This window comes from Polypterus senegalus, chromosome 3, assembly GCF_016835505.1.
Source record: "Polypterus senegalus isolate Bchr_013 chromosome 3, ASM1683550v1, whole genome shotgun sequence".
NCBI lineage: Eukaryota > Metazoa > Chordata > Cladistia > Polypteriformes > Polypteridae > Polypterus > Polypterus senegalus.
This window is the reverse complement of record NC_053156.1, coordinates 18,000,731-18,289,088: the sequence shown is the minus strand read 5'-3', so window position 1 is coordinate 18,289,088 and position 288,358 is coordinate 18,000,731. Positions and strand designations below refer to the sequence as shown.

The 288,358-nt window shown below is 44.0% G+C and overlaps 1 protein-coding gene across 2 annotated transcripts; it reads left to right on the top strand.

Annotated features, from left to right (window-relative positions):
- Nucleotides 1–50,880: 50,880 nt before the first annotated feature.
- Nucleotides 50,881–227,294, top strand: rarga (retinoic acid receptor gamma a). Of its 2 annotated transcripts, XM_039746718.1 has the most exons (9): nucleotides 50,881–51,050; nucleotides 118,417–118,848; nucleotides 195,221–195,369; nucleotides 195,483–195,624; nucleotides 199,925–200,088; nucleotides 205,215–205,391; nucleotides 210,907–211,111; nucleotides 222,162–222,320; nucleotides 224,513–227,294. In XM_039746718.1, exons 2-9 carry the CDS (start codon nucleotides 118,836–118,838, stop codon nucleotides 224,806–224,808), a joined length of 1,305 nt encoding a protein of 434 aa, XP_039602652.1. In that variant the 5' UTR covers nucleotides 50,881–51,050; nucleotides 118,417–118,835; the 3' UTR covers nucleotides 224,809–227,294. The 2 variants fall into 2 exon arrangements, with proteins under 2 accessions (XP_039602652.1, XP_039602653.1); XM_039746719.1 differs by lacking the exons at nucleotides 50,881–51,050; nucleotides 118,417–118,848 and adding an exon at nucleotides 148,981–150,306.
- Nucleotides 227,295–288,358: the final 61,064 nt, after the last annotated feature.

The following is a 288,358-nucleotide window of genomic DNA, read 5'->3' as shown; positions in this document are numbered from 1 at the left end:
AACATGCAGCCTGCATTGTGCTGGCGCCCTGCCCAGGGTTTGTTTCCTGCCTTGCACCCTGTGTTGGCTGGGATTGGATCCGGCAGACCCCCCGTGACCCAGTAGTTAGGATATAGTGGGATGGATAATGGATGGATGGATAAATATGCAGCCGTTCTGGTAAAGCACCGGTACGTTTGCAGCCGTTGCTACTATTAGGGCAGAGCGGAGACACTGGCATACAGTCCACGACACACGGAAGTGAAAATGGATGCTTCCGGACTGTGTGCACCATTTTATTTCCTCAAGTAGTTGGCAGCTATTGTTTAATAATAGTGATAATTGTTTTTCATTTTTGAGCATCCTAGGCACCCCAAAAGTAGAATATCTCACAAAATAATGTTTCCCATAAAAGCGGAAAATCCAGGGCCGAAAGGGTTAACACATGTAAGGAAGAACTTCACAGAACTCTGTGAACAAGACAACAATGATCCTGCTAACCCATAATATTAATTAAAAGCAGCAATAACATAACATTACTTACATTGCGTCTTTCCTGGGCTCAGAGTACTTTGTTTCTATGCATACATGGATGTGCTCCGCTCTCGGTCCTTGGAGATTAATCGTTGGAGATTAACAGAGAAAGTGAGTGTGAGATAACCAGAAGGAGAGGTTAGCGGTGAGTTTCAAAGGATGATATTAATGGAGAGTACATGAGGTTTTTAATGTGGATGGCACTAAAAGACCGAGGGAGTGTGGAGAAATAGAGTGAGATTACAAGAGAGGTGGTGTCAGAGGTGGGATTCACGAGAATGAGACTGAGAGATTGTGTGAGTGTGTGGAAAATGTAATGATGTCTCGGGCACGGCCACCATCAGTATGTGTCTGCCTGTGGAGAGAGTGTCAACCTCATTACCGCGCCAGTGACAGTCATGTGACTCTAGTGACTCTTCCCATGAAGTCAGCATGGGGAGTTATGAGGTCACTGGAAAGGGGTGTGATGTTTCTGCAAAAGGATGAAGGTCCAAGTGTTTACAGTCCTGGTGCTCCCTGTCTGTGAGGCATGGACGCTATCCAGTGACCTGAGATGACGACTGGACTCCTTCATGTGTGTCTCTTCAGAGAATCCTTGGGTGCTGCTGGTTTGACTTTGTGCTGCTCACAGGGTCCCAAATGTGGCACGTGACCTGCATTGTGAGGGAGCGTCAGTTATGGCACTACGGCCATGTGGCGCGATTACCCGAGGGTGATCCTGCTCGTTGTTGAGAACCCGTGTGGCTGGATCTGGACAAGGGGATGCCCACATAACACCTGGCTGTGGCAGATGAATGGTCATTTCCGGAGGGTGGGACTGGACCATATGTCTGTCTGTGCCAACCAGGATCCCGAGCTGTTTCGTCATGTGGTGCTGTACCAGAGTCTGCTCCCCAACCTGACCTGACTGTGAAAACAGGGTGTAAATGCTGGAGGACTGGAACAGTGCTGAGGATGAACGAGGTGAGATTTGTGGAGAAAATGAATGTGAGCAGAGAACATGCGGGTTATTAGGATTAGCGGTGGGATTAAAGAGGGTGCAGCTTGTGCTTATCAACTTGAATCAATGGACGAAATGATTAAAAGAATTGTGGAAATATTCGAGTGGGCAGAACTACCATGAAAATCGGGTGAGAGATTGTGAAGTGAGATTTCTTGGGGTAGGATTCCTGGAGAGAATGAACTGGGACGAGATCAATTTAGAATGACAGTAAGTGACGGGTTAAATGATGCAGGTGAAACCACCAAGGACTAGAAGGGGCACAGGCTGCAAAAGGTTGTCATGCCCCCCACCTTCTCTCTTTAAAACTGAAATGAAAAGAGAGAATGAAAAATGACTGGAGAGTAATGGATAGAACTGGAGTTCTCTGCACTGGTGCATTCTGGGATTTCTAGAGTGACATGCCAATGACAGTTGGCACCTTCCCTGGCCATTGGGATTGCCATAGTGGCAAGCTGACTGATGGTTTGGTTTTTTTTAGGACCTTTGGTTTGCCCAGGGATGAGGCGATGATGATTGGTACCAGAGGTACAAATTGTACCAAGTCATACTGGAAATGCTAAAGCAACAGTTGAAGGTTGGCAGATGAGAGGGGTTCACACTAGGAGTGGAAGACATACACCACTATTTTGCCACCCTATGTTTTCCACAGATTCTCTGCTTGGCAAACTCAGCACTGAAGGAAAGTTTGCCTGACCCCCTACTCTGAGTAATGCTGAGTGGCAATGTAAGCGTGACGTAAGTATGGCACCGTAATGTGGGTACACCTACAATATGTTTATGATGAAAAAGTTATTTTTCAGCCACGAGATGCCAGCTGGCATGAAGGTGGGCCAAAGAAGGCGGTCTAGACAGAGCCAATGGCATGTCTTGGATTCGACTCCTAGTAACTACCAGTTAAGTGGTGTGGGTGCGGGTGCCTGCCTATGGGTGGGGTGGCGTGGGGTGGGGGGTTGGGGGTTATGTTGTCTTCCTCTCTGTAGCCGTGCCAGCACCACAAATTCACATGACAGGAATCTGGTGAAAGGGGGGGAAAATGTGATCTCATTACAGCTGAGAGAGCCGTTGATTAAAACCTGACGCGCGGGCTTCAGCGTGAGGAGGTCCTCGAGTTCTGCTCTCAGTGCTTGGCACCCAGTGCTGCCAGGCTTCTGCCCCTACCTCTCTGTCTGTCTGCCTGCCCCCTTCCTCCTATTGGCCCCTTCAGCTACTCAGCGTCTATCCTTTAGCCCACCTCACTGGACTTCTCACCATCTTTCTTCATTTCCTCTTACCCCGTTTTCTTTTCTTTTTTATTGTCCCTCCACTTCACGCTGACCCCTCTGTCCCTCAATTCTTTAATTTTGTATTTGCCCTCCTCGGCCTCTCCTTGAGCTCCTTTAACATTTCTCCCCAGTTTCTCCAGTCCTGCCAGTTCACCATTCCCTCTTTCTCCTTTATCCTTCAATATGCCCACAGTGTGCCCCCGTGCCATCTCTGTCTCTGGTTTACCCCATGTTCCTTTCACTGCCATGTCCACTTTTTCTTCACCAGTTTGCCAACCTCTTTTCATCTCTTACTTCTTGCTCGCTTCTCTTTCCTGTCCTCCTTCTGATCGACCCCCCACACCCCATCTTCCCTCATGTCCCTGGTCTGGTGCTTCTCCTCCTTACCGCTGGCCTCTTCGCTTCTTTGCTTCTCACCTTCTCACCCATTACTTCCATTGCTCGCCAGCCATCTTTCCACATCCTCAGTTGTCCCAAGCAGTTCATCTTCACTGGTCTCTCCCTCTCATCTTTTGTGACCCGTTTTCCCTTCTTGTCCCTGATCTTCCTTCTCCCTCGGACCCCTTAAACATTTTGACTTGTCTTCCCCCTATTCCTCTCTGGCAGCTCACTCCTTTTTCTGCTTCTGTCCTTTTCTATGAGGAAGTAACAAAAGGATATGGGGCAGATGATATTATTTACTGTATCTTGACATTTCAGAATGCATTTGATGAGGTGCCACATGAGAGGTGGGCATCAAAGTAAAAGAAGTGGCAGTTCAGGGTGTGGCGTGTAGATGGGTGAAGAATTGGCTCAGACACAGGAAGCAGAGGGTGATGGTGTGAGGAGCCTCATCAAGAATTGACTGATGTTAAGAGTGGTGATCCATAGGGGTCAGTGCTGGGGGCTGCTGCTATTTTTACATGCATTTTTATTATTTATTTATTATTATTATTCTTTAATTTAATATCGTTTTTTTGTATCAGTATACTGCTGCTGGATTATGTGAATTTCCCCTTGGGATTAATAAAGTATCTATCTATCTATCTATCTATCTATCTATCTATCTATCTATCTATCTATCTATCTATCTATTATATAGTGCCTTTCATATCTATCTATCTATCTATCTATCTATCTATCTATTATATAGTGCCTTTCACATCTATCTATCTATCTATCTATCTATCTATCTATCTATCTATCTATCTATCTATCTATCTATCTATCTATAGGATAGGAATATAAGTGACAAGCTGGTTGAGTTTGCAGATGATACCAAGATAGGTGGATTAGCAGATAATTCAGAATCCATCATATCTTCACAGAGGGACTTGGACAGCAGACAGGCTTGGGCAGATTTGTGGCAGATGAAATTCAATGTCAGTAAATGTAAAGAATTACACACAGGAAGTAAAAATGTTAGGTTTGAATACACAATGGCGGCTCAGAAAATCGAGAGTCCACCTTACGAGAAGGATTTAGGAGTTGTAGTGGACTCATCGCTATCAACTGCCAGACAGTGTTCAGAAGCCATTAAGAAGCCTAACAAAATATCAGGTTATATAGCGCCTTGATGTGTGGAGTACAAGTCACAGGAGATTCCCCAGAGGTCTTTCCTATATTAGGACTTCAGAGTAGGAGAGATTCCACCCCCCGAGGAAGACGTATGGTTGCAGAACCCATACTCTGTGTGAATGTGATGCCAACTACGTCTCACTGATACTTTTCCACCTATCACACCCAGAGCTAGTCAATCCGTAAGGTGACTTAGGCAGATGCCAAGGAGGAGCGTTTATGAAAGTTAGAAGAGACCTGCACTCTGGAATCCCTCCTTCACCTTATGTCCACCTTATGAGAAGGATTTAGGAGTTGTAGTGGACTCTAAGCTATCGACTTCCCAACAGACGCCATTAAGTAGGCTAACAGAATGTCAGGTTATATAGCGCCTTGATGTGTGGAGTACAAGTCACAGGTGGTTCTGCTCAAGCTTTATATCACACTGGTGAGGCCTCATCTGGAGTCCTGGGTGCAGTTTATGACTCCGTAAAGACACAGCAGCACAAGAAAAGGTCCAGAAAAGAGCAACGAGGCTGATTGAGGGCTGAGAGGTGTAAACAAAGAGGAATGACAGAAGGAGCTGAGCCTTTAAAGTTTGAGCAAAAGAAGATGAAGAGGAGACCTGACTGAAGTGTTTAAAATAATGAAGGAAATGAGTCCAGTGGATCGAGACGGTGACTTTAAAATGAGTTCATCAAGAACACGGGGACACATCTGGAAACTTGTGAAGGGGAAATTTTACAAAAACATTAGGAAGTTTTGCTTTACATAGAGAGTGATAGACAGTTGGAATAAGCAACCAAGTAACGTGACGGTTGACCGTGAGACTTTTAGGGACCTTCAAAACTCGACTTTTTTTTAGAAGAATTCAGTGGGCAGGACTGGCGAGCTCTGGTGGGCTGAGTGGCCTGTTTACGTCTAGATTGTTTTCATGTTCTAATGTACTCCTCGCTCTTCTACCCTTTTTACTTTCCTTGACTCACCCACAATTGCCTTGACTCTTATTACCTACTCTCTTAGTCCTCTTGTTCACTCATCCCTTTTCACATTTTTCTGACTGCCTTGTCTCTACTTTCCCGTTGTTCTAATTGTGTCCCCAACTTTGTCCATCCCTTCCCTGCCTCCTCCTTCTTCTTCCTCTTCTTAACTTCTCTTCTTCCCGTTGTTGCCCCCATGTCATCCTTCCACTTTTTAGTCAGTTACTCTGTACTTTCTCCACCCGTTCTCCCCGATTCCCTCGTCCTCCTTTTATTGTATCTTCTTTTGTACCTTAGCCCTTGGTTCTCTTACCCCGTCACCTCTGGCCTCTCTCTTGCTTAGTCATCTTCCTCTGATTATTTTCACTTTCCAATTCTTTCTTACCTTTCCGCAGGTTCCTCCCACCTCTTTCTCCTCAACTCCTCTTTCCCCTTCTCACCTCTTGCACTTCTAGTTGTGTCCCCATCTGCTCTCTCCAATCTTCTGTCAGTTTTTCCTGTTGCCCTCCTTCTTCTGGCCCTGTTGCCCCTTTTGCTTCTTGTCCCTTTCTTTCTATTGGTTATCCTCCCCCTCCATTGCCCCCTTACTCCTTAGGCTCCCCTCATTGTTTCTGCATCTAAACATCTCCTCTTTGTTCCAATTCTTTCTCTTAACTCCTTTTTTCTCTTCTCACCTCTTGTTCTTCTTGTTGTCTCTCCCATGTCATCTTTTCACTTTTCTGCCCACTTACTGTATCTGTTTATTCCCCACCATCTCTAGTGTTTCCCTATTTCTTTCTTCCCTGTTGCTCCAGATGCTCTTTAGGTTTCCTAATCTCTATCCCCACTGTCTAGCCCCCTTATTATTTTCCCTTCCCCATTTCTCCTCTTTTCACACTTTTCAGTTATCCCCTTCCACTTCTTTCTCCTCACTCCTCTAATCTTCTTACACCTTTTGCTCTTCTTGTTGTCTCTCCCAAGTCCTCCTTCCACTTTTTTGCCAGCTTCTCTCATTTTTTTCCCCACCATTTTCTCCTCTTACTCTCATCCCTGCTGTTGCTCTTACCTCTTAATCCCTCCTCACCTCTTCCCTCTTCCTCCCTTGTCATCCTTGTTTCTATTGGACCTCTCATTGCTGCCAGGGTCTCCTCTTTCTCTTCACTCCTCTTGTCTCAGCTCACCGTTAGCTCTTCTTGTTGTCTCTCTTTGCACATTGCTGTGCACTGATCTGATTTTTTGACACCATCTTTGTTTCCCGTTGCTCCTTTTGCTTCTTAGCCTTTACTCCTCTTACTCCATCTCCCTCCCACCTAACCCGCTTATCATTTTTTTTTCAAATTTCCCCTCTTTCATCCACACGTTTTTAGTTGGATCCTTGCACCTCTTTCTCTTCACTCCTCTTGTTCTTCTTGTTGTCTCTCTCATGCCCTTTAACTGATTTTCTGCCAGCTGATCTGATTTTCCTTCACTGTGTCCTTCTCTTACTCCTATCCCTTTTGTCTATTTTACCCTGTACCCCCATACTCCCTCTGATTCATCAGAGCCCCCCTTTCTTCTGTTGCTGCCCTCATTGATCCCGGGTCTCCTCTTTCTCTTCACTCCTCTTGTCTTTGCTCACCTCTTTTTCTTCTTGCTATCTCTCTCATGCCCTCTTTCTGCTTTTCTGCCAGCTGTTCAGACTTATCTCCACCATCCCTCCCTCTGTCTGTTATCCCTGTTGCTCCTTTTACCCCTCATCTCCCTGCTCTACCCTACTCCTCCTTAGTACCCTTATGTCACTTACTCCCCTCATTGCTCCCAGGATCTCCTCTTGTTTCTGCTCTTGTTCTTCTTGTTGTCTCTGCCATGTTCTCTCTCCACATTTCTGCCAGCTTCTCTGATTTTTTTCCCCACCAACGTCCCCACTTACTCTCATCCCTGCTGTTGCTCTTACCTCTTAATCCCTCCTCACCTCTTCCCTCTGCCTCCCTAGTCATCCTTGTTTCTGTTGCTGCCCTCATTGCTCCCAGGGTCTCCTCTTTCCCATCATTCCTCTCTTGTCTCCACTCACCTCTTGCTCTTCTTGTCGTCTCTCCCATCTCCTGTTTCCACTTTTCTTCCAGCTGATCAGACTTATCTCCACCATCTGTCTGTTATCCCTGTTGCTCCTTTCACCCCTCATCTCCCTGCTCTACTCTACTCCTCCCTACAGGGTGGTCCAGATCTAATTATGCAGCTCCAGATCGTCTGGATGACTTTGATTTATGCGGGGACGATTCCAGTTCGGCGTGAAGACGATTCTTCATGTCGTCACTTCTCGATGGTCCAGGATTTTTCGGGTGATTTTCTATGTAATAAACTTAATAAGTTATAGCGGAATGAAAATTGCATAATTAGATCTGGACCACCCTGTAGTACCCTTATGTCACTTACTCCCCTTATTGCTCCCAGGGTCTTCTCTTTCTCCTCACTTCTTGCTGTCTCTGCCATGCCCTCTCTCCACCAGCTTATCTGATTTTCCTCCACCGTGCCCTTCTCTTACTCCACTTACTTTTGTCCATTTAACCCCGTACCCCCTTACCCCCCTAGTTTCACCAGAGTCCCCCTTACTTCTGTTGCTGCCCTCTTTTGTCCGAGGGTCTCCTCTTTCTCCTCACTCCTCTCGCTCTTCTTGCTGTCTGTCTCATGCCCACTTTCCACTCCTCTGCCAGCTCATCTCATTCTTCTCCACCCTCTCTCTCATTTCACTGGTGCCCACTTTACTTCTCACCCCTTACTCCTTCACCTTTATCCTTACCCCCCTCTGTCGCTCCCTTATTCATCTTGCCCCCCCCTTATAGTTTTCTCTTCCCTGGGTCTCTTCTTTCTGCCGACTCCTCATGTTTTTGCCCCTCCTTAGCTTCTCTTGCCCCCTCGCCCCCTCCGTGCGCCCTCAGCCCAAGTCCCCATCTCATCCTTGGAAGAGGAGGAGCGTTTGCCCAGCCAGTCCTGGAAATGATGCCGCGCGGCAGAATGAGAGAGCAGGCGGGTGCAGGAAGGCCCACTAACTGGTTACAGATGTGCGGGTGCTTGAGGTTGGGGTAGGGGGGGAGTCGGTGGGAAGGGGGGGTTGCGCGGGCCCATTAAATACACAGGAAATTGCAGCGCTCCGACACCACAGACTCGCGCAATTAAAATCATAGAAATACCTCGGGCAGCGCCACAAAGCGCCCCTCTGTGCGGAGCTGGGAGAGGGTCCATTAGAGCCGGCGTGGGACCACCCCCCTCCATCCTGCCACCAAGCACTTCATTCTTTCCTGATTAAAAAAGAAAGGAAAGTAAGAAAACCGCAGTGAAACTGAATCTGAAAATTATACGAGGGGAGAGAAAAATATAAATTACACTCTGACGGAGCCAAGTGTGAGCGGCAGTGTCGCCTGACTGGGAAGAAGACCCTCGGATTTCTTTAGCAGCCCACCGGTCCATCAGCCAGCCATTCATGTAACCCGCACCATCTGCTGACCATGTACCAGGCCTTTCAAACCCACTTCGTCCAGTTTGGGGTGGTGGGAGTTGAAGCCTCAGTCATACAGGGAGGTAAGACCCACTCCTGGGTGGGATGCCAGGTCAATGCTGGGCAAAGTCCACACAGACACCCTCTGGGCTGGGAGATGAACTCAGGTCACCTAACTATAAGGGCGTGCCACCACTGTGCCACCATGAAGCCCACAGGAGTATCAGACAGCAAGAAACTTGAAAGGTCGGGAGGGGGATCAAATAGCTCAATGGGGGCATTGAACTCTTAAAGTATAGCAAACTGTGTGGGGGGGGGGCATCAGGGGGCTTCCTTCACACAATATGAGAGGGAATAACAGCAAACAATCCCAGCACTTTGGGGGCTCGGCGTTGGGTTGCAGTCACATTAGAAGGTTCGAAGACGCAATTAAAGGAGTCTTCAGTCAATTCATCTTCACCACAACCTGGACGGGACAACAATTCACTGCGGACCACCTTAGAATCACCAAATAAACCGATGTGCCCGTCTCTGTGGAATAAGTACAGAGGAGCTGGAGAAAGCCCAAAGCAGACACAGGGAGAACGTATAAACTCCAGACACGCCTGTTTGATGGCACAACACAGGCACAGGGTGAACATGACCACCCAACAGAGACTTGGACCAACACAACTAGCATGTAGAGCGTGTAAAATCTATGCAGGTCTATCTGTCGCACTGAGAAAGACACAAACAGAATGTGCAAAACTCACACAGCCTGTCCCTCCATCCAGCACCAGCACATGAAGGACATGTGGACTCGACACAACACGGCCGTTGGACCAGCAGAACATTCAGACTCCACACAGCACCGTACGGCAGATCAACAAAGGCAAAGGTAGAAGACCGGCAGAAATCCACACAGGGTTGTCTGGTGGACTAACATGGACATAAGGAGAACATTTACACTCAACACAGACTGGTAGACCAACACGGACATAAGGAGAACATTTACACTCAGCATAGACTGGGGGGACAAATACGGACATAAGGAGAACATTCACACTCAACACAGACTGTCTGGTGGACAAATGCAGACATAAGGAGAACATTTACACTCAGCATAGACTGGGGGGACAAATACGGACATAAGGAGAACATTCACACTCAACACAGACTGGTGGACCAACATGGACATAAGAAGAACATTCACACTCAGCACAGACTGGTGGACCAACATGAACATAAGGAGAACATTCACACTCGACAGACTGTCTGGTGGACCAACATTGACATAAGGAGAACATTAACACTCAACATAGACTGTTGGACAAATTCGAACATAAGGAGAATATTCATACTCAAAACAGACTTGTGGACCAACATGGACATAAGGAGAACATTAACACTCAACACAGACTGTCTGGTGGACCAACATGACCACAGGTATAACATGTACAATTTGCACAGGCCTATTTATTGCACTAACAAAGTCACAAGGAAAACCTGCAAACCTGACACAGCCTGCCTGTTGGACCAACCCAGACACTAGGAGAACATGCATTTTTCTCACTGACCTTTCTGTAGGAATAAATGTACACAAGGAGAACATATAAACTCCACACTGTCCTGTCTGTTGCAACATCCTGGACATCGAGAGAACATACATACTCCATAGAAGAAGGTCTATCAAACCAACACAGACAAAGAGAGGACAAGCAAACTCCAAAGTCTGTCTGATGGAGCAAAATAGACATATGGAGAATGTGCATATGATACAGTGACCTGTCTGTTGAACAAACATGGACACAGGGAGAACATGCAACTTGTAAAGAGGCCTGACCTTTCGCAGACACTGGGAGATACGTGAAAAATCCAGTTACGCCTATCTGATGGACCAAAAAAGACACAAAGAGACTGCAAACTGAGACCAACACAGTCACTAAAGAACATGCAGAGCTCACACAGGCTTGTCTGGAGGACCAAGTGTACAGAGGCAGAGGCTACTGGTTCCACCAACTTCACTGGCACAGAAAAAACATACAAACTCAAAATATCCTGTCTGTCTGACCAGCAAAGATACAAAGAGAACATGCAAACCCCCACACAGTCGGTCTGCTCGACCAGCAAAGACAGAGGAAAACATGTTGATAGTAAATTGTTTCCATACATTTCTTTTTTTTTTTTTTACAAGCAGAGCTCTGCCAGGTTGAGTCAAGGTTTGGCACTGAAACAGCAACACAGTGGAGTAGAGCCCAGGGCCTTAACTACTGGGTCCACACTGCATATCCCACCTCTGGTGCCATGTGTCTACCACGCCATCTACCCTTCTTAGGAATCAGCCCAGCAGGCTTTGGACATCTAGGAGTTCAGGAGCAGGACTCACTCAGACGTGCCCCTTCCACACATGTGCAAACATTGCATCCTCCTCACTACAGTATGAGGGTATGAAGGCAGTCAGAAGATAAGCGCCTGTCAGCCCACTGCCAGCGGGGACTAAAGGGTTAAACCTGCTGATGTCATGTGGGCGGAGACAGCTTCCTTTGTGCCAATTATGAGGATGACTGATGAGTCAGGGGTCATAAGGTCACATACTTGACTGCTGTGCATTAGAGTGCATTTTGGCTTTGTAGAGAGGAGGGTGAGGACAGCAGCCTTCATCACTCTAAATTTGGCACTGGCATAACCGATGGCTCTGACACCGAGAGCAAAGAGTGACACTGTGACGCCAAGACAAACAAAACCCAAGACAGCCTGACTTTGAAGGGATTCCCTACTTGTGTTTCTCATAATAGAAATCTGATGTTAAATGTTTCTATCTATCTATCTATCTATCTATCTATCTATCTATCTATCTATCTATCTATATATCTATCTGTCTATTATATAGTGCCTTTCACATATCTATCTATCTATCTATCTATCTATCTATCTATCTATCTATCTATCTATCTATCTATCTATCTATCTATCTATCATATAGTCCCTTTCATTTGTATCCATATATCACAGTTTTGTGTGTAGTTATTTACATAGCACCTTCCATAACTATAAATTATATAGCGCCTTGCATTTTATTTTATTTCATTTCAGTTCATTTTTTCAGTTTATTCTTATTAAGTGTATTTTCATGCTGCTCTTATTACTCTCCCCTTCTTCACTCAAATGTACGGAGTTCTTGTCCCCAAATTTAAATAATGCCCATCCTGCCCACTTCACTCTCTGTTCTTTGCCACTCTGGTGTGTATTAGATACATTTCATGCCCTCATTTTTATTTCCAGTGTTTAAGGTACCTGAACCCACACATCTATACTAATAAAAGGCAAAGCCCTCACTCACTCACTCACTCACTCACTCATCACTCATTCTCCAACTTCCCGTGTAGGTAGAAGGCTGAAATTTTGCAGGCTCATTCCTTACAGCTTACTTACAAAAGTTAGGCAGGTTTCATTTCGAAATTCTACACGTAACGGTCATAACGGTCAACAACATCCGCCATGTTGAACTTTCTTATTTATGGCCCCATCTTCACGAAATTTGGTAGGCTTCCTGCGCTAACCGAAACCAATGTACGTACTTATTTTGGTGGTATGATGCCACTGTCTGGCACCATATTGAACTTTCCAATGGTCTTTGTTACTTATGGGCCCATCTTCAAGAAATTTGGTACGCGGGTTCCCAACACTAACTGAATCCTACTTACGTACATATATACGTCCATAGCCTGCAGCTCGGTCGCCGGTCCCCCATCCCAACGCCTCCAACGTTGTTGGCTGCCTGCCTATATAAGGCCGTCCGTCGCTCCGTCTCTACGCTCCTTCCTTGCTTCGCCACGGGATTCACGTCTCCCTGCTGATAACTACAGCCTTTTTATTTAATCCACGGCTTCTCCGCTGTTTTATTGTTCGTTTATTGATTATAGTTATTGTGTAGGTATTTTAGACTTAGTTTACATTGTTCAGGTACCCATTTCCTTTATCATTCCAACCGTACCCCCATTAACATGTCTATCGAGGTGATCACCATCGATCAAAGAACTGTCACTTACCGAGTGGTTTCCATGCCCGGAGATGGCGCCTGCCTTTTCCATTCTCTGTGTTACATATTGCACGGCCATATCAGGCTCACTCTTGATATCCATTGTGTCTTATGTATTGAATGACTGGACAGGTTCAAGGTGTGGACTGATGACGGTACAGGAGATAATTAGACTACACAGGAGCACTAGAAGAGTGAAATGCTTAAGCCCTTCACCTATGGATCTGCATGTGAGTTGATGGCTGCCGCTGAATTGTTCGGTTGTCACTTCAAGTGTACCGAAATGGCCAAATATTTTACACCTTTGGACAACCGCCAATGCTTCTTAAACATCTTAGACTCACAGGTGACGATTTCAGTAGTGGACACTTTGATGTTTATGAATGTTTAAACTCTCAAAAGCTGGATGTGAAGTTATCGATGAAACCGGTTGTGTGCTTACAATGCTTGACAGATGCCGAATGTCACTTCAACACAACAAGTCCTACAAATACTGTCGTCATTGAAACAAACCATGAAACTCAAACCGATTATGACAGCAGCAATCCAAGCTGTGAGATTTGAGACAAGATTACTGTTCACATGGCCAACTGTACGTTACATGATCAAGAGTAAGCTCAGCGCACAGCTTGGTCATATTACAACCGGAGGGTCGAACTGACAACGTGGTTGTGACAGATAGGAGGCGCTATCGCTCCCTTGAATTCCTGTCCAAGACTCCAGACACCAGATAAAAGTCCACATGTTGACTTTATTAATTCGCCACAGTGCACAAAGCACCCTCTCCTCCACTATACTCATGTAAATACAAATCAATAATACAATACCTCTCCTCCGACTCCCAGACACGTTGCTCTCCTACCACCCAGCTCAGATCGCCGTCTGGGAGCTCCCACAATCCTTTTATACTCCCTGACCCGGAAGTGTTCCAATCCCCAGTCCATGTGATCTCCTATCACATCCGAGTCAGATCAAAAGTCCCTTTCTTCACGTCATTCCCCTTGTCCATGTGACTTGGTCGTACTTCCGGGGTGTAGGGTAAATAAACACTGTTCCTCCCTGCAGCGTCTCCTAGAGGCCCCCATTGGTATCCAGCAGGGCTGTGTATAAAAACTCCAATGTCCATGATGCCCTGCTGGTCTTCGGGGAACCTCCACACTGCAGGGAGGGTTCCACTTGGCGGCTTGGGGGTATTGGCCGGGATGAACGGCCGGCCATACACCACAGTTGTATACAAAGAGATCCTTAACAAATAATTATTGGTATATTTTCCCTATTATTTTCTTAAGAAAAATTTTAAGGCAGTACTTCGCCGCTGCGATGCGCGGGTATTTTGCTAATCCTCAGATATTTTTATGTTGCGGTTGTATCTTAAAGTGACTCTACTTTATACTTTATACCCAACCCCACCATACCATGATACAATGATATTATACTTTCTACCACCACCATAGAAGTACTGCAAGGTCAAGACCAGGTATGGAGTGATCACCTTAGTCAAGATGGCATTAAAAAAGACTGAATGCCAGGAAACATGCCCCAAATTTGGTACCAGGCAAGTTGGTGGTCTGGGCCTAATAAAGAACAACACTTTTTAATATTGAAGTTGCCACAAGCAACGAGGTAAAAGAAGAGCAATGAAGTACGAGAAAGAGTCAGTGTGGCTTGGTGGCCAAGAGACGCATGCCAGCTCAGCTTAGCCACATTAAGTCACATTATACACAAGAGGATGCTGGTCAACAACTTCAAGAGCCAAGCATCGGTGACAAGTCATGGAAGATGTGTGTGCTCCATTGGACAATGAGAATATCTCACCTCATCTCGACCAACTGATTGGCGCTGCAGCAATTTCAGATTAAAAGCAGGAAAGGCAGCCATGTTCTCTGAGCAGCGCCTGGCACTATTACTAAGATGGCCTACCACTTTAAAATTGATGGCCTTGTGAAGGACCAAAACAAAGATGGCAAAACATAGTAAGAACCCCAGGTGACGTGCTCAGTTGTTCAGAGTGGCCTCCTCAGATCTGTAAAGTAGACCACACATTTGTGGGGAAACGTTAAGTTGAGGTTGATTTTAACCCCCCCTCCACTTGTACCCCTTATAGTTGGGCCTAATCTCTTATATATTTCTAATATTGAAGGACATCCTCCATTTATTTGAACCTGTCTGTTCCTATTATTTAAACTCCCCCCTGACCCCTTTGGTCATTTATATTTTAACCTCTGTCTCATTTCTGTTCATTTATGTCTCACCTATTTTAATCCCCTTTGTCACCATTTAATTGTCCTAATATTTTAAGCCCCCTGATAGGTCAACGTCTCCGGCTTTTAAGCCCCTTCACCCCAAATTATGTACCCATGGAGGAGGGACCTTCATGTTGATGATCTCCGTGTCTCTCTCAAGTCAAGCACTGTGTAAGCTCCACCCAGTTTCTTGGATTAACAGTCAAGCTCCGCCCCATCCTTTTCTATTACAACTCATGCCCCACCCAGTTTGCTTGATGAATATTCAAGCTCTGCCTTATTTTTGCTTTTACTATGTAAGCCCCACCCATTTGTATTTGTCATATTTAACCCTCTGAGTTTGCATTTCTAGTTTTTACGCTCCCCCCGCAGCCCCCACTCCCCCCCGAGAAGGTGTTTTACTATTTCAAGCCCCCGCAATTTTAATTTGAGTCCATTAAGTTACAGTTTCAACTTAAGTACATTTAAATCTGTAAATTCAGTCCTGACTATTTAAGCCCCATCTTGAGTTCTCATGAAACTTTACCTGCCCACTTAATGGTATGAAATCCATAAGGCTTCTGTGCATTATTAATTTTCAAACGTCACAACACATTTTGTAATCACCCCATTGGTTTCTTTACCTTTTATTGAACCCCCTGTTGGTATTTTTATAACTGGACTCTCCACCTCCAGTTTATGCTCCAAGTTCAGCAATCCAGTTTGTGCTTTTGATAGTTAAGTTCAGGTCAGATTTGTATTACACACATTTAAGCTCCGCCCAGTATGTGCATTCTTAATACTTAGGCCCCGCCCATATCATATTCTTACTGCAATATTAAATCCCCACCCAATTTGCGTTTCTAGTACTTAAGCCCCCCACATCTCATATTTAACCCCACCAAGGTAATGATTTTAGTGGTCCTCCTTCAGCAAGTGTTTCTACAACTCAAGCATACCTCTCAGCCTGTGTTCTTAATATACTGCTCAAAAAAATTAAAAGACCACTTTGTTAATCCGAGTATCGCATCAAGTCAATGACACTTGTGGGCTATTGATCTGCTTAGTGAAGTAGCAGAGGGGCTTGTTCATCAGTTTCAGCTGCTTTGGTGACTAGAAGGGGGACAACAATGAGACGACCCCCAAAACTGGAATAAATGGTTTAACAGGTGGAGGGAGGCCACTGACATCTTTCCCTCCTCATCTGGTTTGTCACTCATTTTGCATTTGGCTACGGTCAGTGTCACTACTGGTAGCGTGAGGCCATACCTGGACCCTACAGAGCTGGCACAGGATGGCACATCAATACGTGCCTCCCATTGCCAGAAGGTTTGCTGTGTCTCCTGGCACAGTCATAAGAGCATGGAGGAGATTCCAGCAGACAGGCAGTTACTCCAGGAGAGCTGGACAGGGCCCCTCGTAGAAGGTCCTTAACCCATCAGCAGGACCCACCGGTATCTGCTCCTTTGGGCAAAGAGGAACAGGATGAGCACTGGCAGAGCCTACAAAATGACCTCCAGCAGGCAGGCCACAAGTGTGAATGTCTCTGAGCAAACAATCAGAGTCAGACTTCATGAGGGTGGTCCTCTAGTGGGCACTGTGGAGCTCGATTGACATTTGCCATAGAATATCAGAATTGGCAGGTCCACCACTGGTGCCCTGTGCTTTTCACAGATGAGAGCAGGTTCACCCTAAGCACATGTGACAGACGTGAAAGGGTCTGGAGAAGCCGTGGAGAACGTTATGCTGCCTGTGATGTGATGGTACTTCTGGGGGGGCATATCCACGGAGGGACGCACAGACCTCTACAGGCTAGACAACGGCACCTTGACTGCCATTAGGTATCAGGATGAAATCCTTGGACCTACTGTCAGACCCTATGCTGGTGCAGGGGGTCCTGGGTTCCTCCTGGTGCTCGACAATGCCCGGCGTCATGTGGCAAGTGGATGAAAGAATTGATCCCATTGGCTGCCCCTCCCACGCTAACTCGCCTGACCTCAATCCAATAGAACACCTCTGGGTGGGACATTATGTTTCAGTCCATCTGACGCCTCAGCCTGTCCAGGAGCTCAGTGATGCCCTGGTCCAGATCTGGGAGGAGATCCCCAGGACACCACCCGTCGTCTCATTAGGACGTTGTCGGGCATGCATACAAGCAGGTTTTGTGGGCATACAAACTACTGAGTACGTTGTGGGGTTGCTGCAATTTTGGCAAAATGGATTCGCCTGTCTGCTGCATCATTTTGTTCCCTTTAATTTTCGGGGTGTCTTTTGATTTCAGCCCCCTGTACACTGATCATTTTCATTTCCGTCTTTTCGTTCCTAACACATCACCCTATCAGTCCATAGCAGTAGAGACAGCCTGCCCAGCAGAATTTTTTTTCCCATTGATATCTGATATGTTTTCAAAGTGGTCCATTAATTTTTTTGAGCAGTTTATTTACCCTCCCATTATTATTTTTTTTAATTATACCTTACCTCAAAAATGATACCCCTAACACTCAAGTCCTCCTTGTGCTCCTAGTATTCAAAACCCCTCATCCAGGTCAGGCTATTATTTAAGCCTTACCCCACCATGTGCTATTGATTTTTAAACCCCGCCTCCTCATTGTTAATATTCCTAATATTTGACACCTCCCACTTTCTGCCACCTCAGCATGTCTTTGTAATATTTAAGTGCATACATTTAAGGTCTGCGATTTTAAGTTTGAACACTTAAGCCCCACCCACTTTGTGCTTCTAACATTTAGGCTCCACCCACCCAGTTATTAGTATTTAAGACCCTCTATCATTATGTCTTCTTAATATTCAATCCTGTCACATCACTTTGCATCTTAAGTATTTAAGCCCCCCTATCGTTGAATACACCTAATATTTACACCCCCAGTTATTTGTATTTATGGCTTGCAATTTTTATTGTGAAGATTTTAACTCCATTCTGATTTTATTTTCAATATTTAGCACCCCCCCCCAAGTGAGTGGTCCCGCATCTTTATGTGTTCACCCTATTTAGTATCTTTACTATATTTTAACTGTGCCCTTATCCAACCAGTATCTGCATTTTTGTCTCTAATATTAATATCTGACTTTAGCATTTTAAGCCCCAATCATTATGTTTTCTTAATCTTCAAAACCTCCCCCCTAATTTGATGCTGACCCCCCCAGTTAATAGTATTTTTGCCCCATCACTACATGTTCTTAACATTCAGACTTTTCCCCCCACTTTGTATTCTTTGTATTTAAGCCCCCTTACTTTTTAATATACTAACATTTACCTCCCAGTGGCCCCCATTCCGAACATTTAAGCTCCACCTACTTTGTGCTTTGAATATTTAATCCTCCCCATAATTAAAAGCACTGATACCACCCAGCATTTTATTTTCTAATATTTAGACCCCTAGTTTTTAGTATTTAAGGTCCCTTTTGTATGTGTTCTTAATATTCAGCCCTTGCACCCAACTTAGTTCCTAAATATTTAGCACCCCACCTCTGTTCTAGATACCTAATATTTTGACCCCCACTTATGAGCATTTAAGACCCCCTATTATTTTGTTATTTTCATATTCAACCCCTCCACCTTTCTTTGTATCTTTATTATTTAAGCATCCCCTACTGTGTAATATATCTAACATTTAGAACCCCCAACCAATAGGTATTAGAAATGAATGCTTGCAATTACTTAAGCTCCACACCCTTTGCACTTCTAATATTTAAGCCCCACCCCACAGTTAATGGCCCTGATGTTTAAGACTCCCATCATTATGCATTCTTAATGTCCAATGGCTCCACCCCACTTTGTGTCTTTAATATTCAAGGCCTCACCCAACCATTTAATTTACCTCAAACTTAGCCCCCAATCAGTAGCATTTAAGCCCCCATCATTAGTTGTTTTCATTATTTAATTCTTTCACTCCACTTTGTGCTTTAATATTTATGTCCCACATTGTTCTAGACACCTAATATTTAGACCCCGTAGTAATTAGTATTTCAGACCCCCCCCAGCATGAAATGTTTTTAATATTCAAACCCTTCATCACACTTAATATCTTTAATATTTAACCCCGAACACCATTTATTTTACCTCACAGTTAGACCACCACTTATTATTACTTAAGCCCCTCATTGTCATGCATTCTTAATATTCAATCCCTTCATTCCACTTTGTCTCTTTAATATTCATATTCAATATTAATATTTAAGCCCCCTCACATGCCTAACATTAAGACCCCCCAGTTATTAGCATTTAAGACCCCCATCTTTATGAATTCGTAATTTTTAAGGTACCCCCACACCATTTAATTTACCTTATAGTTAGTTTTAATTATGTAACCCCCCCATTGTTATGCATTTTTAATATTCAGTCCATTCACTCCCCTTTGTGTCTTTAATATTAATATGCAACAGTAATATTAATATTTAAGCCCCTCCAATGTTCCACTTGCCTAATATTTGATCCCCCCCCCCACCACCCCAGTATTTAAAGTCCCACCACTCTGTGTTCTTAATGTTCAACCTCTTCATCCCACTTTGGGCCTTTAATGTTCATTTTTAATATTAGTACTTAAGGCCCCCATCATTATATATTGTTAATATTTAAGCCCCCCCACTTGTTTTCCTTATGTTTAAGACCCCCCTAACAATTTAGTGATCTTTACGATACCCACCCCCTTCCCATTCCCCAATCAGTGATCCCAATGATACAAATAAGAGTGGACACTCTGTGTCGCTTCTCTCAGCGGGGTCCGTCTTAAGTAGGGTGGGGGGTGGGGGGGGCTCAGCCCAGGCAGAGAGCAGGCGTGAGTCGGCCAGCAGCAGCAGCAGAGATAAATGTCGGACGCAGCCCCCTCCCAGTGGATAATCCGTCTTCATTAGGCACTGCAAACAGCAGCCGCTTTGACTGCAGACTCATAAATACTGCAGCTGCCATCTCCACACGCCGAGCTGACACAGAAACACAAACAGGGTGGCCACCTTTAACCCTGCAGCCGGGGGTCTTAGAGCAGCTACTGTTTGAAAAGTGCGGTTCACACTCACGACTTAGGCATAAGTCGGCCAACCAGTGGAGAAGGTGGGGCTGATCATAGTCTGGGTGGGATACTGACCAGCCCCCCCACCCCTTTCACACAGTCAGTTAGTCAGGGCAGCGTGAAACATCATCACCTGAAATATTCTTCACAAGTTGCCATAGTAGGGACCAGCCAACAATAAATGCAAACTGGCCATCTTGCCACATGATGCCTTGGCCTGGCACCATTGGAATGTTTATTCAGGCTCCTCCTCCCATCTCTCAATCCCTCATAACTCCTGTGGACTTGAGAAGATGGCAGGTGTTCACGTTACGCCAACTGTAAGACAGGTTGGCATATCTCCATTAAAGAGTGGAGTACAGTAACATCCATTCATGTCATCTCTTCTCTATTTACTGATTTTAAATTCCATGCGAGAAGAACCAGTCCCAGTGCCAGCCCACCATCTAAAGTGTCAGTAAAGTGTCAGTGCATTCATGTTGGGGTCAGGGTGACCACAATCTCTAAGTCCACAGAACAGCCCAAAACAGAAAGGGGGACAACAGAAATCTCTACACATGCAGGGTGTCTCAGCCGGAAGTTGAATTGGAGAAGAAGAGCTGTGGGGTGGCAGCAACGCCAGCCTCTAGAGACCACCTACAAGAACATTAAAGGGACAAAGGGAAAAATACATGAAGAGATGACACCTGCAGGGTTAAGAGGGAATCATAATGTGCCATTTGAGATTTACAATCAGATGATAATCCTAGTTGATTATTCAAATAATAATAATAACCCAATACTTTTATATAGCGCCTTTCAAGGTACTCAAAGTGCATTACATAGTGAGTGTGTGTGTGTGTGTGTGTGTCACTTCAACCACCACTAATGTGCAGCACCCACTTGGATGATTTTGCACCACTGTGCACACCACCCATCAACTGTTAGATGGTGAGGGGGTGACAAACAAAGCTAATTAGAGACAGGGGAGGATTAGGGGGCCAGAATTAGACTGTGATAGGCAATTCAGCCAGGACTTCGGGATACACCCTGCTCTTTATGAAGGTTGGCATGAGATCTTGTCAGGACCTTAGTTTTACGTTTCAGCTGAAGGACGATGCCATTTTTATAGCACAGTGTCCCTGCCACTGCAGTGGGGCATTGGGATCCACATTCAGACCACAGGGTAGGCGCCCCCTGCTGGCCTCACCAATACCTCCTCCAGCAGCAACCCAAACTAATTAATCTACCAGTTATATAGTGCCTTTCACATCTATCTATCTATCTATCTATCTATCTATCTATCTATCTATCTATCTATCTATCTATCTATCTATCATATAGTGCCTTTCATTTCTATCTATCTATCTATCTATCTATCTATCTATCTATCTATCTATCTATCTATCTATCTATCTATCATGTGTCTGTAACTAAAGCTGTTGACGTCTGAACTCTTTGACTCTTCACGTTGTTTCTTTGCTCTGGGGTGATCCTAATTTTCTGCCCCGCCCCTCGCTCGCCGCCTATCCTCGCAGCGGTGCCCTTGACTTTTCCCCCTTCTGACACCCCTGTAGCGCGCTCGTGGCAGGTCACTTTGAGCGATGTCCTTTCTCTCCATTAACTCAGTGAGTGGACAGTCGGAGACACTAATGGAGATTGATGCTCGCAGTTCTGAGGCACGCGGTCTTTTCTTCGCTCTCCTGCGAGAGATGGGGGCGGGGTTTATCGAAAGGGTGTGTGTGTGAGAGCGAAAGAGAGAGAGAGGGAGAGAGAGAGTGAGAGAGGCAGGCCGGACGAGCCCCGCCGGGTGTTTGAGTTCCGTGGCTGTGGGCGCACCGGAGCAGAAGCTGCGATATCCAGCACGGCCGTGAGTGTCATTATTTCATCAAACGGGCTCGTTCCCCCCTTGGCGCTCCTCTTCCCTATCCAGAAGTCATCGACTCGCGTAGCCTAGGAGAAAAACATTAAAAAAATGAAGCCACAGTCCGAGAATTTCAAATATCTGGAGAAAAACACGAAAACAAATAAATACTTTTGTTGCCTGCCGTGTCCTTTCTGTCTGTCCGCGTTCACCGCTGGTTCGATGAGCAGATCCTTTATTTGTAGGCCACTCTCCCTGATTTTATTATGCAGATGAAATGAAAAATGAATGCAAATGAAAGTGAATTATGTGAGACTCTATGCAGCACATTGTTTCAGTTAATTAAACGGCTCTGCCACTCCAGGACACTTTCTTGTGTTTTTCTCAAATTGTTTCCGAATGACTAACTGCAGGGTGCTATTAAAGTGTGACTCACTGTGATGTGACGCTGAAGCTCCGTCCACTCTGGCACGGCCGTCCAGTTCTGGTCCTGGAGGACCGCCGTGCTTGTGGGTTTTCCTTCCTGCCCGTTTCTTAATTAGATACCAGCTGACGTGCTTAATGGAGTGTGACACTGAATGGGACGCTCTCGTTTCTATTATTTTGCTTGTGACAGAAGTGACCCCCATTGTGTTTTATTTCCCTTCTCTGCAGAAATCAACAAAGTGGTTAGTGCATGCTAGAAAATCTGTTAAGCTGTGGTGGTCTCGGTGTGAGTGAGTACGCTGTGCTGTCGGGATTGGCACCATCCATCCATCCATCCGCTCATTTTCCAAGCCTGCTTATCCGGGACAGGAGGTGGATTGCTTAAGTGGCCCCAGTGTGTGTGTGTGTGTGTGTGTGTGTGTGTGTGCTCTCACCCTGTGAAAGGTGAAGTTCCTGCCTTGCGCTCTACGATTAGAGGGATAGACTCCATCTGCCCCGCAACCCCCTGACTGTTTATTGATAGAAGCCCATTCAGAAAATGAAAGCATGAATGGGTCAGTTGGTGCAATTATTGTCAAAACTATTTACTTAAAGATGGCGAGGATTCTCGGGTAGCTGCTGGCAGTTTGTTTTTTGGTGATTTATGTGTTTTTACTGCCTGCTGCTCCCATTTTTCCCTCACTTCACAAAGACAGATGTGTCAAGTTCATTGGCAAAGATGCCCTGTGATAGGCTGGCACCTCATCCTGACTTACAATACAATACAATACAGTTTATTTTTGTATAGCCCAAAATCACACAGGAAGTGCCGCAATGGGCTTTAACAGGCCCTGCCTTTTGACAGCCCCCCAGCCTTGACTCTCTGAGAAGACAAGGAAAAACTCCCAAAAAACCTTGTAGGAAAATGGAAGAAACCTCGGAAAGGCAGTTCAAAGAGAGACCCCTTTCCAGGTAGGTTGGGCGTGCAGTAGGTGTCAAAAGTAGGGGGTCAATACAATACAATATACAGAACAGAACAATTCCTTAAGACAGCATAATAAAAATTTTAGAATTACGGTTTAACAGTAGATGATATGACATAATTAGGTTTGGATATTTTTAGAGTCCTGGAGACCTCATCCATCTAGCTGCATCTCCATTTGGCCATGCCATGGCTGAAACGTTGCTCCGATGAAAGGACCCCTCTTTCCCATGATTCCTGTGATCCTCCATCAGGGATGACTTTACCATAGGCAGGCAAACAACTTGGCAGGTGGGCCGTGGCACCAATGGCCACATTTGGGTACCGAGAAAAGAAACAGAATAGGTGAGGGTTAGTATTCAAATATAATTATCATGTTACTTATGTTTTAGTGCTAATGACTAACAACAGAGATGCAGTCTGTACAGTTAATCAGCAGCTCTAGTCAGGATATGCTAAACTGAAGTAGTGAGTCTTCAGCCGGGATTTAAAGGCTGAGACTGAAGGGGCATCTCTTATGGAAGCAGGAAGACCATTCCACAGTTTAGGGGCCCTGTAACTAAAAGCTCGACCTCCCACTGTTATTTTATTAATCCTTGGAATCCTAAGCAGACCGCCATCTTGAGATCTTAATGTGTGCTCAGGTTTGTAAGTCATGATAAGTTCAGACAAGTAAGCGGACCTTGGCCATTTAATGCTTTATATGTTAAAAGGAGGATTTTGAAATCTGCCCTAAACTTAACTGGGAGCCAGTGTAAAGATTTAAGAACTGGGGTTATGTGTTCATATTTTCTTGTTCTTGTAATAATTCTTGCAGCGGCATTTTGGATTAACTGGAGGCTGTATAGAGAACAGTTTGAACAGCCAGTGAACACCGCATTGCAGTAGTCAATCCTACTAGAGATAAATGCATGAATTAATTTCTCACAATCCTGTTTATTTAGAAAGCGCCTTAATTTCCTAACATTTTTAAGATGGAAAAAACAGGTTTTGGACGACTTTGTAATATGCGCTTTAAATGACATGCTAGAGTCAAAGATAACTCCTAGATTGTGGGCTGATTCAGTAAAATTAATTGGGATTCCAACTGAGTTAAATGACGACAAAATATTGCTGTGATCAGCGTCATTCCCTCCAACAATTAACATCTCTGTTTTATCTGTATTTAAAGACAAGTAGTTCTCATTCATCCATTCCTTTAATTCACTAACACAACTAATTAAAGACAACATCGGAGAAACTTCATTTGATTTAAATGAAAGGTATAACTGGGTGTCATCTGCATACGAGTGAAAATTAACATTATGTTTCCTAATGAGAGTGGAAGCATGTAAAGTGAAAACAGTAAAGGTCCCAGTACTGAGCCCTGCGGGACACCATATTGAACTTCTGTGTATAATGATGGAGTCCTGTCAGCACATTTCTGTACATACTGGAATCGATTTGATAAATAAGAACTGAACCAAGCGAGCACGGGCCTGTAAGTCCAACATCGTTTTCTAGCCTGTGCAGTAAAATAGAATGGTCAATGGTGTCAAACGCTGCACTTAAGTCCAACAACATAATTACAGTGGAATTTCCTTCATCAGAGGATATCAGAATGTCATTTACAACCCGTGTTAGTGCCGTTTCTGTACTATGACCAGTGCGAAAGCCAGACTGGAATTTCTCAAATAAATTGTAATGCGTAAGGTGTGACTGAAGCTGACTGGCGACTACTTTCTCTAGTATTTTAGAGAGAAATGGTAAATTTGAAATAGGCCTATAATTATTTAGTATGTGTGGGTCTAGGTCTGACTTTTTAAGTAATGGTTTAAGACTTGAGCCTGATGCTGCTAAGATAGGCTGTGCCCCCTGATGCCATGAATGGGGTTAAGAGGATCAGTAGTGGATTGAACCCTGAGCCGTGAAAAGGCACAACAGTAGAGGAAAGAGCCTGAACTATAAAGAAGTTAACGTCACTTTATAATATAGGGAGAATAAAGGAGAGGATCAATTGGAAATAAGGATCAACATCAAATTAAAAAAATAAAAGAAAACAGCATTCACTTGGCCAAACCTGGATACAGATTAGATCTGGATTAAGGGATTCAGATTGGACTGGATTTATGGCTGCTTTAAGATGAAATGGAACTGTGCAAGAATTGCAATATAAAAAATAAAGAGTGAATTGAGGGTTTGGATCCAGAATAGATTGGGATTAGATTTGAATTAAAGTTATATTAGGATTAAGGATGAAATGGGATTCATAAAGGATTGTTATAATTTAATCAACATCTGGGATTGGGGAATAATTGCAATAAAAATTAAAATAAAATGAACACTGGATTGAGATTTGTACTGGGTTTTGATCCAGATTGGATTTGGATTAGACTTGGATTAAAGATATATTGGGATTAAGGATGAAATGGGATTAGAAAAGTCAGATCAGGTCAGGTTGGGGAGCCTACACTGGTACAGCACATTGTTACACCCATCACATGATAAAACAGCTTGAGACCCTGGTTGGCAATGCCCCAGGCACACAAGCGGTCCAGTCCCACCCTCTGGAAATGACACTCTATCTTGTGTTGCATTGGGTGTCCCCTTGCCCTGGTTCAGCCACTTGGGTCCTCAACAATGAGGATGCCCCTCGGGTAATGGCGCCACATGGCCATAGTGCCATTACTGATGTTCCCTCACAATGCAGGTCATGTGCCTCATTCAGGACTCCATGAGCAACACAAAGTCACACCAGAGGTACCCAAGGATTCTCTGAAGTGACACACGTGAAGGACTCCAGTCTTCATCTCAGGTCACTGGAGAGCGTCCATGTCTCACAAAAAGGGAGCACCAGGACTCTAAAGACTTAGACCTTAGCCCTTTTGTAGGTATCAGGAGTGCCACACACCCCTTTAAAGTGGCATTGTGACACCCCCGATGCTCTCCCAATCCATCTACTGACTTCATAGGTAAAGTCACCAGAGACATGAATGTCACTTCCGAAGTAATGAGGTCGACTCTCTCCGCAGACAGACACACTGCTGATGGCCGTGACCAAGAGGTCATTATAGGCCTGGCTCTTGGTTTGTATCCAGGACAGGAGTGTGACATTTTAATCAGCATTAGGGTTACAATGATATTAAAACTAGGATTGGAAATTGATTGGTATTAGTGATGGATTGCACTTGAAGAGCTGTGGTGATCCAGCTCTCTAAAATGGGATGGTCAATTAAAAATAGGGACTGACATTAAATTGAGAAACTGGATTAGGGGAAACTTTTGGCCAGGTATGGATTCAGATGATATGTGGTGTAAGTGCTGTGCTGGACCCTTGCCCAGCTGGGAAGCCATAATGGAAGGACATCATGGAAGGAGGCATAACCTGACCAGGATGGGGCTGATTCGATGCCCTGTTCAAAGGGAAAGGTGAGTGGACAGTATGGAGCGATTGGTGTATCACGAGCAGTTTCTTTTCCCAGTATGATTGATGATAGTGCTCCAGTATGGCCACCCGCAGGGATTCATGGGATTCGTAGTCCTGAGGGACAACCCTGTTGGGGTCCTTGGGTACCTCCAGAGGGCGCTGAAGGGAGAAGGACTCCCTGTTTCAGGAGGCTTCCTTCTGACCCAGAAGTGCTTCCAGGTCCAACATAAAAGCCTCCTCCGGTGAGTCAGAGTTGGGAGGCAGAAGGCAAAACTCACCTGGAGGAGGTAAAGGAGGAATTTTTGAAAGGACTGTAAAAAAGGTACTTATGTAACATAAAGCCATTTCATTTGTACCAGGGTCCTTTGGGTGTGGTGTCTTTGGGGTTTTGGGGCTCAGTGGCACTCCCTGTCTTTTACACTGGATTAGGAATTCAAACTGAATTGAATTGATAGCTGCATTAGGAGTGGAGTGGGATTGGGAATTGATTATTATCAGAAAACAATTGGAATGAAGATTGGATTGAGATTAGTACTGGATTTGGATCCAAATTCAATTGGGATTAGGTCTGGATCGAAAATATATTGGAATTAGTAATTGATTGGATTGTGATTAGAATTTAGTCAATTTAATTCCTGAATTTATATTAGGACTTGACTGGGTTAAGGATTCAATTAGTATTAGGAATAGAGAGTTGCGGTGAACCCTCTCTCTAAAGGAGATGTTTAGTTTAAAATAAAGTCTGATGTTAAATTGAGAAACTTGATGCAGGGAAATCCTGGGCCATTTATGGATTTGGATTAAATCTGCTTTAGGGATTAGAACTGGAGTGGATTTAGTAATAAATCATGATAGAAATGAATAGGAAGGAAAACGGGATTGAGATTAAGACTGGATTTGGATCTGGAATGGATTGGTATTCGACATGAGTTAAAAATATATTGGGTTTAGTAATGGAATGAGATTAGAGATGGATTGTGATTAGAATTTGAAATTAGGAGAGGATTGCAATTTGGAATGGTTTGGTATTGGAAACTGATTAGAAGTAAATAATCCCATGCATTAGAATTAGTGATGGATTGAGATTAAGGTTAGGTTGGGATTAAGAATAAATTGCAGCTAGTGATTGAATGGAATTGGGAATGATTTGGAATTAGAATTTTCTCAAGATTATGCATTAACTGAGATAATGATTGGATTTGGATTGGCATTGGGTTGGCATTAGACCTGGATTAAATATATGATTGAGATTAGTAATGAAATTGGGTTAGAGATTGAGATTAGAATTGAATCAGCATTAGGGCTAGGTTGAGTTAAGGACTGGAGTGGGATTAGGAGTAGAGTTAATTGGTTATAGGGAAGGACTAGGTTTAGGAATTAATTGGCATGAAGGACAGATTGCGATAGGGGAGCTGTGGTGAACCATCTCTCTAAACGAGAGGTTAAATTAAAAGTAAGCATTGAGATCATCTTTAGGAACTGGAGTGAGGTATGGGTTCAGAATACACCTGGATTAGGGATTAGGACTAGTCTGGATTTAGGGCTGGGTAGGGATTGGTTAATGATATTGGATTGGTGGATCAATCATGAATAGAAATTAATTGGAATGGAAATTCAATTGAGATCAGCACAGAGTTGGGATCTGGTTTGGACTGGTATTAGACCTGTATTAAAGATGAATTGGGTTTAGTAATGGAATGGGATTGGAGATGGACTGTGATTAGAATTAGGGCTGCACTGTGATTACGTAGGACTGGTTTGGAATTAGGAATGCATTGTAATTAGAGATGGATATGTTGATGTTAAGATAGATTTGGCATAAATTCTGATTAGTGATGCAATGGAATTAGGATTGATTTAGGATTAGAATTTACTGTAATTAAAATGACAGTTGCCTTGTAATAAAGACTGGATTTGGATCCATATAGGATTGGGATTAGACCAGGATTGAAGGTATTAATGTAAAATTGGGATTAGTATTAGAATGGAATTAGAGATGGCTTGATTTTAGAATTGTATCTTCATTAGGGATGCATTAAGATTAGGATTGCAGGAATAGACTGGGTTTATGGATGGATTGGGATTAGGACTTGGATTAGGATTAGGTCTGGAGGGACTTTAGAACTGGATTTGAGATTTAAGAATTGAGTGGTATTAGGAATATATCAGGATTCAAAAAACAGGATTGAGGAGGCATTGAGATAAAAATTTAACAGGAATGTGGTCTGTGTTAAGGTTAGGATTGGATGGAGATTAGGAATGGATTGAGATTGGAAACCTGTGGTGAATCATTAATCTAAATGAGTTGGCCAGTCAATCATGGGGACTGAGAAACAGGATACAGTGAAAAGCAGTGTTAGACTGGGAATAGGCCTTGATTACAATTAGGACTAGACTGGATTTAGGGATGGATTATGAGTAGATATGTGATGGGACTAGGGACAGATTATGATTAAGGACTGGAGCGTGGTTAGGTTTGGACTGGCATTCGAAACAGTTTGGGATGAGGAAGTGCTGCTTATGATTCCAAAGATTACTAAAATAGCAGTGGGAGGCCGTGCTTTTAGTTGCAGGACCCCTAAACTGTGGAGTGGTCTGCCTGCTACTATAAAATATGCACCTTCATTTTCAGCTTTCAGATCCCGGCTGAAGACTCATGACTTCAGTTTAGCACACCCTGACTAGAGCTGCTGATTAACTGTACAGACTGCATCTCTGTTGTCAGCCATTAGCACTAAAGGAATATGACAGTTAGAATTTGTTACTAACCCTCCTCACCTGCTCTGTTTCTCTTCTCAGTACTCACATGTGGCACTTGGTGCCCACTGCCCACCTACCAAGTTGTTCATGCCTGCCATCTCTGATGGAGGATCACATGAATGGTCGGGTAGAGGTGTCATCGGATTGGCTGGCCCAACGCTGACTCTAATGCAGAATGGCCAATATGAGGAGGCAGCTTGATGGCCGAGGTCTCCAGGACTCTGAACAAATCCAAATGCTATTATGGGATATCATCTACTGTTGAATTTTGGTCTGTACTTGTAATATTTCTATTACACTATTATATTGTACTGAGGATGACTTGTGTGCTGTTCTGTGTGTTGTGTTGTATTGACCCCCTCTTTTTTTTGACACCCACTGCACGCCCAACCTACCTGTAAAGGGGGTCTCTCTTTGAGCTGCCTTTCCCAAGGTTTCTTCCAATTTTTTTCCCTACAAGGATTTTTTTGGGAGTTTTTCCTTGTCTTCTTAGAGAATCAAGTTTTTTGTCAAAATGCAGGGCCTGTTAAAGCCCATTGCGGCCCTCCTTTTGTGATTTTGGACTACACAAAAATAAATGGTATTGTATTGTATGGTATTGTATTGTATTGTATTGTATTGTACTGTATTGTTGCCATTCAGATTGGATGAAGGTTTGGATCAGAACTGGACCCTCTCGTGCCAATACAGTAGCAGAGTGGTAAAGTGACCGCCATGTTCCAGATGCTCCAGTGGACAGCGTGTCTGTTGAGGGCAGTCATCTAACGCTGCCCAGGCCATAACTCTCCTCAGCAGAGCCCCAGTAAAGAGCCAGCTCTCCATGACCTGGACAGGAGTTTCGCGTTTCAGTGGCCATGAAAAGACACCAGCTTGTGATGCATCATCTCCCAGTTGGTGTCAAAACGGAATTGAGAAGGAAAGGCGACATCAGCAAAGTGGACAAGTGGGCGTGGGAAGAACGAGCAAACTCCACACAGGGAGTGAACGCCAGTCTCCGTAGTGCGATGCCACCTTACCACCACTGCCACACCGTGCAAGCCTCCCTCCGTTTCACTCCGTCATATCTCATTCTTTCAGTGCAAGTCACTTTCCATTTCACCCCATGACACCCTCTGACTCCGTTACACTTCACGCTTCTGCTCCGCACTCCTTCTCCGTCATACATTTTTTTCTTTGTCCCACTTCCTCACACTAACATTTTCACACCATCAAATCTTTCATTCACAAAATGACACTTTTGTATTTCAATCCATGATGCCCTGCTCTACTGTATCTCTCCTTTCTTTCTCACTCCCATTTTGGTTCTCTCTTTCATGTTCCTTTCTTTCACTCCATTCTGTCTGTCTGTCTGTCTCACTCTGCCTTACTGCCAAAGCTCTCATTTCGCCCATGGTGCCATCCACTATGCCTGAGTTTCTTGGTCATTCCTCTTCTTATTTCATCCCCATGAAGTGTGTTGTACCAGGTGGAGTGATCACTCATTAGCCAAGGGGACACAGACATGGCCACACAACAAGACATCTCTCTCACTCTCTCTCTCTCACATGCACTCACACTCACACACACACGTCTGCATGTCAATTTGATTTTTTTGGGATGAATTCCATCTCACCCCACTCTCTGGGACTCACTCTACTCCCTCACTCTGTTACAATGAACTCACTCCAGGACATTCTCACTGCATTCACACACTTTTCCTTTTTCATGATTCCCAGCTCACTTCACACTGTTGCCCTCACTCTTACCCTCTCACCCCAATCCACTATGTTACTGTATTTTATATTCTATCCTAGCTCACCCTGTGCTTTAACACTCACTCCATTCTCCCACCCTGTCATATTGTGTTCTTTCTCTCTTATTCAGTTACTCTCTCATCCAGTCTCTCACTCCACTATACTGAACCCTCTCTGTTGCACTCTAACCTTATTCTCTCACTCCACTGTGTTATTCCACCTGGCACTCTTGAACTCGTTCTCTCCTCTTACTCTGCCATACTGAACTCTCTCTGTATCACTCTAAGACACTCTATTCTCTCACTCCACTGGGTCAGCTTGTTTTATTATGTATCATAGCTTCCCCCATGTTCTTGCACTCACCTAAGCTCTCACTCTGTCATACTGAACTCAATTCATTGCACTCTAACCCTACTCTCTCACTCCACTTTTTTTATGAATCCCAGCTCACCCTGCTCTCTTGACTTTTTCTTACTCTGTCACACTGAACTCCCTCACTCCCACTCACTCCATTACAGAATTACTCCACTATTTTATTTTGTTTTTTTATAAGTGAAGCCCAGGTCACTCCATCCTCACTTACTGTGTCACACTGAACTCACTCCCTCTCACTCCACTATTTTTCAGATGAATTGCAGTTCACCCCACTCTGTTGCACTCATTTTGTTCTTTTATTTTATCACACTGAACTCACTCTCTCTCAGTCGATTATATTGTTTTTTTTATTAATCCAGACTCTCACTCCACGCTGTTGTACTCACTCTTTCTATACCCTCACTGTCATAGTCAGCTCACTCATTCTTACACCATTCTCTCATTTATGTAAGAAGTCCCAGATCACTCTGTTTTGTTGCATTCCCTTTATTGTATACCGCGCTCACTCCCTGTCACTCCATTGTACTCTAACCTGATTCTCTTATCCTACTGTGTTATCTTGCTTTTGTATTTTATGACTCCCAGCTCACTCCATACTCTGCTGTTGTGCTCTCTTCTTCTCATTCAAGTACAGACTCTCTCTCTCTTTGCACCCTTACTATTCTGTGTTATTTATTTATTTATTTATTTATTCATTTATTTGATGAATCCCAGCTCACCCCACTCTCTTGACTCTGTCATGCTGAAATCACTCACTCCATTGCACTCCATCATTTTATGTTTTTGTTTTTTTTTCAAGACTAATTCCTGGTCCCCGCACTCTCTTGACTAATTTCTCTTACTCTGTCACACTAAAATCACTCCCTCTCACTCCACTGAAATATCACTCCACTATGTTTTTAGATGAATTCCAGCTTACCCCACTCTCTTGCATTCACTCTGCTCTCTTATTTTATCATCCTAAACTCACTCTCTCTCAGTCCATGATTTCTTTCTTCATTGACCACTCTCAGCTCCCTCTGCACTCTTGAACTCACTCTATTCCATTACAGTCATATTTAGCTCACCCACTCTCACCCCATTCTCTCATCCCACCATGTTGTCTTGTTGTTTTATTTCATGATTCCCAGCTCACTCTGTGTTCTTGCACTCACTCTATCCTATATCATATTGTATCCACTCCCTCTCACTCCATTCTCTCACTCTGCAATGTCATTTTTTTCTGTCTGTGTATGCCAGCTCACTCCATGCTCTTGAACTCACTCTGTTCTCTGCTCCCTTTCACATTCTCGCCGCACTCTCTCACTCCAGTACACTCCTCAGTGGCACTCCCTGCGCTCGTGTTCTTCTGCCCCGAATGCCCAGCACGGCACCTCAGTTCCCTCCGGTGACACTAATCCTGTAAATGGTGCCCCCCAGGGCTTCTCTCTCCCCGGCAGGTTGGATCACATCGCTCTTGGATTCTCAGAGGAGCTCATCAATCTTCAGGACGTCTTGGACACGCCTTACCTCGGGGTGTAGGAGAGTGAGACACAAGAGAAGAGAGGAGCGGACGCGCCGCGGCTTGATGGACTGACATGTTTTCAGCTTGCATGGACCCGCCTGTGTGGAGCACCGGTGATGCTCTGCATTCAGGTGTCGGTGATGGGGGGAGACGGGCAGGACGGGTGCGCTCCGCTTCATGGGGGTTTACCGACTGTGTTAAAGGTGAGCCCATCACTCCAGAGAAGAGCGATGAAGGAGAAGGGAGTGTTCCAAGTGAAGAGGCGCATTCCAGGCTCTGGACTGGATTCCAGTTCAATGTGTGCCCGGTCATTGACCGATTTCACCAGATGTTAAACAAAGTCATGCCCCCCCGATGAATGGCACTATATACAATGAACTCTTACTGCTGCAAATGCTTTATGGGGCTTCCTTGCCCCTCCCTCCATGATGGTGTTATATGCCCACTCTCCACATTTTATTTTCTTTTTTGTGACTTATTATTTGCCCACTCGCCACCATCTCTGGCACCCCAAGGTGGGCTCCGTTTACAGGTCTCTTCCTTTTTGCTCATTTCGTGTCCTATTGCTTTTCTTTTCGGGTGTGAAAATCCCCTCTAGCCAGCCCACCTCACACTTTCCTGTGATTTCTTGCCCCCCCCTCCTAACCCTTCATGACATGATAGACCCCCCCCACCCTCAATTAAATCAAACAATTAAACCAATTCTGATTTTATATAGCGCCTTTCACAGTGAGCACAGTTACGTTAAAAGCAGCGCTCAGTTTTGGGGTGGCCCAGCGGGTAGTACACGTGTGTCACTCTTGCACTTTCAACTTCCTGACTGTCACTGCTGATCTTGGTGTCTGTGGATGTCATATTGCATGATTGCTAATAGCAGGGGATGTCAAATTACATGACTTTCCAGCTCAGTCCCAATGAAAGTTCCTGTATTTACGGACTCTGCACATTCCCCACAGTATTATTATTATTTTTTTGTGTTATCGTGCCACATTCCAGAGACACTCATGTCTCACTTGGATCAATGAACTGGCATATGTGCCCAAGTGTACTGCCATCCAAGTGTGCAAGATTTAGTTATTGGGTTTGGCTTATCTTTGTGAAGCCACGCCCATCTTAGTGTTGCCCCACCCATCTACACTTTTCCACTCCCAGGCCACGTCCCCTCTAATTTTGATGTGATTTTCCTTCCATGGTGGAGGGGATGTCAGACTTGTTGGATTGGCAGGTCTCGTCACGCAAGGATGTCACATTACACAGCTACCTTTAGCAGAACATAAATGACACCACTCCATGGCGTCTTCCCAGCGCGGCTTCAAACTTCCCAAAGTATCACAAGATCGCCCCATTCTGACAGCCCATGACATGATGGCACCTATGCAAATGTTTTCTAAGTTTGGCTTATCCTGATGTGAGCACATATTGGGGTACCTCAAGACCCCAGCATGTCCTGATTCCCCAGATTTACCGTTTTGAACCATGCGTCGCCACATCTGATCTCATTACCCGAGGATGTCAGACTACACAACTTATTATTGCAGCAAATAACAAATGATTTCCAGCACACTTCAATGCCACCCATATGTGACTGCTTTCCAGGTATGACACGTTCTGTCACAATCACAGCACTTTATCATTTAGTCCCAGTGTGACAAACACAAGACATCAGGCAGACAAGCCTCCATAACCCCAGTCCATGCATTGTACTCCTGGGTGGGCACTCAGCTCTCACACACACACAGAACCAACTCTGCCACGCGAGACAAAGTCAAACCTGGTGCAGAGCTGAGGGGGTCTTCACAGGGGCAAACGGCAGCTGCCACTGACTCGCATATCAGTACTTAAGAATCTGGACTTCAGACCCCGAGGCTGTGGGTTCAAATCCTGCTAGTGACACTGTGTGACCCTGAGTGAGTCACTTCACCTTCCTGAGTGCCAATTGGAAAAAACAAAAGAAATGGAGCCAATTATGTGTCTGAAAGTTACCTTTGATTAAAGGGGTCGACCTAATCACAATGTGGTGCCTTTCATGTCCATTTAACTATGTAGTCTCTTTAATACCATGCCTTCCACATCTACCTACTATATAGTGCCTTTCACATCTATCCATCCAATATATAGTGCCTTTCACATCCATCAATCTAATATATAGCGCCTTTCACATCTGTCCATCTGTCTATCAACTATGGCAGGCACTGTGATGAAGTTGTTAAGGCTTTGGACTTCAAAAGGCTGTGGGGTCAAAATGCTACTGAAACTGTGTGCCCCCCGAAGAAGTCACTTCACCCACTTGTGCTCCAATTGGAAAAACAAAATCAGAATGTAATGAATTGTACGTCTTGGCTTGGATAAAGGGGTCAGCCTAAAAATAATATAGTGCCTTTCACATCTATCTATCTATCTATCTATCTATCTATCTATCTATTAGTTATATAGTGCCTTTCGTCCCATCTATCTATCTATCTATCTATCTATTAATTATATAGTGCCTTTCACCCCATCTATCTATCTATCTATCTATCTATCTATCTATCTATCTATCTATCTATTAATTATATAGTGCCTTTCACCCCATCTATCTATCTATCTATCTATTAATTATATAGTGCCTTTCTCCCCATCTATCTATCTATCTATCTATCTATCTATCTATCATCATATAGTGCCTTACATATCTAGTCATCTGTCTGTCCCCGGTGCTGTCTGTGTAGTGCAGTGGTTAAGACTTTGGACTTCAAACCCTGAGGTCGTGGGTTCAAGTCCCCTACTGACTCCCAATAAGTAAATCACTTCATCTGCCTTTGACCCGCTTGTATCTCCTTGTCAGCCTCGTAATTGGCCCACGAAGTCTTCAGTTAATGAAGTCTGCGACTGGGCAGTCGTGCACGTGATGCGCGCCCTCGTTTGACACCTGCACTCCGTCGAGTCCTCCGCGCGCCCCGACAGGTCTGATTTGGTGTGAGATCATAAGATGGGACTCTGCGTGCGAGCAATGCGCGGAAGTGCAATGGCGCAGCGATGAGAAATAAGGAAGGCGGAAGTGTTGGACCTCCACAAACAGAAGCCAGTCTGATGTCGCGTGCTTTTCTTATCACGATACAGCGACTAATAAGAGGACCGAGAGTGCGGCTAAACCCGGCGCTGCCTTTCACTCTTCGTACAGCACGGGCTCCACCTGACAGCACGCCATTGGCAACTTAAGTTGATCGGCGATCGCCGGCCTTACCGGATGACAGAGGGGGGGCTCTGGCTCTGGCTCTTGAGGACCCCTCCCTGCTCTGATTCCCCAGCGTTGCTGTTCTGAGCGGCCCACCTTCTTATCAGCTCCGATTTTTTTTTTTTTATTCACAGGGATTTCCCCACAGCAGCTGCTGTTGCTGCTCATCAGTGGGGGGAATCCCCCTGCTCCTGCTCTCCGGCTCTTCGGTGGTCTATGTTCCACTTTGTCGCTCGACCAAGGTGCTTTCGGCGTGTTTTTAAACCCTGCTTTGGTACTAATTGCAGGACTCTGCCCACCTGAGTAATCTCAGGAGCTTCGTGATCGACGCGCTGCTAACGGCCTTTTCACCGAATGACAGAAACAGAAAAGCCGCTCGAGACGCCGTTGCTGTGGTTCGCAGCCACAAAGCCCACATTTCATCGCACACGGACTAGCAAACAGGTTGGCGTTGTAAACATGGCACGTGCAGACCACCACACTCCACTCCGGAACCCCTGCCCATTAGGGTGTGCCTGTCGAGAGCCATGCCAGGAGGTCAACAAGTCTGGGTGGCACCTCTGTAGGGTACGTGACACTGAGCGGCCGGCGCAATGAAGGATAGTGAAGTGGGGAGTACGCGTGCTCATAGTGAAAGGCGCTATATAACAGGAAAAAGGCCCAGCGCGCCTTATACTTGTCCTGAAAGGTGACAAGTATATGAAAGGCACTGTATAAAACAAACTCATTCAGGGATGTAACGAGGAGAGATGGAGGAAAATACTTTTGGGACTGATTGTGTGATGAAGTCAAAGGGGGAAACAGCTTTGCGTTTGCCGTGAAAGGCGCTATATAAAGTAATAAATGAAAGGCGCTATAGCAGCACGGAATGGCGTGGCGATCAAAAGAGGAGAAATTCATGAAAGCATTTCACAGAGCAATTGTATGATAACGAAGACGTAGCGGAGTGTGGCAGCCAAGATCTTGCTATGAAAGGCGCTATATAACGGAAACGACCACCCGTAAAATGTAACGCCTACACTCATTGACAGATACAAGGAGAAACACTTCACAGAGTGATCACGTGTTCACGAATGACAAGAACATAGAGAGTGGAGGATAGTGGCCTTGTGTTTGCCATGAAAGGCGCTATAAAAACAGCATAGACCTGATCACAGATATAACGGGGAAGAAAAGAAGGGAAAGATTTTTGAAAGAGATTGTACCATAATGGGATGATGTTGGGAGGCGTTGTCCAAGAATTTACAACTGGACGGTCCCTGATGGGGCGGCATGGTGGCGCAGTGGGTAGCGCTGCTGCCTCGCAGTTAGGAGACCCGAGTTCGCTTGCATGTGCTCCCCGTGTCTACGTGGGTTTCCTCCCACAGCCCAAAGACATGCAGGTTAGGTGCATTGGCATTTCTAAATTGTCCTTGGTGTGTGTGCATGCCCTGCGGTGGGCTTGCGCCCTGCCCGGGGTTTGTTTCCTGCCTTGCGCCCTTTGTTGGCTGGGATTGGCTCCAGCAGACCCTGTAGTTAGGATATAGCGGGTTGGATAATGGATGGATGGACGGTCCCTGGTGTTTGTAGTGAAAGGCGCAATATAAAGTAAATCACGAAAGGCTCTATACATTGAAAAAAGGGAAATGGCAGGTTGTTACATTTACAAGAATGTATTTACTTTATAGTACATGTCTTTATGTTCCACTGTTCCACTTTTGAACATAACTCGATCAAGTTTAATTTATTGAATCTTGTTGGATGTGCAATATGATAATTTCAGTCATTTAGGTAGAAGTCAAATAGTTATATTTAGTCCTCACCGGAAATGAATACGCACCAAGCGGATTTATCATCAGCAGAGGTTGGATAACTTGGCGGCAAAGTCACGTGACTTTCAAAGAAGCAACAGGTTGTTCGTTTGAGTTATTGTCGCTGGTTAAGAGCAAAAGGTTAGTGAAATAAAAGCTAAAAAAATAAAAACACACACGCACAACGAGAAATATTCAGATATTCATTTAAAATCCATAATCACACAGACTAACGTTACTCCGTTTTGCGTTTTTTCTTGTATTCTCTTGTAATGTTTATCAAGGCCGGCACGGTGGTAGCGTTGTTGTCTTGCAGTAAGGACCCGGGTTCGCTTCAATGACATGAGCAATGTTTAACATAATTAATTTAACAGAGAATAAAAAAGTTTAATTAATTTTATATAAAAATATCATGTTGTTTCAGAATATAATTATTTAGTGCATTAAGCATAATTAAATTATTTTTGATTAAAGCAATTTTATTATGTGCAACCGATGTACATTTTTTTTATTTTAATCTGACATACCATTTTTTTCAGTGTATAGAACAGAGCGGCTTAGCGATGAAAGGGGAAGAAGAAAGAAAAAGAGAACAGATGTGTGATAAAGAAAGAAGAGAAGAGACGTGAGAAGAACCGTTGCCAGCTTTGTGTTTGCCATGAAAGGCGCTATATTACAGTAAACAATGAAAGGCGCTATAAAAGAGCATAGACGCCATCACAGATATAAAGGAGAAGAATGGAAAGGAGAGATTTGTACCATAAAGAAAGGGGCGGGGTGTGTGTGTGTTTGGGGGGCGTTCTCCAAGATTTTAGAATTTGATGACTCCCTTGTGTGTGCAAGTGAAAGGCGCTATATAAACAATCAAAGGTGCTCTGTAAAGTAAAGACTAAAAGGCGCTATATGAAACAGGCCGGTTTGATCGAGGAAAGGGGTGAAATAAAGAAAAGGAGGTTGGAGTACAGATGTGTGTGATGAAGAAAGAAGGGAAGAATTTTAATAGGACATGAGATGCGTGGCAGCTTTGCGTTGGCAGTGAAAGGCGCTATATGTAAAATAAACAATGAAAGGCGCTATGAAAAAAAGCCAAAAAAAGGGGAAAGAAAAGAAGGGAACTCGTTTTTGAGAGAAATTGTACCATAAAGAAAAAGTGGGAGGGGGGGTTCTCCAAGATTTTAGAATTTGATGACTCCCATGTGTGTGTAAGTGAAAGGCGCTATATAAAGTAAAGCATAAAAGGCGCTATACAAAACAGAGCGCCTTAGCGAGGAAAGGGGAAGAAATGGAATGTTTGAGATGGCAATTGTGTGATAAGGTAATGGGGATGGCGTGGTGGCTTTGTGTTTCTAAAGAAAGGCGCTATATAAGCAATCAAAGGTGCTCTGTAAAGTAAAGACTAAAAGGCGCTATATGAAACAGGCCGGTTTGATCGAAGAAAGGGGTCGAATGAATGAAAGGAGTTTGGAGAACAGATGTGTGTGGTGAAGAAAGAAGGGAAGAATTTTAATAGGACATGAGATGCATGGCAGCTTTGCGTTGGCCGTGAAAGGCGCTATATGTAAGATATACAATTAAAGGCGATATGAAAAAAGCCAAAAAGGGGAAAGAGAAGATGGGAAAGCGTTTCTGAGAGAAATTTTACCATAAAGAAAAAGGGGGTCGTTCTCCAAGATTATAGAATTTGACCATTTCCTTGTGTTTGTACTGAAAGGCGCTATATATATTGTAAACCACGAAAGGCATGACATTAAGCGCTGAGTCTTTTCATGATGGAAGGAGAAGACACGATATATGTGAACAGAAGTGTTCACCCCTGTCGTTGTTAAGAAAGGTGCTCTATAAAGCAAACAATAAAAGGCGCTATATATGACAGAGTGGTTTAGCAATGAAAGGGGAGAAATAAAGAAGAAGAGTTGTGTATGAAGAAAGAAGGAAAGAAATGCACGGGAAGGCACGGGAAAGTGCTGCCGCTTTGCGTTGGCCGTGAAAGGCGCTATATGAAGTAAATGCTGAAAGGTACTATAAAATCATAGGCTCATCTGTATAGTAAAGGGAAATAAATGGAGGGAAGAACAAATTAGAAACCAGTTGTGTGACAAACAAAATGAACGCAAACTGACAAGGTATGGGTGACTGCCCTGAAAGGCACTATATGAACAGTGCAAGGCGCTATATAAAAAAAGAACCAGGGCTAGAAATGAAAGATGCAATAAAGAAATGTGCCTGAATATAAGACAATGTGGCGAGGTGTGCCCAACTTCCTGGTTGTCAAGAAAGGCGCTATATTCACTAAACAATGAAAGGCACTATATAGTGACAACACAGGGAGAAACAAAAGGGAGTGACGTGATCAAGAGGAGAATGAAGGAAGGTCAGATGGTATGTGGCAGCCTTGAAAGGTGCGATATAAAGCAATGGATGCTGAAGCATTCGACAATGAAAGGAGAAGAAGAAAAGGAGGAAAAAGCTGAGAAAGTGAAATGTCAGGAAGGAAAACGTTATTGGCGTGCAGCGGTTCTGTGTTGGATGTGAATCAAATGAAGGCTGAAAGGCGCTATATTAAAGAAATGCGCACACTTGTTTCAAAGGGGATGGAAAGGCAGCCAGTGCAGGGGGGGTATGTGAATCTCATGAAAGGCGCTATATAGCCATTCTCTGCCCACTTCCGCTTATACAAGCCACTTTTCTGTCTCTCGTTCATGAATATGCTAATGATCTATTTGCATATTCACTATTTTCTTCAGTCTTTGTCTTTTTGCCTTCTTTTAAATTGGTGCCCACCTTCCTCATGTCACCCCCACACACACACACATGCCACAGAGTCCAGATGGTACATAACTCATTGGAGGGCATAAATCACACTGAAGATAGGAATTATGAAAGTTTAAGAGGGTTATGGGATGGATGAGACAGCCAGCATTATGTGCTGAAGGTGTCACCCATACACTTATTTTTTATTTCATCTTAAGGTGCCCATCCAGGTAGGATTTGGGCACAATGTGGTAAACAAGCTCAGATGGGCTGCCAGTTCACAGCAGAGCATATCCATGCAGTTAAGTCTTTGCGGTGGTATCACCCAACTACTCGATAAAGAACCGAAGACATGGGCAGAGCATTTCAGTGTGCCCACAGCCTGGGTGGGGACAGAGTAGGGCGGTGACGTGCCCAGTTCGCTAGGAAATGCAGACGGCGACGTTTCTGAGAAAAGGCCGCGACCACAAGCCGACATCACGTGACGCGCTGAGCTGTGGACCGTAACGTACATTGGCGCAGAGGCGAAGCACTCGCCACCCTGGCATCTTGGCATCCCTTCTCTTTTAATCCGTGACTCTCTCTCTTCCTCTGTCATTTTCCTTCCTTCCATTTCTCCTGTCCTGTATGTCATCCTGTCCCCCCTCTCCGTCGCGATCATTTCTCTCACTCTGTCCATCAACGTAACATCACAAGCTGTCACTTAACCCTGGGCACACTGCCAGCTGTTAGAGAAAAGAAGATGGTGGTCACATTGGATACCATCATGAAAAATCCCTTCCATCCCCTCCAGGAGGCGCTCTATTGGAGCACATTTAACCAAGGGCTCGTCCCACCACGGTGGGCTAAGAAACGTCTCTGGGGATTTTTTCTGCCCACCGTTATCAGGTAGTTCAATGCTTCCTCCCCAGAGGATTCATTAAGTTTATTTTGAAATACCATTTTGACATATCTGAACAATGCACATTTATTTATTTGTATGTAATTAATTGATTTTTTTTATTTACATATCATTTGAATAATTGACTGATTGATTGGCTCCTATTGGTCCTTATTTTTATGTTTCTGTTGCTATATGCGCCTTAATTTCCCTCCATGAGGATTAATAAAGTTTCTCTCCTCTAACCTAATATAGCGCCTTTCCATCATTTACACCCGCCCCTGACCCCCAATCAGTTTCTGCCTTTATATGAAGAGCTCTTTCACAAACTGGGTTCACATTTCTCACTTTTCCCATTCTCCCCCAATCCCACTTTTTTATATAGTGACTTTCATGGCAAGCTTGAAGCTGCCACACCACCAGGGCTATCTTAACAGCATTATAAGCCCCCACCCCGGCAAAGCAGTGCGTTGGGGCTCCCTAACTACACAACCACTCAGCAAGTCACAACATACATAGATTAGCATGAGCCCCCCCGAGTAACTGCCCAGCAGCGTGCCCACGCGTTAAGGTGGCTTTGGCGAGGGGTGAGTCGTGGTCTAGCTGGACTGAGTCACCCGGGGTGTCAGACTACATGACTGTCCTTCAAAGGTGCCCAGCGTGCCCACGCGTTAAGACAGCCCTAGTGAGGGGTGAGTCGTGGTCTAGCTGGACTGAGTCGCCCGGGGTGTCAGACTACATGACTGTCCTTCAAAGGTGCCGAGTGTGCCCATGCATTAAGACAGCCCTGGCAAGGTGGGTGTCGTGGTCTACCTGGACTGAGTCGCCTGGGGTGTCAGACTACATGACTGTCCTTTAAGGGTGCCCAGTGTGCCCAAATGTTACGACAGTCCAGCGCACCCTCCCCTTATCTTCTTTTTTTTTCTACCCCCCCTTTCTTTGAATCACACACTCACTTTCTAAAAAACGATAATGATTGATGGGATATGCAAATAGCTCATTAGCATATTAAATCATGGAAAGCTGAAATGATTTCAATAGGCAGGTGGGCACTGCTGTGCTCTGCTGTGCCATGTATAGCGCCTTTAATTGTCAGCTTTATAAGAAAGGCGGAATCCCCTCTATGCTTGTCTCTGATAACCCCCCCCCACCAAATGAGTCTTCATGTTAATATAATATATTAATACTCATTAATATAGTGCCCACTATCTCCCTAAACTCCTTGCTCATTTCCTTATGGCACGATCTTTGCTTACTTTGCATTCCTATCTTTGCTTTTGTATAGCGCCTTTCATTCTCGACATTATATAGTGCCTTTCATAACATAAGACAGAACTGGCTCCCTGGGGTCCCGTCCAGTCTCCAGTGTTGAGAAAGTGCTTAAGTGAAGCTTCCAGGCTGAAGAAAGCAAAGTGGCAGCCCACCCCCCCATCCCTGTCCCTGCATCGCCCAGTCAGACCAACTGACGTGGTGCCACGCTTGCCAGGTCCTATTTATTTAGGAAAAGGAAGATACTCTGGGTCTCTTTACCCACTGCCGGCGAGTGGCTGCCAAGAACGCTGAAATTAAGAACAGGGGCGCTCTGGGAAATTTGAGTCGCGCAGGCTGTTTTCACTTAGCGGTCCAACTTGAAAAACAGATTCTGACCAGAGAGAGAAAGAGAGAGAAAGAGAGAGAAAGAGAGAGAAAGAGACGAGAGAAAAAAGAAAAAGAAAAATGAAATAAATAAATAAATTAATACATGAAAAAGGCCACACTTGTGCTGCACAAACCCAAGAGAAAGAAAAAGAAAAAAGAACATGGAGGTGACAATCAGGTGGGCAGACGGGCTGTGCCAAGGCTACCCCCCACCCAATTTAGAGAGCCAAGGCCGGCACACAGGAAGCCATGGAAAGCAAGCTCAAGACAAGGCTGGGTAAACTAGCCCACCGCACAAACCCCCACCTGACTCTCACCCGGAATTCTCTGTCCCAGGCTGGCAGATGTGACCTGGCATTGCCCTCTGAAGATGCCAGTCCAGAGACCAACTTCTTGACATCATCTTGCTACAGAAGGTGGATCTGCTATCACTTTAAGATTCTGTCTGAGAGTTTGGCCCTCTTGACCGTGGGCACCTGGGCACAGACTTGGTGGGGGGAGGGGGCATAAGATGTGAGTTTAAGACTTGCAAAAAAATAAAATAAAAAAAAAAAACAAAACTTGCAGTGAGAAACGAACTTGTGAAACGGGTGGAGGCTCACATTTGGTAGCAGCGAGCAGACGATGCCTGCAGGGCACAGGAGCCGAGTGCCAGGCCCAGACATTTTGGTGGTGTTGTGTTCCTCTCTCTCTCTCTCTCTCTCTCACTCACTCACTCACTCGCCTAGAAATGGAAATCTGGCAGCAGACGCTTGATTGAGGAGCCTCACACAGAAAATGTGTTTTTAATGTTCAGCCGGCAAATTTAGGGCTGCCAGAGCAGTGACAGAATGGGTGTGGGGGGTGGGGCTGAGCAGAGGGGGGGCAGAGGAAGAGTCGGTGCAGAAGGGGGAGGAGTAAAGGGAGAGAGGGAGGGAGGAGGAGGAGGAAGATGGTGAAGGACATGGAAAGAAAGAAAGAAAGAAAGAAAGAAGCAAAGAAAGAAAGAAAGAAAGAAAGAAAGAAAGAAAGAAAGAAAGAAAAAGAATGTTGAGGGAGGAGTAAAGGGAGAGGGGAAGGAAGAAGAGGATAAGGAATATGCAAATTTACACTGAAAGAAAGAAAGAAAGAAAGAAAGAAAGAAAGAAGGGCGAGGGAAGAGTAAAAGGAGAGGGGAAGGAAAAGGAGGATCAGCAAGATGGGAAATTGCAAAGAAAGAAAGAAAGAAAGAAAGAGATCTTTTTTAGCTTCAAAATTAATTTCATTAATCAGAAATCAGTTAATCATATTCCAGTACAAACAATACCAGACAAAGCACAAATCAACCATAAAAAAGCCATGGCTTTTGTCAGGCAAGCAAACATCATATTTAAATTACAGATTTACAAATTTCTTATTTGATTTGAAAGGGAGGAGTAAAGGGATAGACAATAGAAAGAAGAGGATGATTAAAAATGAGAATGTATTGTAAGAAAGAAAGAAAGAAAGAAAGAAAGAAAATTCTGTACAGAAGGGCGAGGGAGGTGTAAAGGGAGAGAGGGAGGAAAAGAAAGATGACAGAATGGGAAATTGCAGAGAAAGAAAGATGTTTCTGTACAGAAAGGAGGCATATAGAAAGAAATAGGAGGAAGAAAAGGGCAAGGAAGATGGAGAATATCATAGAAAGAACAAGGAGGGGGGAATAAAGAGAGAGTGAGGAAGAAGAGGAAAAGGTACATGAGGAAGATGGATAATAGCATAGGAAGAAAGCAGCCTCTGCAGGAAAAAAACTACATGGAGAGACGAGTACAGGGAAGAGGAGGACAAAATGAGGAAACTGGGGAAAGAGCAATCATTTCAGTATAGAAAGGAGGAGGAGGTAGCAAGGAGTAAAGGAAGAATTAAGGTAGAAGAGGGTGAGGAAGGTGGAGGACAGAATAGAAAGAACATGTTTGAGCTTTGACATCAGCTTTATTGATCACAACTTTATTAACAGCTCTGTGGTGTAATGGATACAAAGGGCATTTGATTTTTAGTGTAAACACTGAGAGAAGTCATTCAAAGATTGTGGATTGGAGTCCCACCAGAATCTATAAAGAAAGAAAGAGTCTGTACAGAAAAGAAAGGGGGGAGTATTGGGAGATTGGGGAAGAGGAGAAAAAAAGTGAATAAGGAAGATGGAGAATAGTATGGAAAGAAAGCAGGTCCAGCACAAAAACAACCAGGAGGGATGAGTAAAGGGATGGGAAAGGTAAGAATGAAGAAAGCAAGCAAGCAAGCAAGCAAGAAAGAAAGAAAGAAAAAGAAGAAAGAAATAACACTGATAGAAGAGTAAAGGGAAGGAGAGGAAGACAGGAAATAGAATGAAAACAAATAACGTTCTCCGTAGAAAAGTAGGGAAGAAGAAGCAGATGAAGAGTACTTATCTATTCAAGGCTAAAATGAAAAGAAGAGCAGCGCCCCCGTTGCTCACTGCAGTGGGTACATTATGAGCCGGGTGGCACAGTGATTGGGGCATCTTTGTCAAGTGTGCCCAGTCTCCCCATATTGGATGCCAGTTCAGTTAGTGGCTGATTCTAAACTAGACTGGTTCTTGACTTGTGCCCGATGTTCTCCAGTAGACTGCCGCTTTATTTTGGATGATCACAATGTTGAGTTGCTCTTCTTGCACTGCCACTTCTTTACAGTTTGATATTTTCACGTCCTTGATGTGGTATTTGAATGTTGAGGGAGGGACACTAAACACCATTTTTTCAGACCTGATTTTTCATTGGCTGCACAAGCCCCTACCCTACCTTCCAGTCATCCATAGCCACACCCCCTTTTTATTTTCTCTATGTGTTAATCATCCCTTCATTTCTTACAGCACCTTTTGCACACAACAACACATACAAATTGGGCATGATATTCAGTCAGTACAGTGGACTGGCACACCTTCAGGTCACAAAGTCATGCTCAGCACATATTCAGTTTTAGATCAAGCTGTTCCGGCACGATGAGCATCCTACTCGAACCCAGTCACTTGGTCATGAGTACTGCTTGTGGAGACCTGGCGATTTTCAAACTCACTCCATAGCTTTTATGCTAAGTTGGGCGTAAGCAGCTTCAAAATCTGTGTCTATGCCACACGAAAAGAGACCAGAATTAGGGACTTGAGCCTGGCATCCTAAAGTCTGCTGTATGTTTGAATACGACCAAGAGCCCTGGTGACACCGTTCAGTGGATGGGTGTATGTAAAGTTGCCCTGAAGCAAATCTAGCTAGGTCTATCTCTCCATCAGGCACAGAAGAAGCAATCTGGGCAACCCAGGTGCCATTTAAATGAGCTTTGGGTGTGTTACAGTCAGCGCCAAAGCTGCCACATCCTGTGATGAGTGAATCGCATCGAATCTGCTTTGCTTTGAGATCAGCAAAACTGCAGAAATGTTCAGAAACTTCACCGAACTCAGCAAAATGCTTTAAAGTCAAAGGGGAAGGAGACACTGGAGAGGTTCTGAATGGATTATAATGATGCGGTGGTCTTTAAAGTCTCCACGAGAGTGGTGTGCCAACCATGCCGGACCCAAAATGTGACCTGAGCTGTGAGGCAGCAGTGCTAACCACTGAGCCACCACACCTCATGCACAGACAGACACCCCGCGTCCTTAACCCCTCTCTGCATCTCCCGAGCTCCTATCAGAGGGGCTACCTAACACCCACAGAGCCTGTGACACCAGGGACCAGCGTTACGTTCTTGGTGGCACTGATTGACTCCATATCGCCACTTCCGTGGGTGAGTCGCAGAGTTAATGTGTGCATTTGAATACACAGTGGGAGGTCTGAAAATCAAAAGACCACCTTATGAGAAGGATTTAGGAGTTGTAGTGGACTCGACCCCATCAACTGCCAGACAGCGTTTAGGGTACATTAAGAAGACTAACAGAATGTCAGGTTATATAGCGCCTTGGCGTGTGGAGTACAAGTCACCCTAAGGGGTCGCCTCTGACCCACGCGTAATCGACACGACGGGGTAAAACGACGGCTATGGGGGCAAATCCTTTATCTGATCTATGGGTACCAACTCTCTGAAGTATTCAGAGTTTATCAGTGTGCTCCATGCTCGTGTGTTCGTTTGGTTTTGACCCTCTTGTTGTCTCGATCTCTCAATTTCTGCTTAAAACGTTTTACCAGCCAGTTCACTGAGAGAATAAATTTATGAAAGTTAAGGGGTGTGCATTTCAGATACCGAGAGGGGACACCCCCCCCAGCCCTCTCCCCTACCCCCCACAACCAGGGTCATAATAATATCTGCAGTATTTATAGAAAGGGTTGCCATTTGGCAGGAGGGGGCACAATGAGGGAGATCCTGGTTATCAAACCATGTGGGTAACGTTACCCACTGGGTGTTGCATATGAAAGTAAAACCAAAGGGCACACGCTGTACACAAGTAACCCCCCCCCCATCACCTCCACTACCACCCCCAACCCACTCCTACTTATTGAACTTAATGATACTAAGTGGGTGCCATTACCCACTGGGCACTGTTTATGTGCACGCCTCGTACCTCAATGGGTGACCACATCTTAAAATCCTTACATAGAGGGGCACCATTTGAGCGACTGAAGGGGCGCATTGAGGAACCCTCAAGCAATCGAAGTCTACCCGCTATGGACAATGAGGGGCGCCTAGGGATCCAAAGGGGCTTCAACCAGAACTGCATAGCCGTGAGTATGGCACAGTGCATTCGAACATCCAGGGGGCACCCCTCAAAACCCCATCATAAGCATTGTGTAACAAAGAATCCAACACTACAGAGAGTAAAGGGCAAATATTTAGGAGTTCATTTTCCAACAGTGGCCGCTACAGCTCTATGACGTCACGCTGGCTTTACCAATCAGTATAGAGTACTGAAAAAAAATAAAAAAAAAAAAAGTTCGCAGTGGAAAAATTCGGCAAACAACGTCACCACCGAAATTCGCCAAAGTGAAAAACGTTATCAGTACCTAATAATTCATTCAATTAGCGCTGCTCTTCACAAAAACGTCGCCGACGACGACTGGATATGCAGAACGATGCAGGTAATTTTACGGATTTTTTAATTACCTGTAGTCCCGTTCATTGTATTCATTTCGTTGCTAACATTCTGCGCTAATGTAGCTTTACACAGAATTGCGTTTATTTCTGCGCGCCGCTATCTTCCTCACCATCAATACAGGCTTTGCCCTTCATGTCGCTCTTCTTCATCGTTAATGGCTAATTGGGTGGGCTTTGCGTGAAACGTTATAAACGTACGTGTTCAGTTGTGCCTATCCAGGCCGGACTGACGCTCCAAAGACCCCCCTGCACCACACTCCACCACCCCACCAGGCACACATTATGGACATCCCTTATGTTAAATAGAAATCAGGTATAGCGATTGAAGTAGAAAAAAACACACACACATCCAAACTTTACATCTTCGCTTTGCTCCTCTGCGCAATGAACGGGGCAATGGAACTGATGAGCGCAACATCTCATATGAGGCGAAACTGACTTTCATCTGATGGCGCAGTTAACGAAGATCAGCCGAAATGTTTTTTAAAAGGCCAGTTGACAGTCTGCGACAAGTGTGAAAAGATACCGAGCGTTTTGGGATCGCGAGGATCACACAAATCAAAGGGAAAAAAGTCCGTTCTGGTCTGGCGTTGTTTTGCCTCCACATTGTTGATCACGTCGGTGTTGGTGTTAGTGGACGGCGCTGCTGCTGCTAAAAGTGGTCCTGTCAACCTCTCCTGATTATCTCGAAGGTCACTCGCATCAGTCTCGGCTGTTAGCATTTACGGCTCGCTCAAAAACCACTTCTTCAAATCATCTTTTTTTTTTGTAAACGTCAAGTATTGTTCACCAAAACGGCGACAGTTTCTGTCTTTATTTTAGCTGCACTACTGTGCTGTCGTCTAAAGTGACCATCAATTTTTTACTGTTTCTGAACGTTGACACATCAAATAAAAGTGACCTATCAGACACCTGCTCTAACCTGGCCCCGCCCTTATCAACCAACTTGGACTTGTATGTTTCTTTTAAAAGTGTTTTGTTTTTATTCAGGTCTGATTGGACAATCGTGGGGCTTGAATTGGGTTAAGGGGTGGGGGGCTCGTAAGGAGGTGACGTGGGTGTCGTCGGACTGTCGTTGAAAACGGTGACTTTTATTGTAATGCATTTAGTATTTATTATAATGCAGCACAGGCAAAAATACTCGAATATCCTTTGTTAACGTGATACGCTTAAGATACCAACGCCAGTAAAATGCATTTTAAACTATTAATAAATATAATAATTATTAAGAAAAACAGCAAGTGCTAAATCAACAATTAAAAGTACAACTGTTGTGACTAAAAGTGTGACAACTTGCTTGTAACTGTCTGAGTTAGGCCTCTGCCAGCAACCTATCTATCATATAGTGCCTTTCAAATCTATCTATCTATCTATCTATCTATCTATCTATCTATCTATCTATCTATCTATCTATCTATCTATCTATCTATCTATCATATAGTGCCTTTCAAATCTATCTATCTATCTATCTATCTATCTATCTATCTATCTATCTATCTATCTATCTATCTATCTATCATATAGTGCCTTTCACATCTATCTATCTATCTATCTATCTATCTATCTATCTATCTATCTATCTATCTATCTATCTATCTATCTATCATATAGTGCCTTTCACTTCTATCTATCTATCTATCTATCTATCTATCTATCTATCTATCTATCTATCTATCTATCTATCTATTATATAGCGCCTTCACATCTGTCTCTCTGTCGGTGATTGTGTAGATGTCGCTATTTGTTTAATATTAACCCTTTCTCACTCCCAGTTTTAAACACGAATTATTCCTGAGTGTCGCGCCATAATCAGGACCGGATAGCGGTGATGAAGGCGCCGCCGGACGCGTGTGTTTTGCAGGGTTGTGTCGTTCTCGTTTTTTGAAGAGAAGCTGAGCAGTGCGCGCTTATCGACTTATCTAAATAGCACATTTAATAAGCACTTGCGGTTTCGACGCCTGCATGGCTGCCGTCTGTCCCGGGGAAGCTTTGAGCTCACATCATAAAAGGGGTTTCGTTTATCGAAACAGTTAAACGCGAGTGAAAACGAAGGGGTTCGGTTCTTGAAAGGAACAATGCCAATGTGAGTTACCGGGCATCGCTGTCTGTCGCTGTGCACAGTTTGCTAGAAGCCGAGGTAGTTTGGGGTCGTAGTCGGATTGGGGGGAGTTAGTCAGGTGACTTTGGCTAGGATAGAAAGGTGGACGAGGCGCCAATCAGTGTAGATAGTATCTACAACAGAGCGGCGAGATGGAGTGAGAGAGTAAGGAGAGTAGAAGAAGAGAGGGAGGAGAGAGAGAGAGAGAGAGAGAGAGAGAGAGAGAGAGAGTAAGGAGAGAGAAACAGAAACAGAGAAAGAGACAATTAAAGGGAGGGAACTGATAGGAACGCAAAATCCCAAGTTCACTTTCTGAATCTTTTTTCCCCTGCAGGCATTCTGTGGTTTGTGAAAAAATGTGCTGTATATTTTCAGTGCGGGGTCACGTGACGCGCTGGTTTATGAATAGTAGACTATAATGATTTCTTAGTGAGTGAGTGAGAGACTGAGAGAGAGAGAGAGAGAGAGAGAGAGAGAGAGAGAGAGAGAGAGAGAGAGAGAGAGAGACACGGAGCCAGACTGGCACACTCGGGGCTTCGACAAGCCTCGCAACTTGCGTTTCTGCCTCAGCACCGAGGACAAATGCTGAAGCGACTTTAGTCCGCTGCGGGCCCGCTTCCGAGCAGGGGTGAGTAGATAAAGTGACTTTTCGTTTTAATCTTTGAAGCCGGGTGGCTCGAGGGGGTTTGTTGTAGGGACTTTCTGAAAAGCAATGCTGCGCTTTCTGCATGTCTGAGCAAGAATGAGACGACAGACACTGGCGTCTTTCTAATGTTTTTTTCTTTCTCTCTCTCCCTCTCTCTCTCTCTCTCACTCTCTCCCTCTCTCTCTGTCTCTTCCTTTCTGTGTTACTCTCAAACAATCCGAGGAAGCGGCAGCGCGGTGTCCAGTTCGCGGCGTGTGCGAATGTGTTGAGTGTGTGAGTGCGTGTCAATGGTCGCTGATCTGCGTGTGCCGGGCTGACGAAACAACCCGGCAGCGCTAGGCGTGTGTACAAAGACCCCCGTGATCCGCCACGGGGTATGAAAGCCTTCAGTTTGCAAGAATCAGAATCCTCTGCGGTGTCCTGTCCTCTGCCCACCCACACGCCCTCCCCTTGCTCGCTCGCTCTTCGGCAGAGGACAGGACACAACTTTTGTTGCCATATGGTCGTATCCTGGCATCGGTGGCACTTCATGATGAAGTAGTCGGCAAGAGCAGATCGCCCGACACCCGCGGCTTGTATTCGGGGAAGGTACGACGATCGAGGTGTTTGCTTGTTGTGGGCACAGGTGGTGATGGGCTTGGCAGTGCTAGCTTCCTTGCCAGTCCGGCTGTAACTAGCTTTTGGGCGCAGAGAGTGTGTCTCCAATTAAAGTAGACAGAAAAAAAAAAGTGTGGGAGTGTTTATTGGGAGAAGCCTAAAAACTCTGGTGGGCTGAGCAAGGCAGCGTGGCATGGAGACACCCGCCATGCCAGTACATGCCCAGTATGGGGGGTGGTGGAGTTGATTTTATTATTATTATAATTATTTGGGGGATAGTCTTTAAAAAAAAGAAAGAAAGAAAGAAAGAAAGAAAGAAAGAAAGAAAGAAAGAAAGAAAATCGCACCCACTTGAGACTTCATTCCCACCCTCCTTTGCACAAGTTTTTTTTTTTTTTGGTGCATTTCTATAACCAATGGCACAAAGACTTTCTTTTTCAGCAAAGGTTCAAAAGAACCACTGAAACAATCAAAATGCCATGTTTATAGCGCCTTTCCCAGTGAGTCCCCAGCTCATATTGACTGCTTGTTTTTATACTTGAGCAGCTTGAGGTCTCACACTTTGTGGTGTTCGGGATCGAGCACCAGAAGCACCTCCGGAGGCACAGAAAGAAGTAGGACATGGCAGATCAAAGGGCCGAGCGCGACGCCTCGCTTCCTTTTCAGCAGCCAGCATCCCGGTGGAGGCCGATGACAGGGTGCTGCTCAGCTGAGTGTGCCTCTGGCAGCCTGGTGACTGGAGGGCGGTGGCAGACGAGCCGGCCTCGGCGGCACCCCGGCATGCTTGTTCACATTCTAGGTGTGCCTCGTACCTGAGGCTGTGCCGTCTCGTGAAGTTGACTCTGATGGGCAGGATGTGGTTTCTAATGAGCTCGGTGCCCAGGTGCTGCATCGTGTCAATGGGTGCAGCTCTTCTGAGAAAAGTAATCTGGAACATGTGGCGAGAAAAGGCTTGGGCATCCTAACCCGTGGAGATGCTGAAGCTGGATAGTTTTTCCATGTGTGCCAGGACATGTGCAACCAAGCCCACACCGTAGCGAATGATCTCAATCAGGGTAGTGCCAGCTGCAGATGTGGTAACTCCTGGATGTCGTTGTGAACAAAGCTAATAAGGCAATGATTAGGAGCACTAGGCACAGAGGAGTGACTGGGGCCTTCAAGCCAGACAGCACAAGTGCCCAGATGGCACAGCATGGAAAAAATTGAAAGATGCCCATTATAGTAAGAAGACCTGTAAACAATGGCAGACGTGTACATGTGATATGAGCGCATAGTCTGAAGTTGAGGAGATCCCCGTTGAATGAAGATAATTCCCACAGAACGGTTGGCGTGGTTTTCCACTTGGCCAGCTGCGATGTGACACTGGCCCATTAATACGTTAACTACCATAACGTAACACAACATAACAGATATGGCAGGAAATGCCGCAACACAACTGAAAGTGGCATGACATGACATAGCATAATGTACCACAACAAAACAGAGCACTGCATTACGTGACATTAGGTGACATAACAATATAGCGTCACACAACACAACAAAGCATGACGTGACATCTTGTTTGTTAATATATCATGGAATGGCATAAAACAGAACACAGCATGACGTGACAAGACATTATGTGACATGATGTGACATAACTTAGTATATAGTATTATAGTATAGCCTGACATAATATAACAGTGTAGTGTCACACAAAGCATAACACCACATATCTTATATTAACATATCATGGAATGACATAAAACAGAACACAGCATGATGTGACAAGACATTATGTGACATGATGTGACATAACTTAGTATACTGTATAGTATTATAGTATAGCCTGACCTAATATAACAATGTAGTGTCACACAACACAACAAAACATAACACCACATATCTTATATTAACCTCTCATGGGATGACATAAAACAGAACACTGCATTGGGTGACAAGACATTACGTGACATGCTGTGACATAACTTAATACAGTATGACATAATATAACACCACATATCTTATATTAACCTATCATCCATCCATCCATCCATTATCCAACCCACTATATCCTAACTACAGGGTCACGGGGGTCTGCTGGAGCCAATCCCAACAAACACAGGGCGCAAGGCAGGAAACAAACCCCGGGCTGGGCGCCAGCCCACCGCATTAACCTATCATGGCATGACATAAAACAGAACATTGCATTGGGTGACAAGATGTGACATAACTTAATGCAGTATGACATAATATAACACAACAAAGCATAACACCACATATCTTATATTAACCTCTCATGGGATGACATAAAACAGAACGCAGCATGATGTGACAAGACATTATGTGACATGATGTGACATAACTTATTATATAGTATGATAGTATAGCCTGACATAATAAACCAATGTAGCATCACACAAGACAACAAATCATAACACTGCATGTTAACATATTATGGTACAACATAAAAAGGATGTGACAATACATGATATTACGTGACATGATGTGACATAACCTGGCTCAGCATGACATAATATAAAAGTGTAGCATTACACAACACTACACAATAAAATACTCCAGCACATATTGTATGTTAACATATCAAGGCTTGACACGACACAGATCACAGCACTAGGTGACATGATGTGACATAACTTAGTACAGCCTGACATAATAATGTAACATCACACAGCACTACACAACACAACACCGCATGTTACCACGTTATACCATGACATAAAATGAACAACACAAAGCATGATGTGACAAGAGATGTGATGTTACGTAACATGATGCAAGATAACCTAACATAGCATGACACAATGAAACAATGTAGCATCACACAACACAATGCCACATGTTAACATATCATGTCATGACATAAAACAGAACACAGCATGCTGTGACGTGACATTACGTGACATGATGTGACATAACTTCATTTAGCTTGACATAATATAAGAATGTAGCATCACACAGCACACCGCAACAAAACATAACATCGCATGCTGTCATATCATTGTGTGACAGAATGCTGGATTGTGACAAGACATTATGTGACATGATGTGACATAACATAGCACAACAGGACATAATGTACCAATGTAGCATCACACAACACCACCCAAAATAACAAAACACCACGTATCTCAACATCACATGACCTGTACATGACCTAAGAAAACAGAGCCGAACACAGCATGACGTGACATGAAGTGACATAATCTAACACAGCATGACATAATATCAGAATATACCATCATACAACACAACACAACAAAACCTGTCACCAACTATCGCATGTTAACATATCATGGCAAGACATAACAAAACAGAACACAGCTTGACATTACGTGACGTGACGTTACATAACCTATCATGGAAATTCCATCACTTAAAAAATGAGCATCACACAATGCAAAACAACAAAAGATCACACGCGTCTCACATGCTAACATGTCCGGAACACAGAATGACGTGACGTGACGTGACAAGACAGAACATTCATGTAACATTAATCAGAACGTGTCACTAATATGATAGTGTAGCATGACACAACACAACACCAAATAACAAAACACCTCATATCACGACATAACGTACCGAGACAGAACAGAACACAGCATTCCGTGACACGGCATTACGTGACCTAATCTAGCACAGCGTGACATAAAACATAAGAACACTTCATCATACGAGCGAACACAAAATAACACAACACCTCAATATGGCAACACATAACATGACAAGACGTAATAAAAAGGCAGGACACGACACAGCATTATGTGACACGACGTAACATGCACTAACCTGGCACAACTTAACATAACAATATGCCATCACACAACACAAAACTTGTATAACATGACACTGCGCATCGTATCAACACCTGACGTCACGTAACAAAACAGAGCACAGTATGACGTGATAGGTGACAACATGACGTGACGTGATGTGAGATAAGCTAACACAGCAGAACGACACCACATACTACAAGATCACATGTCATGGCGTGGCATCGCGTCACGTAACCAAACCGACACAAAATAACATGAAAATAACCTGGCATGACAAAACATGTGCCATCATGTGAGATAATGTATCCCAGTAAAGCAGCATGGCATAGCGTTACTTTACTTCATTCATGGAGCAGAACTTCACGTCACATGTCACACAGAAAACACAACAACGAATCATAAGGCATCACAGCACCACATGACGTGGATGTCACATGATGTTACATGACACAATGACAAACATAGCACAACATAACTTAATATGATGTGACACGACATGACATAACTCAGCATTAAATCACTTAACGTGTGACATGACCCGATGTCAGGTGACATACCATAATTTAACTTGCTGTATTATCAAACAGATGCCACAACATGAAATGACATCCAGCATTTCATGCCACTGACACCATTCAGAGGGGTCTTAACCCACCCCAACAGCATCAGGCACAAGGCAGGAACCGTTCTTGGACCGGCTATCACGCAACTGCTCCCATGTTCATTCACAAGGGACATTTGCCAGTTAACGTACACCATACGACTCAGGGGGGTTCGGCTTTCAGGGGTCTCAATGTCATTTTCTTTCTGTCACTTAGACGACAGTTTGGAGAAGGGAGCCCATTCTAGCTGAAGGTGCACTGCAGTCAGGGAGAGGAGAGGAGAGGACAGGACAAGAAGCCCCCAGAAGTGACGAGGCATCTTGTTGAATTAGAAACGACACCTGTTCAGGTGCAAAACAGCTGGTTGGGTCCGAGGGAATGTTCTAGAACACAGTAACGATAGACCTCGCCGGAGTCTGAAACTGTCCAAGAGAACATTAAGTAAACAATCCGGGAGGATGGATTGATGACGAGGACAGACTGGCCAATGGGGGCTTGGACTGATGGGTGAAGTAAAGGGATCCACTGGGGCACAGGATGCCATTGGAGGTGCCAGGATTTAGATGACAACACCTGAAACACTTCCAAAGGGTCCACAGAGCTTCTCAGGGAAGGGGCACAGTAGACGTAGGAGTGAAGTGCTCGGGTGGGCTCCTGAAACCTTCTAGAGCAGGAGTGACATTTTGAGATGCTCTTGAGATGATGTGCCACCTACAGGCTCTAGCCGTAGTGACGAGGACTCTGAGGCAGGCAGCAATTGCAGAAGGAAAATAAAAAAAGGACCAAAGGGTCTTCCACGAAATTCCAAAGGCGGCTGTTTTAGTTTAGAGACCTGTAATTATGAAGGAAGTGCCGAAGGAAGGCAACTTCCTGCCAGCATCTCCACAACAGGTGTGTCTGCGACCTGCAGGGTCATGGAGGCGGCGATGCCCTCAGCCACCAGAAGCAATCCAGGCACATGTTGTACAGCCGGAATAAACTGAGGCAGGAGAAGGTGCAAGGATGACAAAGGCCCTGGTGCCACGTTGGTAGAACCCACACTAATGTTATTTCATGCTGTTCGCTTTTGTCCAGCGTATCATCTTCTTCCACGTCCTGCTAACCTACAAACCACACTTAAAAAGAGCCTCTGGTGCTGACTCGGCTAGCCTAGGCAGAAAATGGGCAGGCGGGCACAGGGCCTCATTCCAGGCCTGTCACTTCAACGTGGCGGGCAAGAGGCCTAACGAGAAAGACCGGTTTGCCATGAGTGAGCGTCTGCTCGGGACAATTCTGCAAACAGGCTGCGTCGTTTACCAAGTGCGCAACAGGAGTGGCGGTGGGAGAGGACTGTGCATGTGAGCGTGACAGAAAGAGGAAGAGCTCGTCAAGCGTTCTCGTGGCGTGTGAACTCAGCGAGTTAGCGTTCTTTATCTCCCACTGCGCCGTGCACCAGACCTCGGCTTGTGTGGGCGCAGGCCTCCAGAGTCACAAGTGCTTCTCGTTATGGCAGACTGCAGTGAATGCCCAGACGTCCTCAAGGTCTAAGGGTACAGAGGGCAACCCTAGGGAGGTGCCATCCTGGCAAAACTAATCCAATGATTCCCCAAAATCACTTTAAGAATCAGGAAAGGGATGATCATAGGGAGAGGCAGTTAGCAACGCAGTGCCTAATTTACATAGGATCCTCCTGTGCCCTACTGGAAGTTTTTCCCCCACCATGTTGCCTTTCATTCGCTCCCTGCCAGTGGGTGGGGCTGAAGGGAGCAGTAGAGTGTTTTGCCCTCTAGTGCTCTTCTGCCAGTAGTACAGTTTAAGCAACACAAGGAGATGGCAACACATTGTGTTGGTGCAAATGTCAATACACTCCTCACCTCATCATCATCATCATCAGCAGCAGCATCTTCATCAGCAACTTTAATATTATTACTATTAATAGTAGTAGTAGTATATTTTTGGCTGATGCTTTTATCCAAGGTGACTTACTGTACAAGACCGGGAAAAGTTACGGCTGCTTTAGGACATTTTTACCTATTTAATGCATGTGATGATGCTTACTGTGAAAGGCACTATATAAAACGAGGTTTTCTACAGTTCATTTCTGTAGTCAAGTCATTTGTGGTGATGGTAATCACAGTGAAAGGCACTAACTTGTGTCTTATGACAGTCTGGTCTTTGTCCTCCTCTTCCTCCTCATCTTCTTCATCTTCATCATCATTATCATCATCATAACCATCATCATCATCAGTATACAGTGTGACAGTGATCACTGTGAAAGGCACCTTCTCCCCTTCTCCTGTCTTATGACATTCTTGTTATTGTCCTTCTCCTTCTCATCTTCTTCATCTCCATCATCATCATCATCATCATCATCATCATCATCATCATAACCATCATCATCATCAGTATAATTATAGTGTGATGGTGATAACTGTCAAAGGCACCTTCTTCTGTCTTATGACATTCTTGTCATTGTCCTCCTCCTCATCTTATTCATGTTCATCATTATGATTATCGTCATTTATAGTGCCTTGTGATGGTGATCACTGTGAAAGGCACTCTATTGTGTCTTATGCCATTCTTTTCATTGTCCTCCTTCTCCTCATCCTCATCATCATAACCAATATCATCATCATCATCATAACCATTATCATCATCAGTCTAATTATAGTGTGATGGTGAACACTGTTAAAGGCACCTTCTTCTGTCTTATGACATTCTTGTCATTGTCCTCCTCCTCATCTTATTCATCTTCATCATTATGATTATCATCATTTATAGTGCCTTGTGATGGTGATCACTGTGAAAGGCACCTTCTTCTTCCTTATGACATTCTTGTCATTGTCCTCCTCCTCCTTGTCATCTTCTTCATCTTCATTATCGTCACCATCATTAATATAATTGCTGTTAATAGTAGTATTATATTTTTGACTGATTTTTTTATCCAGATTGCCTACCATATCAGTATAAGCTACAGATGCTAATAATTTTCCTGAATGTTTCATGAGATGTTGCTTATGGTGGAAGGCGCTATATAAAATGAAGTTTGATTGGCGGTGTTATTGTGTGCTTTTGGTGCTGTGAAAGGTCTGATTGAAGACATTCTTGCACTGTTTAAGGGGTTGGTGGTGCAGTAGGAGTGCTGCTGACTTACAGTAAGGAGACCAGGGTTCACATCCCGAGTCCTCACTGTGTGGACTTTGCATGTTCTCCCTGCATCTGTGTGGGTTTCCTCCCACTGTCCAAACAGGTGAACTGGTGACACTGAACTGTGTCTAGTTGGCGTGTGCGTATTTGCCCTGTGATGGACTGGCACCCTGTTCAGGGTTTGTTCCTGCCTTGCACCCTACGCTAGCTGGGATTGGCTTCAGCACAACCACCCCCTCCGGGGCGACCCTATTCTGGTGGGTTACACAAGGTCTGTCTGTACTATTAATATGACGTGACTGATGACTTACAAGACCAGAATACTTTACAACTGTTTACTACATTCTTTCTGGTTTAACGTGATCATGCTTACCGTGAAAGGCGCTATATAAAATTGAGATCAATCAATTGATTGATTTTGTTGTTGCTTGCTTTTAAAAGTGCCATGTGATAAAAGGGCTCTCGGACAAGTCTGATGGCATTCTTCTTGGTGCCCTCCTCCTCCTCCTCATCATCATTAAGGACACCTTTGTCCAAGGAGAGTTCCAACATTTGGGATACAATCGGCCCCACAGGCAGGTGAAGTGACGTGCTCAGGGTCTTACTAGTGTCAGTAGTGAGGTTAGAACCCAAAACCTGAGGACGTGAGGTCCAAAGCCTTTAATCACTGCATTGTTTTGACCGACACCGCCATCCGGGGTAACCAAGCAGACCCGGGTAAGCTAGAGCTGCTTGTGACATTCTTGCACAGTTTAGGTGGTGTTGCTTATTGTGAAAGGCGCTATATAATTAAAGAAATGATTGACCGCCTTCTTGTGGGAAGGTGCTCACTAATGACATTCTTGCACAGTTTCAGAGCAAATGTCAATGCAAGTGTCACCATCATTACTGTCCTCTTCATCTTCATCACCTTCATCATCCTTTATTATTATATGTTTGACCAATAAGATCAGGAAACGTCATCGCTACCTGCTGATATTGTTACATTTGGAGTACAGGCAGGCGAAGTGTCTTGTTTAGGGTCCTTCAGTGCCTCAAAGTGGCGCGATAGAACCAGCAGCCATAAAGAGTAGTGGTCTCGTGGAAGATTCATCCGGCCAAATGCTGCAGACCTTGAGCCATTTAAGCAGAGCACCGTCATGTCATGTCACGTCATGTCACGTCATGTCACATCTCCTCTTCATGTGACATTTCAGTGAGTACTTTCATCCCGGGTCCTACAGATGAAAAGAGACATACTGGGGGCCGGCTCATCACCACCATTCTCTCTGGTCTGTACCCCCCCCACCCATTATGGTGACATAACAAAGAAATCAAGAGCTTTATCTCAAAGTCTTATGATGTTTTAGATGACAGTCACACTTATGACGTGAAGCACTGGGCAATGAGGGTGCCTGTGAAAGGCGCTATATTATGATGTAATCATTGGTTGGTAGCCTTCTCATGTGCAGCACATTTCCAGTAGTCACCGTATGCATCTGTCACTTTGTCCCCGTGTCCATTCGTGTGTGTGTGTGTCTTTCCAATGCATCGCTTGTTCCAGCTGGGTTCATTCCCACCTTGTACCTGGTCAGCCTGCGGCCCCCTCAGTGATACAATGGAGTAAGTGGGACAGCATTAAGGATGGATGACTGGACGGCCTCGCACTTTGTAAAGTTCCCTCTAACGTTTCTATCAGATTCTCAACATAAAGTAACAATCAGGTTGTTATCTGTGATGGGGCACAGTGAAAGGCGCTATATGAATAAACAGCAGCTCTGGTGTGCTTCCTTAAGACGGGCTTTTTTGATGGCAACCACTATAAAAACGCTATATGAAAATCGGATTCCACCAGACCATGGAAAAAGTATGTAAGGGTGTGTGGTGTACAAGGCGCTATATACAATTAAGAATGATGGAGAGATTCTGTTATAAAAGAGTCTGATGGGCACAAAGGTTGAATTCATTGAGTGTTCATAGAGAGGGTGGAGTGGGGGCTCTGAGGCTGGGGGGTCTGTGCTTGTAATCTGAAGGTTACTGGTTCGAATCCCATAAACACCAGCAAATAATCCCCTTGGGATTAATAAAGTATCTATCTATCTATCTATCTATCTATCTATCTATCTATCTATCTATCTATCTATCTATCTATTATATAGTGCCTTTCACATCTATCTATCTATCTATCTATCTATCTATCTATCTATCTATCTATCTATCTATCATATAGTGCCTTTCACATCTATCTATCTATCTATCTATCTATCTATCTATCTATCTATCTATCTATCTATCTATCTATCTATCTATCATATAGTGCCTTTCACATCTATCTATCTATCTATCTATCTATCTATCTATCTATCTATCTATCTATCTATCTATCCGTTGGACCCTTGAGTTGAACCCTTATCCTGCAGAGTATGACATTAAACCTGCAAGCCGGAAGAACCTGGGGGATGGTGGCAGGACTGGCACTCCAGCCACTATTCTGGGTTCCGAGTTCTGCACTGTGGTGGGTGCAGCAATGTGCTGATGTCAGCAGATGCGCCCAGCCTCTCCCTTATATGCCTGGTGAAGCAGCTTGAAGTGGTGCTTATGACAGAAGGTGCCATTCTTAACACGATGTGGCTCACCATGGAAGGCGCTTGATGGCTCTCATTTTGTGTTAGGGGGTCTTGTAGAACACCTCATCATGGTGCACACCGTGGAGAGCACTGTAAGGTTTTATTGACTGTATTTTATTTGCCTTGTCAAGCACTTTGTGATGTCATGTGCGTACATGACCCCGAGATTTGTTACATGTTGTCATGCTTTGTGCATGAATACTCCCTCAGAAAGGCGCTATATTCAGTATGTAGCGACTGAGCTTGGATTTTATAGCACATCTTGCAGAGGTGCGCACTGCTCAAGGCGCTATATCAGATAAGCCTTTATTCCTTGTATTTTCTGTAATGCAAGACTTGCTTGGGCGCTCACTAGGAAAGGCGCTATATGAAGTAAAGATTTTGCATAATGGTGTCCACTGTGAAAGGCGCTGTATAAAGTGAGCACTGAATAATGACAACCTTGGATGCTTTGTGTAACGGTGCTCACTATGAAAGGCGCTATATAAATTGAGTAGTGACTGAGTACGGCTCTTACAGCCATGATGATACTAAAGGAATTATATAAAATAATCTTTATATGCAATCCATGTGCTGGTGCTCACTGGGAAAGGCGCTATATAAATTAAAGAATGTCTGTTTGTTTAATGGCTTTTGCCATAAAAGGCGCTATATTAACAAGTACAAGTGACAAAATGTCTGTGTGCTTTGTGTGATGGAGCCCACTGTGAAAGGCGCTATATAAATTAAAGACTGACTTTCTTGTATGTTTGCTTGATAGTTTTTACTGTGAAAGGCGCTATATAAACATGCACAAGTGACAAGACAGCTGTGTGCTTTGTATGATGGTGCCCACTGTATAAAGTGAGTACCCACTGAGTGTGGGTCTCATGTGATGGCACCAAAGGCACAATACAAAGTAAGCCTGCCTTTTAATTTTCTTTTTAATTCGTTTCTTTGCTAATCACTAAGACAGGCGCCATATGAAATTCAGATTTAGAGTTATTATACATTTTGTATGGTAGCGTTGACGACACATGACGCTATAGAAAATCCATATTGATTGATTTTTGGTATTCTTTAGTGGATGGTGCTTACCCTAAAAGGCGCTATATAAAACGACAGGCACTCTGCATACTAAGACCACTAGTGGAGTTCGGTTGTTTGAATTCTTGCACACCTTGTGTTCACTGTTTGAGGCGCTATATAATACAAAGTCGGATCACATGTTTGTGTTCGGTGCCCACAGCGATCTTGCGTGCTTTGCTAGGTATACCGTGATGATGCCCACTTTGACAGGCACCATACATTGGGTGGCTTTTGTGTTTGCTTTGTGAGATGAGTGGCATCATGTAAAACCAATCCCTGTTCTTAAAAGGCATCATGGTTGGCAGGTTCAAATCCAGATTTGAATTTCTGTCTGTGTAAACTCTGCACGTTCTCCCTATGCCTACCTGGGTGCCTACCACCCCTCAAAACTCTGAGCTTTTTATTTGAGATTCCACAGTTGGGCACATTGGGGTGACCGGTGAAACTAAATCGGCTTGGGGGGGGCAGTGTGGGTGCGTGTGCCAGCCTGTGCTTTATTGGACAGGGCATCACCCTCACACCCCCAAACCCCCGGGATGGTCCCTGCTTTGAGCCCACCAGCACATCCATCAGCTGGACTAAGCAGACTTGAGAATGCGACGTTGGCGTACCTTGTAAAGACCCTTGTGTGGCTGCTCAGCGCCAAGGGCACTGTATTAATTTGATTGGCATACACCAAGGGCACTGTGTTAATTTGATTGGCATAAGTATTTGCCCAACACAGACGAGTCAAGTCGTGTACTGAATATAAATGACCTCTGGACTGTGCTATGGGTGAAGGTGCCATCTTAGATAAGTGGGATGGGTGACATTCAACTTGTATATGACAAGGGCTACTATAAAACAAAGAATGGCTGACTGACTCGTTTTAGGCTTCAATTGTGCCCCCGTGAATTAAATGAGACTGCTTGATGACTTTCTTGCGGTGAAAGGCGCTATATAAAACAGACTGATTGGCCCGCATCACTGTGTGGTTTTAGAGTGTCTTGGTATGGCGCATGCTATTTTACAAATACGTCTGATAATAATGAGGCTTATGGTGAAAGGCTTTATATAATATAAAGATTAATTGGCTTGCATTGTAATGTGTTTTTAGAGCAGGGGTCCCCAACTCCGGTCCTGGAGGGCCACAGTGGCTACAGGTTTCTTTTGAATTCATTTAAATTGACTTACCCTTGAAGATTCAGACCCCTTAGTTCAGGGGTCCCCAACTCCAGCCCTAGTGGGCAGTAGTGGCTTTAGGTTTTCATTCTGACCCCTTTTCCTAATCCTGCTAATTAACTCCTTTTACCCTCATTTTATTAACTCTGAATTGTCCTCTGGAGCTCACAACGCCAGCCCATTCATTCCAACCAGTTCCTTAATTAGAAGCCGATTCTTGCTGTTTAATTAAAACCATTATTGAATATCCTGACTTGTCGCTGCTCTCGTTCTGCCACAGCAGACTGTTGATTCTCCGTTTTTTGTAGATGTGTTGATGACCTGAGCAGACCAACCTGACCGAGACCTTCACCTTTCTTTAATTTTAAGTGAGCTGGTCTTGTTTTGGGTCTCATTATTGTCTGGCTGCTCATGAAAAAAAAGAAAGAACTTAGGGGGTCCGAGTGACACGTCAATTAAAACAAGGACAAAACCGGTGAATTGGCAGCCAAAAACACCTCACTGATTAAGAAGATGGTTAGAATGAAAACCTGCAGCTGCTGCAGCCCACCACGACCAGAGTTGGACCCCCCTCCCCATTCTAGAGGGTCTTGTTTCTGTTACTTTTATGATAGTCCACTGATTCGTCTTTGCCTTGTGACGACTCTCATTGCGGGACATTCTTACATCTTTTACGCAATGACGCTTACCGTGAAAGGCGCTATATAAAGTGGATGTGTTATTGTGCACCTTTTAAAGTGCCCCGTAATCGTGTTCACCATAAAAGGCAGCCAGTTTAGTAAGTATGACCGATGAATTCTCACTGTGGTTTTATGTGAGGATGCTTGGCGTGAAAGGCGCTATATAAAATACAGATGGATTGGCCATGCTGTTGTGGCCATTTTAAAGTGTTTTGTCGTGGTGCCCACTATCAATCATTTGATTAGTGACTTTTTTTTTTCATATGTGGTTATGCTTATACTGTGAAAGGCGCTATATAAACAGTGCATTTGTTAGCTGGGCTGTCAAACGCCTTGTAACAGGGCTCACTAGATAGATAGATAGATAGATAGATAGATAGATAGATAGATAGATAGATAGATATGAAAGGCACTATATAATAGATAGATAGATAGATAGATAGATAGATAGATAGATAGATAGATAGATAGATACTTTATTAATCCCAAGGTGAAATTCACATACTACAGAAGCAGCTTACTGATAATAACAATATTAAATTAAAGAGTGATAACAATGCAGGTATAACAGACAGACAATAACTTTGTATAATGAAAGTTCAGTATATTTGATTCACATGACGATCAGGAAAGGCACTATATGACATAAAGATGGATTGCTGGGTGGGCTTCAGCCAGTCCTGTGAGGACCAGTCGACAAAAGCCCCCTTTAAAGAGCATCAGCCCTTCAACACAATCACCAGTCCACTCGCTGGCGCCTCCCGGAGGCATCAGCTGTCAATGACCTTATAACCCCAATGCGGGCACTGCTGACCTCGGCCGTGGCCTTTAAACTCTGACCCTTCTTGGAAACAAAATGTACTTTTTTTGGATTTTTAATGACTTTGGGCAGTAAGGGGGTGGTGTTGACCCCTATTTTTTATTTATATATTTCTGGACCAACTCCTCACTTGGCATTATGGGGGGTGTGCGACACCACAGCAATGACTCGTCATCCCCAATGCCTAATCTCCAGCCTCGCCCTGCGGTGCTGCCCAGAGTCTGCGGCTGGTACCCCGACGCCCGCCCCGCTGACTATAAACACATATAATTATTCTTTCAAAGTCCGGAATGGAAACTTTGTGTGCCGTCTGTGGCAGAGGGAGAGCAAGTGAGCCAGCGAGTTTAGGCTTTCAAATAAAATTAAGAACATGAGCTGGAAAAGGCGTCGCAGCAGCCCACCAGGGCGCCCTCTGGAAGCTCAATTAAACTTTCTTTGATGTGTTTTGTTTTGTTTAGCTGGGCGTTCTACCAACTCGATACTCCCTGGCTGTTACAAACCTGGGCACAAGTCACATCCCTCCCTTCACCCCTGATGCTTGTCTCATGGTCTGTAGGCATTGAATGCCAGTCATACCAGTTTCTTTTATTTCTATTTAGTGCCTTTCACTTAGTCCACAATGCTGAAAGGGGAAATTCTCAGATATTCAGCGCCCCCAAAACAATGAATGGGTGCAAAACTGGTATGACTGGCATTTATGCCAGTTTGATTTTTTTCTATATAGTGCCTTTCTCTTAGTCCAGGAGGCTGATAAAGTGTAATCCTCACAGACTGCAACACCCCCAAAAACAATCAATGGGTGCATAACTGGTATGACTGGCATCAACTGCCAATCATACCAGTTTCGTTAATTTCTATATAGTGCCTTTCATTTAGTCCAGGAGACTGAAAAGGTGAAATTCTCAGGTATGCAGCAACCCCAGCAACAACATGTGGGTGCTTAACTTGTATGACTGGCATCAACTGGCAATCATACCATTTTCTTTTATTTCTATATACTGTAGTGCCTATTAGTTTGTCCTGGTGGCTGAAAGGGGGAAATCCTCATGTATGCTGCACCGCTGAGAACAAAAAATGGGTGCTTAACTGGTATGACTGGCATCAACTGCCAATCATACCATTTTCCATAATTCCTATTTAGTGCCTTTCACTTAGTCCAGGAGACTGAAAAGGTATAATCCTCATAAACTGTAGCACCCCCAAAACAATGGAAGGGTGCATAACTGGTATGACTGGCATCGACTGGCAATCATGCCAGTTTCCTTTAATTCTATATAGTGCCTTTCTCTTAGTCCCTTGAGGCTGAAAAGGTGAAGTCTTCATGTATGCAGCAACCGCACGGGCAAAGAACGGGCGCATAACTGGAATGACTGGCAATCACACCAGTTTGACTTATTTCTATATAGTGCCTTTTTCACTTAGTCCAGGAGACTGAAAGGGGAAAATCAGCAAATGATGAACCCCCTGGACTACTTAGAGCTGCCAATCAATTGAGGCCTCTAATCCACCCACTGGCTGGACCCCCAGTAAGAATGCATGGCATCTGTTACTGGATATGGCTTCATACTGCTCAGGGTGGCCTGGGGCTCTGAAAAAAGTGGAATTGTACACAAGCACCACCTCCCCCTCTACACCCCCACCACCACGGGGGTCTCTGGAGCTGCCAATCACTTTAGTCATCAAATCCACCCAAAGCCTTGAGGGTACATTATTAGAAAGTATTGCAGGATTTCAACTTTTTGTGCTGAGAGGGCATGGGGTGCAAACTACAAATACATTCCAGAAAGTGGGGCGCTAGTGCTGTGCCCACCATTGCCTTGCTGTGGGAGGTGCCATGTGAAGCATGGCAAGGCACTATATGAAACACCAATGACCTAAGGAAGGAAAGGTGCCATACACAAATAAGCTGCATAGGTTAAGCACACATTGGCCGGGTTTGGATGGCGTGGGATTGCAAGCAGGGATGCCCACATTACTGACTATAGATGGTGTGCCACTCATCCAGAGAAGCCCTCCGTGGATGAGTTGGGAGCTAGCAGCCTACAAGACCTCCCTCTTCATGAACAAATGTGTTAAAAAAGTGCACAGGAAGTTTAAGGGGGCAATGAACTGAACTGCCAAGCGGGCTGGGGGGGCCGAGGGGTGCCCAGATGGTTCACGTTAGCGGCCTTTTGTTGTGCGCGTCTCCTTTTTGCGGCCGTGACAGCTTTTGAAGTTCGTCAACTTTTGCCGTGGATGAAAGCGAGGGCCTAACCCTGTGAGGGAAGGGGGGGGGTCTTGGGTGGGTAGCAAGGTCCCATATGGCACTTCAAACCCAGAGAATCCGTGGAGCCATCTGTATGATACTGGGGAGTGGCCAGTTTATTAGGTACACCCCCACCCCTTCACAAAACATCCCCCCTAATTCTCCATTCCGACATGTCACATGATGCCACGGGGGGTAATAAATCTGGCATACCTGACCTTATTATATCAGGTGGGTTAACATTGGAATGGGCACCTTATAGGCTTTGAATGGGGGCATGACAGCTGGCACTTGGCATCATCCAAACAGCTCTCTACTGAGACTGGTGAGAAAAATTAAAATAAAAAAACAATAAAAGTGAAAAATGAGGGGGTCAAAAGAGAAGGGTGGGAATCGTACAGGTGGGTCACATCTGGTGTGCAGAGCGCACCACTCGCTAGACTTTGGGCTACAGCAAGCAAAAAAAAGTTTAGCTGAGAAATGAGAAAGTTGCCCAGTGGGCACCGAGACTAGCGAGGATGGAAAAAACAAAATCCACCATTGCAGGATTTGGAAGGAGGAGCATGGGGGTGGTTTAGAACAGGGGTCCGTGGAGATGCCCTGTTTGGTATCTTCATGGATTTCATGATCTTTACCACATTCCCAAAGAGCAAAAGAGAGAGAGAGAGAGAAGAACGACTCTGGGCTGACGACAAAATACCCACCATAGGCCTCACCTCCTGACAGGCCTGATACACAAACAAGCATCAGTAGGCCTCACTCACTCAGAGTGGGCCTGACCCTTAAACTGAAGGAGGCGGTCCCGCTGATGCAGAGCACCTGCACCACTTGCCCTTCAGAGCACACAATCCACCTGACGCTAAGCATGTTTGGTCCTAGCTGGTAGATCATGTAGGGCAACTGCTGGATGAGGTGTTGGTGATGCCAGGCCTGTAGGGGGCGCCTATCCTGTTATCTGTGTGTGTGTCGATCCCAATGCCACCAGTGCTTCAGAAAAGACGTAAAACCTGTGGTCCTGACTCTCTGTGCTCATCCAAGATCCCTGGGCAGGGTGTGTCACATCTCAGCCAGGGCTCCTTCCCTACCCGGGGTTCAAATGCTTATTTTATGACTTGCATTATTCTTTTTTTGTATCTCTATCTAAGCCTGGGGGTGTGTTCCTTATGTTTTGTGGGTGGTCCCCCAACCACCAGGAACTGCTCTCCACCCTATAAATCCGGAGGGTCTCCTGCAGTTCCTGGCAATTCATCGTGAATGCTCTCGGCTGTTGGTGAGTCCACTTGTTTTTTTATTGTTAATTTCTGTGAGTTTTGGATTTTCGAACCTTCTGCTCTGTGTTTTGACCCCGTTTTCGGAGTCTGCACTGGGACATGTTAGATTTGGATTGCCTTGATGTTGCAGACATCTGTTGTTATTGGAGAACATTTTTTTTGGTGAAGAATGGATCTTTTATTGTATGAAGACGATATGGGGCCCATTGTGTGTCTGGTAGGGGTTTTCTGACAGGAATTCCCTCTCTAGTGGGCGTTTTGGGAAGTATTTTTGGGGTCTTAGGGTGTACTCTGCTGTCCATCATGGTCTCCTATTCATCCTCTATCCCTAATTTGCTAACTGTCTTCTTCACAACTTCGCCATCTAGTACTACGGTGTTGTACCCTGTTATCCATTATGGATGTAAAGAGAAGTCAAGCCAGGTGACCCCTTTAATTGGCTAACGGAACCGATTACAACATGCCAGATTTCAAGGCAACTCAAGCCCCTTCTTCAGACAAGATGTCATCTTTTTAGTTGGCCAATGAAAGGTGTCATCCTGCTTTATTTCTCATTACGCCTCTTCACCGTCTAATAGCAAATGTGTGGTGAGCACACAGGCACAAGAATGGCAGCCGTCGCATCACTCAAGTGAATGCTAGGCATCGGTGGTGGTTAACGTGGCCCCCCGTTGTTGATGTAAAGTCCTTTGAGGTGGTTAGTAAAGTACCCTACAAATGTGACTTCTTCTTTGACTTTGTCTCGTTCTCATTCACCTTCTTCCTTTTGTTCTCTTTCTCCTCCTCCTTCTTTTTTTCTTTGTCTTATTAAAAAGGGCCAAAAAATGTAAGTCTTAAAGGGGAGAGGGGAACTGTGAAGCCCTGGCTAAAAACAAACCAAAATAATGATTCTTAATAACTGAATACAATAAAAAAATAAAAACTCATAACAACAGTAAAAGATTCAAATAAGAAAATGCTGCTTTAAACAGAAATGGAAGCAAATGTTCAAAACTGAAATAATCAAAAGATGAGCCCTGGCGAAAGGACGAGAATCAAAAAAAAATTGCGCAACAACAAGAGATGAATTATTCTAAATTCTTATATAGGGCTGATTGGGGTTCCCTCATCTGCAGTGTTGGGGGTCCTGTCCCCTTATACTCAATATATAATAAACAAGGATTGAGTGTTGACTGGGGTTCTCTCAACTGAAGTGTTGGGGGCTCTGCCCCCTTAGGCTCAGTATATAAGAAATAAGGAATGAAGGCTGACAAGGTTCTTTCATCTGCAGTTTTCGGGGTCCTGCCCCCTTAGGCTCAATATATAAGAAACAAGGAATGAGGGCTGACTGGGGTTCCATCAACTTAATTGTTGTGGGCTCTGTCCCCTTAGGTTTAGTATATAAGATGCAAGGAATGAGGGCTGACTGGGGTTTCCTTATCTGCAGTGTTAGGGGCTCTGCCCTTAGGTTCAGTATATAATAAACACGGATTGAGGGTTGACTGAGGTCCTCTCAACTGAAGTGTTGGGGGTCCTGCCCCCTTTGGCTCAATATATAAGAAACAAGGAATGTGGGCTGACTGGGGTTCTCTCATCTGTAGTGTTGGGGTCCTGCCCCCTTAGGCTCAATATATAAGAAACAAGGAATGAGGGCTGACTGGGGTTCTCTCAACTGAAGTGTTGGGGGTCCTGCCCCCTTTGGCTCAATATATAATAAACACGGATTGAGGGTTGACTGGGGTTCTCTCAACTGAAGTGTTGGGGGCTCTGCCCCCTTAGGCTCAGTATATAAGAAATAAGGAATGAAGGCTGACAAGGTTCTTTCATCTGCAGTTTTCGGGGTCCTGCCCCCTTAGGCTCAATATATAAGAAAGAAGGAATGAGGGCTGACTGGGGTTCCATCAACTTAATTGTTGTGGGCTCTGTCCCCTTAGGTTTAGTATATAAGATGCAAGGAATGAGGGCTGACTGGGGTTTCCTTATCTGCAGTGTTAGGGGCTCTGCCCCCTTAGGTTCAGTATATAATAAACACGGATTGAGGGTTGACTGGAGGTTCTCTCAACTGAAGTGTTGGGGGTCCTGCCCCCTTTGGCTCAATATATAAGAAACAAGGAATGTGGGCTGACTGGGGTTCTCTCATCTGTAGTGTTGGGGTCCTGCCCCCTTAGGCTCAATATATAAGAAACAAGGAATGAGGGTTGACTGGGGTTCTCTCATCTGTAGTGTTGGGGGTCCTGCCCTCTTATACTCAATATATAATAAACAAGGATTGAGTGTTGACTGGGGTTCTCTCAACTGAAGTGTTGGGGGCTCTGCCCCCTTAGGCTCAGTATATAAGAAATAAGGAATGAAGGCTGACAAGGTTCTTTCATCTGCAGTTTTTGGGGTCCTGCCCCCTTAGGCTCAATATATAAGAAAGAAGGAATGAGGGCTGACTGGGGTTCCATCAACTTAATTGTTGTGGGCTCTGTCCCCTTAGGTTTAGTATATAAGATGCAAGGAATGAGGGCTGACTGGGGTTTCCTTATCTGCAGTGTTAGGGGCTCTGCCCCCTTAGGTTCAGTATATAATAAACAAGGATTGAGGGTTGACTGGGGTTCCCTCACTTCCCTCAAGTCCAAAGGCATGCAGGTTAGGTGAATCAGCGATACTAAAATGGCCCCATTGTGCATGTGTGTGGTGTGTGTGTGTGTGTGTGTGTGTGTGTGTGTGTGTGTGCGTGTGTGTGTGTGTGTGTGTGTGCACTGTCGTGCACTAGCACCCTGTCCAGAGTTTGTTCCTGCCTTGTGCCCTATGCTAGCTGGGATGGGCTCCACCAGACCTGGGTGACCTTCTTCAGGACTAAATGAGTGACTGAAATAACATTTATAAACAAGACAATACTCATTTATGAATAATAATACACAAAATGAAAGAAGGCAACCTTTATTACCATAAAATACACAGAAAACCAAACTAAAAAATAAGTCCAAAGAGCAGAAGCCAAAGCCAGGGTTGGAGCTCTGGCTAAACAAACAGAAAACGACTGAGCAAGAATGACAATTATAAACATAATGGGGTCCTGTTAATAAGGTAACCACAAGGGCCACCCTAAGTCCTGGTGACAGACCCCAGGACCTCAGGGACCACAAATGGGGCCGTGTCCCATGGTAAGAAACAGTGAATTCAGGGGGGCCCGACTTGTAGAGAAGATGCCATACTAGTCCCCCTATACCAAGGGTGCCCAACTCTGACCCTGGAGGGCCGCAGTGACAGCTTTCTTATTAAGTAACGAATTGCTGCTTTTAATCAACTTCTTTCCCCTTCATTTTAATTACCTTTTGTTATTTGAATTGCTTCTTATTTCCTTAAAAGGCAGCCAAATAAAATGAACATGTGAAGTGAACCAACAGATGACCACTTAAGTCTCTCACACTCCCACCATTTTCTTCATCAGAAGCGGATTTCTCGTTGTTCATTGAACTCATTATTTAATCCCATAGCCTGTTGGTGGTCTCATTCTAGCACAGCAGCAAGCTGTTTTGGTGGACCCCCGAGCAGGTCAACATTCCTGAGACCTTCACCTTTCTTGGCCTTGGTCAAATCGAGTCGTGGCCGCAGGTGGGCCGATTCACTTTGCATCTCTTTATTGTTTTGCTGGAATAAAAGAAGCAAATTTCAAATAAAAAGTCACTAGTAGCAAAAGCAGGTCACTGTTTAAGGAAAGGGTTGGAATGAAAACTTACAGCCACTGCGGCCCACCAGGATCGGAGCTGGGGACGCCTGACCTCTACCCAACAGCCAAAGAGAAGTCAGACCAGCAACTGAAGGAGTTAGAAGGCCCAAGTTTGTCTCTTATAAAAAAACGTGTTTAAGGGGGGCATATTCAGAAGATGGACCCCCATAGTTAAGTCCAAAGGGGCCTAATCTAAACCTCTAAAGCATGACACTACCAGCCCTGAGTGGGACAACTCACCTGGAGAAGTGGGTGGGGTGGCGTGGGGCATCCATAGTAAATATTTTCAAGATGTCCCTAAGGTATAAAGAGAAGGACCCCACATTGGGTGCAGCCATTTTCAAGACCGGTGGGAATTCAAGACCTCAGATGGGGTGACAGCAAACCTCCCATAGTAGAAATACAATCAATGAGACAATAGTCGGCTGCAGTTTTGGGATCATCCAGGACATGGGGTTTCGAGATCACCACAGTGCGTCCCACTGGCTGGAAAACCCCCTCATATGTGTGTGAGAGAGAGAGAGAGAGAGCAGCCTGAGCTTGTAATCCCCCCGCGAGCAGACGAGGCCTGTTGGCAGGTCTGATCAGGTCGTCTTGGCGGGGGAATGAGATCATTCCACCGCCGCCCCGTTTAAATCTCAGACAGGCATAATGGCCACATTGAGGCCGACACAAACAGCTTCTTTGTTGGGGGGGATGAGGGAAAGGTGTGCTGCGGAGGTAAAGAGGAGGGAGGGAGGGAGGCGGGGGGGTCGGTTTGGGGGGGCAGCTGAACCTAATGAGATGATTTCATTTTTTCTTTTTTTTTCCTGCTCAGTTAACACTCATAAAAAACACAAGGAGACGCAAAACAGCTCTTGGGCGTTCAGCTTGTTAAAACATCAGAGCCAGTTTGGGCCGCTGTGAGGGGCACCTGGCGACAAGAGGGCCCCCTGAGGATGGGGGAAAAATGGCTGCTGCAGTGTGATTTCACAAAGCACCTCTTTAGTTAGTTAAAGTTAGAAAGTAGTGGGGCTGAGAGGTCAGGGTCAAGATCAGGGGTCCAAGGACTACTTGCTATGGAAATGCCCAGCAAAAATGTGCAATGTTAACAGATTTGCATATATGCAAATTATATCAGCATTTTTTTCTATTTTTATTACTTAATGCATTTGTTTATTGTTAATATATCAGAATCAGGCACAGTACTGCTGCCTCATTTTTATAAGGGTCTGCATTCATTTCCCAGCCTGGGCACTGCTAGTGCTGAGTTTATGTGTGCTGCTTGTGTTCTTCTGCACACCACCACACTAACACACCACGTGTCAGAGACGTCTGAGTTTGGAGGATTTTTGGAGACCCTAAATTTGCCCAGCCTTGTCTGTGTGTTGCACATGTGAGTCTAGGGATGGACTGACATCCTGTCCGGGGTGTTCTGTTATTTTGTGAATATATCAGGTTACTTATATATATATATATATATATATGCTAATTAGCGCTGAAGGTGGCCTTCATCAAAAGTGACAAAGAACATCTGAGATACACCTGACTGAAGGTCTTTATGTTTGTCCATTTGGAGCAAAAGCAGGTGAAGTGACTTACTCAGGGTCACCCAGTGGTGTCAGCGGTGGGGATCTGAATGTATCTATCTATCAGCTATATAGCACCTTTCACATCTATCTATCTATTATATAGTGCCTTTCATTTCTGTCTATCTATCTATCTATCTATCTATCTATCTATCTATCTATCTATCTATCTATCTATCTATCTATCTATCTATCTATCTATCTATCTATTATATAGTGCCTTTCTATCTATCTATCTATCTATCTATCTATCTATCTATCTATCTATCTATCTATCTATCTATCTATTATATAGTGCCTTTCTATCTATCTATCTATCTATCTATCTATCTATCTATTATATAGTGCCTTTCATTTCTATCTATCTATCTATCTATCTATCTATCTATCTATCTATCTATCTATCTATCTATCTATCTGTCTATCTGTATTATATAGTGCCTTCCATTTCTATCTATCTATCTATCTATCTATCTATCTATCTATCTATCTATCTATCTATCTATCTATCATATAGTGCTTTTCTTTTCTATCTATCTATCTATCTATCTATCTATCTATCTATCTATCTATCTATCTATCTATCTATCTATCTATCTATCTATCTATCTATCTATCTATTATATAGTGCTTTTCTTTTCTATCTATCTATCTATCTATCTATCTATCTATCTATCTATCTATCTATCTATCTATCTATCTATCTATCTATTATATAGTGACTTTCATCTATCTATCTATCTATCTATCTATCTATCTATCTATCTATCTATCTATCTATTATATAGTGACTTTCATCTATCTATCTATCTATCTATCTATCTATCTATCTATCTATCTATCTATCTATCTATCTATCTATCTATCTATCTTATAGTACAGTTCATAAACTCCTAGAGTGGTGAAATCAATTGATAATTTGCTTTATGCTGTCAGCTTCATAATGAGCCACCCAGTCTTCACATTCCCTACTATATCTCCTTTCTCCGAGAGCACAGTTGTTAAACACCATGTGGTGAATCAGCCGCATTTAAAATTTAACTTTTTGATAGATGAGAATCCCAATTTTGATGCCGCGGTCCTCAGTCTGTCCGTTTCTGTCCGTTTATTAACCTATCAAGCTCGCACCAGCCTGCTGTCACCCAGGCCTCCAGCCACACCCAGTCTGACTGCCAGTTAAACATCCTGCCAGGCCAGATGCCACTCATACATTAGGCTCCACCCAGCATTAGCATTGTCAATTGCCTATCTATCCCTTCCACTTTGCTGCGTTCAGACATTTTTTCACATCCAGTTGACTGCCAGTTAAACATCTCGTCCTGCCCAGTCAGCTGTCACTCAGACTTCTAGCTCCACCCAGCATTAGCACTGACAATCTGCTGCCACTCGGGCCTCTATCCATGCCCAGCTGACTGTCAATTGCCACACAGACATGTAGCTCTGCCCAGCATCAGAATTATTAACTGCCCTGTTTCTCCTCATCCTCCTCACCATAATTTATCCGTAATTTATGTAATATATGCATTTAGAATAAATATGTTCTGAGTTATGGAAGACAAAAGTTCTAAGGTCAGGTAGCTCTATTCACTAAATAAGGCACCTGAGTAGATGGTGACCCGTGGCATGTTGATTGGCACAAGCGAGTAAGAATTTCACTACACTTGGTACACATGACAGTAATCACGCCCTATACCCCATAATGCTTAACATAACAAACTGTGCCCAACCATGCTTAATCATCCATAAAGGGTGATTGAGGGGCATCCTGTTCAGGGTTGGGTCCTGACTTCCACTCGGTGGCCGTGTTATGCTCCATCCTTCCTGGGTGTCACTCATCTTCCCATTTGCTGGAACACAGGATTTTCAGATGACTCCTCTGAATTTGGCACTCTCAAACCCCCAGATCCTACTTAGTACCCCTCTAACCTTGGCATCAGAGGGTCTCCTCTCCTCTTGTCCTCCTTAGTCCTTGTCATGCAGTGCCATGTTCGGGACCACCTGATTAAGTAGGCTAAAAACACCAGACCCCCCCACCAGGTGATGTTAGCACCCCTCCACGTCTCCCCGAACAACATACCTGCCTATCACCTTAGACCCCCGTCCCCGAATACTGTGCCTGCCCATCACCTTAGACCCCGTCTCCCCGAACAACATACCTGCCTATCACCTTAGACCCCCGTCCCCGAATACTGTGCCTGCCCATCACCTTAGACCCCCGTCTCCCCGAACACCATACCTGCCCATCACTTTAGACCCCCCGTCCCCAAATACTGTGCCTGCCCATCATCTTAGACCCCCGTCTCCCCCGAACAACATACCTGCCTATCACCTTAGACCCCCCGCCTCTCCGAACACCATGCCTGCCCATCACCTTAGACCCCCCCACATCTCCCTGAGCACCATGCCTGCCCATCACCTTTTGTGTGGCCTCGCCAGTTGCCACTCCCTGCCGCTCAGGATCCTCTCGATGTTCTCCCAAACTCGGTTTCCGCTCGTCACGGCGTTGCTAGCAGACAGACGCGCAGCTGCTTGGCCTCGGCCTCGGGGCACTTTTAGCTCTGCCTGAGAAAAAAAAAAAGTAGAAGGATTAAAGAGAAATAAAAGAGAAAAATTCCAAGAGAGGGTGCGCATGTAGGAAGGAGGAAGAGCCCTTGACGTGACATGTTGAGCTCTGAGCTGCCAGGAGGTGAGCAGGCAGTCAAACTCAGGTGAGCTTAAATGAGCGCGCAGAATCGGCATGGCGCCCCTGGCAGACACACCTGGCCGGGGCAACAGCCGCCCACAACACGGGTCATCCCTCGGCTGTCTTTATATACTTTATATACTGTAGCTCCTTAAACACTCTCTAGCTCATCTCACATTTCAGAGGAAACACAAACAGCATTGTGGGTTGCTTATTAGATCTTCCTCCCTTCATGACATTCGTATCTTTCAATTATAACCAAGGAAGTCATCCAGTCTTTGTGTCTTCATTTGGAATTCTCTCCTGGAGACCCTCTTATGACTGCTGCTGTCAGAGCTCAGAGAAGAACACGTGCTGCAGTGGGTCCATTCTTTGACAATGTTCTGTATAAAAGCCGCTATATATACAATAAGGGACTGCAGGTCGATTCATCATCATCTTCAACAAACTGCTGTTGTACTGCTCACCATGAAAGGCGCTATATACGATAAAGAATGGCAGTTCAGTTCATTAACTTCTATAAGGCCTTGTTATACTGTTCACTATGAAAGACACTATATACAATAAAGGACACACATTTCGTTCTTTGTCTTTAATGAGGCATATTAGTTGCTCTCACTATGAAAGGCGCTATATACAATAAAGAATGGTAGTTCAATTCATTGTCTTCTATAAAGTGTTTCACTTATTTCTAGTATGAAGAGATTAGGTTGGATTAGATGAAACTTCATTAATCGCTTATGGAAATTCAGAGGCATACAGCAGCAGAAACATAAAAAAGGTGAAAGGCGCTATATACAATAAAGAATGGCAGTTCAGTTCATTAACTTCTGTAAGGCTTTGTTATAATGCTCCATATGAAAGGCGCTATATACAATAAAGGACAGCAGTTCAGTTCATTGTCTTCCATAAAGGCTTTTTTTGTACACCCTATAAAGGGTGCTACATAAATAAATGACAGTAAATGGAATCATTGTGTTCTATAAAGCCTTTAACTACTTCATGCTCACCATGAGAGGCGGATTCATTGTCTTTTATAAAACTTTGTTGCAGTGTTCATTATGAAAGATGCCATATACAATAAAGGGCAGCTGGTTGATTAATTGTCTCCTTGTTTAAATCACATTCACTATGAAAGATGCTACGTACAATAAATGATGCACATTTAGTTTTTTATCTTCCAGTAGGAATATTAATTGTTCTCACTATGAAAGGCACTATATACAATAAAGAATGGCAGTTCAGTTCATTAACTTCTATAAGGCAATGTTACAGTGCTCCATATGTAAGGCACTATATACAATAAAGGACCGCAGTACAATTCATTGTCTTTTATAAACAATTGATATAGTGCTCATTATGAAAGGCGCTATATAAAATAAAGGGCAGCTGGATGATTAATTGTCCCCTATAAGGCCTTTAAATCACACTCACTATGACAGATGCTATGTACAATAAAGGACGGTAGTTCAATTCATTCCCTTCACTATGTTCATTATTAAAGGCACTATATACAATAAAGGGCAGCAGTTCAGATCATTGCCTTTAATAAACCCTTGTTATAGAATTCATTATGAAAGGTGCTATATACAATAAAGGGCAGCAGTTCAATACATTGTCCTCTATTAGTCCTTGTTAAAGTGTTTGCTATGAAAGGCGCTATATGCAATAAACAACAGACATTGGATTCTTTGTTTTCTGTAAGGCCTTTTTGTGTAGGGCTTTAACTGTGCTCACTATACAGTACAGGACTGCAGGACAAATCTTTTTGCGGTGGGCCGAGTTTGGGCTGTGTGTCCAGGCTACGCTGACCGTACGTCCCGGTCTTTCCGTGGCACCCCTGTTTTAATTCATTGCGCCTCATTTCCTTGCCTAAGCCTTCACAGAACTGAAGACAATGTCCCACGTTTCTGTTTTTTGGGTGACTGAAATGTAAAGGGGGGTGTGGAGGGGGGATACACACACACACACACACACCCACCCCAGTCTTTAGTTTTATTTCCATTCAGCATTTGAAGGTGGCGCTGTGGTGAGAAGGGATCCAACTGCAGACCTCCATAGCTCTGCCGGGCAGCCAATAGGACTGCACGTTTTGGTCACACGGGTTCCTTAACTCCTCCCACAACCCTAACCTTAGCGTAAGCAGGCGTATCACATGACACCCCTGACGTATAATGAAGAGCGACAACCTCCTCAGCGGAGCAGAGCTCTGGTGGGCTGCAGCTGGACTCTGTTGGCTGTGGAGACCTGGGACTGCATCCTGTGTGGAGTTTCTTTGTTCTCCTCGTGTCCCTGTGGGTTCTCCTCGGGGTGCTGTGGACAAAGACATACAGGTTAGGTGAACTGGTGACCCTTAGATGGCCCTGGTGTGGGTTTGGTGGGTGTGTGTGTGTTGGGAGGTGTTTGTGTGATGGACTGGCACCCTACCCAGGGTTTGTTCCTGCACTGGCTGGAGTGGGCTTCAACGCCCCCTCTCCCCCATGACAAATGACCCTGATCTGAATTAAGTGGTTCAGATAATGTAACCAAGACAATCTGGTCAACCTACAGGTGTCCCTGTCTGGGACTTTGAAGTTGTACACCGGCGTGCAAAAGTCTTCAATCCCCTCCTTTTCTTCATCTGCCCCTATTTCTCCATTCAGTATTTTTGAATGTGGACTCTTCTTCTGAACAATACACTTCCAAAGTCTGAACTGATGAAGAAGAAGAAGAAGAAGAAGAACTCCAACGTTTGGATTTGCTCATTAGTTATTCAAGTCTCTGTGCTTTGGAAGCTCCAGGGTTACACAAATGACACAAAGGTGACAGTCATAATTAAACATAAGGAGGTACGACTTCTGAGTCCTTTCTGTCTCTCCCCTCAAAGCCCTCCTTTGTAAGGACCGTCGTCTTTGTTGGGACAATCAGTGCAAAACTGAAGACCAAGGAGCATCTTGATGATGTGAGAAACAAAGTCATTGAAATGCACGAGGCAGGAAACGGTGACAATAAAAAATATTGAGGATTCTGAATGTCTCGTTATGCTCTGCTGGCTCCATCATCAGAAAGTGGAAGGTCCATCACAGCACCTCGACTCTCACTAGAACAGGCCGTCCATCGAAACTAAACATCAGACCAGGACGTCGACTAGACATGCAAACCGTCGCTCTCAGAGAGTGGAGTGAAGGTATGGGGGTCCACAGTTTCAAGAGCTCTTCATAAAACAGGATGGGAGCAAGAAAGAAGCCATTGCTGAAGAAGGTCCACACGTATGGCATTTGCTGCAAAGGAGGAGGAAGACCAGTTAAGATGTGGGAGATGGTCTGATGGTCACATGAGACCAAAATAGAACTGTCTGGCCAGACATCGAAGAGGGAAGTGTGGTGTAAAAACTAACACTGGCCAAGCCTCAGGAAACACCCCAACTACGGTGAAATATGGTGACGGCAGCGTCACCCTAAGGGGATGTGCTGGGACTGGCAGTCTTGTCAGAGTTGAAGGGACAAGGATGGACACAAATACCACAGAATATTGCAGGACAACTTGTTCCAGTCTGCTATAAACCTTCGGTTCAAGAGAAGATTCACCTTCCAACATGACAAGGACCCTCAGCAGAAGGGCCAAAGCGACTCTGGGATGGTTCAGAAACACGAAGGTGAATGGCCCAGTCAAAGCCCCGATCTTAACCCTACTGAGAATCGAACACTCCTCTCCAGAGGCACCATCCCACCAACCTAGAGGGTCTCTAGAAATTCTGCCAAGAAGAACAATGAGCAGAACAGAGACACACTTACAGACCCCAAAGAATGAAGGCTGTCACTGCTGCAGAACGGCTTCTCAAAAAAACGTGTAGGTGTGGACCCTTATAGTCACACACTCACTCTGGCAGACAGCGCCTTGTTGGGACTCCAGCAGAAGAGTTCACATTCAAAAGCCTGAAGGGATAAAGAAAATCAGGACGACGTTCGAGGGGAGTTGGAGACCACCGCAGTCGAGACATCAAAAGTGAACTGCTGACGAGGAATACGAGCGGCAAACTCCAGCAGCGTCAGGCCAGGCCACTGGGAGCCGAGTGGTGGCTGTGGGACCACAAGCAAGTGCAGACACTGCAGGTCATCTGCTGCTGCTGCTGCTTTTAATTCTTCTTCTCTTTGCTCTTCTCGTCTTCGTCTTTTTCTTTGTTTTCTTTTTATTCTTCTCATTTCTCTTCTTCATTTTCTTTTCTTCTTTTTCATTTAAATCTACTTTTTTCATTTTCTTTTCCTTTTTTCTTCTTGCTTTTTGTCACCTCCTTTTTCTTCTTTCTTTTTCTTTACTTCTTCAGCTTCCTTTTCTTCTTTCTTTTTCGTTTTCTTCTCCTTTGTCTTTTAAATCTTCTTTTTTCTTTATTTTTTATCTTCTTCCTTTCCTTTTTGTTTTTCTTCTTTTTCTTTAAATTCTTCTCCTTTTTCTTTTCTTCTTCATCTTTTTAATTTGTTTTCTTCTTTCTTTTCATTTTCTTCTTCTGTTTTCTTTTTCTTTTTTCTTCTTATTTTTCTTTGTCACCTTCTTTATCTTCTTTATTCTTTATCTTCTTCCTTTTCTTTTTGTTTTTCTTGTTTTCTTCTTTTTCATTTTCTTCTTTTTTTAATTCTTCTATTTCCTTTTTCATTTTCTTTTCCTTTTTTCTTGTTCTTCTTTTTCTTTTTCATTTTCTTTTCTTCTTTTTTTAATTCTTCTATTTCCTTTTTCATTTTCTTTTCCTTTTTTCTTGTTCTTCTTTTTATTTTTCATTTTCTTTTCTTCTTTTTTAATTCTTCATTTTCTTTTCCTTTTTTCTTGTTCTAATTTTTGTTTGTCACCTCCTTCTTTTTCTTTTTTCTTCTTCTTCTTCTTCTTCTTCTTCTTCTTCTTCATTCATCCACCCCAGTCAGCATATCATCTTCCCGTCCTCTCCATCCTGCTCCATTACACCCGTCACCTGCATGTCCTCAGCTACTTAATAATGACTTTGACTTTTCCTAAACCTTAACCTCGACCCGTTTATACAATGGACAGAAAGAGCAGTAGTTGGTACAGCGCCTGTGAAAGGTCCTAAATATTAAAACAAAACAAGCAGCATTACTCCGAGTTCACGACTTGTTGTGGGCTAATTACGTGAGCTGCACTTTTTTTGAAGCCTTCTGTTTTGGGAGGCGTCTCCATAACAAATAAAGACTCGAGGCACACTATAAAGTAACAAATGGAATTTCTTTTGTGATTTTGCTAATTGCAAAGTACAATAATATAGTGAAAAAAAAGACAGCTTGATTAGTGTCAGATGATGCCCGGTAGCAGAAGACATTCTAAGAGATAAGTTCAGTACTTTATAAATCACGTTAGCTTCCACAAAACAAACAAAAAAAAGTCTTTGTAAGTTGCCTTTTGTCATGTAGCTTGAAGTGCAAGGCGCTATATACTCCCGAACTAAAGACTGACAGCTTGTGTACTTAACCATAGGGCTCAATATAATGAAAGGACCACTTGACTCTAAGAGTCTTTAGCTGGCACGGCTCATTAGTCGCTGCTGCCTCCCACCTTCTTGATTTCACTCTCATCTCTTGGTGGGTTTTCTTTGTGTACTGGCGTTTCTGCCAACATACAAAAAGTGTGCATATTATGGAAAGTGTGGACTCTAAACTCACCCAGAATGAGTAACCGAATGTGAGTGTGTGTGTATGTATGTGTGTGTGTGTGTGTGCGTGTGTGTATCTTGTGATCAACTGGCATCCCATCCAGGGTTGGTTCTTGCCTTTCTCTCAGTGTTGCCAGGATAAGCTTAGAGTGATCATTCTGACATCTTGATTTCTTGAGGGCACCAGCTCCACCAAGTCTGGCGCCAGGTTGCTGAGAAAATGATGACTGCAGATTCCTGGCATAACATGTGCAGTGGTTGAAGAAAATGATGGGATCAAATGGAAACCAAAACAAGAATTACCAGAAAGGCGGCAGCAGCAGCAGCAGAATGAGCAAAAAAATAAGGGCAGAGACAAAGAAAGCAATGTGAGGTGAACAAGTCCTGCAGGAGACGAAGACTGGGTGGGGTGGCCGGGTGGGTACAAGTGTATGAGTGAGCAGGGTAGGTGAACAAGGGTGAGAGAGAGAGAGGGGCTGGGCGGAGTCTGAAAGGAGGTGTGTCTAATGGGGTCAAATACAAGGGAGCTCTTTGAATAGAGGGTGTCACTGGGGGGCGTGGCCACTGACAGAGTGAGTCAGCCCACACATATTAAGCACCTCCCACTGAATGCAGGCAGTTCTTATGTTAAATAACAGCTTGGACGTTGAACGTCAGTCACCCAAAAAACCTTCAAAGTACAGAATGGCTTATCAGCTTAAAACTGACTTCAAAACGGGCTGTGAGTCTGGAAGTGAGAAGCAGGGCACGGGGCATCACCTGGGGGGTCTCGGGGAGGGTTAGAGCTTGTAACCCGATTGTCTGCTAGTTCAGCTGTTTTGCCACTAACACGCTTTGAATTCTGATGTGAGAAGTGGAGAAACCTGTGTATGTGTAAATATTAGACGTGCCCAGTGTAGTTTGGATGTGATGTTATGCCAGCATATTAATGTGTGTTGTGGCATAGCAGTTTGAATTTGGGGGAAAGAAAGAAAGAAAGAAAGAAAGAAAGAAAGAAAGAAAGAAAGAAAGAAAGAAAGCCTGAGTCAGAACAAAAGGAACAGCAAGAGGACAAAAAGAAATGAAGAAGAAAAAGAAGAAGAAGAAACGGGTGCTATTACTTTACTATTTGATAGTAGTATTTATTTATATATATATATATATATATATATATATATATATATATATATATATATATATATATATATATATATATATATATATATTTTACTTATTTATTTATACATATATAGTAACTCTACTCTATTGGGCCCTTAAGCGAGGCCCTTATCCTGCCATTGCTGTCCTGGGTATGCCGTTAATCTGCAGCCAGCCCTGTAAGCGAGTCCTCCAACTTGCAGGACAAACTGAGGGGTTGGTGGCAGGATTGGCAGTCCAACCACAGTAAAAAAAAACAACCTCCCCTGTTTAACTCCATTCAAACTAATGTGGTGCTGAAGTGTCACCCGTTGCACGACTGCATCTGGCTCCTAATTTGGGACCCAGAGGTGGGTGGTCATATGGTGGGTGGGGCGACACGCTGTATCAGTGCAGGCTATCAACCTCTCGCTCTCTATAGATACAGTGGTGTGAAAAACTATTTGCCCCCTTCCTGATTTCTTATTCTTTTGCATGTTTGTCACACAAAATGTTTCTGATCATCAAACACATTTAACCATTAGTCAAATATAACACAAGTAAACACAAAATGCAGTTTTTAAATGATGGTTTTTATTATTTAGGGAGAAAAAAAATCCAAACCTACATGGCCCTGTGTGAAAAATTAATTGCCCCCTGAACCTAATAACTGGTTGGGCCACCCTTAGCAGCAATAACTGCAATCAAGCGTTTGCGATAACTTGCAATGAGTCTTTTACAGCGCTCTGGAGGAATTTTGGCCCACTCATCTTTGCAGAATTGTTGTAATTCAGCTTTATTTGAGGGTTTTCTAGCATGAACCGCCTTTTTAAGGTCATGCCATAGCATCTCAATTGGATTCAGGTCAGGACTTTGACTAGGCCACTCCAAAGTCTTCATTTTGTTTTTCTTCAGCCATTTAGAGGTGGATTTGCTGGTGTGTTTTGGGTCATTGTCCTGTTGCAGCACCCAAGATCGCTTCAGCTTGAGTTGACGAACAGATGGCCGGACATTCTCCTTCAGGATTTTTGGTAGACAGTAGAATTCATGGTTCCATCTATCACAGCAAGCCTTCCAGGTCCTGAAGCAGCAAAACAACCCCAGACCATCACACTACCACCACCATATTTTACTGTTGGTATGATGTTCTTTTCTGAAATGCTGTGTTCCTTTTACGCCAGATGTAACGGACTTTTACCTTCCAAAAGTTCAGCTTTTGTCTCATCAGTCCACAAGGTATTTTCCCAAAAGTCTTGGCAATCATTGAGATGTTTCTTAGCAAAATTGAGACGAGCCCTAATGTTCTTTTGCTTAACAGTGGTTTGCATCTTGGAAATCTGCCATGCAGGCCGTTTTGCCCAGTCTCTTTCTTATGGTGGAGTCGTGAACACTGACCTTAATTGAGGCAAGTGAGGCCTGCAGTTCTTTAGACGTTGTCCTGGGATCTTTTGTGACCTCTCGGATGAGTCGTCTCTGCGCTCTTGGGGTAATTTTGGTCGGCCAGCCACTCCTGGGAAGGTTCACCACTGTTCCATGTTTTTACCATTTGTGGATAATGGCTCTCACTGTGGTTCGCTGGAGTCCCAAAGCTTTAGAAATGGCTTTATAACCTTTACCAGACTGATAGATCTCAATGACTTCTGTTCTCATTTGTTCCTGAATTTCTTTGGATCTTGGCATGATGTCCAGCTTTTGAGGTGCTTTTGGTCTACTTCTCTGTGTCAGGCAGCTCCTATTTAAGTGATTTCTTGATTGAAACAGGTGTGGCAGTAATCAGGAAATTGAACTCAGGTGTGATACACCACAGTTAGGTGATTTCTGAACAAGGGGGTAATTACTTTTTCACACAGGGCCATGTAGGTTTGGATTTTTTCTCCTAAATAATAAAACCATCATTTAAAAACTGCATTTTGTGTTTACTTGTGTTATATTTGACTAATGGTTAAATGTGTTTGATGATCAGAAACATTTTGTGTGACAAACATGCAAAAGAATAATAAATAAGAAAGGGGGCAAATAGTTTTTCACACCACTGTATGTAAACGGTGGCCTGTAGGGGGCACACCAGCTGCCCAAATCCCGACACAGTCAGAGACCAGGCACAAGATGAGCACACAACACTCGGGTTTATTTACAAGAGGAACTCTCAGATTGTTCTTCTTAGCAACACAGTATACAGCCCCCCAAATCACAAAGCAACACAGCACTTTCTCTTTCTTCTCCTTTTCTTTCTCTCTCTGTTACTGTCACTTCACCTCCACTCCTCCTCTGACAAGCTTCATCTGCCTCCTCCCAACTCTGTGCTCCTGGACCAGTGGCAGCTGCCTCCTTTTATTCAGGTACCCCTTGGGAGTACTTCTGGTGCCCCCAACAGTGTTGTCCGGGATCACTTCTGGGTAAGTTGGATGCCCGACAAAAGTAGGCCTATGCAGCCCCTGCAACACCTGCAGCAATCCCTGACAGCAGCCTTAGAACCCAACAGGGGTGTCCTGAACTGTGGGGGGCATAGCAACCCATGGGGGGGGGGCTCTCACCTAGTGATTTGGGGGAGATAATACCCTGTGCACGCTCTCTCCCATGGTCCTTCAACTATAAGCACATCCCGGCCAGGTAGGGGTCCTGGCCATCCACAGCAACATATGTATATATATATATATATATATATATATATATATATATATATATATATATATATATACACGTGTGTGTGTATATAATATTAAATATATGTGTGTGTGTATAATATTAAATATATGTGTGTGTGTATAATATTAAATATATGTGTGTGTGTATAATATTAAATATCTATATGTGTGTGTGTATAATATTAAATATATATATGTGTGTGTGTATAATATTAAATATATGTGTGTGTGTATAATATTAAATATATGTTTGTGTGTGTATAATATTAAATATATATATGTATGTGTGTGTATAATATTAAATATATGTGTGTGTGTATAATATTAAATATATATATGTGTTTGTGTATAATATTAAATATATATATATGTATGTGTGTGTATAATATTAAATATATGTTTGTGTGTTATCCATCCATCCATTATCCAGCCCGCTATATCCTAACTACAGGGTCACGGGGGTCTGCTGGAGCCAATCCCAGCCAACACAGGGCACAAAGCAGGAAACAAACCCCGGGCAGGGCGCCAGTCCACTGCAAGGCACACACACCAAGGACAATTTAGGATCACCAATGCACCTAACATGCATGTCTTTGGACTGTGGGAGGAAACCCACGCAGACACGGGGAGAACATGCAAACTCCATGCAGGAAGGAACCCGGGTCTCCTAACTACAAGGCAGCAGCGCTACCCACTGCGCCACCATGCTGCTGTGTGTACTATATATAAAGAGTATATATATATACTGTATACATATTTATGTCAGTGTGTGTGTGTATAATATTAAATATATATGTGTGTGTTTGTGTATTATATATATCAGTATATTTCTATAAAGTTGAGTAAAGTCTAAGCTCCATTTCCATATTCCCCTTACACACTTATTCACTTGATTTTGTATTTCTGTAGTGTGGAAATAAAATTTATTCATTAAAAACAAACAGTGCACTACGTAAAGCTGAAGGTGTGTTGGCCCGGTATATACAGTGAGGTCCATAAATATTTGGACAGAGACGACTTTTTCCTCATTTTGGTTCTGTACATCACCACAATGAATTTTAAATGAAACAACTCAGATGCAGTTGAAGTGCAGACTTTCAGCTTTAATTCAGTGGGTTGAACAAAACGATTACATAAAAATGTGAGGCAACTAAAGCATTTTTGAACACAATCCCTTCATTTCAGGGGCTCAAAAGTAATTGGACAATTGACTCAAAGGCTATTTCATGGCAGGTGTGTTCAAGTCCGTCGTTCTGTCTTATCAATTAACAGATAAAAGGCCTGGAGTTGATCTGAGGTGTGGTGCTTGCATGTGAAGATTTTGCTGTGAACAGACAACATGCGGTCAAAGGAGCTCTCCATGCAGGTGAAGAAGCCATCCTTAAGCTGCGAAAACAGAAAAAACCATCAGAGAAATTGCTACAATATTACGAGTGGCAAAATCTACAGTTTGGTACATCCTGAGAAAGAAAGCAAGCACTGGTGAACTCAGCAACGCAAAAAGACCTGGACGTCCACGGAAGACAACAGTGGTGGATGATCACAGAATCATTTCCATGGTGAAGAGAAACCCCTTCACAACAGCCAACCAAGTGAACAACACTCTCCAGGGGGTCGGCGTATCGATATCCAAGTCTACCATAAAGAGAAGACTGCATGAAAGTAAATCCAGAGGGTGCACTGCAAGGTGCCAGCCACTCATAAGCCTCAAGAATAGAAAGGCTAGATTGGACTTTGCTAAAGAACATCTAAAAAAGCCAGCAGAGTTCTGGAAAAACATTCTTTGGACAGATGAAACCAAGATCAACCTACTAGAATGATGGCAAGAAAAAGTATGGAGAAGGCGTGGAACAGCTCATTATCCAAAGCATAGCACATCATCTGTAAAACACGGTGGAGTCAGGCAGTGTGATGGCTGCCAGTGGCACTGGGACACTCGTGTTTATTGATGAGGTGACACAGGACAGAAGCAGCCGAATGAATTCTGAGGTGTTCAGAGACATACTGTCTGCTCAAATCCAGCTAAATGACGTCAAATTGTTTCATGATACAGATGGACAATGACCCAAAACATACAGCCAAAGCAACCCAGGAGTTTATTAAAGCAAAGAAGTGGAAAATTCTTGAATGGCCAAGTCAGTCACCTGATCTTCACCCAACTGAGCAGGCATTTCACTTGTTGAAGACTAAACTTCGGACAGAAAGGCCCACAAACAAACAGCAACTGAAAGTAAAGGCCTGGCAGAGCATTAAAAAGGAGGAAACCCAGCATCTGGAGATGTCCAGAGTTCAAGACTTCAGGCTGGCATTGTCAGCAAAGGGTTTTCAACCAAGTGTTAGAAATGAACATTTTATTTCCAGTTATTTAATTACTTTTGAGCCCCTGAAATGAAGGGATTGTGTTCAAAAATGCTTTAGTTGCCTCACATTTTTATGCAATCGTTTTGTTCAACCCACTGAATTAAAGCTGAAAGTCTGCACTTCAACTGCATCTGAGTTGTTTCATTTAACATTCATTGTGGTGATGTACAGAACCAAAATGAGAAACAAGCTGTCTCTGTCCAAATATTTATGGACCACACTGTAAGTATGTATGCACCGTTGAAGCTCTCGCTGCCCAATGTTGCACCGACTGCTCTCAGCGACTGCCTTCTTCTAAATTCTGACCAGACCTGCATTTAATTTAGGCAGAGCCCCCCGGAAACACTTCTGGGTCAGGTGGAGCTCCAAGAGAACAGGGAAGGGTCTGCAGCCTCGATGGCTTGGTGTGGGTCAGCAGTAGGATGAGAGGAAAGCTGAGAGTGAGGCTGTGATCACTGCGTAGTGTTCAGTGAGAGTGTCCGAGACTAGCAGTGATGCGGGGTAACTCTACAGAAATAAAAGAGCAAACTGTATGGGGAAGCGGGGCGGACAAAGAGAATGCAAGGATCCCAGAATAGGGAGGGATAAAGTGAGTGGTGGGACTTGGGAGGGGTTGTCTCAGAGTGAATGGGGGCTGAAATGTCGGACAGGAAGTTTATTGTGCAGGGGGAGATCATAAGAGGGCCAACAGTTTGCACGGAGTTGTGTGTTGAACTGAGATAAGGGGATTGAGACTGTAATCACTGAGTATTGGGGGGCTCCAGGGCGAGTGAGAATGTAAAAGACTAACAGTGATGGGAGCTCAGCCATAGTGTAGCCTCTGTATACTGTAAGAGCAAACTACATGGGGCAGGGTGGTGGTCAAAGAAAATATAAGGGTCCCGGAGTCTGGGAGTGGGTGTAAGGAGAGATAAAGCGATTGAGGCTGTCATCACTTTGGTGGGATGGTGGGGGTGAGGGGGGTCTTTAAGACTCTGTGTGTTTACAAGCACACACAAAACCAGGATAAGGTGTGTAAATATAGCCTGATCTAATCTAATCTAATGTTGTCTATCCCGGTTAAGGCAACAAAACCTGATTCCGTAAAAAGCTCCGTTTACCCGCGCGAGTCCGCTCCGATGTCAATAAACTGCACAAAATAAACGCACTAAACTCCGGCAACTGCCACCGTGAGTCCAAAAACAAGCATGGAGCTGGGGGAGAGTTTCCTTGTCTTGTATAAATATATACGTCCTTCCCGAGCTGTGAAGTAAACCACACGACATTCCCGACTTGAGCCCCCCGAAGATTCATGGCGTGAACGCTGGCCACTGTGTCACCCGATCTCTCCGTTTCAACATATCTGTAGTACGGAAGCTCTGAACCGCACAACGAACAAAAACTGTGGGATAGCTCTTATCTCGTACGTGCGTGAAGATAACTTGTGCATACGGGATTCTTTAATGTATGTGTGAGATAACGCTAGATTACAAACATTACAGAAGCGATTAAATTAAAAAAAAAAAAATAAAAAGTGATTAGATTAAAAACATTATACAAGTGCGCTTCGGATATCCCGTACGTACGTGAAAGTATCACATATATACATAAAAACATCCCTTGCGTACAAATAAGTATTCCGTATGTACGAGCTATTTTTACACAATGTACGGGATTGGGGTTATCCCATTTATTATCTATACTAGGCTGACCGACTTTTAAGGTGACCGCTTCTTAAGGCAATTCAATATGTAGATCAATTTGATATTTTATACAAACTCATTTATTTGGTTATATTGCATTTGATCGGTATTACTTTAATACTCGTAGTTTCTGTTATTTTTGTGATGAAATTTAAACTTTTTTTCTATATTGAGGTCGCCCTTTTGAACCCCCCTGATATTTACTACGCGGTGAGGCATCAACATTAATTATTTCCAGAGACATCATTTTGTCTATTTTTCCAGCGCATCGCTCTCAAAAGCAAGGGAACGATGGGAGCACCAGAACTCTGCTCACATCGCGTCGCTTCGTACCGTAAGCTGCAAGTAGTAAGTCTGTGATAGGCGGAATACTGCTACGCTTTGCACTCACGGGACGGACCGTGTAAGAAATATATAGTAAAAAAGAAGAAGAAGATATCGCACAGTCTGGAGTAGAAAATCATCTGTTACCTGGAAAAACGAAACTACAAATCCCATCGTGCATTGCAAAATGGACAGGGCGTGTGTGAAACTCCACTCCTGCGTAGCACTCACGGGACGGAAGGACAATCCCGACTGCTTTTATATAGAAGGAGATATAATTCACTAAGTGAAGACACCCATGGAAAGTACGCCGGAAGGGGTGTGGATTCACTAAGCCGCCGACAAGTAAGACACCTATGGCGCACGCAGGAAGGGAGCCACGCCGGAGGTGAATCGCCATATGCAGCGTGTGAAACGGTTTGCGAGGGGTATCCCATGGGATCCTTAAAACAATCCTTTACAACTGAGGTTAAAGCACAATGAAGTAAGCAGTCTTTAAAAACCGAGTTTTCGGTTACGACGCACGACCGCGTGCACCATAGCAAACTGTTTTACATGCTACATACAGCAATTCGCATCCGCGACAAACATGCGTCTCCTGCGGGAACACGGAAAGTCTACGTGAGTCACAGGTGCATCTGGACTGTGCAAAGACGACAACGGCTCAAGTGACAAGTTGGAGGTGGGCACATGAGCGATGGCGGTCCGCTAGTTTTCAGTCACGGCTGATTGTGTGTTGGTTCGTTCCGTGCATTGTTACAATGTTGCTTTTCTTTTCCATTTATTACATTACCGATTTTTCAAATGTTAATTTTCAACCTGTGCTTAAAAATCATTAAAAATCCGGCCTGATTATGCGGCGTATGATACGCCGCGGGTTGGCTAGTTTTTTTACTCTTTTTCGTATACAAAGTATAGGGAGAGTATTGTAATCGTCCATAGATAAGGTGACCAGAATTTTTTGGCCCAATCCAGGGACATTGGGGGGGATTCGGGGCTAGAGGAACGTGTTCCGTGATTGAAGTTCTCCCACCACTACCGATGAAAAACTTTGAGTCGCACACGCTGCAGATCACAAAAGGACGCAAATACGCAAATTCACGCTGAAGCCCATCGTTGAACTGACACTTCCTTTCAGCACTCATGTTGAATCACAGGGATCACCGCGCCAAAATGTAGAAACAACAGATGGAAGAAAAGAGCCGCCACGCTGCTCTCTCACCCAGAAGCAAGCCACACGTAGACACAGGCAGAGGCAGAGCACGGCGTGCCTCTCTTAGAATCTACAGATGACGAGTAGGGACTCTAAACACTACAGAGTACAAAGCGAAAGCTTATCACGTGATTTCTCGCCAAAGTTGTCAGGATGCGGTAAAGCATAACCTCCGTCAAAACACTGCGCAGGCGCGCCGAGTTCAAATTATCGTGGTGATGAGATACATTCAAAAGAGTGGACCAGCTGTTTCTGAGTGGGGACAGTTGTCCGAAAAAGGGGACTGTCCCCAGAAAACGGGGACGGATGGTCACCTTACCATAGATTCGATGTCGATATTTTGACGAATCTCGATGTTTTAGACCTCCCTGAGTCCGAAAATAACATTTTTGGAATGATGTCTCTCCGTGTGTGTAAACACGATAACCTGCACGCTTTCACTTAGGTCCACCAAATTTTGCATACAACGATTAGGTACAACAGGTAGATTTCTATCAACTTTTGAGTTGCTTCCCTTAACCGGAAGTGGTACTTTACCTTTGTATTTCATTGTGCAGTTCAGGGCGTCCGCTCTATAGTAAGGCGCTGCAGTAAAAACTTAGACTGATGCAACGAAATTCACAAGACCATAAAAGTATTTCCTTATAATGGAAACTTCATTATAACAGATACCAGTAATGGCGCACTGCACAAATACATTTGACTTGATCATCTCTGTCTCTGTTTACCATTCGTGTGCTCAGAGGTTGATGTGCTCGCTGCTTTCTGAGCAGCTCTTCTTTTCTCCTCCACCCTAGCGGCCCGCTTCTTCTCTTCTTTCGTCGGCATCTTTCCGCGTTAAAACTGATTAAGTCAGTGTTTGTGTTTCAATTACTTAGTACTTTTCCTTAAATTTTACACTTAAGCTGACACTTAAGTCATCAATCTGCCTCAAGAATGATCTAAGATATGAAGAGGTAGGGGAATGAGTGACGGCGAAGGCGGTAGAGAATGAGAATGGCACCCGTACCCATGCGCTGCACGGCCGCCCTGCTGGCCACGGCGGAGAGTTGATTCTACAATAAAATAAAAATAAAAAGAGGAATAACCTTGGAGGCCAATCATCACCCCGAAAAGCGGATAGTAGACGTCACTTAATATACGTGTGCCAAATTTTCAGGTCAATAGGTCAAACAGTTTGTGAGCTACAGGTGATTTAAAATCCTGGACAGACAAACGGACAGCCGCGGTAGCGTATTCTATATAAAGATGGAGATAATACATATACTATTGTGACCGGAGTCACCGGCGATTCATATTCTCTAACGGCAGCGGTGCAAGGACGGCTCTGCAGCTCCTCTGCTGCATCTGGTAAACAGTAAAGCAAAGGCAGAAGCACTTGGTTGTCCTCTGCAGGATCAGGCTTGTCGCACAATGTTTAGAACATTTAACGACGGGCTTTGTCTTGCTGCTCTTCATCGCACTAACCTGGTCTGCCACAGCAGCGGTGATTCGGAGGGCCCGGTGTTCTTCTAATCTTAAGATGAGGGCTAAAGCAGAACGATTGCCCATCCCGTGTTGCAGCCCCCATCACGAGCACTGAAGTAACAGCTCCTGTTCTGAATGAAGTCTCGAGACTGCACCTGCCGTATCTATACAGTACTTGAGTTACTTCCTACTTCCTGTTTTCCTTGGAAACCTGGACTCACATTTCTGTCTTTCATGCAACTCTGTTACCCAAGTTTGACAATACCTGTATAAAAAAAAAGCTCTTCTTAAACTTCAAAAAATATTTTATTTGTACCTTTTTTTATTTAGACATACTGTATGAAAATACAGAATGAAAATGAGACATTAGATGTAACTTTTTTTTTTATAATTAGAAATAACACAAAATGAAAATGAGTCGTTAGACGTAATGTTTTTTATCAGCTTAAATTGATGTCATTTCTCACTTTTTTTCACAGCAAAAACTTTGAGAAACATGAAACCTGAACACTACGCTCTCCGCACATGACACAACTAACCTCACAGATACTCGGTGGAGCACAGACTCAGAATTCGGCTGATCCTGTATGATGTCGCGCCTACACGCTCAACAAAACTGCCCAAAACCGGATATTTCACAACAAGCTGTCACTTTCTTTTAGTCTAACAAGAAAGAGCCAACCTGACGCGTGGCGAATGTACTGTATAGGCGTGGCATTAAGTATTTATGCATCGCATTATTATCTTCGGTGGCCATTTTGGTTGAAAAAACCATTGTTATACTAAAATTTATTTTTCGTTAAAATGAAATCCATTAAACCATGATGTTATATGAACGTCAATAAAAAGTATTCATTATTATGAAAAATTCGGTATTCGCTATATATCGGGATTTGACCTGTCGCAGGGTTGGCGAGACGTGGTGAATGTATAGACGTGGCATTAAGTATTTTTGCATCGCATTATTATCTTCGGTGGCCATTTTTGGTTGAAAAAGCGATTGTTATACTAAAATGTACTTTTCGTTAAAATGAAATCCGTTAAACCATGATGCTATATGAATGTTAACAAACAGTATTCGTTTAGTGAAAAATTCGGTATTCGCTATAAATCGGGATTTGACCTGTCGCAGGGTTGGCGAGACGTGGTGAATGCATAGACGTGGCATTAAGTATTTTTGCATTGTATTATTATCTTTGGTGGCCATTTTTGGTTGAAAAAGTGATCGTTATACTAAAATGAACTTTTTCGTTAAAATGAAATCCGTTAAACCATGATGCTATATGAATGTTAACAAAAAGTAATTGTTATTATGAAAAATTCGGTATTCGCTATATATCGGGATTTGACCTGTCGCAGGGTTGGCGAGACGTGGTGAATGTATAGACGTGGCATTAAGTATTTTTGCATCGCATTATTATCTTCGGTGGCCATTTTTGGTTGAAAAAGCGATCGTTATACTAAAATGAACTTTTTCGTTAAAATGAAATCCGTTAAACCATGATGTTATATGAACGTCAATAAAAAGTATTCGTTATTATGAAAAATTCGGTATTCGCTATATATCGGGATTTGACCTGTCGCAGGGTTGGCGAGACATGGTGAATGTATAGACGTGGCATTAGGCCTAAGTATTTTTGCATCGCATTATTATCTTCGGCGGCACGGTGGCGCAGTGATAGCGCTGCGGCCTCGCAGTTAGGAGACCCGGGTTCGCTTCCGGTCCTCCCTGCGTGGAGTTTGCATGTTCTCCCGTGTCTGCGTGGGTTTCCTCCGGGCGCTCCGGTTTCCTCCCACAATCCAAAGACATGCAGGTTAGGTGGATTGGCGATTCTAAATTGGCCCTAGTGTGGTGTGGGTGTGTTTGTGCGTGTCCTGTGGTGGGTTGGCACCCTGCCCAGGATTGGTTCCTGCCTTGTGCCCTGTGTTGGCTGGGATTGGCTCCAGCAGACCCCCGTGACCCTGTATTCGGATTCAGCGGGTTAGAAAATGGATGGATGGATTATTATCTTCAGTGGCCATTTTTGGTTGAAAAAACGATCGTTATACTAAAATGTACTTTTCGTTAAAATGAAATCCGTTAAACCATGATGTTATATGAACGTCAATAAAAAGTATTCATTATTATGAAAAATTCGGTATTCGCTATATATCGGGATTTGACCTGTCGCAGGGTTGGCGAGACGTGGTGAATGCATAGACTTGGCATTAAGTATTTTTGCATCGCATTATTATCTTCGGTGGCCATTTTTGGTTGAAAAAGCGATCGTTATACTAAAATGAACTTTTTCGTTAAAATGAAATCCGTTAAACCATGATGCTATATGAATGTTAACAAAAAGTATTCGTTTAGTGAAAAATTCGGTATTCGCTATATATCGGGATTTGATCTGTCGCAGGGTTGGCGAGACGTGGTGAATGTATAGACATGGTGTTAAGTATTTTTGCATTGCATTATTATCTTCGGTGGCCATTTTTGGTTGAAGAAGCGATCGTTATACTACAATTTACTTTTCGTTAAAATTAAATTTGTTAAATATGATGTCATATGAACGTTCATCCGGGTCAGCAAAGAGTATTCATTATTCAGAAAAATGTGTTACTTCGGTATTCGCTATAGCAGGATTTGACCCGTATGTTTCAGTTGCCAGATTGCATGCAGCACACTCATTTCTGATTGGCTGTGCAATTTAGTTCTTGCATACGGGTACGCCTGGTTCTTGTCCTACACCCAGTACTGCTACAATAATAATAATAACGCAGGTATTTTTATTTCAATTAAATTAATATTGTGTTTGGCTACTTTAGAAAGTAATCAGACTACTTAACACTCATCAATTCTAACCTTTTATCCATGATTACATCGTGATTGAAGAAGGGGCCTGAGTTGCCTCGAAAGCTTGCATATTATAATCTCTTTAGTTAACCAATAAACATGTCATTTTGCTTGACTTCTCATTGCATCCATAATAGCTAACAAGCTAACAACACCCAAGTACTACAATGTGTTACCCACAACACTTTTCCTGAGATTGCGCTGCCGAGGTTTGTGCCATCCATTCAGCTCATCAACATCGACTTAGTGATTTCTGAAATACGGGGGCAGATTATTTTAACTGAGGAGAAGTAATAATTGTGATTACCCGAGCCTTCACCTCAGGAATGGTGGATGCTTCCTCCATTTTCTTCCCGTGGCTGACGGAAATGAGTGTGAAGCTAACACAAGCTGCAGATTTACAGAGTGCAACGGGCATTTGCAGAACGGTAACCCGGTTAAGGATTTACATGGCTATGTAAGTTGAGTGAAGAAATCCTGGTTTCTCAGAGACCATTATCCCTAGATTCCCTATCTGGAATAAGGATATACTAGATTATTAGAAGCCAGGTTTCTGTGAATAACTGGGATGCTAAATCATACATAAACGCATTCAGTTTTAGGGACTCAGTAAAGTGTAAAAGAGCCAGAGATCGCAGGAGTATCTAAGAAACTTACAGTGATGGGGTGAACAGGCTCAGTCACTGCATATCAGTCGGTGCAGAGAACAGCGGAGAGCAGAGCTACCGGGTGTGTCCCAGGACTGAAGGACATGTCCCAGTGGGACAGCTTCAGAGAATTAAGCTGTTGAGTCTCAAGCAGAGGATACATTACAATACAATTTATTTTTGTATAGCCCAAAATCACACAAGGAACAGGCCCTGCCTTTCGACAGCCCCCCAAGAAGACCAGGAAAAACTCCCTAGGGAAAAAAATGGAAGAAACCTTGGGAAAGGCAGTTCATAGAGAGGAGTGAAGTAGGTGTCAAAAAATAGGCATGTAAATACAACACAATACACAGAACAGAACACAAGTCTTCGTCAATACAATACGATAGAACAAGTACGGAGCAGAATTCAGCAGTAGATAATATCACATAATAGGATTTGATCTCATCCAGGTCTTCAACATTCTCAAAAGCATCTGGTAAAGTAGATCCCTCCAAATCTTTTTGACTAAATAGCAAGTAACGTACTTGAGTACACTACTGGAAATTAGAACTGAAGGCAGGGAACACTTCTTTATGCAAAAGAGTTACGGGAATCGGGATCAGGGAAACTGAGTCATAATCTTAGCAATCTTTTATGAACCATCTGGATGAGACGTTGGGAGAACTTAGCCACTAGCAAAATGAGCGGGCAACAAATGGACTGAATGGTCGGCTCTGGCTTCTCAGATTCCTTATGTATGTGTAGCTGACGTATAACAATGAGCACCAAACCCGATGGGAAATGAGAACATTGATGGCCGAGAATATGGAACGAGATGTTGGAGAGAGGCAGAGAGTGTGGGAGAGATGAAGTGAAAGAGACTGCATGAGTTGGGGGTTAATTAAATACATAAGAGACCCGGAGAGGATGGGGCGGAGAGTGTAGGAACCATGTAGACCGACTTGGTGGTGAAGGGTACTCGGTCAAAGAGAATGTAAGGAGAAGTTGGGAGAGATCTAATGACTGAGACTGCACTAACTTTAGGTGGGTGGGTCAATGAGAATGTAAGAAACTAAGAGGGCCTGGGAGGGTTGATCGTGTAGCAGCAAAACAGAATGGAAGAACTGACTTTATTGGGGAAGGTAAAGGCCCAAAGTGAGGAAGGAGGTGTTAGGAGGGTCCAGATTGTTGGAGTGATATAATGACTGAGTTTGTAATAAGAATGCATGGGGGGGATCAGTAATGTGTAACAGACCAAGAGGGTTCAGTAGAATCTATAAAGTGAATAGTATTATGGGATGTGATAATGTAACAACTATAAAGTGATGAAGAACAGTGGCCGTGGAAGAGGGTAGTGGTCAAGGAGGACCTCACTTACCTTCAACTCGGGCACTGCAGCCCCTGGATGAGCCTCAACCACCCTCATAATACTCCTCTGTTCTGATCTATCGGCTTTCCTCCTTCTCCACCTAACAAGGAGAATATCAAGCTGGCAGAATATGGAAGGAGATGTTGGAAGAGATAAAGTGAATGAGACTGCATGAGTGGGGGTCAATTAAATATATAAGTGACCCAAAGTGGATGGGGTGGACAGTGCAGGAACCACGTAGACCAACTCTATGGGTAATGGAGACTATAAGGGTCCCAGCATGTGGAATGGAGATTTTGGGAGAGATCTAATGACGGTGACCTTAACAACTTTAGGTGGGTGGGTTAATGAGAAACTAAGAGGGGCTGGGAGGGTAGATTGTGTAGCAGCTAAACAGAACTGAAGCACCGACTTTATTGGGGAAGGTAAAGGCCCAAAGTGAGGAAGGAGGTGTTAGGAGGGTCCAGATTGTTGGAGCGATATGATGACTGAAGTTGTAATAAGAATGCCTGTGGGGGATCAGTAATGTGTAACAGACCAAGAGGGTTCAGTAGAATCTATAAAGTGAATAGTATTAGGGGGAGTGACAGTGTGACAGCTATATAGTGATGAAGAACAGTGGCCATGTAAGAGGGTAGTGGTCAAGGATGGCATCACTTACCTTCATGTCGGACACTGCAGCCACTGGATGGCCATTCTCGTCTATTAGTCGCCCCTTTACTCCACATACTCACACCTAACAAGGAGAACATCAAGTTGGCCGAATATGGAAGGAGATGTTGTGAGAGGGCGGGGCGCAGGGGTGGAGCTACACAGAATCAGAGAATATATGAAACTAACCGTGATTGGGTGCAGATGATACAGCAGCATTGCAGAAATGGGGTCATCAGGTGGAGTCAAAGTCAGAGAGGATGTGAGGGGACGAGAGTTTAGATGGAGATGCGTGTGCTTCGTGGGTGGAGGTAAAGAATGAGGGTCAGATTGGGTGGGTGGGAATGTAGTGGTGAGGGGTCAGCGAGAGTGTGAGTATGGGAGATGGGGGGTTATAGATAGTGTAGGGTCTTTATAGAAATGAAGATCAAACTCTATGGGGAAGGGCAAAGGTCATGGAGAATGTCAAAGTCCCGGAGAGTGGGTGGTGGTTTTGGAGGGGCACAGTGTGTGGAAAAAATAAGGTGAGCGAGACTGCAATCTGTGCGAGCGGTGGTGCCATTACATCTGTAAGAGACCCAGAGTGGGTTGGGGACAATGAGTGCTGGAGCTTTATAGAAACACAGCACCAAAGGTCTCGGAGAACATGAAGAGTCCAGAATGTGGAAAGAGGGGTCTCCATTGATGGCCACCATCTGGGCAGTTGTCAGTGCAGGACAGGAAACATCCCCGATGAGATGGCAAACTGACTAATGGTAAACAACAAAATAATGAAAACAAAGCCGTTTGGTTGTATTTTAATATATAGCGCCTTTCCCGACACCACTTCCAGTTTTGCTTCACTTGTGCCCATTGCTAATGGGAGAAGCCCTCCACAGCTGCGATCTTGAATTGGAGTATGAGGATGTGCCAAAGATGGTTGGAGAGAGCACCTTTCAGGGATGAACACTATCCAACAATTCTTTAGTTCAAATGTTTTTAGATTGTCCGTCCCGACGAGGAAGCGACTCTGTCTTGGAAGCCCCTTGTGATTTTTATATAGCGCCTTCGATAATGAGATGCAGTACAGGGCGAGGGCCCGCAGGAGAAGTGACTCACTCAGGCACACACTTCCTAGGAACTGAACCGACACTTTTCTGCTTTCTAGTCTAGTGCCTTGGCCAGCAGACCACACTTCCTTCCTGAAAGTGTGAGAGACAGAGAGCTACAGTGTGGCGGAGACAGAAACAAGGCAAGTGAGTGCAATGGGATGACGGGGGCACATGGGTGGTCTGATTGGCATGAGGCGGGCACTCCTGGGTCTATTCCATCCACTTTCTGATGTGTAGTCTACACCAGCAGCATTAAGTATAAGTTCTAATTTATTCACGTCAGGCCACCTTGGAGTCTCTAGTTGAACCAATGCCATGGAGGGATGGCATGCAATGGGGATACGGGGAGAACTGGCATGGCCACAGAGCCCATAAGTGTATTATCTCTGTGAGGGGCATTAGTGCCACATCCCATGTAGTGGCTCTTGCCTTTAAATTATCAATTGTTTAATTACTTTGTATGGCACGGCACCTGCATTTACATTTTAGTTATTGTGGCAGATGCGTGGGGCCCTTACCCAGCTGGGATGCCCCAACAATGGAAGGACATGGGAGAGAGAGCTTTTTCAGGACCATTTCTCCTCCGGACTGATAGAGGGCAGTCCCCCCTTGGCTGGCACCTGGGCCCATGGGTTTGAAGCTTGGAAGCTCAACGCTGTTGGGGCCCCGTGGCTACCGCTAGGGTGCACCTGGACATTTGCTACCACACCAGGAAGTGCTGCCGGATTAAGGTTGTTGGACACCTGGAGTTTTTCCGGGTGTCCCACAAAAGGGGGCCAGTCGCCAGTATTCAATGGCCAGAGTCGGTGGGGCTGTGCTGTAACTGTTGGCATTATTTGTATGGTGCTAAGAAGTGGGGAGCAAATAGAAAAAGGCGGAGGAATGAAGTTGTGTATTGTGCCGGAACTCGTGTCTCTGCCAGTCTGTGTTGGGTTAGGGTGGCTGTACGTGCCCGGGCTTCACATTATGTGGAATGCTAGTTTAATTTGAGAGCCTCATTATTAATCACACGGGAAGTGAATGAGAAATGAAAATAGAAACCATATGAAAATTATAAAAGTTGAACTGGGTGGTGGGGAACTGGACAACCAGAGACCAATGGGGTAATGCCTGGCACTCAATAAATAACAGAGGTGCCAAAGCTCCTTGTGGATTTTTCCCATTAATTGTATTTCGGAGTCTCACTGTGAGTCGGTGCAAATCACAGAAAATGAATGAATGGAAAATTCGATGGCGGTGGAAATTATGATGGCTAAATGAAGGTGGGTGTTGACAGTCACAGACTGTGTGGTGATGCCTGGCACCTGATAAATAACAGAGCTGCCAACACATGTTGGATTTTAATTGTGTTACTAATTCTATATGCAAGACTTTTTTTTGTAAATCAATGAGAAATACAGAAAGAGCGGGAATGGAAAGAATAAAGGGTATGGAAACTATGAGGGATGTGGAGCTGGATAGTCAGAAGCTGCCTGGTAATGCCTGGCATCCGAAATAACAGATGTGCCAGAAAACTTTGGGTACTTACTAGATTATTGCAATTTGAGAGTATCATTGTAATTCAATGAGAAACTAATAAAGAGAGTGAATGGGAAATATAAGGGCTCAATGTGGGGCTGGAAGGTTGCCGAATTTAGAGATTGCCTGGCGATGCCCAGCTCTTGATAAATAACAGAGGTGCCAACACAGTTCAGGTGTTTATCACATTAGTCTTTTTTAAGAGACTCATTGTAAGTAAATGAGAAACACAACAACAGAATGAGTGGAGAGCATAAGACTTGTGGAAACTATGAGGGCCTGATAAGAGCTGTGGGTCTGGATAGTTAGAGCCTGCCTGGTGATGCCTGGCACCTGTTTAATAACAGAGGTGCTACCGTACCGTGGGCATTCAATGTATCAGTCCTATTTGAGGCCATTATTAGAAATCAATGAGAAACTATTAAAGAGAGTGAGTGAAAAGTATGAAGGCTCAGTGTGGGGCTGGAGGGGTGGCAAAGTCAGAGACTGCCTGGTGATGCCTAGCACCTGATAAATAACAGAGGTGCCAACTCAGTTCAGGTATTTAACATATTAGTCTTTTTTAAGAGACTCATTATAAGTCAATGAAAAACACAACAATAGAATGAGTGGAGAGTATAAGACCTGTGCAAACTGTGAGGGCCTAATGATGGTTGTGGGGCTGGATAGTCAGAGGCTGCCTGGTGATGCCTGGCATCTGAAAAATAACAAACTACCAGCACACCTTGGGTATTTATTACATTGTTGTTATTGGTGAGCATCATTATAATTCAATGAGAAACTAATAAAGAGAGTGAGTGGAAAGTATGAAGGCTCAGTGTGGGGCTGGAGGGATGGAGGAGTCAGAAGGTGCCAGGTGATGCCTGGCACCTGATAAATAACAGAGGTGCCAATTCACTTCAGTTATTTATCACAATAGTAGATACCGGCCACTTGATAAGTAATGAGGTCACTTTTATTTGAGAACTTCACTGTGAGTCCATGAGAAACACAGAAAGTGAGTACGTGGCAAGTTTCAGGGGTCTCCCATGGAGGGGCAAGGACAAGGGACCATGTGAGCCTGAGACCATGGCGTGATGCCTGCCACTTGTTAAATATTGCGGTATGTTGGTGTGTCACTTTTATTTGAGAGCCGCATTGTGAATTAATGAGAAACACAGAGGGGTTCTACATTGAATTAATTAGGGCTCTATAGGAGGGTGTTGGGTGACCCCTGGCAACTGTTCGGTAACAGGGGTGCCAGCACAACTCTGGTCTTTTATCGCATTAATCTTATTTGAGAGCTGCATTGTGAGTTAATGAGAAACTAAGAAACCGAGTGAGAGCAGGAAATTCTGAGTGCTCAGTGTGGGTCTCGGGGTTTCGACAATCAGAAACGGTGTGGTGGTCTGGTACCTGGTAAATAATAGAGGGTGCCAGCACACCTTGGGTATTCAATGCGTCATTCCTATTTGAGAGTATCATTGTAATTCAATGAGAAATTAATAAGGAGAATGGAGAAGGAAAATATAAGGGCTCAATGTGGGGTTGGAAGGTTGCAGAATTTACCGGTTGATGCCCAGCTCCTGATAAGGAAGTGCCAGCGCAGTTCAGGTATTGATCATATTAGTCTTATTTGAGAGACTCATTGTGAGCCAATGAGAAATCCAGAAAGTGAGTTCATTGAAGTTCTAGAATCCCAACAGGGAAGCAGGGTTAGTCTAAGCCTGGCGGGTGGCAAATCCTGGAGGTGTGTTGGCATGATCAGTTTTACTTGAGCCTGTGGGGTGATGCCCAAACGGCTGGATAGGAACAGTCCATTCCATTAATTCCCAAATTGCTTCGAGTGACCAGCCATGTTAGTAAAGTCATTTGTCACCTTTCCTGGTCATTCATTCAGCAGCATGTAAATGTACATCGTGTACAGTTTGCACCCCAGCGGTGCTAAACCTTGTGTTCGTTTGACCGAAGCCCACCTTGTTTCGGCCTATGGGCATCATCACTTAGTTTTTGGGCTAACCACACTGCTGACACACACACATTTTGCCCTTTAGTCCCTGCATTTTCCTCATTCACCGCCCATGTGATTCACACTGTGGCTCTCGAAACAAAGCCGACATAATAAATAGCCGAGCTGCTACGCTTACCACAGAATATGAATATTAATATCAAATTGCTCAAGTGATTGCCAGTGGTGACCCGGCCCTGATGCCTCTCTAAGTATTAACCGTTTTCTTTATTAGCCCCCCTGGTCATTTGTTCTGCAGCATGTCAATTTACAACTGAGACCGTTTGAACCCCAGATGCCCGGTGGGCTTTTATTATTTTTGCTCCAAGCCCGTGCTGCCAGGCCTGTGGCCATCACCACTGACCAACACTGATGACTGCCCTGCCTGTCAAAGCCCTCGTAATTTACCAGCAGTCACTTCTCTGTGTTTCTCATTCACTCCCCTTTGCTGTATTTACTGGGCAAATACCTAATGATGAAACAAGTCATTTTTTAATGGTGATGGGTGTTCCATGCACAGGGTGGCCCATATTTATGCATATGATGGAAAAGGCGTCGTTGTCAGGAAACTAGCAATGTTATTATCAAGTAACATAATGGAACATGAACCTTAAGAACCGTTAATGTTTAATCATCCCTCTGTTCTCCACCAATGCGCCAATTTGCCTGAAGACGAAGAAGAGTAAATAATGTCCAAGGCAGCTTGGCACATCTGTAAGGGTACCCTCTGAAATTGTTCCGTGAGAGCTGCGCGTAGCTCTGTCACCTTGTGGCACACAGCCTCCTGACTCAACGGCCACCCTCCGTTACTCCGCCGCATTGTTGTTTGTTGAGGAGTATAAACGCACACAGCGTACCTGCTGCTCTGGCGACAATCCACTCGCCTCCATTCTGTATTCGAACACAGCAGGGGTTGCCCGGTCCAGCACATTGTTACTCCCATTCTCAGGCTACACGGCGATGCCATTCTCGATCCAGCCTGCTACAGCCTGTGAAACGTCACTTCGTAATTGTGGCCCCGTGTTACCCCTTTCTCTCTATCGCCTCACCTGTCGTGTACTCTGCAGCAGGTAGATTTATGACTCAGGCGTCTTGAACCCCCTGCTCCTCTTCATGATGCAGGCTGAGTGGGTAAGTCGTATGGGCATCACCATGCAGTCCTGCATTGACCACCTAAGTGTTTAGACCTTTGAGTTCACAAGCAGAGAGTTTGTGTTTCTCATTCGCTCCTCATTCCTTCTCGCCTGAACAAGGGAGCTGAGTTGCCTCCAAAGCTTTCATATTGTAATCTTTCTAGTCAGCCAATAAAAGGGGTCGTTTGGTTTGACTTCTCACTACATTCATAACGGTGAACAGCACCCGAGTACTTCAGTCACTCCTCGTATAGTTCACCGTGTAGCACAATAAATCATCAGGGTGCTTGGACTGACCACATGGTGAATTACGTGGGGATTGAATGAGAAACACAGAAAGGGAACTGACTCTGATTTAAAGGGCTTACAGAAACATTTCACCACCCCACATTTTGCCCCTCACATTTCTCCCCCACATTTCGTACCCCTTATTTTGCCCCCATATTTTGCCCCTCACATTTCACCTCCAAATTTTGCCCCTCACATTTCTCCCCCACATTTCGTACCCCACATTTTGCCCCTCACATTTCACCCTGAGCAGATTTCACCACACTACATTTCGCCCCTCAAATTTTGCCCCCACCTGGGAAGTCTGTTGTGCCACAGTATGAATCAAATTAGAAGTTATTGAGAAACACAGAGAGTGACTGCTTAAAATTACAAAAGAAAAAGCCTAATAAATTAATAAACATTAGCGCCCGGCCACCAGTTAGGCCCATTGCATTAACGTTTTGATTTCATTATTTCATATTGTGCAGTAAATAGAGCACCTCGGTTATTTATCACGTTACTTTTGGAGAGAGACGCTCGGTGAATCACATGCGGTGTGAATGAGAAACACAGGCAGTGACTGCACGTACATGTAAAGGGCTAAAAGTGTGAGTCAGTCCGAGACTAAGTGGTGACGGCCCTCAGCCTAACAGCCTGTGCTTGGACTGACAATTTCTATCTATCTATCTATCTATCTATCTATCTATCTATCTATCTATCTATCTATCTATCTATCTATCTATCTATCATATAGTGCCTTTCATCTATCTATCTATCTATCTATCTATCTATCTATCTATCTATCTATCTATCTATCTATCTATCTATGATATAGTGCCTTTCATCTATCTATCTATCTATCTATCTATCTATCTATCTATCTATCTATCTATCTATCTATCTATCTATGATATAGTGCCTTTCATCTATCTATCTATCTATCTATCTATCTATCTATCTATCTATCTATCTATCTATCTATCTATCATATAGTGCCTTTCATCTATCTATCTATCTATCTATCTATCTATCTATCTATCTATCTATCTATCTATCTATTATATAGTGCCTTCACATCTATCTATCTATCTATCTATCTATCTATCTATCTATCTATCTATCTATCTATCTATCTATCTATCTATCATATAGTGCCTTTCATCTATCTATCTATCTATCTATCTATCTATCTATCTATCTATCTATCTATTATATAGTGCCTTTCACTTCTATCTATCTATCTATCTATCTATCTATCTATCTATCTATCTATCTATCTATCTATCTATCTATCTAAAAGGCACAAGAGGAAGAACAAATGGCAGAGCAGTGGCTCAGACTGTCTCAGTCTTAAATCTGCTGCACAATGCTTTAGAATGAATGACCAGGGCAGCGATGAAGATGAAGTTTGTTACGTGGAGAGGCGTTAGGGCTGCTCACCTGTAATGGCCACTGCTTAAATAACTTGATTTTATTATTCAGATTTTGTTGTAAATATAGCAGCTCGGCTATTTATCATGTCAGTTTTGTTTTGAGAGCCACAGTTTCAATCAAATTAGGGGTTATTGAGAAACACAGTGGATGCTGCATGCTTAAAATTACAAAAAAAAGGCTAATAAATTAAAAAATATTAGTGCCCGGCCACCAGGATGGCCCGTTGCATTAACATTTTGATTTCACCGTTTCATATTGTGCAGTAAATAGAGCACCTCGGTTATTTATCACGCTACTTTTGGAGAGAGACGCTCGATGAATCACATGGGGTGTGAATGAGAAACACAGGCAGTGACTGCACGTACATGTAAAGGGCTAAAAGGGTGGGTTAGGATTAGGGTTAGGGTTAGGGTCCGAGACTAGCTGGTGATGCCCACAGGCCTAACGGCATCGGCTTGCTTCGAGAAAAACAAAAAACTAATCACACGAGGAAGAGCAAATAGAGTAGCGGGGCTTCAGGCTGTCTCAGTTGTAAATCTGCCAGCTGCAGAATGAATGGCAAGGGACGTGAGAAATAAAAAGGCCACTGCTTTCATGACTTCATAATTCAGAATGTGAAGTGAATAGAGGTCGGGATCATGCAATGATAGCGTGTTGAGGCACCATTAGAGAATTCAGTTATTTATCATTTTCATTTTTATTGGGATAGTCACAGTGCGAAACGTTAAGGTAATGAATGAGAAACACAGACAGTGACCGCAAACTAGGTTCATATTTAGAGAGGCACAAGAGATCGTCGCCTTTTAAAAATAAATCATTTAAATAATTTGGCATCGCCCAGTAAATACAGAACCCTGATTATTCATTTTTTTTGTTTTTTGTTTATTTTGCGTAAACCACACTGTGAATCATACTGGGAGTGAATGAGAAACACTGCTGTACTGCTTGTTCAGTAAAAGGGCTAAGCAAGCAGGGCGGTTAGCAGTGTGGTCAGTGCAAGACTAAGCATGACGGCCATCAGCCTAACAGCCTGTGCTTGGGCTGAAAATTAAAAGGCACAAGAAGAGGAACAAATTAGGGGTTATTAGGGGAACGACGTGCAGCACAGACATGGATCAGCTAGCCACAGTATCAATCAAATTAGGGCTTACTGAGAAACACAGAGAGCGAATGGTTAAAATTACACAAACAGGGCTAATAAATGAATACATTTCAGTGGCTGGCCACCAGTTAGGCCAGTCGCTTTAATGATTTGATTTCATTGGCCACATTGTGCAGTAAATAGAACACCTCAATCGTTCATCACATCGGTTTTGGAGGGAGCCGCTTTGAGAATCATATGGAGTGTGAATGAGAAACACAGACAGTGACCGCATGTAAATTTAATGGGCTAAATAGGCAGGGTGGTTTGACAGTGTGGTCACTCCGAGACTAAGTGGTGATGCCCACAGGCCTAACAGCATGGAAGAGGGCATAGGGGGGCGACATGTAGAACATTAATGGACGGACAAGGGTTCAAGCTGTCATCTGTCTAGCTGTTGCAGAGCAAATGGTCAGGGACGTGATAAAGAAAAAGGTTAAAGAGAGGCATCAGTGCCAATCAGCGGTGGTGCCCATTGCTTTAATGATTTGATTTCACTATTTCATATTGTGCACTAAATAGAGCACCTCGGTTATTTATCGTGTTACTTTTGGAGAGAAACGCTTTGAGAATCATATGGGGTGTGAATGAGAAACACAGACAGTGACTGCTTATAAATTTAAAGGGCTAAAAAGAGTGGGTGGTTTGGCAGCGTGCTCAGTCCGAGACTAAGTGGTGATGCCCACAGAAAAAGGTGGGCATCAGTGCCAATCAGCGGTACTCAGCGGAGCCAGAGTATCAATCAAATTAGGGGTTATTGAGAAACACAGAGAGCTACTGCTTAAAATTACAAAAAAAAAGGCTAATAAATGAATACATGTTAGTGCCCGGCCACCAGTTAGGCCCACTGTATTATCTTTTTGATTTCGTTATTTCATATTGTGCACTAAATAGAGCACCTCGGTTATTTATCACATTACTTTTGGCGAGAGACGCTCTGAGAATCATATGAAGTGTGAATGAGAAACACAGACAGTAACCACATGTAAATTTAAAGGGCTAAAAGGGTGGGTGGCTTGGCAGTGTGCTCAGTCTGAGACTAAGTGGTGATGCCCACAGGCCTAACAGCATGGAAGAGGGTATGGGGGTCATGTAGCACATTAATGGATGAACAAGGGTTCAAGCTGTCATCTGTCTACCTGTTGCTAAGCGAATGGTCAGGGACGTGATAAAGAAAAAGGTTAAAGCTTAGAGAGGCATCAGTGCCAATCAGCAGTGGTGCCCATTGCTTTAATGATTTGATTTCATTATTCACATTGTGCAGTAAATAGAACACCACAATTATTCATCACATCGGTTGTGGAGGGAGACGCCCTGTGAATCATATGGGGTGTCAATGAGAAACACAGACAGTGACCGCGTATAAATTTAAAGGGCTAAGCAGGCAGGGTGGTCTGTCCTAAGACTAAGTGGTGGCGGCCCTCAGCCTAACAAACCTGTGCTTGGACTGAAAATTAAAAGGCACAAGAGGGGGAACAAATGGCAGAGCAGTGGCTCAAACTGTCTCAGTCTTAAATCTGCCGTACAATGCTTTAGAGTGAATGACAAGAGAAGCGATGAAGATGAAGGTGAATACGTGGAGAGGCATTAGGGCTGGTCACCTGTAATGGCCACTACTTAAATAACTTGATTTTATTATTCAGATTTTGTGGTAAATATAGCAGCTCGGCTATTTATCATGTGAGTTTTGTTTCGAGATCCAGAGTATCAATCAAATTAGGGGTTACTGAGAAACACAGAGAGCTACTGCTTAAAATTACATAAAGAAGGCTAATAAATGAATAAATGTTAGTGCCCGGCCACCAGTTAGGCCTGTTGTGTTAACTTTTTGATTTCATTTTTTCATATTGTGCACTAAATAGAGCACCTCGGTTATTTATCACGTTACTTTTGGCGAGAGACGCTCTGAGAATCATATGGGGTGTGAATGAGAAACACAGGCAGTAACCACATGTAAATTTAAAGGGCTAAATAGACAGGGTGGTTTGACAGTGTGGTCAGTCCGAGACTAACTGGTGATGCCCACAGCCCTAACAGCATGGAAGAGGGCATGGGGGGGTGACATTTGGCACATTAATGGACCAACAATGGTTCAAGCTGTCATCTGTCTAGCTGTTGCAGAGCGAATGGTCAGGGACGTGATAAAGAAAAAGGTTAAAGCTTGGACAGGCATCAATGCCAATCAGCAGTAGTGCCCATTGCTTTAATGATTTGATTTTTCATTATAGATGTTTTGTGGTAAATATTGTGGAGGAAGGTGGGGCCCTCAACAGTAGAACGACTGGGGGAAGATAGAATTTATTCAAGGTGTTACCTGGCATCACCCCTGGGTGGCATCAGTGCCTTGGACTCCCACAGGGCTTCTTGAGCCCTACTACGTTCTGTGGGCACTGCCAGGGAGTGCTGCAGGAACTGTTGAGCCCTGTCAGAGTCTGAGGCACCACTGCAACCCAACTAATGCTTCAGTGGAGGTAATGCCCTGAATAAGCTCTCACCCCCGGTCATTCAACTGTCGAGGAGACCCAGCCGGGTAAGGGTCCCGACCATCCTTCACAATATTTAATATCTGGTTACTGATTTTGTCAGAGAATCATATAGGAGTGAATTAGAAACACGCACAGTGGCTGCAAATTAGGTTAATGTTGAGAGAGGCACTAGAAAATGAACCATTTAATAATTTTGCTGTCCCCTAGTACTGTGGTCCCCACCTCCGGTCCTGGAGGGCCACCACATTCTAACTCTTTCCTTAATTGGTGACCTGTTTTTGCTTCTAATTAACTCCTTTTGAATTCAGTCACTCAGTCATTTTCCAACCCGCTATATCCTAACACATTTTCACGGGGGTCTGCTGGAGCCAATCCCAGCCAACACAGGATGCAAAGCAGGAACAAATCCCGGGTAGGGTGCCAGCCCACTGCAGGGCACACACACCCACTAGGGACAATTTAGGATCACCGTTGCACCTAACCTGCATGTCTTTGGACTGTGGGAGGAAACCCACGCAGACACGGGGAGAACAAGCAAACTCCATGCAGATCTCCTTACTGCGAGGCAGCAGCGCTACCACTGCGCCACCGTGCTGCCCTCCTTTTGAATTCATTTAAATTGAGCTGTTCTTGAAGACTGTGTTGGGCTGGCGCTCTGCCTGGGATTTGTTCCTGCCTTGCACCCTGTGTTGGCTGGGATTGGCTCCTGCAGACCCCCATGACCCTGTAGTTAGGATATAGTGGGTTGGATAATGGATGAATGGATGGATGTTCTTGAAGACTCAGACCCCTTAATTGTTTCTCTTTCCTTTATTAGCAGCCAAACAATAATGAGATACAAAATGAGCCAAAACATGAGCAGCAAACTGTGCCCATCATACAATATCTGAAAATAAAGAAAGGTGAAGGTCTCGGGAATGTTGGTCTGCTCAGGTCCACAAAACCTTTGAGCAGAGCTCTTAGATAAAATCAATAATTACAGCAACATGCCATGGAATTAAAGAATGAGTTTAATTAACGATGAGACTCGGCGCCTGATTAAGCAACTGGTTGGAGTGAAATTTGGTTGGCCCTGACAGTTGCTCTTCTGTTGGCTCACTTACTTCACATTTCATTTCTGTTTGGGTGACATGTAAGGAAAGAAATGAAGCAATTCAGAGGAACGAGGAAGAAGTTCAGGGGAACAAATCTTAAAAAAAAAAATAAGTTCATTAAAATTAATTCAAAATAAGTTAATTAGCAGCAAGCACAGGTCACTAATTTAAAAAAAAAGGGTTAGAATGAAAACCTGCAGTCACTGCCGCCCTCCAGGACAGGAGTTGGGGACCCCTGTCCTAGTAAATGCAGATCTTCAATTTTATTATTTTTATTTATTTTTTGATTTATTGAGAGGTGCAATATACAAGGAGTAATAGTGAATCAGAGATTGAGTAGTGGCGACAGCACTAGAAGAAGAAGATGATGAAGAAGAAACGGGGAGCGTTTGAGTGCGACGCACAAAGGGTGAGAGAGAGAGAGAGAGAGAGAGAGAGAGAGAGCGCGACGCCGGGCTCTTTCCTGAAACGTGGCTCGCAGAGTCCGCTCGCAGCTCCCATTCACATGTGGAACAGTTTACGTAAATGGAACTCTAAATTAGCAAAGACTTGAAAGGAGCGAGCAGCGGCGGCCGCCTGCGCTGGGGTGTAATTAGCCGGCTCTCTGGGAAGGACGCGGCAGGGAGAGGGAGAGGGGCGACTGCGCTGACCGCTGTCTCTCTGTGCCCCACCGCACAACAGACTGTTTATTTTTATTTTATTTTATTTTTATTTATTTATTTATTTATTTATTTATTTTGTTGACTGCCAATCCGGACAGGACAGAGCCGTCGAGCCGAGCTGCTCGGGAGGGCATGACTAAAAACCTTAACCAGGCGCCTCGCACGGCCCCAGGGCACCAGTGACTTCTTACCGCCTGTTTTCAGGCTGGCAGCGCAAACAGTGGGACTCTTTATGTGGAGAGGCAGAATATCGGCTGATTTAAATCATATGGCACAACTCTCTTTGGAAGCATTTGGGTTGGGGGGGGTCTGTCTGCTCTTAAAGAAACAGCCCCTCGTTACACTCTTTCCATTTTTTTTTTTGACATTTCACTGAAATAAATAAACGGGTTACTTGATTTGAAAAATATGCCCCATCTAGTTTAGGACAGAAGGTGTGTGTGTGTGTGTATTGGGAGGAAGGGGCGGGGCCTGAGTACCTTGAGAAGGGCGTCACCACAACGCACCAAATCCCCCCAAGTCTTTGAAAGGCGCTCGCGTCTGCAGGATCTGAGGGTCTGCCAGATGTAACGGCAGCTGTTCCTTTGAAGAGGTTTCAGTTTTTTTCCATACAGCGCCTCCAGCTGGCTGAGTGCTTAACGAAGACCACATTGCTGCTGGAAAATATGAGTTTCCTTTTTTATTCTTTCACTTACGGTGAAGTGCATGTGTGTGTGTGTGTGTGTGTGTTAACGGGAGGGGGGCACGGGCACCTCTACATGCGTGCCACCTGAAGGCCAAATGCCATAAGTGAAACGTAACAGAGGTCTGCAGGCCAAATGTGTTTTTTCGTTTCTCATTTGCACGTTTTTCATTTATGAACAGACCGCCCTCCCAAACACCTTCCCCCTCTCTCTTTCTCTCTTTCCTCGTCTGTAAAGTTTCATTTATGGGGGATCACTTTTCCCCCAGTATACATCTGGCTTAGATACTGGAGACATTTCTGGTGGTGGGCTGGAGAAGGAGCCCCCGACACACGAATGCCGCGGCATCTGCAAGCTTCTTTTGTAACACAAGGAATACACTCCCCCACCCCCTTTGAAATTCTGCTGGAAACACTGAATCTTCTACATCACCTACTGGTCGCTGTGAAACGGGGCGGGGGATTGGAGGAGCCGGGCTTACCTGCACGATGTGTCTCGTCTGGGGGCTTGATGAAGGAATAGAATGAATGGGAGACGGCGGCTGGGTGGGGTGTCTGCTTGCTGTCTTTATCCCACCGAAGACTCATCGTGCCTTTTAAACATCGATTATGAGTTGTGTGGGATGGGCTCATTCCAAATCCACGAGAAACATAGAAAAATGAATGCATGGAAGGTATGTGTATCCAACAGGGGGCGCTCTCTCTCTCTCTCGCTCTCTCTCTCTCTCTCTCTCTCTCTCTCTCTCTCCCTGGAATGTGTTTCTTAATGCAGAATTGCCTGGAACCAAACAATACAACACAATACAATTTATTTCTGTGTTGCCCAAAATCACACAAGGAGGGTCACAATGGGCTTTAACAGGCCCTGCCTCTTGACAGCCCCCCAGCCTCGACTCTCTAAGAAGACAAGGAAAAACTCCCCAAAAAAAAAAAACCCTTGTAAGGAAAAATGGAAGAAACCTCAGGAATGGGCAGTTCAAAGAGAGACCCCTTTCCAGGGAGGTTGGGCGTGCAGTGGGTGTGAAAAATACAAACCTCTGTACCCTTTGTACCCATGGTAGCATAATAATTACGAGAGAGAGCGAGAAACATGGCACAAAAAAGAGATGTCTGTGTTGAACTCGCTTTAAAAGGTAACATTCATTCCCAGAAATATAATGCATCACCCGGCCGGAGGGAAGCATAGGGACGTCACAGCCAAGGGGGAGAATGCCATGCCTTCACTGGCTCCCTGTGTCTTACAGAATCGAATATAAAATCCTACTGATAACCTACAAAGCCTTAAACGACCTCGCGCCAAACTACGTCAGTGACCTTCTCCATCACTATGTGACTGTCCGCCCACTAAGGTCCTCTGATTCTGCCAATCTCGTTGTGCCCCACATGGGTGACAGCAGGGCCTTCAGCTGTATAGCGAGTGCCCAGACTCTGGAATGACCTACCGAAATTAATCAGGTCAGCTGACTCCATGAATTCTTTTAAAAAACAACCCCAAACTCATCTGTTCAGGAAGGCTTTTAGCTCTACTTGACTTTATTACCCTTCTCTCAGTTTACCTCCATGTCAAGATGCTCATGTAACCTGTGTGTGTGTGTGTGTGTGTGTGTGTGTGTGTGTGTGCTGGACCATCAATTATGGTGTCTGTTAGGCTTTTAACTGAATTTACTATCTTACTCTTCTTCATTTATTTATCTGCTTTGTTCAATGCTATATACTGAATACCCTGCCGTTCTCTCTTAAACTCTGTGAAGTGCCTTGAGCATGGGAAAGGCGCTATATAAATAAAATGTATTATTATTATTTATTATTATTGCTGACAAATCAGATGTATCATCCAGCAGCTAGGAATGTCGGTGGCATGGTGGCACTTCTGACGTTGTGCTGGATCCTCGTCATTATAAACACCCGCAAAACTGCATATTCATAGAATTTGTGACAGAACTGGCTGGTTATTAATATCTTCACAAACTCGTGGGTTTGTAACCATATTGGTTAGAAGCGGACATCAGCACTTCCCAAAACAAGCTGCTTGTGTCCTTCACATGTCTTCTGCCTATGTCCAGTGCCATCTGAATGCATGGGCATGCTGGGCAGTTGCGAGGGTGGGGGCACAGCAGTCTGGATGGTACAAAGGGTCTGTGGGTGGAGGGTGGCACGACTCTGAGAACCGAGGGTGGCATTATTTTTTTTAAAGCAACGCTGTGAATCAATGAGAAACATCCAGAATGCATGAAGATAGAAGGTCCAAGGGTCTTATAGGGTGGCTGGGGCATGGCAGTGTAGCCAGTCTGAGAATTTAAGATGACGCTTGCCAACTGATAAATATACAAGGTGTCTATGGGATGGCAGGGGTGCACAGCAGTCTGGTCACTCCAAGAACTGAGGGTGGCATCATTTTTTTTTTTAAAAAACAACGCTGTGAATCAATGAGAAACATCCAGAATTCATGAAGATAGAAGGTCCAAGGGTCTTACAGGGTGGCTGGGGCATGGCAGTGTGGCCAGTCTGAGACTGTAAGATGACGCTTGCCAACTGATAAATATGCAAGGTGTCTATGGGATGGCAGGGGTGCACAGCAGTCTGGTCACTCCAAGAACTGAGGGTGGCATCATTTTTTTTTTTTAAAAAAACATCACTAATACATCAACATCAACTAATACATGGAAGTACAAGGACGTCGCAGGGTACAGACAGCACAGAAATGTGGGCAGTGTAAGAGTGTTGGGGTGACAGAATATTCAGGGTGTGTTGGCATATCACTTTTACTTGAAAGCTTCATTGTGGATCAATGAGAAACATTTAGAATAAATGTGAAGAAGGTAAGAGGGTCAATTACAGTGGCGGGGCAACAGCAGTGTGATCTGTCCAAGACTGCTGATTGATGACTGGCACCAGATGGAGAGCCAAGGTGTGCTGGCTGTGAGTTTTATTTGAGAGCCTCACCGTGAATCAATGACAAACATCCAGAATGCATCTGTAGAAGGTTCAAGAGCTTTACAGGGTGGCTTGGGGCACGGCAGTCTGGTCAGTCCGAGACTGTGGGGACTAGAAAACTATCAGAATGATGCTGGCATTTCAGTTGCCCTTTGACAGCCTCACTGTGAATTAATGAGAAACATTGTGCATCAATGCATGGATGGTGCAAGGGCTTTACAGGGTGGTGAGGGGACAGCAGTTTGGTGAATCCGAGACTGGCGTGGGACAGAATATCTGAGATGTGTTGCTACATCATGTTTATTTCAAAGTCTCGCTGAAAATCAATGAGAAATGTAGAGAGTGACTGCGGTGGGTTGGCACCCTGCCCAGGATTGGTTCCTGCCTTGTGCCCTGTGTTGGCTGGGATTGGCTCCAGCAGACCCCCCCGTGACCCTGTGTTCGGATGCAACGAGTTGGAAAACGGATGGATGGATGTAGAGAATGAATTGTGGGTTTAATACAAGGGTTCTATGGGAAAGCAGAAGCAGGGGCGACGTTGGGGTCTGTCTAGGACTGTAGGGTGGGAAACATCAAAGGTGTTTTGGCTCATCACTTTTATTTGAATCCCGTGGGGAGTGAATGAGAAAATGAAGTCAAGGAAATTATGAGGGTGCAATGGGAGGAGGGGATGTGTGGTCATCAGAGTGATGCCTGGCACCTGATAAGTAACGGAGAAGTGTGTTGGCATGTCGTTATATTAGAGTGCCCCAATGTGAATCATTGTGCAAATGAGTGAGGGGTCTGGGAATTACAAGGACTAGACAGTGTGGGTGGGATTGTTGTCAGTCTGAGAGCTGACTATGGGGTGACCCCTGTCACCGAATCAATAATCGAACCATCAGCACAGCTTGTTAGACTTACTTGAGAGCCTCATTGTGAATGAATGAGAAACACTGAGAGTGAGATATGAAAATTATAAAGGGTTATGTGTGTGTGTGTGTGTGTGTGTGGCGTGGGGGTTATTCTGAGATTATGGGTTGGCTTCTGGCACCTGATAAATGACTGAGGTGCCAACACATCAACTGTTTTTATCATGTTAGTTTCTTTGTGAATTAACGAGAAACTCAAAGAGTGAGTGCATGGAAGTTATGGTGAGAAACACCAAGACTGAGATTGAGAAAATTATAATAGCTATATTGGTACATATTCTCAGATTGTGACTTCTGGCACCTGATAAATGACCGAGGTGCCAACACATCGACAGTTTTTATCATGTTAGTTTTAGGTGATAGCATCTTTGTGAATTCATGAGAAACTCAAAGAGTGAGTGCATGGAAGTTATGGTGAGAAACACCAAGAGTGAGAAACACCAAGACTGAGATTGAGAAAATTATAATAGCTATATTGGTATATATTCTCAGATTGTGACTTCTGGCACCTGATAAATGACCGAGGTGCCAACACATTTCCAGTTTTTATCATGTTAGTTTTATTTGATTGTGTCTTTGTGAATTCATGAGAAACTCAAAGGGTTTATTTTATTTTTTTTGTTCTTTATTTCACCTTATACAATTTCTTGTATTAGGAATTTGATAGTTTTCACATACCCCTTGGGGTCAGAGCACAGGGTCAGCCATTGTGCAGCGCCCCTGGAGCAATTGAAGGTTAAGGGCCCAGCAGAGTAAGATCTCTTTTGGCAGTGACGGGGATTCGAACCGGCAACCTTCGGGATGCCAGTGCATATCCTTAGCCTCAGAGCCACCACTCTGCCCTCATCTCATCTAAGAAGTGATATCAAACGGAGGCTATGGGGTGACCCTTGGCACCTGAAGTTACTTATTGACGGTTACTTAGCACCACAAGGTATAAATTTGTCAAACTCACTCTTGGTGAGAAACAGTAAGAGAAACACCAAGAGTGAGAAACGCCAAGAGTGAGAGTGTGAAAATGATAATAGCTACAGTATACGTGGGGGTGTTGGGGGGGTGGTGTTTATTCTGAGATTGTGACTTCTGGCACCGGATAAATGACCGAGGTGCCAACACATCGACAGTTTTTATCATGTTAGCTTTGATAGCATCTTTGTGAATTAATGAGAAACTCAAAGAGTGAGAGCGTGGAAATTATGGTGAGAAACACCAAGAGTGAGATTGAGAAAATTATAATAGCTACAGTATATTGGTGTTTATTCTAAGATTGTGACTTCTGGCACAGGATAAATGACCGAGGTGCCAACACATTTCCAGTTTTCATCACGTTAGTTTTAGGTGATAGCATCTCTGTGAATCAATGAGAAACACAAAGAGTGAGAGCGTGGAAGTTCGAAGGGGTGTTAGGAAGGGGGTTGGTTTCATCTCGTCTCAGAAATAAGATCAGTCAGAGACTATGGAGTGACACCCTGGCACCTGATAAATAACTAAGGTACTGGCAGATGTCCGTTGTTTGTCCCATTAGTTCCATTTTCCAGCCCCGCTGACTTCATTGAGAAACACAGTGAGTGAGATTGTGCGAACTACAAGGGCTACATGGGAGGACTGTCTGCCTCGTCATTTGACTGTCTCGTGACTCGCTGAGGACTTTGCTGTTTGGTTTCTCGACATTGTGGCATTCCCAGCTTCTCCTGTTTTTTTTTTTTTTTTGCGTAATTACAATTTATTTAGTCCTTAATTCTCGTTCCCCCGAGATCATCACATGGGAGTCGGGTGCACACTTGCACTTTTTCCGCTCTCTGCACAGGCAGGTGAAGTCACTTGCTCAGATGACAAACTGGCAGCCATGTGGTTTGAGAGTCCCTGAGCCTCACCCAGTATGCCACACTGCCTGCCATCATACATACGTCACTTGTACGATATGAGTCACCTATACTGTCACAAGTTAAGCTCCTGTAGTACCCATTATGCTTTGTGCAACCACCGCAGCTTTCAAATTGCATAGAAACAGAAACTGCAGGCGAAACAAGGTCACACGGTCTGTGCCATCCTGTTTCATTGATTGTGGCGCTGAGTAACAACTGCTCAAGTTTTGAAATGTAGTGCCCAGGCAGCACACTGGATACAAGGAGGGTTTCTTTACACTCCATGACCTCTTTATCCTTTTCTTCTCCCTGCAGGGTCAGAAGTCGTAGCTTCGGTCGCAATAAGAGTTCATGCCCTTTGGCAGCTTGGAGTCGCCACCCTGACTCTTCCTAAGGAGGATGCCTCGCTTCACCGCATAAGAAGAGAGACTCTGAAAGCAAAGCAGCCCGAGATCTCAGCTGGCACGTGCCCAGCCTAAACTGCACTTTGCATCTCCTCTGGCCCGGACCTCCCTGCTCACCCGTCTTTGACGCCCCTTTGTCTCGTGAGTGGTTCCTGCCATGGCAGCCAACAGAGAGCGCCTGTGTTCCACCACGGGCCAGGTGGGGCACATGACCGGATTCCGCCGGCGGTCTACCCGTTCCCTTTCAATTCCATCCGGAGCCACTCCCCCTTCGACCTTTTATCCAATGGGAGCTACTTTGGAAGATTCAGTGCCGACCTACCCAAGGAGATGGCAGCCTTGTGTGAGTACCATGTTTGCTCATTTTGTTAAGGGTATTTATGCCAGTTTGAATGTTTGTTTGTGGAGTTGTTGCCGAGATGGAGAGAGGTGGGACCAGTCAGTTAGGCACATGAGGGGGATGGCCAGTGATAAGTGGCAAGGGGCAGCAATGGGGGAAACGCTTCCCTTGGGAATGAAGAGTAACCGAACTGGCACAATCTCACGAGGTGGTGGACATCGAAAACATGATGTACTGCAGCCCGTATCGTTCTCATTGTTATGGGTGGTCTTTCCTCCTCCATTACCAAGTAAAAGGCTGAGCTGGCATAAAACATTTGGACAAGCTGCAGTGTTGGCACGGCGAACCTGGCTCTCCACTGTGAGGTGATCTTCAGAGAGATGTGGCACAGTTTAATGCCAGCGTGGCAACAAACGGCACCACGGCACTGTTTTAGTATCAAACACGTTCCTGATGACGGTAGTTTCAAGAAGCCAAACTGTCTTTTCCACTTTGTGTAAAGCATCAGTCGGTCCATCTTATGTGGCACAGACTGTAATAGCGCCCTCTAGTGGAGTGTCCACTAAGTGCATCTCTGAGCGTTGACCTTTGCGTTGTCATTGTCACCGGTCTCTCAGCGCTCGTTTTATGTGCCCTGACAGTTATGTCACCCCCACATATCAATAGCTCACATTACACCATGGGTGTCACCTGATTGTGAAGATTGACTGCAGTTACTCCCATAGGGATGGCCTGTCATTGTATGTGCCCTGTTTGTTATGTCACACCCCGCCCCGCTGGTGTCAATCAAACAGTTCCTCTTATTCTGATTTCCCCAACGTCATGCAGACTGCTTGAAGCTCCTTCTGCAGGAACAGCCTCGTGATCTTCATTTCGATGTTCAAGACTGGTGTTGTGTGCCACTTCTCTCTGCCATGTTTATGTTGCACAGAATACAACAGCATCTCCTGGTGGCATTCCCTCTAACTACCCATTTAGTGTTCCAACAGTGCCCGGGACGTTTCTGCGCCGTTTCTCCTCAGAGTTCATTTGGCCCACCTAACCCCAATAGGGGAGTGTGGGGGTTGCGTCCTTTCCACCATCAGCACAAATTAAAGCGTAACTCGTTGCGGTTATGCAGATCTTATGCCGTTTCTTCTCCAATCAGATCCTCCTCTTGGTCCTCGTTTGTGGGCTCAGATGCAGTGGTGGGCGAGGTGTGTGCACTTTGTCACCACATCTTTATTACAAACGTGTTTTCCTACTTGAAGACCACTGGTGTCATCCTTCCCATAACTCCATTACACTTGATCATGGTGTAGTGGGGCGGCATGGGCTAAGCAGGCTGGTAAGGGTGCCATCTCAGTGAATCCCCCTTTTTAATTTCAACAAACAAAGACTCCGGCACCTCAATGTGCTTCATCTTATTAACAAGCAGCCCTTTCAGTCGGACCCCCTGGAAAGATATCACTCTGGCTTGGGGCCGCACGGACAGCCACCCACCGTCTAAACGTAAGACCCCATCTTGTGGGAGTGGTCTTCTCTTATCTGGGGCGGGGCTTCCATCATCTCGGGCTTCTCGAGGTCACAAGGGAGGGAGGAGTCAAATCTGTTAGAGGCAGACAGCGGCCCCCCTCTGGTACTGAGGTGGCATTACTTACTGTGGGCAAACCCATGCATGACAAGGCCTATTGTCCTTTGATATGACTTATAACCCCCCCTGCTGACGGCGGCCATTTTTAAATTTGATTCCATTTTATCTCACATTATGTTTGGGGGATATTTCTTTTATAAGATTCTCTATATAAGTGTAATTTCAACCCCACGGCGTCAATTCCACAGTTAAGTGAATTAAGACAACAGGGGGCTTGCCGGATGGTCCGGCGTTGTGCAGATTTGCTGCGCTCCTCTGGGTCCTCGTTTTGTGGATTCCCACTGTGACGTCGCCCCCTGGTGTTAGTTTCACAGTTAGCTCAAATTAAACAATGGAGACAACAGCCCAGTTCACCAGAGCCGTGCAGGTTTCTCCTGTCAGTTAAGAATCTCGACCCCTCACGTGAGACGTTTCTATGGCGCTTGGGGGGGGGGTCCGTGGTGACGGCATTTCACCTTTTATTCTGCTTTATGTTCTCGACGTACCTCATTGACGGTGGTCATTATTTTAATTAGACTTAATTTCATCTCACCTGGGGGGAGGAGCCTAACTTTTTTTGCCCAATCACATTCTAGGTATGCAGTCTGCTCAGAACGTAATGTCGCCCCCTGGTGTCAGTTAAGTCAAATCACAGAACCGACTTGTCCGAGTTCCCAGATTTTGTGTTGGCTTGGTGTCGCCTCTCAGGCCTCGTTTATTAGGCTACCGACTGAAATATCACCCCCCCCGGTGTCCATTGGGTTAAAGTGAACGAAGGGTCCCCGTGCCGAGTCCCCTGGCACTGTACAGATTGGGCGCAGTTTTCCCTGACCAAAATGGCTCCTCAGTCCTTGTTTTGTACATTCAGACGCTAACATCGCCCCCTGGTGTTAAGTAAAACCACAGGCGTCATCCGATTTCCCCAGCTTTGTGTGCAGTTCCTCCTAGATGGGGGTCTTCATTGTGTCTGCTACATTGCCCGCTGGTGTCATTTCCACAGATAGCGCAAGTGAGACAGCGGGCGTCACCTGATTACAGATTTTGTGTCATTTCTCAGTCTTCATCTTCCACATGCAGAGTGTAATGTCGCATACTTTCTGAAGTTTGGTGCAGATTGTGTGCAGTTTCTCCTACAGGAAGGACCCCTCAATCCGTATGGTGATGTCATCCCCTACACTGTACTCAGACGCAATATTTTTGTGGTGGCCCTTTGGGGTCCTACGGTGACTGCACATTTGACGTTTCCCTTTTTTACACCTCTTATATGCTTGATGTAACTCGCCAACGGCTGTCGTTTCTTAATTGCATTCTCACTTATTTTTTGGGCCCATCAAATTGTCCTCAAATGCCGCGGCTTGGAATGTAATGTCGCCCCGGGTATAACGCCTTGGTGTGCGTTGACATCAAATTAAGCAACAGGCACGTCTGAGGTCTCTTGGCATTGCGCTGACTTTGCCCAGGTTCTCCTTACCCAAATGCCTTCACCGTTCTCATTTTTTTATGCGCTCTGTCCGTAGTGTCGCCCCCTGGTGTCCGTTAATAAATCAAATTAAACAACAAGGTGGCCCGACTTCCCTGGCACTGTGCAGATTTTGCTCCGGTTCTCCCTACCCAAGTGCTTTCTCACTCTTTATATTTGATGTTCTCTACCCGCAGTGTCGCCCCCTGGTGTCCATTCAGTCAAATTAAACCACAGTTCCCTGGCATTGTGCGCATTTATTTGCAGGTTCTCATTACCTGAATGGCTTCTCGCTCCTCATATTTTATGTTGCCTGCATGTTGTGTCGCCCCCTGGTGTTCATTAAGTCTAATTAAACAACAAGGTGGCCCGAATTCTCTTGGCGTTGTGCTGATGTTGCTCAGGTTCTCCTTACCCAAATGCCTTCACCGTCCTCATTTTTTTATGCGCTCTGTCCGTAGTGTCGCCCCCTGGTGTCCGTTAATAAATCAAATTAAACAACAAGGTGGCCCGACTTCCCTGCAATTGTGCTGACTTTGCTCAGGTTCTCCCTGCCTGAATGCCTTCTTACTCCTCACTTTGTATGTTCTCTATCTGTAGTGTCGCCCCCTGGTGTCTGTTTAGTCAAACTAAACAACGAGGTGGCCCTGGCACTGTGCAGATTTTGCTCCGGTTCTCCCTACCCAAGTGCTTTCTCAATTCTCACTTTTTATGTGGTCTGTCTGTAGTGTCGCCCCCTGGTGTCCATTCAGTCAAATTAAACCACACTTCCCTGGCATTGTGCACATTTATTTGCAGGTTCTGATTACCTGAATGGCTTCTCGCTCCTCATATTTGATGTGCTCTGCCTGCAGTGTCGCCCCCTGGTGTCCGTTCAGTTAAATTAAACAAGAAGGTGTCTTGTGCGGATACTGCTCAGGTTCTCCCTGCCTGAATGGCTTCTCACTTCTTATATTTTATGTTCTCTATCCGTAGTGTCGCCCCCTGGTGTCTATTAAGTCAAATTAAACCACAGTAGTCTGGCATGGGGGAGATTTATTTGCAGGTTCTCATTACCTGAATGGCTTCTCGCTCCTCATATTTTATGTTGCCTGCATGTTGTGTCGCCCCCTGGTGTTCATTAAGTCTAATTAAACAACAAGGTGGCCCGAATTCTCTTGGCGTTGTGCTGACTTTGCTCAGCTTCTCCCCACCTGAATGGCTTCTTACTCCTCACTTTGTATGTGCGCTGTCTGTACTGTCGCCCCCTAGTGTCTGTAAATTCAAATTCAACAACAAGGTTGTCCGAGTTCTCTTGGCATTGTGCGGATTCATTTGTGGAATCTCCCTACCCAAGTGCCTTCTCGCTCCTCATATTTGATGTGCTCTGCCTGCAGTGTCGCCCCCTGGTGTCCGTTCAGTCAAATTAAACAAGAAGGTGTCTTGTGCGGATATTGCTCAGGTTCTCCCTGCCTGAATGGCTTCTCACTTCTTATATTTTATGTTCTCTATCCGTAGTGTCGCCCCTGGTGTCTATTAAGTCAAATTAAACCACAGTAGTCTGGCATGGGGGAGATTTATTTGCAGGTTCTCATTACCTGAATGGCTTCTCACTCCTCACATTTTATATTGTCTGCCTGTGGTGTCACCCCCTGGTGTCCATTCAGTCTAATTAAACAACAAGGTGGCCTGAGTTCCCTTGGCATTGTGCGGATTTATTTGCTCAGGTTCCCCCTACCCAAGTGCCTTCTCACTCCTCATATTTGATGTTCTCTATCCGTAGTGTCGCCCCCTGGTGTCTGCTAAGTCAAATTAAACAACAATTCCCTAATTTATTCCCTGCCGGAGTGACTTCTCAATTCTCATTTTTATAATGTGCTTTGCCTGTGGTGTCGCCCCCTGGTGTCCATTCAGTCTAATTAAACAACAAGGTGGCCTGAGTTCCCTGGCACTGTGCAGATGTTGCTCAGATTCCTCCTACCCAAGTGCCTTCTCACTCCTCATATTTGATGTTCTCTACCCGCAGTGTCGCCCCCTGGTGTCTGTTAAGTCAAATTAAACAACAGTTCCCTGGCATTGTGCAGATTTATTTATTTATTTTGTGCCCCGATGGTAACGTCATGCCCCCCTCCACCCCAAGTGTCGATTTCACAGTTAACCAGCAGACCCCTGGTGATGTGTAGATTCTGTGCCGTCCCCCTGACTCTCTGCAGAATCAGAATCTTCTGGATGTTTTGATGCCCGCCTGGTGGTATTTCTTTTAACACCCCAGTTAAGCTGTCTGTGTGTGTTGTGAAGTTTCTTCCCAATTTTCTCTAACAACCCCCATGCACACAGAGCCCCCACACACACACACATCTCCCCCCCACACACCACCTCTTGAGTCATAAACAGGAAGGCATAGATACCGTCAGTGCCCAGCAGTTAACTGCCTGTTTTATTGGTGGCTCCAGAGGCAAAGCACCAAAAGTGAAAGCCGTGGCTCTAAAATCCCCGTCTGCCAGCGTGGTACTCATTCCAGTAGTCGTTTTACGGTTCTGAGAAACGGGCGTCCTCAGTCTGACTCGAATCTTCTCATGTCTCGGGTTTCGGGTTTGCTTGATTGTGAGAACAATGAATTACTCATGAATCCAATCAGGGCTTCGATCAGAGTCGGGGGGCACCACCCAACCACGCCACGTGGGGCTGAGGGGATTCAAATCAGTGCCAAGGACATGTGTGTGACAGAGAACGGGTGCTCATGGCAAGAAGGTGGCAATGGTGGCACCAGTTATGGTACAGTGGGCTGAAGGTGAGGGGCAGAGCTGGCAGGACACAAAGGTGGCATCAATGGCAGGGCACATGAGTGCAGTGAAGGGGCAGGGGGGGGCACAGTGACAGTAGAATGAAGTGGGGGGTGGTAATGGCCAAAAAACATTGAAGTGGCAGTGAGGGCACAACACATATGGGGTCAGTGCAGTGAGGGTGCAGCAAAGATGGCAGTGCCATAATGAGATTAAAATTCTGGGGTCAGTGATGGTCCACATGCACACTTGAGAGTGCATGGGGGCAATGACTGCAGACCACAGGGCAGTTTCATCGAGGCAGGCCATGCTGAAGGGCAAAGGTGGCACAGTGCACACACAAACAGAAGATGTGAGGGAAATTATGGCAGAGCAAAGAAGTTGAGGTGCCAGGTGAAGGGATGAATGTAGAGAAGGCAGAGCAGAGCAAAGGGGTAATGGTGGCACAGACCATGGGGGCAGAATAGATCAGAACAGTACCTGTATTGCATTTGTGGTGGCAGAAGGCATTGAAAAAGCACCTGTGGTAGAACATACAGGTGTAGCAAGGGCAGGGCACATGGCTTGGCAGAGATGTTAGATCAGGTGGGTGGCATTGATGACGAGATGCACTGCAGACCAAAGAAATTAGAGGGGCATAATGGCACAGCACATGATGGAGCAGTGATGGCAGAACACATAAGTGAATTGAGTGGGCAGAGAACATGGCAGGGCACATGGCTGGGAAGTGATGGCAATACACGTAGGTGTAGTAAAGGGCACATGACAAGACCTGGATGTTAGAGTAGGTGGGTGGCAGTGGGGGGATCACACACTGGTCCGTCATGGCAATATAGATGCCATTTAAAGTGGCAGCGGAACAGATTAGAGGGCACAGCAAATCGTGGGACTGTGACGACAGAATGCACGGGGCAGTGATTGAAGAACACATAAAAGAAAAACTGAGGGCCGAGCAGGGATGGCAGAATGAATGAGGGCAGTAGTGGCACCACACAGTGGAACAGTATGGGCAGGGCACATGGCCAGGCTTGAATAACAGAAACAGGTGAAGGGTAGTGGGGGTGGGACACAAATGCGGTGGCAGAACCCACTGCTGCAATGAGGGTGGGGCATATGGCTCACCAGGGAGAGTGGGTTCCAGTGATGGTGGGATGCTTATGAGTCTGTGATGGCAGAATACAGGCAGGTTGAACACACAAGTGCCACGGTGGCAGATAAGACAGTGATGGCACACTTCTGACAGTAGTGATTGTAATGTGAGTATGGGCCAGTACTAGAAGAATATACGCAGGCTGAATACACTGTGGTGCCAAGGGGGCAGCAATGGCGAAGCACATGGTGGGACAAAAATAACCGTACACATAAATGTCTTGTGGGCAGGGCACATAACACTTGCGGTCTTATGATGGCAGAAAACATGTGGTGATGTCAGAATAGCTTTGATGTGACAACATTGGCATAGCCCAACAGGGCAGTGATGGAAGAATGTATTTAAGGGGCAGAGTTGGCAGAGATTGTGAGTGGCAGTACAAGGGGCATTTGAAAGCATTTGTGATGTGTGTTACTATCTTACACAGGAGCTTCTGTCACGCTGCCTCTTCTTGCCCGCTTCTGTTTGCTTAAACCATAACATGCCGTGGCAGGGAAGCACTCAACCTGCTGCCAATCTCACTGAGCGCTCGCTAATCCTTCTGGTATTTTTGGTGAAAAAGAAAAAAAAAAGCAGATAAGTGCCCCATACTGGAGTTTAACCCTTAAGACCCCTGAGCTTTAGTTGGTGGGGCTGTGCCATACTATGCTGGCAGGAGGGGGGACAGCAGGTGGGTGACTAAAGCTGCAAGCTCTCCCAGTGGCAGACTGGGATGAATGGGCTGGATTAGTGTGGAAAGCTCTTATCAGGTGATCCCTGTCATTATACCCCCCGCCCCCCCAACCCAGACCCCTTAAACAAACAGCTGGAAGCCCATTAGTGCCACTTACACCTCAGATAAGATCTTTTCACTGCTGGGGGCTGATGGGTGGCAGGCAGGCAGGCCCATCTTTCAGCTTCACTGGTGGGTTTTGTTACGGAGGCTTTCCTAAAGTGACACAGTTGCACCAATAATGGACTCGGCTTATCTGCTGTGATAATCTCTCAGTAGAAGTTAAGTGAGATGGCCTGGGGGGGGCACTCAATGTGGACACAGTGCCAGAAGAGTAAAGGCAGGAGAATTGTGAAAGTTCTGATCAGACCTCTGGAGCGTCCCAATGGCATGTCATATTGGCATCTGCACCTGGGCAACTGGTGCCACCTGGGAGTCTGGAAAGGATAAAAAAAAAAAAGTGCAAGAGAGAAAAAACAAACAAACCACATTCCTGGCTGTCTGCCGGGCCGGTGCTTCTTCTAACAACATCTCCTTCAAGCCGGCCTGCCCAACCAACCGCCCGCCAAATGTGTTTCTGTCAATGCCAGCCCTTTAAGAAAACACCACCCCCCTTCACTGCTGTTCCACCATTGTTCGGAGGTTCCAGTTTCACTGCAAACAGAAAACAACGCATTCCAAGGGCTTTGTTGTCAGCGCAGCTCAAACAGGTTTGATGTTGAGCTTCTGTGCCAAGAGACACCCAGTCAGCAGGTCAGGGGGGTGGGGAGAGTGCAAGAGGGGGGCAAAGAGGGGGGGGATGAGAAAGAGGTGTGGGATAAGGAGAAAAGGAGAGAGAGAGAGAGAGGGAAAGAGGAGGAGGAGAGAAATGAAAGAAAGGTACATGAGGGAAAGAGGGGAGGATAGATAGATAGAATGAAAGGCACTACAGTATATAATAGATAGAGATAGATAGATAGAATGAAAGAATGAAAGGCACTATATAATAGATAGATAGATAGATAGATAGATAGATAGAATGAAAGGCACTACAGTATATGATAGATAGAATGAAAGAATGAAAGGCACTATATAATAGATAGATAGATAGATAGATAGATAGATAGATAGAATTAAAGAATGAAAGGCACTATATGATAGATAGATAGAAGATAGATAGATAGAATGAAAGAATGAAAGGCACTATATAATATATATATATATATATATAGATAGATAGATAGATAGAAAGGCACTATATAACAGAAAGAAGACAATCACAGGGAGAAATAGGAGGGGAAAATCAGAGGAAAAGGAGTAAAAAGGATGAAAGAGAAAGAAAAAGAGAACACAGAAGTAAGGGTAAAGTGAGAAAAAAGAGATAAAGAAGCACAGAAATAGAAACAGCACAAGCAAAATGAAAGAGAACTGAGAGAATAATAGGGAAAGGTATGGGGAATAGAGAAGAAATGGGGAGAAAAATGAGTTAAACAAGCAGAAAAAATGAAAAGGAGACATGGAGAGAGAAAGAGGAGGAGAGAAATGAAAAAGGAGAGGAATAAAGGAAGGGAGGATACAGAAGAGCCATAAAGGAAAAAGAAGTGAAAGGAAGGGAAATGAGTGTAACATTGAGAAAAGGAGAGAAAGAGAAACAGAGAGTAAAAAAAATTAGAAAATTAGTGAGATAAGAGAGGAAAGAGGGAGAACAGGGGAATGCAGAAGCAAGGGCAAAAAGACAGAATGTATAAAAGAAGCCAAAGGAGGAAAACAATTGTAGCAATGAGAGAAAGAGTGGGGGAAATGAAAGGGAAACGAGGGATGGGTAGAAAAAAAAAACATTTTAAAGGGAGATACAAAAATGAGAAGAGAGGAAGGAGAGGGAGAGGAAATTGGGATTTAAATAGAAAAAGGAGGACAGAGGGCATTGAAAGAGAAACACAAAGGCAAAGGAGTAAAAATAAAGTAGAGTGAAAAAAGTGTAGAAAAACCTACCTGGAGAGGAGGAGAAAAAAGAAAGCAGCGAGAAAGAAGAAGACAAAACGACAGCAATGGGCAGCAAAAGATAAAATCAAAAAAGAAAAGCAGAGGAAAGGAAAAATGGAAAAAGGAGATGTGGTAGCAGAAAATGTCAATGAAGGAGTGATGCAGTCAAATGTAAACAGAAGAGAAATAGTAGGAAGAAAAAGGGAATGAGAAACAGTGGGGGAAAACAAAAGAGAAACATGAAAACAGTGAAAGAGAAAAAGAAGATGAGCAGGAGTGACGACAAAGCAGAAGAAGAATAAGCAGGAATATAATTGGACAGAGGAGAGAAAAAGAGGAAACAAAGGGAAATGAAGTGGAAATGGAACATTCATTAGAGAAAAATGAGAGGAAGAGATACAAGAGAAACAGCGGAGAGGAAAAGAAAACAGAAATCAGGGAGGGGAAAAATGGAGGACCAGAAAGTGTGTGAAGGAGAAGATCAGAGTAAGAGAAGAAGTGGAAAGGCAGAAAGGAAATAGAAAAAATGAAAAACACAAAGAAAGAAAAGGAAGAGGGAGAAAGGGGAATATGAGGAGAAAGAGAAGGAATGGAATGAGAAAACAGACAAACGAATCAATGGGGAGGAAAATCTAGAAGGAAAACACCGTGGAAGAAGTAAAAATAGAAAGAGATGTGGGGAGAGGACATTCAGAAGAAAAAGAAAAGAAACAGAAAATGAAAAAGAAAGAGAAGAAACATCAAAAAACAAATAAGCCAATCAGGGGGATATAGTAAATGATATGAAGATTAAGAAAAAGAAAATGAAAGAGTGAGAAAATAGGCAAGAAAAGGCAGGAGATGAACACAGAAAAGAAGAAATGAAGAAACAGAGGGAGGAATACAGTGGAGTCGATAGGACAAGAAGGAGAAACAGAGGGAGGACAACAGAGAGAAGAAAAAACAGTGTCATCAGATACAATTCAAACATGGAGGGAGACGGGGTGGGAAACGTAGAGGAGAGGAAAACAAATGTGGAAGGAGAAAAAAATGAAAGAGAAATGAAAAGAAAACCAGACTTAAAAAAGAGGATGATAAGAAAAGAAGAAACAGCTGAAAACAGCCTAACGTGATAGAAAAAAGAGAAGAAAAGCAGCAAAAACTGTAGAAGATGAAGAAGAAGCAAGAGGAGAACAAACAGAAGAAGGTACAAGTGGAGAACAGAAAAAAAAAAACAGAAACGTCATCAGGAAAAAAGAGAAGAAAAAAGAGAAAGTGAAGGAGTAAAGGGAGATGGCCTGAAACAGAAGGGGGTTACAGGCGAGGAGAAAGAGGAGGAGGAAGAGAAAGAAAGTAGAAAAAGAACAACAAAGGAAGAAGTACAGAAGAAAACAAGTTAGAGAAAGAGGAACAAAGAGGTTGAGTGCTAAAGGAAGAAGGGAACACGAAGAAAGGAAAGTGAGAAAATCTGAACTGAATGAGGAGCAAGAGAAGGAAGACGAGGAGACTTTCTCAAACACTGCTAGGTCTTCTTCTTCCTCTTCTTCTTCAACCTCTTCTTCTTCTTCTTCCTCCTCCGCTTCTTCTTCTTCCTCTTCCTTCTCCTCTTCTTCTTCTTCTTCCTCCTCTGCTTCTTCTTCTTCTTTCTTCTTCCTCCTCTGCTTCTTCTTCTTCTTTTGTAAAGTGGAAACCAAAACTGTGCCCAGCACTCCAGATGTGTTCTGAAGCTCAACTGCAACAATCCTTATCAATTTAAAGAGTCCAAGTGATGGCCAAATGGAAAAAATAAAGAAGAAGAGGATTAGTGAGGAGATGGAGAGTACCAGAGGGAGAAATATGGAAATACTATAAGAAAATAGGAGGAATGAAAAAGAAGAAAGAGAAGGAAAGAATTAAGGACACCAAGAAAAAAGAGAATGATCAAAAAAAATGAAGGAGGGGAGAATCGGGCAATGATTGAACATATAATATAAAAGCAGAAAGAAAAGGAGCAAGAGAAGGTGAAAGAAGGAATGAAAAAAAGAAGACAAAAAGAGGAAAGGAGGACAGGAAAACAGCAGAGACTGTAAAGGAGAAAAAAACCCAAAAAGTGACGCGCTGGAGGACTGAGAGAAGAGAGAAGAACAGCAGAGCAGGTGACGGAGGAGAGCAGCGGTGTCTAGAGAGGAGTGAAAGGGGAGTGGAAAGGAGAAGGGAGGATGAGGAGGAGGAGCTTGAGCCGAGGCGCTGCGGTCAGAGGGAACGTGGTGGGAGGAGGGCGGAGACTCGGCCAGAGGGCTAACAAGTGACACACAGCGCCCCCTATCCTCTAATATCCGATCTCTTGGGGTTCCTTGAGGACATCTTTAACCCTTCAGGTTCGGCTCAGACCCCAACCACAACGCCACACCCAGCAGAGCCCCAAAGCTCACTCTCACCTCGTCTCGTAAGCCCACCGCTCAAGAGTCTTTGGTCTAGCACTATATTTGTGCCGAGCCTCTTTTGCTGGGGGCCGCACTGATTTAATCACAACACCTGTGGTTTTCCTGGCTTAGGCGCTGCTGCTGCTGCAAACCTGGTTGTCTTTAACCCCATCCTGTACAAATCAGGCTCAGGCTCAGAGCTCTCGCTAGCCATTTTGGGCCTGTAAGAATCAGAAGTAAACTTTGTGTGAGCCAGAGGACTTCAATTCCCAGCAGTCAGTGGGAGTACTTGGGGGATGATGGGAGAAGGATTGGAGTTGATCACTGCTGGTGCCTGTATGGAATAAAGGAGGTGAGGCAGAGCAGGGCAGAGCTGCAGTAGAATTGTGTGGCTCGTCTGGAGAAGTGGCCATCCAGTACGAAATGGCACGGCTTTTGTTTGCATCTTATGTCACATTTAAGGTGACACAGTGGTAGCGCTGCTGCCTCACAGTAAGGAGAGCAGGATTTGCGTCCCGGGTCCTTCCCATGTGGAGTCTACATGTTCTCTGATTTTTGCTTGGGTTTAGTGGTTAGATGTGTTTGGTGCCCTGTCCAAGGTTTGTTCTTGCCTCGTGCCCTATGCTAGCTGGGATAGCCCACTTCTTGCAACCTTGGTCTGGATTAAACAGGTTAGAAAATGACATCACACACACACACACACACACACACACACAACACACATGCACATGATTTGATTAGTGGATGCTTTCATCCAAAGAAACTTACAAAAGAAGTTAACATAGGGGTTACAAGACCAGGGGACAAAATGGACCATCACAAGTGAAAAGCAAAATGCCAGCTTGTTACAATTCCCCAGTTACAGCTAATATCAGTGTGGTTGGAAATTCACCAACTAAGGGGGTCTTCAAACGCTTCCTAAACACATGGAGGGATTTCCCTAATTTCAACTGGAGGCAGGCAGCTCAGCTCACCAAATAGGGGGTAACACATGAAAAGAGTCTGGGTTGAGATCTGATGCCACCCATCACCAGGTGCCATTCACTATAGCAGACCTGAGTGATAGAGAAGGAGCAGAGGACCTCACACGTGTCTCCCTATGCCCATTGACCACACTTGTAGGCATTCGTCAAGGATCTGAACTTCATGTCTGGCACTACAGGAACCCAATGTAGTGATCTGAAGTGAGGGAGTGAGATGTGCCCACCTCGGCTGGTCCATTTTAAATCACCTGTACTGACTTGGCAAATAATGGAGAGTTGCTTTGTTCCAGACGTGACCAAACCAAAACCTGGACCAGGAGTTGTGCTGCTGCTTTGCAGTAAAGAGACCCGGGTTCGCTTTCTGGGTCCTCCCTTCGTGGAGTTTGCATGTTCTCCCCGTGTCTGCGTGGGTTTCCTCCCACAGTCCAAAGACATGCCAGTTAGGTGCATTGGCGATCCTAAATTGTTCCTAGTGTGTGCTTGGTATGTGTGTTTGCCCTGCGGTGGGGTGGCGCCATGCCCGGGCTTTGTTCCTGCCTTGCACCCTGTGTTTGCTGGGATTGGCTCCAGCAGACCCCCGTGACCCTGTGTTAGGATATAGCGGGTTGTAAAATGACTGACTGACTGAAAGTGTTAATAATGTAGAGCCTAAAAAAATATCCCTGGAAACACAAAAAGTGCCATTTATCCACTTCGACTTCGGAGAATTGTAAAATCTCTGGGCAAACTGTGGAAAAACGAGTTTCGATTTGGAAAAGAAAAAACAAAAAACAGAAGGTGGGGGAATATTTCTGGAGTGAAAACGGAAGCCATCAATGGGGTAACGTGTCGCGGGACACCAGCCACCACTACAAGGTAGCCATTGTGCCATCGCAGTTATTTACTTTCCAACTCGGCTCTCCGCGCGTTTCATGGATGGCTCTGCCCATCACTCCTTCCCTAATTCTTCTTGGTTCTTCTTCTTCTTCTTCTTTTTTTCCTCCTGGTCTGGTTTTTCTTTTTCCATCTCTTAATCCTCTTGTTATTCCTCCTCTGTTCTCAAATTCTTCTGTTTGACACTTTTCTTTGCACCCAGCATCCATACGGTTTTCCTTTCCTTTTCATCCCATAATCCATTTCTCTTTCTCTTCTTTACATTATTTTCATGCATTTTCTACTCACGCCAACATCTCATTCTCTTCCCACTATTTGCTCATCATCAACTCCTTTTTCCATGAACTCTGTCCGTCATTTTTTTCCTATATAAGCCCAAGAAAACTTTTCACAAGGAATGGCTGCTCGGCCTGAGGCGGCACCTCACTTTAAGTTCTCCTTCCCATCTCACCCTTGGCTTCTTGGCTTTGCCTCCCATTTGGTCCATGCCTTATTTTTCCAATGCATATTTTTGTCATTTTTCTACTTCAACCTGCTTTTTTCCAGGTCTCAACATTGGAATAAAAATTAGACGTAACTAACGGATTCCTTGGTCTTCAAGGATCATTCCGAAAAACTGAGGAAGCCACTTTATTTTCCCTATTCTTTTCACTCAACATCCCATTTTTTTCTGCCTGGATCTTTCCATCTTTTCCGGTGCCAGTTACTCCTGTACTTTTTGTTCCTGACATCCCACTTTTCCATTTTTCCCTGTCCCTTTTGGACCCATATCTATCCTATTCCTACTGTCTTTACTGGTTCACTTTTCCATCTTTGTTTTCCGTACCCTTTTCCTTAACATCCCATGTTTTCAGACTGGCACCATCCACAACCTTCTTCATGCCAGTTACTTTTAGTACTTTTTTTCAAACCATCTCTGTCTGTGCCAATTCTCCAGTCTCTCTCAGGAGATTCCACTGTTCCCTCTGTTCCAAGTCCCTTTCAGGTCTTTACCTTTCCCAATCCTACTTTCTCTATCAGCATCTCTCCTCTTTCTCCATACCATGTTTCCATACCCGTTTCCTCTTGAAAATCCCATTTTTTCAGCCTGAACTTTCCCAAATCTGTATGCACCAGTTCCTCTGAGAGTTTATTTTCTCATCTTATCTTCCCAAGTCCATTTTCCAATCCCTCGAATATCCCACCATTCCTTTTTTTACCAGTCACTTTCTGATTCCTTATCTTTTCTTTCCTAGTTTTATATTCTTTACCAGTACCATTTCTCTCTTTCCATTCAAACTTTTTCAAATTCTCATTTTTCAGACTGGTCCATTCTAACTTTTTTTCACATTGCTTATCCCAACACTTTTTCTATTTTCCCTGTTCCAAGCCCTTTTTCCAACCCCCCTGAGATCCCACCATTTCTTTTTCCCAGTCCCTTTCAGATCTCCTTACATTTTCCAGTCCTTCATTTTCTACCAGTTTCTCTTCCCACTGTTTTTTCCATATGCTTTTCCCTCAAAATCTCCTTTTCCAGCCTTGCTCATTCCATGTTACACTTCTGTATAAATTACTCTAATACGTTTTTCGGTTTCATTTCTTAGCCCCTTTACCGGTCGCTCTGAGAGCCCACCATTCCATTTTTCAAGTCCAATTCTCATCCTTTGCTTTCCTGGTCCTGCCTCCTCTACCAGTTCATCTTTCTCCTCCACTTCCTTACCCTTTCCTCACAAAATCCCATTTTTCAGTCTGCTTCATTCCATCCTTTTTTCTATTTCAGTCACTCCTACTACTTATTCTTATAATCTTACCTGTCCAAGCCCATTTTCTAGTTTCTCTAAAAAAACTTCCCATTTTTTCCCCAGTTCTTTTGGTTCCTCACCTCATCGTTCCCAGCCCTACATTCATACCATGATTTTCATAGCCTTTTCTGTACCATTACAAGTTCTTTCAGCCTGGCTCATTCTACATTTTTCCAGAACCACCTTACTCCAGTATTTTTTTTTTCTAATTTTCCCATTCCAAATCAATTTTCCAGTCCTTTTTTTCCCAGATTTTTTTTTAAGATCCTTACCTTTTCCAGTCCAACTTTCACTACCAGTTCCTAGTCCATGTGCTTTGCCCCCCAACATCCCATTTTTTTCATCCTGGCTAATTCCAATTTTTTCTCATTCTAACTTACTCCACACTTTTTTCAATTTCTTTATTTCAGAGCCCCCTTTCCAGTGCTGCTGGGGTCTCACCATTACTTTTTTCCAGTCCTTTTCAGATACTTGCCTTTTCCAGTCCAGCTTTCACTACCAGTTCCTAGTCACACTGGGTTTTCTATGTGCTTTTCCCCTAATATCCCATTTTTTTTCCATCCTAATTTTCTTTATTTCTGAACCCCTTTTCCAGTGCCACTGAGTTCCCACCATTACTTTCAGATCCTCACTTTTCCCAGTCCTACTTTCTCTACCAATTTCTCTTCCCGCTCTGTTTTTCAAAATCTGTTTCCTCGCAATCCTAATTTTTCAGGCTGGCTCTTATTAACTTTTCCCATCCTCATTACACCTAGCAGGGCCGTCTTAACAGCAAAGTAGTGCACTGGGGACCCTGTTTTGATAGCAAAACAGAAACATACACAGGCATCAGAAACATCGTGGGCTCCAATGTCCCTGGGGGCCCCCCTGGCTGGTGCCCATTGTGCCCATAAGTTAAGACAGCCCTGACACCTATTCCTTTTTTTTTTTGCCTAATCTTACCTTTCCAGGTCGATTTCCCAGTCCCTCTAAATCTCTCAGATTCCTTCCTCCCAGTCCTTCTGCCCATTCCACCTTCCTCATTCTTTTCCTGATGATTACACTTTGCTTTTTTTCACCATTTATTTCAGTTTCAGGCCCATTTCTAGGCACCAGCCTAAGGGTGCCATGCCCTGAGGGGGCACTGTTACTCCCCCCTATGAGTTCCCCCACCCCACCCATTCCTAAGGCCTCTCCCTCCCTGCTTGTCTAGTTCAGATGCAATTGTTAGTGTCACAAATGTGCCCATCTCCAAGGGGGATCACCCCCTTATCATTTGTCGATTTTAGTTACAGATCTGATCACGTGACTTTTCAACCTTCAACCTTCTCTCTCTGATTTTGCCGGCATCCCTGTGCCTCTGCTTTGCCCTTGGTGACATACTTTGGTGGCCCGCCTCCCTTGGCATTCTTTCACCCGCACTTGACAGCAGGAAGGGGTTACGAGATTACGAGAGTGATGAGTCAGAGTGGCAGAGAGAAGCGATCATCTGAAGACGATGGAGCAAGATGGAAGTCAGCCAGGGGCACACGTGCCGACCTGAGTTAGAGGAATGGCGGGAGGCGGGCAGGATGACGAGTGAGGTGCGACTGGGCGGGGCACCTGCAGACTTCATCATCGACTAAGAGGGCTCCAAACTGTTGGGTAGCCTTGTCCTGATTTGTGGGTGCTTTGTGGTATGTTTCTGGTTTGACCAGTTGATAAGCACATGCCCATTTTAATGCGGGCATACTGACTGGTCATATATGAAAGAGCAGCAGCAGGATGTGGGGGTAGAGAGGGGGCGGCATCACAAAGCTGGTAGCTCTATGGCAGAGTAAAAGGAAGTCACTTGAATGAGATCATGAGTTCCTGCCGCTGCCCACGTTGCGCCACAGAGCGTCAGCAAGCTCAGGTTGTTGTCACCGTCACAGCGCCAACTGGCACTTCCTGCTTTGTGCTCACTCCAAGTGCTCAGCACCACATGGCTGACAATTCTCGACAGAGTCTCTTTCATCATCCGAGCAAATGTGCAGAATTGCTGATGCCCACTGTCTCCAGGTGGCACAGGCTGGTAAGATTTCAGGTGGGCATTATAAGTAAAAATACGGCAAGATGAAGGGCTAAGGCAGAGAGGGCACCTGCTAAATTAAAACGCACATAGATAAACATGAGCATTGGCGTCATTTAGTTAGTCATCATTCACCACAAGAAGTGCCCCCTTATCTTCAGTTTACCAGCTTTCATTTGTGTCACCCAGTCATGCCACCTGCACTCATGCAGAATGGCACTTGCCTCTAGGACACACCTTTTGCACCCATGGTGTGACCATGTGGCCTAATGAAAATGCCACTAATTGTTTTCATCATGCCATCCCATTTTGCTACTTTAGAGGGTAACGGTGCCAACGTCAGCCCATCATGCCACTACACTAGGAGAAAATACTATTGCCAGCCACGTGTTTCTTGACAATGTGATCATGCCATCTAAACTTAGATGAAAATGCCACCCCATCCACTCTTTTGTTGTGTCACCCCATATTTTTAAAATAGACGACCAACTGCTCACCTTTCTTCCCACCATAATGCCACCCAGGCTCATCTTCCACTCTTGTGCTCCTCCTCATTATGCTGCCAGTGACTCCTCTTGTTCTTCAGGCCACAAAATAATGCCAATGTCTCCTTGGTCTATTCATGCCCCCTAGAGTGCCATCATCATGCCATTTTGCTATCTGTCTCCAAACAGGTGCTCAAGTGATTGATAATTTAAGATCTCAGTGTCAGCCAGCCTGTCCAGACTGGGGTAGACAGGTGGACATGGGACACGGGCACCCAGCCAGTAAATGGAAAATAAATGAAAGGAACTTCACACTCACAATGGCCTAACGCTATTGAAGAGAACCATGAAAGGCGCTACGTAGAATCAAAAGGGTTGCTATGTGGAAGCAGGGTGCTTTTAGTTTGAATGGCACCCCAGTTACAATGGTACTGATCTCTAAATGCTTAGGAGTACCCACATTGCTATCCGAGTCTCCATGCTCCCTAAAATGGCCCTAGGATGCCCACCCTCTGTCCTCCCAATAATGCCACTCATTTCTGTGCACTCCCATAATGTTGCCAGTGTCCTAGTGCCCCCTAATATGTCATCATTCTCTGTATGCATTCACAACAATGCCACCCATATCTGAATATGCCCACAGTTCCACCTTTGTCTTCAAACCCAAAATAATCCCACCTACAAATCACTTCCACCCTATGGACCTGCCACAATGCAGTTTATCCCTATACAGAACAATGCCATCCATGTCTTTGTATCCATCCATTGCCAACTGTACTCTCCATAGTGCCACCTGTCTCTCTAGCCCAGTGATATCACATATATCTGGAAGACCCCCACAATTTCATCTGTGTATTAACGAAACCCTGGTTTCAATATGCCCCCCAATAATACCATATGTGTATGTGTGCCCTCACAGTGCCAAGGGTCAGTATAAGCATCCATCAATGCTACTCAATGTCTAAATATACCCACAGTGCCACCTGTGTTTCCAGGTCTTCAAAAACAATGCCACTTGCAAATCCATATTCGTCACCATCATGTCAGTCATCACTGTACCAGTGGAAAGGATGTGCCCTGTGTGTCCATCCATGGTGCCACCATGTTCCCCCTACACAATGATGGCACATATTTCTGCTTGCCCTTCACAATTCCACTTGTGCATTGATTTTAACGTGCCCTGTAAGAATACTCTTTGTGTCTCTGTGCCAACTCAATGTCACTAGTCAGTTTGTGCCTCCAACAGTGCCAACCCAAGTCTTGGCAGGCACCATAATGTAACCTGTACATCTTCAAAGTCAAACTCCTGTCTATTTGTCCCCATGGTGACACCTTGTATCTCTGTGCCATCCACAATGCCCACAGTCTCTGTATACCCAATGATGTCACATACTGTATCTCATGGTGACCTCAAAGTGCTACCTGAGCACTTTTGCTCAACAATATCTTGAACTAATGTGCCACCTAACAATATCATTTGTCACTACATGCCCTCAAAATGTCACCTGAGCCTCTGCACTAACCATAATGTAAATGATCCTTGTATGCCTTCACAACAATTCCATTCATGTCTACATGTCTCAACAATGCCACCTTGTGTCCCCATTCCTGCCATATTACTTTCAGTTTCTATTTGTCCCTGAGTGTACACAATATCTGTGTGCCCATGATGTCCCTTGAGTTTTTTTATGCCACTGGTCTCTACACAGCAATGTTATGTCTGCATGCCTCCAGAATGCCACCTTGTTTGTATTTGCTCTCCAAATCCCTATCAGTCTCTATGTGCCTCCAACCATGTGTCTTTTTGCCCACAATGTCACTATACCCTTCACAATGCCACCTAGATCTCTATAAACCCCAAAGTGCCAGTATTCTCTCTATGCCTTCACAGCAGTGGTACTTCTGTCTGCATGTTTCCACAATGCCATGGTGGACCTCTATGGTAGTTACATTAGTACCAGTTTCTCTATGCCCTTACCATTACCACTAGTCCATGTGCCCACAATGTCACCTGACTGCTAATACCCTTCACAGTGCCACTCAAGTGTTTATACCCTTCACAGAGCCATCTGAGTATTAATACTCTTGAAAGTGCCACGCTAGCCTTTATACCTCCCATAAGGCCACTAGTCCCCATATACCTTGCCAACAATGGCACTCATGTCTGCGTGCCTTCAAAATGACACTTTGTGTTTTTGAACACTTTATATCATTACCAGTCTCTATGTGCCCCCAACAATATTGCATGTATGTGAGCTTACAGTGCCACGTGAGCCTGTGTACCCTTCACAATGCCACCTGAGTCTTTATACCTTTTTCAATGCCATCAGTCTGTTTATACCTTGACAACAATGGCACTCATGTCTTTGCAATGCCACTTGAATCTCTATTCTGTTCCTACTGTCACCTGAATGTTTATACCATTCACCATGCCACCTGAGTCTCTATACTGTTCACACTGGCACCTAAGTCTCTATTCCCTTTACAATCTCACATGAGCCTCTATACCCTCCATATGCCACCTGAGTATTTATACCTCCCACAATGCCACCAGCCTCTATATACCTTGCCCACAATGGCATTCATGTCTGTGGGTCTTTGCAATGCCACTTGAGTCTCTATTCTGTTCCTACTGCCACCTGAGTGTCTCTACCATTCGCGATGCCACCTGAGTCTCTGTACTGTTCACATTGGCACCTAACTCTCTATACCCTTTACAGTCTCACATGAGCCTCTATACCATTCACAATGCCACATGTGCCTCTATACTCTCCACGGTGCCACCAGTCTCCATACACATGCCACTAATGCCTGCTAGTCTCCACAATGCCATCTGGTGTTTCTGTGCCCTTTCAAACTCAGTCCTGATGTTGCCCCAACAAATACCCAATGTCTATGTGCCCACAATGCCAGCTGTGTCTGTTTACCCATGGTGATTTCTTTTCGGCCTAGCGGGTATCTGACTGTTGCTGACTGATGCCAGCGCAGTGTTGGCAGCTTCAGTTTCAGGAGTTGGATGGCTGGAGGGTTCTGGGAGGTTTAAAAACTCCGAACAGAGTGAGTGAGCAGCCAGACGGGGGCCCTCCCTTTTCCTGCCGATGCTGTAACCCCCACTCTCCCGCCACCGACCCCCCCCTTTCTATTTTCTTTGGCCTTAATTGTCTCAAGGTGTGGAGACGCGAGCGAACGAGAGAGAGAGAGCGAGACCCCGGCATGAAATAATATCAGTGGGCTCAGCGTTACAGCCGAGATGCAAGTGGGTCCAGTTCAGAGGAAGGTTAGGCGGCCCTGGGGGGCTTTCGAAAAGAGTTCAGCCCTCCTGCTCGAGGCGCGCGGGGTGTGTGTGTGGGGGGGGTCAATGGAGTATTATATATCTTGGAATGAGCAACTGGCTTCAATTTTAACACTGCATGGGGGTTGTGGCGGATCCAAAGGGAAAGTTGGGGTATTCAGTCCTGAGGAGCCCCCGTCTCATAAAACTAATTTTGGAGTGTGGATTTGGATGGGGGGGTTGGCACTGGGATAATAGGCCAGCTAAATTTAAGGGAGTTGAGGGTGCTTATAAAAGAGACTTGGGGGGCCAGGGGTGGGGGGCAGTACTGGTGGTATGTGGTGCAGAGTCAGTCAAAGTGAAGAGAATTTGGAAAAAGTGCCCGGGTAAACAGAGGACTTGGGGTGGGCAGGGGGGGGCCGGGCCTCTCGTGTTTACTGAGAGCTGGAGCCAGCAGCACAGATTGACAGGAAATGATGTCTTTAAAGAAACTGACAGGGTGAGACCACTGCAGTGGGGGAAGGGGGAAGGCGGCTGAAAGCAGAGACCGCAGGGCAGCAGGCGGTTCGGGGGTTGGGGAGTTCACCCTCACAGACAGCCGCCACCACCATTTTTAAGTGGGGGGGGGACAGAGTGCGTCTCGGTTGAGGGGGGGGACTTTCAGTGGAGGATTGGTGGTGGGGGGGCTTCATTGGAAAGTGCAACTGTATGACAATCACCCCCCCACCATCACCACCACCATCACCACCATCAGCTGATCACCCAATCAATCACAAAGGAAAAGAACCAGTCAGGTAAAACGAAGGCGCATGCGATCGCAGTGAAAGGCGCTATATCAGAATACAACCCCACATGCTCTGGCTGTGGACTTAGCAAAACCTACAACCCTACTGAAAGGCGCTATATCAAAGATGGGACCGCTCACATTCACTGCCCTTTAAGCAACGAAATTTGAAAGAAGCGAATCAGTCACGGGCTACAAACGTAATGTGGTCTAATAATACTGAGCACCCGTGGCCATGGGGAAAGGCGCTATATCACAGGTCACTGCTAAAACAGAAAACCCTCCTCTCCTCACAGTCACTTAACATTAAAACAACACCTGGGTGAAAGAAGTGAGTCACCTACGACAGGGTCTAATAATACTGAGCACCCATGGCCACGGTGAAAGGCGCTATATTACATCAGTGTTAAAATATAAACTCCCCCCTATCCCCACCCATTCACAGTCATAGACACAAACCTACTAACCAAAAATAATCCAATTTTAAGGTCAAGTAGACTTGTAGCAAAGTGCATCTCTGACCCCAGTGCAAGGTGCTATATCACGTGTCACTGCTAAAACAGAAGACCCTCATCACCTCACAGTCACATTAAAACACCTGGGTGAAAGAAGAGAGTCAGCCGTGGCCTAGACATGTAATAGGGTCTAATAATACAGAGCACCCATGGGCACGGGGAAAGGCGCTATATCACAGGTCACTGCTAAAAGAGAAGCCCCGCATCTCCTCACAGTCACTTAACATTAAAACACCTGGGTGAATGAAGTGAGTCAGCTATGGCCTACATGTAACATAACAGTGCATCGGTGATCAAAGTGAAAGGCGCTATATCATATTTCACTGCTAATACATAGGCCCCTACTCTCGTTACTCTCACCTTGATTTAAAAAAAAATCGAGGGAATACAATGAATCAGCTTTGGCCTAAATGTAATATTGTCTAATAATGCAGTGCATTGGTGATCTCGGTGAAAGGCGCTATATGAAATGTCCCTGCTAGAATAGAAGCCCCGCATCTCCTCACATTCACTTCAATTAAAACAACCGATGTGAAAGAAGTGAATCCGCTGTGACCGAAATGTAACATTATCTAATAATATCAAGCACCTGTGATCAAAGTGTAAGGCGCTATAATCAGATGCCACTGCTAGAATAGAAGCCCCTCATCTCCTCACAGTCACTTAACATTAAAGCATCTGGGTGAATGAAGTGAGTCAGCTACGGCCCACGTGTAACGTAACAGTGCATCTGTGACCACGGTGAAAGGCGCTATATCACATCAGTGTTAAAATATAAACCACGAGTCATCCACAGACATGCACACGAACCTACAAACCAAAAATGATCCGATTTGAATGTAATGTAGACTTGTAGTGGAGTGCATCTATGATCCCAGTGCAAGGCGCTATAATCAGATGTCACTGCTAGAATAGAAGACCCTCATCTCCTCACATTCACTCCCTTTAAAACAATTGACTTGAAAGATAATGAATCCACCATTACCTAAATGTAACATTGACTAATAATACAGAGCATCCGTGATCAAAGTGCAAGGCGCTATATCAGATGTCACTGCTAAGATAGAATCCCCTCATCTGCTCAGAGCCGCGTACGTTAAAATAACTAAGTAAATTAATCAGCTATGGCCTAAATGTAATAGTGTATAATAATATAGTGAATCGGAGACCAAAGTGAAAGGCGCTATATCATATCTTCTTCTTTTTCTTTCGGCTGATCCCATTAGGGGTTGCCACAGTGGATCATCTTTTTCAATATAAAAGGCACTATATCATATATTCCTGCTAAAACACGAGCCCCTGCTCTCATTACTCTCACCTTGATTTGAAAAAACTTCAGGGAACAAAATGAATCAGCTTTGGCCTAAATGTAATATTGTCTAATAATGTAGTGCATCGGTGATCTCGGTGAAAGGCGCTACATCAAATCTCACAGCTAAAAGAGAAGCCCCCTTACTCTTCTCACATGCACTTCAAGTAAAGCCAACTGTGTGAAAGAAATGAATTGGCTCCGGCCAACATCTAATGTCATTCCTTAATACAGTGAAAGGCGTTATATGAGGGCAGTGTCGGACTGTCATCCATGGTCATACAATCAAAAGAATAATCAAATTTTAATGTCATCTATGAGACTAATGCAAGGCGCTATATCAAAGTCAGTGACAGAAGCCCCTGCACTCCTCACCTTCACCGCCTTTTAAAAAAACAGCTGACGTGAAATCAAACAAATCAGCCACGGCCTAAATGTAATATAGTTTGACATGGATGATCATCAGGGAAAGGCGCTATATTAGATTAGCGTTAACATTTAAAGCCAAACCCCACGGCCTGACAATATCCCCCTCCCCTTAAACGACCCCCCTCCCTCTTCCTGTCCAATCTTTGATATACACTGCAGCCTTTCCATCCATCCGTTATCCAACCTGCTATATCCTAACACAGGGTCACGGGGGTCTGCTGGAGCCAATCCCAGCAAACACAGGGTGCAAGGCAGGAAACAAACCCCGGGCAGGGTGCCAGCACACTGCAGAAAAAAATGTCAATAATGAAAACAGATTCAATGTAATGCAGACATAACACAGTTCATCCAATCCCAATGAAAAGCGCTATATCAAAGTCAGCGCTAGAATTTGACTCTTTATTCTCCTCGCCTTCGCTGCCTTTAAAACACATTTGTGAAAGAACTTTGCCAGCTGAGGCTTAAATATGACACAGCCCCCTAGTATAGTACATGCATGATCCCAATGAAAGGCGCTATATCCAATACAATACAATACAATACCATTTATTTCTTGTATGGCCCCAAATCACTCAAGGAGGGCTGCAATGGACTTTAATAGGCCCTGACTTTTGACAAAACCTTGACTCTCTAAGAAGATAAGGAAAAATCCTTTTACAGGAAAAAAATGGAAGAAATCCTGGGGAAAGGCAGTTCAAAGAGAGACCTTTTCCAAAAAAGCAGGGGGTCAATACAATACAATACACAGAACAGAACACAAGTCATCCTCAATACAATACAATAGAACAATAGAAATGCTACAAGTACAGAGCAGAATTCAACAATAGATGATATCCCAGAATACGATTTGGATTTGTTCAGAGAGTCCTGGAGACCTCGGCCATCAAGCCACCTCCCCTTATTGGCCATTCCACAGCTGAAAGGACCCCTCTACCCAACGATTCCTGCAATTCTCCATAAGAGATTACTTAACCTTAGGCAGGAAAAACAACTTGGCAGGTGGGCAGTGGGCACCAAGTGCCACATTTGAGTACCGAGAAGAGAAACAGAACAGGTGAGGAGGGTTAATATCAAATTCTAACTCTCATATTCCTTATGTTTTAGTGCTAATGGCTGACAACAGAGATGCAGTCTGCACAGTTAATCAGCAGCTCTAGTCAGGGTGTGCTGAACTGAAGTCGTGAGTCTACAGCCGGGATTTGAAAGCTGAAACTGAAGGGGCATCTCTAATAGAAGCAGGCAGACCACTCCACAGTTTAGGGGGTCCTGTAACTAAAAGCTCGACCTCCCACTGTTATTTTATTAATCCTCACAATCCTAAGCAGACCGGCATCTTGAGATCTTAATGTGCGCTCAGGTTTGTAAGTCATGATAAGTTCAGACAAGTAAGCCGGACCTCGGCCATTTAATGCTTTATATGTTAAAGATTTTGAAATCTGCCCTAAACTTAACTGGGAGCCAGTGTAAGGACTTGAGGACTGGGGTTATGTGTTCGTATTTTCTTGTTTTTGTAATAATTCTTGCAGCCGCATTTTGGATTAACTGGCCGCTGTTTAAGGAACAGTTTGAACATCCAGTGTACGCCGCACTGCAGTAGTCAATCCTACTAGAGATAAATGCAGGAACGAATTTCTCAGACTCCTCACTCTTAATTTTCTAATAGATGACCCCCCTTTACCTGAACTGACACCTCCATTCACGTACAGAAGACCCAGTGGAAGGAAGTAATCATCTGTGACTACAAATCAATGCAGTTTTAAATCCTTAACCCACCATACTGATGATGAAAGGCGCTATATGGAATCAATTCTAAAGCACCCCCCCCCCATCCATTCCCCCAAGAAACCAGCAATGCATAACCCTGTAGAAGCAAAGTACAGCAATCGAGTTACGGGACAGGGCTTCAATGAAAGGCGCTATATCAGGCAGACTCCTCAGATTAAAGCTTACACACTCGCCGTGCATTTAAACACTAACTTCTGTAACAGACGTCTATGAACTTTCTTTCTTAATGCTTGAATGGAAAGCTGCTATGTACTATCCATGCCAGAATGTAAGCCCGTATACACTGTACTTTGAAAGGCGCTATATCATGACAATGGCAACGTATAGCCCCACCACCACTCCCCTCATTTATTAACATACAGTATAAGGATGGGAATAAAGTGAATTGCATGAGTCAGATGTGATCTAATGAGATTGAGCTTCGAGGCGTATGTGAAAGGCGCTATATCAGATCAAATTATAAACCTGTATGTTCACCTGGACACACGATACCAGTAAGGGGAGACTGGTTTCAAATCCCAGTCTTGAGTCCTTGCTCTTCCGGGTTTTTCTGGGTGTCCTATGGTGTGCCAACGTGTCAAGTGACACCCCATGACTCATGTTGCTACGGGGGTCCCCCCCCCCTCCCTTCCACTAACGCCCTACAGATGAATCAAACTGATTTGGAAAAGTGATGGACGGATGAAGATAAAAAGCAATACTGACAAGGTTCCTTTCAGAGCGAGTTATCGTCCTTCTGCTTTCCTGAAGAGAAGTGTCATTGTCCCCATACACAGCGGTGACCCCTTCCTGTCCTTGACGGAGGCGGTAGAGCGTCTCGACTTGAAGTTTGATGACAAATTAGACTGGAATTGATCGGTTTTCGTTCCTGATCCGGGGTCACCTTGGACATGTCACTTTACTTGCCTCATGCTGGATTGGCACATACAGTAAATATGGCACTACAAAAAAATATATATATAGCGCTGAAAGAGTGTGCGTGTGGTGAAAGGCGCTATATCACCTCTCGAGTTCCAAAAAGAGAATACACAGAAACACATTTGCCACCCCGTCTCATAATGTCATGCATGTGGGTGACGAGCATTGCAGTGGGAGCCACCTGCGTGTAACCTGATGGTCCTTTTCACGTTTCGTGTTCCATATACCGCCTTTTTGTAACATGTGCCAACTTCCCATCAGTTGGAGTTTTCACCACCCAGATGCTGGGCTTCATGGATGAACAAATGAATGGAAGGTGTGATGGGTGGTGGTCAAAGCCAACGCAGCTTACTTGGGGTGCCAACTTGAGCAAAATGTTTAAATTGGGGAAAAAAAAAAAAAAAAATCAGAAAATTAATGGAAATCAAGCTCAGATGTCGTTTCTGGGCTTGGATCAGCACAGAGGCCGGGTCGACACGTACATGAGATGCCACCCTCTGGGAACGATCTCCAAAGGGGCGAGGCTATCCCACACTTCATTGCCCTCAAAGGGGGCATACCTCCAGGGAAGAAAGAGACAGGACCGTTAGTCGCAGCGCCCCCTCTCGTCCCGGAGGTGGAACTACTTACTTTAACACAAACCTGGAAGGTGACCCTCTGGTGTGCATGTGTGTGTAACATGGGCTAGAAATTACAATACGGTATATATAAACAGACGACCCCTGAAATTCGTGGGGGTTATGTTCCTAGAGCAGTCGTGAATTGTAAAAAAACGTGAATTTTGGATGTGGTCAAAAAAATGCCTATAATTGTCTATTTTTATAGTTTAAACCCTAAATATGCCCCCAAAACATGAAGGTATGTAAAGAAGATAATGACTGCACAGCGTAGGAGCAGATATACAGCTTCACAGGTGGCACCTCTTCTTCAGGAGGAGTCGTATCTTCTGACGGGTCTTCTTCTGGTGGGGTTTCATGCTGGCTTTTCTTGATAGGTTTGAGGAACATTCTGATGGGAAGTCGCGGCGTAACTTTTTAGTTCCCAGAGCAAATCCAGTAGTTCACCCTTCTCCTGGAGTGTTGTTTTCTTCTTTAGATTCATTGCCAGAACCCTTAGAAGGTGCAGGGCATTTGGGGACATCTTAGGGCTTTAAGAAGAACAGAACACTCCGCGAAACACTCGAGATAGCCACACGCGGTAAACTGTTATGATATGGGAATGCTGGGCCGCATCTGCCGGAGATGCGTCACAGGGAAGCAACCAATCAGCAGCAAGGAGAACTGAATAACGATCTTGGATTGGCTACTTTCACCATCCCAAGCTGTATTTTCCTCGATGGTTGCTGTGTGTTCTCTCTACAGCACAGTATAGCCACAAAAAAAGCCATCAAAAAATTGCAGAGGATATTTATGGTTTCTGTTAACAATTATTAGTTAGTTCTAAGGAAAAATTTGTGACTTTGTGGGGGTCTACTATATATATATATATATATATATATATATATATATATACAGTACCTAAGACGTTAGCCGACTTGCTGACCAACCACAAGCGTTACCTGGTAGGTAACCACCCATACAGTCAGATTGTGATTCAGACTACAAATGCCTTGAATGTAATTACCCCGATCTACATACTGTCAAATAAACGAGCCACACGCTGTGGCGCAACGTTAGAGGCTTTGCCGCTGATGCCTGAGGTTCGATTCCCGAGAGGGAGTGCAGTGATTGTGTACGCCTGATGAGCCCAGAATTAGGGCGAAACACGTGTCGCGTACTCTGTTGCATTATTTGGCAGTAAAAACTATTTCAACCATTCTATGATCTGCTTCTTGCAACTGAAAGAGGGCACCGCGGCGGACGTTAGCCGACTTGCTGACCAACCACAAGCGTTACCTGGTAGGTAACCACCCATACAATCAGATTGGGATTCAGACTACGAATGCCTTGAATATATATATATATATAGATTGGCTCCAGCAGATCCCTGTGACCCTGTATTAGGATAGAGTGGGTTGGACAATGAGTCAGTCATTGTCCAACCCACTCTATCCTAATACAGGGTCACGGGGATCTGCTGGAGCCAATCCCAGCCAACACAGGGCGCAAGGCAGAAACAAATCCTGGGCAGGGTGCCAGCCCACTGCAGGGCATACACACACACACACACCAAGCACAATTTAGGATCGCCAATTCATCAAACCAGGATGTCTTTGGACTGTGGGAGGAAACCCATGCAGACACGGGGAAAACATGCAAACTCCATGCAGGGAGGACCCGGAAAGCGAACCCTGGTCTCCTAACTGTGAGGCAGCAGCTCTACCTCTGCTATATATATATGCAAGCAAAGGTCTGTGATCCGGTTTGCATATTTGCAGCTGGAGATTCACAAAGCTTAAAACTACTTTATGATACGTGATTCATTTTCTTCCATTGTGGATCTCCAGCTGCAAATATATATATATATATATATATATATATATATATATATATATATATATATATATATATATATATATATATATATATATATATATATAGCTATATACTGTATACCCAGCCGTTCTTTCTTATATTCTGTAAGTGCCTTGAGCATGGGAAAGGCACTATATAAATAAAATTAATTATTATTATTATTATTATTATTATTATTATATATATAGGGTGGTACACATTTAATTATGCAGACCCAGATTGTCTGGATGACTTTGATTTATGTGGTGATGGTTCCAGCTCGGCATGAAGACGATTCTTCATGTTGTCAGGTCGCACACTTCTTGATGGTCCAGGATTTTTTGGGTGATTTTCTATGTAATACACTTAATAAGTTATAGCGTAATGAAAATGTCATAATTAGATCTGGACCACCCTATATATATATATATATATATATATATATATGAGGCTGCAGATTTAGTACTACCCCATGAATCACTGGGTGACCCTCACTGGCTCAGTTCACTTGCCAGGTGCCTAACTGACTAATGGTTTGTAAAGCTGGTGGGCACCAATGCTCCAGTATGGTGGCCCTTATTGAAATAATTTTAGTTACAAGGCGTGAAAGGAAACACAGAAACAGATTCGAGTGTCACCCAGTTTAATGTCCAGATGAAATGAAAGGAAAAAATAATTTAGAAAGAAAAGTCCTGGCACCCATCACCTGTAATGCTTCTGCATGGAGGAGCGACGTTCTCCATAGAAGCCCATCTGAAAAACTTGAGCTTCTAGATAGGTACCATATACACAGTATACATGTGTGTGTGTGTGTGTTTATGTGTACATAACAGAATATACAGAACATATACTTTATCTTGGACATGTTTCTCCTTGACGCACGCACGTGTTTCTGCACATGTGACTCAGTGTGGCAGCGCGTCTTGTAATGTGTGTGTGTGTATGTGAGAGTGTGTGTAAGTGTGAGTGTACACCTCCTCGGATGCAGGTAACCTGTGTTACTCAGTCCCAATGAATGCTTGTTTGTGTGCGCTTGGGGTTGTTTAGGCTCGGTTACTGGTGATCATTTGTATATTTTTGTTTCCGGGGTTGGCTAAATGGAATGTGAGTGAGTGAGACGAGCAACTTGAAAAAAAAAGAAAGAAAAACAAATAAAGGAAAAACAAAAAGCTGTTACTATTGTGTTTTTGCCTTTCTGTTGAAAGAATCAAGAACAGAAAAAAAATGGGCGGGGGGGATAATTAGACTTGGCCAATCAATAGCAGCTGAACTCCTGGTATGCATGGTGGATTTCCCCCCCTTTGTTTGACAGGTCAGTGGTTCACTCCAGTTTAGCTGGAAGGCATTTGATTCTGTGCGAGCTTGTTATTTAGGTCTGTTACTGCACAGACCAGGATCTAATAGAGAGAGAGAAAAAGAGAGAGAGAGAGAGAGGTGGTGGGGGGGGGCGAGACGGAAATTCAAAGAGCTGACAAGTCAGAGCTCTTTACACGTCCCGTTTCAAACGCCAGTCTCCGCGCTTGAAAGTCAGTCCACTTCGTAAGACAGTACGAGGATATCAGTGAAGAAGATCAAAGAACTGCCGGTGCGGACTTTCACGGGAGCGTTTTTTTTCTTTTTTTTTTATTTTCACCGATTTATGTGACTGTTTCAAACTTGGACCATGTTTGACTGTATGGAAGCCTTCGGGATAGCCCCTCGGCAGCTGTATGACGTCACGAACCGGGGCGCCTGCATGCTGCGGAAATCAAGTCCTTGTTTTGGGGGGCTAGACCCCTTCACCTGGGCTGGGACGGCCAGCATTCAGTGTAAGCCAGCTTTATTTAATTACACTCTTCCTTTTTTATCACTCTGATTCACTGCACTTTTTTTCTTCCTGTTTCTCCCTCTCTCTCTCTCTCTCTTTTTTTAATCGCTGTATCTATCTATCTGTGCCATGCATGTACGCCAAGGACTGGGGAAGCTGGTCGAAGCGTTGTGCCGAGGTCTCTCGTTCTGACTTCTTGTGGGGCCTCAAAATCTGTTTTTTCTGCACACTCTTACATAATGTAGGAAAGTGCGGAGGCTGACTCCGACCGAGTCCCAGGGCTGCCTAGTTTAATCATGCGAGGCTCTTACGTCCTCTCTTTTCAGTGAGCAGGGCTGCGTTTTGTACCCTGGTGCCATGCTGTCCTCCTTGGGGGGACCAGTGACAGTGAACTCTGGGGAAACCTGTGAAGGCGTACGGCATGCCCGGCAGAGCGTTCTGAGTAATGGACTGCTTTGGATGGTGGAGCATTCGGGGCTTCTGCGCAGGACTCATTGGTACTGCTCGTTTTATGAAGCACATTTCACAGTGCGTGCCCTGTCAGAAAATATTCCGAACTTTCACGGTTAACTTGAGTGCATGAAGTCTTTGGATATGCAGGAGTGCCTTTTATACTGTAAGAACTTACACGGACGGTGATCAATCACTGCATCACAGAGTATTTTTTATCAAGTACCCTATTTTAAAAGTTGCTATCAAACGTTTAAACACGCGCTATATAGCGCCTTGCAAGTCAGTCGGGCAATTTTAACGGCACATGCTGTAATGTGCACCGTCAAAAAAGTTGTAGGGAATGAAATAGATTTAAAATGCGTTCTGTGACCTTCATGATGGACAACCAAAAGATTTTTTCATTAATGCTCCTTTCACATTGCACACCATTGGGATACACTTTTTTACATTTATCACGCATTATCTGTTATAATGTAAAGAATGACCATTGTATGCGAAGCCATTAATCAATTAGCCAGTATCTATCGATTATATAGTGCCTTTCATATCTATCTATCTATCTATCTATCTATCTATCTATCTATCTATCTATCTATCTATCTATCTATCTATCATAGTACCGTTTAGATCTACCTGTGCAACTATTGGTGTATATATAGTGTCCTTCGGATTGATTGATCGATCGATCGACCAACCAGTCTCTCTCTCTCTCTCTGGCATAGTATTTAAGGCTTTGGTCTTCAAACCCAGAGGTTGTGGGTTCAGATCCTGCCACTGACACTGTGTGACCCTGAACAAACTCGTACTTCACCTGCATGAACTCTAATAGGAAAAACCAAAGACGTCAAGCCAATATTATTTCAGATGTTGTAAGCTGATTTGGATGAAGGCGGCAGCCAAGTGACAATTATCTAGCCTGTAGTGCCTTTTTTATGTCTATATATTTACAACAGCTTAGTCAAACTATAAAAACACTTAAGTTCCTCAAACCAATTGATCGAAAGCAGATGTAGAGCCATCATCAAGTCTGCATGGAAAGACAGACAGACAGAGGAACGGTTTAAATTGATAGATGGAAATGCAAGCGCTATAATAATTAGCATCTATGGAATGTGCCATCCACTAAATAGGAAATTTGAACGATTATCTATGGCCGCTCATAATATATAGCGACTTTCACGTGAAGCCCAACAATAAAGTCTTTGGCAGACCCGATCGCGTCGCTTCCTAAACTCTACGACAAGGCGTGGCCCGCCCATCTGTGGCGCACGGCGTCTCTCCCAGAGTGTGTTTATACAGAGCGCGTTAATTCATTTTAATGTCGGTCTAACTGGAAAATCAAGTCGATCCAAGTATCTGCTTTATTGTCTTTCGCGTTTTCCGCTCTAGGAGCGCATTATAGAAGATTATAGCGCCTTGTACGCCGATCTTGTTACACTGAGGACTGCAGTCTCCACTTTTCACTGCTGACTCGCTGACAGACACACGATGAGGTTCCAGCGATCTGAATCAGTGCCAGAAAGGAGAGGCAGAGTATAGGCACGGTTATTTATTTATATAGCTTTTTCTTAATCTTGAAAGATATTCAAGTGCTACCCCGCATGAATGACCCCCCGAGAAAAGACACGCACACACCCAACCACCCCCACGCACCGCCACCTCTGTGAGGCAGTAGCGCTCATAGCGCTTGTAGATAAAGCAGATTACTTTTCAAGAAGCTCTTAAATTACAGGCCATCACACGCATACAATACAAGGAGACAGCGGCGTCAGTGAAAACAGAAGTGAACGCGGGAGCGCAACTTTTTAATCTAGTGAGGAATGTGCAAAGGAGTGGAGACGTCGCGCCGCCAGGGAGCGCATGTGGCTCTTCCCGGACCGTGGAACTCTCGGGAATGGAGACGACTAGAAAAGGAGCCGTGAATTCGAGGTTACCCCCAAAGAAGTCGATTCGTTAAAGGGGGGTAATTGGCACATTTTCTCCAAACATCATAAGGCGTGTTTGGACAAAACTAAATCGGTGAACAAAACAAATGAATTGGATTAGTCCGCTTCGCCAAGGCGGGGCAGCCAGCAGACTCAATTATATTCATAAGCTTCGCACGACCATCGATGCTCAGTATCCCCGCCTATCCCGAAACGGTTGCCCGGTGTAACGGTCGAAATTGAGGAGCTCCGCTATGAAGTAAATCCCCAATGCACCCCAACCCCGTCCAAGTTGACTGTCTCTCACCCCGCGACTCCGGTGTAGCACCCCCCGTTGGAAAAGCGGAGAGGTTTTGCAATCCGACTCTGCAGGAATCAGTTCAGTCACTCCATTTCCTAATCCCTTGGACAAACAAGCCCATCATCAATGGCTTTCTTCCTGGGGCACCAAAACAAACAAGCGCTACATTCTTTTTTTTCGTTTTTCTTTCTTTTTCTTTCTTTCTTTCTTGCTAAACCACTCTTATCCCATCGATACCTTTGCACACACTAAATCAATCAAAGTCCCAAAGAGTTCATGGGTGCCACACCACCCACTATGCTGCAGAGACCCCCTTGGAGAACAAATAAGGAAGAAAAAGGACTGTATGTGTGCCCCCCATGCACCTCATTAGTCTGGGTCTCCTTTCCTAACATAAGCCTACTGTTAGTACTGGCCTCAGGCTTGTTGAGTGACCCCCTCTGTGCCCCCTAGTCAGGGCCAAGGGTCTTCTTGTTGAAATGCTCTGACCTTATGAACTTTACAATGGACAGGCACTTTGGGGAATGCCATCATTCTCTCTGTCCTTTTAAATTATATAGAAATAAGAAAGTTGCGTATCTGTGTCCTGAGATACCGCCAATGGGTACACTTGGCACAGCATGGCATGTGGTTCAATGTACATCCACAAAGCTGGCAAGGGGAGATCCTTTCTTAAGTGGCACAGCTTTGGGATTGGTCTCCTTTGATCCATTAGCAATTGGTCTTCCAGAGATCCAAAGAGCAAGGTGAGGCGAAGCTGGCATTTTTAAAGGAGGATTTAAGCTTGCAGCACATGTGGAAGTGTTGAACCAGCTGCCTTTTACTGTTTAGTCATTTTAATATCCGAGGAACAGGCAGGTCAAACGATTATTAAAAATATTGACCTACTTGGCAGATGCCTTTATCCAAGGTGACTTCCGACTTATCTGTCTTTCTCTCTCGCACACACACACATACAGTGTGCCAGAATTTGAACCCATGACCTAAGGGTTTGTAGTCCTAAGGCTTAAGTGCTGTGCCACACTGCCAACTGAATGTACATGATGACCCGACAATTTATCTTGTGGGTTAGGAAAATGGGGGATGAACTTTTACATAAAGTTTACAGATTATATGTTTCTATTTTATGGCAGCATAGTGTTTGCGAATGGCACCGTCGTCCATCCTTGACTCCCATATAATTCAATACAGGAGTCCTAGGGAGTTGGATCTATCCTAGCACCTCAGGGTGCACATCTGTAGGATACGCCATAATGCATTATTAGTTTAAACATCTTGCCACGATTGAAAGCCCCATAAAAATTAGAGTAGGTGGTGGGTTTGAGAAGATCTTTCTGTGCGTCTGTGTGCACAATGCGTTTATACAATGGACTTACCTGGAAAAGCAGGTTAGGAAGTTGAGATCAAAATTTATATGGCATAGCTGCCCAAACGTATAGTAGGACGTATCTTTGAACAAATGTGCATAGGAGAAGATCACTTGGGTTATTTTAGCTCAAAAAAAATATCCACCCTAATAAAATACTGCATGTCTGTGTGGGTCAGTCTGGTTGCAGAGTCTCTGCAATTCCAACAGATGGTACACCAAAAGGATTTGTAGTAATAAAATATATTGCATTTTCATTCCAACGGATGGTGCATCACAAAGATTTATACTAATAAAAAGATTGCACTTTCATTCCAACAGATGGTGCATCACAAAGATTTCTCGTAATAAAATATATTGCACTTTCATTCCAACAGATGGTGCATCACAAAGATTTGTACTAATAAAATATATTGCACTTTCATTCCAACAGATGGTACATCACAAAGAATTGTAGTAATAAAATACATTGCATTCATTTTCATTCCAACAGATGGTGCATCACAGACCTTAACACCCCTTTCACGAATCCCATACCATATGGCATAAAGAGAGCCATTTGTCATTTCAACAGATGGTGTTTCACAAATATTTGTAGTAATGCATTTTGTTACTACAAAGGTTTATACAGTGGGCCCACCTGGAAGTAAAAACAGGTTAGGAAACTGAGATTAAAGTTGATATGGCATAGCTGCCCAAATATGGGAATTACCTTTGAACAAATGTACATAGGAGGTCAATTGCGTTACTTTAGTTTATTCAAAATATCCACCCTAATAAAATATTTGTCTGTGTGAGTCTATCTGATTGCACCGTCTCTGTCATTCCAACAGATGGCACATCACAAGCGTGTGTTAATAAAAATATTACATTTGTCATTCCCACAATTGGTGCATTACAGATATTTGTAATAATAAATTGCATTGCATTTGTTGCTCCAACAGATGGCGCATCACAGATATTAACATTCATCTCGTAGTAAATGGAATTAAAGAGAGACCTATGTATTGCATTTGTCATTCCAACAGATGGTGGTAGCAGTAGTGCATCACAAAGCATTTTATTACTGCAAAGGTTTATACAATGGGCTTACCTGGGGAAAAAAAAAAACAGGTTAGGAAACTGAGATTAAAATTGATATGGCATAGCTTACCAAATATTGGAAGCACCTTTGAACAAGTGTAGCTAGGGGGAGGTCACTTGGGTTACTTTAGTTTTATCAAAATATCCACCCTAATATAATATTTGTCTGTGTGAGTCTATCTGCTTGCACTGTCTGTCATTCCAACAGATGGCACATCACAAATGTGTATTAGTAAAACACATTTCATTTGTCATTCCCACAATTGGTGCATTACAGACATTTGTAATAAAATACATTGCATTTGTCATTTCAACAGATGGTGCATCACAGACATTAACATTCCCCACATAAATCCCATAATAAATGGTATTAAAGAGAGACATGTGCATTGCATTTATCATTCCAACAGATGGTGCATCACAAAGCATTTTATTACTGCAAAGGTTTATACAATGGGCTTACCTGGAAAAATTAGGTTAGGAAATTGAGATTAAAGTTTATGTGGCATTGCCGCCCAAATATAGGAAGTACCTTTGAACAAATGTACATTGGAGAAAATCATTTGGGTTACTTTAGTTCATAAAAAATAGCCACCCTAACAAAAGGAGAAGTGTCTGTGTTTGTCAGCCCAGTTGCAATGTTTCTGTAATTCCAACAGACAGAACATCACAGACATTTGCAGTAATAAAATGAATTGCGTTTGTCATTCCAACAGATGGTGCTTTGGAAATTTTTGTAGCAATGCATTTCATTACTGCAAATGTTTGTAATGTGCCATCTGTTGGAATGACAAATGCAAGGCATTTTATTACTACATGCATTGTTAATATATCCCACTAGATGGTGCACTGCAAGTGTCAACACTGAGGTCTTTGATTTCAACCCATCTTAGATGGGTAGCACAGCCACTCATATTAATAATTGTGTGTGTGTGTGTGTGTGTGTCATACATATTGAATATGTGCCATCTCAGTCAAAAAAAGTCCAACAGGTTCTTCCAGTCTATTCATCAATCTTCTTATTCATATCCATTAATCCATGAAATTAGTGTGGTGAAATGTGGTTACAGGTTTGGACTTCAAACCCAGAGGTTTAAATCCCACTACTGACACCATGTCACTTCACCAGCCTGCACTCCAATTGGATAAAGCAAAAATTTAAAAAAAGTACCCACTTTTACAACAAATGTTACGAGTCATCTTGGATAAAGGTGCCAGCCTAATAAGTAAATATAAATCTAAGCTCACTTATCCGCAGTAAAGTCTCAGGGAATCTCGGGTGTAAGGCAGGAATAATCCCTGGGGGCTGCCGGCCTATCACACAGCATCACCGTTCACCGCCTAATCTGAATGTCTATTATAAAGACATTTCCTCTCCTTTGCGCTCGATTTGTTAAGTTCGTAGACCGTGCCCAAGGGTATACCAGTTCCAGTCCCAGTACAATCGTGCAAGCCAGGCAGTCAAACCAGTGCATCACTGGAATGTGGGTGAAACATTCCAGTCACTCGAAAAGAGGCCACAGGGATAGGGTTCAGATGTGACACAGGCAGTGACGCGATGTTTAAAGGATCCCAGAGGAGCTTTGAGGCAGTGGCATGCCACTGTGCCCCTCGGGCTGAAATTGGCAGCTTTTGCATTGGAAACATTTGAAGAATTTCATATTAATAGTCTAAACTTCATTTTTTTATTTTTTTATTTAATTATTTTGGCGACCCCCCCTTTTTTCTCTCCAGCATTGAAATCTCAGTCCCTCCAGAGAGCGTTCTTGATGTAATCAGAGATGTATTTGCATATGTCTGCATATTTGATTAATTGATGCCACATGCAAGGTTGGTTCCTCCATTGTCCCCTTTGCTTTCAGGATAACCTGCAGTCCCCCAGAATGGCTTGGATGGGTTTAAGAATCTATATGTGTATGCATGTGCTTATGTATGAAACTGTTATACACATACATATATGTAAATGTATACATGAATATATATTTGCATATTTGTATGTATATGCATATGCAAATATATATATGTGTGTGTGTGTGTGTATATGTTTTAGTAAAAAGGATCACAAGGTAACAATAAGGCTATTGTCCTTTCTTTTCATAGTGGTGGGGATATGCGGCATTTTGCTAAGAAAATGCAAATGAGACTCTCAATGTACTCTGCGTGTGGTAATAATAATCTTCTAAATCTATCAATGAAAGGCGTATCTGAAATGTAACTGCAGAACAGGGAAGGCAAACGGAATAAGAGAAAATATATATAAACTAATATTCCATCCCTCCATCTTCCCAACTTGCTTGTCCAGCACAGCGTCGTGGGGCAGCTGGAGCCTATCCCAGCAATCACAGGGCACAAGGTCCATTAAAATAAAACAAATGTTAAAGTCTCAAGAGGCAACAATGTTTAATTGCTGCAAGGCAAACGTTTCAAAATGAGCAAAAACGATAATACTGCCGTCAGACAGGCTGTGCTGTGTTTAGGACTTTCCCAGCTCCCTTGAAGGTCCTTCAAATGACAGCCTCCTTCTGGCTGCTGCCGTCGTCTTTTATCCTGCCCTTGCAAAAGGGGCGGGGCTAGCAGTCTCCCAGAAGTGATGTCATTGCTCTTCACCAGCGTCACCCTACTGACGAGGGAAAGTAGATTTTGTTCCCCCTATGCCGCCAAAGTGACCCCTGCAAAGCATTTCCCACGGCCCCATGTAGGACAACAGTGCACAGTATCCATATGCATTTAACGTGCGCATGTTGGGTTAATTGGCGACTCTATAAGTAAGGTCCCCGTGTGAATATGGCTGTGTGTGTGAGTTGACCCCATGATGGACTAGTGAACTGTCCAGATTTGGTTCCTTCCCTGTGTCCATGTTGGCTAGGATAAGCTCTCATACAACAACTCTGATTTGAATTAAATGAGTTTAAATATCTAATAACAGGAAATCTGTCAACGGCGAGGGGTGTCATAATGGCAGATCGGGCATCCTCACCCCACCTCCTTGGATGGGTAACCCACTTCTGATGCGCACCCCTCTAGTGGCTGATGTGAGCCAAGCAGACATGCAAACCTCAATCCGCTCTCATTGCCCAGACCAAGTGGGACACCGCTTCAGGGGTGTCACTACTTTATTGTCACATAATGTGACATTTCATATGTGGCAGAATTTTAAGATGGTAGCTCAGGCTACTCTGTTTAAATAAACAGCAAGGTTATGGGGCAGTACAGTGTCCTAATCTTGGGCTGTTCATGTGACTTTGAAGGCTTGAACATTCACCTTTTATATGTGGGCGTCGCCTGAAGAAGTGGGTGTGGAGATAGGGGGTTGGATTATCCCAGGTGTGTGCTGATTGGTTGAGGTCTTTCAGGCTGGAATAAGAGAGAACAGTTAGGCTGCTTAACCCACTTTCATGTTAGACTGCAAATAAGATCTATCTATCTATCTATCTATCTATCTATCTATCTATCTATCTATCTATCTATCTATCTATCTATCTATCTATCTATCTATCATATAGTACCTTACATATCTATCTGTCTATTCCTCCCTTCTTCCAGGCACTCCATTTGTAGTCTTATTGTCCTTAGTGTGATGACTTATTTCCTGGTTGATCTTTACCATCTATCGGTGACGTCTCAATTGCGGGTATTTTATGTAGGACCCTTCTACTGTGAGGACGGTCTTTTTTTTACAAGCGCATGCCTACAGTCCAGTATTTACACACTGAGCCTAGGTGGTGGTGGTCTATGCAAGTCATTGAAGGTCACACAGACAGTTTAACAAATGTGTTTTTATATTCAGGGTGTCATTAAGTTAAGTATCGATTAAGTTAACCAGAGCATCTTTGGGGTACACAGGTTTATTTTATATAGTGCCTTTCAAATGGATTACATAAGGTGACCTTAATTGGATCAAATGACTCAGTGTCCCATAGGCCAGTTAACAAATGCGGAAATGAAAATTTATATAGAGCATTTCAGTAGTAGCCATCTTAATGCCCTTCTTAAGGCCCTAACAAATATATAAACATAATTCTATATAGCGTCTTTTAGTAGTAAACATCTTAAAGCCCTTCCTAAGGTTATAATAAAATACATAAGTGTAATTCTATGTAGTGCTTTTCAGAATTAAACATCTTAATTCCCTCCTTAGGGCTATAAGAAAATTCATAAATATAATTCTATATAGTGCCTTTCAGTAGTAAATATCTTAAAGTCATAACAAATAAACAAATTCAATTTTATATAGTGGCCTTCATTAGTAAACATCTTCATTCTGTACAGCACCTTTCAGTAAACCTCTTATGACCTTTCTTATGGCCATAACAAATGCACAAATGTAATTTTATGTAGCACCTTTCAGTGGTAAACATCTCAATTTTATATAGCGCCTTTCAAATGCATTCCATAAGGTGACCCTAATTGGTTCAAATGACTTGGTGTCCCATTGGCAGGCTAACAAATACACAAGTGAAATTTTGTATAGCGGCTTTCAGTAAGTAACCCTGTTAATTTCATATAGCGCCTTTCAGTAGTAAACTAATATTCCATCCCTCCATCTTCCCAACTTGCTTGTCCAGCACAGAGTCGTGGGGCAGCTGGAGCCTATCCCAGCAATCACGGGGCACAAGGTCCATTAAAATAAAATAAATGTTGAAGTCTCAAGTAATTTTATGTAGCACCTTTATGTAGTAAAGCTGTTAATTTTATATAGCGCCTTTCAGTAGTAAACATCTGAAGGCCCTTCTGAAGGACAGCCCTACAGTCCAAACCCGCCCATGTAAATCTGTTCTCCTGAAGCGTCCACTCGTCCCGGCAACACATTTGACTTTTTATATAGCGCCTCTCAGCAGCAAGTCTAGCTCTATGGCCTGTGAGTTTTCATAAACTGTTCGTGTTCTTCTGATGATGAGCTCGGGTGTGTCCAGTGACTCGGTGTTAATTCCGATGGACTATCTGTAATGGACTCCATATGTGTTATGTCTATAGATACAGTCTGTGTTTCTCACATTTCACGCTATATAGCACCTTTCTCTAGTAAACACCTTGAGGCCCTTTACAAGTACAGGCCTACAGTCCAGTGGTTTCCACTTTATGTTACGTAGAAGGTGACTCTGGTGGCTCAAGTGACTCGATGTCTCATTGGCGAGCTAACAAATGCCCATATTTCATTGTATATAGCGCCTTTCTGGAGTAAACATTTTGAGGCTCTTTACAAGCACGGTCCCATGGTTTCCTTCTGTTATCTTCATACGGAGAGCTCAGGTGTCACCACAGGTAGCCAAAGGCAGGAGACTTAATTGGACCCTCAGGTGATTTAGGGTGCAGCGGCCCCCAACTAAAATGCTGAAATGACCGAGCGGCTCAGCGGCACCGTGGACTTGTCAGTCGTGATCTCAGGTCTTTAAAAATAACCCAAAGGTTCACAAGGAAGTCCAGGTAAAAATAAATCGCCGGCCTCGGCCAATGGGATCTCTCCGCGGAGCGTGCCTGCGTTCTGTTTCCTTAGGAATAATAAAATGACAGACTAACAGGAAATTACAAGCCGGGGGAAATATCTGGAAGTCAAGTCAAGACGGTCCCGCGGCCAAAGAGGCCACATATCCAGGGAACTGACTTTCAGCGCTCCCGAGATTTTAACTGCGTAGCGGAATACGGCACTTCCTGCATTTGACAGAAACACGGAGCCAGCTTGGAGAGACACTGCAGCTTGCCGCCTTCTTCCACCAAACCCCCCAACCCCCACTCCCTGGCATTTGGCAACTGGCATTGAACGGCGGACCTGACAAGAAGGGGGCTGGTGTTGGCTTTTTCTCTCATACCTTCTGCCAGGGCCTTAGCATTAGTTGTGCCGATAAACAAATGCCACTGTCACGGCATCCAGCACATTTAAATTAATAAGTGAGGTCACCCAGTGACAAATCGGTAATGCCAAGTTGGCATGAAAGTGGCAGCGTAATGGCAGAACAGCAACGTCAGGATTTGAAATGAAAACAGTAAACGTGGGCTTGTCGGTGTGGCTCAAAGAGTCCCAGGCACGTCTGCCAACCCGAAGATTCCCAGTGGGAATTCTGCCACAAGTTCTTTATCAGGTGTGACTGTACCTATTATGAAAGGCACTATAAAACTAAATTGACGCACATGTAATGCCACCTTATTATGAAATCAGGAGTTATAGATCTGTGGGTACCTTGGTGATTTGGTGGTCCAGGGTTCAATTCCTGGCTCAATATGGAGTTCCCCTCCCAGTGTCAGCAGGGGGTCCTCTTGTGTGGTCTCCACTTTTACTGAAGACATTCAGAATTTGGTATGTGCCCTCTGATGGGACTGGCACCACCTGGTGAACTGCATCACCAATTTAGAGGAGATTGGCCAGGGTGGCACACGGGACAATCCCACTCTCCCAGTTCACCCAACTTGCATGTCTTTGGATAGTGGGATGGAATGGGGAGAACATGCAAGCTCCATACAGGAAGGGGGGTCCCCCAGACACATGACATGAGCCTTAGTACACCCCATAAACCTACAAATCTGAAAAGTAACTCGAGTATAGGAAAGGCAAAAGGAATTAAGAGAAAATGTGTACATAATACTGTATATCCAATCATGCAGCCGTTACCCCGTAATAGTAAAGGTTTGGGGGTCTTTGAGGCTTTTTGAAGACCTGGTTTAAGTTCCCACCCAGTCTCATCAATTCCCACCTATGTGGAGTTTGCCCAATCTACAGAGCGTGCTTAACGTGGATAATCTGGTTTTCATTCAAGATCGGCCCGCTGAGGGGTTCATGATAAAGGGTGCCCTCTGATGAGCTGGCACCCTTTTCAAGGTTGGTTCCTTCCTTGGTTGAGAATTGACTCCCCAAGACCTTGAATCACAGGTTGGCACACTGGCACAATGCTTAGCAACAATGCCTCACCACTTCAGGGAACCCGGTTTCAATTCCTGGCCCACCTTTGTGTTGCAATAGTGTCCCATCCGGGGTGAAGTCACCTGGCATGGGCACTGCTTTCCTGGCACCTGAACTAGATCAGCAGGTAATAAAAAGAGTTTGGAGCGATGGTTGGGTTGTGGGTGGCACGCTGTTTGGTGGAGTCTGCCTGAATTGAGATTCCATTACTGACAATCTACTGGTCTGAAGGGGATTCTGGCCTCCTATTTGGTGATGCTGGCATAAATGGTGGCTCTCTGTGACTTCAGGTCATGGCTGTTTAGTGAATGCTTCAAAACGTCTCACTACGATAACACTGTGAAAGACGCTATATTAAAGAAAGACTGCTGCTGCATGAACTAAGTGGGATTCATTCATTGATCACAGAATTTATTTATGAAAGCAACACTTATAATAAAGATGCACTAATGCACTGCTTAATGACCCTTCGTATTAAAGGCGCTATATGACACCGTTGACCCCTGAAATGCAACGTGCCATACTGTACACCAATTGTTGTAAAAAACAAAATAAGACACATAACATAATCTAAAATCCTCAAACTTAAATAATCCAGTTGTACTGTACGTTCACCGCGAGAGATGCCAATGCCAGCCACATTGGGCACAAAGCAGGAAACGGCTCAGGATGGGGTGCCAGTGGTCCATTACAGGGAGGAAAGATTAGACCAACACAAATAAACCAATGTTATTCAATTTAGAGTGGTGAGGGAGTGGAGTCCATGCCACAAGCGTCCGGGCACAGGGCAAGAACCAATCCGGGATGGGATGCCAAGGCCCGTCAAGGCTAACCAAGCTTATCAGCGCAAAAGCTGCATAATGCGCATGCAGGGGAGGTTTTGGGGTATGTTGGTTGTAATGCCAGTCCTTTGCTGGGCAAAATCACATCTATCATATATTAAACCAGTTTGGGGGTCATCAATTAACTGGACAAACACTCACCCACAGAGAGCCAGTGTTGGGGTCACTAATCAACTGGACTCCCAATGTACCATGTATGACAAGTATGGGGGTCATTAATAAAGTGGACACACATTCACCCATACAGAGCAAGTGTTGGGGTCACTAATTAACTGGACGCCCCCACCCCCTTATAGGTCACTATAGGGGTCACCAATTAACTGTTCACACACCCATATTGGGCTGTTATTGGGTGTCCCCAGTTACTTGGGGTGCATGCTTATCCATACTGGGACAGTATGGAGGGACATCAATAAATTGGACACACCGACCCCCATACACAGTGCATCCGGAAAGTATTCACAGCGCATCACATTTTCTGCATTTTGTTGAGTTACAGCCTTATTCCAAAATGGATTAAATTCATTTTTTTCCTCAGAATTCTACACACAACACCCCATAATGACAACGTGAAAAAGTTCACTTGAGGTTTTTGCAAATTTATTAAAAGTAAAAACTGAGAAATCCCATGTCCTTAAGTATTCACAGCCTTTGCTCAATACTTTGTCGATGCCTTTGGCAGCAATTCCAGCCTCAAGTCTTTTTGAATGTGATGCCACAAGCTTGGCACACCTATCCTTGGCCAGTTTCGCCCATTCCTCTTTGCAGCACCTCTCAAGCTCCATCAGGTTGGATGAGAAGCGTCGGTGCACAGCCATTTTAAGATCTCTCCAGAGATGTTCAATCAGATTCAAGTCTGGCTCTGCTCTGGTTGGCCACTCAAGGACATTCACAGAGTTGTCCTGAAGCCACTCCTTTGATATCTTGGCTGTGTGCTTAGGGTCGTTGTCCTGCTGAAAGATGAACCGTCGCCCCAGTCTGAGGTCAAGAGTGCTCTGGAGCAGGTTTTCATCCAGGATGTCTCTGTACATTGCTGCAGTCATCTTTCCCTTTATCCTGACTAGTCTCCCAGTTCCTGCCCCCTGTAGCATGATGCTGCCACCACCATGCTGCACTGTAGGGATGGTATTGGCCTGGTGATGAGCGGTGCCCTGTTTCCTCCAAACGTGGCGCCTGGCATTCACACCAAAGAGTTGAATCTTTGCCTCATCAGACCAGAGAATTTTGTTTCTCATGGTCTGAGAGTCCTTCAGGTGCCTTTTGTCAAACTCCAGGCGGGCTGCCATGTGCCTTTTACTAAGGAGTGGCTTCTGTCTGGTCACTCTACCATAGAGGCCTGATTGGTGGATTGCTGCAGAGATGGTTGTCCTTCTGGAAGGTTCTCCTCTCTCCACAGAGGACCTCTGGAGCTCTGACAGAGTGACCATCAGGTTCTTGGTCACCTCCCTGACTAAGGCCCTTCTCCCCCGATCGCTCAGTTTAGATGGCCACCCAGCTCTAGGAAGAGTCCTGGTGGTTTCGAACTTCTTCCACTTACGGATGGAGGCCACTGAGCTCATTGGGACCTTCAAAGCAGCAGATATTTTTCTGTAACCTTCCCCAGATTTGTGCCTTGAGAAAATCCTGTGTCGGAGGTCTACAAACAATTCCTGTGACTTCATGCTTGGTTTGTGCTCTGACATGAACTGTCAACTGTGGGACCTTCTATAGACAGGTGTGTGCCTTTCCAAATCATGTCCAATCAACTGAATTTACCACAAGTGGACTCCAGTGAAGCTGCAGAAACATCTCAAGGATGATCAGGGGAAACAGGATGGACCTGAGCTCAATTTGGAGCTTCATGGCAAAGGCTGGGAATACTTATGGACATGTGCTTTCTCAGTCTTTTTACTTTTAATAAATTTGCAATAACCTCAAGTAAACTTTTTTCACGTTGTCATTATGGGGTGTTGTGTGTAGAATTCTGAGGAAAAAAATGAATTGAATCCATTTTGGAATAAGGCTGTAACATCACAAAATGTGGAAAAAGTGATGCGCTGGGAATACTTTCCGGATGCACTGTAGGTCACTATAGGGGACTCACTAATTAACTGGACACACACCCATATTGGGCCATTATGGGGCGTCCCCAATTACCCGGGAACATGCTTTCTAATACTGGGGCAGTATAAAGAGGTCACTAATTCATTGGACACACACTCACCCATATTGGGATCTTATAGGGAGTCCTCAATTACTTGGGCACATCCTTACTCACACTGGGACAGTGCAGGGGGTCACCAATTAATTGGACACACAAACACCCATATAGGCCACTTTATGGAAGGCACTAATTAACTGGACACGCACTCACCTATGTATGTCACTATAGGGGTCAATAATGAACTGGACACAAGTCACCCATATTGGGCCACTTTGGGAAGTCCCTGATTACTTGGGCACATCCTTACTCGCACTGGGACAGTATAGGAGGGGTGACCAATTAACTGAAAACACACAAACACCCTTATAGACCACTATAGTGGGTCACAAATTAACTGGACATTTGTGCCATTTTGGTCTCAGTAGAAAGTCAAAGTGCATGAAAGGAAGGCCATCCAGAAGCATGGAGGATGTGCCAAGTGGTGCCACCCCCCCAAAAAAAATACAAGTAATTTTATTATTGATTATTAATTGTGCCAATCCTGACTAGAAAAGGTGCTATAAAATCAAGTGTTATAAGCTGAGCGTCGTCTGACTCGCAGTACAAAAGAGTTAAATGGATTCAAGTGCTCAGTTGTGTGTGACTGCTGTCATCATAAAAGGCGCTATATAATGAACTTGTCAGGCACTGTGGCCGGATGTTTTGTTGGCCTTTTGTGGCCTTTGGCTGAGACTCAAAGAGCAAAGACATAGGGTAAGGTCATCAAGAGGAAGTGGGCATTAAAGGTGGGCATGAAGGCAGCTGGGCTGCTGTATGGCTTGAGTCAAATCATTTCCTTTCCATCGGCACAATCAGCAGAGACCCTGCCACCCTGCCATAGCCTTTCTGATTGCTGATATGGCACTCTGCAGGCCCTATCTGTGCGCTTGCCATCTTATCTTTCTAACATCAGTGCCACCACCCAGGCTCTGCAAGTGATAGTAGGCTAGATGTGTGCCATTCTGCAGTGCCAGCAGTCCTCAGTTTCACAAGATGACATCTATGCCATTTTGCAGTTACACTCCAGTGATGTCTACATTGAATTCCTAACAGCACTGATACCGGGCATCATGTGCATCTTTTCTGTGCCAACCTTCTAACTAAAGTTGCTGGAGTCATTCTGCTGCCCAGGTCTACTAAACTACATCTCCCATACCCATTAGAGTTTTCTCCATACTGCTCCATAACAAATCCAGTTGGCATCTGTGCCCAGCAGACCACCGCTCAACCAGACTGCAAAAATGCCACCCTGCAATGCACATAAATGCCCTTCCATTCTCCTTTCTGTCAGTTTGTGCTGGTGTTAGTTACCCAGATGTTAGACTTAAAACCAAGATTTCACGCTTCTTCTAAATCTTGTACCCCTCCCATAGAAAGGTGCCCATGTCTATAGGGGGGCACACTTTGGCTAGTGGTGGAAACATCTCCATACTGTTCAGAAGCCTCTGTGGGTTACATGAAGCCGGGCATGAGATTACATCAAGGTGGGGATTGTCGAGGTGGGTCACTTGCCTTGCCACCACCATCAGATTTCAAGGCAACTAATCACAGAGATCTGAATGTACTGTATGAGGCAGCACGTGGCACAGGATGGTGGCGTGGACACCACCCACCCTCAGACTTCATCTTGTGGGCGCATTGTGGTGCTATCGGTTCCTTCTTTCATTAAAAACCAGTCCTGTTCACTTCCACGCTGCTGCAGCTTTTGAGGTTTCTATTGTTGAAAGAGGGAAGCAATTGTGAGTTCACAGGATGGTGCCATGCAGAACTACTGTTGGACGCCCCCTCCACCCACTCCTGCTTCGCCCACACAAATGGATTAATTGAGTTATGGCTATCCTCTTATGCCCAGATCTTGGGTCCCATTAAAGCCACATGATGTCCCACCATCCACCAAAAGGTGCCCATTCATATGGGCAGCTGGTGTTTGATTAAGAGGTGGGATGGGGGTGCTGCCACTTCTGACAAGTGGCTGTCGAGTAGAGCGCCTTCTTCAAAAGCCAACTTTCACTTTATGGTGGGCTGTAAAAGCACAAGGAAGCGACCCCCCCCACTCCCACTGCCATACAGAGAGTTGGCTGGGCTTCCTGCACACATTCCTCAGTACAGACCACCATCTTCTTGTGTTTGATACCACTGTGTGTCCGGAACACTCAATTTCTATAGTTTTGAATTTCAGGGACAGTTTTTTTTTTTTTATACCGTCTTCACTTTCTAATGATTACCGTCTGACCACCGAGGGGCACTGGATAGGAGATTAAAGGAAAGCTGGTGCCCTGTGGTCCTAGAAAAGTTGATGTCTGGAAAGTAATGTTTGGGCAAGGCCTGAACATATTTGGGGGGTGGCATAGGAGACTGAAGGAGGAGTCATAGAAGAAGGTCTACACATAAGGACTTCACAGGTGGTCATCAAGAGGGGCAATGGATATCCAGTAAGCAGTATGTGAAGGGGCAAAGGGTTGTATGGAGAAGGCATCTGAGAGAGAGAAACAGGGTCAGGGCAACATACAGGAGAAATTAAAGCAGTGGATATGAGAAGGTTGGCACCGCCAAATGACCATGCAGAAACTGGAAAGTTCTAGAAAATGCAAGAACAGGGGCAAGAAGGGAGAAATAAGAGAGACCTGGTACAAAGTGGCACAATGAGGGTATAAAGAAAGAAACAACCTGGGGCTTGGTAGGATGAAGTTTCAAGGAATTAGGGAGACTGGCACACTGGACTGGTAAAGATGGAGTTACACAGAACAGGGGGACAATTACAGCAATATAAGGAACCTGGTGGAAAGAACCGTAACGAGGATTTGGACCTGTATGAGCAGGGAGTTAGTGCAGCTGGCACGCTAGAGTGGTGCAGCACAGATGACTGGCACACTGGAATGGAGCAGTGTGTCTGACTGGCATGGTATGAATGTTCATTAAGAGGAGCAGGAAATGGAATTGTGGAGGTTGGTATACTGTCCCAGTTAGGCTAGCAACATAGTATGGCCTTTAGGAGACTGGCATGGGCATGGAAACTTCAAGAAGGTGTTATAGATGAGGAAATGTGGAAAAGGGCAATAATTAAAAGGTGCAATGAGGATATGGAGGAAAGAAGCTTGGGCCTTGTGACCTGGTTGAAAGTACCATGGTGAAGGTATGAGCAGAATGAGCAGGGGATTACAGCAGCTGGCATACTGGAGTGAGGCAATACAAACAACTGGCACACTGGAGAAGATAAGTAGGAGTGACTGGCATCAATCATGTTGGTTTAAAGTGAAGGAAGCATGGAATTGTAGAGGCTGAGGAGAACGGCATGGGTATGGGAACTTCTAGATTCAGTTCAGTGGATGGTGCTGTGGAGGCAATGGGCAAGGGAAACAATAAGAGGGCATAATGAGGATATGGAGGATAGAACATTGAGCTCTGTGACCTGTTACAAAGGGCTACAATGAGGGCATGGACCTGTATGAGCAGCGGGCATACGGGAGTGGCGCAGTATAAGCAACTGGCATGTTGGAGGAGAGTGACTGACATGGTGGTAATGTTTATTAGTGGAGCATGGAATTAAAATGTAGGGGATGGCACACTGCTTTAAGTAGTTGGGTGCACAGTGTGCCCTTGAGGAAACTGGCATGGGCATGGAAACTTGTAGCAGGGAGTTTTAGAATTCCTTGGAAGAAGGAATCATTAAACAATATTCAGAGGAACATTTTAGGTAGAGTGGGCTCCAATGCTGCAGAGAATGGTGGTGGTGTTGGGGTTTGAGAAGCATATAGAACAGGATGGGAAGACTGGCATTGTGAGGGTTTCAAGTTGGGGAACTCGGAGAATGGAAGTTCAGATGAGGGTATTCTGCTACAAGTAGGTTGACGTTGTGTTGTGAACATGGCATGGGGCAACCATTTTGAAAGTGGTATGGAGAGGGTAACAGGTCTGTGGAGAAGAAGGTAATTTTTGGAGAGCAGTTTGAGCAAGTGTGGCACCAGCCTTGCTGAATTGGGGCATAATAAGGGTACAGAGGAAAGAAGACAGGACTTAGAGAACTGATGTGGGCAGGAGGGATCAGAGTGACTGCCATACTGGAGTGTGGCAGTATGAGCTAATGGAGTTTTCTAGAATGGCAAACAGCTGTTAGCTGTTAAGTTTGACCACATAGTGTGACCTTGAGAAGACTGGCATAGGCATGGAATCTTCCAGAAAGTGATACAAGAGAGGATTAGGTAACTTTTGAACGGTAGAAAATGGGAACAATTATGTGAAGGCACATTTTGGGTAAGATGGTCTCTGACCCTGCAGAGACTGGCACTGTGAAGATATGGAGAAAGGAGGATCGGGCGACGGGCATATGAAAGCCTTGTATGGTGAGGATTTCCAGTGAGAAGATCAGGGTTTCTCGTATTACGAATCTGTTAGTTTTCGCATACCTCTTGGTGCCAGAGCGCAGGATCAGCCACTGTGCAGGTTAAGGGCATCGCTCATGCGCCCGACAGAGTAGGATCTCCTTTGGCAGTAATGGGGATTTGATCGGACAACCTTCCAGACACCAGTGCAGATCCTTTGCCTCAGAGCCATATAGAAGTCTAGATGATGGCATAGGTAGTTTGGCTCCATGGGATGATCTTGACAAGACTGGCATGGGCACCAAGTTTTGGAAGTGGTAAGGTCAGGGTGAACTGAAGTGAACTTCAGAGAGCTGCCTGGATGAGTGGGGCTACTAACTCGACAGAGAACTGCGCACAGGAAGATCATGGGGGCAATACGAGTGACCGGCACGGCCAAAGTTTCAGCCCTATCCTCCTCGGCTTTGCCCTCTTGACGTGACTAAGGCGTTGCTTTCCTGTGAGCCTGCGTGAGTCACAGCTCACTGCATCGTGGAGCAGGCTGATGAAACCAGGGAGGAGCAGCTCGAGAGAGAGAGAGAGAGAGACAAGGAAGCAGGAAGTGGGCAGTGACGCACGTGTGGTGATGCCAGCGACAGCAATGCAGATCTGCTCTGTGAGCAGGGCACGCAGCGTTCGAGACATGCTGACTTACTGGTTTGGTGGGGTGGCGTGTTTTTTTTTATTTATTTATATATATCATCTACCCGGAAGTTGGTGCCTACCACTGAGACACAGAGACAGACAGAGAGAGAAGAAAACTCTCAAAAGGGACACCAAAAATAAAAAGGCCTCACCACCCACACCACTGCCCAGCTGGGCTCTAACATCGCCAGGCCTAAACTTCCACCTGCCTGTAATGCGCAGATTAGGTCACAGATATTAAAACTGCTTCCCGGGTGGCATGGTGACACCGTGGTAGCATTGATGAGAAGAGATTAGGGTTTGTGTCCCTGGTGGGGTTTGCATGTTCTCCTCGTGTCTGCATGGGTTTCCTCGAGGTGCTACAGTCCCATAGACATGCAGAGGAGATGGACTGTGGGTTTCTTCCACCGGTGATGCACTTGCCACCCTGACCTGGTACTGTTCCCTGCTTTGTGCCCGAAGCTTACTGGTATTGGTTTCGGCTGCCCTGTCACCCTGCTCTGACCTGACTCAGGTCCCTCATGTAAGATCATTTCTGGTCTTCTCGAGTTCCTCCTCACTTCACCTTTGGTATGTCGGTGGGTCGTACCCACCAGTGGCTGGGAATCATTTTGCTCACTCCAGCGCAGAGATGCCACTGCCTCTGTGCTGTGCCTGAAGGCGGAATCTGCGTTTCACTCTCCGCTTCCATGCCCTGCCACCAGCAGTTACCATCTCACCTCTAACGCTGAGGCTCCATTGTCCCCCATAAAATTTAAGTTAAGCCCCAAAGCCTCCATTGGCACAGTATGGTGTTTCAGCACTACAGGCTAACAGCTCAAAGGACCCGGGTTCAATTCCTGTTTCCCTTTGTGCACAAGTGGGGTGGTCGCAGTCCACCAGGGTTATTGTCATTTGGGCCACCAGAACTAAATGTGACCTGGCTAGATGAACTTGGTGGACTGGCATCCCATCCAGGAATGGTTTCCAACTGGCATAACCCTCTTAGCAAACAAATAACATGCCTTCCATATAGCGCCTTTCGACGCCCCAATGAGCCTGTTTGTCTGGAGGCCAAGTGCCTGCTTCAGGGTCACACTGTGAGGTAGAGGAGAGTCTTGAACCCGTGACTATTCAGAACAATGAAACAGCCACTAATATTTACATTATCGCTCGGCGTCCTGTCAGCTTCTAAACTTTTAAACAGATTTAAAACAAACAAAAAAAAAAACGTATGTATCAGTGTCCTTTGAGGCTCTCATAGTTAAATTATGTGCCATCTTCTATCAGCTTATTACTAATTAATATTTAAATGTGTCACTGTATCACCAGCCGCTAAAATTTAAATGAAGTGCCACTGCCTCATCCATGTCTAAAATGTACAGTACATGCTGCCGTCCCATTAGCCTTTTATAAGATGAGCTGAAATCTCGCTAATCAACGTACATCATTAATGTTTGCAGTACAACATGCAGTGCAAATGTCTCTGATATATGCCATTTGGTATGGGATTCATAAAATCAATGTTACTGTGATGTGCCATCTGTTGGAATGGAAAATGCAATGCATCTTAATAATACCAATATTTGAAATGAGCCATCTGTTAAAATGAACAAATGCCGTGCATATGTCTCTGTTATGTGCCTTTTGGTATGGGATTCATAAAAGCAGTGTCACTGTTTGTGATGCGCCATCTGTTGGAATGGCAAATCAAAAATGCATTTTAATACGAAAAATGTTCAAAACGTTTCTGCACTTTTTATATTTGAATTGGAAATGATGAAGGCAAAAACATTTTTTGCTGATGGCATTAACAAGATGGTACGACACTGGGAAAATTACATTATTTTTTTTATGTTGTCAGTTTCCTTTGTGATGCAATTTGTTTTTGAAATTCTTGACAGAGAAAAAAAAAAGTGCAGAAACTTTTTGAACGTCCCTAATACTACACACATTTGAAATGAGCCATCTGTTAAAATGAACAAATGCCATGCACATGTGTCTGTTGTTATATGCCATTTAATATGAGATTCATAAAAGCAGAGTTCATGTTTGTAGTGCACCATCTGTTGGAATGAACAAATACCATGCATCTGAGTCTGTTATATGCCATTTGGTATGTGATTTATTAAAGCAGGGTTAATGTTTGTGATGTCCTATTTGTTGGAATGGAAAAAGCAATATATTTAAATACTACATGTTTGAAACGTGTCACCTGTTGGAATGACAAATGCTATGCTTATGAATCTGTTATATGCCATTCGGTATGGGATTCATAAATGTTTGTGATACGTCATCTGCGGGAATGATAAATGCTATGGATGTGTTTCTGTTATATGCCATTTGATATGGGCTTCGTGAAAGCAATGTTAATAAATAGTGATGTGCCATCTATTGACATGGCAAATGCAATACAATTTAATACAAGTGTTTGTAGTGCACCATCTGTTGGAATGACAAATGCCATGTGTATGGATCTACTGTATGTCATTTGATATGCAATCCATAAAAGCAGTGTTAATGTTTTATGATACACCATCTGTTGGAATGTCAAATGAAATACATTTCATTACTAAAATTGTTTGTAAGGTACCATCATTTGGAATAGCAGAGACATAGCAACTGGACAGACGCACAGACGTTTATCCCTTTATTAAAGTGGTTAATGCGTCACTGTCACAGTAGCTTCTAATATTTAAACGTGTGTCACTGTCCCAATAGCCTGTAATATTTAAATTATCTGCCACCTTTCTGTCATGGTGGTGCAGTGGTAGTGCTGCTACCTTGCAGTAAGAAGACTCAGGTTCACCTCCCTGGTCCTCCCTGCGTGGAGTTTGTCTCTTCTTCCTGTGTCTATGTGGGTTTCCTCCCACTGCCTCCAAAGACATGCTTGTTAGGTGAATTGGCATAGCTGAATTGGCCGGTGTGTGATGGCATGTGATGAAATGGCACCCTATCCAAGGTTTGTTTCTGCCTTGTGCCCTATGCTAACTGGGATAAGCGGCAGCTCCCACCGTGACACTGATCAGAATTAAGTGGGTTAGAACACGGCATGACCTCCCCATCAGCCTCTAATATTTACATTGCCTGCCACGGTCCTATCAGTCTGTAATAACTAAATAATAAATCACAATCCCAACAGACTCGAAAAATTAATGTGCTCCTGCACCTTCAGCCCCCAATATATAAATGATATGCCACTAATAGGTAATTTATATGCCACTGTCCGATCAGTCTGTAATATTTAAATTTAAATGATAAGTGCCCTATCATATTACACAGTCAAATTTAAATGATGTGTCCCAGTCCAATCAGCCTTTTAATATTTCAGTGATGTGCCACTGTCCAGTCAGCCTTTAATATTTAAATTTTGTGTCATTGTCCAATCAGCAACTTATATTTAAATGATGTGCCACTGTCCTATCGGCTTTAAATATTTAAATTATGTGCCCCTGCCCAATCAGAAGCTTGAATTTACATATGTCCCCATCCAATCAGCCTTTAATATTTAAATAACATGCCACTTTCCTATCCTATCAGCCTTTAACGTTTAAATTATGTGCCCCTGTCCAATCAGAAGCTTGAATTTACATATGCCCTGTCCAATCACCCTTTAATATTTAAATGATGTGCCACTGTCCAATCAGCAGCTTGTATTTAAATGATGCTCCAACATTTAAACATGTGCCACTGTCCCATTAAATTATGTGTCACTATCTTAATAACCTATTTTGTGCTAGTGCCCCATCAACCCTTTAATAACCAAACATATGCCACTGTCCCATCAGTCACTAATACTTAAATGATGTGCCATCTTCCAAAACTTCCTCTCTGGTCTTGAATAATGCTAAAAGTGAATGCCAGCTTTTCTTTGATGTAAGCGTTTATATATTTTAATGGGCTCCACTGGCTGTCTCCCATACCTCAAAATAAATCATTGTGCCCACCTCCTAGGGTCTCCTCTGCCACTCGTTTCTAACCTTTAGATCTGACCAGAGCACGTCCGCTTATCTTTAATATTTTTGACTTCCATTGATGTGGCTTCCTTGGGCTCTGAATCTCATTAGGCTCATCTGGGCTGCTTTTCCCCCTAATTAGCCTTTAAATGCCCACCTCACATATTCTGACTCCGTAATCCATCTTGAGTCGGGTTTTTAAAGTAAATTCCAGAGCCTGTGACTTCCTTTAATATTTAAGTGAGGCACTAATGACTTCCCTTCCGTTTTGAACATTTCAGCTCAGTTCCTTAAACCCTTCAGTGCGTTCTGAAATGAAAACACTGAGATGCCAGACACCGTTCTGCCCCGGACAGGACCTCCTTAGCCAGTCCCCCTCAATTTTAGTCTCCGTGGTCCATCCTGATTCCAGTAGCTTCATGAAATCCTGCGACTTCCTCTTATATTTTTGTGACTCTCTCCAGCTGAAGGTGCATCAGTTCTTTAAAGGCCACAGCATGGCTTCCTTGCCACTGGGATGCCAGGCTCCGTTCTCCCCCTTATAATTAAGCCGGCCCTGAGACCCTCTGCCTGCCTCTAAGTTTTAGCCTTAGCTGCCCCAGTTGTCTCTTTTAGTCTTTTGATCCTGAATATTTATGTTGATGTTCAAGTTGCCCCCAACCCAACTGACAATTTTACACTTCAATTTTTCCTCCATGGATACCCAATCAGTGGCACACTGGCACACTTTCCATTTATCCCGCCACGGACACCTGATTGCTGCCACACGGTTGCTCTTTTTCTTTCCTCCTTCAATAGACACCCAGGCATTGCCTGTGCTCAGCCTTAAAGATTTATGTGCCAATCCAATTAGCCCCAAGCATTGCCCATCTACCTTTTCTGCCATTCTTGTGTGGCACTTCTTCTTCTTTTCTGTTTTTTATTTTCTGATGCAAAAGCCAATGGTGACAAAGCTTTTTCCTGGCAGAACTGCTTGGTTAAATGAAAAGAGTGATTGGCTGTCTGTGAAAGGGTAGATGAAAAGTGTGCCAATGTTCAAATGACTGGCGTGTCTATGAAAGGATAAATGGAAAAGATGCCAATGTAGCAGTGATGGGGTGACTACGGTAGAATGCATGGAAAGGGTACCAATATGCCAGAGGTCAGGAATCTATCCAAGGATATATTAAAAGGGTGCCAGTGTGGCAGTGATTGGCTTTCTGTAAAATGAACAGATTAAAAGTGTGCCAATGTTGAAGTGACTGGTATGTCTATGAAAAGATAAATGGAAAACATGGCAATGTAGCAGTGATTGGGTGACTAGAATATAGGAAAAAGGTACCAATGTGCCAGAGGTCAGGAATCTATGCAAGAATATATTAAAAGGGTGCCAGTGTGGCAGTGATTGGCTTTCTGTGTAGGAAAAGATGAAAAGTGTGCCAACATTCAAGTGACTGGGATGTAGATGAAAGGATAAATGGAAAGGGTGCCAACTGACAGTGATTGGGTGACTATGATAAGATACATTTAAAGGGTGCCAGTGTGGCAGTGAACAGGTGTCTGATGGAATAAATGGAAATGGTGCCATTGTGGCAGTGATTGGCTTTCTGTGTACGGACAGATGAAAAAGGTGCCAATATTCAAGTGACTGGGTTTCTATGAAATGAGAAATGAAAAAGGTGCCAATGTGACAGTGATTGAGTGTTTATAGTAGTACACATGAAATGGGTGCCAGTGCAGCAGTGATCAGGTGTCTGTGAAGGAACACATGGAAAGGATGCCAGTGTGGCCGTGATTAGGCATATGTACAAGGATACATGAAATGGGCGTCAATGTGGCAGTGATTGGGAGTGTATGAAAAGAGTGCCAATGTTCAAGTGCCTGGGGTGTCTACGAAAGGATAAATAAAAAGGGTGGCAGTCATAAGACGTCTATGTTAGGGTACATGAAATGAAAGCAGATATCTAGGCAAGAATACGTGAAATGGGTGCCAGTGTAGTGGCTGTTAGGTATATGTGAATGGATAAATGGAGAGGGTACCCATTTGGCAGTGATTGGGCTTATATGTAAGGATGTATTAAAAGGGTGCCAGTATTCAAGTTTCTGGGGTGCCTACGAAAGGAAAAATGGAAATAGTGCCAATGGGCAGTGGTTGAGTGTTTACAGTAGCATACATGAAAATAGTGCAAATATGGCATGAATATAGTGTCTGTGATGGAATAAATGGTAATAAAAGGGTGCAAAAGTGGCAGTGACTGGGCATGTATTGACGAATAAATGTAAAGGGTGTCTGGGGTGTCTGTGAAAGGGGTGATAACAGGGCAGTGATGGGGTGTTTGTGAAGGAACACATGGGAAGGGTGGCAATGTGTCAGGGACTGGTATACGGTATAGTAGAATATGTGAAAAGGCTGCCAAGCTGGCAGTGATGGGGGCGGGGTCTATAAAGGAATGATTGGAAACAGGGCCAACGTGGCACTGATTGGGTGTCTGTATAAGGACACGTAAAAAAAATATAAATGAAGGTGCTAGTGTTCAAGTGACTGGGGTGCCAATGAATCTGAGCCCCGTGTCCCATCTTTAAGTTTTAGTCTCAGCCACCCAGTTGTTTCTTTTTAAACTTTGACCCTCAATATTTAATTTTCACCCTCAGGCCTCCTCCTTCTTACCCACTTGCCCCTCATATTAAAGTTAGACTTTTTTTCCCTCATGGATGCCCAATCACTGGCACCCTGGCACCCTTTACCGTTTTGTCCGTGATCACTGGCACACTGTCACCCATTTTCATTTCAGTTACTGGCACATTGGCACCTTTTTCATTTATCTTTCCGTAGACAAATCAACTGCCTCTAGCCGGCTTTTCAGATTTATGTGTTGCCCGTCTGCCTGTTCTGCCATTCTTGTGTGGCAGCTCTTCTCCTTTGTGCCGACGGAGAGCTTCATCCCGACTGAGCCTCTTCAGACCCCTTTTTGTTTAATCCTTTTAAACGAAGCCGAGCGAGTAAAGACTGAGAAAGAGCCGTCACACTCAATGCGATCGCCATGGCGTTTGCCGAAGGGATTAAGCCCCCCAGGTCAGGAGGCACCGAGTCAGGGCATTGAGAAGGAAGCCAGTCGGGCTGATAAACACATCCCACCCCACACCCATAACCCCCGCCGAACCCACCAGATTGCGGATCTCAATGCAAATCCCCCTGATAAGAGGGCCTCGGGTTTCATGGGTTTTGTTTTTGCAACACTTGTGCGTATTTGAGGAGACTGATGAGTGATAAACCCGTAGGCCGACGTGACACCGGGAAGGGGTGAGGGGGTTGAATAGCACTAAAATAGCACTGCTTATGGAATTTGGGTTTTATCATCGGAGTTATGGTGGAGGTGTGGTACCTCAAGTGAAATATGGCTGCATTGGCCTAAGGTGGCCCAAAGGGGGCAGCATTGTGCATCATTCCTCATCACTTTTTACTCAAACATTCTTGCGCCCAGCACATCACGTGGGAGTTCATGGAGGCCTCTACTCCAGCAACACAGGATATCACTGGAACCACAGAAACCCACCCAGTCATCATGCTGTGGACAAAACTGAAGCTCATATTCCACTTTGCGTTAAAAGGCAGTGTGCCTAGCTGGACAGAGGAGGGCACTAGTGTGTCTGCTCTTACTTATCCTGCCATTTTAATCATCCCTTGTTGCTATATTTACAGTGCCCACTCTCCTGTGCATTTCAGTTGGCATCACCCACCTCAGATGTGAATAGACGATGGGTGTGCCACACTGTGCCCCCACCGCTGCCCGCCCAGGTTAATCTAGGGCACCCACTTGAATTAGTCTTCCCAATACTATTTTATACTTGTGTATCTTTCCAACCTGTTTGATTCCCTGTAGGCTGTGCTGCATGTAGGCACTATATATAAAATATGGACTGGCGCTTAAAGCTTTACCAGGCTGCTGCTTTAGCTGAATGGTCTGAAGGAAGGAAATGATTGGCACTCCACCTTGTACCCTCTTTGTCAAGCTGGCACCATTTACCAATACTATACAGGCATGGCGGCTCAAGATTTGGAGTAGATGTGGGTTCAAGTGCCACCCTGAAGCGTGCCAGTCTAAGAACATGTGCCTCATTTCACATGGGATGGAGCCCAGCAAAGGCAGCTTTGGTGGCAGAGTGGCACAGGTCCTCCTTCACGTCCCTAGTGTTCATTTCCTGGATGACATCCCTCCCTGCATGAGTTCTCATGTTCTCCCTCTGCCCCTGTGGAGGTGCCCTGATTTCTTTACACATTCCAAAGCTGCTTCTGTTAGGTTGATGGGTGAGTCAGGAATGAAAGGGTGTGGCACTCTGTCCTGGGTCAGCTCCTGTCTTACCCTTTGAGCCTGTATTGGAGCAAGTAGGTTTAAGTAATCAATGGATGGCACAAAAGGGGGCATACAACTGTGTCAATGTTGTGGTGATTGGGTACCCACAGAAGAAAATTGTAAAGCATGCCAATGTAGCAGTGATTGGGTGTCTATAGAAACATACATGAAAAGGGTGCCAGTGGGCACTGATTGGGTGTCTATAAAGGGTTAATGAAAAGTGATTGGAAATCAGTGTTAGGATACATGAAATGGTAGTTATCAGGAGTCGGAAGGGATAAGTAGAAAAAAGTGCCAATGTGTCAGTAATTGGGCATCTATTGAAGAGTGATGAAAAAAGGGTGGCAATATGGCAGTGGCTGAGTCTCTGTGAATGGATAAATGGCAGTGGGTGCCAACATGGCAGAGATTGGAAATATACATGAAAAATACACTATTGTGGCTCTGATTGGCATACTGGGGGAGGAAAAATGGAAAGGGTGCCAAAGGGCAGTGAACTGACCATCTGGGAAAGGGTAAATGGAAAATGTGCCAATGTGGCAGTGATTGGTGTGTATGGAAGGATGCATAAAAAGGGTGCCAATGTACCAATCATTATCTATCCTTGGAAGAAAAATATGGCAGTGATTGGCATCTATTAAAGTAGAAGTTAAAGCATGGCAATGTGGCAATGATTGGGTGTCTATAGAAACATTCATGAAAAGGGTGCCAGTGGGCACTGATTGGGTGTCTAAGATAGGATAAATAAAAAGATGCCTATGTATACAAGGATAAATGGAATGAGTGCCAAAGTTCAAGTGCCTGGGGTGTCTATGAAAGGATAAAAGCAAAGATGCCAAATGGCAGTAAATGGGAGGTGATTAAAGAATACCTATAAAGGGTGCCAATGTGGCAGTGACTGGTGTGTGTGAAAGGATGCATGAAAAAAGTGCCAATGTGGCAGTGATTAAAAACTCCTGGGGGGAAAAAAATGAAAAAGGCAACAATATGGCAGTGATTGGCGTCTATGGAAGGAGAAGTTAATACTTGCCACTTTGGCAGTGATTGGGTGTCTGTTAAAGAATAAATAGAAAGGGTACCAAAGGGCAGCGATTGGGTGTCTATGGAAGGGTGCCAATGCGACAGTGGATACGTGGCAGTGACTTAGTATCCATAGCAGTAGTGAAAAGGATGCCAACTTAGCACTGATTGGTTGTTTGTGGATACAAATTGGGTGCCTACGGGCAGTAACAAGGTGTCTGTGCCAATGTTGCAGTGATTGGGCATTAAAGGAAAGAGAACTGAAAAGGCTGGATCAGTGAATGCATAGTGCCATCGACTTTCTCTCTTGGGTAACCCCAGTTTGACTCTTTGACTAAAGACGTAGGGTGTCCACATTCATACCCTTATGAAAGGAGCAGGGAGGTACGTTCTGCAAAGAAGGGGCTCTGTTTGGGTGGCACGGACCTCCATGTGCCCACTTCTGCAAGCAGCCCGACACACAGAGAGAGGAAGCCCACGCCTGCGCCGTTCCTTGCGTTCCGCGGAGCTCTTCCTGTGAACGGCGCTTGGCCTCCCCCAGGAGATTCCCTCCCCCACCCTCCCGCCGAACAAAATAGAGGAAAAGCTGTGGAATGTGCAGATCTCCTGGCTCTGCCAGCAGAGAGCCGTGGCGTCGGCTGCTCGTTTCGGGGGTTGGGGTGGAGGGCCTCTGGGAGACGGCCGTAAACTTTAATGTGGCTCTTTACGGGCTCTGAGCCATTCCGCAGCTGGCCGCTTGAATAGAGGCCCGGCGAGATTGGGTGCCCAATAAAACGAGGACCTGTTGGGAGAGGGTCGGACTTTATAGGCCCAGTTACGAGCCTGGGCCTCCATCAAAGCCTGTCACGACGGGCCTGGGGAATTTAGGGCCAGGAAATGAGCGAATTGGAGGAGGGGAGTTGAAAGAGTTGCCCAGGGGCTCAGCGGGTGGGGGGGGTAGGTGGGGGGTTAGACGGGACACTTTTTATGAGTCCTACCCTGCTCGTTAAAAAGAAAAAAAGTTTGGGGGGAGGGGCAGCCTATAAAACGAGTACCCTCAAGGTACCACGTGGATTGAGTACCCGCAGACAGTCCTCCTGGACATCGCTCTTCAATCGTGGGCAAAGTCTCTATTCGAGGCCACTGACTTGGCACTGCCCAGCAAGGTGGGGTAAAGGAACCCCCCCCTGCAGAGGTAATGCTGAACGCAATGGTGACATCTAAGTGACATGAGTCACCTCGGCTGGACTCGTGGCACAAGATAACGCGGCTAAGCTCTAGACCCCCACCAGCCCATGCCCAGTCAGCTGGCACTCTTTTGTCACCAAAATCTTTGGATGCTCACACAGTCACCCACTTCTGGATTGCACTGCTTTATGAATGTCTTTAATCCACTTGACTCCATTCAGATGGTGCTGCATAAATTGTAGAATGAAAGGAGCTATATAAAACACAGACTGGCACACTCTGCTCTTTCAGTTCGGGGTACATACATGCCCAGGGCATCTGTAATAATGATGGGCATTGTGTGTGCGATAAAGCCCCTAAAACAATATACTCAGTGGCATGGTTGGGGGGCTTCACATAATATTGGGGGGGCACTAAATGACCCCCCCAACCCACCGTGTCCAAATTTTCTTTGAATCCTTCAGACATGTGAACTGAATTGCTTCACAGCTCCTCAAAAACAGTTCTCCTTGTGAAAGGCGCTATACACCATAAAAGCCATGGTTGAAGACTCTCTTCACTGCTCAGTCATTGGCATTAGGAGTGTGCCAACTAATTGCTTGAACCACCTCTGAGCTGTTGTGCTGACCCCCCCAAACCCCCCTGTTTCAATCCGGTCAGAGTGCACTCCTCGTCTCACTCCACTTCCCTCTTTACACCTGCATGTCTGCGTCAAGGTGACCTAATAGGGACTCCCCCCAAAACTCCAAAGACCTCCAAGGAATTCCCAGGCACTTCCAAGCCAAGCGAGATAAAATTATTGGGTCTTGAGCCAGTGGGCCGGGCCTGGCACACACCCCTCCATGGAAAGCACCTGGGGTGGGCATTCTAACTACTTGCCTAACTGGATTCGGAGAAGCCGTGGCTCTCATCCGAGGTCCTCACATTTACTGCCAAATGAGATCTTAGTTTGTATATGGAAAGAAAATTCAGAATTCGTTTAAAGGGATGCGAATTTATTTAACCCACGCTGTACCAGGCAGTCCAGTACCGGCTCTTCATTTTGCACTCACAATGTCTCTCCGCTCATTTGTGGAGGTTGGACGTGAAGCGGACCTCCATTTTCAGACCTGTCTATCCAGAGTTAGGGTCTTAAGGCAGGTGGAGCCTCTCTCTGCAAGCGTCGGGCGCAAGGCAGGAGCAAACCCTGGACAGATTGCCAGTCCATCACAGGGCAAAACACGCACACATGAGACAAATTAGCAACACCAGTTCACATAAAATTCATGTCTTTGGACCGTGGGAGGAAACAGGAGCACACGCAAGCGGACATCGGGAGAAAACGTGAAAACTCCTCACTGGGGGCAACCCGGACGTGAACTGACTGGTGAACTGATGGCAGCCTCCATAAACGTAACTAGCACATCACCAGCACCACCATGGCCGCATGGTCCAATGTCTGCAAAAGTGCAGCTGCAGAACCAATGCGTGGACACGCCTCATGATTGTATCTTCCATTGCTTGTACTCATTACGGTGCTCAAGGATTGAAATTTCTGCACCACAGACCCTCCATGTCACTCGTTGCAATAAAACACCCTCTTCAGGATGATTGGGGACTCTAAAGGACAGTTACTTGGCTCATCCCTTTCTTCCAGATGACTTGTACCTCTTGAGACACAATCGATTACTTTTTCTTTTGTTCTTCCAGTTGCAGTGCAGGCAGGGGAAGTGATCTGCTCCTGGTCACTTGGTGTCAGTAGTGGGATTTGAACCCATAACCTTAGAACTTGAAGCCCAAAGCCTTAACTGCTACAAAGGAGCAGCTAGGAATGGGCGTGTGTGCATCCTGGGCTGAATGCTGTCCTGCCCCCCAACCCCCACCAAACACCCAGATCCCTATCTCAATAAACCCCCCACCCCAGCCCACCCCACAATTTTTTGGAATTCTGGATGGCTAAATGAAACTATGGCAGCATAGCAATAATCAGATCACTGATTTGTCAGCCGGCCTCATGTTCACCTCTCTCATTGTTTTTGTTAAAGGTTGAATTTATGCGCCCCAAAGCCCCCAAAACCACCCTACCCAGTAACAGTCGCGCATACACTCCCTTTGCATCACTTAGAAGGTGCAACCCAGTATACTAAAGCACGGACTGAACGATAAAGGTGCTGAGAAGTATTGTCTTGAAAGGCACTATATGGAGAGTGGAAATGATGACCTTATGTTGTTTAATGTATTATTATTCCCTCTCTTTGTGTGTGGGTGTGTATATATATATATATACTGCTCAAAAGAATTAAAGGAACACTTTTTAATCAGAGTATAGCATAAAGTCAATGAAGCTTATGGGATATTAATCTGGTCAGTTAAGTAGCAGAGGGGGTTGTTAATCAGTTTCAGCTGCTGTGGTGTTAATGAAATTAACAACAGATGCACTAGAGGGGCAACAATGAGATGACCCCCAAAACAGGAATGGTTTAACAGGTGGAGGCCACTGACATTTTTCCCTCCTCATCTTTTCTGACTGTTTCTTCACTAGTTTCACATTTGGCTACAGTCAGTGTCACTACTGGTAGCATGAGGCGATACCTGGACCCTACAGAGGTTGCACAGGTAGTCCAACTTCTCCAGGATGGCACATCAATACGTGTCATTGCCAGAAGGTTTGCTGTGTCTCTGCACAGTCTCAAGGGCATGGAGGAGATTCTAGGAGACAAGCAGTTACTCTAGGAGAGCTGGAGAGGGCCATAGAAGGTCCATAACCCATCAGCAGGACCAGTATCTGCTCCTTTGGGCAAGGAGGAACAGGATGAGCACTGCCAGAGCCCTACAAAATGACCTCCAGCAGGCCACTGGTGTGAATGTCTCTGACCAAACAACCAGAAAGACTTCATGAGGGTGACCCAAGGGCCCCATGTCCTCTAATGGGCCCTGAGCTCACTGCCCAGCAGCATGCAGCTCGATTGGCATTCGCCATAGAATACCAGAATTGGCAGATGCACCACTGGTGCCCTGTGCTTTTACAGATGAGAGCAGGTTCACCCTGAGCACGTGACAGAAGTGAAAGGGTCTGGAGAAGCCATGGAGAACATTATGCTGCCTGTAACATCATTCAGCATGAGCAGTTTGGTGGTGGGTTAATGATTGTCTGGGGAGGCATATCCATGGAGGGTCACACAGACCGCTACAGGCTTGACAAAGGCCCCTTGGCTGCCATTAGGTATCAGGATGAAATCCTTGGACCCATTGTCAGACCCTATGCTGGTACAGTGGCTCCTGGTGCACGACAATTCCTGGCCTCATGTGGTGAGAGTATGCAGGCAGTTCCTGGAGGATGAAGGAATTGATACCATTGACTGGCCACCACACTTTCCTGACCTAAATCCAATAGAACACCTCTGGGACATTATGTTTTGGTCCATCCAATGCCACCAGGTTGCACCTCAGACTGTCCAGGAGCTCAGTGATGCCCTGGTCCAGATCTGGGAGGAGATCCCCACAACACCATCTGTCATCTCATTAGAAGCATGCACCGATGTTGTCAGGCATGTATACAAGAACACAGGGCCATACAAAGTGCTGCGTACAATTTGAGTTGCTGCAATTAAATTTTGGCAAAATGGACTAGCCTGCCACATCATTTTTTTCACTCTGATTTTTGGGGCGTCTTTGACTTCAGGGCTCTGTAGGTTGATCATTTTCATTTCCATCAAACGATGTGGCATCCTTTGTTCCTAACACATTACCCAGTCTATATCAGTATAGATATCCAGGAGGATTTCTTTTTCCCATTGAGATCTGATGTGTTTTCAAAGTGTTCCTTTAATTTTTTGAGCAAATATATATATATATATATATATATATATATATATATATATATATATATATATATATATATATATATATATATATATATATATATATATATATATATATATATATATATATATATATATATATATATATTTTTTTTTTTTCTTGGCATTCGTAGTCTGAATCCCAATCTGATTGTATGGGTGGTTACCTACCAGGTAACGCTTGTGGTTGGTCTGCAAGTCGGCAAACATCCGCCCTCTTTCATTTGCGAGAGGCAGATCATAGAATGGTTGAATAGTTTTACTGTCAAATAATGCAAAGAGTACGCGACACGTGTTTCACCCTAATTCTGGGCTCATAAGGTGTACACACTCACTGCACTCCCTCTCGGGAATCGAACCTCGGATGTCAGCGTCAGAGGCGAAGCCACGGTGTGTGGTTCTTTTATTTGACAGCATGTAGATTGGGGTAATTACATTCATGGCAGTCGTAGTCTGAATCACAATCTGATTGTAAGGGATATATAGATAATAGATTGATAGGATGGTCCAGATCTAATTATGCAATTTTCATTACACTATTACTAATTAAGGTTTTTTACGTAAAAAATCACCCGAAAAATCCCGGACCATCGAGAAATGTGCGAAATGATGACATGAAGAATCGTTTTCATGCCAAACTGGAATCGTCCCCACATAAATCAAAGTCATCCAGATGATCTGGATCTGCATAATTAGATCTGGACCACCCTGTGTGTGTGTGTGTGTGTGTGTGTATATATATATATATATATATATATATATATATATAGTCAGAAACTCGATAAAGAGCCATAGCAAGGTTTGGAGCAGCCACTCGTATATTATTTCCTGGCTGCACAATTGAATAAAGTGATAGCACTGATGTGCACAAATCAGAACTGAGTGGACAGGGGAAAGGTGGCTGCTTTTAAAGGCCAATATAGGAAGTGACCTCAAAGGGGCCATAACTGCAAGAGTATTTATCCATAGGCTTAGGCAAGGAAATGACATCAGAGGGGCCGGAACTGGAAGGGTCTTCCTCCATAGGCTCGGACCCGAAAGTGACGTCAAAGGGGTCAGAACCAGAATTTACTTCATCAAAGAGCCTGGTGGAAAAGAAAAAGAGTCCGTGTACTCTGCGACATCCAGGTCTGGCTCGGAATTACCTTCATCCAATCCCTTTAGCTGCCTCCCATGTGCACATGTGTGACAATATATATACTAGTTGTTCCCCATGGCTTCGCCAGCGTAGAAGTGAAATGGGACAATGAGTAGCGTCCTGCCCGGCTCCCCACTCCCGACGTCACGCGTGCCCCTCCCCTCGCCCCCTCAGCCTCTGTCTCGGATTAGCATGAATAAATCGCTAATATATGGTTGATGAGAAGTCGCAAAATCAACTGGGATGTTCCAGCAAATTATGCAAAAATTCCGATCTAAATCCCTCAAGTAGTTCTCTCGTGAAAAGCGGACAGACATACAGACAGACATTGGATTTTATTTTTTTTTTTTTTGGGTGTGGGAGGAGGGGGTCTTCTAAGCAAACAAATGTAAACGTGGGTGCGCTTTACATCCATCCATTCATTCCCGAACTTCAATCTTGATTTTCAGTTCAGTGTTATGCAGGGGGCAGAAACCCACCTCGGTAGCCACGAGTGCAAGCCGTAAAACAACCCAGAATGTGTCGTCGAATGCAACGTACCTTCCAAGGCGTATTACATTAAGAAGTCTGCTAAATCAGTTTACATGTACTCGCTCGTCGCACCCATAGTCCCCAGTGATGGAGCTCACCTTTGAGTGATGATTCATATACCGTTAGTTTTTATTTCTAGATGGAGTATTTTTTGACGTAATTTGCCCTTTTGGGAATTTGAGGATTAAGTTTTGGATGATCACTGAAACGGCAACTTCTCTCGTGTGAGGGACGGGCGTTACATTTTTAAAGTATTAGTTTTCATATGGATAATGCAAACAACCATTTTTTTTTACGTTATGTTTAAAGTCTCTCGGTAAATCGTTTGCTTTATGTGACGTATAGTCGACGGGGTGTTTCGGTTTGAACCCCCAAAATAAATTTTAGGACAATTCCATGGAAGGGTAGGCGGATACAGCGGACACAACGTCTGTGGATTTACCTCGACGTCAAATGACGTCGGTTTGCGCAATTCAGACAATCAAATGAAAACCTGCAGGAATCCGAGATGTTTAATTGTCTTCCTTACATTAAATGAAACTGTCACGAAGAGTTTCACCTCATGTTTTGTAACCGTGGTGTGTGTATGTGTTTGTGTATTTTTATATAATATATGAGTCCGGGGCGTAGGCTAAGGCTCACAGGGTGCTCGCCACGCGCGGCTCTTCTTAAGGATTGCGTTTACATTAAACCTGTTGTGTTCATAAGAATTCCTTCCGTACGCTCTTTGAAATCACTTCGTTTTTTATTGGCCGGTGCCTCTTGACTCGCCTGTATAACCCCCACATATGATATGATATACCGTTCGGTTTCTCTTTGATGTGAATGAATGCAAGACGCCAAGTCTTTTTGGCTTCCCTCCTATTTTTAACCCGATAAAAGGTCATTTTTAGGCCATTTTTGGACCATATTTTGCCCTAAACATTACACCGTGATAAAGATCAAAGCAATTGGTGTCTTTAGCAAAAATGATCAGGAGGACTTGAAGTTGAGCATACCACATCAACCGACCAGAGAGACTGGCCCCGTTATGAGTATACGAGGGGTTGAAGTTACCCCTTTATAACTTTAAAAAAATAGGGATTGGTAATATCGGCATATGGAGAGATGTTTCATGCTGTTTCAAGGTTGCTTATCACAAATATGATCATATTTTTGAGGCTGGATTCTTTTCTGGTGGTCCTCAACTCTGAAAGAGTCAGTTACAAATTACCGACGCCTAGGCACGAACGTCCGAGATTTTAAACGACGCATGCGCATTTCACAGTGTCGGCTTTCATTTTTCTGAATTTCTCTTCTCATATTGTGCGCGCATCGATTATGTTCTTTTGTAAGATTTTGTTAAAATCTGGAATGCTATTAAGGTGACAGGCGGATGTATAGTTAGAAAATCTGTCAAAAAGGTCTTTTAATTTTCCACTGCGCGTGTTTTAAAGGTAGACGCCTTTCAGTTTTTAAGACATGGAGTTTTGCATTATTAAGCTTGCATTGCAATGTACGGGTTCTGGATTATTTGTGTCATGTCACGTCTCGCAGTGATTTGGATCTTCGGGATTGGGAATGAGCGGTCAGTTTTGAGGGGATTTGTTTATGGGGGTGGGATAACCGGAATCGCCGACTAAATCCACAATGGCCAACAACTTTTCACTACGGTGCCAGGTTCCCAAAATGTCTCCTTAAGGCACTTCACCTAAGGTGCGGTCAATAAATAAAGTCCCACGAGGTGAAACATTTCAGAAAGAAACATAGCTGATGGGGAAAATAGAGAATCTGTGCAAAAATGGGACGGAGATAAACGCAGCCCTCCATCCATCCATTATCCAACTCGCTATATCCTAACTACAGAGTCACGGGGGTCTGCTGGAGCCAATCCCAGCCAACATAGGGCGCAAGGCAGGAGACGAGCACACACACCCACACACCAAGCACACACTATAGAGACAATTTAGGATCGCCAATGCACAATGCAAATCCGGGTCTCCTAACTGCGAGGCAGCAGCGCTAGCCACTGCGCCACCGTGCCACCCAAGCTCAGATAAATTTTGTATATTTGTATATATAAATAAATTGTGTATATTAAATATTAATTATACAAATAATCTCTCTTTCTCTCGCGAGATATATATACATACATGTATGTATGTAAATATAATATAGTGAATGGCGGCTGGGGCTCTTACCCGGCCGTCCGTTATGAAAGGACCTTCGGGTAGGGGGGTTAGAGAGGACTATATAAAAATTATGAGGGCCATTCAGGAAAAAAAATGGTTAGTGAATATATACATTGGTTCAGATTTATGCACCAGTTATCAGTTATGAGTAAATTAGGTTGATATATACGCGTTGGTTTATATAAGAAGCGTGAAAGCTTGCGGGGCGAAGTGCCAGTACGCACGCTAACAGATATGGACAGAATGGACCGGTGGGGGTCTCCTGGCTTACTTCAAGCACTACACCGTTACACACGCGATGTGTTCAAATAAAACAGAGCATTGGGCTATTTTCTGATTATTTATTTATTTTTGTGAATCCATTTTGCAGGACCCTTACCAGTAAGACCTACGCGTGGTTAGGTCCGAGGAGGGACGCAATCAGCGTTTCGTATTATTTGTCAGATTTTGCGCTCATCCGCCTGACATGCGCAGTGCTGCCCAAGGCGCACGATCTATCTATATGTTGTATTTCCCGGGTGATTCGGATGTTTGTAAATCAATAAAAGACGTGGAAATCCGTAACGTCTGTCTGGTGCGCTGACGAGTCTTTACGAGACCCTGCAAATCTGAAAATAAAGATGTCAAAGTGGTTCTTCAGAACGATGCCAAATAGAAGAACGAGTTTTGGTTCCAAAAACTAACGATCCATATGAATTTGGATCCAGAAAGAGCCTGTATTTGTCTAGACCGGCATCAGGTTCCAAACTAAGAATAGCGGATAACAGATTTGTGAACTAGATGAACACTCGCTGAACACACAGGATAACTTCGGGTTTCCTTAATATGTTTGGATTCTGCACATTGTGAAGATTTTATTAGGAAGCTTCTCAAAGCCCAAAGAAGCGTGTTGTTGGGAAGCGATGGTTCAATAAGTAAACAGACAGCCTAGTAAAACGCCATTACAGAGCCGGAGTGTGTGGTGATGGCTCATGTGCAGCTATGGTGGGCTTTAGTCCCATGGAGGGGTCAGTGTCAGTGTCAGTGTGAAGATCGCCTGTTCTCTTCCGTTTGTGTGGATTTCCTGTCTGGATGCCACGGTTTCCCTCCCATTAAGAAAAAATAAAAAAAATAAAAACGCACATTAAGCAGTGGCATTGTTTTTGGAATGTGAATTAAATTTATTTGAATAGTGGAGTCCGAAAAGACAATGGAAGGAAAGTGTACGAGGTAGGTAGAGCATTTTCTTACAGAAATGTCAATTAAAACATTGATGTGAGAGTTCGGGTTTGCGCACAGTGGCCACTGCGACTGCTCCTGCCTTACCCTCAGTGCATGCTGCCTGAATGGGCTCCGGTCCCCGCGGCCTCACGGACTGGGTTAATCGCATCTGAAGCTTTTGTATTGCATTCCTGTCTAAGCCACAAACTGTTTCATAAGCTATAATGTGCGTTGTGTGAAAGAGGGAATAATTTCAAAAGTGTTATTTTTTACTCGCTTCTCATTGTAGCGCCCTAGTATACGTACAGCTGGACAAGTGCGAGATTTTGCACATGCAGCGATGATTTAACATGCATCCACACACCCATAAGGCACCAACTGCGAACAGGAAATTAAACCGAAATGTCCATTAAGGATACCAGAGAGAACGTGCCAAGCGGGGGAGGCAGCAGCAGCGTTAACGATTGAGCCGCCGTGCTCATACGAATGCATGGGACTGAGTAATGAAAACGTGGGAATAAATTACAGCCTGATTGGTTTCTAAAGCACTTTCCAGCATGTGGTAACGAAGAAAGGAGCTATAAAGACATTTCAGATCGGGGTGCACAAGCGGAGTCCAGTGGCAGAGCTCTGTGATTCATTATCTCCGCTGGACAGCCAATTGGATCTCACGTTTTGGTCATCTGGTTTACTTGCCTTAAGTCAGATAAGTCCGCTAAGGATGCCTGCGCCTGGCATACACACAATGAGGCTGGCACAGTCCCGAGGGTGCATAGAGCAGATTCATCATCCTGCGGACAATGTCTATCACTAGAGCAGTCGTGCCACTGTCTATTGGCATGGCCAGGAGACGCCCCTTAAGGGTCCCAGGTGGGATACAGCAGAGCGCCTGGTCATAAGCGGGGCCGCGATCACCCCCACACAGTACTGATGATAACGGGAGAAGGGCGGGGTCTACCACCCAGGGGTGTCGCCAACCCTAATCTTAAATAAAGTTTCACCGGCTGTAATCACTGACGTATAACATAAAGCCACAATCAGCTCAACGGAGTGGAGCTCTGGGGGTCCGCAGCTCGAGTCTGTTGGGTTGCGCGGGCGAAATGATGATCGGGAAACCACGTGACCGTAACATCCGTCCATTTTCTAAACCCGAGAAGGGAAGGTGGAGTCTAAACCAGCAAGCATCGGGCGCAAGGCAGGAACAACACGTGAACAGGGCGTGCCAGTCCATCAGCTGGATAAATGTCTGTCTCGATTATTGAATTGTACACACCGTCAAAGGCGCTATATTTAAAACAAAAAGATCTGAAACGAGTTCTGATACAAGGCCATCTGCCTGAAAATGGTGCATGAATTGTTCTAATTATTGCCCGAAAGGCACTATATTAAAAAAAAAAAAATGCGGTTTTAAATGTTAAGCAGTTCCCAGTGAGCCTGTGATGGATAAGTGGGGTCGAAAATGCATGGATGGAGTTTCAGAGCTCGCGGTTTGTAAAATTCAGAGCTTGTGTTTTATAAAACACTGCCCAAGTTAGTGTGAGTAGGGGGATGTGCTTGAGTGGGCTCAGACCCCCAAAAAGGCCGAGTCCGCCATTCACTCCCGGTGCTGCCCGGAAAGACTGCATCCAACCCCCTGGGACCCAAGCAGGTTCCAGGATGTAATTAATAAAAGTAGCTCTCTGGCTCCCTCTACTGCAATGCTACTGTATATGCAGCAAGGACGGTGCCATAGTTACTGCAAAGGCGCTATATAAGCAAACGAGGAACTGTTCTTACTCTAATCAAAGACCTCTAAACAGTTGTGGCGTGTTCTTTATTTGTAAGTTACCTTGGATAAATGTGTCACCTGACTACAGATGTTAGCCAGCATATGGTGTACAGTATAGGCAGAGCGATGCTGTCCCAAAGTGGATTCAGATCAGGCACTTTATAGCACAATGTGACATGCTGGACTGGTCGCTTTGCTTTTACTTTCATGGTACCTGCAATGGGTTTGCTGAAGGGTGGTCTTCAGGGTTCCGGAGAGCAGGCTTCATATTTTGGCTTGTGTGGAGTTTGCATGTTTTCCCCATGCCCGTGTGTGTTTTTACCCACCCACATTAAGTTAATTGGCAGTGCCACCCCGGCCCAATACGCATGATTATAGGGTTTGTGTGAGGCGCTAGCTTGTCATGAATATGCAAGTGGATAACAAGAGTGAAAAGGTGAAGTAGCGACATATAAAGGCTATGAAGAAGATGGACAGAATAGCAGTTTTGAAATGTCAACCATTGTGAAAGGCACTATATAAATATAAACTCCCAGCAACACTATCTGATGGCGTTTCTTACAAAATATAATAACCCTGAGAGTAGCTCTCCATGATGTTCACTAAACTGGCTTTCCATGATGCTTTGAGGTTTTGAGTCCCTGCCGCTTCCCTGGGTGAAGTTTGCATGTTCTCCTCCATGTCCACATGGGTCTCCCACTGCAGTCCAGAGCCATGTAGGTTTGGCGGATCAGTGGTGTGAAATGGGCTCCTGATGTCTAACGATGTGTCTCCTCAGTCTCCAGTCTGAGTGTCGTTCATTACAAAGGCTTCCCATGCTGCTTTGAGAGTTTGGGTCCCTGTTGCTCCCTGTGTGGAGTTTTCATGTTCTCCCCCATGTCCACTTTAGTCCAAAGACCTGCAAGTTAGGGGATGGAAAGTGTGGCCTCGATAATATAATAGATAGATAGATAAGACACTATATCATAGATAGATAGATGTGAAAGGCACTATATAATAGATAGACAGATATGAAAGGAAATATATAATAGATAGATGAGACTGTATCATATATAGATAGATGTGAAAGGCACTATAAAACAGATATATAGATATGAAAGGAAATAGAGAATAGATCAGACAGTTTATCAGATAGATAGATGTCAAAGGCACTATATAATAGATAGATGAGACTGTATCATATATAGATAGATGTGAAAGGCACTATAAAACAGATATCTATGAAAGGAACTCAATAATAGACAGATAAATGTGAAAGGCACTATACAGAAGATAGATATGAAAGGAAATATATAATAGATAGGTGAGACACTGTATCATATATAGTATGGAAGACGGCCCGGACACAGACAGGTGGACACGTTGAAATTACCCAACACACGTTCATTATTGTGCTCCATATTTACAAGTGCACACAAAACCCCTACAAGTCCCCAAAGTCCTGGCCAACACAAAATGCCTCAATTCCTTCAGGCCGCCACCTTGTCTTTCCTCCCGAGCTCCGTCCTTCTCCACTCCCAACTCAAGCCAACGAACGGAGGGAGGCGGCCCCTTTTATAGTCACCCAGATGTGCTCCAGGTGCCTCCTGACAATCTTCCACAGGCACTCCCCAGTGTGGCAGAAGTGTAACCGGAAGCACTCCGGGTGTCCCCGCTCCTCTTCAAACTCAGCACTTCCGGGTGTGGCAGGAGTGCTGAGGTCCAGGTCTCCAAAGGCATTATCTACAGGCCCCTACAAGGTTGAGCTTCAAAGCTCTGTACCCGTGGTCCCCATAGGTACCAGGGCGGTCACCCCCACGAGGTTTGGGGGAGGCGTAAGCCCTCCTCCAGTCCTCCTGGGCATGCTGGCCGGGTTGCCCCCCCAGCCATCTGTGACAATAGATAGATGTGAAAGGCACTATATAATAGATAGATGGATGTGAAGCAAGTTAGGGGATGCCAAGTGTGGCCCTGATAATCTGTGGATGTGTGTCTTCACCCTACTGGCATCCTGCCCAGGTGTGGTTCTTGCCGTGTGCCCGATGGGCTCCAGTTTTCCCCCCTGTGACTCAGTTCATCTGGATGTTGCTTTGAGGTAAATGGAGTCCTAGTAACACAAACTGATTATATGATCACCCATTTTTCGAGCGTCTTCATGAAAGTTTTAGCGCCAATGCTTGGAGCTCATAAAATATCATGGATGTGTTATTTTGCTAGCTCCGTGTGTGTGACAGCAGGTCCAGCTCTCAGTTCAGTCTCCATCTTCTGGGTGCTGCTCTTTTTTTTTTTTTTACTGTCATGACTCCACTTACGCCTTCATCTAAGGTGCCTTATGACATTTTGACAGGTTTTCCCAGGCAGGTGACGTCACTTGCTCGTGGTCACGTGGTGTCGGCAGTGAGATTTGAGCCTCAGGGTTTCAAGTCCACACTCTGTCTCTTTCCACATTTCCAGAGATGCACACATACACACACATGTTCAGCTAACTGGTGACCCTTAAACTGGTGTTGCAACAAACTGGCATCCCACCCAGGATTGGTTCCTGCCCTGCGTCAGCTACCCACAATCCCATACTGGATAAAAACCCCCTTAAAAAAAAAAAAAACAAATCAGGTGTCCAACTTAATTTTGAAAGAAGAGGTGAAATTGAATAGAAATGCTGTTTTCCTTGAAATATGCAAAATGCCTGCAGTGTATGCATATTCAAACATGCAAATAGCTCTGACATGCAAACTTTATGCATATTCAAATAGGCAGAAATATGAAAGAAAGAAAAGAGCAGAATATGGAAATGTGCTGAAATTGTGTTATGAAAAGGCGCACAAAGAGAGAGAGCTGACATTTTGGTGCCTGGGTGCAAGCAGGTATGGGCACCCTCACCCTTGCTGTGCCCCCCTCTGGTCAGTTCAGGTCACACTTCAGTGGCACTGGGCTTTTGTCTCCTGTTTCTCAGTAGACTGGCACATAGAGGTCTCCCCAAAAGCCATCCCAGTGGTGCCCATTTTCTCTTTGCCAGAGTGTGCCTAGCAGACCCCGGTGACAGACGACTCCTTTTTCTTCTTCTTCTTCTTCTTCTTCTTCGTTTTCTTTTTCTTCCTCCCCCGCCTTGCCCAAACACACGCGTTCTTTGGAATGGGGGCAGCCGGTCCTCACCGACGTGTGAAAATGTCAGTTATGCTCGGTCGAGAGAAGGCGCCATCCAACTATTTCACAGGGTTGCTGCTGTTCACACAAATGCGTCGGCAAACTCACTGGCACCACCCTCAGTCCACAGGATGGCACACGTGGGGCACATCCAAGCGAGATGGAGAGACCCTTTCCACTCCTTTTTTTTTTTTTTTAGGTGGTCCAGATTTGATAAAGGGGGAGCTTTTGGGGGTTCCTGTGGTTCATAGCAGCAGCTGTTCATGCCAGCCCTGGACTTGCCAGTCCGTCTATCAGAAACGCCCTTTCTACTTTATTCTAAGTAGCCACCAGGGGGCGCCGTTAGTCATGCTGTGGTACCACTCAGTTTGCCAGCTGGGAGACGAAGTGGGGCTCTTTGAAGAGTAAAACGAAATGGGGAGAAAGGAGGCAAAGGCAGAGTGTTGGCACATTCCATTAGTGATGTCACTGGGGGGGGTTGGCATATTTTGCCCACCTGATCTAAAAAGAGGGAAGGGTGTGCATGATTTGTAGAAGATATGGCCAAATTGGTATAATTTCTAATGCACCCTCATTTTTTTTTTTTTTTTGGCCATTTAATGGGGTGGGCACTCTGAGTAACCTGTCACTGCTTTTTCCTTCCAGCGGTGGAGACCCAGAGTACCAGTTCAGAAGAGATGGTGCCCAGCTCTCCCTCTCCCCCTCCTCCACCTCGGGTGTACAAGCCCTGCTTTGTGTGCCAAGACAAGTCCTCTGGGTACCACTATGGCGTGAGCTCCTGTGAAGGCTGCAAGGTGAGGTCCAGTTGGTGTTAAGAATGTAGGTGAGGGTGTGCCACACCCCCCCAAAAAAATTAAATAACGAAAGAGAGATGGCGCTAAAATTTATGCCAACTTGTTTCTTTCAGGGCTTTTTTCGTCGGAGTATCCAGAAAAACATGGTGTACACCTGCCACCGTGATAAAAACTGCCAAATCAACAAGGTGACGCGGAACCGCTGCCAGTACTGCCGCCTGCAGAAGTGCTTCGAGGTTGGCATGTCAAAGGAAGGTGAGCTTCCCAGAAAGCAATGACCTTGAATTCTAGGAAAAGAAAGTAAAAAAACAAAAAAAGGTCCCTGGGATTGTCAATGTGAGGAGCCCATTGGAGCAGCGCCACCTAGTGGGCACACCTAGCAATGACAATGTGACCTTCAGGCAGCTTGACTTGCTGAACTGACCACTGCCACAATGTCTTTCTATTAAAAAAAAAAAAGGCGAAAATAATATACACGGAAATAAACTGTACCTGTGCACTCACTGATTGAGGTGATGAGATGAGATGAGATGGCACGGTGTAGCCCCCTGTGAGACGAAACAGGAGAAGCAGGCCTAGAACACAGATGGGGGGGTGGATTACAGGAAAAGCAGAAATGATTTGAGGCCAAAGTTACATTAACTGCAGTGCCATCCAGTGGCCATACCTAGTAATGACCACTTTCACCTCCAAAAAGGATAGGCTGCAAAACTGATCATTGCTGGCATAGATTTCTATAAAAGAAAACAATAAAATGCAAATATTAAACTGTTGAGAATGGGTGAGGATGTGTCTGACTTTACATTGGGTGCTGCTTCTGAAGGCTCTCGTATCCTTGATAGTAACCTGGATAAGCAGGATAGACGGATAAAAAAGGCACTTTAACAGGTAGATAGATAGATGTGAAAGGCACTATAAAATAGATAAATGTGAAAGGCACTATAAAATAGATAGATGTGAAAGGCACTATAAAACAGATAGATGTGAAAGGCACTATAAAATAGATAGATGTGAAAGGGACTATAAAATAGATAGATGTGAAAGGCACTATAAAATAGATAAATGTGAAAGGCACTATAAAATAGATAGATAGATGTGAAAGGCACTATATCAGGTAGATAGATGTGAATGGCACTATATCAGATAGATAGATGTGAAAGGCACTATATAACTTAGATAGATGTGAAAGGCACTATATCAGAAAGATAGATAGATATGAAAGGCACTATATCAGATAGATAGACATATAGATAGATAGATGTGAAAGGCACTATATCAGGTAGATAGATAGATGCGAAAGCCACTATAAAATAGATAGATAGATAGATGTGAAAGCCACTATAAAATAGATAGATAGATAGATGTGAAAGCCACTATAAAATAGATAGATAGATGTGAAAGGCACTATATTATAGACATAATTTCAATATTAAACTGTCTCTTTGGCATAATGAAGGCAAAAGTTGCATTACAAAAAGTAGCTTTCAAGCAGCATAACTTCAAAAAAAAAAAAAAACTAGAATGTTTAAATACTGAAAAATTTTTAACAGTTACAAGCAAGTGTTGCCTTCTTAAAATCTAGAAAAACCCGAACGACTTTGTCTAGTTATTCCTGTGGTGCAGCACCACCAAGTGGTCATAATCTGCAATGACTGATATTAGGAAGTTGGGCTGCACATGGGTTGCAAAACCAAATGCTATTGGATTTTTTTTTCCCATTAAAGCTCAAGTGCAATTATTATTATTGTTAGTAGTAGTAGTAGTGTTAATATTATTAGTATTATTAAAAAGTATTGAATGTCAGGAGCGTGTCGCTGTGTGTGTGTGATTGGACTGGTGCCTCCTGCTGGCGCTAGTTAAGCCTGCCTTTGCTCCCAGGTCTCCTTTGCCCCCGCGACACTAAACTAAATAAGCAGACTAGAAAATGAACGTCTTGATAAGTGAATGCTGGGAAAAGCAAAGCAACTGCCGCATTACTGGGGGGAAAAAGTTTTTCTGGTGCACTGCCACCAGGTGGTCATACCCTGTAATAACCATTTTACCTCAAGTTAATGGAAATAATCTCTGTGAGCTTGTCTGTTTATTCTGAAAATAATATAAAATAGTAATAAATGTCAAAGGCCCTTCAGAGAAGCACTAGACAGTTGCACCTTTTCTTAGTGATAACTGCCTCATACAGGTGCTGCTCTGTTATTGTGAAAGGCGCTATACAAAGTATACTGAACTTTCGCTTTGGGGTTGCCACCGTGAGTACCAGTTTATTTCTTTGTGATTGGTGTCTTGAATGTTCCATTGGTGACTTGGCATTACAGCCCACTGCCACATTTTTAAGTCCCCAAATACAAATGTTAAGTTGTATTTTTTTTTTTTTTGGATGTGGGTGGCACTCATCTGTCACTTGTGGAAATGCAGACCCCTTTCTCTTTCTTGTAGCACCTATCCCAGAATGTCACCGTTTTTGTCACTGGATGGTCTTCACACATTAAGAAGAGCCACCCATCAGTTCATTTCCTGTCATGCTAACTCGAATGCTAGGAAAGGCGTTATATGAAAACGGAGTTTTTAAATTAAGCACGATCCCATATAGGTTTTGTTACATTATGCTGTCTGTCGGTCTTACATACACATTGACCCAGCCTATTTGCCCTCATACCCCTTGCCACTATAGCAAGGCTGCCAGTCAATTTCCTGTGGACAGTTTTGTATCAGTGACCTGACATCTCCATGCATATCTGGGGACATTGGATGTAAATAAAGGGAAGAATATGTCACCTACCTCCCCAACTTCCAGTACCACCCATCATCCTGCCCATGAGTTAAAGACGTGACCTGTAAGCCATCCATTTGTTTTAATTCCACTTTGCTGCAAAATTGAGGTGGGCACCAAAGTGAGTGCTATGCCACCGAGGATCACTTTTAGCTCAAATGAGACCTGTAGATACCCCTGGAGTTAAATAATAATTTAAAAAGAGGTGGGTGTAAGGGATGCAGGGTCCACAAGTGTAGCCCACTATTTGCCCATCATCTGCCAATCCGGGATGCGTCATTGTTGACACCTGTTGCAATCCTCCTAGAGTCTCATACAATTTTGTACAGTTTGGAAGGAAGTTCTCTGCGCCAGCCCATACCCTCCTGTGGGCACGGCACCTTTAAAATCCCCTGTGTGCCATCATCACCAGCCCATATATTCCTCTTAAGTCTATGTCATATAGGAGTCCTAATTGGTGCCAATCTGTGTGCCCCCTTTTCCCTGTTTTCAGAAACTCTACGGGCACTTTAAAGATGCCCATCAACCCTCCTGCATTCTGACCCCCTTAATGAAAAATTACTGACTCTAGTGACAAGGGTGCCCAATTCTCTGGCACTGGGTAGTTCTGGATGTATGGGCAGCATGCCAGTTCTCAACCTCCCCTTCTCATTTGCCACCTATGAGCTACCAGTGGGGCAGTGACTCTTAGTTCTTTGCTTCTTTCTAGGGTAACACCCCTTAGATGAAAAAAATATGCTGCACCTCAATGTCCCATAGAGCCACTATGACACCACAATCTGTCACAAATGTCCTCAGGTCTATGCTGGTGGGTAAATATTATCCCACTGGGCCAGTCCTGGAGCTCAAGGAGACTGGGAAAGCTGGTCTGATTAGGGGGAGAAGAACAGTTGGCAAGGAAAAGGAGCACAAAATGAAGAAGTGAAAGAGCAAGGGGTGACAGGGAAGGAACAAAAGATAGAGGGGGTGAATGAGAAAAAGATAAAAAGCGAGGAAGAGGAAGAGAAAATAGCCAGGCAGTGGGGCATCAGCGGGTGGTGACTCTAGGGGCCCAAAATTTCCGTCTGTCTTCATAACCAGAAAGTAAGTGGAATCAAGTGGGATGTCACTTGGGGTCCCCAGGAGGTCCTTTACTTCTTGTTCATTCTTTACTTTTATCCACCTGTGACATCCACAATGTGATTTGTGACAGCCCTGCCACTCCCAGCACATTAAACTGCCCCAAAATAACCTGAGCTCATGAATGGCAGAATAGTAATTAAAAAAAAAAAAATACCCCCAAAAACTCTCTGTGAAAGGCGCTATAAAACGAATGAAGTGTGCATATTTGGGCCTCCCTTTGACTTGGCAGGCTCTTAAGGGAAGTGTGCTTCTAATGTCACCATCTGAAACTTTAAAGCTAAGGTGCCCACTAAGCATACAAACCCTCACTCATACCCCCAACCTGATGGGCCCTGTGCTGCTCAAGCAATGCTGGACAGTCCCATGGAATGCATTGTCCAGGAACTATTAATGGATATCCTGAGGGGAAGGAAGTGAGGTGGGAGGGGGGAAAGGGGGGCTTGGAAAGGGGTGTTAATGGAGAGCACAAGGAATACAGAAATTTAGACAGGGGAAACTGAAGCGTCAGAAGAGGAAGCAAAACGAAACGGGAAAGAATTTGTAGGACATGGCTTTGGGGACAGTGGGCCCGAGATTAGGAAAGCCAGGCCTGAAGTGCCTACTGAATCTCTTTCTGTTTCTTTGTCCTCTCTGTCTCTCTGCCCACCTTGGAATTTGGCTGGTCAGCTGTCCGCAACGACAGGAATAAGAAAAAGAAGGAAATCAAGGAGGAGCCAGTAATCCAGGAGAGCTACGAGATGACTTCTGAGCTGGAGGAGCTTGTCCAGAAGGTCAGCAAGGCACATCAGGAGACCTTCCCATCCTTGTGCCAGCTGGGCAAATACACAACGGTGAGTGTGAAAAGAAGCTGTTCATATAGGCTGGCCACATGAGTACCATCTGCATCTATCCTATACACAGAGCAGTGTGCCATCTTGCTCATCTGGTAATCATATTCCATATTCAACTGGTATCCATATTCCTCATCTAGTACTCATATTCTGTATTCATCTGGTACCCATATTTCTCATTTGTCTCGTACCCATATTACTCATCAGGTACCCATGTTACTCATCAGGCACCCATATTCCTCATCTGGTACCCATATTTCTCATTCATCTGGTACCCATATTTTTCATTCATCTGGTACCCATATTCCTCATCTGGCACCCATATTCTTCATTTACCTAGTGCCCATACTCGTATACGGCTTTCAAAAGTGTCCATCTATGATACACACATCACACAATACCTCCCAATGCCCATTTCAAACACCACCCCAGTGAGCTGTTAAGTGGTGAAGTGATGAGAGAGAGAGAGCTAGCTAATCAGAGACCAGGCATGATGAGGGGTCCAGAATGAAGAGACCATGGTGAGCAATTTAGCCTGAACATTGGGATACACCCTACTCTTCACAAAGGATGCCCAAGGATCTTTCATGACCACAGATAGTCAGGACCTCCATTTTAGTATCTCATCTGAAGGACAGGGGCTAGTTTTACAGCACAGTGTCCCCCTGTCACTGCACTGGTGGCATTGGAGTCCACAATCATAATACCTATTTAAGAGCCCCCCTTGCAGGTCTCGCCAGCACCTTTTTTAGCAGCAACCTAAGCTTTTTCCTAAATGGTCTCCCATCCAAGTCCTGGCCTGGCCTGAACGTTCTGAGCGTCAGGTGGATGGTTTCTTCTGAAGTGCAGGTGGCATGGCTGTCAGCTGATAAGAACGACCACAAAGTCAGAGTCGCTTTGCCTGGTAAATGTTAAATGTGAAGGATTGTTGTCTCCGTCTTCAGGAAGGACAACATTGGGGCACTGAGACAGCCGTCTGTAACCATAAGCCTTTACACTCGGCCATCATGACTTAACTGGCCATAACATCAACGCCCGTCTTTCAACATTCATGTGCGACCCTCCAAAGAAAAGTCCGACATTCCTCCTTTTTTGTTTGTTTTACAGCCGGAGTATTATCCATCCATTATCCAACTTGCTGTATCCTTACTACAGGGTCACGGGGGGTCTGCTGGAGCTAATCCCAGCCAACACAGGGCGCAAGGCAGGAAACAAACCCCGGGCAGGGCGCCAGCCCACCGCAGGCTGGAGTATTAGTTCTGTTGTATTCATACATACGTCACATCAAAACAAATTGCAACATTCACTTTTCTGTTTTATTAAAAAATGCAGTTTGGATGTTTTATTTCCAAAGGGGTTTCTTCCAAACACCATAAATGTGTCAGGAACACCCAGAAAAAAAAAATGGTTGCAATATCTACAAATGATACGTCTGTGTTGTTGTTTTAAAGCAGCACTATCAATGAGATTCCTTCATTCTCGGCTTTTACTGGCCTATGCATCACTTGGAAGGGCAGACCCGGCTCTGTCAGAACACACACCCCCTCCGGCCACTTTATTAGGTACGCCTTGCTATTAGCGGCCAGTAGAGTAGCTAGGGGCGGCAGCACATTTTTGGGGGCGCCATTATTGGCCAAAAGGCTCAGCACAATTCGTGTGTAAGCAGCAGGGTTCGGAAAAATATCACTCATGAATGAAGAAAGTCAAATTCTCTGATTTTATCCACAAATGTTTCAAAAATAATTTTCAGACTGTCTTCCTGTGACGGAATCTGACACAGCAGTTGAAATTTATGAGGTAACAACAAAAATAAACAGAAGCATTACAATGATAATAATTTCTAGAAAGATAAACAACTAACTATATATATATATATATATATATATATATATATATATATATATATATATATATATATATATATATATATATATAGGGGTGCCAAATAGGCAAATACATTGATTTTCTGAATATATAAAGTCGGCGTCAGAATATATAAAGTCAAAACTTGAATATATAAAGTCAGCGCCGGAATATATAAAGTCAAAACTTGAATATATAAAGTCAGCGTCGGAATTTATAAAGTTATTCCTGTATATATAACGTCAACATCAGAGTATATAAACTCATTCCTGAATATATAAAGTCAAAATATATTGATTGAAACGACTCGGGCACATTTTTAGTAAACTAAAAAAACTGAAATAAGTTAACAAAAACGTATTCAGAAAAATAAATTAAAAAAACACTGTTCGGTTAATGTTTTGAAAATGATGCATGTGCCCTGCCCAGGATTGGTTCCTGCCTTGCGCCCAGTGTTGGCTGGGATTGGCTCCAGCAGACCCCCGTGACCCTGTGGCCGGATTCAACGGGTTGGGAAATAGATGGATATTCCAGCGCTGACTTTATATATTCAAGTTTTGACTTTAAATATTCCAACGCCGTCTTTATATACTCAGGTTTTGACTGTATATATTTGGGAATGACTTTATATATTCCGACGCTGACTTTATATATTCAAGTTTTGACTTTATATATACCGACGCTGACTTTATATATTCAGAAAATCAATGTACAGTATTTGCCTGTTTGGCATCCCATAAAATATATATATATGTATATAATACATATATATACATATATATATATTATGGGATGCCAAACAGGCAAATACTGAAACGAAATTATAAATTGTAAATTAGTTGTTTATCTTTCTAGAAATTATTATCACTGTGTAATGTTTATGTTTATTTTTGTTATTGCCTCATAAATTTCAACTGCTGTATCTGATGCAGTCACAGAAGGACAGTCTGAAAATTATTTTTAAAGCGTTTGGGGTAAAAATCATAGAATTTTAATTTTTTCATTCATTATATTTTTCCGAAACCTGCTGCTTACACACGAATTGTACTGAGCCTTTGGGCTAATAATGGCGCCCCCAAAATGTGCCGCCCGGGGCGGACCGCCCCCTACACCAGCCCCTAGCTACGCCACTGGTCTGCGAGCCTGCAAACATCCGCCACGGTGCCCTCTTTCAGTTGCGAGAAGCAGAGCATAGAATGGTTGAATAGATTTTACTGTCAAATAATTCAACGAGTACGCGACACGCCCTAATTCGATTCACCGAGAGGGGGTGCAGTGAGTGTGTACGCCTGATGAGCCCAGAATTAGTGCGAAACACGTGTCGCGTACTCTTTGCATTATTTGACAGTAAAACTATTCAACTATATATATATATATAACATAACCTGAATGAGTGTTTGTGTGGTATGTAAATCCTGCACACCATTATCTCCGTTAACGTTTTCATAGGTTCCCTGTTTCTACAGAGGAAGACGGTGGGATATATTTGCTAAGGACATTTGGTCGGAGCCCCTGCTAGTATACTCTGCAAATATTCGTTCTTTAGCGGCACTTTTTTGTGAGCTCTGTGCAGTACCGCCGCTCCCTATACGCAGAGTACGCAGTCTGCGTAGGGCACCAACTCACAGAGGGGCACCATCCCAGCTGCTCAAAAATTCGTTTTTATATATTATTATAATAAATTAATATCAATAATATACATATACAAATAAACAAAAATCTAAACGTATATATTGCATTTTACGGTGAACGCAGAGTAGGCTAAGCACACGTGATGACGCGCGCGGCGCACCCTCACCTCTGTTACGGCTGCCTATTTGGCCAAAAATGATAATAATTGAACAATATGCCTGGTCCTGGAAAGAGACATCAACAGTCCGGCGCCGAGAAACGAAAGAAAAAAAAAGCCCAAGATGAAGCCCGTGCATCACTTTCAGGTACGTTCATAATCCTGTGAAACTTTATTTTATTCTGTCGACGTTAATAATGTGTTTTAATGTCGGTAATAATTTCACGACTAACGCATCTTTCTTAATATGAATACAAGCAGATCTAAATAAACAAAATGACTTAAAATGCATTATATTAAAACACAGAGGCAATTATGATTATTGATTAATAATGACCATATGGTGTCATTAAGTAGGTGTTTTTTTATTATTTTATTTTTACATCCGTAATATTTGGGGGAGGGGGCACAAAAGTAAATTTCTGCTTAGGGCACCCATTTGGCCAGCAGCGGCCCTGGCTCTGTGATTCCTCGTTGCCTTATAAAGAACCGTTTAATGTGGGTGGGCTTCTTTACTTGTGAAGTTGGTTCTTTGGGCCTCTAGTATGTGGACAACACAGAAACCTTCATTGTATAGCAGGCGACCCAGCGGGTTAGGACACACCAAGAGAGCCTCAATGGGGGGCTTTCGCTTCTGCCAGTCCCCCCGCCCCCCTGGCTCCGCCCACGTATTAGTGAAACTGGACAATGAGGAGGCCCCGCCCCACCTCGCTATCAACTCCTGCTCGTGTGCTTACTAATACAAGTGAGAAAGCAAACTCCGCAGAAGAAGCGAAGTAAAAACAAAAGAAAACAAAGTAAGCCGTTAAAGATACAGAAGACATAGAAACTGAACGATCTGTCAGCGTAAATCTCAACCTTGTGCACTTAAAATTAAAGGAAAAAAACGAGTCGGTCGATTCAACGATGAAATCAATTAAAGGTGACAGTGGCTGATAGAATGATCAAAAACCCGCAGCTCCCAGGGGTCCTGAACTTGAAGACCCCCAGCTTTACGTGAATACATTTCGCCTTTACTTTCCCAATGCTTTACTTTGCCGTTGGTTTTCCTTCATTGTATCTTTTAAAAATTGTTTTGGAAAGGCGATATCAATTTTTTTTCTTTTTTAGTTTTTTAATATAAATGTCATTTTTTTAAGAAAATGTTGAGTTTTACATAAAAAGTAAGGATCTAGTCTGATCTATGGAATACGGAATGGTGGCTGCCAGCTACTTTTGTCAGTTTCATCTATCTATCTATCTATCTATCTATCTATCTATCTATCTATCTATCTATCTATCTATCTATCTATCTATCTATCTATCTATCGTAGAATGGTATCGATACTTTTGAACGCGTCCTTAGAATGGCGACAAATTGACTGATGAAGCGCAGCATGGATACATAGTGCCATTGTTGTAGTGTCTCAGCTCGACTTCTCTGAGATGTCTTTTTTTTTAATTTCTCCTAACTCGGGCTGTTGTTTCTCCACAGAACTCCAGTGCTGACCATCGTGTCCAGCTTGATCTGGGTCTTTGGGATAAATTCAGCGAACTGTCCACCAAATGCATCATCAAGATCGTGGAGTTTGCAAAGAGGCTGCCAGGATTCACGACCCTGACAATCGCTGACCAGATCACTCTGCTGAAGGCGGCCTGCCTCGACATTCTGGTAAGAGTAATGAAGTTAAACCGGTGATCACGACGCCTCCCGTGAGCCACTTCAGCTCAGAAAATGGTGAGCGAGACTCGTGGAAACGCACCTCCGGTTCAGAAGCCACGGTCTGTAGACAAGCGAGTAATACGAGCCTATTTGTATCACAACACTGCCCTCCAGTGGTGAATACGGGCAATTCCATGTTGCATTTAATTACTTGGCAACTTCGAAGCTCAGCAATGGCAGCGACCTTTTGTACTTCTTGGCTGTCTGCAAATCCAAGGATGACAAACAAGTTGTAAACAGAACATGTTCAATGTGGTAATTTTATAAACTATAAACAGAATGTAGAGCGATGAAGTGGGTCTAGTTGGGGTCAATGTCTATTGCCCCTACAGAGGGCTGAATTCAGTGACACTCCTAAAATCAAACTGAAAAGATGATGTGGTAGACAGGCGAGTCCATTTGGCCGGTATTTCATTGCAGCAACTCCAGATAGTATTCAGTAGTTTGTATGCCCCCCAAAGTGCTTGTATGCATGCCTGCCTGACAATGTCCTAATGAGAGGACAGATGGCGTCCTGGGGGATCTCCTCCCAGATCTAGACCAGGGCATCACTGAGCTCCTGGACAGTCTGAGGCGTTGGATGGACCCAAACATAATGTCCCTCCCAGAGGTGTTCTATTGTATTGAGGTCAGGCGAGTGAGCGTGGGGGCCAATCAATGGTATCAATTCCTTCATCCTCTTGCCACATGAGGACGGTCATTGTTGAGCACCAGGAGGAACCCAGGAGCCCCTGCACCAGCATAGTGTCTGACAATAGGTCCAAGGATTTCATCCTGATACCTAATGTCAGTCAAGGTGTCGTCTATGTGTGTCCTTCCATAGATATGCCCCCATCCCTCAGACCACCAAACTGGTCATGCTGAATGATGTGACAGGCAACATAACGTTCTCCACGGCTTCTCCAGACCCTTTCACGTCTGTCACATGTGCTCAGTGACATCCCAGTGGTGGACCTGCTAATTTTGGTATTCTACGGCAAATGCCAATTGAGCTCCACGGTGCCCACTAGAGGACATCAAGGCCTCAGCCCACCCTCATGAAGTCTGTCTCTTCTTGTCTGGTCAGAGACATTCACACCAGTGGCCTGCCTGTCTGCTTGGAGGTCATTTTGTAGGCTCTGCCAGTGCTCATCCTGTTCCTCGTTGCCCAAAGGAGCAGATAGCGGTGGGTCCTGATGATGGGTTAAGGACATTCTACGAGGGGCCCTGTAGCTCTCCTGGAGTAACTGCCTGCCGGTCTCCTGGAATTTCCTCCATGCCCTTGAGAGTGTGCTGGGAGGCAATGCCACATAGTATTGATGTGCCTGCCATCCTGGAGACTATCTGTGCCAGCTCTGTAGGCTCCAGGTATGGCCTCATGCTACCAGTAGTGACACTGACTGTAGCCAAATGCAAAACGAGTGACAAAGCAGATGAGGAGGGAAAAATGTCAGTGGCGTCCCTCCACCTGTTAACCCATTCATTCCTGTTTTAGGGGTCATCTCATTGTGGCCCCCCTAGTGCACCAAAGCAGCTGAAACTGAAGAACAAGCCCCTCTGCTACTTCACTGACCAGATCGACAGCCCACATGTTTTATTGATGTGATGCTACACTCGGATTAAAAAGGGGTCCATATATTTTTTTGAGCAGTGTATACACACACTAACTGTGCTACCCGTCTAAGACTGAAGTCTGAGTAATCAACGTAGACCTCAGCGGTAACATTTACAGATCTCTCTCTGTTTTATGCCATTGGGTATGGGGTTTATAAAAGAAATATTAATGTTTGTGATGCACCATCTGTTGGAGTGATTAATGCAATGTACTTTATTAGTAAAAATGTTTGTGATGCGTCAACTGTTGGAATGAAAAATGCAATATATTTTATTACTAAAAATCTCTGTGATGCACCTTCTGTTGGAATGACAAATGCAGTGCATTTTATTACTAAAAACGTTTGAGACGATCTGTCTTTTGGAATGACTGAGACATGGCAGTTGGATGGACACAGACAGACACTTCTCCTTTTATTAATGTAGATATTATGTGTTAAGAAACACGACTGGGGCTCTCTTTATACCAGAAGCAATACTCCTGCCTGTATAGCGCCTCACTGTGACTGCCCAGTCAGATATTTTGTTTCTTTTTATTCATTCTGCTGTGTTTAGACCATAATGTACTTACAGTGGTGTAAAAAACTATTTGCCCCCTTCCTGATTTCTTATTCTTTTGCATGTTTGTCACACAAAATGTTTCTGATCATCAAACACATTTAACTATTAGTCAAATATAACACAAGTAAACACAAAATGCAGTTTTTAAATGATGGTTATTATTATTTAGGAGAAAAAAATCCAAACCTCCATGGCCCTGTGTGAAAAAGTAATTGCCCCCTGAACCTAATAACTGGTTGGGCCACACTTAGCAGCAATAACTGCAATCAAGCGTCTGCGATAACTTGCAATGAGTCTTTTACAGCGCTCTGGAGGAATTTTGGCCCACTCATCTTTGCAGAATTGTTGTAATTCAGCTTTATTTGAGGGTTTTCTAGCATGAACCGCCTTTTTAAGGTCGTGCCATAGCATCTCAATTGGATTCAGGTCAGGACTTTGACTAGGCCACTCCAAAGTCTTCATTTTGTTTTTCTTCAGCCATTCAGAGGTGGATTTACTGGTGTGTTTTGGGTCATTGTCCTGTTGCAGCACCCAAGATCGCTTCAGCTTGAGTTGACGAACAGATGGCCGGACATTCTCCTTCAGGATTTTTTGGTAGACAGTAGAATTCATGGTTCCATCTATCACAGCAAGCCTTCCAGGTCCTGAAGCAGCAAAACAACCCCAGACCATCACACTACCACCACCATATTTTACTGTTGGTATGAAGTTCTTTTTCTGAAATGCTGTGTTCCTTTTACGCCAGATGTAACGGGACATTTGCCTTCCAAAAAGTTCAACTTTTGTCTAATTAGTCCACAAGGTATTTTCCCAAAAGTCTTGGCAATCATTGAGATGTTTCTTAGCAAAATTGAGTCGAGCCCTAATGTTCTTTTTTGCTTAACAGTGGTTTGCGTCTTGGAAATCTGCCATGCAGGCCGTTTTTGCCCAGTCTCTTTCTTATGGTGGAGTCGTGAACACTGACCTTAATTGAGGCAAGTGAGGCCTGCAGTTCTTTAGACGTTGTCCTGGGGTCTTTTGTGACCTCTCGGATGAGTCGCCTCGGCTCTTGGGGTAATTTTGGTCGGCCGGCCGCTCCTGGGAAGGTTCACCACTGTTCCATGTTTTTGCCATTTGTGGATAATGGCTCTCACTGTGGTTCGCTGGAGTCCCAAAGCTTTAGAAATGGCTTTCTAACCTTTACCAGACTGATAGATCTCAATTACTTCTGTTCTCATTTGTTCCTGAATTTCTTTGGATCTTGGCATGATGTCTAGCTTTTGAGGTGCTTTTGGTCTACTTCTCTGTGTCAGGCAGCTCCTATTGAAGTGATTTCTTGATTGAAACAGGTGTGGCAGTAAATCAGGAAATTGAACTCAGGTGTGAAACACCACAGTTAGGTGATTTTTGAACAAGGGGGCAATTACTTTTTCACACAGGGCCATGTAGGTTTGGATTTTTTCTCCTAAATAATAAAACCATCATTTAAAACTGCATTTTGTGTTTACTTGTGTTATATTTGACTAATGGTTAAATGTGTTTGATGATCAGAAACATTTTGTGTGACAAACATGCAAAAGAATAAGAAATCAGGAAGGGGGCAAATAGTTTTTCACACCACTGTATATACAAATATATATTTATTAATGTCAAGAGCTTCGGTAAAGAAAGACAAATATCTCCCTGGGGACAAATGAAGTTTTATCTTATCGTATGTTTTCTTGACTTATCGTTTCTTTATAGGCTGATGTAGATAGACAGTGAAAGTGGGATGTGAAACTACCCTGCTAATACCAGGGGGCACTGGGGGCTATAAAAGCCCAGGAGGTTTGGGGAGGACAGACAGACGGACGGACAGACGGACAGACTGGCCTTCTTCCCAATCACCTCTCTATTGTGAGAGAAGTCTGCACGGACACCTAGTGCCACTAGGGGGAGCTGCTCAAGGATATCCTAGCTGGATAATCCTGAAAGCGTAGTGACGGGCTTACCCGGATGGGTCTCCCCTACTCCAGATATGAAGGACCCCTGCAGTCCGTATCCAGGAGATCTTGGAGTTGGGAGGAAGCCATTGCTAAGTGGCTTGGCAAGGGAAGGAGGCTAAGAGGGTCATTAGAAAGGCCAGAAGGCTGAGATTTTTGTTGTTCTTCAGCCCCAATGTGTTCACGGGGCACCTTATTTGGTAATAAAACCGTTTGCTTTTGTCACTTCTGTTCTTTTTTTTTTTTTTTGTCATTTAGGTTTGGGGACAAAGCCTGAGCGCCCCCAATATAGTCCATTCTATACAGTGTGTATGTCGTCAGGGAGCTGTGGTCCAGTATCTTCAGAGATGTCTGATTGGGCTCAAGGCCTGGCAGTGCAGTTGTCCCCAAAGCCCACCCCTGTTTTGTCTGTGAGCTGCGCTTTGGGTTATTGAACGTTGGGCCCATTCTGGGGTCCTCCGTGCTCTTGGCACTCCGTTCAGCTTCACCCCAACTCTGTCTAGTCGCCCAGTCCCAGTCCCACCAGGCTTCACCATTGGATTGGCATTGTGCAGGAGGTGAGCTCTGCCCAGTCTCCTCCAGATGTGACATCCAGTCCAGTCCTGGTGTCCTCAGACCAGAGATCTGCATTTCTCACAGTTGGAGGGTCCTTCAGGTGCCACTTTACTAACTTGTGTGACATCTGGCCATTCTCTCCAAAAGCCCAGATGGTTGGAGTGTGGTCCTCCTGGTAGCTGCTCCCATCTCCGCACATAAGCTCCGCCAGAGTGACCATCAGGTTCTTGGTCCCCATCTCTCCCCTAATTCCTCAGTTTGCCCCTTCATTCCAAGTGTCACCCCCTGAATGAATGCCTTCAAAGCCTTCCCCAGATCTGCCTCTGACCTCACAGCCTGGTATGTGTCCACTGCAGACCTCCTATAGGCAAGGAGGGGGGGGGGTGTCCCTTCATTAATTGTGTCCCACAGGTGGGCTCCAAACAAGATCTAGAAACATCTCAATTATGATCAATGGAACGGGATGTCATAGGAAAGGGTCAGAAGAGTTGCATGAGGGGGCCTCTTCTTTTATAATACTTCTTGAATAAATTGGCAAGACATTCCTAAACTCCTGCTTTCGCTTTTGTCCTTCTGGGGTGCCGAGTGTTGCTTCATGTGTGTGGACAAAAAAAAAAAACGAGGCTGCAACCCAACAAAATGTGAAAAAAAGGGAAAGGCTCATATAGCCATTTGGGCTTGGGGACAAAGCCATCACCCCTTCACATTCTGATGTGGCCCAGTCATGCGGTGCCCTCTGTGCCCTCACCCTGCTCTGCAGTGCCTCTGATTTTGCCCCTTTTGCTTTTTTCCAGATGCTGAGGATCTGCACTCGGTACACTCCGGAGCAGGACACCATGACCTTCTCGGATGGCTTGACTTTGAACCGCACTCAGATGCACAATGCTGGATTTGGGCCCCTCACAGACCTGGTCTTTGCCTTTGCCGGACAACTCCTGCCCCTGGAGATGGACGATACGGAAACGGGGCTCCTCAGTGCCATCTGCCTCATCTGTGGAGGTATGGTGCCGAAAGACTAGATCAGCCACGCCAAGTAGACCAGGTTCAAGCGGCTAAGAAGCCCACTCGGTCTGCGCCACGCCAGCTCACCACAGTATTAGACCCGCTGAAGCGCCGTCCGTATCTACGAGCAGATGAGTAGGTGGCTCATCGGGCTTTTGGGGACGACGCCTTCCTCACGGGCACCGGTAACTGAGGCCCAACCTGATGGGCTTCAGGTGTGTGGTTATTGGGCAGAGGCTGGCAGCAGAGAATTGACTTGCTGTTGAAAATGACGAGGATGATGAAGACGATGATCAAATTATTATTAGTATTAACAGTAATGCAGATAATTAGAATATGTCTTTTATTATTAATATTGATGATGATGGTAATATTAATGATGTAATTATTACTGCTGCTGTTGTTAATAACACCATTATTATTACCATCATCATCATCATCATCATCATCATTTTAAAACAATAATAATAAAAACAACAACACTATTACCATCATCTTTAACAACAATAACAAAATTATGATCACCATCATCATTAAAAACAACAATATTAATAATAAGAACATTATATTATCATCATCATTGTTATTAATAACAACACCATTATTATCATTTTATTATTAACAACAATAACAGCAATATCATCATCATTAACAGCAACAATGATATGATTGTTGTCATCATCATCATTAGCAGCAATAGTAATAATAACAACAACATGCTCATCATCATCATTATTAACAACAATATTAATAATAACTTAAATTATTTTCATTATTAACAACAACATTATCATCATCGTCATCATTAACTGCAACAATAATAACAATATTATGATTATCATCATCATTATTAACATCAACATAATCATCATGAGCTGCAACAGCAATAATAATATTATGATTATCATCATCATTAACAGAACTATTAATAATAAGAAGAATATTTTCATCATATTAACAGCAACAATATTAATAATAACATTATTACCATTATTTTAATCATTAACAACAACAACGTTATCATCCTCATAAGCTGCAACAACAATAAGAACAATATTATGATTATTCTCACCATCATTATTAACGGCAATAGTAATAATAACAACAACATTATGATTATCATCATCATCATCATTATCATATGAACAACATTGATTTTAATATTAATAACATTATTACCATTATTTTCATTAACAACAACAATCTTATCATCATCATGTGCTGTAATAACAATATTATGATTATATCATCATTAACAGAACCATTAATAATAAAAATATTATCATCATATTAACAACAACAATATTAATAATAACATTATTACCATTATTTTCATTATTAACAACAACGTTATTATCATCCTCAAGCTGCAACAACAATATTATGATTATTATTACCATCATTATTAACGGCAATAGTAATAATAATAACAACAACAACATTATTATTATCTTCATCATCCTTATTAACAACAATATTAATAATAAGAATATTATTGTCGTCATCATCATCATATTAACAACATTAATATTAATAACTTTATTACCATTATTTTCACTAACAACAACGTTATCATCATCATGCGGTGTAACAACAATAATAACATTATCATCATCGTCATTGTTATTGCTGTTGTTAATAATAATAATAATAATAATTAATTGTTGCTCATTATTATTATTATTATTATTATTATTATTATTATTATTATTATTATCGTTGCTGTTGTCGTCGTCGTCTGTTCAGTAGGCCCAGAGTGCTGCTGCTGTTGCCCGTCGCTAGCTGTCCGCACAGCCCGTCTGGCGCTCACAGTCACTTGACGGGTGTAAAGCCGCTACACTGCGGGCGGATTTCTTCAAAGTAGGAACTGCAATCAAGGGAACTTGTGCCATGGGTCGGAAACGCGCAAAATAAAAAAAAAAGAAGAGCGTAGTGGTTATACCAAAATATCAAAAAGAAGTGAGTGTGAATGAATTAATTACATTAATTTAAGCAAACCAAAAACAAAATAAAAAAGGAAATTTGTCGTCACCAGTATAGCCCAGAAAGTCGGCCAGACTATAGCGAGACTAAACATTCCTTGCCAGGCTGGACCTTCCTCAAGCAGGACACGGGGACGAGGGCGGGTGACTGTGCTGCCAAAGCCTTGCCAGCCGATGGCCGATTATTCCTGTAGACCTTCCCGTGTCTGCGCTGTAAGACAAAACCTCGACATTGATTTGAAAAAAAAAATAATAATAATAATAACAAGTAGGATATGCACTGCAACCGCATGCGGGGCAAAGTCAAAGACGAGCGATCAATTAACACTTTTTTAATTTTATTTTATTTGAATATGAACTTTACAAAACAGAATTCCACCCTACCAACAATAAAAAACGTTTTTTAAATTTTAATCAGCGGACTGAGGTTGACACTTAAGCGCCACGTTACACTAACACTGGTGAACTTGTTGGGTTTCAGAAATTGACGGCTATAAAGAGATTGAATAAGATAAATAAAGTGATAAGTAAATAACCATAAGAAGAGAAAACGAGGATGGGGGCGGTAGGGTGGGGGGGCTTTCAACGCCGTGCTCACACCCTTCCAACCCCCCCCCTTACACACACACACACACACACATCACCCACTTTGTGATCAAAGCACTAAGATGGGAAATGTCTGCCTTAATCACGTTCAGTTTCCCACACAACAAAAAGAATCTTTGTTTGATGCCTGCGATCTAAGATATAAAATCACATCTAAAGACGGTAATGTATATTTTATTTTTGTCATAAATGTTCTCCAAAGAAACAAATTAAATTTGCTAGTTTAGTTAATTCAGTCCCAGTGGTTCCACACAGCTAGTTCGAGTAGTTTTAAAATGAAACATTCGTTTAAAGTTGCTGCAGTCGCTTTGTGCGCAGAAAACATAACACAGTTAAAACAGAGTAAATAAATGTATTCGTGTAGAATTAAATTACAAATTACAAACTATCGAACAAAAAATCCCAGATTACAAACTGCCTGAAGAAGGGGCCTGAATTTGCATATTGTAATTTTTGTTAATTAGCCAATTTTGCCCGACTTCTCATTGCAGAATCAAAGTAATGCAATCCATTTCATCATACTTGATTTTGTATATTAAACTTTTTTTTTTCGGTTAAGGATACATATTTTTCTTAATTTAATCCATCTAATCCTTATTTCAATCCATTCAATTTCATTGCGGACAGCAGCTCCATCTAATAAATACACAAAGCACAAGCGTCGGGTGGTTCACTTGCTACCACGTAAAGTTAGCACCTTCTGTTTTGTATGATTGAGTTTATCATCTAGTTTTAACATTAATTATATTGCAACTTTGGAAAATGAGAAAAACATGCTTTTCTGATGTACGGTGGGTGACCTCATTGCTTGGTGGAAAAAATAAAAAAATAAATCCTAAATCGGCTTCCATATCCGCACAAAACCCGCGGTATTTGGAAAAAAAAACCCCACCAGTTTCCCAAAAGTCTATAACTTCCTTTCCAGGAATACAGAGACTTGCGGTGCGCAACCCTTGGAACAAAAGGGGCGGGTCTTTATGCAAAATATCAGACTTTATGCAAACCTGGAACGGTCGAGCATGCGCGTAAAGCTGCATTGTTTTAAGTTAGATCGACTTCATTTCACCGTATATGGGGAACATGAGAATACCGTGTTTTTAGGATTAGAAAAGTATTGATTTTTAGTAAGATTAACATCAAATAAGACGGTCATTATGTGATATTCACCCATCCATCCATCCATTCATTATCCAACCCGCTATATCCTAACTACAGGGTCACGGGGGTCTGCCGGAATCAATCCCAACCAACACAGGGTACAAGGCAAGAAACAAACCCCGGGCAGGGTGCCAGCCCACCGCAGGGCACACACACACCAAGCACACACTAGGTACAATTTAGAATTGCCAATGCACCTAGCCTGCATGTCTTTGGACTGTGGGAAGAAACAGCACCCGGATGGAACGCACGCAGACACGGGGAGAACATGCAAACTCCACGCAGGGTCTCCTAACTGCGAGGCAGCAGTGCTACCCACTGCGCCACCGTGCCGCCCAATTATGTGATATCATCTACTGTTAAATTCTTCTCTGTACTTGTAATATTTCTATTGCTTTAGATTGTATTGATGATTCCTTGTGTTCTGTTCTGTGTATTGTATTGTATTGACCCCCGTTTTTTTGACACCCACTGACACTGGAAAGGGGTCTCTCTTTGAACTGCAATTCACATTTGTTCTTCCATTTTTTCCCTAAAGGTTTTTTTTTTTTTGGGGGGGGGGTTGTCTTATTGGAGAGTCAAGGCTTCTGGGCTGTCAAAAGGCAGGGCTTCCTGTGTGATTTTGGGCTATCCAGAAAGAAAGTGTATTGTATTTGGTACTGAGAAGAATCCCTGAAGGAGATTTGAAAGAAAATATTCTGACTGCTTTGTATGAATTTATAATTGTGATAGCGAGACATCGTACACATTAACAGGAATCTAAATAGAAAAAGAAATGTGAAATAAAGCTTAGCTGGAAACACCACTATTTTAAGTTAATGTAAAATAAATTAAATACATAAATTGGACATCCCCAATGGTTCGGTTTTAAGCGTTACAGTTGCTACACGAATCATTCCAGTTTTACACTGCGCGGTGCGTGGAAAGACGCCAGTCTTACCGCTTGGAAAATACCTTTATTTATTTATTTAATTTAGCAGCAACATAGCTCTCGGGGAATAAAACGACAATAAGTTGATTTTTTTGTGTTATTTGATATCAAGACCAAAAAAAAATACTTTTGCTATGATGTTCATTTTTTTATTTATTTATTTATTTATTTATTTTTTGCATTCTTTTCTCGGAAAAATGAAATAATTTTCTCGAGAAGACAAAACATCTCTCTTCTCAAGAGGACCGAATCGTTTTTAAAGATCTCAAGAAAATGCCTGACACCTTAACGTTTAGCAGCGTCCACTGTTGATTGCGGCTCAACGAAGATCGCGAAGCTGTTTGGACCAGGAGGGCAGCTCTACAAAGAAGATGCGCGGGGCTCTCCCCCGGACTTTCTCGTATACTCAGATATGGGGATGAATATTTGAGGAGTAATCCGCAAGATAATGATTATGTTTTTACATTATGTATATTAAAGAAGCATCAACAACAAATCAAATCAATTTAATAATATATTGAGCAAAAGTAAAGTTGAATAAATCGGACTCTGCAGCTGCATGAATAAAAGGAAAAGAACCACTTCCGGTTAGCGCAAATAGCCCAAAAGGTGATAGAAATTAACGTTTTGTACCAACTACTTGCATGCAAAATTTGGTTGACCTAAGTGGAAACGTACTCAAATTATCGTGTTTTTACATTCTCGTGTTTATACACACACATAGACAGACATAATTCCAAAAATTGTGTTTTCGCACTCGGGGAGGTTTAAAACGTCGAAATTAATCAACCTCTCGAAATGGAATGTTTAGACGATTACAATACGAAAAAATGAAAAGGGGACCAAATTACACGTGGCGTACGGACAACTACGATAGAAGAAGAAAAAAAAGATCTTTGACAAAATTGATATGTCAATACATAACACAGGACAGAACAAATCCTCAATACAGTATAAAAATACACATTTTAGAAGTACGGAGTAGAATTTGACAGTAGATGATATCACATAATATGATTTGGATACATTTTACATTTTATTTATTTACATATGCTCGACTTTTACAGAGTATGACGTTAGCTCTAATAAATCCACAACAGAAGTGTGCGCTGCCTCTCTTATAAACTCGGCTCATTTTCAACTTAGGAAATCACTTCGCGACATTTCGTAAATTGTTAATTTAAATCGCGTTTTCTTAAGACGCTTTTCATTCTTTCTAACCACACACGTGGCAATCCAATTAAATAGAATAGGAAAATGAAAGTGTTTGGAACTGCGGTGGGCTGGCGCTCTGCCCGGGGTTTGTTTCCTGCCTTGCGCCCTATGTTGGCTGGGATTGGCTCCAGCAGACCCTCGTGACCCTGTGGTTAGGTTATAGCGGGTTGGATAATGGATGGATGGAAGTGTTTGGAAGTAAATGAATTTGTGCAGAAGGGCTTGGCAGACACGACACGACTGCTTTTCTGTTTTTTGGTGAAGTGCAGCCGGACTGTGCCCAGTTGTTGTGACGTCACTGGCTGAAAGTGGATGAATATTTAAACTGTGCAAAGTTAATGATAACAAATCATATTATTTCAAATGTGTCATTTTAAGGTGACAGATAATATTATTATTAATAATAAGACGACCCTGTTATCTGATTTAAGTGATTGTTTTTTGGGGGCGGCACGGTGGCACAGTGGGTAGCGCAGCTGCCTCGCTGTTAGGAGACCCAGGTTCGCTGTGTGGAGTTTGCATGTCCTCCCTGTGTCTGCATGGGTTTCCCCCCACAGTCCAAAGACGTGCAGGTTAGGTGCGTTGGAGATCCTAAATTGTCCCTAGTGAGTGCTTAGTGTGTGCGAGCCCTGCGGTAGGCTGGCGCCCTGCCCGGGGTTTGTTTCCTGCCTTGTGCCCTGTGTTGGCTGGGATTGGCTTAGTTATAGGATAATAGATGGATGGATGTTTTATTGGTGCTACGTATAGCTTTTTCTCACTGGAAAGAAAAATCTACGGTAAAAAAAAAAATGACTGTGGTTGCCAGAATTTTACCATATAAAGCAATATTTTTAGGTCTACGGTATACATTTAAAGGAAATAACTGATGTTTTTTCCCCTCTTTACAACACATTATACTATAAGTGAATGTTTACCCACATCCTGAAATCCATGTAATGTAATAAATATGCCAATCATTAAACCGTCACAAAATATTGTTAGGATCAAATACCAGGACGCAGTCTGTATCAGTAAAATAACAATAGCCAATACCAAACGAGTTTTCTTTTCTTTTCTTTTATTAGAGAATATTTACATCCAGTACAAACATAGCGAAAAGACATTGTTTAAATAGAACACAAATACGGAATTAACAACATTAAAAAAAAAAAAAAAACAGTGCAACGTTTGAATTAAACTTGTCAACCTTTTCTCAGCATGTTATTATTAATTAAACCATTTCGTTAAAGTCACATTCTGTTTTCCATCGTTCATTATCTGCTTCGAATGTATTTCTTTCTATACAGGTATGTCCCTCTGAAATTGTTGAATTTATACAGTCTTTACATGCTGAACTATCCATACTCTTTCCGTTTTACTGTTCCAGACATTATTCGTTTTTTGTCGAGAATCCCATAAGGTGTGTTTTACCAGACTAGTCACAAATCATACCGCAAAACAAGCTTCTTTGTTAAAAACTCTAAACCCTTTGCTTTAAGAACTGTTTCGTATGCCAGGCTCGTACAGCCAGTGTTGCCACTCTGACTTTTAAGAAAAACAGACCATGTAATCAGATAAAAACAGAAAAACACAGCCATGTTTAATACGGTGGAATTGTCTAATTAAATACAACTGCGGCACCTGTCTGCCAAATAAATCTAAGTGCCAAAAAAAAATCTCATATTCCTAATAAGCAGCAAATGTGAAATTCAAACAGGACTCGTCCTCACTCAAATCAACTTTAACTTTAGATGGCTGGATAGATAGATATGAAAGGCACTATATAATAGATAGATAGATAGATAGATAATACTTTATTAATCCCAAGGGGAAATTCACACTCCAGCAGCAGTAAAAAAAAATAAATAGTGATAATAATGAAGGTATAACAGACAATAACTTTTGTATAATGTTAACATTTACCCCTCGGGGGTGGAATTGAAGAGTCACATAGTGTGGGGTCTCCTCAGTCTGTCAGTGGAGCAGGACGGTGACAGCAGTCTGTCGCTGAAGCTGCTCCTCTGTCTGGAGATGATCCTGTTCAGTGGATGCAGTTGATCCTCCATGATTGACAGGAGTCTGCTCATCGCCCGTCACTCTGCCATGGATGTCAAACTGTCCAGCTCCATGCCTAAAATAGAGCCTGCCTTCTTCACCAGTTTCTCCAGGCGTCCACAGCACACCACCGCGTAGAAGAGGGCGCTCGCCACAACCGTCTGCTAAAACATCTAAAATATTTAAATGTTTGTTTGTGGGGCGCAGTGGGTAGCGCTGCTGCCTCGCAGTTAGGAGACCCGGGTTCGCTTCCCGTTTGCATGTCCTCCCCGTTTCGCATGGGTTTCCTCCGATTAGGTGCATTGGCAATCCTAAATTGTCCCTAGTGTGTGCTTGGTGTGTGTGTGTGTGTGCGCCCTGCCCGGGATTTGTTCCTGCCTTGCCCCCTGTGTTGGCTGGGATGGATGGACTCCAGCAGACCCCCGTGACCCTGCAGTTAGGATATAGATAGATACTTTATTAATCCCAAGGGGAAATTCACATAATCCAGCAGCAGTATACTGATACAAAGAAACAATATTAAATTAAATAGTAATAAAAATGAAAAAAATTTAAATAAAATTAATGTTAATTATAGCGGGTTGGATAATGGAAGGATGTTCGTTTGTACTTTTTCAGTTTCTCACAACATCGTTTATGGCCCCGTCCTTCTTTAAAGTCCTCGATGACAGACTTTGGTGACGTGGCAGTTGATATTTAATTACCTCTTTTGCTATCCGCACATGACTGGCTGACATTAAAGTATGCATACTATGCAGTGTGTGACGTCAAGACATACATCACCAATCACAATCACCAAGTTCACTTGGCTATGCACAGACAGACTAGTAATTACAGTTTAGAGATGCGCAGAGTTGATACGTTTTTGTTAAGATGTAGGAAACAATAAATGTATGTAAGAAACTGCAGTTGAAAAGAAATACACGATTGTGATGCCAAAAAACATAGACTCGTGAATAAAAAACATAGAAACACAAGAACAGAAAAACAGGTTTAGGTGGAAAAACAACTGCGTACAACCCAGTGGCCCAACCTCTGCCCACACCCCACAGCACAATTCGCAAGATTCCCGAGGGCATGTGGAATCATTTAATTTTATACACAATAATTCAAAATTTAAGAAGGTTACAGCACGTTGACTTTTGGAGAAGTAACGTTTGCTTTGGTGGTGTTTGTTATCCTACAGGTGTGCCACTTTATCGAATACATGCACCTTAAATCGCAGCTTCCAACATTTCAAAAAACCTTGGACACAAAAGAAAAACAAGTCTGTTAACTTTACGTTTGTTTTTCTGCTGCTGTGCAAACATATGCGGAATAAAGGGGCGTTTCCTTATGCAAATATCGCAACTGTATGCAAATTTAGAAATCGGTGCCAAGAAAAAAAAAATAGAAAATGTTTAAGTTCTGAAAAATTGAATCCTACTCTCAACCACACAAACTTATTTTACCTCGCGTGTACTTTAATTAAAAGTGATACTGAAGAAAGAGCTCTATAAAGCACAAACGTGATCATTTTGAGTTAAATTAACGTTTAAATCAGCTGTTTTAAGTTCCACAATAATAATGTATTCTTGGTCACCGTGTGACGAACAGTGGATTAGAGCCAATCGGGGATCAAAAAACGGCAAGCTTTCTCTTGGTGCAGTAAAATGGAAGATACGTGATACGATTTACTTTCTTATGGCATTATCTAATTGTTTTGGTGCCACGCTTAGCGCTATTTTTCGCAGAACAAAAGAATATTTATTTTGTATTATTTTAATATATATATATATGTCGGTACGTTTCGTTTCATTTTCTGTTTTACATTTTATAGTTGTTTACCTTCGTATTTAACAGTTTGATAGCCATTTGTTAAGTGTATAAATGTGTGCATAATATTAAAAACTGTATTCAATCTAACGCATATTCTTTCAATAACCATTACTAATTTTATTTTACTCTATCTTTATGTAAAAGCCAAATACCACTGACTCACTCATCACGAAATCTCCGAACCATGAGGACTTGGGACTTGACATTTACCCTTGGCCCATTAGGTGCTCGCTAAGAAACGGTTTAAAAAATTTCGTGGTCCAAGCGCATTCTGTTTGTATGTCTGCTTTTAACGAGAAAATTACTTAACGGATTTAGATCGGGTTGTTCTCTATAATTTACTTGAACTCCCCGGTTGATTTTGTGACTCCCCTCATCGCGCTAAGTACCAGTGTTCACTTGCGGTACCGATGTATTTATGCAAATCCAAGGGAGTGACTGTGGGCGGAGAGCAGGGGGGCGGGGCCTTCCTCACTCACTCCAGCTTCTGTTCGAGTCAGTCTACCTCGCGCCACGTGTTGGAGCGGACCTCACCTTCTCTTAGCTAGCGATACCTGTTTGGTCAACAGACATTATCATCTAGAGGCTGTTAAGGAGTAACGTTTGACATTTTTGAGAGAGAGATCAGAGCTCCATGTATTTCAGAGGGTAGCTGCTGATTGCCAGACATATGATGGGCACGTGCTTTTCTTCCCAGGCGGGGAGCGCTCTCCCGTCAGAGCTGAACACGATCAGATACAATGCCAACGTCTATTGATTTTTAAAGTTTGTCTTGTTTTATTACTATTACAGCCACGGGGTACAGCTAGTTTATACATAAGTATCAGTATCAATTTAGCAATAATGTGTAAACATTGAACATGCTATGTAATGTGATCAATAAGCTGTCCCCGTCGTGCTCCTGTAATACATTTAATTTATTTATTTATTTTATTTCCGCCATCATTATCATAACTAAATGCAGTTTGAGCTATAGCAACTTATTGCAACCATTATTATATGAAACTAAAAACTTTTTCTGTGTTTTTATAGGTGACTATAACTTTTTTTACTTTGTAAGTAATCTCGGTAATGTGTATGTAATCATAAAAAAATCGCCGTTTTCGACCTCCCTAAGTGCGAAAATATCATTTTAATATTAAGTTTGATTTTAAATAGAGATAAATGATTTGTGTCGATATTATCAAGTAGTTACGATGAGAAACAGAGATATGATATTTGAGAAATATTGCGCAGCTGGGAGATGACGAGAAAGTCGAGGGTCGCACACTCACGATTTGTTTTTTGTTTGTTTTTTTGACAGATCGGATGGATCTAGAAGAACCACAGAAGGTGGACAAACTTCAGGAGCCACTGCTGGAGGCACTTAAGGTGTATGCACGGCGCAGACGCCCCAACAAACCGCACATGTTTCCACGAATGCTGATGAAAATTACCGATCTGCGAGGGATCAGCACTAAAGGTGAGAGGATGCCGAGTGAACCCGCCCCTTACCACCGGGTAATTATGGAGGAATGTTGTGAACAAATTAAAAAAAAAATACAAATAAGACAATACATAACCAATTGCAACATGAAATACGAGTATAACTAATTAGATCTATCATGAATTCGATACATTTTTTTCCTTTGTTTCAAACGTGAAATTAAACCCTGTCACTTTAAAACTGTCACTTTCACTCGTCAGATCGGGTCCCGCTATTTGATTGGCGTGTCTTCTGCATCATAGACGCATGCGCTTTCTTGGGTTTGGGGTGGGGGGCGCCTGCGGCTCCTGCGCATGAGCAACGAAAGGAGAAAGAAAACGTTGCCTGCCTGTCTTGTGCAAAGCGGCAACTTTAATTCAAGAAAGTCGGAACTTCTCACTAGGAGCTTGCATATGAAGTGTCTGCTGTAAAGGTGGCGCTCGATGGCACTTGAAGGTTTACGTCACCTCTTCCGACGAGTCACCAATCTGAACCCGCCCCTCTCGGCTTTGATGAGTGAAAGTGACAGCTTCTTTTTAGGGCTTGTTTTCAGCACATCAATGAAATTAAAGAAAAAAAAAAAATCAACATTAAATAAGTAAGACAAATTTGATTTGTAATGCACATTTCATGCTGTTATTATTTATTCATTGTCATATTTCACTGTACTTTTATTTATTTAATGTTACTCAAAATAATCCTCCACAGTCGGCTAACCATGATGGTGGACACAGGGTGAGGCGAGTTCAGACCCTTACCATGTGTGCAGCTTACGACATTGGGGGTGTTTAGGGTCCACGTCTTTTTTACTTGTTGGAATATTCATTTATTTACTATAAATATTTTCTGTCTATTTTACGTAGCGGTGGCGCAGCAATCGTGCTGCTGCTGCACATTAAGGAGAGCAGGGTGCATGTCCTGGGTCGTCTCTGCATGGAGTTGGCATGTTTTCCCCGTGTCTGTGTGGGTCTCCTCTCACAGTCCAAAGACATGTGGGTTAGGTGGACTGGCAATGCTAAAGTGTCCCCTGTGTGTGTGTGTGTTTCAGGGGGTTGTTATTGGGATGTCTTCACCCTGCAATGGACTGCGAAGCTGTAGAGCTGCAGAGGCATACGCCAATGTACTTTGGGTTGGTTTCCACAGTTTTTGATGGAGGTCTCAGAATACAATGAGCAACAGCTATTTACACAAACCTCTAACCTTAATAACACTCGCCCCTAACCTTAATTTACCCCAAATTTTACTTTCCCCAAGAACCTTCGGGTCAAACGATGCATTAACATCTGGCTCTGCTGCTCTGCAGTTGGACAGTAATGAATGGACCGTTTGTTCCTGAATTGTGCCTTGTGCTTGCTAGGATAGGCCCCAGTAACCCTACTCAGGATTAAATGTGATTTAGAAGATGGTACAGTATTTTATTTAATTAGACTTTCTAGTATCATTGTCACATGGGTTATATGGTAAGTCTGCTCTCACGCCCCTTCTCCCTCCCCCTGAGCACAAGTTATTCAGGTGGGTGGAGTCTAGTATCTCTCCAGCCTGGAGCCTCCACCCTTCATCTCCAAGTAGGCGGAGTTAACTCGCTCAACTGTACTTGACATTTCTTGAGTCAGATGACCCTCCCACATCCCTAATCTTAACCTGACTTTAAATGGGCAGAGCTCTGGAGTCCAGCGATCCTGCTCAGCTATACAGTAAGTGGGCTTAGAAATTGGCACAGCATTTTATTTAGTTAGACTTCATAGGAAGGATCATTGTCACGTGGGTTATTTGATAAGTCTGCTATCTGGCCCCACCCTGTCATGCCCAGTCTCCTGAGCTCAAGGTATTCGGGTGGGTGGAGACTGGGATTTCTCCAGCCTGGAGCCTCCACCGTTTATCTCCAAGTAGGTGGAGTTAACTTGCTCCACAGTATTTGGCATTACTTGAGTCAGAAGACCCTCCCACATCCCTATCTTAACCAGAGTTTAAGTGGGCGGGGCTCTGAAGGTCTGCAGTCAGACTCTTTTGGCGCCTACTAGAATCAACTCCATCTACTTGAAGCTGTAGGGTGGAGGCTCAGGGCTTCTGAGATATATTCTTGAGTGCGTAAGGAGACGCACGTGCTCTAAAGCGCCCTCCTATCGGGCCCGTTGGCTATAAACAACCAGTCTAACTGGAGCCTCTTTTATTATTGTACTTTTGTCCAGGCGCAGAGCGGGCCATCACCCTCAAGATGGAAATCCCAGGTCCGATGCCACCGCTAATTCGGGAGATGTTGGAGAACCCAGAGGCTTTCGAGGAAGAGGAAGTCGAAAAGGAGAGTGAGGAGAAGAAAGCGGTCGCCAAATGCAAGACAGAGCGCAACGGGGAGGCACAGGACCCCGATAGGGGCGATGACGAAGAGAGCAGCAGCGATGAGGAAGTCCAAAGGGTCGCACCACCAAGGGACGGTGCCAACCGGAGCAGGAACGTACGAGAGTCGGCCGAGCAGCAGCGACAGTAATGAGGGGATTGGGAAGCTGGACACCATTCCAGGGCACAGGGCTGTCCGCCCGTGGAAAGGAACCGTGCAAAATAAATAAATAAAAAGACAAAAAAAAAGGAAAAAGTGCAGCCCTTGTCTAAAACTTGACTGGGAGGGCCAATCACACGACTCGCTCTTACAACAAACTCGGGTTGGGCAATAATGGACAATAAGATGGCTGGACACGCTGGTCATTTTAAGAGATCCGTCATTCCTGCTGGTGGACCCGGAGTACAACCGGGCGGCAGATGCCGTTCCTCACTTTATTGCCAAAGCATGCACTCTGGTTTACTGGACCAAACGCGTGGCCGGAGTACAAGTTGCACCCCCAGCAGACTTTCTCTTCTAAACTTTCCAGCTCGGTATAGCCTATCGTTTCTATTGTTTTGTCCAGCAGTGCAATGCTTCAACAAGCCACTGGGTGGTGCTGGGATACTTATTATTATACAGTAATTCTCGTTATTATTTTTTTTAAATCGAAAGATGGATGATCGTTCTTTTTCTACAGTGTTTATTTTCATCGATTTGTGCGTCTGTGTGCCCGTGCGTGTGACGTGTTGTTGCTATGGAGACGCGACGCACATGCAGACACGCGGGCACGTCTTGTTTGGGAAAAAAAAAAAAAGTCCAGATCCTTTTATATCGTCTGGATGGACATCTGAGGGGCAGCTTATTGCCTCAGGACTCCAAACCTTTATTTCTGGTGCTCTCCAAGCGTGCAAACCCCCACTACAGAGACCAGTAAGCGCCATCTTAGCCCTCCAGAAACCAGCGACCGACAGAAAGTGGCGCACTAAAGTCCAGTTGCCCGATCTGGTGAGCCGCGTTTTTTAATTTGCTGGGAACGGATTGAACACCAAAACAGCAACTGGCAGCGCTTAACGGACCAAATAGTCCTACTGAGTAGGCTCAATTGGGGACACTTATGATGACCGGTCACTGTGGCCAGCAAGTGCCTACATGGCAGTGTCCACCACAAAGTAGCAGTGGCAACTGAAAATGCTCAGGAAAATTGTGGGGAACTCCAAATGGACGGATCATAGCAGCACTCGGGAGATATTGCGCCGATGTTAAAGGCACTATAAAGCAGAACCAGCGCTCCATCAGTGGACCCAGTGTAAACCGAGACTCATCTGAAGGACCACCATCTTGACCCGTATGGCAGTGTGGTGGAATCCTGCAGCCAAAAAAAAAAGTAATAGTGCCAATCAGTTGGCAGCAGCTATAGGAGCGCCCAGAAAATCATGACTGGCACCCCAGTCAGTCATTGCAACTTGGACCCGACTGTAAACCAACAGCATTGACTGACATCCTCTAGAATGTTCTGAAGACTAAGCACTGCAAAAATCCTTAGCGGAGCTGGAAGACGCTATAAATGGCTTAAAGCAACTAGGAACGATCTGGAAACCACTTCACAGAGCAGTGCCCACAAGAAGTGACTGGCAGGATAGCTTGGTAGTGACCAACATGCAATGATTCTGACTGGCACTCCAGGCGGAAAACGATACCAATTGGAGCACCCAGCAGGGCACTATAAAGCCACGGCAGTTTCTGGGTGCCCTCTCATTATGGTGACTTGAGGTCTTTTTACAAGACTGGCCTACTTATTTTTCGGAATGTGCCTTATCACTCTTCAGGACATGCCCGCCCGCTAGTCTATACGCCATGTGCCAGGCTAGGTGGCCGCCCACCTGTTACGTCTGTCCGTTGTTTACATTGGCCTCATTGGGTATGGCACGTGTGCTGCCCATTTGCTCTTTTGCGGAGATGGGGCCCATCTTCACCACTCAGGAATCAGAGGTGGCAAACGGGTGAGGAGCAGCCTGGTAGAGGAAGCCTTTTATGGGGGCTTGGCGGCCTGAAACGAAACGGGAATTAAAAAGAAAAAAAAAAAACTTTCTGATGATGTCACGGCACAAGTAAGAAGAAATATCCCGAATGCCGCTAAAGTAACGGATCGGCTCAGATGAACAACGGAAAGGTGTGCCCCCCAACTCATGGAAGCTTTATCGAGACATCCTGCTGGCAATTTCAACCATCGTGAAGCAATCCTGATGGACTCGGTGCCCACGTTGCCTTTTTTATTTTAATTTTATTTTTTGGAATGACGATCAGCACTCCTTTTGACTTTTTTGATCCTTGTTTCATTTTGAAAAGCACCTCATGCGTAAACCAGTATGCTTTAAGCAAAGGTCTCTCAGACAGCAAGCCGGACGTGCGCATGCGTGGGTACATACGCAGTACACACGTCGGGGGGTTTATGTGTTAGTAAATGGAGAGTCGGGCACGAAAGAGCGCAGGACCACCTTGCCATAGCACAAGCTGAGAGCAGAATCTTAAAAAAAAAGTATTTCAATTTAAAAACTCAATAAGCCTGAGCCAGGCTGGAGGTGCGTGAGGAGAGCGTAGGTGGGCGGCTTGATTTATTGCTATTTTGATCTGGACAAATGAAAAAAGAAAAAAAACATTAATAAACACATCTGGGAAATACGATACTGCTAGAAAAAAAGTTTTTCTGCGTACACCTTTATGTAGTCAGTAAAACGTTACGTACAGGTTACTTCTTTAAATGTGTTTTTTTCCCAAGAAACAAACAAAATACAAATTTTTGTCATTTTTTTTTTGTATAACCCGATTCTGGTTTTATTTATCACGTTTAAACTACGATTGTCGTCATTGAATAGACACCGATTATTTTAATTCATTTAAGGATTCTTGTTTCATGCTTCCGCGATACAAACGACATTGCTGGTTGTACTCGAGAGACTCCCATTCTTCATGTCGCACAACAAAGTCCGCTTGGAGCCCCGTGCGTCACTCCGCCTGTGTGTTTGGTCATTGTGTTAATCTGATTAGTTTAAAATTTCTATTCATTGGCATCCACGGCACTTTCCTTTATTATCTATCTATCTATCTATCTATCTATCTATCTATCTATCTATCTATCTATCTATCTATCTATCTATCTATCTATCTGTTATATAGTGCCTTTCATATCTGTTTGTCATTATGTTTTGTACCCCTTTTCCAATATGTTAGTGCACACTACATTTCTTAAACCTTTGTTATCAATTTGTTGCCCAATTCATTCTGTTTCTTTTTGTCACCTCATTTAATAAAAACTAAATAGCTAATTGTTTTTTCCCTTTCATTTGATCACACTCTCTATCCACTTTTCTTAGTTTGTTAGTTGTCAGATGCTGATCACATACCAACATGTTTTTGTTTTTTTTTTCCAACCATTTTCTAGACCCACCCGTCACATTTCCTCTCTCTGTTTTGCCAATAAGCACATCCGCTAACAAACCTAAGCTCATGGAGTTCTGGTCCCATTTAAACCGCCTTCTTATTTTCTTGTAAACAGCAACTTCTCTTTCTTCTCCTTCGTCTCCTTCTTCCTCTTGTTATTGTTTTTCTCGGTTCTAACTAACACACGAACAGGGAAAATATAGCTATTATATATATTGTATATATTTATCCATACAGGGCTGGGCAAAAGTACGTTTACTTTTGTTTATATGGAAAAGGACGTACAGGTTATGAGGCGACACTCAAGCACACTTTCATAATAATGATGATGATAAGAGAAAATATAAGAAAACAAATAATACCAATACATTATACAATAATAAAATTAAATACATAAATAATACAAGAATAAACTGTGTTTTGCACACTTTAAACTGTAAACCTAGTTTTGCCCACCATATTTATATACAGTGTGATATATGCAGGTATGTGTGTATATATATATATATATATATATATACAGTGTGTATGTATATATATATATATATATATATATATATAATTTAGGGCGGCACGGTGGCGCAGGGGGTAGTGAACCTGGGTAGACCCCAAGGGTTCTCCCCTTGTCTGCGTGGGTTTCCTCTCACAGTCCAACGACATGCAGGTTAGATGCATTGTCGATCCTAAATTAGAGTGAGTGTGTGTGTGTGTGTGTGTGTGTGTGTGTGTGCGCGCCCTGCGGTGTGCTGACGGCCTGCCCGGGATTTGTTTCCTGCCTTGCGTCCTGTGTTGGCTGGGATTGGCTCCAGCACCGTGTGTGCTTGGTGTGTGTGAGCGGCCTGCGGTGGGCTATAAATGATGCAAAATCAGGTAAACAATAAGGGTGTATATATTTTTTTCTTTATACTTCATTTGGCACCAGCTTTGGTTATTTATGAATAAACACCACAGACAGTTCATTTAAGGTTCTGATATTTTTTTTTGTTTTCTTCCATTATTCTACCTCCTTCCTCATTTTGCTCACTTCCGTTTATTGCTCTCTTCACTGAGTGTTGGAGCGCGTGAGGTGGCGAGCTCTCCGGTAAAATGCAAGTTTTAAGTTTTCCAAATCACTGATTGCACATCGAGCACACTTATACCCCGAATTGTTTAAACAGACAGGGAAACAAAGCCGATTGTTAAGGATTGACACGAAGGGAACCCAAACGTCGCTGTCTATTAAAGAATGAATTCTTGAGCCATTGACCGTTTTACGCTTTTTTTTTTTTTCTTCAACGGACACCTCCGATACCGTAAAGCCCCCGTAATAAGAGATTCTTCTGAGTGATGCCACAAGTCAACCATTTTTAGCTCCCAAAAGAAACGTCCATGTGAAGGATCCCGAAAGAACCTTCACTTGTCAGACCCCCGTAACAGACTCGCTCCTCAAATAATGACAGATGACAGATTTGTGAACGGGCAGCGAGTTGCTGATTTTCCTATAATCTTTAATCCTGAGGTGGTTTGTTATGTGGTGGGTGCGGCAATGCTCCTTATCAGCACGTGCTCTTAACCTCCTCCTCCTCCTCCTCCTCCTCTTCCTCCTGCCCACCACACGTCGGCTAAGCTCGGCTTTTCTCGATCTCTTGGTATCCACAGACGTAGCCTACTAGACATTACAGTTTTGCGATTTCAGTTTTGTCTGCACATTAGGGTCCTTTTCAAAGTCTAAAGAATTAACTTCATAAGGAAGGGACCCCCACCACGCAACCCCGAATGGGTGCCCAGTGCCATTTAAGAATTGTTGTTTATTTAGAGTACAGTTAATTTAAAATTCTATTTATTTTTCTCTTTTGTTTTACCGTATCCAGCCCTTCATTTTCAATGCTGTTCTTTCTTATTTATTCAACGATCGCATCGAACAGTTCCATTTCAAAGTTGTTTTTGTGGTTTTCAGTCCCGTCTTTCATTTTTCTCTTTCCTGTCATCAAATGCTCTAATATAAAGATGTCTTTTTATTATTTAACCAACTTCCTTCTTTTGTGTTGAACCACTTTAGCCACAGCTGATGATATTTTTTCTTTTCTCATTTATCCCCTTGTTTTGTTCCCCATTCTTTATATAGGCCCCAGGCCCCGTGCCTAAGGAGGCTCCGCTTTTGAGGTCCGTTTGAGCGGATTTGTCAAGGTATATTCTCCGGGTATATTTTGATCAAAAGTGCGCGTGTTATCTTACAAAAATTTGGCTGAATAATGCAATGACAAAATCCGGTGTATGTTAACATTATTTTTATTAAATTCACGTGCAACTTTCTACAGACTACACATAGCGATAACAGCGGGGTTGGTCAGCCCTAACCCCGCACACCCGCATGGCCGCCTCTGAAGCACATCACACTACCTTTCTAGCTTTTTTTTTTTTCCATTGACTCGGGTTCCTTCCTTTATTCTTCCTTTCTTTGATTTGAAAATTCTTATTTTTCTTTTCTCATTTTCAGTTATACAGACACTAAAACTTTAGTAAAAGTTCTCATGAGGTACTGGGACCAGGAGGCAAAAGCATCTCATCCATAAACTCAACTGAATGGTCAAAACCGCCCACCAAAACCTTAATTGCTACACAAAACTCAGCGTAAAGAGACATTCCAACGTATTGTTTAAATTTGAGAAAAAAAAAAAAATAAATAAGCAAAACACCTAAACACTAAAGTGATGTGTGGCCAAAGCTCCATTAACTCTACATATTAAACAGAGTAGCTCTTCACATCTCCACACTCTTGGACAATCTGGAAATGCCGACCTTTATACTGCGGTCCTGTTGTCGCCTGGTAACAACCACAAGCCAAATGTGACAAGCTGATGTATGAGGGGCGTTCAGAAAGTTTCCGCACTTCTTTTAAGATTTTCAAAAACAGATGACACCACTTTTCAACCTGGTCACCTTCCTTTGCGATGAAATTTTACCAGTCAAATAACAATCTCGGACACGACCAATTATTCCTCCTGGCTTCACCGTTTCCAACGACAAGTGTGGAAACTTTTTGAACGTTCCTCGTAAAACCACAACGTCATAACACAAATATTTTAGTTAAATCCAAAACCGAATCAAAAGTACAAAATAATCGTATTCTGCACATTACCAACCGCCCCCGCCCCAATTTCTAATACGCGTGTTATTGAATGCAAGATGAGGCTTGAAATAAAAGTCATGCCTGTCATCCTTAACGCTCTCTTTCTTTATCAAGTCAAAAGGCACAGCAGGTCCTCAAACGAAATCCAATATTTGATTTGTTTTGGCCTCATTCTTCACACTTCATGTCTTTATTTTTGTCAATATGCCCATTCGACGCCGTGCCCAACCTCCGTTCACAATTTCTCATTTCCCGAATCCACCTTTAGGTTTTCTTCCTTATCCATTTAATTAGCACACCCGATACTAAAGCGAAATTCGTCTTTTGTTGTTTTTATAATTTTTGGGTTTTTCCCCTGCGGGTCACTTCCAATTTTTCGTCGATAAGCACACCACCAACAGAACCACGACTTCTAATCTCCAGCTCCGTCTGCAACACGTTTCTGCCTTATCCATTCAATAAGCACATCAAATAACACACACACACATACATATATATATATATATATATATAAATTACTGGTGGGTTCGCCCACTGCTCACTTAGCTCGCCAACCCCCTCTCCCCACCTGTGCTACACCCCAGGTACTTTGCGTCTCTGTCGCTCACATTGTGAAGAGGGGGGCTAAATGCACCCCAAGGAGATGCGGTCACTCCTCTGAAACCCCCTTTAAAATAGTAATACAATGGGAAGCAAATTTAGTTTTTTTCTTTTTTTTACCTCCTCTTTGTTCGATCAGCTCCTGGCTGCTTGCTGCTACTGCTGTGCCGTATGATCTGCATCTTGCGTGGTGCTTGGAACATTTAAAAGCCTGTACAGCAGCTGTCCTACTCTTTGTCTTTTATTTCCTGCCCCAGCCGTAGTTAAATCTCTTGGCACAAAGTCTTGTCTCATGGGATGTGAGTTGTTGATATTTTTTAGTGTATGATTTAAAAAGGAATTAGAATCTCAAAATTTAACAACACCATGTTAATTTGATAAATGCTGAAAAGAAGGATACCAAATATATAGATATACTGTATATGTATATATATGTAATCATTGCACTTTTAGGCTTAGGATTTTATTTGTAGAGATTAGATATATACATACATAGGGGTGGGCAAAAGTAGGTTTACAGATGCTTATATGGAAAAAGACGTGCAGGTTATGATTATTACAATAACTCTATTAACTCAATAGCTTTAAGCAGACGATGACAATTAAGAAGACAAATTATACAATAATTAATGAATAAATAATAATGCAAGAATAATCTCTGTGTTCTGGGTACACACAACTGTAAACCTACTTTTGCCCACCCCTTTATATATGGGGTCAGCTCTAGACATTGGCAGAGTAGGCACTGTCCTAGGGGCACCAAAAAGTCATCTTATATTGAATCTCAAGGGGGATCACCCTGTCACTCATCAAATTCATATCTGAACCCTAGCATTGGCAAATTCCAGTGGGGACCCCCTCCTAAATCGTCAATATTAGTTACAGATCTGATTATGTGGATTTTGAAGAGGAACTCTGTTTGGGTGCTCGCAACCAGCTCTGTCTAGAGGTCACAATCTACCTTTAAGCCAGCTATATATATATATATATATATATATATATATATATATATATATATTGCATAGTTTTACTGCCAAATAATGCAAAGAGTACGCTACACGTGTTTCACCCTAATTCTGGGCTCATCAGATGTACACTTATGTATATGTATGTATATATATATATATATATATATATATATATATATATATATATACATATATATGTATATACACATACATATACATATATATGTATATATATATGTGTATATATATGTATGCATATACATATATATTTATACATATATATATCTGCTGTATATGTATGTACTGTTTATGTGTATGCAGTACGTGTGTGTGTGTGTGTGTGTGTGTGTATATATATATATATATATATATATAACGTATATATAATGTACACTTATATCATTTTCAGATTTTGGCCCCATCCTTCCTTCCTTCCTTCCTTCCTTCCTAGCTACCTTCCCACATCGCCTAACTTTATCGTTTTTCCTTTTATCAGCGTCTGACTCCTGTCCATCACCCCCCCCACACACACTTTTCTCAGTCCAGATCAAAAGCCTACAATAATAAGACCGCCTGACAATGGTGGGGAAGGGGGTCTCGCCTCGGTGCCATTGGGTATGTAGAGGGGTACTTGGGTACATGATTATGTGGTTTGACTTTTCCTATGTAACAGAATGTGAAGTCATCTTGGGTGGAATGGCTTCTCTGAGAGATCGGGTACCTAAATCCGCCCGCCAACCCCCAGCTTCTCCTCACAGCTATGTTATGGTATCCCACAGCACCTACAGCTTGGAAAAATATTTGCCTTTATTGCACATTGAAAAACGGGCACCACCAGTGCCCAGCTGCTGGTCCAGAGACAGAAAAGCCATAAATAAGTAAGAAGAACACTTTTTGAAATACTAAAGATGGAGGTGCCAAAGTGGTTCTTTTAGGGGAGCCATTTTTTGGCTCTGGAATGAGTCGACCACATGAAGTTTCCAGAAGGAACCTTTTCCGTTGATCTGTGGTCCGATAAACAATCCTGAACATATAAGGAGAGATTTACAAAATCCGAGGGGATTTCCGATTTTAAAAGGGAATTCGCTCCGTGCAATGGCAGAGGTGAAGTTCAGGGTTTTTGGTCTCTTAGTGTGTTGCTGGGCAGCCTGCTTTGTTTCAGTGATCACAGTTTGGTTATAATTTGCCAGGTAGCCTACAATCCGTTAAAGATGTCTGCTTTGTCCACATATTAGGAGGCTTTTCAAAGCGTAAAGAAATGAAATGTTTTTTTGTCGATGAACGAGTCTACGAGGAACCACACGGCCCAGTAAAGTGCCATTAAGGACGCCGTCCTTTAAAGAGTGAAGGGTACCAGTGGTGGCACTGCCAGGTGACACTACACCCATCAAATCCATTTCTAAAATAAGCCAAGCCCGGTGTGTTCAAGTAAGACCACTGATCCTGCCCACCCGAGTTCACAGCTTTGTTCCATCAGACAAAGGAGTCTCTTGAAATGACATCACGGGTTCTGCCCATTAGGTCCCGGTGTGCCACCGCCTGTCCACGCGGGTCCTCAGTGGCTGCGGCTGCCGCTCTCCTTCCAGGTTGGGGTTCTCAGGTCTCCTCGCCGTTTACAGGAAGTTGACCTCCGCGCAGGTCCGAGACTATTTGTTTGTCAGTTTTCCCAGCGGCAACAATTTGCATTTTCTGTTTTAGCTTTTATTCTTATTACGATTACGTCTCACAAAGGTGAATGTAAGCCTTTATAAGGATTATCGATCTTCTTTCCTTTTTTTTGTTAGCAAATAGAAAAAGTCTCGCCCATGACAAGGGTTGGCGCTGCCAAGGTTGCACTTGTTTCCATCTGGAAATCCCAGGGTCCTTCAAAAATATGCTGCCGATGTTTTTACTGGAGTGAAAGAAAGAAAGAAAGAAAAGTAAATAATAATAATCATTCCTCTCTCTCTCTCTCTCTCTCTTTATTTTCCATTTTAACTTTGATTATGTTTTTTGTTTTATCTTATGCAAAAATGCTATGATTTTATAAAGAGAATGTTACACTCCAAAAGCTTTTGCGTGGCTGTGTCTTTCTTTAAATTGTCGTCAAAAAGAAAAAATCACCTGCTGGTTTCAGACGGAATGACGACATTCAAAAAGCCCCAACGGTGACATGAAGTGGCATCCGATGTGCTTCTAGGCCAAGAGGACCACCAAAGGAAAACATCAGGGCATGAAACTGGACAGATACACGCGCAGAATACCCAGGATATGAATACATCTTTTTTTTTTGGGGAGGTGGGGTTCGGCTGGGTGTCCCAGGGGATCGGGATCCTCTATTTCCAATCCTGAACTCCTGATAATTGAACTGCTGAGGTATTCCTGAAAATTAATTTTTAAACCACATAGTCAGGTCAGGTCAGGTCAGGTTGAGGGGGTATGCACTGGCAACATGCATGTTGCTCCACACATCACATGACAAAACCGTGCGGGACCCCATTTGGCATGGGGGCAGATGCACAGCCCAGTCTCACCCTCCATCAATTTGCCACAGTCAGGTGTTACATGGGCAACCCCTTGGCCTGGTCCAGCCACTCCTCAACAATGAGCTGGATCACCATCGGGTAATCGCGCCACATGGCCGTAGTGCCGTAACTGACGCTCCCTCATAGTGCAGGTCATGTGCCTCATTCAGGACTCCATGAGCAACACAAATTTACACCAGCGAGACCCAAGGATTCTCCGGAGAGACACAAGTCCAGTCTTCATCTCAGGTCACTGGAGAGCATCCATGTCTCACAAACAAGAAGCACCAGGACTCCAAAGACTTGGACCCTCGTCCTTTTACAGATATCAGGAGCACCACACACCCCTTTAAAGTGACCTCATGACCCCCATGCTTTCCCAATCCGTCTACTGCAGGGGTCCCCAACTCTAGTCCTGGAGGGCCGCAGTTGACTGCAGGTTTTCATTCTAAACCTTTTCTTAATTACTGGCCTGTTTTTGCTTCTAATTAACTTATTTTGAATTCATTTTAATTGACTTCTTTTTCTAAGATTTGTTGCTCTGAATTGTTTCATTTCTTTCAATAATCGACACTCAAACAGAAATGAAATGTGAAGTGAGTGAGCCGACAGAAGACCAACTAAGTCAGGGCCTCAAACTCCAACCAATTTCACTCCAACCAGTTGCTTAATCAGACGCCAAGTCTCATTGTTCATTAAACTCATTCTTTAATTCCATGGCTTGTTGCTGCTCTCGTTGTGCAATAGCAGACATTTCTGTAATTGTGGATTTTCTCTTTTCTGAGAGCTCTGGGGACCTGAGCAGATCAACACTCCTGAGACCTTCACCTTTCTTTATTTCCAGGTATTCTGTGATGGATGCCAGTTGTTTCAGCTCATTTTGTATCTCATTATTGTTTGGCTGCTAATTAAGCAAAAAGAAACAATCAAGGCAGGGGTCTTTATCTCCAGTCCTGGAGGGCCTTAATGGCTTCAGGCTTTCATTCTAACCCTTTTCTTAATTAGTGACCAGTTCTTGCTGCTAATGAACTCCTTTAACATTCATTTCAATTGACTTGTGTTTTAGGATTTGTTTTCCTGAATTGCTTCAAACAGAAATAAAATGAGAAGACGGAGACCCAACAGAAGACCAACTAAGTCAGGGCCTCAAACTCCAACCAATTTCAATCCAACCAGTTGCTTAATCAGGCGCTGAGTCTCGTCATTAATTAAACTCGTTCTTTAATTCCATGGCTTGTTGCTGCTCTCGTTGTGCAATAGCAGACATTTCCTCTTCTCTAAGACAACCATTTTGTGGACCTGAGCAGTTCAACATTCCTGAGACCTTCACCTTTCTTTATTTTCAGATTTTGTATTATGGACGCACAGTTTTTGCTGCTCCTGTTTTGGCTCATTTTGTATCTCATTATTGTTTGGCAGATAATTAAGGAAAAAGAAACAATTAAGGGGTCCGAGTCTTCAAAAGCAAATCAATGAAAATTAATTCAAAAGAAGTTAATCAGTAGCAAAAACAGATCACTAATTAAGAAAAGGGTTAGAATGAACACCTGCAGCCACTGCGGCCCACCGGGACCGGAGTTGGGGACCCCTGGACTACTCACTTCACAGGAAGAGTCACCAGAGATGTGAATGTCACTGCTGAGGTAACGAGGTCAACACTCTCTTCGCAGACAGACACACTGCTGATGTGCCCAAGCGGTCATTAAAGGCCTGGGGCCTCATGTATAACGCCGTGCGTAGAACTCGCACTATAACATGGCGTAAGCACAAAAGCCAAAATGTGCTTACGTACAGAAAAATCCAGATGCAGGAATCTGTGCGTACTCCAACTTCCAAGTTCTTCCGCTACATAAATCCCGATCCGAGTGAAAACTAACGCTCGTGCACGCCCGCCCCCGTCTCCTCCCAGAATTACGCCTATTTGAATATGCAAATCAATATAAATCGCCCTTAAGCGCAGCCTTCTGTGAAAAGACAATGGGAAAAGTACGGGGGAAAATATAAGAATGTCAGCGAATACCAAGTGGAGGCAAAGGAAAAACATACTATTTGTTCAAATAAACCGTGGTATAATCAACAAAAGGAAGTTGATCGAGTGACATAGCGTGTTGGAGAAACATGAAAGCTCACATTCACAAAATCGCACAGTGCCGGAAATAAAAAAGAAGTCACATATCAAAGTCGCCGTGAAAAGAAGAGTTGTAAGCCCACTGTCTGAGTGTCATATGAAAGTTTATTAGGGTACAGAGAAAAAAGGCACACGGTGAGGAAAAAGCACGAAATGTCAACTTCAATCTCGACATTTCCACTTTAATCACGTAGTTTATTTTGTCATTTAGTAGAACATTATAAACTTCATCTTAAAATCGTTTAATTAACCAGTTTCTCAAATCCCATCGTAATTAAAGTAGCACGTTAAATGCTTTGTTTTGTATTTGATCTTCTACTCGTATGTGATCTGTGTGTGTGAATCACTACTTGCTTCTTAAACTGGCTCTCTTCCTCCAACTGGACACAGAATCCATTACATTTGTGATATTACAGCTCTCTGAATAAATAAAATACTGAGATGTATACGTGATGTCACTTTCATGATGATAGGAGTTAAAGCACGTTATTAGACATGAGTTTCACTTCGATGAAATAATTTATTGCAGCAGTACTCAGGGGCGGCTCTAGGCTTGTGGTGGCACTGGACAGAGGAAGAATCGGTGGCTCCTTCGCCCGCCAATGTCAGTAAGGTAGCTTATGCACGGTGGATGACCACGTATGTTGAAGACACTGCATAGCTGCCTCGTGCTCATGACAAGCATTTATCTTTTGTCGAAATGTGTCGCTGCGTTTTTAGCTGTGTTGTTATTTTCTCTTTCTGTGTTATATTCAATATATATTGGCGTAGAAGTCACTGCAGTCCTTGCTTTTCTTTCCCCAAGTAACCGATCGCCACACAATCAGGTCTGTAATAGAAGTTAAGTCATCTGTAAGCTTAGCGCCGATTCTTCAAAACGTTTAAAGAACATTGAAATATCTTCGTAGTACATGTTTAATTATTCTACCCTTAACGACACTCCCAGTGAAGAATATAGATTATTTAAATGAAGTTAAAGTTTTATGTGTATAATTTAACAAACATATTTTGCTGCATTTCATCTTAAAAATGATATTGTCATCATATGTAAATACGCGCTTTATAAAGTGGCTCAGGTTATGCGATATTATAACTGGAGTGCAAGTTTACAGTGAGGTGATTGTACTTATAAGTACAGACAGTTCTACAAGGTGCAATTGATTGAGTGCATTTAAAGTTCTTGGGATTAAACTGTTTTGAACCGCGAGGTCCGTACAGGTAAGGCTTTAAAACATTTTGCCGTGGCTGAGACAGCGTGTCCTTAAAGCTGTATACCGATAATTCTCTTTCCGATCAGCTGCTGCTGTGATTCACACTCAGATACAGTGATATAAATACTCTGAGTGGTGCAGTGAGAGTAATATGGAAAAAGATGATCCGCTGTGGCAACTCCTAACGGGAGGAGCTGAAAGAAGAAGAAGAAGAGAGAGTAACAACGCTAAAGCAGTTATGGTATTTGGAATACTATGGCGGTTCCCTGGACCATTATATTGTTACGAGTTAATTACAATCAGATGCATTACACTAATAAACAATATGCGGTTAGTTTCTGTGTATTTATAAAGCCGCGTCATGAAAATAAGGTGTAACCACACAGGAACAGTACCATTGCTTTGACGCTGGGTGCCGCCAGTTTGCAAAACCGAGCGGAGAACTTGCGTACGACAAGGCATGAGGTACCGTGGAAAAGTGCGTGGCTTTACGCCAAGTGTAGGTTTTATACATCGCGATTTGAACGTGGAAAAGTTCTTACGCAACATTTCTGTGCGCGTACGCACCGTTTATACATGAGGCCCCAGGACATCAGACCCCTCACTCAGTCTCTCAAGAGCCCCCTGATCAGAGCCTCCATTGACTCCGCGACGATCACAGCATCATCACCAAAGTCAAGATCAGTGAATCTCTCTTCACCAACAGATGCCCCCACAGCCGCTGGACCCCGTGACCCCCCCAACACCCAGTACATACAAGCATTGAAGAGTGGGACACAGTAGAACACACCCCTGCCGGACCCCAGAATCAACTGGGAAAGACACACAGTGTACAGACCGGCCATGATATCCAGCAACCTTGGGGGGATCCCACAAACTCTCAGGAGGTGCAGCTCGATCAAATGAGTCGAATGCTTCTTGAAAATCGACAAAGGCTGCAAAGAAACTCTCCAGATATTCACGTTTGCACTCCATGAGAACCTCAGTACCAGGATGTGGTCGATAGTCAACTTCTTAGGTGTTAAACCAGACTGCTCCAGTCACAGGTAGGTGAGCAAATGATCACAGATCCTATTGAGGATCACCCTAGTGAGGACCTTACCTGGCACCTAGAGCAGTGTTAGTCTGCTGTAGATTCCACAATCCAGGTGATCACCCTTCCCTTTCCAGATAGGGATGACATCCCATTGTCCATTCGGTTGTGAGTCACATGGTGATGTTATAAATTACGCCCTGCCAATTACTGAATCTGTGAGAAATGTGCTCAGAGCTAATGCCCTCAAGCACCTTTTCAATAGATCTTCCCCCCTATCAGCTCCACCATCTTCTAATGGCCAGGCTATCCACAACATGCCAACTGCATCAACAACTTCTACCACTTTAATTAGTAAGGCCACTGAGTCCACCTTTGACCAGGCTGTCCATAACTGACGAGCAACAAAGAAAACATCTGAGGAGGCAACAATCAGGAAAAGCCACAGAACTGGCTGGAGTCGATCCCCGAGTTCTTAAGGCCTGATGCTCCCCGTGTTATTGTGTCCTTGCTCACCTCTTTAGTCTGGCATTAGACCCCCAGAAAATGTCTTATATTGTAATGCGGGCATCTCTTCATCTAATGACTACAGCCCAGTGGCCATTACATCACACAATATGAAGACCTTTGAAAGGCGGGTCCTGGACTAAATCAGTCCTCTTGTGAAATACCACCAGACTAAGAGTGGACTGAATAATAAAATTATCGATCTGCTCCATAAGGCAGGGCAAAGCTGGCAATGCAGTGAAAATGGTGCTTTGGCTTTCTCCAATACTATCAGTACCATCTAGCCATCCTAGTTAAGGGGTCAGCTCAAGGATCTGCAAGTTAATGAGTCAATGGTGTCCCAGACCAGCCATCAGGCAGACTGCAGTTTGTGAAACTCAAGCATTGCCTGTGACCAACTTTGGATCACCACAAGGAACAATTCTGTCACTTTTAACTCAGTACGCCATATAACAGAAAGTCACATTACTTGGAGATGAGAGAGAGAAGCCCACCCAATGAACAAGCTGATCACGAAGGCAAACTCACTTTAGGGGCACAGTGGAGGGGGAGAGAATTGTATCTAATCCTGCCAACTACGCTATCTATCTATCTATCTATCTATCTATCTATCTATCTATCTATCTATCTATCTATCTATCTATCTATCTATCTATCTCATCTTGCCAACTATGCTATCTATCTATCTATCTATCTATCTATCTATCTATCTATCTATCTATCTATCTCTTTGATCCTGCCAACTACGCTATCTATCTATCTATCTATCTATCTATCTATCTATCTATCTATCTATCTATCTATCTATCTATCTATCTATCTCATCTTGCCAACTATGCTAAATATCTATTTATCTATCTATCTATCTATCTATCTATCTATCTATCTATCTATCTAATCCTGCCAACTACGCTATCTATCTATCTATCTATCTATCTATCTATCTATCTATCTATCTATCTATCTATCTATCTATCTATCTATCTATCTATCTATCTCATCTTGCCAACTATGCTAAATATCTATCTATCTATCTATCTATCTATCTATCTATCTATCTATCTATCTATCTATCTATCTATCTATCTATCTATCTATCTATCTATCTATCTCATCTTGCCAACTATGCTAAATATCTATCTATCTATCTATCTATCTATCTATCTATCTATCTATCTATCTATCTATCTATCTATTGTCATGCACGCGTGAGTAGGAGACGGCAGACGGACCTTAACACGCTTCGGAAGACATTTGCCGGCAGGGAGTGGCGAGGTACTAACATTTCTCCATTGCTTTCTTACAGAAAATAAGACACTCCGCCACAATAAGCCTCATTTTCCTGCATCACATTACTTCTGCCCTTCCTCCTCCATTGCTCCTGACGTCATCGATCCCATCTTCCCTCACAGTTCCTTCCCAGCATTCCTCCACTTCCAGCCCCTCCTTCATAAAATGGCCGCCGACGCCATTTTCGATGCCGTGCATATGTACTGTTTTACTTTATGTATCTGACCTGTAATTTTTTTGTTTACTACGGATAATTTTACAGTATACGGGGCCGGAAACCTCAAACCTTTACGCTGTCTCCTTATTCGTCTTTTACACTATCTATCTATCTATCTATCTATCTATCTATCTATCTATCTATCTATCTATCTATCTATCTATCTATCTATCTATCTATCTATCTATCTATCTACAGTATCTATCTATCTATCTATCTATCTATCTATCTATCTATCTATCTATCTATCTATCTATCTATCTATCCTTTCTGTCTGCCGATTACTCTGGTCTGTGTGGGCGTGGTTGTTGGTCACAGGTCCACTTCATTCGTTTGGGTCTCTGTGAGTATTTCTCTTTTTCTTTTTCTGTGTTTTTTTCCTATCAGTTTAATGTATAAAGATTTTTTTACTGATTTGCCATTTATTTGAAAGTATATAGTTTATTGTCAGTGGTTGTTGTAATAGTCGGACGCGGCTGCGGCTTGCTGCCATGGCCACGTCCCGAGCAAGGCCATCAGGGCTTAACCCGTGAAATTTTGAACACCTTTCCAGAAAACATGGTATTAAAGTAGTTGTGGACCCGATGGTCTCTGTTGAGGCGTGTGTTGTTGAGGTGGTGAAAAGAGTTGGCTGTAAGAATGTGAAGTCAGCCTCTCGCATGAATAAAACTGTTGTAGTGTTTTTAAGTGACGAAGCTTTGGTACATACTCTAGTGCAGGAGGGCCTGGTGATAAACGGCTCACTAGTTCCGGTGCTGCCTTTATCGACTCCTGCTAAAAGAGTAATAATTTCAAATGTTCCACCATTTTTGAAAAATGAAGCTTTATTGAACGAACTTCGTAGATATGGTGAAGTCATATCTGATTTAGTAATGATACCGCTTGTCTGCCATTCTCCGGATTTAAAGCATGTCGTGTCAGGTGTGCATGCTATTAAATAACTCACACGATGAGCTTGATGTGGCCTTGCAATTTAAAGTTGAGGGTTACGAGTATATAGTTTTTATCACTACAGAACTAATGAAATGCTTTAAGTGTGGTCAGACAGGGCACAAACCGAGTCAGTGTAAGCGAGGTGGGATGGCAGACAGCTCGGATAAGCCGGGACCGTCTGGTGAGCACAGAGAGCCCAGTAATAGCACTTCTGACAACGAAGAGAACGAGTCGGTGATCAGTGATTCAGATATGGAGGATCAGAGTTACGATTCTGATGATGAGGCTGAAGACCTAAGTGAAATAACTGTAGTTCAAAGTATCACAGCTGGCCGGGATTTGAAGCAGGGGAGCAGGAAGTGTCCAGCGTAAAGCCTGCGATGGAAAAAAACCTGAGGGCTGAAATGGTTACGGGTGCAGCGGCAACTGCCGGGCAGATTAGTGAAAGTAATGGGGATAAGAAGGCTGAAGTCGGCCATGAAGAGGAGGAGGTATCAAAAGTGGCACCAGGGGTCAAATGTTGTAAAGATAACTCTGCTGTGCATCTCCACAAAACACCCGCCGAGAGTATTGCCGCTCCAGAGACGAGCCAAGGAGATGCGTCTTCTCAAGGGGTGGGTGGTGGATGAGAGCCCGCTGGTTGTGCAGTCACTGACTGATGAAGTTACACTCGAGGTGGGGGGCGATGGAGAAATGCTCGTTGAAGACAGTAACGATGAACACGGTTATGTTAAGCCGGTAACCAGAAAAAGAAAAGAACAAATAACCAGTGGTGGGCGCGCCAAGAAGAGCACTAAGACTGAAAGTGCAGAGGCCGCCGCTAGTGATCAGCAGCAGACAGACGGCACTGAAATCAAAAGAGAGAGGAAGGAGTGGAGGACGGCAATGAATCTGACCCGTCGATCAGAGTTGATCTGTCATCTCACTCGAGCTTACACGAGGCTTACAGCACAGAAAGCATTTTGCGCTTTTTAGAGTTTTTAGAAGGGAAGAGGGGGTCAGTATAGTCGAACACTTTCCTGATCTCCATCAGTTTCTGAGCTCGGAAGCAAGTGCGGCGGGCTGCTGAATTAGGTATGACCTCCAAAGAGAGAGTCCGATTAAAGAATATCATAAGCAAAGTGAAACGTTCACTAGAAGCAATCATGATGGCAGTTTTAATGCGATTCCCGTTTCTTTGGTTAATGTAGTGTTGTTGACCGACCTTATTTTCTTTTAAAATGCCTGTCTATTCCTGTGCTCTTTCAATATAAACGGCTGCAGAGATCTAGTAAAAGAACGGCGCTATTTGAGCACTTAGCGCAAAAATTAACGTGGTTTTCCTTCAAGAGACCCATACTGACGAGGCTAATCAGTCTGACTGGCACAGAGAGTGGCCAGGGCTGGCACATCTTAGTCATGGCTCAAATCTCAGTGCAGGAGTCGCGATCTTATTTTCTAAAGTTTTGTACCTGACAGTGTTGTTTGTACTGAGTTAATCCAGGGAGGCTGCTGAAGGTAGAAGCGCAGCTGGGGAGAAGAAGTGGGTGTTCATTAACGTAGCCCCAAATGTAGGGATTGAGAGAACTCACTGCTTCTCAGTTTTAAATGATGTCCTGGGGACATGTGACAATGATGAGCTGGTGTTTGTGGGGGGCGACTTTAACTGCACAGAAATGCGCAGCTGGACAGGAATGGGCTAGAACCGCACCCGGGTCCGTCCAATCACTGAGGTCTGTGGTCACCAATAATAATCTCCTTGATATTTGGAGGGATTTTTATCCGGGGTCCGCAGTATACGTGGGTGAAGAGCTCAGCTGGGCTGCTGTCTATGGCTCGACTTGACAGAATTTACATCCAGAAAATCACAGGAACCTCATAGCTAACTGCTCCATTCTTCCAACTAGTTTATCTGATCACTGTCTTGTTTCCCTTCAAATCTCTTTTCTCTCTGCTCCTTCTGTTAAATCCTACTGGCACTTTAATAATAATCTACTGAAAGACCCCCACTTCATCAACTGTTTCAAATACTTCTGGACACAATGGAGATACAAAAAGAAGACCTTCTCTTCACTGAGGCAATGGTGGGATTGCTCAAAAACTGAGATACGCGTATTGTGCCAACAATACACCGAGCACACCACCAGGGATGTGAATGCGCCATTTCTGAACTGGAGAAGGATATTGAGGAACTTCATTCAGTTTTATGTACTAACTTTGACGGCAGCATTTTGAGTCCCTCAAAACTAAGAAACAATTATTGATGGACCTTATAGACAAGAGAGTCAACGGCGCACTCGTCCGCTCGAGAATGCAGTCGCTCACCCAGATGGACGCTCCCACACAATTTTTTTTTAGTTTGGAAAAAAATTGGCCAAAGTAAGACCATCAACTGTTTAAAAAATGACAAAGGTCAAGACCTGCTGGAGCCTGAAGCCCTTCGATCCTGGGCACACCAATTTTACCAGCGACTGTTTTCTGCAGACATTGAAGAGGTACATTTAGAGGCATCAGTTTTCTCCAGGACTTACCTCAGGTTCTAGATGGAGAGAAGACTTCATGGAAACTACGATCTCTCTAGATGAGTTGACCACAGCGTTGAATGGGCTGAACATTGGGAAGTCCCCAGGAATTGACGGTTTGCCTGTTGAGTTTTTTAAAGCTTTTTGGTGTCACCTTGGCGCTGATCTGGCAGAGGTTTTCTGTGAAAGTCTGCAGTGGGTGAACTGCCCCTTTCCTGTCGCAGGCGGTTATCACACTACTCCCAAAGAAAGGAGACCTCACGGAGCTAAAGAACTGGCGCCCAGTAAGCCTGCTGTGTGCGGATTACAAAATCTTCTCCAAGGCCCTGGCTAACCGGTTAGGAAGAGTCATGGCGAGTATCGTGAACCCCGAGCAGACATACTGTGTCCCCAGCAGGTGTATTCTGGACAACATCTTCCTGGTTCGGGATGTGATTGATGCTGCCAGGCTCTTTGGGTTTGATGCTGGTCTTTTATCACTGGATCAGGAGAAGGCGTTTGACAGGGTGGACCACAATTACCTTTTAGCAGTGCTGAAGGCCTTTGGCTTTGGACCTTCATTCATTAAACACATTGGACTTTTATATCACAACGTTTTAGTGTCGTGAAACTCAATGGAACACTAACCGCCCTTCAAGGTCACCAGAGGGATACGTCAGGGCTGCTCTCTGTCGGTATGCTCTTCTCGCTCTCCATCGAGCCGCTACTACAACAACTTCGATCCGCCTTCAAGGTCTGAACATCCCTCAGTGCCCGAATTTACAGCTCAAGGTGGTCGCGTATGCTGATGATTTAACCGTGTTCATCTGTCATCCTGGAGACATCACGGAGCTGAAACATTGCCTGGATGAATTTGAAAACTGTCATCGGCAAAAATTAACTGGGACAAAAGTACCGCATTTTTAATTGGCAACTGGAGGGATGGAGACCCACCGGCCTACCTGGTGGCCTTAAGTGGAACAGAAGAGTCTTCAGATACCTGGGGTGTTTTTAGGACAAGGAGGAGTAGCTGAGAAAACTGGGCAGACTGGGCGGAAAAAGTTCAAGCCAGACTGAAGAAATGGAAATATCTTCAAAAGGAGATCTCCTGTCGAGGCAGGGTCCTCATTATTAATAACTTAATAGCCTCCATGTTCTGGCATAAGTTACAGTGTATAGACCCCAATATCGGTCATCAAGAACATCCAGGCAATACTTTTAGATTTCTTTTGGGATGGCCTGCATTGGGTAAAGCGCAGTGTCCTGTATCTGCCTGTAGAAGAGGGCGGTCAGGGACTCATTGACTTGGTGAGCAAGATGGAGGCCTTTAGGTTACAGGCATTACATCGGCTCTTATACGGCCCTGAGCACCTACCATGGAGACAGCTGGCCTTTACCTTATTTCGTGGGGTAAGGAATTTAAATTTTGCTGAACATTATTTTTATTACATTCTGCCAACGTTGTTGGGTCTGACCTGCCGAATTTTATAAATCTGCACTTCAGGTTTGGCACAGAAAGTTCAGGAGGACCAGGCTAAATCTGGAAAGTATTTTTTGGTTCTTGGAAGAACCTTTAGTCTGGAATCCTCTTTTAGATTGTTCGTTATTATTTTCTGACTCATTCGTATCAATTCTTTTAAACAAAAGAATTTTAAAAATAAGACATTTATTTAATACAAATATGAGGTGCTGGCACACCCCTGCCCACCTAGCGACAGTCCTGGGGATCAGATCAGTACGCCTGGCTGACATTTTTCTTAGTCAAGTACAAACAGCACTGCGGAGGTCAGGAGCGAGTTCACTGTGTGACGAGTACTTCACAGGTGAGGGACACCAGAGCAGAGATGACATCACCCACCATCATTGTAAGACCACACGTCACTGACCACACTGACAGATCTGGGCACCTTCTCAGATTTGGGACTCTGGTTGAGAAAGACTTTGAACTGTTTAACAAAAAAGAACTTTATAAACTGTGTGTCAAAGTGACATTTTATAACCAACTGAAAGAGGTTGCCAGATACTTTGTGGAGGAAAGAACTGCAGGTCTCAGAGAACATAACACCTTCATGGAGAGCTTTTATAAACTTCCGTTACAGAAAAGACTTGGGGATCTGCAGTGGAGGATAATGCACTCGGCCTTAGCCACAAACTCATTTCTGAATATAATTAACGCTTCAGAGACTGACCAGTGCCCGTTCTGTGACACAAGGGAGACCATCTTTCATCTGTTCATTCACTGTGAACGGCTGAGGCCTTTTTATTTCTTGGATTTTATTCTTAGTGGTTTTGGTTTTGGTCTCTCAAAAATTAACTTTATCTTTGGTATTAACTATAATCAAAAAAATAGGAATAAGTCTGTTCTTGGGAATTTCCTCTTAGGACAGGCCAAGTTGGCAATCGTAAAACAAGGAGGAATAAAGAGAAAACCTCATGGGGACCGACGCTCTGCTGCTGTTCAAAGTTTTAATTAAAAGTCGACTAAAACTCAATTCATGTACCATAAACTAACAAACAATTTAGAAATGTTCAGCGACATGTGGGGGACACGACAGGTACTGTGTGCTGTGGAGGGCGAACTGGTGATCAACTGGGAATGAAAAGTATTGGTGGGCTTCAACAATATGCTCTAATTAATGTGCGGAGTAGGAGGAGTGTAAAGGGGGGCAGTGGTGGTTGATATATAACTTTTTGTTTTATCTTGAAGATTGGGACTGTTTGTCTTATGACTGTGTATATTGTTAATGTTCATAATAAAGGTCATTTTAAAAATATCTATCTATCTATCTATCTATCTATCTATCTATCTATCTATCTATTATATAGTGCCTTTCAGATCTATCTATCTATTATATAGTGCCTTTCTATCTATCTATCTATTATATAGTGCCTATCTATCTATCTATCTATCTATCTATCTATCTATCTATCTATCTATCTATCTATCTATCTATCTATCTATCTATCTATCTATCATATAGTGCCTTTCATATCTATCTATCTATTATATAGTTCCTTTCATATCTATCTATCTATCTATCTATCTATCTATCTATCTATCTATCTATCTATCTATCTATCTACAAAGTTTAATGGAAATAGGTGTGGCAATTTTCATGATGCTCTAACAGACAGACAGAAATTCATCCATCCATCCATTTTCTAACCCACTGAATCCGAATAGGGTCACGGGGGTCTGCTGGAGCCAATCCCAGCCAACACAGGGCACAAGGCAGGAACCAATCCTGGGCAGGGTGCCAACCCACCGCAGGAAACACACAAACACACCCACACACCAAGCACACACTAGGGCCAATTCAGAATCGCCAATCCACCTAACCCGCATGTCTTTGGATTGTGGGAGGAAACCAGAGCGCCCGGAGGAAACCCACGCAGACACGGGGAGAACATGCAAACTGCACGCAGGGAGGACCCGGGAAGCGAACCCAAGTCTCCTAACTGCGAGGCAGCAGTGTTACAACTGCGCCAAAGTGCCGCCCGACAGAAATTCAATATATATATATATATATATATATATATATATATATATATATATATATATATATATATATATATATATATGTTTGGTATCATTCTTTTCAGAATTTATCAATCTTTGATGTGATGTTGGTAGATTTTCAGATACTTATTCCGTTTTTAAATTATAAACTAAAAAGTATCAAGAACTCACATCTCGTGAGACAAGACTTTGTGCCAAGAGATTTAACCACAGCCAGGGCCAGAACTAAAACACAAAGAGTAGGACAGCTCACGCGGCACACCAGCAGCAGTAGCAGCAGCAATCCAGCAGTTGATCGAGTGAAGAGGAGGTAAAAATAAACTATTTGTTTCCGATTGTATCACCGTTTAAGAGGGGTTTCAGAGTAGCGACTGCGTCTCCTTGTGGTGCGTTCAGCTCCCCTCTTCACAATGGCGCATAGCACAGGCCCAGGGGTGGGCAAGCAAAGTGAGTAGGGGGAATACAGTATATATATATATATATATATATATATATAGAGAGAGAGAGATAGTAGGAGGTTCCGCCCTACTCACTTCGCTAGACCACCCCTGGGTTTGGTTTACTGGATATGCAATTTAAAGAGATTGTTATTTTCATGGAAGTTGTTACATATGCATTATTTTCACTTTTACTTTAAAACTTTTTTAAAACAATACTGTACTTGTTCTTTATTTCCAGCCCCAGGCGTGGCTACAGCTCTTCCTTGCAGAACTATAACGCTGCTCACATTGTGAAGGGGTGGGGGCGGCTGAACGCACGCTAAGGATTAGCAGTCAGATCATCTGCTGGCTTGCTGCTGCTGGCGAGCTGTGTCTTCTGCTTGTCATTGTTTTAAGAGCTGGGAGCACATGAAGTGTGTCTGCCAAAAGCATTCCAACAACTGCTAGGTTAGATGTCTGTGAACTTGTTTTAAATGATATCTCACTGCCTTGTCTCGCATGATGTTAAAGTGTCTCTTGCAGAACATCAAATTGTCATACCAGAAGATCACGTCTCGTCTCCCTTCCAAGATTTTTTTTTATGATAGATTTTTTTTATAATAGTTAGATATATATAGTGGCTGGGTGAAGGAATGAAATGTCACAAAAAAAAAAGTTGGGGTGCCAATGGAGTCTTCCCCTTTCCCCTTAAATTAAAAATGTCCAACAGAAATAACTCCCCTTGGCATTTATGCTTCTCAACGTCAGGTGTAACTTAAACAAGTCTATCTGACAGGAGGTCATTCCGGCGGGTCGCTCATATCACAAAAGATGCCTTTTTCTGGGATTCTAATATATGGAGAACGTGAAGGGGCGGGGCTAAGTGCCCTCACAGGGTGAGGAGAGTGTTAGCTACAGGGCCCCCTGTCGTCCCAGTGGGATATAGGAGGAGGAGATCCACCAACACGCCTGCAGTATCCATCCATTATTCAACCCGCTATATCCTAACTACAGCGTCACGGGGGTCAACAAAGGCAGGAAACAAACCCTGGGCAGGGCGCACACACACACTAGGGATAATTTAGGATCGCCAGTCTTTGGACTGTGGGAGGAAACCGGAGCACCCGGAGGAAACCCACTTAGACACGGGGAGAACATGCAAACTCCACGCAGGGAGGACCTGGGAAGTGAACCTGGGTCTCCTAACTGCGAGGCAGCAGCGCTACCCACTGTGCCGCGCATGTACAGTATTTATGTATATAAACGAGAGAGAGATACAGCTGGGAGAACAGTATAGCTTGGGCACAGTATTAAAACTCCTGACAATGGATCTGTAAAGCCATTATCACCTTTTGTTGTACTAAAATTTGCGGCTTGATTGAGTTGATTTAACTGCAAAGTAAAGCTAAAGATTCTCAAACTATGTATTTATTTATTTGTATAGCTGACACTCCCTTCTCGCTCGGCGACTCCTGGATTAGAACATATCGCGGTGTCGTTTCCATTCGCTTCTTACAATTTGACTGCAGACCACCGCAGCGACCTAATGAGGGTGGTCGGCAGATACTGAGCCTCTCACCATTTGGCGCACAGCCCGTTACCCTCTCCGCAATACCACGCTGAGTGACTCATTTCGTATTTGATCTAAATTTCCTAATGTTATTAAATATTTTATACTTCTACTTTAATCTCGATATAGTGAACGGCCGTTACTTTGTTGAAGCTTCATTCCTATATTACTTTCACCCTCTTATAATTTAACATTATGTTTTAAATTTATTGCGTGAGCCAGCTGGAATGTTCTACTCGTTTCTCTCAGATTCTCCGCCTAAGCTGTGCAGAACACCTGGAGACGTTTGTGCGCCTCATCTCCGCACGGGAAAGGAAGAGCCATAAAGACGGCAAACGCTTTGATTTTAGTAGCCGCTACTTTAAAACAAAATGGAATTTGGTGCTTTGTAACGATTTACAAGTGGCACGAAGTGTCAAAAGAAAATAAAATGAAAAAGGAAGACTAAAACGAGCAGATGTTTACTGGGGTCAGATGTCATGTCACCATGACAACTACTGGAGGCTTTATTGTGCGCATTTACTTAGGGTGGAAAAAAACGAGAGTCACGAAAGATGAAGGAAGAAAATACCAAATAAGTGAAACGAACGAGTTTCGTATGTGGAAACGGATTTTCTCTTGACGTTTTTAATAAAAAGTGCCAAACAAAAATCGGATAAGCAAATAAATAAGACGCGCGCACACAATTTTCTTCATCCAGGGCGGAGGATCAGTGGCAACCGTTAACAAACAGACTTGAGGGATAAAAACTTTTAAAACAGTTTAAAGTATTCAACTACACTCTTAAGAATGAAATAACCTTTTAGTTCGCAGAACAATCCACAAATGAATGTTCTGGAAATGACCTTTATTTATTTAGATCCGTAACAGGTTAACATGAATGACATTAAACGGGGAAAAGCATAGAACAGAACGGGTTGAGTTCAGGTTTTATTGATCTATTGTTTCCTTCTAAGTAGCCATTAAAGATCGCTGATTTGTTCACATGTTTGGAACCTTTTCAACATCAATAATAATAATAATAATAATAATAATAATAATAATAATAATAATAATGAATACATCATATGCAAAGAAGACTTCACAGAATAAAATAGTTTTTGTCAAGTAAACGTTCTACGAGGAACCATAGAACCCAGTAAAGTGCATCAAAGTACCAATCTAAGTCTGAATACACATTGCATGATGCCTTTAGTCGAGCCTATCTGGTGTGGTCGCCATATCTGTTTTATATAGCGCTGTCACACATGCGACTCCGTGTTAACCAAATGTACAGTACCTGGATTGCCTTCATTAAACAGGCAGCGGCGCGCGGCGACTCCGTGTCACGCGTGTAATTTTCACCCATGGGTGGCGAGCAATTTTGAAAAGTATTCATGAAATGTCACCGACCGCACAATTATTTATTTACTTCTTTATCTATGTATTATATAGTGCCTTTCATATCTATCTATCTATCTATCTATCTATCTATCTATCTATCTATCTATCTATCTATCTATCTATCTATCTATCTATCTATAGCGCCTTTCAAATCTGTCTTTCTATAGTCAATACTTTGCAAAGGGACTCACCGAAAATCTATAAAGAGTTCACTTTGAATCTGAAGCCTTGTAATTTAATTCATCACCTTTTATAGGCGGTGCAATCTCTAAGCGGTAAATGCGCTTCCAGACATGCACCGTTTGGGCACTGAAAGAAGAAAAGAATCACTCTGATCCACACACTTAGCCAATGACAGGGGCTTAACCTGAAGTTCAAGGACTTGATGACCTTTTACAGCAGGTACCACCCTCGAGTACAGTGTTATTGTCTCTTTGTTTCGGCGATATAAGCCCGTTGGGATGGAGGTAACTGTAAATAAACCTTCGCCTGTATGATTTATAATACAACGTTTCATCCACTAGGGGGCCTCGTTACGTTCATTTTCCGCTGTTTCACTGTATTCGCTGATTTTTCCCGGTGTGTGAATAAAAGATGACAATGAGTACAGAGTGAGTCGCAACAAAATGAATATACACGAAGGGTTGGACAGGTGAATGCGGTGATGCCAAGTCACCTGATGTGTTAAGCACTGTGATCTTTCACTTACCGTATATATTAATTTATCCAGGGCCGCCTCAAGGGTACATTGCGCCGTCAGGCAGTGTTAGGTGCAAGCAGCTTTGGTGGTGGGGGTTTGGGTGCTCCGGCGATCACATATGAAATCGACGAGGGAGAAGGCGAATATCGACCCCTGGGTCGGTGCCTACTCGGCCTATGCCAGCCTAGAACAGGTCCTTGCACTCATCCAGCAAGCAAAGGGTGCAAGGCATGTACAATACCCGGATAGGGCGCCAGTCCAGCACAGATAATTACAATTCATCATCTTAATCATAGCCTGGGTTTGACCCCTTAGCCGTTGATTTTTTAAGGTCTCACATGTTAGCTAGTATGGTACATAACGTTTTGACAGAAGTAGGGGGCATTGGATCGCGCTGCTGTTTCGCTAATCCAGCGTCTTCAGTTTGACTATAACAACACACACACACACATATCAGGGTCCAGTTTAGCGCTGACCATTCCCTTTATCTGCATGTCTTTCAAAATCTTTAACCCAATCCCGGAACACCCAAGTCTTTTATTCTAACTTGTTGAAAAAAATATTTTTTACTTTGCTGCATTTAAAATAAGGAGACAAACAAACAAACGGCACTTTTCCGTATTTTCCAAGTTTTAAAGATGATGTGCGCAGCGCTGCACTGACGTTCCAAAGCTTTACCTGTCGTTCCCAATAGGACTCCACCGCTTCAGCTACGGGGCTTCTCAACCTTTCTGCACTGGTGAACTCAGCAACGCAAAAAGACCTGGACGTCCACGGAAGACAACAGTGGTGGATGATCGCAGAATCTTTTCCATGGTGAAGAGAAACCCCTTCACAACAGCCAACCAAGTGAACGAGACTCTCCAGGGGGTCGGCGTATCGATATCCAAGTCTACCATCAAGAGAAGACTCCATGAAAGTAAATCCAGAGGGTGCACTGCAAGGTGCCAGCCACTCATAAGCCTCAAGAATAGAAAGGCTAGATTGGACTTTGCTAAAGAACATCTAAAAAAGCCAGCAGAGTTCTGGAAAAAACATTCTTAGGAGAGATGAGACCAAGATCAACCTACCAGAATGATGGCAAGAAAAAAGTATGGAGAAGGCGTGGAACAGCTCATCATCCAAAGCAGAGCACATCATCTGTAAAACACGGTGGAGTCAGGCAGTGTGATAGCTTGGGCGTGCATGGCTGCCAGTGACACTGGGACACTCGTGTTTATTGATGAGGTGACACAGGACAGAAGCAGCCGAATGAATTCTGAGGTGTTCAGAGACATCCTGTCTGCTCAAATCCAGCTAAATGACGTCAAATGGAGTTTCATTATACAGATGGACGATGACCCAAAACATACAGCCAAAGCAGCCCAGGAGTTTATTAAAGCAAAGAAGTGGACAATTCTTGAATGGCCAAGTCAGTCAGCTGATCTTAACCCAACTGAGCAGGCAGTTCACTTGTTGAAGACTAAACTTCAGACAGAAAGGCCCACAAACAAACAGCAACTGAAAGTAAAGGCCTGGCAGAGCATTAAAAAGGAGGAAACCCAGCATCTGGTGATGTCCACGAGTTCAAGACTTCAGGCTGGCATTGCCAGCAAAGTATTAGCAATGAACATTTGATTTCCAGTTATTTAAATTGGCCAGTTACTTTTGAGCCCCTGAAATGAAGGGATTGTGTTCAAGAAATGCTTTAGTTGCCTCACATTTTTATGCAATCGTTTTGTTCAACCCAATGAATTAAAGCTGAAAGTCTGCACTTCAGCTGCATCTGAGTTGTTTCATTTAACATTCATTGTGGTGATGTACAGAACCAAAATGAGACAAAAGTTGCCTCTGTCCAAATATTTATGGACCTAACTATATATTATACACCCTGACTTTCCACAGTCTGGCTAATATCTTTAATGAATGTGTGTGACGTATTTCGTCTTGTTGATCGGATATAAAACCGCAGTGAAAAGGCACAAGATGAGTAGACAGTACCGTGTCGCCCTGAAGGGGGCGCATGTGAGCCCAGCAGGTGCTCTTTGCTGCTGTTCTTCTATCTACGCAGATGCGCTAATAAGTTAGCGAGATCAGAAATTCAAATGCACTGCAGCGCCCCGTTTGTTTTTATTTTTTGTTCCGACTGACTGCCAAATTGGAGGATTAAGATTTTTAAAATTAAAGGTCTGGTCATGGGCCGGCCGTTTCATGAAATAAACTGTATGTACTTGTTACTGTTTGACATTAAACTTAATTTTCTAAACTACTAAACATTATCTGTCCCGTATTGCTATAGTCCTATATAATATACCGTATTACGTTAGGGTGACCATATGGGTTCGGGTATAAAGGAGGACACCGACAGTCAAAAAGGAGGACAAAAATTACCACATTCGCCGTCGGGCGGAAATAGAATATATAAACAGTGTTGCCGCTACTTGATATTACAATTATTGATAACGTAACGTAATGTCACGCGGTGACGCGGATGAATGGAGAATGGCCAAAGGCTGCTCATTCTCGGTATATATCATATGTAATTAGTCAAAAACGGTCAAGTCTGTTCGTGATTCTATGAAAGGAGGGCATTTTGATGAATTTTTGGAACGCCTGGAGGACGGAGGAAACCATGTTAAAAAAGAGGACATGTCCTCCTTTTAGAGGACGTCTGGTCACCCTAATTACGTCCTAGTATATATTGCAACTTATTTTATCTCATATCTAGTACTAGCTGTACCCCATGGCTGTGCCCTCATGGTATTGAAACAGGACAAACTTTAAAAATCAACAGACGTTAGCAATATATCTGGTCACGTTTCGCTCTGACGGGAGAGCGTCATTGTCGTGATAGCTCTGGCAATCAGCAGCTACCATCTAAACACATGGAGCTCTGACGTCTCTCTCAAAAACGCCAAACGTTACTCTTTAACAATCTGTAGGTGATAATGTCTGTTGAGCGAACAGGTAGCGCTAGCTAAGCGGAGGCGAGTTGCGCTCCAACACGTGGTGAGAGGTAGACGGGCTCGAACAGAGGCTGCCGATTCACTTGTTTGAACTGACATGACTGGGACCCCCTTAGTTGTTTCTTTTTCCTTAATGCAGCGTTTCTCAACATTTAAGTATTTGCGACCCGAGTTTTCTTAACAGTTTTAATTGCGCCCCCCTAACGTTTTTTTGAAACCCTAATAAAATGTATTCCTATATTTTTTGCTGCCGATGCACCGCTACAAGGTTTATTATACCTACTTAACTTTAATCGACATTTATCTATTTATTTCTTTTTCTAGTATCAGAATGTAGCGTAAGTTAATTTGTTTTGGTTTCAATAGATGTATTTTTCATATTTTCGATTCTTGTTTTTTTTTTTTCACATCTTCACGCCCCATTTTTTGTTACTTCCTAAGGGGGCGCGCCCCACAGCTTGAGAACTGCCACCTTAATGAGCAGCCAAACAATAAGGAGACCCCGCCACGTGACCTTTTTCCTAATCCTGCTAATGAGCTTCATTTCCCTTCATTTTAATAGCACTGTTTTTAAGGATTCAGTCCTCTGAGATGATCTGTTTCTGTATTAAATGACAGCCAAACAGAAATGAGACGTGAAATGATCTGACAGACGACCAGCTAAATTGGGGCTTCAAACTCTAGCCAATTTCACTCCAACCAGTTTCTTAATGAGAACCCAATTCTTGCTGTTCATTAAAGCCGTTACTGAATATCATGACTTGTTGCTGCTCTTGTTCTGCCGCAGCAGACTGATCTCAAGATGTTTTGGTGACCTAAGCAGACCAACCTGACCGAGACCTTCACCTTTCTTTATTTTCAGGTGAGCTGGTCTTGTTGTGGGTCTCCTTATTGTTTGGCTGCTCATTAAGGAAAAAGAAACAACTAAGGGGGTCCGAGTCATGTCGATTAAAATGAAGGCAAAACAAGTTAATCGTCAGAAAATAACAGTTCGCTAGTTAAGATGAGGGTTAGAATGAAAACCTGCAGCCACTGAGGCCCACCAGGACCAGAGTTGGACACCCCTTCCTTAATTAGCAGCCAAACAAAAGCAAGATACAAAATGAGCCGAAACACGACCAGCAAACTTGTGTCTGTCCATCAAGCAATATCTGAAAATAAAGAAAGGTGAAGGTCTCAGGAATGCTGATCTGCTCAGGTCCACAAAACATTTGAATGGTGGTCTTAGAAAGAAGAAAATCAACAATCACAGAAATGTCTGCTATTGCACAGTGAGAGCAGCAACAAGCCATGGAATTAAAGAACGGGTTTAATTAACAACGAGACTCGGCGCCTGATGAAGCAACTGGATGGAGTTTGAGGCCCTGACTCAGCTGGTCTTCTGTTGTTCCCACTCACTTCACATTTCATTTCTGTTTGAAGAAATTCATGGGAACAGACCTTGAAAAACAAGTAAATTAAAAGGAATGTTAAAGGAGTTAATTAGCAACAAAAACGGGTCACCATTAGAACATTAGAACAATCTAGACGAGAACAGGCCATTCAGCCCAACAAAGCTCAACAACAACAACAACATTTATTTCTATAGCACATTTTCATACAAACAGTAGCTCAAAGTGCTTTACATATTAAAGAATAGAAAAATGAAAGACACAGTAAGAAAAGAAAATAAATCAACATTAATTAACATCGAATAAGAGTAAGGTCCAATGACCAGGGGGGACAGAAAAAACAAAAAAACTCCAGACGGCTGGAGAAAAATAAAAATCTGTAGGGATTCCAGACCATGAGACCACCCAGTCCCCTCTGGGCATTCTACCTAACATAAATGAAACAGTCCTCTTTGGATTTAGGATTCTCACGGAAGGACTTGATGATGATGGTCACGTAGACTTCTGCCTTTTAATCCGTCCATCGTTGTTGGAGCATCATGAAGCTTTGAGTAGGTGGTGGTGGCGCAGGCCGCCACCACAAAGAAACCGGAAAAAGAAACAGAAAAGAGAGTAGGGTCAGTACCGATTTTAGAGCCACCATGAATAGTTATTTTGAGGAAATTGAACATATAGAGTATCAGGGTTAAGTTAAATTAAGATTAAAATGAAGTTATTAGAAGGCCATGTTAAAGTAATGTGTTTTCAGCAGTGTTTTAAACTGCTCTACTGTATCAGCCTGGTGAATTCCTATTGGCAGGCTATTCCAGATTTTAGGTGCATGACAGCAGAAGGCGCCCGCCTCACCACTTCTTTTAAGTTTAGCTTTTGGAATTTTAAGGAGACACTCATTTGAAAATCTAAGGCTACGATTTGGAATATAAGGTGTCAGACACTCCGATATATAAGATGGGGCAGATTATTTAAGGCTTTATAAACCATAAGCAGAATTTTAAAGTCAATCCTGAATGACACAGGCAACCAGTGTAGTGACATCAAAACTGGAGAGATGTGTTCAGATTTTCTTTTCCTAGTTAGGATTCTAGCAGCTCCATTCTGCACTTGTTGCAGTTGATTTATGTCTTTTTTGGGTGGTCCTGAGAGGAGTGCGTTACAGTAATCTAGTCGACTGAAAACAAACGCGTGAACTAATTTCTCAGCATCTTTCAATGATATAAGAGGTCTAACTTTACTTATGTTTCTTAGGTGAAAAAATGCTGTCCTAGTGATCTGATGAATATGTGATTTAAAATTCAGATTACAGTCAACGTTACCCCTAAGCTTTTACCTCCGTCTTGACTTTTAATCCTAATGTATCCAGTTTATTTCTAATAGCCTCATTGTATCCATTATTGCTGATCACTAAAATTTCAGTTTTCTCTTTATTTAACTTGAGAAAATTACTATTCATCCATTCTGAGATACAAGTCAGACATTCTGTTAGTGAATCGAGAGAGTCGGGGTCATCAGGAGCTATTGATAAGTACAGCTGTGTACAGCTCGCCAGTCCTATCCACTTGTTTCCTCCAAGAAAACATCAAGTCGAGTTTTGAAAGTCCCTAACGTCTTACTGTCTACCACACTACTTGGTCGCTTATTCCAAGTGTCTATCGTTCTTCGTGTAAAGAAAGACTTCCCAATGTTTGTGCGAAATTTACCCTTAACAAGTTTCCAACTGTTAAAAACCAATTAAGAAAAGGGTTAGAATGAAAACCTGCAGCCAACTGCGGCCCTCCAGGACTGGAATTGTGGACCCCCTGGTTCTGACAGCTGCCGCTCACTGGATATTTTCCCATTTTCGGACCACTCTCTGTGCATCCTACAGATGGTTGTGTGTGAAAATCCCGACAGATCAGCAGGTTCTGAAATAATCAGCCCAGCCCGTCTGCCAGGCCACATTCAGAGTCACTTCAGTCCCCTTTCTTCTCTATTCTGATGCCCGGTTTGAACTCCAGCGAGTGGTCTTGACAAGGCCTACAGGCTTATATGCATTGAGTTGCTGCCCTGTGATTGGCTGATTAGAGATTTACGTTATGAACAGGCAGCTGAATTGTTGTACCTAATAAAGTGGCCGCTGGAGTGCAGCTCCTCACTTGTGGTGGTCATCTCTTGTAGCTTTGTCCTTCCCCCACTTCTTCAAAATTTGCCCCCCATACTGATGACAGTCGATAATGTTGACGTCCTTTGTAAGTCGCTTTGGAGAGGAGTCAATATGTAGACTTGCTACTATAAGCGAGGTGTAGGTGATATCGTAACTTTGAAAATATGAACAATTTATGATATTTGTCTTGGGATGTGATGCAATTGTGCCACAGTACGGTTGTGACTCTAAAGAAAATGTAATTATTTTTTATGGTCCGTCTAAGCCTAGATGTCAAACTCCGTCTATGTGGAAAAGAACGAGCAGACAAGAGTGCGATGAGGGGCGATGACTAAGACGGCAGACCCCCTAAGGAGGTTCCAAGGCTTCACCAAACAGTAGGGGGCTCATCATGGTCTGAGTTACAAAAGAGCTAATAATGCCCTCCGTGTGCCCGCTTTGGTGGGTCTGTCTGGCCTCCACCACCCCGAATGCTGAACCCGTTAAGAGAGGTGAACATTGGAGGTGGTAAGTCAAAGGGTTAAAGAGAATGAATCTGATAAATGAGAGGAGATGCTGGAGTCCATCGAGCTCATTGGTTTAGTTGAGTAAATGGCAAGGGCAAAGGGGGGGTCTTACCGAGACAGGTGCAGGTGTGGGACCTCAAATGGCACTTTCATTTTCTTTTTGGTTGGGGATGGAAGTCGGAGTACACAAGACGGGCTTGGACATCAAGAGCCTACCAGGATGGACCCGTTTCTTCTTCTTGTCATTCCCTCAAATGGACGTCCTGTCTGAATGTTGCTGGCCATTGTAAGGTCCTCCCGGCTGCTGCCACATCACCAGTGTCTCCTCCATCCAAATGTGGCATCTCATGACCAGTCCTGTACTAGACGCTCTGTTGGTGGGCTACAACTGACCACTCTGGAGCTTGGTGTAGAGGTGGGGATTTAGGAGATTGTGGCCTGTCTGGGGTCTGAAGATAGAGAGATACACCTACTGGGGTCTTGTGTGCAGGCGATGAGGGTCTTTCCTGTTATGGCATGGGTACTGATGCCAGTGTTTGGCATCTTGATGTTGGTCCTAGGATCATGGCTACCTGGCAGGTAGAAAATTCTTTGTTAGTTGTGGCAATTAAACTTCAAAGACACTTGATATTCTATATGGTGGTCCACAAGGATCTCTCCAGGGTCCACTGCTGTTTTTGATCTCCATGCTTCCATCAGGTCAGATTATCTCGGGGCATAACGTGAGCCACCACCACTATGCTGACGACACACAGCTAGTTGGGTTTTTCAGTAGTGCCTGATGACCCCGACTCTTGATTCACAGACCCCCAAGGTCTGTCTTGTGTTTCCGAATGGATGAGTAGGGATTTCCTCAAACTAAATAAAGAGAAAACAGAAATTTTAGTGATTGGCAATAATGGATATAATGAGGGTATTAGAAATAAACTTGATGCATTAGGATTAAAAGTCAAGATGGAGGTAAGGAATTTAGGGGTAACTATTGACACTGACTTACATTTTAAATCACATATTATTCAGATCACTGGGACAGCATTTTTTCACATAAGAAATATAGCAAAAGTTAGACCTCTTATAACATTGCACGATGATGAGAAATGAGTTCACGCTTTTGTTTTTAGTTGACCAGATTACTGTAACGCACTCCTCTCAGGACCACCCAAAAAAGACATCAATCGATTGCAATGAGTGCAGAAAGCAGCTGCTAGAATCTTAACTAGAAGAGAAAATCCGAGCTCATCACCCCAGTCTGAGCGTCACTACACTGGTTACCAGTGCCATTTAGAATTGACTTTAAAATCCTGCTGATGCTTTACAAAGCCTTCAATAATCTCCTCCATCCCGTATCCCAGAATGCCTCTCACCTTACACTGCAAATCGTAACCTTAGATCTTCAAATGAGGGTCTGCTTAGAATTCCAAAGACGTGGTGAGGTGGGTGGCCTTCTGCTGTTATGCACACAACATCTGAAGAGCTGACCGATAGAAATTCACCAGGCTGATACGGTGGTCACTTTAACAAACTGATAAAAACTCATTACTGGACATGGCTTACTCAGAGCTTCATTTTAGTGTAACCCTGATATTCTGGATATGCATTGAATTATCATTTCTATCATATCTCCACAATCCATACTCAACCCTACTTTCTCTGCTGTTCTTTTTCCAGTTTTCTGCGCTGATGATCTGCGCCCCCACCACCTGATCAAAGCACCATGCAGCCCCTCCATTGATGAAGGCCAGAGGTCCACATGACCATCAGCTTCTGATTCTTTCATGTGAAGCTTGAAAACCATAAGAACTGATTGAGATCATTGACGTTAGGGGGGCTGGGTGGTCTCGTGGCCTCGGAAACCCTGCAGATGTTATTTTTTTTCTCCAGCCATCTGGAGTTTTTTATTTGTTTGTTTTTTCTCTCCTCCCTGGCCATCGGACCTTACTTTATTCTTTGTTAATTAATATTGCCTATTCTTATTGTTTAAATTTTTTTTTTTTTTTTATTTCTTCATCTTGTAAAGCACTTTCAGCTCCATCATTTGCATGAAAACGTGCTATAGAAATAAATATTGTTCTTGTTGTTGTTGTAAGCGCTGGTGGACTTGTGGACTTCCTGATCTGCTGTGAATAAATGAGTGCACCCTAAAGATGTTTCCAAAAATCCTCTGTCTCTCTCTAGAATGAATACCTTCAATGGGATCTCATACCAACAGTTGGGCAAATCCAGTTTATCAGTTACCAATGAGATTTCTCAGCACCAAAATACAATTTTTTCATTTCTTTGTTTTGACAAAAAGATTCAAGACCATAGTGCAAAACTGAGCCCACCTCAATGAAGGGTCTTAGGAACAACGCTTGAGAAAATGCCAATGAGCGGGAATTTAGCAACAGAAAAGTCTCATCTGCCAACATGTAGGTGAACACCAGATAACTGACAATTATGGGGGCGCATTTAACCTGTCAACCCCACACACACACACCAAGCAGTGCAGTGGAGTGCTGACAGTAAAGGCACCACATGGCAGAGACATGTCACAAGACTTGAGGAAGAAGGTTATGACTGCACAAGAAAGCTCAAGGAACGAGGAACACAATGAGTGAAATGTTAATAATCAGTCGGAATAACACAGCAAAAGTGATCCAGAAATCCAAAAAGGAGGGACTTGTGGTAAGATGTTCAAAACATGAGGCTGTAGACAGAGAGATAAATATGAAAGGCACTATATAATGATAGATAGATAGATAGATAGATAGATAGATAGATAGATAGATAGAAAGGCACTATATAATAGATAGATAGATAGATAGATAGATAGAAAGGCACTATATAATAGATAGATAGATAGATAGATAGATAGATAGATAGATAGATAGATATGAAAGGCACTATATGATTGATAGATAGATAGATAGATAGATAGATAGATAGATAGATAGATAGATAGATAGATAGATAGAAAGGCACTATATAATAGATAGATAGATAGATAGATATAAAAGGCACTATATAATGATAGATAGATAGATATGAAAGGCACTCTATATCAGATAGATAGATAGATAGATAGATTGATAGATATGAAAGGCTTTCTATAATAGATAGATAGATAGATAGATAGATAGATAGATAGATAGATAGATAGATGTGAAAGGCACTATATAATAGATAGATAGATAGATAGATAGATAGATAGATAGATAGATAGATAGATAGATAGATAGATAGATAGATAGATAGATAGTGTGACGGGCGGCCGGGTCCCATGCTTTGTGGCAGCCCTCCTGGGTTACATCGGGACCACAGGTGTGTGACTTCAGGACTCAGACCTGTTGGGCTCCATGGCCACCACCCGGAGGAGCTGCATGGCTTAATGAGCCTCTCTGGAATGGAATGCAGCCACACCCGGAAGTGCAGCCTAATTAGACCAATTACCACCTGGCGCACTTCTAGGAGGGCTACAAAAAGTGCCTGCAGCCACTACTCGGGAGCCAGAATCGGGAGGAAGAGGACGAGGTTGCGTGAGAGGAGAAGTGGTGGTGCCATCAGAGGAAGAATTGGTTTGGAACTGTGTTGGGCCTGTGGGACACGGGGAAGATGTCATCATCAAGTCCTTTTGTGAGAACCCTAAATCCAAAGAGGACTGTTTCATTTATGTTAGGTAGAATGCCCAGAGGGGACTGGGCGGTCTCATGATCTGGAATCCCTACAGATTTAATTTTTTCTCCAGCCGTCTGGAGTTTTTTGTTTGTTCTGTCCCCTGGCCATTGGCCCTTATTCGATGTTAATTATTGTTGATTTATTTTGTTTTTCTTATTGTGTCTTTTATTTTTCTATTCTTTATTATGTAAAGCACTTTGAGCTACTGTTTGTATGAAAATGTGCTATATAAATAAATGTTGTTGTTGTTGTTGTTGATGTGCCCAACGGCTAAAGAGAAAAAATAAAACTTTGTTTATTGAGCACGTGCCTCAGTTTGAATCTGTGCCGGGTCGGGCGCCTATATATCGCCTTATTCACACTGGCGTAGCCGGCAGGATTCCGGTCTGTCCATTTGGACTGGGACCTGTGTCAGAAATTGTGTGAAGGCCCGGCATAGCAAAGCGCAGCAGCGCAAGGCACGTGCTCGACACAGCTGTGTGGAGAGTGTGCTCCCGACGCAACCACAGGCAAACGGGCAAGCACAGCGCACTCACACGGCAGGGGCCACAGGCAAGTATCGAATGTTGAATGCACTAAACAAGACCCTCACCCTGCTACTTTGCTCTTTCAGATGGGGGTCGGCAGGGAGATGACATCATTGTCGACCCCTATGTGGCACTGACTGCAGAGGGTCCGGTGCTCTTCTGACCATGGGGCACAATATGTGTCTTTCCAAGGTCTCCTTAATGTGTGAGGTGAGGGCCACCAGTCGGTGGTCATTTAAGACTTTCGGCTGCATTATTTTGGGGGCTATCTTGTTTTTGTTTTATAACTTTGAAGAGCTGGATTAGGCCTCCATACAGTTCATGATGAACCAAATTTGAGGTTATTCATATCATTATGAGATATTCATTAAACAAAGAACGGCCTTGTTTATGACGAGAGAATGTCCCTTATAAGGAGTGTTCCTTATATGCTAATTGGGACTAAAAGTGAATGTCACTGTTCACAAAGATGGCTGCAACGACCCCAATTCAGCCCCACAGAATGTTTTCTCGGCGCCAGCTCAGCTTGCACCTTTGTCCGCAGGTGTTTCAAAAAATCAATACACAGCTGGATCCAAAGACAAAAAGGAGACAATGTCCTCTCGTCTTCAGCTGCGGAGTAACGCCCCCACCAGCAGGATTCCTCACGACCTTGTAGAAACGCGACTGCAAAGCCAGCCAGCCCACCTTCCCCCGCAGCTGTTGAATTCAGGTAGGACGCGCCTGACAGAATATGAATAAAGAAACGCAGCTCACCATCACCGTTAACAGCCCCCCAGCTCCCCTCCCCAATCCCGCCTGCATCTTGTCATCTATTCAGCTCGCGATCTGTGTGGCAAAGAATAAAAGAAAAGAAAAGTGACTTTTAACAAGAAGACGCGCGCGCACAACGCGCGTGCACGTACCGCCCTCACTAATTACGCGAAATTCCGAGTCCCGTCACGGCGACCTCGCGACTGGGGCGATGCTATACGGACCAGAGGAGAGCCACGCCGTGAAAACATTACCGTTAAAATGAGAGGAGATTTAAGAGACGGGGATCGGTGTCGACTTGCAGCATATGCCGAAGCCTTAGAAATAATGTGTGGAGAAAGAAGGGGTGTGCGTTGGCACCTTTCAAGGGCAGTGCCGTCGCTTGCATCTCTCACTACACACGCTTAATGTCGCCGGCCGCTCAAGCACGAGAAAGGCACTGTATCAAAGCGCTAGCAGCCACCCGAGGGGCTATAAAAATGAGCTACAGCTACTGCCGCCGCGGCGACGGAACATCGAGGAAATGCTAATGAGACCACCCCTCCCCCCGCCCTCAGACAATGCAACCCCCAACCACCACCACCGCACCTCGTAATGCGGCCTTCCATCATAAAAAGACGCCGCTACTGCATCTTAATGACCGCAATCATCCGCCTGCCTCCGCGCGCGCCGACTTCGGGGCCGTAAATCTGCGCTTCTCCTTCACAGACACTGGGCTGGGAAACGGGGGTTGGTATGTTCGGGGAGGGGGCTTTCACGGTCACGGGGGGTTGTCGGCGAACTGGGCGTCTTCGCGTTTCAGGAATGGAAAGGCGACATAAAAAAGAGCAGCCCACTGCCCACTGGGACACGCATGTCATAAGTACACGGGCTCGGAAAACACAACGATATAGTGAGCGAGTACACCAGACAGATACACACAAAAATATGCACACACACACATCAAAATCACAAATAATAAAAAACTTTCTGCACTTGATTCATTTGATGTGGACAAGTGTGACATTTTTTGCCCGTCAATCTACACCCAATAACCCTGAATGACAAGATGAACACGTGTTTGCATAAAAGGTTTACAAATGTATTCAAAAATCAAAAACTGAAATCTGTCATTCGTAAAAGTATTCAGCCACCCTCCGTTCAACTCCTTTTTTTGGGCAGCAATTCCAGCTTTGAGTCTTTGTGGTGAGTCTCTACAAGCTTTGCACACCTGGATCCGAAACGGTTGATCTCATTCTTCCTGGCAGATCCTCTCAAGCTGCTGAACAGCCATCTTCTGGGATACTCAAGGACACTCTGAGACTTGTTCTGAAGTCACTCCAGCATTGTCTTGGCTCTGTGCTTCAGGTCACTGAGCTGTCAATTTGAAATGTTGTACACCCTGGAGCAGATGTTTCTCAGGGTCCTCTCTGTATTTGGCTCCATCCATCCTTCTAACCAGTCTCTTTGTCTCTGTTCCACACACTCTTAAAAATCCTCATTCTTTAATGGCACTTTATTGTTCTTAAGTGGGTTGTGTGGTTCCTCATTCCTTGACCAGGCACCATTGCATTCTGGGACGGATTATTTGCTTTAACAAGCTTCATGATATGTGTAAAAAAAAAAAATCAAAATGAAATCTTTCATGTATGGTGGGCTGCTGGACACTAACAGATTAAGAAAACCTGAATTGACGTCAGAGCCCCTCCTACAATCACGACCCATTGGGATTTCTCAAATCTGTTACCATCTCTTGATGGTTATTTACTGTGTGGACCCCGCTATTGATCTAAATAAATAAAGGGGTGTATCTGGAATCTTCATGTGGAGGGGTCTTTTCACCATTGGTTCCCCTATGGCATCTCAGTGAAGAACCGCTCGGGCATCTTGATTTTTAAAAGTGCACCACACTGCTGTCACCTCCACCACCACCAGCACGCCTCCCTGCAGGGACATCATTAGGCAAATGATTAGTGGTGCCAGGTCTTCACCATACCAAGTGTTTGGAGTTCCACCTAAGGAGCTCAATTTGTGTCTCCTCAGACCAGAAGCGTTTTCTCCTCATGCTCTCAGAGTCCTTTAGGTGCCTTTAGCCGAAGAGTGGTCTCCATCTAGTCACTCTGCCATAAACGACTACACGTTGGAGTGCTGGTCCATCCAGCAGGTTCTCCCATCTTGGCAGATGACTTCTGAAGCTCGTTTAGTCTAACTGTTGGCTTCTTGGTTACCTCCTTGAACAAAGGCTCTTTTGCTTGGTTTGTCAGTTTGGCCAGATGGCCAGCTCTATACTCTTAAAAAATGCTGGTTCTTTAATGGCTCTTTATGGTTCCTTACTGGATTGTATGGCTCCTTGTTGAACCTCTGCTTGACCCAAGCACCATTCCATTCTCAGATGGGTTTTTATTTATTTGAAGTTGGTTTAAAGAGCTTGTTGTGAATCTAAATAACTAAAAGTTCTTTAGTCTCACTTTAGATTAGGTGTCCCTAATTACACTGTACTTACCATGTAATTACCTGTATAGTTACAGAGCAACTAGGTGTTATTACCTTGTATTTGCTGTAATTTAGTAAGCACTCAATTGTAATTGTTATTCCACAATTTATATACTTACATACTTATAAATATTGTGGAATAATGATTACAATTGAGTTCTTAATTATAGCGTTACACTGTATTACACAGTAATAACGCCTAGTAACTCTTTAATTATACAGGTAGTTACATGGTAAGTACAGCATGGTTAGGGTCACCTAATCTAAAGTGTTACCATTTTGTTCCAGAACCTTCACATGGATGGGCCTTTTGGATATCAAACCTTTGGGTGGTTCTCCTGTGGCATTGCTCGGGCACCTTCATTTTGTCAAGAGTCCTGGCGGTACCAAAGGTCTTCCATCTCCCAATTCTTGAAGCCACTGTTCTCCTTGGGACAGTCCCACCTCTTCAAAGCGGTTTGGTCCCCTTGCCCTGATCTGCGCCTCAACACAATTTGATCCTGGAGATCTACAGAGACTTCCTTGGACCTCATGGTTTGGTTTTTGCCCGAATAGTCAGGGTGAATTGTGGACGTTCTATACACTTGTGCCTTTGGATGTGATGTCCACAGGTGGACTCCAATCACATTCTTGAAATGTCTCCGGGGGCACCCAAGCACAATCTGGAGGGCCACAGCAGAGGTTCTGAATACTTCTAAGAATGGGAGAGTTCAGTTTTGGATTTGTAATAAATGTGCAGACCTTACCATCCACTTTATAAGCCCACTTATCCAAAGCAGGGTATGCAGGGAACCTGGAGCCCAGCCGGGCAGATACCGGGCACAAGGTAGGAGCAGCACCAGGCATAAATGTCATCTTACCAACAGTGGCGTCTCTGCTTTAACAGCAAGTGGAACACTGGACCCCACCTCCCAGCAGGTGGCGATGTTGGGCAGAAATGAAGTTGTGCTGGTGCCTCAACAGTTTAAGGTATTAGCTCAACTTAGTCATGACAGTCCATTGTTTTCAATAATACATGACATGCCATTTCTTATGTAGAAATATTTTTTTTCCTTTCTGTAGGATCTGAATTTCCTTTGTGCCTGGCACCACTAGCCTGTTTTCAGGTTGCCATGCACAGGCCCCTGGACCCTCAGTGTTCTTGCCATAGCTTTGCTCAGGTGTGCACTCAGCCTTTCTGTTCCACCTTAGGACTTGACAGCTGAGTTCTTTAAAGTGATCAGCTGGTTGATGTTGTTTGTTATGCACTTCAGAGGTGTGTGAGTGTCTACATCTCACTATTTGGGTATAAATTGTCACCATTATCTGACTTAAGTACAATACAACACATCTGCCATACTCTCACTGATTCTTTAAGCTGATCCAAGCCAGTGTCCTTCTCGAGACCCTCTGGTGACCCCATACCCAGGCCAATGGAATAAAGCAGAAAGTGAGTCTCATAGGAACTGCTCTGTAAGTGCCTCTTTATCATCATCTCTCTCTCTCTTTCGTTCACGGTCTGCCCCCTCTATCAGTGTATGTGTGCGTGTGTGCGTGTGTGTGTGTGTGCGCCTCAGGCTCCTTTCCTTTCTCACACTCTTTCTCTCACTCTTTCTTTATCAGGCTCCACCCCTTCTGACATCATCTCTCCATGCCTGTGTCTGTCTGTCTCCCTCTCTCTCTCTCTCTCTTATTCTCTTGCTCACTATCTTTTTCAGGCTCCACCCCTTCTGGCATCATCTCTCCCTCCTTGTGTCCCTCTCTCTCTTTATCAGGCTCCACTCCTTCTGGCATCATCTGTCCATGCCTGTGTCCCTTTCTCTATTTTTCAGGCAATACCCCTTCTGACATCATCTCCCTCTCTCTCTCTCTCTCTCTCTTTCTCTTGCTCTCTCTCTTTTCAAACCCCCTTCTGACATCATCTCTCTCTCTCTCTCTTTCTCAGGCTGCCCCCTTCTGACATCATCTCTCCATGGCTGTGTCTGTCTCTCTCTCTCTCTCTTTCTCTTGCTCTCTCTCTTTTCCAGACTCCACCCCTTCTGACATCATCTCTCCCTCCCTGTGTCCCTCTCTCTCTTTCTCTCACTCTCTCTTTTTCAGGCTCCACCCCTTCTGTCGTCATCTCTCTTTATATAATATAAACGTCTACACGTGGAAGTGTGTGTGTCTCTCTGTCCGGCCCGGAAGTGAGAGGTGGAGTCGGGGTGAGAGCTCCGCCTCCGAGGAAACAGAAAACTCGCTTAGCCGCTAATAACACAAGCGAGGTGAGCACACTGACAAAACGAATCCTCCTAGGAGAGAGACGTCCAAAGTCGTCCCTTTCAATTACCTGACATGTCTACATTTCAGTTTTTATTACTATTTCAGTTTTAGTTTTTATGACTATTTCAATAGTTTCTAGGACCCCAGCATGGGCTTATACAGCTAGTATAATATATATAAACATGAGCACAATGTGTGCTGTAAATACACACTGTACAATATTAACACACAGGTACTACATACATGTATACACATTCACTTCCATACAATATTAATACACCTAAACGTCTACACAATGCTAGCACACCTGTGCCTTTTATATAAATTGTATGATATTAACACATATGTACACCACATTAACTCACAAGCATACAAACACATCTACACAATATTAACATATGCATTGTGTAAACACGGACACCTATACTTTATTAATATATTTGTGCAATATTAACAGACATGTATACAACGTGACGGCACACAGACAATACAAAGTGTTAACACATGTGACCTGTACACACACACACATACATGTCTACACAATGCCAATACCCGTGTATACAGAATATTAACACCCGCGTTCACACCCAGACATCTCTGCATTATTAACACAGGTATACTGAATATCTATACAATAACACGTTTGTACAGCATATCAACATCTATGCGATATTAGCACATGTACTGTATATACAACAGGCCTCCACACAGTGTTATCACACATATCTTGTACATACGCACACACATTTGCACAAACATGCAGTGTGTAAACACTTTCCCATCCATACAACACTAGCACATCAACACAAAATGAACACACAAGCAGTGCACATGCAGACATCTGTGTGGTTTTAGCACACGTATACCGCATATCTACCCATTAAAACACACACGCCTGCACACACATGGGAGGCAGCCAGAAGGACCAAAAGAAGGTAATTCCATGCCAGGCCATGCCATTAAACCTTCCTCTTTAATCTCTGCAGACCAGACACAGGAGTCCAACGATGACATCACTTCTGGTTTCCGGACCCAATGACATCACTTCCGGTTGTGGGCCCTGATGATGACACTTCCACCGACCCGCCTTAAAAGCCAGACAACCTCTACTTTGTAGTCAGTTCTGTTTTGGACTCAAGCTGTACACTTCTGTGTTGCCAAATTCTCAATTTTGCAGTCAGTGGACTGTGATGTTTGCTGATGGCATTGTGATCTGTAGTGAGAGTAGGGAGCAGGTTGAGGAGACCCTGGAGACATGGAGATCTGCTTTAGAGAGGAGAGGAATGAAGGTCAGTAGGACCACCAAGACAGAATACATGTGTGTGAATGAGAGGGAGGTCAGTGGAGCGGTGAGGATGACACAGGGAGTAGAGTTGGTGAAGGTGGATGAGTTTAAATACTTGGGATCAACAGTACAGAGTAATAGAGATTGTGGAAGAGAAGTGAAGAAGAGAGTGCAGGCAGGGTGGAGTGGGTGGAGAAGAGTGTCAGGAGTGATTTGTGACAGACGGGTATCAGCAAGAGTGAAAGGGAAGGTCTACAGGACGGTAGTGAGACCAGCTATGTTATATGGGCTAGAGACGGTGGCACAGGAGACACAGCTGGAGGTGGCAGAGTTAAAGATGTTGAGATTTGCATTGGCTGTGACGAGGATAGACAGGATTAGAAATGAGGACATTAGAGGGTCAGCTCAGGTGGGACGGTTGGGAGACAAAGTCAGAGAGGCGAGATTGTGTTGGTGTGGACATGTGCAGAGGAGAGATGATGAGTATAATGAGAGAAGGATGTTAAGGATAGAGCTGACAGGCAAGAGGAGAAGAGGAAGACCTAAGAGCAGGTTTATGGATGTGATGAGAGAGAACATGCAGGTGATGGGTGTGACAGAGCAAGATGGAGAGGACAGAAAGATATGGAAGAAGATGATCCACTGTGGCGACCCCTTAACAGGAGCAGCTGAAAGAAGAAGAAGATTGAAGTATACGGGTGGCTGTCCCGCACCACTTTTGGCGTCCAGGCCGATTCGTTTTACAGCACACATCTACGCGGTGTTAACACACATTATAGACACCGACACCTGTACATATATGAATATATGAAAATATGAAAATATGAACACACACAAAGCTCACACACATGCGGACATGAAGACCCTCCAACTTAAACAGTGTCCTCGTCACCCTCATCACAAACACAAGCCCACCCCTCCCACACCACACACTGAAGTCACTCAGTGCTCACCCAACTGGCTCACAGTGTAATCACTCAACATGGACCTAAAGTCACACCATCAGTGACGTGTACGCACACACACACACTATGTCATCCACCTCTGCACGTCACAATCTTGTCATTAACCCAGTTAAGCAAAGCAGTCATTCAGGGCCCTTCATGCCACCACAGCCATAAACACCAGGCTGGCAAAGGGACCCCATGCACACCGAGACACAGAAACGCAGACAATCATCAGGTCGTCACGTCCATTACACACACACACACACATTCCAGTCCCTTCCGTATGCACACAACTGCCCCTGGACTCTGAACACAGTCAATCTCCCAGAGTTCTCCTGCGTCATTCGGCCTCATGAAGTGACCCTCATTGAGTGGCTGTTGATCGGCCGCCTATTCATACAAGACTCAGACACTCCGTCCATTCCTCCTTTCCAGTGTGCCCAATGCACGCACACACACACACACACTGCTCGATGAGCTGTGGCAGGACTCCCAGATCCATTTGGCCGTACGGCTGCATGCCAGGCAGCTGGCCATTAATTAGCACCGACTCTGATGCCAGACGCAGCTTTATGTGCCTGCTGAAGTTCGGAACAAGACGCTCCATGGTTCACATTTTGCTAATCAACGCTGGCTTAGGTTGGTGGTGGGGGGTTTCATGTAAATCAGGCTTGGAATATTCACTGGTTTCTGTTCTTTTCTTAATTTTCTGTGAAATGCTCCAGCGGTGAGGAAATGTCTGTTTCTTTCTGCCAAATGGACATTTGTCTACATAGTTTGGGCAGTGAGGGGGCAACATTGAGAAGTTAGGACCCCCCTTGGAGACAAACATGCACACATCATCTTCCTCCGTGCCTCTGTATGAGGCTCTCCTTCTCTGTGTTGCTTTGTTGTGCTCAGCTGAGTGCGGCCAACTCATTTTTCCTGAAGAGGTGACAGGAGATAACAGCTTTTAGATAGATAGATAGATAGATAGATAGATAGATAGATAGATAGATAGATAGATAGATAGATAGATAGATAGATAGATAGATAAAAGGCACTATATAATAGATAGATAGATAGATAGATAGATAGATAGATAGATAGATAGATAGATAAAAGGCACTATATAATAGATAGATAGATAGATAGATAGATAGATAGATAGATAGATAGATAGATAGATAGATACTTTATTAATCCCAAGGTGAAATTCACATACTCCAGCAGCAGCATACTGATAATAAACAATATTAAATTAAAGAGTGATAACAATGCAGGTATAACAGACAATAACTTTGTATAATGTTAACGTTTACCCCTCCGGGTGGAACTGAAGAGTCGCATAGTGTGGTAGAGGAATGATCTTCTCAGTCTGTCAGTGGAGCAGGATGGTGACAGCAGTCTGTCTGTCTCTGAAGCTGCTCCTCTGTCTGGAGATGATCCTGTTCAGTGGATGCAGTTGATCCTCCATGATTGACAGGAGTCTGCTCAGCGCCCGTCGCTCTGCCACAGATGTCAAACTGTCCAGCTCTGTGCCTACAATAGAGCCTGCCTTCCTCACCAGTTTGTCCAGCTGTGAGGCGTCCCTCTTCTTTATACTGCCTCCCCAACACACCACCGTGTAGAAAAGGGCGCTCGCCACAACCGTCTGATAGAACATCTGCAGCATCTTATTGCAGATGTTGAAGGACGCCAGCCTTCTAATGAAGTATAGTCGGCTCTGTCCTCTCTTGTACAGATCATCAGTATTGGCAGTCCAGTCCAATTTATCATCAGCTGCACTCCCAGGTATTTATAGGTCTGTACCCTCTGCACAGTCACCTCTGATGATCACGGGGTCCATGAGGGCCCTGGACCTCCTAAAATCCACCACCAGCTCCTTGGTTTTGCTGGTGTTCAGGTGTATGTGGTTTGAGTCGCACCATTTAACAAAGTCCTTGATTAGTTTCCTATACTCTTCCTCCTGCCCACTCCTGATTCAGCCCACCATAGCAGTGTCGTTAGTGAATTTGCACGTGGCAGGACTCCGAGTTGTATTGGAAGTCTGATGTATGTTGGCTGAACAGGACCAGAGAAAGTCCAGTCCCCTGCGGCGCTCCTGTGCTGCTGACCACAATGTCAGACCTGCAGTTCCTGAGATGCACATACTGAGGTCTGTCTGTAAGATAGTCCATGATCCATGTCACCAGGTATGAATCTACTCCCATCTCTGTCAGCTTGTCTCTGAGGAGCAGAGGTTGGATGGTGTTGAAGGCGCTAGAGAAGTCCAGAAACATAATTCTTACAGCACCACTGCCTCTGTCCAAGTGGGTGTAGCATATAGATGATGGCATCCTCCGCTCCCACCTTCTCCTGGTATGTGAACTGCAGAGGGTCGAGGGTGTGGTGGACCTGTGGCTTCATGTGGTGAAGCAGCAGCTGCTCCATGGTCTTCACCACATGTGACGTCAGAGCGACAGGCTGAAGTCATTCAGCTCATTAGGACATGGGGCGGCCATGTCATAACCCCACCTATACACCCCTTCTGCTTTCACAATAAGTGTCCAGGAAAAATGTATTGTGCTCTCACTAAGCCTGGAAGCACTTCTTCCACGACATGGTGTTTCCTCACCCTACTGTCAACGGCGTGTCGCGCATGTTTATGGATGCCATGATCAGACACCCCCCTTACACGACGACCTCAGCATGAATTAAATCACATAAACTACTCAAAAACAAAATAAAAGAAACACTTTAAAAACATATCCGATCTCAATGCTGGCTCTCTCTACTGCTATGGACTGATATGGTGATGTGTTAGGAACAAAAAGATGGAAAAGAAAATGATGAACCTACAGGGGGACACCCCGTAAATCAAAGGGAAAAAATGAAGGGGCAGGCAGGCAGGCGAGTCCATTTTGCCAAAATTTCATTAAGCAATTCCAAATCGTACTCAGTAGTTTGTATGCCCCCCACCATGCCTGACAATGTCCTAATGAGACGATGGATGGTGTCCTGGGGGATCTCCTCCCAGATCTGGACCAGGGCATCACTGAGCTCCTGGACAGTCTGAGGTGTCGGATGGACCCAAACAAAATGTCCCACACAGAGGTGTTCTATTAGATTGAGGTCAGGCAAGTGAACATGGGTGGGTTGGTGGTTGTTGGTGGGCAGTCAATGGTATCAATTCCTTCATCCTCTTGCCACATGAGGCCAGGCATTGTCGAGCACCAGGAGGAACCCCTGCACCAACATAGGTTCTGACAATGGGTCCAAGGATTTCATCCCGATACCTAATGGCAGTTAAGGTGCCATTGTCTAGCCTGTAGAGGTCTGTGTGTCCCTCAATAGATATGCCAACCCACCCAGACCACCAGACCGGTCATGCTGAATGATGTCACAGGCAGCATTAGGTTCTCCACGGCTTCTCCAGACCCTTTCACGTCTGTCACATGCTTAGGGTGAACCTGCTCTCATCTGTGAAAAGCACAGGGCGCCGCCAGTGGTGGACCTGCCAATTCTTGTATTCTATGGCAAATGCCAATAGAGCTCCACGGTGCCCACTAGAGGACATTGGGCCCTCAGGTCACCCTCATGAAGTCTGTTTCTGATTGTTTGGTCAGAGACATTCACACCAGTGGCCTGCCTGCCTCCCTGCTGGAGGTCATTTTTTTGGGCTCTGCCAGTGCTCATCCTCTTCCTCCTCGCCCAAAGGAGCAGATACCGGTGGGTCCTGCTGATGGGTTAAGGACCTTCTACGAGGCGCCCTGTCCAGCACTCCTAGAGTAACTGCCTCCCTGTCTCCTGGAATCTTCTCTATGCCCTTAAGACTGTGCTGGGAGACACAGCAGACCTTCTGGCAATGCCACATATTGATGTGCCTGCCATCCTGGAGAAGTTGGACTACCTGTGCCAGCTCTGTAGGGTCCGGGTATGGCCTCATGCTACCAGTAGTGACACTGACTATAGTCAAATGAGTGATAAAACAGAAGAGGAAGAGAAAATGTCAGTGGCCTCCCTCCACCTCTTAAACCATTCATTCCTGTTTTGCAGGTCATCTCATTGTTGCCCCTCTAGTGCACCAAAGCAGCTGAAACTGATAAACAAGCCCCTCCGGTACTTCACTGACCAGATCAATCGCCCACAAGCGTCATTGACTTGATGCTATACTCGGATTTTTTAATTCATTTCATTTCTGAGCAGTATATAATCAACACCACACCAGATAAAAGTGGCACGGTGGCAAGTGCTGTCAGCAGCGCAAAACTGGTAAAAGGGTGAACAGGCCTGAAAATGAATGAAAACCAGACCAGGACTTCACTGACCTGACCCAGAGATAGGCCTCATCCCTGGTAGCCTTGCCCCCAAACTCAAAACAAGGCAGGCTTCAAGGCCTGCACAGACTGAAAACGAAGCCCTGGCTTTCAGAAGTTAAAAAAAAAAACAAAACTTTAAATATTCAAAATATATCAAAACAAGGGAGTGGATGACTGTAAACCTACGGCTTGAAATCTCATCGTAAAATGAACTTAAATAAATGTCCACACATTGCATTGTGTACATGTGACAATAACCCTGAAATGTACTGATAACCATACTTTATCAAATAATATTTTAACAAACTAACATTAAGAAAAAAATTACAAAAAAAAAAAAAGCTAATTCCAGTTTTTGATCTGCTTCTCCTAGTGAGGATTACAATGGCAGCTCAGCTCAAACCCTCCTATGCCCAGTTATAGATTCCAGCTCTCCCTGAGGAATTCCCAGATGCCCCCAAGCCAGCCGAGAGATATAACCCACCAGCGTGCCCAAGGGTCTCCACCTAATGGAACTTGCCCAGAGCAGCTTTGGGAGGAGCTATCTGGGTGGCATCTTTACGACATGCCCAGACCACCTCAACTGGTTTCTCTCATATCTGAAACTCCCCTGAATCACTGAGTGTCTCACCCTGTCATGGAGAGTCAGCCCAACCACCCTATGAAGAGACCTCATTTCTGCCACTTGTTCTTGCAAGTCAGGTCAGGTTGGGGAGCCTGTACTGGTAGAGCATGGTGCAGCACCCACCACCACATAACAAAACAGCCTGGGTTCCAAGTTGGCAACCCCTTCATTCCAGTCCCACCTTCCAAAAATGACCCTCTATCTGGTGTCATGTGGCTGTCCCCTTGTCCTGGTCCAGCCACTTGGGTCCTGTAAGCTGGATCACCCTTGGGGAAACATGCCACATGGCTGTAGTGCCGTAACTAACACTCCCTCACAATGCAGGTCATGTGCCTCATTCGGGACCCTGTGAGCAACACAAAGTCAAACCAGTGGTACTCAAGGATTCTCTGAAGAGAGTCCAGTCTTCATCTCAGGTCACTGGAGAGCGTCCATGTCTCACAGACAGGGAGCACCAGGACTTTAAAGACTTGGACCTTGGTCCTTTTGCAGAGATATTGGGAGCGTCACACGCCCCTTTAAAGTGACCTCATGACCCCCCCATGCTCTCCCAATCCGTCTACTGACCTCACAGAAAGAGTCACCAGAGACCTGAATGTCACAGCTGAGGTAAGTACACCTCTCGATGTGGCCGACACTCTCTCCTTAGGCAGACACACTGCTGATGGCTGTGCCCAAGAGGTCATTAAAGGCCTGGATGTTGGTTTTTATCAGGACCCTCGAAAGCCCAGACATTCAGACTCCTCACTCAGCCTCTCGAGAGTCCTGATCAGAGCATCCATTGACTCCACGAAGATCACAGCATCGTTAGCAAAGTCAAGATCCGTGAATCTCTCTTCAGCAACAGATGCCCCACAGCCGCTGGACCCCACGACCCCCCAACACCCAGTCCATACAAGTATTGAACAGAGTAGGAGCAGAACCCACTACTGATGAACCCCAGAATCAACTGGGAAAAACACAGAGGTCCTGCCTCCACTCTGTACAGCACTCACAGTACCAGTGGACAGGCCGGCCAGGATATCCAGCAACCTCGAGGGGATCCCGCGAACCTTCAGGATGTGCAGCTCGATGAACTGAGTCGAACGTTTTGAGAAAATCCACAAAGGCTGAAAAGAAACTCTCCAGATATTTGCATTTGTGCTCCATGAGAACCCTCAGTGCCAGGATGTGGTCGATAGTTGACTTCTTAGGTGTTAAACCAGACTGCTCCGGTCACTGGTAGGTGAGAAAATGACCACAGATCCTATTGAGGACCACCCTAGTGAGGACCTTACCTGGCACCGAGAGCAGTGTTAGCCCACTGTAGATTCAACAATCCAGTTGATCACCCTTCCCTTTCCAGATAGGGATGACAAATCCCATTGTCCATTCGGTTGTGAGTCACATGGTGATGTTATAAATTACGCCCTGCCAATTACTGAATCTGTGAGAAATGTGCTCAGAGCTAATGCCCTCAAGCACTTTTTCAATAGATCTTCCCCCACTATCAGCTCCACCATCTTCTAATGGCCAGGCCCTCCACAACATGCCAACTGCATCAACAACTTCTACCACTTGAATTAGTAAGGCCACTGAGTCCACCTTTGACCAGGCTGTCCATAACTGATGAGCAAGAGAGAAGACATCTGAGGAGGCTACAATCGGGAAAAGCCACTCTGCCCAGCACCCACAGTACCATTTACAGGCCGGCCAGGATATTCAGCAACCTTGAGGAGATCCTGCAACATTGTTCTTACAGTCTAATTTTTTGGTCAATACCCATATCTCATGAGAATAGAGATGAAGCTCAACGGGTGTTTTCTTTGGACTTGGTTCTCACTTTGCCACCACGGACCAGTACAGAACATGCAGAACAACTGCCACCATTTCAATCCACTTATTGGTCTCATGTCCCCTTCTTCCATCACTTGTGAACAAGATCCAGAGATACTTGAACTCCTCTAGTATGGGACCCCAACCCCCCACCACTCTGAAAAGGAGTCCTCAGACATGTCCAATGTTGTCTCCAGGTTGAGGAGTTCCTCAAAGTGTTCCTTCTTACCACTCAACAATTTCCTCATAAGATGTCCTCTCCATCCGTGCTTAACACAGTCAGGGTTGGGGCCATGCCTTTACCTCCTGAAGCGTCGAACAGCATTCAAAGACATTGGATAGTCTTTCTCAATGGCTTCTCCAAACACCTACCATACTCGACCTTCATCTTAGCTTGTCAGTTGCCTCTAGAGATCCCACAGACAGCGCCCCCCTGAAGGCCAGCTTCTAAAGTCTGAGAGCTTCCCTAACCTCTCGTGTCCACCATTAGGTCCCAGGATTGCTGCCATGAGATGCACCGACCACCTTTAAGCAGACAGTGCATTCGGACTCAGCGTCCCTGATTGTGCTCTGCACATGGCAGAAGTTCTTTCTTAGGTAGGGGTGATGGAAGCCTCAGCCAGATGTTCCCAGGAAGCTCTTAACAGCTTGTCTATTCAGCCTATGACCCTCACTTCAATACCAACTAACTACCAAGTGGTAACCCATCGACTGCTCTGCCCCTTTCTTGACCCAAGTGGGCAAAACATATGACCTCAGGTTAGATGACACGACTACAAACTCTATCCTTGACCTTTGGCCCAAGATACTCTGGTACCACGTACAGCTATTAGCCTCCTGGGCCTGTTTGAGTCTGAATGGACAATCCATGACTAGTGCAGAAATCCAATAACATCTTGCCATTCCGGTTCGGATCTTGCAGGCCGTGCCTCCCAGTCACGGTGTAACGGATGTCATGGATATGTGTGTGTGGGTTCACTGGCAGTTTGCTACTTTCTCTAGGCCTGTTAATGGCAGAATGTCTGAATGTGTGAGGCCGGCCAATGGTTCATGGGGAAAGGGGTCACATGACTCAGAGAGTCAAACAGACTGTAAGGGGAGGAGCCAACCAGATGTACAGTGAATCTTTGGTGGGAAGAAGGGTGAAGGAGGTAAAGAGAGCGGCGGAGCCAACGGAGACGTAGACGCCACCAAAACGACAAAAGGGAAAGCTGCTCAACTCGCCAGAAAAAGTCTGGTGAACCCGTGATCATCTCTGTCCGAATCATTTTCCCTTTCTTATGAATCGAGGTGACGTCTGTGGAAGTCAGCCCCGTCACAGCCAGGCACAGTGACACAAGTGCTAAGCACACCTGCTATCATTTCTTTAGCCAGTGGTTCAAAAACGGTGGGGCGTGAAGTAACAAAAAGGGGGGAGTGAAGATGTGAAAAAAAGAAAACAAGAATCGAAAATATGAAAAAGACATCTATTGAAACCAAAACAAATGAACTTAATCTACATTCTGATACTAGAAAAATAAATGTAGAGTTAGATAAATCTTGATCAAAGTTAAGTAGGTATAATAAAATATGCATCTATGATATATCATTAATTAAAAAAGAAGAAATTGGTATTAGTGGGTAATCGTTAGAGGTGCGCGATTAAAACTGTTATGAAAACTCGGTTCGCAAATACTTAAAGGTTGAGAAACGCTGCCTTTAGCACACAATGCACAACGCAGCCACAGGTGACTCAGTCCCTTCCTTTTCTCTCTTCTTCTCTCTTGTCTGCCGCCTCCACTCCTCCGCTCACAAGCTCTGTCCTCCACCTCCCAACTCCTGCTCCCTCAACGGAGTGAGGCGGCTCCTCTTTTACACCGCACACGGAAGTATCCCATGTGGACTGTGATCTCCATCCGGCAGCACTCCTGGGTGAGGTAGAAGTCCTGCACAGGCACCCGGAGGTGCTCCAGGTGCATTCCTTTTCTGACAGCACTTCCAGAACTCTGGGATTGTCCAGGTGCCCCATGGTGGTGACCACGGGCCCCAGCAGAGTTGAGCTTACACGCTTCAAGCCCATGGTCACCGATTCAATCCAGGGGGGTTGCCTTCTCGTGTTGTTCCAAATATGTCATCTCCCCCCGGTCATTCCATCACAGGGGCATCCTGGTGGGACAAAGTCCCCGGTCGTCTGCCATACGTCATTCAGGAGAAGACCTGATGGGCCAGCATAAGGGACTGTGCAGAATTACGAGGTACGGCTCAGCGCAGACTGCAGATGATCTCGCCTTACGGTGAATATTTAAAGGACTCGGGTGTCATTGATTCGTTTTAACCTCCTTTGTATATTATCGATTTGTTTGGTGATTTGCGTTGGGGGGACCCTGCAGTGCAGTACTACGTATACAGGGGGTTTGTTGGTGGCGTCCAATTCTTTAATTTACTGGACAATAACAATTGTCTTGTAGCTCAACTTTGCTTCCGCTGGTGAGCTTCGGTGTACAGTCGTGGCCAAAAGTGTTGAGAATGACCCAAGTGTTGGTTTGCTGCTTCATTTGTTTTAGATCTTCGTGTCAGATGCTTCTCTGGTACACTGACGTAGAATTACAAGCCGTTCAGAAGTTTCAGAGGCTTTTATTGACAATGACATGACGTTTATGTCCATATTTGAAGTGTTGGCCCTTCTTTTTTTCAAGACCTCTGTGATTCGACCTGGCAGGCTGTCCATCAACTTCTGGGCCCAATCCTGACTGATGGCTGCTGCCCATTCTTGCACAATCAGAATTGGTGGGTTTTTGTTTGTCCACCCGCTGCCTCTTGATGATTGACCACAAGTTCTCGTTGGGGAGTTTCCTGGCCATGGACCCCAAATGTCGATGTTTTGTTCCCTGAGCCACTTAGTTGTCACTTGTGCCTTATGGCCCGGTTCTCCATCATGCTGGATTGTTCGTTGTTGGTCACCAAACTGTTCTTAGATGTTTGGCAGAAGTTGCCCTCAGAAGATGTTTTGCTCCCATTCTTTATTCCTGGCTGTGTTCTGAGCCCTGGACTGCCTTGGCTGACATGAATGGTCTCAGGTTGCTTTACTGTTGGCCTGGTGGTAGCACCGCTCACCTTTTCTTCTCTTTTTTCCAGATGCCCCAAACAATCAGAAAAACTTAAGAGTCACCCAGGTCTGTGAGATGGGCAATATATACAATACAGCTGTCTAAAGGACTGAGATGGGACTTCACACGTAGAGGAAAGAGCTGGCCTGGCCTGTGAGAAAGACACTCTATGGAGGATCGAGCCAGGAATTCCAAAGCTGCAATAAGAGCTGGTGCTGCCTCAGAAAAAAGGCACTATATAAAATAGAAAATATCTAGAAGACTAAGATGGGAATTGATAGGTAGGAGGAAGAGCTGACTTGGTTTGTGGGAATGGCACAAAATGGGATGTGTACATCTGAAGGATCAACCAGGGATTTAAATGGTGCAATAAAAGCAGGCCCAGCCGTAGACAAAGGCACTACGTATATATGAGGGGAGGGGAGTCAAGCTAAAGTCACCAAATGGGATTTATGAGAAAATGGAATGAATCTTCACAAACCTGATGCTGCCATTTCTCAATGGAGTCTCCACCCTTCTCAACGCACCAGCGCCACCTGCCTGGAAATGCCAGGATTGCAGCAGAATGAAAGGTGTTGTCATGTCCTCGCCACCACACATGCACCCGAGTTATTATTGAACACGCCATGCTGAGGGGTACTCTAGTCACCAGTGCCAGCTACTGTGACTTGCTGGAGACCAACGTGAAGCCTGTTATTCGATCCAAGTGGTGAGGTTCATTTGCTGCAAGACAAAGACACACACACACTAAGGCTGGTCTGGAGAAACTGAAGTTCGAGGTACTGTCACGTCCTCCTAATTCGCCAGATTTGGCACCGTGTGATTTCCACCTTTTCGAAAAAAAAAAAAAAAATATGGGTGGTCGTTGATTGAAGACAGACGTCGACGTGAAGAAAGCGGTGCACGAGTGCCTTCGTGAACTTGACCAAACCTTTTATTCTGCTGCAATCCCAGCACTAAGAGGCAGGTGGCGCCAGCGCATCGAGAAGGGTGGAGACAACACTGAGAATTGACAGCATCAGCGTGATTACATCTTTTCTGAAGAAGAGGCCTGAGTTGCCTCGAAAGCTTGCATGTTGTAGTCTATTTAGTTAGCCATTAAAAGGTTTCATTTTGCTTGGCTTTTCTCAGCATCAGTCTTGTAAAGGTTCGTTCCATTTTCTGATGAATCCCATTTTCTAACTTTAGCTTGACTCCCCCTCATATATCACACATGTCTGGAAGATTGAGACACGCATTCATGTCCCCAGCTTTCTCGACAGGTGACTCATTTATTCTGCGGTGTTTACTAATACATTTCAAACGCATCCCTCTGATTCATTCACCTCGTGGTGTGTTCCTCTGAAGAGACACCAGCGGGCGCCCTATGAGTGCGTGCTGTTAATGACACCCACATGTTTTATGGCTTCATTGTTTGTGCCACATGCATGCCTCCTTTCATCAGCGAGGAACACTGTGTTACAAAGAACAAAGAAAAAGAGATGTAGTGATAGTGGGGGACTCGGTCATTAGGGGGATTGAGATGCAGGTTTGCTCCAAAGACAGCGAGTCTCACACAGTGGGGTTCAGTGACGTGCGGTGAGGTTCATGGCTGGTGAGGCACAGAGTGAGATTTACAAATATATGAACCCCAAAGAGTAGCTTATTGACTATTCAGTTGGCACATGGACTACTGGTTATGTTTTATATCTCATCAGCAGTCTTTACACACACATAGACCGGTAAGGCGCATGTTTGGCTAAGAAAGAACATTACATTTATAGCGGCGAGAGAGAGAGAGCGGAGAGAGCAGAAAGACCGCATTTGCTCCTCACCCTCCACGTATTCTAAATTTGCCGTTGCAATTCCACAATTCACACTCATTCAGGAGTACTAGGGTGTTGTACCGTGTTAGCCATTATGAATGTAGAGAAAAGCCAAGCAAAATGACACCTTTTATTGGCTAACTAAAAAGATTACAACTTTCGAGGAAACTCAGAAATCTTGCCAGAAGAAGGGGCCTGAGTTGCCTAAAAAGCTTGAATATTGTAATCTTTTTAGTTAGCCAATAAAAAGTGTCATTTTACTCATTCAATACAAATGAAAATATAGAGTGGTGTACAAAAAAATATGGATTTCACTTTTGGCCTTAATTGAAATATTTAGTTGTTTATACAGTAAAAGCTTTTAATTCTAATGCTTTAATACAGACTGCTCAACTAAATGATAACAAGAAAAAAGAAAGAATATTTTATATAAGGTCAAAATTTACTTTTTAAATATTGGAATGTTTGTTTCTTAGTCCGATCCCATTTTTTTATAAAATTGAAAACCGTTTATGGTCTTACCTTTATTTGTAAATGAAGTCCATGCGTCTATCCCTCTCCAAGAAAATCTCCGGCACTTTCTTGTAAAAAGTCCTCCTTATTTTCCTTTAGTTTTAAAAATCTTAATCCTCCATTTTGGCAGTCAGTCGGAACAAAAAATAAAAATAAACGGAGAGCTGCAGTGCACTTGACTTTCTGATCTCGCTAACTTATTGGCGCCTCCGCGTAGAAGAACAGCAGCAACGAGCGCCTGCTGGGCTCACATGCACCCCCTTCAGTGCGGCACGGTACTTTCTGCCTCACCTTGTGCCTTTTCACCTTCCGATCAGCAAGATTAAATATGTCACACACATTCATTAAAGATATTAGCCAGACTGTGGCAAGTCAGGGTGTGTAATAAACGTGTCTGTAAACATTCTACACTCACCTAAAGGATTATTAGGAACACCTGTTCAATTTCTCATTAATGCAATTATCTAATCAACCAATCACATGGCAGTTGCTTCAATGCATTTAGGGGTGTGGTCCTGGTCAAGACAATCTCCTGAACTCCAAACTGAATGTCAGAATGGCAAAGAAAGGTGATTTAAGCAATTCTGAGCCGTGGCATGGTTGTTGGTGCCAGACGGGCCGGTCTGAGTATTTCACAATCTGCTCAGTTACTGGGATTTTCACGCACAACCATTTCTAGGGTTTACAAAGAATGGTGTGAAAAGGGAAAAACATCCAGTATGTGGCAGTCCTGTGGGCGAAAATGTCTTGTTGATGCTAGAGGTCAGAGGAGAATAAATGGGCCGACTGATTCAAGCTGATAGAAGAGCAACTTTGACTGAAATAACCACTCGTTACAACCGAGGTATGTAGCAAAGCATTTGTGAAGCCACAACACGCACAACCTTGAGGCGGATGGGCTACAACAGCAGAAGACCCCACCGGGTACCACTCATCTCCACTACAAATAGGAAAAAGAGGCTACAATTTGCACGAGCTCACCAAAATTGGACAGTTGAAGACTGGAAAAATGTTGCCTGGTCTGATGAGTCTCGATTTCTGTTGAGACATTCAAATGGTAGAGTCAGAATTTGGCGTAAACAGAATGAGAACATGGATCCATCATGCCTTGTTACCACTGTGCAGGCTGGTGGTGGTGGTGTAATGGTGTGGGGGATGTTTTCTTGGCACACTTTAGGCCCCTTAGTGCCAATTGGGCATCGTTTAAATGCCACGGGCTACCTGAGCATTGTTTCTGACCATGTCCATCCCTTCATGACCACCATGTACCCATCCTCTGATGGCTACTTCCAGCAGGATAATGCACCATGTCACAAAGCTCGAATCATTTCAAATTGGTTTCTTGAACATGACAATGAGTTCACTGTACTAAAATGGCCCCCACAGTCACCAGATCTCAACCCAATAGAGCATCTTTGGGATGTGGTGGAACGGGAGCTTCGTGCCCTGGATGTGCATCCCACAAATCTCAATCAACTGCAAGATGCTATCCTATCAATATGGGCCAACATTTCTAAAGAATGCTTTCAGCACCTTGTTGAATCAATGCCACATAGAATGAAGGCAGTTCTGAAGGCGAAAGGGGGTCAAACACCGTATTAGTATGGTGGTCCTAATAATCCTTTAGGTGAGTGTATTGGCGACATACAGAGAGACAGCAATGGGCACGTGCCAATCAACCCCATTTGTGAGGGAGAGCACAGTCCGAGGTGAGGTGAGGCTTGTCGCTGCTGCACCTTGCGTTTCTCCCCTGTATTTGAACAGGAAATGCGCTAATTCAGCGATTTTGACTATAAAAATTATCAAAAGTATTGGAATCATACAGAAAACATATTTATAGCACAAACCATTTGATAAATGTATGTTATGTTGTCTACGATTGATCGTCTGCTAAACCCAGATAACACAAAGGAATGCATCCAAAATACTTCCAGTGAAACCTGTGAGGGTATTGGTGTACTTTTCAATAAAAATATTAATGATATTAGAAATAATATAGTATATCTCCCCACCACTGCGGATCCTCCTGAGCCCCAGTACTCCGTTATAAACAAATTAAATTCTTTCACCAGGATAGATCTACCTGATTTACATAAATTAATTTCTCAACTGAGACCCTCCACTTGCATCCTTGACCCAATACCAACAATTTTTTTCAAAGAAGTATCAGACGTGCTAATTGATAATATTCTTGATATTGTAAACTCGTCATTAGTTACTTCCCAGACTGTCTTAAGACTGCTGTAGTTAAACCCCTACTCAAGAAAAATAATCTCGACCCCTCTGCTTTTGAAAATTTTAGACCCATCTCTAACCTGCCTTTCTTAAGTAAAATTCTATAGAAGGCAGCCATTATGCAGTTAAATGACCACCTAAATAAACCTGCTATTCTTGATAAATTTCAGTCTGGTTTTAGAACAAATCACAGCACAGAAACTGCACTCGTTAAAGTAGTAAATGACTTGCAGGTAAATGCAGACAGAGGCCATTTATCTGTTCTCATCCTCTTAGATCTGAGTGCCGCATTTGACACCATTGATCACAACATTCTTAGAAATCGCCTTAGTCAATGGGTGGGCCTCTCTGGAAGGGTCTTAAATTGGTTTGAATCCTACCTGGCAGGGAGAAAATTCTTTGCTAGTTGTGGTAATCACATCTCAAAGACACAGGATATATAATATGGTGGTCCACAAGGCTCTATCCTGGTCTGCTGTTATTCTCAATCTACATGCTTCCGTTAGGTCAGATTATCTCAGGTTACAACGTGAGCCACCACAGCTATGCTGATGACACACAGCTGTACTTATCAATAGCACCTGATGACCCCGACTCTCTCGATTCACTAACAGATTGTCTTACTTGTGCTTCTAATTGGATGAATAGTAATTTTCTCAAACTAAATAAAGAGAAAACAGAAATTTTAGTGACTGGCAATAATGGAGACAATGAGATTATTAGAAATAAACTGGATACATTAGGATTAAAAGTCAAGATGGAGGTAAAAAGCTTAGGGGTAGCTGTTGACTGTAATCTGAATTTTAAATCGCATATTCATCAGATCACTAGGACAGCATTTTTTCACAAACATAAGTAAAGTTAGACCTCTAATATCAGTGAAAGATGCTGAGAAATTAATTCACGCTTTTGTTTTCAGTCGACTAGATTACTGTAACGCACTCCTCTCAGGACCACCCAAAAAAGACATAAATCACTTGCAACGAGTGCAGAATTCAGCTGCTAGAATCCTAAGAAAAGAGAATCTGAGCTCATTTCTCCAGTTTTGATGTTACTACACTACATCAGTTACCTGCTAATGGTTTACAAAGCCTTAAATAATCTGCTCCATCTTATATATCGGAGTGTCTGACATCTTATATTCCAAACCGTAACCTCAGATCCTCAAATGAGTGTCTGCTTAGAATTCCAAGAGCAAAACTTAAAAGAAGTGGTGAGGCGGCCTTCTGCTGTTAGGCACCTAAAATCTGGAATAGCCTGCCAATAGGAATTCACCAGGCTGATACGGTGCTGAGAACACATTACTTTAACATGGCCTTCTGATAACTACACCTTCATTTAATCCTGATACTCTGCGCCGCCACCACTTAATCAAAGCACCGTGATGTTCCTACATTGATGGATTAAAAGCTAGAAGTCTGCATGACCATCATCATCAAGTCCTTCCAAGAGAACCCTAAATACAATGAGGACTGTTTTCATTTATGTTAGGTAGAATGCCTAGAGGGGACTGGGTGGTCTCGTGGCCTCTGAACCCCTGCAGATTTTATTTTTTCTCTCCAGCCGTCTGGAGTTTTTTTGTTTTTTTTTCTGTCCTCCCTGGCCATCGGACCTTACTCTTATCCTATGTTAGTTAGTGTTGTCCTATTCTAATTCTTACTTTGTCTTTTATCTCTCTTTTCTTCATCATGTAAAAGCAATTTGAGCTACAGTACATTATTTGTATGAAAATGTGCTCTATAAATAAATGGTGTTGTTGTATGTATGTTATGTTATCATTATTAGTTTTTTTAATTTTTCGTAATGACCTCCCCTGACCGCACGTCCCATAGGATGTGCACCAGCATCCTTGGGGTAAACTACAGCGAATCTCAAGAATGTCTCATGAACATGCTGCTACATTCATGGGCTTGTTTTTAAATCGAACTCAACTGGGACCAAGAAAAAGCACAGGGTTATTGCTGTGCCAGTGACAGTGGTGTCACTAGGATTGGTGTCACCCAGTGCGGTTGATTCGGGGAGTAACCATAACCTCAAGATATAACCGGACCATACAGAATCCTTAGTAATGTTTTTATCTAATGCTACTCGTGAATCGTAATTGTTGCAGTGCTGTGCAAGTTCACACCTCCCAAAACCCATCCATCCATCCATCCACCCATCATTCCACCCATCCTCTTCCACTTATCCAAGGTCAGGGTGCAGGGGCAGCATCTTGAGCAGAGATGCCCAGACTTCCCTCTCCCTCCTCCCAAAATCGAGCTCTAAATTCAGTTCACACAGATTAAAATAAATCAATTCACATTCTTGGGTCATTATTTCAATTTTGAACTCGCTCATGTTCAGTTCGTTTTGTATTTTTTCAGGAGTGAGAATGAATGACCCATTAGTTTACTTTTTTCAGTTTTGTATGCCTTATATTAGGCTAGTACAGTGTTCTGGAATAAAATACAATAATTATGAATACTTTTTTATTTGAATACACTTT

Bases quoted from the DNA above. Each gene is read 5' to 3' on its own strand.
- rarga (XM_039746719.1), top strand. From the start codon at position 150,162: ATGTTTGACTGTATGGAAGCCTTCGGGATAGCCCCTCGGCAGCTGTAT. The intron at 195,370-195,482 runs GTGAGGTCCAGT...TGTTTCTTTCAG, and splicing joins GCTCCTGTGAAGGCTGCAAG to GGCTTTTTTCGTCGGAGTAT. The intron at 205,392-210,906 runs GTAAGAGTAATG...GCTTTTTTCCAG, and splicing joins CGGCCTGCCTCGACATTCTG to ATGCTGAGGATCTGCACTCG.